The sequence below is a fragment of the Calonectris borealis genome, chromosome 4, assembly GCF_964195595.1.
Source record: "Calonectris borealis chromosome 4, bCalBor7.hap1.2, whole genome shotgun sequence".
NCBI classification, from domain to species: domain Eukaryota; kingdom Metazoa; phylum Chordata; class Aves; order Procellariiformes; family Procellariidae; genus Calonectris; species Calonectris borealis.
In genome coordinates, this window is record NC_134315.1 from 37713952 (window position 1) to 38002309 (window position 288358).

At 39.7% G+C, this 288358-nt stretch overlaps 2 protein-coding genes across 2 annotated transcripts; one reads left to right on the forward strand and one right to left on the reverse strand.

Moving 5' to 3' along the window:
- Positions 1-36255: 36255 nt before the first annotated feature.
- Positions 36256-57360, forward strand: DCTD (dCMP deaminase). The gene is made up of 6 exons (XM_075149289.1): positions 36256-36324; positions 41176-41287; positions 42673-42808; positions 52303-52419; positions 53982-54078; positions 56048-57360. The coding sequence occupies exons 1-6, from the start codon at positions 36290-36292 to the stop codon at positions 56124-56126; spliced, it is 576 nt and encodes a 191-aa protein (XP_075005390.1). The 5' UTR covers positions 36256-36289; the 3' UTR covers positions 56127-57360.
- A 40413-nt stretch (positions 57361-97773) lies between these two features.
- On the reverse strand, positions 97774-224167 carry TENM3 (teneurin transmembrane protein 3). Its single transcript, XM_075149291.1, has 24 exons — positions 223971-224167; positions 204921-205043; positions 195241-195455; positions 188264-188474; positions 187662-187763; positions 187320-187514; positions 185777-185977; positions 182615-182800; positions 166394-166540; positions 158942-159158; positions 157763-157882; positions 157103-157364; positions 143968-144235; positions 143272-143415; positions 139873-140122; positions 133945-134201; positions 133238-133392; positions 131502-132376; positions 115269-115444; positions 114324-114559; positions 108426-108722; positions 105607-107218; positions 102726-102856; positions 97774-99356 (listed from the first exon to the last, which is right to left on the reverse strand). The coding sequence occupies exons 1-24, from the start codon at positions 224140-224142 to the stop codon at positions 98601-98603; spliced, it is 7308 nt and encodes a 2435-aa protein (XP_075005392.1). The 5' UTR covers positions 224143-224167; the 3' UTR covers positions 97774-98600.
- Between the last annotated feature and the right edge of the window lie 64191 nt (positions 224168-288358).

Consider the following 288358-nt stretch of genomic DNA (forward strand, 5'->3'; position numbering starts at 1 on the left):
GGGGGTGGGAGCAGGAGAGGTGGTGTCACCTTCTTCCGTGGCAGGTGCTGGCTCCTGCTCTTTTCCTTGCCTTCCCCTTCCCACCTCCTTTCTTCTTACACCCGCTCCCTCTGACGCTCCCGTTGCTCTGCAGCCATCAGCTCTGATCTGCCAGGGCCAGGGCCGCAGTGGAGCTAACGCTAATGGACCTGGCTTACTCCATGCAGCTGGTGTGTCTCCATGCTGTGGTTCCCAGTGTGTGCTGTCATACCTACATCAACCATGCTGCTCCCTTTTCTGGAGCATCCCACATCCCCACTCCCTGGAACAGTCTTGTCAGTGGCTGTAGTCACCTCCATACCTGTTGCTGTGAATGCACCACCAACAGTGACATCTGCTGTTAGAGTCAGTGACTGGGACGGCCACTCAAACCATCCCACTCTTGTGAGACAGAAAGATAGGGTCAAAGCCAGATCAGGAGTGCTCGCCCCTGGATTCTGCTCAGGAAGGGCTGTGAGCGGAGGTGAATATGCTACATGTCCTTGGGTGGCCCCGAAACAGTACCAATAGCCACACCAGCAGCTCCATCCAGTGAGAGCTGGAAAAAGAAGCAGCAACTGGAGGTTGAGAGCCATCATCACCCTGGAATGAGTTGAAGGGAAAGAGCTGTTCTCAAGTTACACATAACATCACTAATCACAGGTGCCGAGATGCTGTTAAGAGAAAGCAAATGCCTGACCAATTAAATACATGTTTTTAAAGTTTTAGGTGGTTTTCATAGATCATGAGCAAGCTAACACAAGCTTTTGTTTTGTTTTGGTAAGAGGAGGCAAAGAAATACACTGGGGTAGGGGAGAAGAAAGTAAGGAGTTGTTTATGAAAAGAGGTTTTCTTGAATCAAGTAAATCCTTGAAGGAAATCGTGTTTCAGAAAAAAAATCAAAATTCTCAAAAGGACATATATGCACATTTTGTGTCCATAACACCACGTGAAAGATTAATGCTTTTCTGTATATATCTTTAAGAGATCTTTTTTGATGTATCAACATAAATGAAGAAAAGCTAAAAATAGAGAAAACTTGTCTGCTGTAGTGAACCTGTTGTGCTACTCCTGCCCTTTATCCTATAAGGCAAAAAAGAAAAAGTAGTGCCTTTTAATGCAGCGGAGGCCTTTTGCCAGTCATTTTGTTTAATCTCCCTTCTCAGTATTCCACATCTATGGAATACACTTCTCCAGCAATCTCATTTTAATAACATATTCTAATCCATCAAACTTATTCTGGTGAGCTTGCAGTGAACCATGACATTTCCAAATCAAAGTAAAATCAAAGGCCTTAAACCAGACTGATGAGCTAAAATTCTCTTTCATATCCCTTCACTTTATTTACTGAGGATTCATATGTTCAAATATACCAAATCATCATAACAGAATAATTATGATGTCTTGTCATGTCATAATTTTTTTTGAAACAATGTCAAATACTGAAGGACCTGCAGAAAACGAAGAAATAGCAAAAAACCCCAAAGCAAACAATGATGGATGAAAGACAACCCGTAATGAGCATGTCAAAACTTTGTTTTCTCTGCTGCTTTACCTGACAGTTGATAGTTTTGCAGCACCAAGTGAAGTCCTGTTAGTCCAATGATTTAATGCCTGTCGTGGTTTAACCCCAGCCAGCAAAAGTAAACGCCACGCAGCCGCTCGATCACCACCCCCCCGGTGGGATGGGGGAGAGAATTGGGAGGGCACAAGTAGGAAAGCTCCCGGGTTGAGATAAAAACAGTTTAATAATTGAAATAAAACTAAGTAGAACAGTAATAATAACAGTGAGAACAACAACAATAACAGAATACACAAAGCAGGCAATGCACAACAGAACCGCTCACCGACCGCCGACCGCGTGTCACGAACGGGGGGCGAGCCCCCCCACACACCTGGTTTTTATACTGAGCATGATGTCACATGGTATAGAATACCCCATTGGCCAGCTGGGTCCACCACCCCGGCTGTGCTCCCCCCTCCCGGTGCAAGCATCACCCAGCAACAGCCAAAGCATCAATGGGCCATCAACGCTCCTTTCACACCGAACCCAAAACACAGCACACCCCCCAGGCTACTGGGAAGAAAGTTAACCCTGTCCCAGCTGGAACCAGGACAATATCCACCCCTTATTCTATACCATCTACATCATGCCCAGGTCTCACATTTTCCCATACATTCCAATTAGTCACCGCTCCTTTTCCCTGCCTTTTGATATATACGCACACAGAGATATCATTCCCTTAGTCCATGGGCCATCCCTCTAAAACGTCCGTTGAGTTCATTTAGTCCATGACTTCGGGTTCCACCTGTCGTAACAGTCTTGCAGGGCAGGAGAGATGGTGTGTGGTGTCGGGCTCTTGCATGCGGAGGCCAGTTCTGGGCGCTCGTCTGGTTCTATCATTGTTGCACCTTGCTCAGTTTCATCGGCGTTCATCCTAAATTAATCTGGGTGATTCTTACTGTAATACTGTTAATATGGCATATGGTAACCATAAAAGTGATGACATACAGTACTATGTAATAACTAACATCGTACAATTCAGTTCATTGGCTATTTTCACCCAAAATTAAATCCCCCTGAGGTACACACCGGACTTCCCCATCCTTTCTCATCACCCACCAAGTGCACCCAGGTCCCTGAGCAAAAGCAATCCCACGGATGGGTTTTCCCTTGCCAGAGGCAGGAGCAACCCAGACTGTCTTCCCCAGCATATTTCTCATATGCACGACAGGGACTTTATCCCCCTCTACAGCACGTAAGGGTTTGGATTGGGCAGGGCCAGCTCGAGTGACAGATCCCCTAGTGTTCACTAACCAGGTGGCCTTTGCTAAATGTGTATCCCAATGCTTGAATGTCCCACCACCCATTGCCCTCAGTGTTGTCTTTAGCAGCCCGTTGTATCGTTCGATTTTCCCGGAGGCTGGTGCATGGTAGGGGATGTGATATACCCACTCAATGCCGTGCTCTTTGGCCCAGGTGTCTATGAGGGCGTTTCGGAAGTGAGTCCCGTTGTCTGACTCAATTCTTTCTGGGGTGCCATGTCGCCACAGGACTTGCTTTTCAAGGCCCAGGATGGTGTTCCGGGCGGTGGCATGGGGCACAGGATATGTTTCCAGCCATCCTGTGGTTACTTCCACCATGGTGAGCACATAGCGCTTGCCCTGTCGGGTTTGTGGGAGCGTGATATAATCAATCTGCCAAGCCTCCCCATATTTATACTTCAACCATCGTCCTCCATACCAAAGAGGCTTTACTCGTTTGGCTTGCTTGATTGCAGCGCATGTTTCACATTCGTGGATAACCTGTGCAATAGTGTCCATGGTTAAGTCCACCCCTCGATCACGAGCCCATCTATATGTTGCATCTCTCCCTTGGTGGCCTGAAGTGTCATGGGCCCACCGAGCTATAAATAATTCACCTTTATGTTGCCAGTCCAGATCTACCTGAGCTACTTCGATCTTGGCAGCCTGATCCACCTGCTGGTTGTTTTGGTGCTCTTCACTGGCCCGACTCTTGGGTACGTGAGCATCTACGTGTCGTACTTTTACAGTCAGGTTCTCTACCTGGGCAGCAATATCTTGCCACAATGCGGCAGCCCAGATGGGTTTACCTCTGCGCTGCCAGTTGTTCTGCTTCCACTGCTGCAACCACCCCCACAGGGCATTTGCCACCATCCATGAGTCAGTATAGAGATAAAGTACTGGCCATTTTTCTCGTTCGGCAATGCCCAAGGCCAGCTGGATGGCTTTCACCTCTGCAAACTGGCTCGATTCACCTTCTCCTTCAGCAGTTTCTGCAACTTGGCGTATAGGACTCCATACAGCAGCCTTCCATCTCCGATGTTTTCCCACAAGGCGACAGGACCCATCCGTGAACAGGGCATATTGCTTCTCGTTTTCTGGTAGTTTGTTATATGGTGGGGCCTCTTCAGCACGCATCACCTCCTCCTCTGGGGATATTCCAAAATCTTTGCCTTCTGGCCAGTTCGTGATCACCTCCAAGATTCCTGGGCGACTGGGGTTTCCTATTCGGGCCCGTTGTGTGATCAGCGCGACCCACTTACTCCACGTAGCATCAGTTGCATGATGTGTAGAGGGGACGCTCCCTTTGAACATCCAGCCCAGCACCGGCAGTCGGGGTGCCAGGAGGAGCTGTGCTTCAGTGCCAACCACTTCCGAAGCAGCTTGAACCCCTTCATATGCTGCCAATATCTCCTTCTCAGTTGGAGTGTAGCGGGCCTCGGATCCTCTGTATCCCCGACTCCAGAACCCTAAGGGTCGACCTCGAGTCTCCCCTGGTGCTTTCTGCCAGAGGCTCCAGGTAGGGCCATTCTCCCCGGCTGCGGTGTAGAGCACATTCTTCACATCTTGTCCTGCCCGGACTGGCCCAAGGGCTACTGCCTGAACTATCTCCTGTTTAATTTGCTCAAATGCTTGTCGTTGCTCAGGGCCCCATCTGAAGTCGTTCTTCTTCCTGGTCACGTGATAGAGAGGGCTTACGATCTGACTGTAATTTGGAATATGCATTCTCCAAAAGCCTACAACGCCTAAGAAAGCTTGCGTTTCCTTTTTGTTAGTTGGTGGAGACATGGCTGTTATTTTATTGATCACATCTGTTGGGATCTGACGACGTCCATCTTGCCATTTTATTCCTAAAAACTGGATCTCCTGTGCAGGTCCCTTGACCTTACTTCGTTTTATTGCAAAGCCGGCCTTCAGAAGGATTTGGACTATTCTCTCCCCTTTCTTGAAAACTTCCTCTGCTGTGTTGCCCCACACGATGATGTCATCAATGTATTGCAGGTGTTCTGGAGCCTCACCCTGTTCCAGTGTGGTGTGGATCAGTCCATGGCAAATGGTAGGGCTGTGTTTCCACCCCTGGGGCAGTCGGTTCCAGGTGTACTGGACGCCCCTCCAAGTGAAAGCAAACTGTGGCCTGCACTCTGCCGCCAAAGGGATGGAGAAGAATGCATTAGCGATATCAATGGTGGCGTACCACTTGGCTGCCTTTGACTCCAGTTCGTATTGAAGTTCCAGCATGTCCGGCACGGCAGCACTCAGTGGTGGCGTCACTTCGTTCAGGCCACGATAGTCTACTGTTAGCCTCCACTCTCCATTGGACTTTCGCACTGGCCATATGGGACTGTTGAAGGGTGAGCGAGTCTTGCTGATCACTCCTTGGCTCTCCAGTCGACGAATCAGCTCATGGATGGGGATCAAGGAGTCTCGGTTGGTGCGGTATTGCCGCCGGTGCACTGTTGTGGTAGCGATCGGCACCTGTTGTTCTTGGACCTTTAACAACCCCACAACAGAAGGATCCTCTGAAAGACCGGGCAAGGTGGACAGCTGTTTAATTTCCTCCGTCTCCAGGGCAGCTATACCAAAAGCCCACCGGTACCCTTTTGGGTCCTTGAAATACCCTCTCCTGAGGTAGTCTATGCCAAGGATGCACGGAGCTTCTGGGCCAGTCACGATGGGGTGCTTCTGCCACTCCTTCCCGGTTAGGCTCACTTCCGCCTCCAACACAGTTAACTCTTGGGATCCCCCTGTCACTCCAGAAATACAAATGGGTTCTGCCCCTTTATAGCCTGATGGCATCAGGGTACACTGCGCACCGGTGTCTACGAGAGCCTTATATTCTTGTGGATCTGATGTGCCAGGCCATCGAATCCACACAGTCCAGTAAACCCGGTTGTCCCTTTCCTCCACCTGGCTGGAGGCAGGGCCCCTCTAGTCCTGGTCATCATAAATCACTTCCAGCACGGCTAATTCTCTCAGGTACTGGATACCTCTCTCCATGGTGGTCCACTTGCCTGGGTGGCATATAACATCTTCCTTGAAGGGATACCTTTCCTTCACACCTGACAGGAGTCGCCTCCAGAGGCTGAGGACTTGTGCCCCTTGTCCAATTGCTTTGTCAATGCCCCCTTCCCTAGAAAGGGATCCCAGCTGCTTGGCTTCCCTACCCTCTAATTCCAGGCTACTGGCCCCGTTATCCCAGCATCGGAGCAGCCAGGTGACAATGTGCTCCCCTGGACGACGGCTGAAGTCTTTTCGCATATCTCGCAGCTCACCCAGGGATAGGGATCGGGTGGTCACCATCTCATTTACGGGTTCTGCCTCCTCCTCCTCCTGTTCTCGTGATGGCCCTGGTTCATCTTCATCCCTTACTAGACGAGCTGATTTTCTTGTGCATTTTCTTTTTTGTATAGGGGCGACTGATACCGGTGTGGGTTGGTTCTCTGTCGCAGGGGGCGGAGTAGCTGCTGTGCTTGCCCTGGGGGGTGGGGTAGCCGCAGAGCCTGTTGCTTTGTCATCAGCTGCAGAGACGTTTCCTTCCCCTTGGGGGTTCTGAGTGGTGTTAAACAGGGCTCGGTAGGCGTGGGCCAGGCCCCAGCACATTGTGGTGATTTGCGTCTCCCTGGAATGGCCAGGGTGACAGCATACTTCTTCCAAATATTCTACTAATTTTTCAGGGTTCTTCACTTGTTCAGGGGTAAAGTTCCAGAACACTGGGGGTGCCCATCGCCCTAGGCATTTGCCCATGCTATCCCACTCGCCCTGCCACTCATAGCTATCCAACCTTGGGGCAGATCTCTGGATGACATTCTTAAATTGCTTACTAACCTTGGATAAAACCGCAACAATATTCCCAAGGAGTACCAAGAGATATATCTTAACTACCCAGGGATGTTCAAGGTACTGGCAAGTTATTTTAACAAAGGAGATGAAGGTAGTGAGGGTGCCATTCTCTATTTCCTCCATAAAAAATCTCTCGGAGGAAAAGGTATAATTGCTAATGGTCTCCATGAGGTGGTACCCGAAATGCAGAAACGGCTTCATTACGAATCCCAAATACCAAATAACCCCCAATGCCAGCGTTTTAGTAACAAATCTCCCAGGCAAAACATCATTAATCACGGCAGAGCACAACAGACTACAAAACCCAACTCCAATTTTTAACAGGTACAGTAAAAACAAGAGCATGGTGCAGAACAAACGAATATGTCACCAGATATAAATTCCTTAATATGTTCTAAATAATCTGTTGTTATCTCAACCCTTCGTGCCCCACGTTGGGCGCCAAAAAGGACTGTCGTGGTTTAACCCCAGCCAGCAAAAGTAAACGCCACGCAGCCGCTCGATCACCACCCCCCCGGTGGGATGGGGGAGAGAATTGGGAGGGCACAAGTAGGAAAGCTCCCGGGTTGAGATAAAAACAGTTTAATAATTGAAATAAAACTAAGTAGAACAGTAATAATAACAGTGAGAACAACAACAATAACAGAATACACAAAGCAGGCAATGCACAACAGAACCGCTCACCGACCGCCGACCGCGTGTCACGAACGGGGGGCGAGCCCCCCCACACACCTGGTTTTTATACTGAGCATGATGTCACATGGTATAGAATACCCCATTGGCCAGCTGGGTCCACCACCCCGGCTGTGCTCCCCCCTCCCGGTGCAAGCATCACCCAGCAACAGCCAAAGCATCAATGGGCCATCAACGCTCCTTTCACACCGAACCCAAAACACAGCACACCCCCCAGGCTACTGGGAAGAAAGTTAACCCTGTCCCAGCTGGAACCAGGACAATGCCTTAACATGATCCCCTATTCCAAATGCCATCTAGCCGGGTACAGGGCAAACAGTGTCAATTCCAGGGAACGACAGGGCTTCTTAACCTCTGCAAAGCCTCGCTTTTCCTGACCAACACTGCGATATAATCTACATGGATTGTTACACATGATTTCTGAGATATGAGATTGTCTCCATGTGTAGCTAAGCTTATTCATATCTTTAATCTGTGTACCTGTATAAGCAAATTGTTCTGGGACAAGTCACAGGAGCAGACTTTCGTGAAAACAAACACATAGCAGGTAGGAAGAAAACTACATTGCTAAAGTAAGCAAGGGTAATGGAATACCAAATAGAAAAAATCACTTTTAGGGTTGCCTTCAAATGATTGCAGGAAACCCAAAGAGCTGAATGTTAGTAACTGTTGAATTTTTATTTGAAGCAAGTCAAGAGGTGATTTTTGCATCCTCTTCAAATATTGGATTTTAATTTTAGTGATCTATACATAGCAGAATTAAGCATAGCTATAGAAAAGAGATAAACATTTCCATGTCAGAATTCTGCACTCTTGTATTTTATCAGATGTGTTTAAATCTCATCTTACACGAATGGAAATGACTATTTCTATTTTGCAAATGTACATAATACGATCCAGTCACTTCTTAATCTCCTCTTTGGTAAATTTTCACTATAAAGCTCACTTTCCAGTCCCTTAATCATTTTCATTTCTCTTCTCTGACTCCACTCCAATTAAAGGAGATCTTTCTTTAGTTTGAAATATCAGAAATAGAACTAACTCCTTGGCAATAGTCACACTAATGCCAAATATAGGGATATGTGGCATCTATCCACTTCTACTATAGTTTCCACAGTTTTTTGGCCATAGATTGGATTAGCTGCTTCTGCCACGGCACCTCACCGGGACTTGTGTCCAAGGATTGCCACTGTCACCTAAGCTCTTCTTCTGTGACAGGGATTCCCAGGACTAAGGCCACCATCCTCTAAAGATAACCTGCATACTTGTTTCCCAGATACATGATTTTATATTTTTCCTTTTGAAACCCATATTGTTTACTTTTGGCCATCATATTCCAAAGCTCTAATGCCTGTCCCGTGCCATCATACCTGTTTTTTCAGAATTTACTGTCAGAGCAAGAAGTAGTTTATCAGCATCATTTATTAATACTTAATGTGCCTTTTCCCCAGCTACAAGGCAGAAGTATTTCTTGAGCATGTCTGCTTTTTTCTACATTATTTCTAATTCACTTGTTACCATCTGTGAATGGACCAATACCACTGGTGATATCAAAATGTGAAAAGCTAAACTACACAAAGTCAAAATACAGGACTGAAGGTAGACCTGTCTTTTTGAGCTCTGATGCCATCAAAATTATTCTGTGGAAGTTGACGTACATTTTAAGGTTTTCCAAACAAGGATTTGTGTATACCTTTATTTCACCAGAGTCCATTTTGATTTAATTAATGTAGCATTAAAAATAAAAAAGGGATTATTTTTCTTTTGTTACAATTTTTAGTATACTCTTAATACCATCCATTAATCTTAAAATCCATAAACTTTCTCCAGAAAGGCCACACAATTTTCTATATTTTTTTTTAAAAAAAGGGCTAATAGTTATAATAATAAAAACATCATTCAAGACTTCACTTCAGCACTACTGCTCTTGCTTGTCATTTGTACTTTATTTCACAATGTGCAATTTTAGACTAACTACAAAATAATTTGGACTATGTTTATTAGTTAGTTTGGAATTGTTTTGTAAAGATGTAATAATTATGTTTTTATAAGGTAAATTTGCAACTCGAGAAAACATACTCAAAAAACCCTGGGCTTAGAGAAATTCAGTAATCTTGAGTTTCTTCTGCTAAAGACCCCTGTGACATTTTAACGAGTCTCCTGAACACTTTTCATTCCCCATCTATTCCTAGACGGTCCTTCCTGTCCCCAGCCCTGAACCCTGCCCCCTGTCCAAAAAATCTCAGTCATCTTTCCTTCAGGGACAGCTTGACAAATCAATGCAGTGATAAAGGTTTATCACTCCTGCTGCTGCTCTGACTCTCCCCATCTGCCTGGAAGAGCTGTAGTACGAGCACAGAAATGGACATAACCCCTTGCTGTAGCATATAATCTTCTGTACATTTTCCTGCCATATGAAACTGCGATTTGTGGCTCAACTTGATGAACACATGCTACCGCCTCCCCCGGGGGTGCTTGAGAGGGACCTTTTGGAGCCACTGGTCTGTGACATCTGAAAGCAGTAGACCGCTTTGGTTTCTGTAGGAGCAACACCTGGACCTCTCCTTCCTGCTGGGAGCACTAGGAACAGCATGAGGTATTTTTTCTCCTGGACCGTGGAAACGGGCAGCTTCTGCCTTGGCAGCCAGACTGCATTGCTTCACTGATTGCATCCTCATCCTCCTGCCATCAGCACAGGTTTAAGCACGGAGGATGCTGGCATGTCTCTCCCCTCTCAGCAAAGCAGATGAATAGGACTTTTCTTATTGCTCAAGGTTTCATGTTTTCTACAGCCACAGGCAAACATTACAACAGGTATTAAGCATATCAAGATCTACTTTCAAACTGCTTTTCAAGCCACTAACCTAGGCGCTTGAGAAATACTGATTACCATCTGACAATTTTGAGATAGTAATAATATGACTCTGGAAGGCTCCAAAAGCAAGTTTACGTCTAAAATGTATGTAGGAAGGGGATGAATCAGAACCAATTATGTTAATACATTAATTATTATATTAATAAATCAACAGATTCCCAGGTTTATATTATTAAATCCAGAGGGGAAATCAGTGTCACAAACAGGTGAACAAAAGGTTTCTCCCGGCAGGATGAAACTATGCGAACCTAAAGATCCACGGTGTTTCGGTAGGCTTGAGGCACTTTCAGAATTCAGTCTTTCTAACTGCCTATGCGTAAAAGATTAAAATCTGTTTGCATGCTTAGATTTTAAGATAATGTGTAGATAACAGGTCACATATGTGCAGGTACGGTAGAGTGTTTGGAAGAGCTGAATCTTGTAAATTAGTGGAAGCTTGGAAGCTTAGCAAAATAAAATGTTAACTTAAATAGCAAAAATAATGGTATGTGTATATATGTATAATTTGACAATACATTAGGTTTTGCTATTCTTTGCTAAGAATGATACCTTTAATCTCTTGCTGCATCTGAACATTTATTTGACAAACATAACCACGATTTTTTTCATCAATATTACAAAAATTGTGCCTCAAATAAAAATATTGTTGTCACGGGACAAAACTTTAGATAATATATGCAGAAGTTACAGCAGCATCCAGGAGTTCATATTTTGTAGCCGTTTTCATTAGGGAAAACCTTTATTAACAGTTAGCATTTTTTTCCTCAGCAAAGTGCTTTCAAAACATTTGCTAATTAAAACCTTTATATCTTTTAGACAGTAAAAGTGCCTTTTCCAACCTGCAACAGCTATGTAACTTATTTTATTAACAGTTTAGTAATAAAGTCAGATAAACCTTTGATTTAAAAATTAGCATTTATAGAGTACTTTCTACCTTCAAAGCACTTTGCAAACGTTAACTAATTAATTCTTGCAACTCCCCTGTAATTTGGGGAAACAGGTATATTCATACATGTTTGCCTATGTTTTAGGGAAGGAAGTATTATCTCAGACATTTCATGAAACAGAGAATTAAGACATATAAATTAAGTTATTCACTTAATTCCACAAAGATGGAAACGTTGTCAGAGTAGGAACTGAAACTAAATTATTCTCCTCATCCTCTTCTGTACTCCAGTCACTCGGCTCTTTCACTGGAGGTCTGCCAAAGCAAAGCAAAGCTTTGGATGCTACACAGGTCCCTCCATCTTCTCCTTACCCAGTGTCTCAGGCCACCCGCTCGTGGTGCGTGCATACCTCAGGAACACGTGCGGCGCTTCACGCGACAAGTTTGCCTGTGCATGCTGGCCGCGGGCGTGCAGCCATCCCCCAAGGAGGGGGCCGCAGCAAAGGGTGGCAGTGGGGCCCTCCCTGGGGCTCCCGGTCCCTGCACCACACACAGGTGGTCACATCCAACGAAGCAGGCGCGTGGAGCTGGGAGCAGGGAACGGGTGATGCGCAGGAGCCTCAGCAGCACGAGGACCAAGCATTAGACCTAATAGGTCTCGCTCAGGGATGCTCCTCTGTGCTCTCTGACCTCACTGATGAATTCTGCCCACTCTGGTCTGCCTGTGCTATCTTGCCCTGGCCGTCACGACAATACGAAGACAAAAAAGGAAGCGGTGTTCTCCTGCTGAGAGCTTGCTTTATTTCTGCCTTGAGTACAACCTGCTACAAGTATTTATTGTTGTAGAAGAGGAATATTGTTCGTTCCCTTCCTTTCCTATGGGTTTACTGATTTGGTACCAACAATAATACAGCTTTCCTGTCTACTTCAACCCAGCTAGCTATGATGTTATACTGCATTTTAGTCCTGTGATAGATATGTACATCTGCTTATGCTGCAGGTGGAATGAGGAGAGTACGAGCTGCAAGAAGGCTGCGCGCCAGTGGACCTGATGGTATCAGAAGACAATGAGGAGTCACGTGCAGTGTTTCGACTCAGCAAAGCAAGTAAGCTCTCTTGACTGACAGACTTTAGGAAATTTCCTGAAATTAAGATACTTTTTTTACAGCAAATAAAGGCCATTAACGAGATTTCAAAATGAGTGGCTTGTTTTCAGTGAATTTAAGAATTCCATCAGGTACAAAGGCCCAATTATTTATCATTCTTTGTTTTTGCTAAATGTTGGGAATTAATATTACTGTGTAAGTTTTTGTGTATTTTTGTAAGCTTATTTTTGTTTGAGTGATGAAATAGTGAGCCAGAAATCGATTGTATCACTGCTGTGTATCAGTTTCTCTTCAACCAACATTTAAAAAATGCAAGAAACTTCAGGATATTTTTAATAGGTCAGCTGAGCCAAGTTTTCATATGTCATGGTGTCTTCTTCAAGCAAGAGAAATAGAGTGAAACAGAACAGAGAGATATCTGCTAATGCACAGTTCATTACATTCAGATTACATACAATTAAATAATGTAGGAGGTCTGTAAAGATTAGAGAATTAGGGACTAAGCATTCCTTGGTGATCAGCTATTCGTTAAGTATTGAGTAACTTTTTGTGATTCTGTTTCTGTAAGCTGAGTCTGTCAAGTGGAGACTACTAGAAAACAGAACAGTGCTGCATTTTGTATTTGGTGTGCCAAGCACTATTTCTCTATGGAGATGAACAGATTTTTTTTTAATTTGCTATTTTATTGTATTTATAATTAGCCGTCTGGAAAAAAAAAGTTCTCTTTTAGCATCTGCAGTGATGCATTGATTCTTTCATTACAGCAAATACACATGACCCCCGGTGTTCAACTGTAAACAATAATAGTTACTGGCTTCATTAGGAAGCTAGCAGATGGCTTATAAGTTCTCACAGTAGCTTTTATCCATTTGAGGCTTGCAGTGTGCAAATGTTTGTCTTTTAAACAGGATAAAACAATGTAAAAGGGACTCTGTGCTTTGTTTTTATTAGTAGCAATTCATTTGTATTGCAGATTTGAGTCTGAGTATCTGAGTGGACTGTCAATTTTTCCTGGCTGCAGGTAAAACACTTGCTGGGCCTTGCCTCTGCCTCTGTGGCATTTTCTGTACCAGAAGAAATGAGGTCAAATACCACTTCTGGAGCTTTGAAAGAGCTGTATTTTTCTTAGTAGAACTCATGTTACAAACCCAACCTCCTTCCCTTCCCTTCCCTTCCCTTCCCTTCCCTTCCCTTCCCTTCCCTTCCCTTCCCTTCCCTTCCCTTCCCTTCCCTTCCCTTCCCTTCCCTTCCCTTCCCTTCCCTTCCCTTCCCTTCCCTTCCCTTCCCTTCCCTTTCCTTCCCTTCCCTATCAAGTGGTGCCCCCTTTCAGCAGAGAGGCAGCACTGCCTCTAGTTTACCCTACATGATCTGGGGATCTGACCGTGGAAATCATTAGTGCCATTTTGTCATTCCAAAACGTTATTTACACAGCCACATTTTTGTGTACAGCTTTGGAAAACCTGATGAATAACAGCTCATTTACAGTCATCACCAGTCAGGTGCCTGGAGTGTGATGAACTTCAGGATGCTTCCCAGATAGGCTGCAGGCAGTTGCAATGACTGTCAAACATAACCGCCGCATTTATTACCTAATTGGGCAGAGCTATTTGAAGACCAGTTAATCTTCAATAACATTTGGTAGAGCACAATAGCTCTTTTAAAGCAGAACAGTTTTATTTTAGTGTGTGAGTCTTTGATGGCTTTTCTCGTACTTCTAATACAGCCCAGGCTCTCATTACTATTTTCATGTACTCAATTTTGTTGGTAGCTGGAATCAAGCTACATTATCGAGAAATAGAAGCAGGGGTCATATATTAAATATGGTGTTAAATACTTTCAGTTCTTTTTGAAAGCACAGACACATGGCGGTGCGAACTCCCTCAAAGTGTTGCACTGCTGTGTTTCAACTGGATCTGCACGTGGAGGAGCCAATAGGTATTTCATCGTTTGTGTTCATTCTGTATTGACTGCTCATGGTTTCTTCACACTAAGGCATAAGCATTTGCCTGGTTGATTTTACAATACGAATGCCTCTCTTCAGATAGCAATCACCCATTTGTTTTAGAAAGGACCATCAAAAATTAGAAACTTTTGTATAGGAAAAGTCTTATTTTGAGGGCTTAAATGAACCTGACTGCCTGGGCCTTGTGTTTCCTTATTGTACAATAAGGGTATAAGTATCAAATTAGGGGGCTTTTTTGAGTAAACAGTGATCTAGTGAATCTTTAGGGTTTCATATTGTATTTTCATGTTCTGTATTCAATTTTAAATTTCAAAATTACTTTTGTTTGGAGGGACATCTGTATCTCCCACAAGACATACTAGAATTTTGCTTTCAGAGCATGTATTTTCACTTTTAATCCTCTTCTGTTTTATTAAAAATAATATTTGCATAAAAAACTTTCTTTCTTCTAAGCACATCTGCTCTTGCTTCTGTCTCACCTGAAGATCTAACCCTTTGCATGTGACACCTTCAATGAAGAATAAGCAGCAGGAGCAGATGAGCTTTCAAGAAATAAAGATCCTATTTTCATGCAAATGAACTAGTAATTAAAAATGATGGGAGAAAAAAAAAGGCAACTCAATATGCAACAGTTTCAAATTTAATTTGAAGTATAATAGTTTTCAACTTTTCCATAAGAATTCCCAGACTCTTTAAGTGGTTTACTTTTGACAACAGTATAATTGTCATTCAGATTAATGTGTTAGTTTTTCTTATCAAAAGACACCTTTAAAGTAAGTTTGGGGGTAACAGTAAGGAGTTTTAAAGGTTTTTTCCCTGTGGTTTGAAACAAAGTTAATTAAATTCCTGAGTAAACTGAACTTCCATTCAAGTCTGAGGGTGAAGTATAGCTGTACTCAAAAAGCCAGCCTAAGGCCTACTACAAGCCCCACATGACTTCCACTACAGAAAGTATGCCAAACTGTATCTTCAGCATTTACTGTTGCTTCATTAACCATCTCACCTTTCCTGAAGGCAGCATTTTACTGAAAAACAAAGACTGTTTTTATTAAGTGTTACCATTCCTTATTAATCATTTCAAAGCTTAGAAAATCAGGAAGGGGAAGATACTTTGTGGTAGTAATGCATCCCACAATTCTATTCTTTTAAAACTACCGCAGGAACTGAGAGAGATTTAACTTATACCTGCTCTGCTCTGCTCTGCTCTGCTCTGCTCTACTCTGCTCTGCTCTGCTCTATTCTATTCTATCCTATCCTCTGTCTACAGTAAAATAGATTTTGAGATCTTGAGTATTCTCAATTCTCATGACACAAAAGAGTGACAAGCGCACAATTCACAGTAAAATAAAATCATTGCCTAAGCATTGGACCTAGTTTTCTGTTCATCTTCAAAGTTGTAAGGTTGCAGAGTTGGAATGCATAAACAACTTCTGCCATTTTATCCTATGCTATTTAAATTCATTACTCAGTATATAGAAGTAGTCAGAGCTCCCAAATGATAGCTGCACCTTTATTGATTAGGAATAAGTTTATTTCTGATGGGTTTGGAAAGGCTGGGCATTACATATATACACATACACACACATACACATTTATATATATAAAAACAATGGAAAGCTGCATAATTTAGATCTCTCAGAATAAAGAAGTGAGGTATTGATGATTTATTGATAACAGCTTACATTTAGATGAGGAGATGCAGGAGCTGATAAATAATGTAAATATTTTAAAATTCTGTCAGTGATAATCTAAAGGGAATATTGTGATTTGCAATAATACTTGGAAAAATTCCTTCACTAATGCTTGCAACTAGAATTTCTTGTACAGCAGGCTGAGATACAGCCCATGGACTTCACAGGGACTTGGTAATGCCTTATCCGCATCAGCTAATTCTTTCTTCCTTTGCATTTCTGGCTTGTTTTTTTGTTTGTTTTTTTTTTTTTTACTCTAGGGGAGGGAGGCGGACCACAAGAATAAAGTGAGGCAGCTCTATGGAAAACCATTACTGTAAATGCTATGAATAGGACCTACCACTACATTTCAGTGCTTCAAATTTCAGTGGAATTAAGAAATGGAGGAGGTTGATAGAGGTTGGGTGTAGCTATGATGGGTATGGCAACCCATGCTCCATTAATTTGTTCCTGGATAAGATTTACTCAAATATTTTAGCTTCACTTTCATGCAAACTACTGGAACTTCATCATAGGTTTGCTTATCTGGTGCCTTAGGCAGCTACACCAAGTGTTTGAGTTTCTTGTGATAATGAACAATTAAAGCTAACTGAAAGCACCTATATTTTTATAATTGATTTAGCAGTTGATTGTCTCTCAAGATTAATGATTCCCCTGTGCTCAGAAAATAATGTTGTCAGTTGATGCCTGAAGCCATATTATTTTTATTGCAAACATCATGGATGAAACATCATTTTTGTCAATTATGATTTGAGGGGATGAAACAGGTTGTTCATAAAAGTAGAGAATATAAAATACAATTTTCAAGACCACCATATAGAACATAGCTGATGACCATTTAGTTATAAATGAGCTACCAGTAAGTACATTCGATATATTAATTCTTCTCCATATAACAACATAAAGCAAGGAACTCGCAGTAAGACCTTTTTTTAGAGTACAGTAGTAAGACTGCTTCCATTTCTGTTTCTACCCTCATTTCATTTTCATAGCTTCATTCACTACGTGCCTATTAAAAACATTATTGTATTTCTTCCAACCTATTAGAAAGACTTATAAAAAATTTCTGGATGTCTTGAAAGCTTTGTAAAAGAAACAATTAAATGGAAAATTGTCCGGAACAGGGTCCCAAGAAACTATTCTCGAATGCATTGGGCATATTTGTATTCATCATTGTACTCACAAAGAGAAGGAATAATACCACTGATGCCAGTCGTGCTAACAGCAGATTGCTCTATTTTGCATAATCTACCAAAAATGGTCATTAGTTTTGCAAAACTGAGCATTCAAAAGTTAGAAGCTGACAATACTATGAAAAGAAGCATTAGGAGATTGCTTTAAGGGGGGAGAGTAGGGATAATTTGCATCTTAATGTGTGGATACAAAATCTGGAAATCTACCAAAGGTAGATATCTGAATGTCTTTGAGGAAAAATTCTTTATGAAAATATTAGATATGAACTATAGATCTAAGATTCATCAGAGAGTTTGACAGTGCCTTTATATTACTGTCACCTAGTAAGATGATGAAAATATCTGAGATATGTTAAGAATTAAGCAAGAACAGCCATAGGCTAATTCGAGAGAATCATAAAAGAAAACGATGAACACTCTCCATACTGACTTAGAAAGATTCAATAACATAGAGAATCGACAAAGACCAACACAGAACAGGCCAGCATGGTAGGGATTAGTTCATCCCCTTGCTGTGAGGATTCAGATGGGGCAAGGAGAAGGTTTATTTTCTTCTCAGTACCTTGATCCCCAGCACAAAAACCTCTCAGAAAGGATCTCCCACAATCACTGCTTTCAGTCCCATCTTCTCCATAGGAATCTGACATCAGTAGGAAGGCAGCTGTATTGCTCTAGGTAGTGAAGGTTAGAACTCACTGTGAAAAAAGACCTATCTATTCTATTCTATTCTATTCTATTCTATTCTATTCTATTCTATTCTATTCTATTCTATTCTATTAATTTTCTTACGCTGCGCTTACTATCTTACTATTTTAATTCCTTCCAATAATGAGGTGTGATGACTATCCTAGTTTAACCTCTGCCCTAAGAATACTAAACATATAGGCATTTTTTGGATTTGCTTTGTTGAGGAGGGGTATGTTTTATGGTTTAGCTGGTCTTGCACATGAAACAGAAGGTATTGACCCTGTGTGACAGTCTCTTCTTTCTGCAAGAATTGATTCTATATTTTCTTCTTCCCCCTACCCTCAGTTCCTCCAGAATTCTGTCTGTCACACAGGTAGATGTTATCCTGATAGAGGCTGACAAACAAGCCACTCTGTCAAGCCATAACCTCACATTCTTCATCCTCTAACTTTCGGTTAGCTTGGCTGGAGGCTGCAGAATACTGAGATCTCAGATCTTCAGACTTCAAATCTATGAAAAAGCAATATGGAGAGTGGAGAATGAGTTTTATGTGTCCAGAATTGACTCTGATTCTCAGAAGATGAGTAACAGGTTAGAGCTTCTGGAGAGCTGCAGGTTTCATACTGGTTTGCTGTAATCTAGGTAACTGAAGTATGAATAACAAAGCAAGATCATCATCTAGCGCAGTTCAACAAAGACAACTGCCTGAGAGCAAGCATTAGTCCCAGATGCAAAGATGCAAGAATCCACAAACAGTCCCTAATTATGCACTGAGTTGGCCACTTACCTTTTTGTATTTTCAGTCAGAAGAGACTTAGTGCCTCTAAGTGAGCTCTTCAGGTAGCATCACTTATTTCTTTGCTTCAGCTTCAGCCAGATGTTTATTTGAGAGCTGCTTTTGTCAAAAGAATAAGCCATCTTGATGCTAATGAGTATGGTCAGATGCGGTGAAATGTAGCTTGCTCTTGTCTTAATCTTGTCTAACTGGTTCTCCTGAAGGCTGCATTTGGAAACTGAAAAGGCAGGTGGGAGACTAAACCTCCATGTGACTTATGTAAACCGAGGATTTGGTAACAATAGCACTGCTTCCACTCACTGTTCTTGAGCATGCACCTTCAGGGGGAGGGGGGGACTCACACTGCAACACTCAAAGTGCAAGGATATATACAGCAGTGATGAGTTCAGTATATACTGCACTAGTTAGAGAGTATAGCAATGAAGAACATCACTTAGTGCTTAATGTATGCACTTTTGAAATATGATGCGCTAAATCCCTCTTTATTCCCAGCAGTATCACAGCAGTCTTCCAACAAGTACTGTCCTCTACCTGTATACCTTCTGATTTTCTGAGAATAACTGGAAGATTCTCAGAGAAAGAGGAAAATTCATTTTGCAATTCTGTCAGTCACTAATGTGTCTGCTGGCATAATTACCAGTTCACTGCACAAAGAGCCAAACAAGCCAACTGATGGAAAGAACTGTTAATCTTTGTCTTCCTGGGACAGATTCAAACTAATATTCTAGTTTTCAATTCTTTTCACACTCCTTCGTACTCTGAGTCTTGATTTAGCATTCTCCATCTTCTGCATATAATTTTTGTCCTTTCTAGCTGCTGCCAGATATTGAATGGCTAATTATATTCATGTGGTATTTTACATTCTTACCAAATGGTTTGAACATAATTTAATTTAATAATTTATCTAATTACCTGATGTTTTAAACTTTGTATTGAACACTGCCAGGTCTTTGACATGCTCAGTACAGCCCATAATTTAGGGCATAATTTTTGTTATTTTTTTAACTTTCTTAGGCTTACTTTTATACATTTTAAATTTTCACTGCTATGGCGTATACATATCCATTTTTTTCCGTTCAGTTTGAACTATATTTTCCTCCTTTCTGTTCATGACCAGCTATTACCTGTATTCCTGACACATCAAATTGCACACCTTAAAGCTCTGTCAGTTTTCCAGTTCATTAGTATGATGAAGATGAGGATCTAATGCTAAGCTCTGTGGTGTGGCATTTGTCATCTTCCTTTTACATTTATGGTCATTCTTTGACTTTGTAAGCAAGCCAGTTTGTTATCCAGTTGAGTATTACTTCCTTACCTTCTTACCCTATTCATTAATAATGTATTTGGTACTGGATTAAAAGCTTCCTTGGAATCCAAGTGAATAATGTATACTTCTTTACTCTTCTCTGCTTTTATTTCCTCAAAGAAATTAAGTTAGTTTGTTATGCATGATTTCCATTTTGGTAATCTTCACACCGAAATATTAAAAATTCTATTTGCATGGAAGGTCCGGGCAGTTTACTAAAATAGAAATGTTACTCTTGTATTTTTAGATACCTGTCGTAATGCCATAAGCAATATTTAACATTTTACTGACAGTACATAAAGCAATGTATTTGGTACTGTACCCAATGCAAAAATACATTTTCACATAACAGAAAGGAGTTACAGCCTAATAGAGAACAAAGTAGATTCCATCAAGAAATATTTTAAAATGTCATGAAACACATATTTTACACACAAAAATCTGCCAATCAAGTTTTTACATCAGTTACAGTTTCATAAAGTACCCTGGGGTGCGACTTTGTAGCAATGTGAAGACAACAAAGGAAATATGAGTCTGCAGAAATGTCACAAACACATTAAATCTAAAAAGTACCCATTAAATTTGATTGAAGAAGAATTACTGTTCCAACCTATTAGGCTGTTATATATTTAGAACTGGAATTCCTTTAAAATTTCTTGCCACTGAAACCCCTATGAATTCCACAGGGATTCATGGTGAAAAGAAGTCTGATTTGAGCCTTTTGCCATATGCTGTTCTTTTGACTTCACTGAAAATTTTGTGGGCACGTTAAGGGCAATATAGATTTTTGTTAGCAACACTTTTTTTTTCCTTACATACTTCATTGTTTTGTGCTTTATTAATTGATACGGATTTTAAATAATGACAACACAGAAACAGAAAAATGTGAGCATCTTCTCTTTTGGCTGCATGAAATCAGAAAAACAAAGCCTGAGTCTGTGACTCTCCATGCAGAGAGAACATAGTTGTGTTCCATATGCAAAGCATGGTCCCATAAACCTGACCACTACAGCCAACATCACACATTGGTAGTCAGCCACAAACTCTAGCTTAGAGGACTGGTTCTCCGGCCATTCATGTGACTTAATGCTTTTACTACACTGGCTGACGTGTCCTACCATTGCTTCGTGAGGTTTTCTGGCCTCTGTGATTGTCCATCATGACAATTGATCTCTTGGACCATGCAAGCCCAAAGCCTCCTGAACCACACTAAATATAGTTGGATCTGTGGGACCATATAGTGAAGTGACAGAGTTGACATTTCCCTCTACATAATCTTGGACCAGTGGGTATCCTTCTTGGCATATTCTCTTTCACTACCTTCAAAGATGAGACGTAGTTTGTATTGTATGTTTAAGGACTTCGTCAGTCTCTGGGACTGCAGCAGTTCTTCACAACAAACCTTTGTCCCACTAACTGTTAATTTTATGCTATCAGCAGCACACGCTGTCATCTCATTATTGGCTCCCATTTCAAAGTAATTTGTGAATATGCTGAAGAACATATTACAGGCAGACCACTGTGAATCTCCACTTGCGACCTCCTCCACTGTGAAAACTGACCATTTACTCTGATACTTTCTTTTTTAGCTTTTAACCAACTATTTATCCATGCAGAAAGCTTCCCTTTTAAGCCCTTGTTGTTTAGATAGGTTCAGGATCCCCCAGCCTAATGTTGTCCCTAAGAAACCTCTTAAGGCCTGCCCTCTACTCCTATGGAGTTCCAGCTCTTACTCTCAGTCCCACCATCCCTGTCAGGATTGTATTGAAACAAACCTTAATCATAGCCTAGCCAGAGCTCAGGTTCAAATGCACCAAAAAGAGTAATATAGCAGATACTGTCTTGGAATTTACCTGTGATAGGTCTTTTCTGCTTTTCTAGACATTTTCTTCCATGTTGAATCAAGAAGCACACTCTTTTCAACCACCTTTTCTGAACTTTGTCAAAGGCTAACACTAGGCTTAGGCTGAAGCCTGGTAGCACGCTCAAGGTCCCTTGTATAATGTTCTCCCTGAGAATCCCCTGGACACCTGTCCTGCATTTCCTTGGAGTCTCTTTTCTACCATCAGTCTCATCATCCCCTGTAAACTTTGTGGTTTTTTAAACCTTAACCCGAGCCCCTAGGACTACCCCTAGCCTGAGGCTGTATTTATATTACATTCAAATCCTGTTATGGGCTAAAGGGATCATGCCTTAAAAGAGGAGGTAAGAATGTAGTGTTAGTTCCGTTAATGTTTTAATAAACTAATGGTACAAATTACCCCATTAATACAGAAAGAATACATTAACAATACAGTTTAAATTGTTGCATATAAACTTTTTTGTTTCTACTCAGTTTCTCTGGTGCTGTGCTCACTGTCTGCATGTCCCACTGGGTCCTAAGGTTGACAACTTCCCTCTTCCTTAAAAAGATTGCATCAGAAATTGCGGTGTTATGAGTCATTGGCCTCCTGTGTCCTTTGCTGGAAAGAGTTTGATGTTCACAGTAGGAATTTCTTTCCCCTCTGTTTTGGGGTCCGCTTGGATTTTCTTACTACAGTATGCATGCTTCTCATTGCTAAAGTCTGAAATTTGCCTCCCGCAGCCCCTTTCAATGTAAAGAGCCACTGTTACAATGGGGCAGTTAGGCTTTTACTTTTGGATATTAAGTATCCACAGACCAAGCTCAACCCAGTTAGGCAATACGCACTTGACCACTAGGCGATTGTCATACACTGAAAAAACCAAATGAAAATCAGCTCAAGTCAAGACAAGCCCAGACAGCTCCTGAGACCCTGCACTGTCAGGTCACTACAGAGTCTCTGGCCTTTTACTAGTATTGGCAAAATCATGTTTACTGAGCTACATCTGAATGCACTGAAAAGAGTAACATAGTGAATAGTGTCTCATTTTACCAGTCAGAGGTCTTTGCTTTTCTGAGCCTTTTCCCACATCTGGGAACATGAGCCATACTCTTTCCAACTACTTTTCCTCAGTCTTGCCCTAAGGCAAATGTCAGGCCAGACTGAACACGCTTAGGATGCCCTCCCGAAATGTTGTCCATCTAACGCCCTCCGAGTCCTGCCTTGCACTTCCTCAGTGGTCTTTTTTCTACCTTCAGTCTCACCATCCCTGTAGACATTCCAGTTTAGCAAACCCTAATTCTAACCTGAAGTCAAGTCTTTTGGTAATCAAAGTAGACTGTATCGACATCATCACCCCCATATTATCCATATCCTTTTTGGCTCCTTTGAAAAACTTTTATCAGAATTGTAAAGCGGTATTTTCGTCAACAGAATGTTAACTCTTCCCAAATAAATCAGATCTATCGAGGTGTCCCCTAATTCTGTTCCTTATCATGGTTTCTAGTAATTTGCCCAGTACACATCAGACTTACATTCCTGCCATTCCCTGGATTTTCTCTGGAACCTTTTGAAAGAATTCGTGTCACATCTGCTGCCTTCCAGAAGCAAGGCAATTTTAAGCAATAGGTTACACCCTGCTGTGAGTAATTCAGCTCTTTTGTCCTTGAGTTCCTTTAGAAATTTGGAGTGAATACTGTACAATCCTGGTGATTTTCACTTTATCTATTTATTCCATAATCTCTTCTACAGTAATTTCAATTTCAGACTGATCTTCAGATGGGTCCCCTGCCAAGAAGGGTTCTGGTTTTGGAATCTTCCCAGTTCCTTCCACGGCTAACAGCAATGCAAAGAGTTCACTTAGATTCTCTGCAAGGACCTTGTCTTCTCTGAGTACGCTTTTATGCCCTGAAAACCAACTGGTCTTACAGATTCTGGGAAAATTCCTGCTCCTGATGTGTTTTGTAGAGAAAAGGATTATTAGTTTTTATTCCTTTGTTGGTTTTTCTTCAGATGCTTTTTGGTCTGCCGTATTACATTTTCACATTTAACCTGCCAGAGTTTGTAACTCTTTCTTCTTGTGTCATTTGAACATGACTTCAGCATTTTCAAAGATGTATTTTGCTTCTAACAACCTCACTTACCCTGCTGGTTAGTTACACCAGCTTCCTTCTGCCCTTTCTGAAGTCTTTCTTAAGAGAAAGTATGTATTTCTACTACAATAACCTTAAATAGGTTCCTTGGTGCCTGTACAGAGTTGAGACTTTGAGCTGCCCTTTGCTTCCTTTTAACAAACTTCCTCTTTCTTAACTTCGTTACTCTTTTTTGAATTAAAACAAAACTGTAGGGAAGAAGTGCCTGGGTGTAAGCCCCTTGCTGTTCCTTGACCATGATCTAGTCTAGATGTTATTGAAGGAGATTCCTGGAAGGGTTCCATTCCTCAGAGCTGGGTCTGTAGAGAACACAGAAATAAAAATGTGGGGAGAGATGGGGGGGACATGTGCATGTGCTGTTCTAGGACTTTCTGTGTTCTTACCTGCCCTTGCTTTTTCCCCTGTTCCTATGGATAATTAATTCATGCAGCTGCCCTGTGCTTCTCTCCCTCATACCACTATCGGTTTCGGTAAACAGTTGTCCCTATTTGTATTTTTGCGGCACTCCTACTGACATTTTGGGACCATGGCAGTGGGCAATGACTGGACTTCTCTGACATCATATCTGGAATGACAATGGTAATCAGAATGATGCTCTGCACAGTAAGGCTATAGATAGCAGCATGTGCCTCAAGCTTCCCTGCTAAAGCAACAGGGACAACTCTTCACAGTATCTGTTCAGAGACCCAGCTGTTTCATGAGTCTTGCACACATAGGGTCAGCAGAACCAAAGGGAATGGCTCAGTACCAAGGCCACTATGCAGAAGTCAGTCGTGACGACTGCAGTGAATGATTACAAGACTGTGCAGAAGGAAGGTGTAGGGCTCTCCTCTCACCAACCTCAAGTGAGGGACCTTGGACGGTAAGGGGGTAACTCAGCCACCAGTCAGGCTCGTAGGAAGGTCCATTGCTCAGGGCGATAGTCTGCTTGTCTGAAGTGTACTACACCTTTGGGTACAGAGGAACTGACCGCCTGGTCTGGGAAATCTGTATCATGGCTAAGACAGTTCCATTATGGCATTCAAAATCAATGACTTTTCAAAATAATGAGGTGTAAAAATAACAACAAACTGGGATTCTTCTCACTTCCTTTCTATGGTACTTTTTGAGACTTCTATTCTAAGGTTCTTTACTACTTGTGTTTCTCTGCAACCCAGTTCAGAAACCTTTTGAAGAAGAGCTGAGGAAAGGCTGGAAAGATTTCAGCTGAAAGTTGAAATCCAAAAGTTAGAACTTTTCTCCATGCCATGGCACTTTCCACATGATGGAAGCCAGTGAGAAAATTGAAAGCTTGGGTCCTGCCTATCACTTTAATTAAAAAAGTATTGTCAAATGAGAAAATAAACATGTAGGATTAATCCATTCTGACATATTCTAAATTTGGGATCAAAGAGATAAGCTTGTCACAGTGGGCTCCCACAGAAGTCCGGGAGATAAGATTTCTGAGGCTTTGATCAGCTTTGGCTGATCCTGAGCTGTCATTCAGCGGTTTATATCCCTGGAATATATAGTCATGGTTACAATATGTTCCTCCTTTAGTATGCATAGATCTTTGCTCTGCAGAAAGTAAAGGATTTTAAGCTCTTTTGTAAGATCACAAATAAAGATTAAGATCTTGCATAGCATAAATACTGTTTTATTTATTTGTCCTCTAGCAGTGAGGCACCACTATTATGGATGGGATTTCTCCTTTACCAGTACACTTGCTATATCCCATTTCCAGCACTATCCATTTTCAGCTATAGCTATCTTTCTTACTTATTTTTGTCCTGTGCATTAGTATTTGCCAGCAGGTGCTCATGAGTACAACAGAAAATCTGTGCTGCAAGCACTCAATACTTCTGACAGGGTTTTCTTGGTCCTACTGTTGTTGAATTATCAGGCGAATAGAGCAGAAAAACATTTTTAGAAAGCTGTGTTTGATGCCAAGTGGAAACAGAAGACTACCTCCATCAAGAAACCTTTCTTTATTGGGTACCTGATGCACTACAACTAGCTAAATATAAATAGCTTTATTAATATTTCCTACAGCTTCAGGCTTTGAGAATAAAAGCATGAGCTCTTACGGACCATAGTAGTTCTCATATAATCTGCAGCTCATTTCAGCAGCCATCATCTTTCATTTGTCAGCTCAGAAAAATTGACAAACTCAATCCAATGCCTGTTATTGACTGCAAAAGCTGCTGTTTTCCTGGTAATTATCTTAGTTCATGCCACAAGTCTGAATTTAAATGCATAATTCAAATTCTTTTGAAGTTATATGAGTCTTAGCTGTTTCATTTCTCTGCATTATGCTTGACAAATTTAGGTCCTATTTAACATTTCTAATTATTTTTTATCTTCAAGGAAATTATACTTGTCAAGCTATTCCATAAATACATAATTTCGGAGTAAGAATTTATTCATGGAAGCATATTGTCATCTTCACATAAGCAGAAATTATGAGTCAGCTCCCTTCCCCAATAAATTAAGATTTGACTTTATTTGCCTTGTGATTTTAGAGGCTTTCAGATTCACTTAGTTCACTTTTAAAAAGTAGTTAAAATTCACTTTTTATTTACAAAGTCTAGAAAAAATGTTTTTCTGTAAATGATAGTTCACATTTTCACACTAGCATTTACTGGCTCAACCTTTAAGTAAACCATCAACTACCAGAAGATTGGAAATAAAATAATCAGAAGTGGTAATTATGAAAGCAGTATAGAAAAAAGAGCTTTGATAAACTAATAGTATAATTAGCAACTGAGAGAGCAATGGAAATTAATGTTTAATAAATTGCACTTTAAAGTATATCTGGAGTTGCATTTCTTTGCAAAATTGAGGGTAAAACTATCGTCTTATAAAAAATGATGATTCTCTAAATTTGGAATCAGAATAATGTCAGAGAGGCTGCTCTGACATTAAGAGACTGAAAAAGAGACTGTTTTTTTTTTTTTTAAATTATGTAAAATCTAGAAATGTAGCATTCTAAACACAGTAAACACTAGCCACTCCATAAGGTGAACTTTTTTGGATAAGAATTGAATTTTAAATGTATCTTGGACTTGAAATGTGGGCTTGTAAAATGTAGAAGTATTCAAACATTCCTGCAAATAAATGAGGTAGATGACATGATGAAAAATAATGGAATGGTCAGTTTAGACTAGGACAAAGCACAAGACTGTAAAAAACTGTGGGTGTTAATATAATGTATATATATGTTAATATGTAATATATATATATATAATATGTAATGGTCAATTATAAGTTAGTGATAACTAACATTATTTTTTTATATTAAAAAAAAGTTTTGAAAAGAGACTTTAAGTCAATACAATTTTTACTTTGCCTCTCTAGTTGGCATGTGATTGTAATTGTAAATGCTTGGATATCAATGAGTATTATTCTCCTGACTAATAAAAGGTTAAGCAATGTAAAGGGGAATAACCTGAAATGGTGTCAGAGTTCCACACAATTTTTTGTAGCTGATTTCTGCAAATGAGTCACTAAGGAATTTATCTTGGAAGCATAGGAAATACCACAGGCTATACAAATCTAAGACTCCAGCATTCTACTGCCTGCCTGCTGAAGTGAATGTAACCATTGTATGGGATACACTAATGAAATAAAACATCTGTGGGTGTAGTTTCTTCCCATGCTCTAGGCAATTTATGTTTGTTTTATATCCCGAATCATGAGAGTTTATATCCCTCATACATTTTAATACTGATATATTTCTTATTATTCATATAAAAGCATAATCTTTAAGTCCTGTTTAGCTCTTGTCTCTAAGATGTCTTTCAGCCATGAGTTTACAGGTTAATTTTGTATCAAGAAAATATTTCATTTTACAGTTATTATATGTGCCAATTTTTTTTGTTTCTCAGTGTCTTGTATTATGAAAAAGGGTAAATAAAGGAAAATATTTTACCTAATCATAAACATTATATATGCCTGTTATGGCAGTATGTCATCTTATCTTCATTTTCCCCTAACATGGAAGCATCTAATTGCCTTTGCTGCCTTCCATTGTACTGCTTCCCCTTCTGTTGTATCCTTTCAAATCCTGGTTACAAGAATACTGAATACAGTATTTAAGAGATGCTGATGGAAATGTCTCATCTTCCAGTGTTTCAGAATAGCACAGAAAGCACAGACATCCAGTTTAGTTTTATTTTTAATAATGTTGTTCAGAGAATATGACTTTCACCATATGTCTTGGCCAACAAATCTAATTCTTGGGATTCTTCTCAGGACTGGGTTTATGTGCAATTGTCCACTAGAGAGCAGGCTGAGACCAACAAACCCATTTTGTTCTTGTCATAAACTGACTTTGAACCCAGGTGTCTTAATGTAAATCGTTAGCACATTAAAGCACTGCACCTTCTAGCTTCAGCTGTGAGTATATATACTGCTATCAAACTTGATGGATATAGCTTGTGAAGCTTAGTGACCTAAGGTGGTGATAATCAAGTATTCTGGAACCTGAATAACATTTTATACTGTCACTATGGTTTTCTTGCTCTGGTGACATCAACTAATTTGTACTGCTTTACGGGGAATTTCTGTATCCAGCTTTTTAGCCAGAGTCTCAGTTTTGTTACACTGCTCTTACTCTTCTCTGTCAGGCTGAATTTCTTTCAGAGACAAAATATTGCTCGATATTGATTCTATTGTCCTAGCTAATTTCAGGTTCTCGTACTGCAGATCAGCTGAAGTGCTGTTCAAAATCTTGAAGAATTTTCTAACACAAAATGCACAAACAAAATGACCCATATAATGTCTCCCAACAAGAATCCTCTGTTCTGTAATCCTTTAAAAAAACGTTAAAGTCAATTTAACAGACTCTTTGCATGGAAATATTTTTATCCTAAAAAGTTGTACTAACAAGAGTAGCCACTTTTCACAAAGCCCATAAAATTCTTACGATTTTTGGCCTGTTTCTTATTTTGCTTGTATAAGACATTCATCTTCTGTGGAAAAATGCTCACCCTAGAGGATATATATACCAGTGGGGAGATTTGGAGTTCTCCTTGTTACTGTCTCTATAGAACCCACTGAATTTTTGTAGAAGTAATAGGGAGTTTTTTAGTTTACTTTCCTGTAAATGAAGACTACCACATTTCAGTTCCCTTTTGCTTCCTCAGTTATGAAAAAAATAAAGTACATCTGTTATTTAATTTCTTTATCTCCCTAGGCTGCTGTGAAGGCTGGTCTCAAAAGACAATTTTTCTTTAGTACTTTGAACCCTAACAATATTCTGTTCTATTCTGAGAAATACAAATTGGAAATATCTCACTAATGTCTGTCTTCCGTTTCCACAATCTATTGGCCATGCACCTTTGAATTCCTTAATGATTCCTGCTTCAAAGATCACATCCCGCTCTTTGCCTTCTTTTCGTAATCATCTGTTTTCTATAGCACAAAGCTGCTGTGGCTCCATGCTAGAATTTCTCATTTACCACATCCTGTCTTTGCCATCTGAGTCAATGCCTTCCTAATGTGAATATGCTTCTATTTATAATGGTTTTAAAGTTACAATAGCATAAAAAAATATGGATACAACCTGAAAGATAAAAAATAATCTTACTAGAAGCAAATGCTCAGCTTGGATTATTTCAGCCTGAACAAATCATGTTTGTCTGATGTAGACAACTAAAAGCAGAATCACGTAATGGGAAAGTGCCAGGAAATCTTGAAAAGGAATCACACTGCCAACTCTGCTTATGAAATTAGGTTTACTAATGATTATATTTCCCCTCATATCTACAGAGGGAGCAGAGAGTTCCTGTTCTTCGAAGCTGGGATGTCAAATGTATTTCCTGACAGCTCCAGCTCACTTTTCATTATTGATAAGTTAAAGCAGCATGGCTGTTAGCTGCTTTTCTGTAATTAGTTCAATTAGTTTAGGAAACAGCCAGAGCTTAGTCGGAAGAGATGAAAAAAAGTCACATATAATATGATAGTGGCACTTGAGCTCCTTCTGCCCTGCTGCCTAACACTCAGGATGTTACAAAATGAAGGCTCCGTGCCTCCTGTTTCACGGTTCTCTTGGTGCTATGTCCTAGAAATAGAGTAGTTATTACTGAGGAAGGAAAATGCCTTTGGTGCTAATGGGTATTTGGGGAAACGGGAATATTGGCAAACTTGAAAGGCAAGTACGTCAAAGGGATCTCATCATGCTGAGGTGAGATACAGGACAGAAACAGGGTGATTGCAGCCGTTTTTGTTTCTCTTAACTAAGTTTAATTTTGCTAGCTAAAGTGGTATATCTAAGAATCCTGAAATAGGTTTGTTTTTTTTTTTACCCCAATCCACAGGTTAGCTGAAAGGGTAGTTCATCTCTTATCACAGAATGGATTTAGCATGTTTACTTAAAACCTTCCGTGCTAAATCCCATATAAAGATGTAAGAAAACGATTCTGTATAGCAGTTCTTACATGAAGATTTAAGTGTTATCACACCATAATAATGAAACCTAAAGATACAGCTAAGATAAATGACAGGAAATTATACATAAAAATAGGAAAATTCTCTGTAGAAGAAATCTAAAGCTTATCATAAACAAAGGAAACTTTGAAAGGAACAGAAAGAAACTTGGAGAGAAACTCCACTGAGGTTAAAGGAGACAAGCATAAAAACAAATTTGTATCAGGAGAAGAAAAAAAAAGACTACAAAGAGCAAACTAGTTCCCCAGATATGAAGAGATACATATATTCAAGATAATTTGTATGTGATGGAAGAGTAAAGGTTTCTTTCTTCAGAATATGTCTGAGGTAGAGATTACAGGTAATATTATTGTCCAGTTGGACAATACTGATTGTATTGTCCAATACTGATACACTGCAACAGATTTTGGGACTTAGGGAAAGTTCATGGAAGTAATGTGAAAAGCTACTGCATCATGATAGGAAAATCATGCCAAATCGGAAGGGATGGAAATAGAAAATAATCTTCTTAGATATTAAAAATAATCTTGAAAAATGAGGGGAAGGTAACAGAAGAAATAGACAGCTGTGAAGTATGTAGGCAGGTCCTGAGTACAGAAGCAGCATGCCAAGAAAGTGAAATTTTATACTGAAAGCAGAAAATTAATTTCTCACTCCTCATTAGGAAATAGTTGTGATCATTACTATTATGGGTGGGCAAAGAAGGTAATTCATATTTTGGAAGAAAACACTAGGGTTGCCAAAAGACTTGCAGTCTGAGATTTTATGTCTTGGTTTACTTTCCAAAGGGCAACTCAGCAAGATTATCTGGGATTTCCAGTTCTTGATGGAGGTAGGAGAAAAGATCATGTGCAATATCTTCTGTTTTTCTAGCAGTTGTCTTTGTCCTGTCAATTGTAGCTTGCATAAAACAGGGAATTTGGAAGCAAGGGCACGTATGAATGGAACAAGGAGTTTCAAAAGTAGATGACTGGTCAAAGACATTGATAGAAACATTAAAAAAAATGAAAGAGAAAGCATCAGCAAATAACATACAGAAAGAACAAATCTAGCTGAAGAATATACTGATATCAAAGAAATGTCGAGGTGATCAGGGCACTGAGAAGATATTTGCCTGTAACTAGAACCGTCAGTATGAATAAAACAAGAAAACAGTCAAAATTAGGAAAACCACCATATGTTCATAAAAATTTTAGGTGAGATGCAAAATAACTGTAATGTTAAAAATGGAACAGAAGACTGGTTAGAGAGTATTATTTATATACTCATTTGTGACCCCAGTCAGAATGAAGTGCAAATAAAAGACAGTTCTCAGAGAAAACTGCTATTCACCAAGGTGAGAAGCTGGATTTAGGGAGTTCGTAAACTGCAGAAATTTTGAGTCTGGAAGACTGAGAATGTGTCAGACTTCGACAGGAAGGAAGAAAACTTAAATCCAGCACTCGATTCTAGTTTTCAAGAAACAGATGCTATAGAAAGGTAATATACAAGCCATCTAAATCTAAGAATAGAGAAGAGAAAAGGGTTCCATTAGGACATGAAAATCATAGAAATACCTTAGTATTGGCTGGATTCTGTCAGAGATGTTCATCATGCACAAGAGTTTCTGGCATTCAGTGTTTACAAATCTGTAAAAATGTAGACATCTAAACACAGATTTCGATGTCCTGAATTTTGGCACCCGAGTTTGAAAATATTGGATTTGCAACAGGCTTCCATCTGCACCAAAATTACCATGATACCATCCTATTTGTTTTGATCAAAGCCTGGTAATAAGTTGCATTTCTTACCATCTTTATTAATAAGTAGTTCCAAAATTATACAGTATAAAGAGTTACATGCTGAAGTTAAAACTTCTGTAGCAATTCTGAAATGCTTATGCTCCCTATACAAAACACTACAATATAAAAATCTAACAGTTTATTGCAGTCTATTAATGGGCTGCTTTACTAACAAGCGGCTGCAGCTAACCCTGTTTATGTCTTCCAGCAAGGGGGTTCCATCAATAGGATTTTGTTCACAGAACAAAGCCTGACATTGCAACAAACGTCATTTGGTCAGTGAGGAAGGCATAAATTCATATTCTTGATTAAATTAACCATAGAAATTGAGAACTGCAGTATGTACCAGCAGCTGCATTTGTATTAAATATGTTCTTGGTGTGTAAACAAGTATAGGAGGAAAAGTTTAACTCAAGTGAAAATTCCTATTTGGAAACATATTTGGAAGATGAGACTTGCCTAAAAATGAATCCCCTTCTCTAACTACGAAAATTATCCTGTCAGTGAGCTGTACTTCTCTGGAAGACAGAGAAGAACCAGATGTTAAGATACAAAGACATTGTCTTACTTATTTATTTGTCTTTCTCTCCAAATCTAGTAATTAGTTCCTGAAAAATTAATTCTATTAGAGAAAAAGACAACAGCTCATTAGCAATTTCTTTTTACTTTTCCCTTAAGTTTTGAGAGTGATTTCAGGGTAGTCTACCAAATTGCATACTCCATATCCTGGCAAATAGCAAACATTACTCTCTGAGTGACAACTTATACATATGCTACATTTGTGGAGAGATCTTGCTTGACAACAAAGTTAAGAGTCTGTTGGCAAGCAGCAAGAAAGTGGGGAGGGGGTCTGAAACCTGGGGTTTCCCCAAACTCAACTTAGTTTGTGTTTATCAAAATTGACAAAAGGTAGAAGATGTGAAAATTTAATAAGCAGTAAGCTAAAAATGTAAGCATCTTGACAGATGGTTATATATTTAGCATGTCTTTCAAACTTGTATCACTCCTCATTAATAAGAGCATCTAAAATATTTGTAATCAGCTCAGATTGTGTATTGACATCTATACAGCAAGGTCCCAATAATCCGTGCTTGGGACTTTCACCTAGGAAATCAGAGACAAACAAAAAAAAACCTCTAAAAGAGTACCTGAGGTACTCCATGCTTCTTCACATACATCCTCCTCCTGTGGAATAAGAGGAATGTGTAAGGACAGGGTAACAAAATTAAAAGAAATTCAGCCTATTTAAGTGCATGCCTGTCTTAATAGGGGCTTTGAGTCAGCCCAGTTCTGTCACAGCGATCTGAATGGTCCTGAGACAGATGAAGGGCGCAAATAAGCTTCTAGATCGCAGCATAAGACAGAGTTAATGGAGAGGAGGATTCAGACAGCAGATCCAGAGGAGCTGCTGCTTTTGCAAAGCAGGCAGCTGCCAGAGAAGTAGGTTCTACCAGGCAGCAGGACTTTGTCCCACACTTGCAGCAAGTCAAGCTACCTGCCCTCAGTGCAACCCTATGTTTAGACCACAGGATCCTGGCCTAAATCTCACCTAATCCAGGTGTAACTTTCTCTCGATATCTGTAATCGCATAACCTACTTCCGATGTGTGCATGAAGAAAGAGGCTGTCGTGTCAGGTACCACCTCCATAGCACATTGTCAGAAGAGCAGTCACAACCTGGCCACAAGAAGTTTTCAGTATAATTCTAAAGAAAAACAGGAGAAAACCAAAATGTAGCTAGGTTTCCAGAAAACGTGTCATTTAGCAACACTATGGGAGTCTACTAACTAAAATTCCACCAAGTTTTCCTTCTCAGGCCATATATCACTGCTGTATTATTAGAAATGCTGAATATTGTTGGTCTGTTTTTTGAGGAAGAACAAGACAGAAGAGTCAATAACCTTTGAAAAATTTAAAAAATGATACATTTGTGCACTTAACAGATGGAGATATAAGAGTAGTTTCAAATTATTATGGAAACTCATTCGCTAAGCATGAAGAAAACATTTAAGTTTTGCATTTCAAAAAGAATATAATTCTTATGTAATTTTATAGAAAGTTGAAAACTACACTCCAAAATTAAAAACCTCGTTGCTTAATAATATAAGCAGTTATTTTGCAGTGTATATTTTTTTCTTCTATGACGGAAAGAAAGAGAAGGAGCAAGAATCTTAGTTTGATTTCTTTTTGAGAAATGGGGATTGTATTATTTTGAATTTGGTTCTGGCTGATTTATAGATATTAGCTGGAAAACGTGATAAATTCAGAGGATGGGAATAGTTTGTAAGAACTCCTAATCAGCGTTCACAGAGTAGAAAATCCATCATTCACTGTGTATGATCAGCATACAAGCACTGCCTTTTAAAGGTTAGTAATTGTTACGGTTTGTCCTCAGAATCTTAATTATGAAAAATAACAAATTTGGCATGGGTAATTGTAGCACTATTAATTTTAATTCATATTTCAAGAGTGCTGAAACGCATATACAGATAGTAGAAAACTTTTTGAACTGAATTACGCTAATTTTTTCTCCAGAATAATTAAATGAGTGCTCTTTAAATCTCTTCGTGATCAACCATAATCAGGCCTTTCATTTCACCTTCAGGCTTATCCTTCCCTGAGTGATGCTACTTTCATTAAATTTCTTTTCTTTTTCTTGCATTTAAATTGTTCCTTTTCATTCATTAACAAACTGTACACGAACATTTGTTGTCCATATGAAATTGTGATAATAGAAGTCTTGCGAACTGAAATAGCTATATGTTTTCCCACTCTGAGGGCTGGAGAACTTGTCAGTTGAAATATAACAGGCTGCTTTTGCCAAGTTTTCTGGTTACAAATGAATAGGAATATCTGTGAAATTAAGTAACATTTTCATACTTGATGGTTTGTCAGTTGCTTCAAAAAAAAGATAGCTAGCTGATATAGCAATCAAAATATGAAAACATTAGCAGTGCGTTCCTCTGTTTTGATCACTGCAGGCTCTCTCTCTTTTGGCATAGCTTCAAGAATAACTATGAGCATGGCAGGTCCCTTGACTTAGCCGTCTTCTTGCACACATGTTGGTGTACTAACTTACCTGGTGTACTCACTTGTGCGGTTTACTATGCCTATGGTCAGTAAGCGGGAACTATAAAGACAGCTTCTGGGATAGGACTACTATGTGCCCAGTTTCCCAAAAATGTCCTTTTTCCCAACTGAAATGTCTTCCTAGATGAAGATTTTTGACCAGGCTGCAGGAAACCATTATCTGGTCTGTTGACCACGTTCAGATCAATGGTGCAGCACACGTGCAGGGTGAGCTGCACGGCTGGCGCACACAAATCCCTCCTGGGGATGCTCTCAAAGGCGAGTGTTTTCCATTTGTCCATCACTGCTCTCACTGAGTTTGTTGCACCTGTCACTACCTCCAGTGGGAACCAAATCAGACACGTATGGCTGGGTTTGGGCAGTCTTCACCTGATGTCTCACAGCCCTATGGAGCGAACATCTGTACCTTGCTCCTATTCGAGTGCTTCTGTAAGGCAGGCCCCTGTAGCAACCAGCCAGCCAGGGCAGGCAGCTCCTCAGAGAAGGAAGACAGACACACCATACCAACATTTAGTATTTATTATTATACCACTTATTTTGCACTGTAATGGGCTATGTATATATGTTCAGCTACCTGAGCATCTTGGGAGACTTCTAAAACCTGGCAGCAGCTGGAGGTATTAATAAACCGTAACTCACTTTCCACATCCATTTCACATCCAGAGAACAAAAAAACGATTTTTAGACGTTTTAATATGTTAATGCCAAGATTTAATATGTAGCATTTACCTCAAGACCACGAGCTGGGTGAAAACTGCATGCTTGTGTCAAAGCATAACGTTACAAGCAGCATCAGTCAGAAAACTGGAAACTACAAGAACAGATATTAAAGTAACTCATTTAAGGTACCGCGGAGGCTCACAGAAGCGCAGGGGTGGCAGTGGCCTCCCCCGGGTCAGCGAGATCAGCTCTCGGCCGCTGCAGGTGCATTAAAACAAGAGCCCACCGGCCCGCCCCCCTCCTGTCAGGGCCCCGCGGCCGCCGGGCTCCCCGCGCCCGTCCTCTCCCCAGGGCCGCGGCGCGACATGGCGGCGGGGCACCCCCACCCCCCCGCTCCGCTCCTCCCCGCCGCCCGCCCCTTTCCCCGCCCGCTCCCGCTTGGCGCCAAGCGGCGAAAGAGATCGGGGCCGCGGCGGGATGAGCGGCCACCAGCCCAGCCGCCACGTTAACGGGTACGCTGCCCGGGCCCGGACCGCGCATGGGCTCGCTGCCCTGCCGCCGAGGGCTGCGCTGAGGGGGCAGTGGCGTGGAGGGGCCGCGGGGGCCTGGGGGGGCCCGCGTGATGCCGTTTCCAAGCTCTTCCCGCCCGTCAGCCGGAGGTTCCCTCTTCCACTGGCGCTGTGCCCCGCCTCGCACCCCCGACTGACTAAACCTTCTCCCTCCTCAGCCGGGCCGCTCCCGCCTGGGGGTTTAACCCCGGGGGCCCGGGGGCGGGCAGCCACGCCGGCGAGCCCGCGGTGCTGCCGGCCGCGGCCTGCGCCACGCGGTCGGCCCCGGCGTCTGAGAGAGGGGGGAGAGCGGCGGCACCCGCCGCGGCCACCGTCCGGCTGCTTTCGGGGAAGCCGTTATCCTCCGGCAGCCGCGCAGCGGGTCCGGTCCTGGCTGGGGGGCTGTAAGCGGGACAGGGTAGAACGGGGGAGGCAGCTGGGCGCTTACCCCGCGCCTGGCTGCGGTGGGAAGGCTCCCCGTGAAGGTCGCGCTCCGCGGTGCAGAGGGGTCGGCCCGGGCAGCGCCGGCTGTGGCCGTGCGGAGGGAAACGCCGCGGCCCTGGGGGGAGGCGTTTGTTGAAGCCCCTGAAGGCCCTGGCGTGAGGGTATGGCCTGGTTTATTTATTCTTTGTAATCACTGGGATAGGAAAAAGAGTAGGTGGGGAGTCTTGTATTCATTATTTCCTGAAATGGTGACCAGCATGAGCAATATGCATTTAATTGAAGTCAAAGAAGTGATGCTGTAAAATTCAGTGAAGGGAAATATTCTTGTACTGCTCAATTGGGGCTCAATATTTCCGCAAAGTGTTTACATTTACAGGTTTGGTGGGTTATCTCTCAGGAAAAATTTGAATATAGGTAATTTTCAATGCATAAGTACTGTTTTTCTGTAAGAAAGGTTGATTTTTCTCTCTGCCTCACTCTCAAAATCTTACCTCCCAGTAAGGAATAGGTAATGACTGTATCTCAGTACCTACATGAGTGGAAAGATGACAAGCCTCAAGTAAAGGAAGTGCTACATTCATTTGATATAATAGCGATCATAAACAAAATTATGAGACTTAAAGAAGCAGCTAGTATTGAAAGTCATCAAGAACACATATCCTGTTTGGCTTTTGGGGAACAAGAACATTGAAGAAGATGTTTAATTTTTATTTTTAATACTTTCCCTCTTTTTTTACGTTAAATTCTGTGAGTTGAGTGACAAAATACTGATGGTTGTTGGGACGATGTCCTTATCTTCAGTAACATACTTGATACTGGGGAAAAAAACTGCTACAATACAGTTGGAACATAATGCACATGACATCAGAGCTGAGAAAGCAGAGGAAAAGCTTAAAGGGGGGGAAGGGTAAAAAGTATGATACCCACAAGTTCTCCAGTTGTACTATATTGTTGTGTAATTGACTATCATAATTGTCTTATGAAAAGATTTGAGGTGATGTATTCTGTTTTAGGATTCTCAACTAAATTTTTCATTAAGATACTTTTTTCTTTTAGTAGCTGCATGAAATTTGTTCCTTTTTCAGATGGTGTTACAGCTTACTTGAAGCCTAGATGGGTGAAAAAGAACTGCGAAGAGAGGCACTGTCCTCTAATTGCAGAATCTTTTTCTCTATTTTGCTTTGAAATACTGTTTACACAGACTTTTCTACAGACTACTAATCACTCTAGAATTTAAGGATATTTTTTCCCCTTCCTTCTTGAGCAGTGTTATCTTAATGGCTTTCAGTTCCCATTATTTTTATTCCTAAGTTCATATGACTTATTACAAGATAAGCCTTAATTGCTTATTTTACAACTAGCTATAATATTTTCTAGAGTAGCTTTCATTCATGCAATTCTAGAACTTACAAATGAGCATGAGGAAGATGATCAGCTGCCCCAAATCCATAAACTTAATTTTCCTATGTGTGCTTTACTGCTAGCCAAGTCCTTGGCTTCTGCTCAATCAGAAAGTAAGTGTTTTATACCCATTTCACACTCTTGCGTTTCTGTGCATTGAGTTGAGGGAATTATCTTGCCAAACATGGTGATGTTAAGTAGAAGTAATTGAGTAAGGGGTTTTTTTTATGTTCTCTTTGACGTATTTTTCAGATATGCTCCTCTCCCTAGGAAGTTGGTACTCTGAGGGACCTCCACTTACAGTTCTGTATTTATGAGAAAAGTAAATAGTAGCTTTTTTTGTTTTTTGAATAAATAGGGTTGCTAGGGAATGATTTAACAAAAGGACATCTCACGATCTCTTAGTTCAGAGTACCATTGGCTTTCTGGAGCCCTTTCCCCAGAATGTTTTATTTGGTGTAGTTCTGCACTGTGTCTTGTGTGCCTCTCCAAAGACATCTCACTGTGAATGTCATGTAGTCGGAAATGTATCAAACTGATCTGATGGTGGTTTGGATTTTGTAAATCTGCTTTTGCGAGATATTTTAAATAATCACTCAAATTAGCTGAAGCACTTTCTTGGCATTTCAGTTAACCTGTCAAATTTCAGTTTGGCATGGAGATGTGTGAGGGCATGTCTTTAATTTCTTCTTTCTGCTGTGACCTTCTTTGAACACTTCTCTGAATGCTTTTCTTTGTTAGTAGGTGTCCTGGTTTTGGCTGGGATGGAGTTGATTTTCTTCCTATTAACTGGTATAGTGCTGTGTTTTGGATTTAGTATGAGAATAATGTTGATAACACACTGATGTTTTAGTTGTTGCTAAGTAGTGCTTACATAGTCAAGGACTTTTCAGCTTCCCATGTTCTGCCGGCTGTGCGGGGGGCTGGGAGGGAGCGTGGCTGGGATGGCTGGCCGAGCTGGCCGATGGGGTATTCCATACCATATGATGTCAGCATATTCTGGGCGAAGAAGAAGGAAGGGGGGGATGTTCGGAGTGATGGTGTTTGTCTTCCCAAGTAACTGTTACACGTGATGGAGCCCTGCTTTCCTGGAGATGGCTGAACACCTGCCTGCCGATGGGAAGTAGTGAATGAATTCCTTGTTTTGCTTTGCTTGCGTGCGCAGCTTTTACTTTACCTATTAAACTGTCTTTATCTCAACCCACGAGTTTTTTCACTTTTACCCTTCCAATTCTCTCTCCCATCCCACCAGGGGCGAGTGAGCGAGCGGCTGCGTGGTGCTTAGTTGCCAGCTGGGGTTAAACCACGACAGTAGGATACCGCCCCAACCCTTTAGTTATGATGATTCAAGCCAGTTTGGGCACTCTCAGAATCACATACTTGATTTTTGTGTTTGCTTTGACAATTGACAGTTCTGGGCACTATTCACAATGTTGTCAAAGTGTGAGAGAGGTATGCTGGTTACACCAAGAGTGTGTTTTTCTCCCTCCTTACGTTGGGACAATGGCATTAAAGATGATCCTCATTCATTCCAAGAACAAGCCAAATTGCTAACTTGTAATGTGCCGTATATGAACTATTCAAAACCAGCAATTTCTCTTTAGTGAATAGCACCCTGCAGGTTTCTAAAGTACAGTTTTATCATGTGCTGGCATTGTCTTCACTCAAATAGCCTAACCTCTTTACGACAAACTAACTGTAAGCCTCTAATATATGCTATTTCATGTTTTAGGTTATAAAAATAATAATTAACAAAACACTTGTCTTGTAATTTTGTTTATCTTCAGAAAGTGCTGGGACTGGAGTTGCTAGGAGATGTCTTGCTGCTTGCAGTTACCTATGATACATTTTTCTGCATGGCTGTACATTGCTAGAAGGGTATCTCAGTCTTAAGCTGTAGTCCTTAGCAAGAGGAGCCCAAGAAGAAAAGTACTGTCCCCCTTGTATTTCGATAGGATAATTATTGTATTTGAGATGTTCCATTCTTTTGGTTTTCAAGTATAGCGATGATAGGTGGGAGTTTGGGGAAATTTCTTTGAATTTGATCTTTTCCTTGAAATTTGCAAAGCTTAAATATGTGGGGAGGGAGGGGGGGGGAGAGAGAGATGTCTGTCTTTCCTCTCTTTGAGCTGAAAAGCACAGAAATTCCCCTGTTGTGTCTTACGCTGTCCAAGCAGTCTTTCAACCATAAGCGGGCAAGAGAAAATGATGTATCACTTTTTTTTTTCCTCCCTCCTTCCACTAAATAAACCCCCCAATGCAGGGAAAGAAGCAACCTTTTGTGCCACTTCTATACATTATATCTGAGGGAAAAGTTCTTGAACCTATCTCCTTTCAGTTTTTAGAAGGCTTTCATAGGACATAATCTCAAGAGAAACTTAGCAGGGGACTATCAGAATGGCTTATAGCCTCAGATTTTTGCTGATAAGTGTTGTAACGAGAGGCAAACTCAACGGCAATAACTGTGCGGGCAGAAACGAATGACTGCACAGAAAGCTACCAAATAGAAATCTAGCGAGCACTTGTCGTACCAGAAGTACAAAATAGCTTAGATTAGAGGTTTGCAGTTAGCGCAGTCATCATAAAAAAGATTATGTTGTTTGGGTGAAAAGAATGCCAGTACATGATATACCTGAATCTTAGAAATATACAAGGTGTTATCTATAAAGGATAAATTGCTCTGTCTTTGAATAGCTCAGCGCTCTGAATAGCTCAGCCTTCTTATCTAAAACTGAAATTTGCAACCTCGCTTGGGTGCCCTTCCCCTGAAAGGAAATGTTGCATATATAAGTTCCTGGAAAGCACATAACGCTGATGGTTTTACTGTTGAAATACCAGTGAATATGCGGTCGTCTTAGCCAGATTCTGAGCCTGGTTACTTTAAAGTTGTGCACATTAAAAGAATACAAACTGTAATAACTCTAGCTATGTGTTGTTTGCTAATGGCTGGGTTTTTTCTATGCACTATAGTTTTGGCAATGAAGCATCCTGCAAAAAACGAGAGGATTATTTGGAATGGCCTGAATATTTTATGGCAGTAGCTTTTTTGTCAGCACAAAGAAGCAAGGATCCAAGTTCTCAGGTAAGAAGGCAACGTATAAGAATAACATAACCTAATCTATATTGCACATCGCATCAGATGCACATGTGTAACACTTTCAGGGATTTCTTATTAAAAGTTATTTCAGTATCTAGCTGTTCATTTTTTAACATGGTCAGCACCTTTTGTTACAGAAATTCTCTCTTATTGGGCCTGACCTCGTGTATAATTCTGTGTGTACATTTGCAGCTTGGAGTTTTGTAAATCTTCTTTTCATCTAGAGGTTAAAATAACACATGCATTTTCTCTCCTTTTTCCAGTAAATATAGTTACTGTTAGAGGAGGATGTAACTACTGAAATTTTTAGATTGTAATTTTTAAAGACACAGCATTTTTACAAGTCCCTTTTCCTCACCTGTAAGAGTATAAAAATTCCCTTTTGTTTGTTCTTGGGTTGACTGGAATTTTCTTCTAGTTTGGTTCCTTCCTCAGGTTCCCCGTCTGCCTCTGTTTCACCTTCTGTCCCCATTCTTTGCTTCTTTCATGTGCCTCTGTTGAATACTGGTTTGAGATGATTGATACATCTCCTGAAACATGCTGTTCTGCAGGAGCCAGTTGTCCTGTTAGTCTTCCTTTGTGTGAAATCCCCCAAAGCCATAGAGTAAAATGCATGTTAACAGTCTGCTCAATTGCTCGCTGGCTTCTGTACATTATGGCTTTTAGTTCTCTGAAGGTTATTCACTTAGGGCTAAATTTTTGTTACCCAAAAGCTGGTTGATAAACACGTTCTGTGAATTAAAATCAGTACTATTGCCATTTCAATAAATCTAAAATGTGGACAGAAAACATAAAAACGAGACACTTCATCATTCTATGAGAAGGGTCCCTGTGCAGACTTCGATTAAAGTAATAAAGGGTGGGAGTTAAAAGGTCTGGTATTTTGGTGCATGTTTGCATAAACAAGCCACAAAGATTTGTGAGCCTCTCTCTGCCTAGGTCAACACTACTGCATTTCTGTTCCATCTTCCATACCTTTTCTTTTGCTGCTACTGCTCGTACTGCTGCTGGAAAAGCCAGTTTGGGGAGTTGAACTGATGGAAAACTTATGTTTGGTAAGGTTAGTTCAGTGCCGGTTCTGCTCCTTGAACTAGGTTCACTTCATAGTCGGATAAGGAACAATGCTGGCAGGCTGGGATGGGGTCTGCATGACCGGAGGGGTGGCAGGGTTGCATCTGGCCTCGTTTATTTCAAAGCACTACTAGTTAGGTACAGTTGTAGCCTTGCTCACTAGATGGTGTGACTTAATATAAAGTGAAGCTTGTATCTCTTAAATGAAAATTGTAGGACTGACTTCTGGTGTCATCTTTCTTCTTGTTGATACATCATTTTGCCTGCTGTTGGTACTATATAAATCTGGTTTTGTTTAGGTTGGTGCCTGCATTGTAAATTCAGAAAACAAGATTGTTGGAATTGGATACAATGGGATGCCTAATGGCTGCAGCGATGATGTACTACCCTGGACAAGAACAGCAGCACGTAGACTAGACACGAAATATCCTTACGGTAAGGCTTCTTGTGGTTGACAGGTCAGACTTGTGATGTCTGTATATGTGGAAGTTCAGCTGGTAAAATATTGATCAGTTTTTCTTCCACTCACGTGATTTTGTTAATGGCCCATATGTGATACATCAGGATAAAAATCACAGCTCTGAAAATAAATGAAAACAGTCTTTATGAAGGACTGACTTCCTGGTGAAGTGTGTTCATAAATGATTAGCCATTTTGGATTGCATAGTGAAAACTTGTAAATATAATGCAACTCATTAGCACACTGTTGCTGTGTATGCAGATGATTGCTGCTTCTGTGTGTTCGTCTCCACAGAAGTTACAGAGAGCATGTATATGCAAAACAAGTAATTGGGTCTAAAATACACGTATTAAAATTGTAAACTCCAGTGGTTGTGGAAAATTCCAGTGTTCAGGTGTTGATGGCATAGGCAATACATATTATGAAGGAGCTGAAATTATGAAAATTATGAAATTTTGTTTGTCTTGAAGTATGTGATTGCATTCTGTCATTCTATGCCATTTTTGCCTCATCTGGTGTGCAGTGGATCTACCCTGCTATGGGTGAGGTGACTTGCATTGTTTATTTCAACCTCTGATTTGATTCACATTTACTAAATAGGCAAAAGGAATGAAGAGCAAGGACAGTTTCATGGTAAATGTAGCTGAGTGCTGCTTTGGATCCTGTCTTTGTCTCTGCAAGCAGGCGTAGTTTGGCCTTCTGCAAGCCTGCTTCGAAGGGTCCTCTGTGAATCTTGGTGCATCTGTCTGCAGGGCTGTACAGTTACTCCTCTGGGCCAAGTGTGGTTTGCAGGAACCAAGGAGACAACTTGCTGGGCTGCCTCAGGCTTCATGCCATGAGTCCTGGGCATGGAAATGGAATTGAGAGCTCCCTTGTGGCCTGCAATAGCTGATGTTGGGGAGGAACCGTGGTTAGGACTGATAAGGAAGGGAGGAGCGTATGCTCTCTTAAATCCCGCTTCTTCGCCTTTCTGCTTCCCCACCAGCTCCTGCTGCACCTCTGTAGAGTGACAGCAATGCAGCAGAAGCCATGGGCACGGGAAAAAAATGGGTATTAGGAGCTCCTTCATCCTGTGCTGCATCTCAGCCTGTCCTGGGCTCAGGAGTGGCAGGGGGAAGAATCGCAAAACTGCACAACAGCTCTGAGAAATTCTCCCTTCCCCCTGCATGGGTGGGGGGAAATGAGCACCAGAGTTCAGCTTTTGCAAAGAGATACTGACTCTTTCCCAGTGTACAGTATTTATTTCTGCCTACTATTTCTGTTTTTTACTTGTAACTTCTAACAATTGGTCTGATGCAGAAATTAGACTTGCATGAGTTTTGCCATTCTCTGTGTTCACTCCGAGCTCCCTCTAAAAACTGGCATTACATTTTCTGGTTTCCCATAGCATAGAAGTGAAAGATGATATGCAGTGGTTCAGCACATAATTCATCAGTTTCATATTTGAGTTCTTAAAACCCTGGTACTTAATCCTTATTCACTTTACCAATTTATTATAAAACCTCTAACGTTAACTCTTAAGCTTGAGACAGTTCCATATGATTTTCCGTAAGAGATGTATTCCCAATACTAGGGCCAGCTCCTGCCAAACTTTAAGTCTGCTCTAAAGCACAGAAGCACTGGTTTTACATATAATGACGGTACCATAATGGTACAACTTGGTATGACTGCTCTTTATTAATAGGGCGAGGAAACAAGTGTTAGTCCATTGATTAAATACAAAGTACTGAACACAGAATATTGATTTTTGGTTGACTCTTTATGCTGCTGTAAGGTCTCCGTTCTGAACTAAGATCAGTGTGGGTGGTCTTTTGGGCCTGAGCATGTTCCAGGCACTCAAATCTAAGCTGACCAATTAAAACTAAAAATGCTGTATGAATTTGTGAGGAATCTTTGTACAAGATGACCAGAGAATTTTTTTGTTTGTTTTTTTTTTTTTAGTTAACTCTGACTCCGAAAGATGTGAAGTAAAGTAAAAATCTGTAATATGAGATGTTTAAAAAATGCACTAACCAATCTAACAGCCTGGAGAGATGAGTTCATTTCTAGGAGTTGGTCTAACTACTGCCCTTCCCCCCAAGAATATTAGTCTTCACCTCATTAAAAAAATCACAACTTTGTAACATAAAGTGTCTGCTGTGATGAATAAACAACTTATTTTGTAATTCACAGATCATTTAAACTCTAGCAGTTCCTTATTAATCTTGGTAGCACAGTTGACAGACCAGACAAGTACATATGAAAAAAAAATCTTCTGCTTTAAAAAATTCTGGTAGATGCAAAGAGATACATAGAATTGCTGCTAAAATCTCATTAAACTGTCATGTTTTCCTTCCCACTTTTGCTAATCATTACAGCATTTGTCTAAATTGAACTTTTTATCCTTCCTTTTTCCTGATTAGCTTGTTCAGAGATGGTACAAGCTTATTGTGTGCTCCATAAGCTTATCACTGGATATGCTGGCACCTTCATCACTAGAGCTGCAATGTAGCTTATTAGGTAAAGCTGATGGTAATTGTTTATGTACCACCACACTAACTTGGAAGATGTCTTCTAGAGCTACCTCATGCATCTGTGGTGCTACAGAAGAGGGCTGGGGGTGGATCTGAATGCTGATCTCCTGGTTTTATGTACTGTTGTAGGTTAGGCATAAACATTAGCTCACTTCCATCTGTTTTGGACCACTCTGACTAGCTTTCTCCAGAACAAAGCCTGAGTATTGCTCTGTGAATGGCTCACTCAAAGGCTGCTCGGAGGGCAGGGTGGAAAAAAGGCTGCAAGAAAACTGTCATCCTATATAGGCCTATAATGCAAGGCCTCCTGAGATGGTATGCTTAACCCTCCTCCCTCCCTCAGGCCATACTGGCGGATATGAAAGGCATGCTTGTTTCATGCTGTGAAAATACCACTCTGGTGGGCTGCAAAAAAGTCATCTCACTTCTTTATGCACTTTGAACTGAGACATACAAAATAAGTACGTGGTGCCGTGGAACTCTTGAGATGTGAAGCCTTGAGGAAACCCAGGGCCAAGCGCTATGTAATGCTGATGGAGCCCTGAGTAAGATGAACACGAGCTAGTCTATGCCAATTGGCCTCAGGACCAAGGGCCAGTCGCTGGCCCTGTCTGTGTTTAGCAGGGGATTGGACCCAGAGGCTATCTTTGCAGAAGTGTGTTAGGTGATCCTATAATAAATTTATTGAGCTCCAGCAGAACAGATGGATGTCTTGACCCCACAGCTCTGATCAGATTCATTGTTTCATGGCTAGAAAACTTCCAATTTCCACCCTAAATTTATTTGTGGTTAGTTTATATATTCTTGTGTGTGCCAGCATTGTTCTTTTAGCTTTTCTTAATCACTGGGATTAACCCTTCCTCCTTTCCCCCCTTCCTCTGTGCACTTACTGATAACAATAACCTTTTGAACTTTTGTTGTAAGGCTAAACAAGTCCTGGCACTCTTAAATTTTTCTGTATCTTGAAACTTGTTGGCTTGAAATTCTCCAGTGTCTCAGTTACCTATGTCTGCTGCAACATACTGTACGTATCTAACCTGCACCCTCAAGTGTGGGTTCTGCTCAGCTCAGTGTTAGGGAAAGGGTCGTGCTTGGTTAAAAAAATTTGCATTTACCCATATCTAAGTGTAACCTGAGCTGCTACTGGAAGAAAGCATCAGAATGTGATAGGTAATGCTCACTTTACCTTAGACAATGCAAATGTTTGCAAGGCATTTGAATATGACAGGAATGGTGATGTGGATCACCTGTATTGATACTATGCATTCCTTATGAGAGTCTTGAAGCAGATTAAAACTTTCTTCCTTCTAGTTGCAGTGTATATTTGAACAGTTTAGTAGTATAGCCTTGTTATATCAGAAAGCAAGCACTGGGTGTTTTGCAGAATGCCATTTTTCACAGCAGAAAATTGGGCTTTCGTTGCTATGTTGGAACTGACTCTTTCCAGGCTGCCAGTCCAACTGCTATGACAGGAGCAAGGATGTTTCTGCGCACATGAGAGAAATGGAAGGCCAGTTTTTAATACCTACTGTACGAAGATGTTATCAAAAGCTCTTCCTGAAGCATTGTGTTCAGTACCATGTGCAGAAACTTCTTAATAATTAGACAAAATTCTGGCTTTCAGAGTCAAAAGTGAGTGCCCTCTGTTTCTATTAGATGAATCCAAGGATTTGATGATGCTCAGTTTCTTCTCACTGATCATTTAAAATACTACATTTTTCTTCTATTAACGCAAGTCTTCCCACTAATGCTAGTTGCTGTGCTCCTGTTATGCCCTCTGTCTCCACTGTAATCTAAGAACATCCATTTGACAACCAGTCTCTAATTAAGAGAGTTTTAAATTAAGATGACTGGCAAATTTAGAAACCTCTGAGCAATAGAGAAAATATTGAGTAAATATGCTTACAAATATTTATACAGGTTCAGATATGATAAAATATGTGCTGTGGCAAAAAGTATGCTCTAATTGAACAGTACCTGCTGTGTAAAATGAAACAAACTGTTATCAACATTTCCTCGTGTTAGGATTATGAGCTTTTTGTCAATTTTTTAGAGAGATGAACACTCAAAGATATTCAGACAAATGTTACTTCTGTAGAAGCTGTTATTTTGACAGCACCAAACTTGATAAGGCACTATGAAGAAGTGTGATGCTCTCTCTCCAATTGGCAGTGCAAAGCTGAGGCTTCAGCTGGAAAGGGGATCTATAGGAGACGGTCTCCACCTACAGCCATTCAGTCTCTTGTCCTGCATGGATTTCTGTCGAATTCTGGTGTCATACATCAAATCTCTAGAAAGTTTGGAGGTTTGGAAACACCAAGAATAATTTCTCTCGTTTTGCTTGCCCACTAAGAAATGCCTCTGTGTTCTACTGAGAGTAGAACAAACTTGGGACAGGCTGGGAGGAATTGGGAAATGGGGTGGATTAGCTAATGCTTCTTAGGTTTTGAGGGGGGCTTCCCTCAAAAGGGGTTTGCCCCCAGCAGATTTTGTGATGTTCATAAATGGGCCGAGCAGTTCCCATCTTCACTTCCTAGTTCTCTTTTTTTCACAGAAGAAAGCAGTGAGGCTGGGGCTGTTCCCTTTTTCTGACTGCAGTCTGAAGAGGCCAGGACTCCAGTGAAATCTGGTGGTGTTATCCTTGCCTCCCTGTCCTGACCACAGCAACTGCTCTTCCCCCAGCACGCAGAGCGAGAAAGAGAGCAGCAGGAATGGCTGAGGGCAGTGCAGCCCAACGTCAGTGTCCCGCCTTCCCCCAAATGCAGTGACCAGCAACCATCCATACGCTTTCACAAAGGTTGAAAAAAGATTTATGTCATTCTACAAATTCCAGATCCATCAACCACTGTCCCCAGTGGTTGTCACTCCAAACTCCGTTCCTTTCAATAGTACTTCGGTCCCTTCCGTGATCCTTGCTGTGTCCAGCGTCAGGGGTCCAGCGAGTAAAGGTGGACTGGTAGGTGGAGCTTGGACAAAGATGGGATGGACAAGGGATGAACTCATGTTCATGGTGAAGATTTTACCAAAAGACTGAGAAGTGGGCCAAATTACAGCACTCCCTGTATTCATTTCTGTGCCAGGTTTATGTTGAAGAACGCCATGCTATTACCATATATCTGTATTGGGAACCCGTAATATTTGTCAGGTTGGTTAACGTGGCAGTATAAAAACTTACGTTAATAAATAAGTCAAAACTTGCTGCATGACAATCTATATGCATTGAAACGTATTCTTTTCAAATGTAACACCGTATTTGGTGCATAATTTCTCAAAATTCGTAGTCTGGCTCAGTTAGTTAGTAGTTAATCACACAGAAAGGTCACTCCCCCCAGCCTCTCCTTTGATTGCTTCTTAAAAGGTGACATGTTGTGGTGGTCCCTACTCCAAGCTCTTCATCAGGCATGTAAGCCTTTAAACAGTATTAAGAAATACTTTGACTAGTCCTGTGGTTCTTATAAAATCACTAGTCAGAACACTTTTAGTAGGTGGGAAGAGTACTTCTGACTCTGCAACCCACTCTGCATGTTCATGTTAAGTGGTTAATCCTGAAAGATGATCCTTAATAGGGTAAGTAGGGGTTTTCTATTTACTTAAGGATGAGTGCTACCTCATATATGCAACACAAAGCAGTATGCAATGAGAAAAGATAGAACCACTAGCAATTAATACTACCAGTAATGAAGCAGTCATTCCTCTGCTTCCCCCCCCCTCCCCCCCCTCGTGAATATAGTAGCAGGTGGTGGGAATGTGAGAGCACACACTAACTTCTCATTGCATGGTTATTTCTTCAGCTAATGAAGCCTTTCGAGAATACTTTTCAAGCCACTTTTCCAGAATGGAAACCAGTGTTGCAAACTTAATATTATGTTGGCTATACGTGAATTTTTTTTAAAAAAAAAAAACAAAACACGGGGGGCCCCCCTAGGGTATTGTAAAAATTCTTAGTTTTACTAGTCAGTTTAAATATACAGTTTTCAGTGTTCTGAATACTGTGCACCTGTGAAAGGTTATTTTAAGTTAGCTTCTTATTGTCTGAGAGAGAACAATACGCAACTATTAGTAGGAGCTCTTAACACGTTAGAAAACTTCGTAACACCCCAAATATGAACTACTTAGTTGTTAGCAAGAGGGATTTTGGACTCCTGGATTTGTTTCTGTCTCCCACTAATGCTCTGTATAGAGCTGGGCAGGTCTATAAAGAAAAATCTGGGGATAATAGACTATCTTACCTCTAAATCGGTTAACAGTCAATGCCTATCTGCCAGAGAGAGGGGAATATGAGGAAGAGGGAATGAAGAGGGATGGGACAAAGCCTAAAAATATTTGTCTGATGCCTATACCTTCTTAAGGACCATCTAGCATAATATCCTTTAGAGGGGCCAGTAGCAGATGTCTAGGGAAATGTATAAAACAAAGACACATGTAATGGTAGTTTCCCAGAATATTCTTCCAAGTTCCAACAACTGAGCCAAAATGGTTTTGTTTTTATTGGCCCAATAGACTAAAAAAAAGAAATATTCAAGGAAAAAGATGACTTCTGGAATCAGTGCAAACTTCTAGTCCTGTACTACTTTCTGCAGTAAGTGCAGTAAAATACTTGGTTAGGCTACAGTGTGCATGAAAAAACTACTTCCTTTTGTTTTTGAAACGAAAGCCTGCTGGGTATTTTGGGAGACCCCATTACTTTTTGTCTTGGAATAATTAGTCTCTGTTTCTTCCTTATTACTGTTTCTGTGTCTTCTTTCCACACTGGAGAGTCATAATTGTTCTTAACTTCAGATTACATTAAGATGATCAGGAGGCAAAATTTCTCTCTTTCCTCGCTCCAGCTGATTGTCTTCTATAAGTTATTTTTGGCCTGAACTTGTTTTTGCTTGGGAAGAGGTTTGTTGTTGAAAGTTTGTAGAAGTCTGCAGAAAGAGGCAGACTTCTCACCAGCGCAGGAAGGAAACTTGTTGCAGTACTAATAATGAAACTTGTCTGGTTTTATGGCTGAAGATTTCTGAGTTTTAGTGAAGAAAAAATATTTACTGAAGGAATTAGCTTTTTTTTTTTTTTTTTTTTTAGTTCTGTGAGCGTTTGAAAACATTCCCTCATCGTTCTTTCTGGAGGCCTTCCATATTTTAGACTGCTGCCTAGAACATAAGTATATTGTTCAAAGAAACTTAAAAGTGGTGTTTCTGACCTGCTGACATAACCTAGTTCCAGTTGCAGAAATAATGATACTCTTCTTCACTCAATCCTCTGTAACCCCCCAAAATAATTCTCTGACTATTTATTGCAAAACCTATATAAGATTAGTGCAATTCAGTAATATACTTGGAGTTAAACGTATTTTCTGTATTTTCTAAATGTATAGGTTCATATAATTGCATATCTTGTACACTTAATGGCATATGTTTAAAATACAATGTGACCCAATTACCGTTGCAATAGAAACAGTAATAATAGTAATAGAAACCTTAATGTGATGGTGCTTGGGCGTGTTTTTTGTTAATTTCCTATTTTTTATGTTAGTTTCTGGCTTTACTGTTTATGAGAAGGTATGTAGACAGCATGGTCATAGTGATGCTGGGGACTACTTGTAGAAGTTGGTACTGAGCTTTCTTTAGCAAGTGTTTGGTCCTTTGTGACTTGTCTTCATGGGAAAGCTTGTGTGCTGTAACTTAGGCTGTAAATTTATAGTGCATTAGAAAATTCCATGTAGACATTTAGCGCATACGGAAAACATTTCCATTCAGCAAGGATTTCTGCATGTTGAAGGTGCTGCACTCAGTTACTCTTTGTGTGGTGAGATCATTCACACAGAGGTCAGTACATAGTAGCAAGTATACTATGAGCTTGTGCTCCTAACTTTGCCTGTTTTAATTTTCCCATGTATTCAAGGGGGAGGAAAACTTTTTTTTTTTTTAAAATCCATTCTTCAAAACAAGCAGTGGAAAAACTGTTAATGTTGTCTGCACATGCAGGTCTCCAGATGAGCTCAAACCCACACCACACTGTTTATGTAGTAAGTCAGGGCAGCAGGCAGTTTCTTAGTAGGTAGGTAATATAAATTATGCAACTTGCTGTCATTCCTAGGAGTAAACAGGAGGTTCTTGCAGAGATCCTAATGTTTTTTTCAGAGGTTCATGGTGGATGACACAGAAACTGTGCTCTTCTCACCTGTGTTGGTAACACATTGGATAATCTGCTGATGTGTACAGCATAAAAACTTAAACCCTAAGGTGCGGTCTGTCCAGAAAGAGCTATTGTGTTACGGTGGAATAAGGCAGGGTAGTCTGTTGCTACCTGGCCTATCTCAAATCCATGGAGAAAGAGAGGACTTTGTTTTCCTGCTTGGGAAGTCTGACACCTTTTAATGAGCAGTAAACTCACTTTAATATTAAAGCTGGGACATTTTTATGGTTGAGTGTGTCTTGTGTATTCTTGGGGTGAGAGAATCATGCAGCAGCGCTGAGCCGTCTGAGACCCAGAGGACAGAGCTGCTCGGTTTTACTTCGCGATTCTCCTGCCTTTAAGAGTGCACAGTGCGCTCTTATAACCGTAAGACTGTTCCTATCTGTGCATGTAAACACATAAATGAGCTGTTTTATACTGGCAATTAGATACTCCAGAGAGTTGTGAAGCTGTGAGATATTGCTTCACTTAGGGTGGTTGCAACTACTTGGCCCACAGCCTACGGCTTTGTTGCCTGCAATAGGTGTTAGCAAATGGCAATGCTAATGCGCTTAATGATATCATTACTAATCGGCAGCCTGGTCAGAACAATTGACCTTCATTGATCTTGGTATTTCTGCTTTTATTTCTTCCTCTGCCCTTTATGACAAGCTGTGCAAGCTATTTGCCTTTGAAAGGATGTAAGCAGTTATTTTGTAACACTTTAATTTTAGTTTGACTGATATATTTTAATGAACAGTATTATGAATTGTTTCTTTTTGTTTTTTTTAAATCAGTGTGCCATGCCGAATTGAATGCCATCATGAACAAAAACTCAGCTGATGTGAAAGGCTGCAGCATGTATGTTGCCTTATTTCCATGTAATGAATGTGCAAAGCTCATCATCCAGGCAGGTAAGGAGTAGTGCCAGCTTGATTTGTCAGGGTTGCAGCGCTGCCTGCTCGTTGGTATCTTATCACGGATGTATTTGATGTTAAATTGCTGCTGTTAGATCTAAATTAATTGCATTGTCAAATTCATAAGATGCTACTTGTGGGGTTTTTTTTGCATCTGAATGGTGCCAAATTTTTCCAGTGCTAATTGCATCTTCTGTGATTCTAAGCGTGCTTCTAATTTAGGTTTGTAACTTCTTAGACCAGGAGCTGCCAAAGAACAACACAGGCTTTGCATATAATTACTGTCAATTTTACTGTGCTCTGACACATTGAATAGAGTAGGGCAGAAAGAAATAAACTTCTGCATGACAAAAGGTCTGTTGGGAGTATATACATGAAATTTTAATTTGAATGTGATGCATGGTAGATATTTGAAGATTTTAAAATATCTTTGCTCATAAATGTCGTAAGACTTCTATGATCCTACTTTAATTATGTCTTTCATTATAATTGTTATAAATCTGTGCCACTGCAGCAAGTGTGCTGGCCTAAATGTGTCGCCTTCTTTCAGATTAGGCCTATCTGCAGTAGGCTTTAGTTCCATAAAAATCTCTGCTTTAAGGTAGCGTATATTTTGCTCATTGAGTGAAGTCTTGCAATCTTAGCATGGATTGCTATTCTGGGGAGTTTCTCTCACCGATGGACACGGGAATCTAGGAAGAAAGTAGCAAGCAGAATCCTGTCTTATTTTGGCCAGTACAGTTTGAAATGAAGAGAGGTGAAGGGAGAAAGATGATGGTATTATGTATTTGTGCTAAATTTCTCATATTTACAGAATCAAAATCAAGTGGTCTTCAAGATAGGTTGGCTGCTTGTTCGCAATGTAGTCATTCATCCTTTTCCTTATGCACTTAGGTCAGCACTAAATTGCAATGTATTGATATTTATGTTGTCTGGTAAACACAGTAAGGTGTTGACAGGCTCTGAAGCGCTTGTAACTTCTCTTGGGTCAACTTTTACACTTCTCCCCTGCCTAAGTAATTTAGGCATAGATCATTCAAAAATTTGAGACAGCATGCGTTTATGAGGATTTGAACCTGGGAGTGGGAGTTATTTACAAAATAGAGAACAACAGGAAAAAACATCCTTTTATAGCTATGCATTTGGAAGGAAAATGGGTTTTGGGGTTTAAGTTCTTTGTGAGGAATTTTATCTGTATTAGAGAGGTAGACAGATAAGTGTTCAATTACTTTTGCAAAAATGCTTAATTTCTAGTCTGTCTATCTTGTGTTTTTGCTGGTGAGTTTTTGGTTCTGGCTTTCTGAGTTAAACTTAGGTAAAAGTGGAGAAAAACATTTTCCAACATTTTTGAAAGAACCGTCTTCCAAAACAGCTCTACCTTACATAGCCTTATTCTCAAGTATAGTCTATAGTATTTTGGGAAGTTGGGGTGTACCAAGGAGTTCTAGAGTATGTGGATGAATGCTGCCTTTTCTGATTTTGTGCACCAGTTTTTATATGACAATACTTTTTTTTTTCCCAAGGGTAATTCTAACGTTTTTTCTAAATGCCTTTTTTAGGCATAAAGGAAGTTATTTTTATGTCTGACAAGTATCATGACACTACAGAAATGACAGCTGCACGGCGGATGTTTGATTTAGCAGGTATTATATACAGGTAAGAGAACTTCGGATTAACTTTATTTTTATTTTTGAAAGGAAAAAATGGTGTGTGAAAGAGACCAACTTTAGGGCAAAACTTTTTCTGCTTTGCATCGTGCAGTGTTTTATTTTTTGGTAGTGTTTGTAGATGGCTTGCTCTGTATACCTGCAAAAGATACTGGATTGACAGACTGTTGCACCATTCTTTTGGCCTTGTGTATGGTTAAATTTCAATTTCTTAACGTTTGTATGAGAAAATGGTCCATTTGGAATATTCATTTCATTCCTGGACTGCAAGTGAAATTGCGAATGTGATGGTTATTTGTTAAATTGTACTTGGGAGAGTCATCGCTGACCCTGCTTTGAGAAGGAGGTTAGAGTAAATGACCTCGTGAAGTGCCTTACAACCTGAATTATCCTATGATCATATGAGTTGGACTGAAATGACCTATTGATTTTTTTTTTTGTGGATTACCTGATCCTTATTGAAACTTTAATATCTTTTTGTTGCAGTCAATTTGGGAAGGTGTCAAACCAGTCACCCATAATTAATTCTTGGTGCCTATAGCTGTACAGTCTTCTTTGGTCAGCTTTTCTTGAGAGAAAAGGATAAAACTTGGAATATTTGCCTTAAAGTAATGAGAATCTGAAAAATGTTTGAAGAGTGGGGTTTTTAAAGACACTGACAGAGATACCTAAAGACAATCTGTTCAACAGCTAGTTTGATAGCAATTACATGCTGTGGGTGAGGCTAATTATGCAGTCAGGGAGGCTTTGCAACTCTAAAAAGTTTTACAATATTAATATAAAGGCTTCAAAAAATTTGCAAACATACCAGTTCTGACAGATAAAATTTTAGGATGAAAGGTACCTACTGGGCTAAGAAACGTCCATGAAAAAACACAGCAGTACTTGAAATTCAGTTTTAGTCCTTCAGTGTATTTCCTGTCTACTAAGGCTATTTGACTAAGAAGCATAAATCATTCTCTTGCAAGTCAAATCTTGCAACTTCTCCAGGGTGAGAAATGTTTCTTGCATTTCAGCTTGCTATTCTGGACAAAGTATTCAGAGTTTCTGTGGTCAGTAGCATGTGCTTTTCTGTGTTGACTGTTATTCATTCTTGTATCGATTATTAAGGATGTAGGTGGTACTTAATGAATCTCTTGAACTGAACTGCAGAGCTTAATTAGGCACTAAATCCACACTATTTGCATAATCCTTTGTTTACTGGTAGACTGGAAAATATATGCTCAGTCCCCAAATATCTTCCTTGCTAATTGCTGTAGCAGATGCTCTAATGATAATAAAAGGAAACACTTCGTGGCAGTATTAATTTTACAGTTCTAAAGTTACAATTTTAAAATGATTCCCTCTTAACTAGTTTGGTTTTTTCCCAGTATGGTACATAATATGATCTATTCCCCTAGCACAAAAAATATTTTAATATACTGAGGCAAAGTTTGAAAGTGTTCTTTGAAAACTTGGCAGGAAAAAAGTGATCAAAATATTTATCAAAATATATTCCAAATAACTTTTATATATACATACATATACATATATGTGTATATACAACACATATACAGTATATTAAAATATTTTTATGGATACATATATGCGTACCTGTATCTGTAACTATATTAAATATATTTGAAATATAAATATATATGAACAAAAATCCCAGCCCTGGTAATGTGATGCCACCACCTGCAGCTAAGTTGTTAAAAGTCCTTTGACTCCTGGGTAATTTATGAACTCCAATAGCCGAAGAATGTACAGGCCAACCCACCCCATGTGTCTTTTTTGTCTTAGTCTTTCTTGTCCAGGTTTCTCTCAGTATGGTGCACTATAATTGGCTCCCATAGAGATGAAAACTATGTGAATCCAAGGAGGGGTTGGTTTTTTTATTCCTTCAAAAATCTGGCTGGAGCTAAAGCAAGCAAAATGTTTTAACTACTCACTAACATCTGTATTTTTCTTTATTTTAGGGAATTCAAGCCAAAGCGTAACAAGATCATCATCGACTTTGATTCAATTAACAGCAGACCAAATCAAAAGCTTCTGTGAATTAAGTCTCATTAAGTCTCTAGAAGACTGTGATTATCCTTTTCTAAAAAGCTCCTAATGCCTTTCATCTTGAAGTTATTTGCAACTTTTTAATGGCTTCTGTAGCTAAAGTAGACTTCTAAGGAATCCAAGACATAAAATGTCCCCCTCACTTCATCTTGTCATGTGGAATCTAAATCTACTTAAAATTTTTTAATGCCTCTATCAAAACTGCTTAAAAAGTCGAGGCATGTAGATGAGACAATATAATGTATGTAAAGAAAACTGTTCTGATTCTTGCTGTATTCATCACCACATGCTCTGATAGGCTGTCAGCGTTGATTTAGACTCAGTTTAACAGTAGTTCTTACTGTAACCAGTAGTACAGTGGCATATGCTAATATATGTTGATCTCTCTATTGGATATGTGGATCTAAATAGTTGATCCTAATAAAGGACAAAAAAAGTTATCCATGCAAATACTAATCTTCCAACTAGCATAACACTACTATTTTAAAAGATTATACCGCTTAAAGTATGTGTGATATTCTGCATGCGTTATCCAACAAATGAAATACTAATTTTTCTTTTAATTACTATCTAACACTGTCATACATGGGGAGGGGTGAGAGAGGAAGTTGTTCTGAGAATGGTCCATGCCGGACTGAGCTTTACAGGTGCTTTCAAGTCCTTGTTTTCCCCAAGACTCCAGAATTGGAGGGGGTTGAGGGAGTAAATCATTCGGCTCTTTGCCTTTGGGACTCTTATTTGGAGTTGGTTTTCATGTGTAGAAGGAAATTATTTTATTGGTCTAAGCTGTTTCTAGACAATCCAACATAGTTCAGTCTTAAAATCAACCTGTAAGGTAACTGAATCATTTTTTGTCCTCTGAGAGAAATTGGAGGTAGTCCACCCATATCCATATCTGTGCCAAAAGAGGTAATTATGGTGTTAGCTTGTTTCCCAGTGCTGGCGTAGTACCTTCATTTTCATAAATGTTGCCTAAAATAATATCCTTTTTAATTTTATCTTGAGATCTGGGAATAGATTTGAGTTCCTTTTCTCTAATTTGATTTTTTAAAATTAAATATGCCTAATGGCTTTGTTTAGATAACATTGGTGGTTTTTTTCTTTTTTTAAAATGTGGTTATACTTCAGTGAGCTTTTATTTTCTCTATAAAAGCTTTGTTTCATATTTTGGGACATTATGTAATTTGGCTTCATACCAGTATTATTAAAGTCTTATTAAAATCCACTACATTGAAGTAGACTCATTATTATAATATTAAACCATGTGCTTGGCTCCAGAGTGCTGCTGTTTTTGCAATCATATGCAAAGCATATTTTGTGCATTTGTGATATTACATAAAGTGTAATGTTTATGAACCATTTGGCTACTAAAGGGAGCATTGTAATGTATTACAAGATGTGTCCATTTCTAAAGTAATTTCTGACTTTCTCTTTTTTTCCTACAACTGTTCTCCACCTCAAAATCGGTGTGTGGCTTACTGCCAGAAGAAGAAATCTGCACATATGTGGAGGGGGAGGGTGAAACCTGAAAAATTACATTAATAAAGTGTCACTAAAACAGCTTATGCACATCTTTTTCTTTGGCCTGAATTAATACGTAGAAGCATTTTGAGTTATGCTGGTCTGACAATGGGACAGAGGGGAGAGAAGAAGCGGAATTTTTCGTTTTGGCAGCAAAATTGCTGTTTTCTTCATAGATAATTGCTGATTTAAGTTCAGACTTGAAAGATGTGTGCATTGTGATTATGGTTACCTTAAGTATTTTTATGTCAGACCTTGGATAATGGGAATGTATAATGTGCATAAAAACTCAGGAGTTTTTTGAACCAATGTCCAGGTGTTTTTAGGAATGTACTATTTTTTATTACTTTTTTTTCCCCCAGGACTTTCTTATTTGTGTAACAGAAGAGCGGTACTGGAGAATATGATAGGATTTTAGATTTCTCCCGATCAGTTTTTGATCTGATAGAGCCTCATATACAAGCTTTCAGAGTAATTGTCAGTTGACTCAGGCTAAGTGGGCTCTCTGATTTCCAGGGCAACTTCATGGAAAAGGAAAAAAGCACATGCACCCTCTTGAGACAGTGCATTCTTAGTTTGAGGTTAATGTTTTAGAGCAAATCTTAAAGAAGGTTTGATCCTTCCTTTGTGTGCATATCTAGAAATCTGTGTGATTCTGGCTTTTTTTGTTTTAATAGTTCAGGAGGTAGTGCTTTGACTTCCAAATAAAGAATAATTACTAGCGGAAACAATGAAAACAGGTAAATATAATAAACAGTGTGTGGAGGGATTTTTATTAAATAACGGTCATCCTATGAACATTCCAAGCACTGAGGATTTGTTAGTAATAGTATAAGGCTGCTAAAGAGCAATTGTAGTTTTAGAGTCTCTGAAGTGATAGTAGAGTAGGAAAAACAGGCTGAGGAATGTAAATATCAGTAGATTAGGTAACGGAATGCAGGCGCAGGAAGCGTTCGCGTGGACACCTGCTTTTGACCAATCTGTGTATGTTAAGATTCGTGTGCTTGCTGACTGTAAACCAATAGAGGATTCGTAGGTGCGTGTGTTAGTGTGGCTGGCTTATAAAATATCTTGAAATAAAGGAGAATGACCATACCCAGATTGGGACTCCTCATTACTCCGGGAACACGCTCCCACTCCGACCCATGGTCACTCCAACAACGGTGTTTCTGCTCCTGAAGCTCAAGTTCAAGATGAGTAGAACCATTTGGGCTGGAAGGACCTCTGGAGGGCATTTACCCCTCGCTGAAAGCACTGTTGACTTCCAAGCTAGATCCAGTTGCTTGGGCCGTGTCCAGGTGAGTATCTCCCAGAACAGAGATTCTGCAGCCTTTCTGGTTACCCATTCCAATACTTGACCCACCCTCACTGCGTCTTTTTTCTTCAGTCAGATTTTCCATTGCTGCAGCTTATGTCTGTTGCCTCTCATCCTTCTGTTGTACATGTCTGAACAGAGTCTGTCTGTCTTCTCTATAACCACCCATTAGGTAGGTGAAGTCAGCAGTTAGGTTCCCCCCGCCTTTAACCTCTTCTCCAGGCTGAACAAATGCTGTGCTCTCAACCTTTCTCATGCATCACGTGCTCCATCCTCTCACCACCTTAGTGTCCCCTCGCTGTCTGTCTCAGACAGGGAGCCCAAAGATGACGCTACTCCAGATGTGGTCTTGCATAAGCTGAATAGAGGAGCACGAATAATCACTCCTGTTCACCTGCTGGCTACGCACCTCCTAGTAGAGCCTGGTATGTCGATAGCCTTCTCTGTTGCAAGGGCACTTCATCTTCTCGTCCACCTGGATTCCGGGGCCCTTTTCTTCCAAACTGCCTTCCATCCAGCGGGCACCCAGCCAGCGTGGATTTGTTCTGTTTCTGGTGCAGGACTTCACCGTGTTTCCATCAAGCCGTTCCTCCAGCCGTTAATAATCAGCTGTTGGTACAGCTGGACTTTGAACCTCTGACCACTACTCCTTGAGCCTGACTTCTGACCAACGTGAAACTTCACAGGGCCCGTCGTGGCCACCAGCACCACTCCCATGGTAAACCAGCTCCCCAGCCTGCCGGGGGAAGGGGAGGTGACTGCAGGCTGAGGCTTCATTAGGGATTGCTTGAAAAACCCAGTACAGGAAGCTGAAAGGAGACTCTGGGGAGCACTTGTTAGTTACTTGAGCAGCAATTACTGGAGGAAGAAATCACATTCAAATAAAATGCTGAATCCTATCCAGTTCAATATAACTCTGTCTTAAAGGTTAAATCTAAATCTTGCCATCATCTAGATTTTCCTTCTAAATATTATTCCTTTCCCCTGTCAGAACCCAAGGAACTGGCAATCTTATTTACATAAATTTCATTTAAGAAGGGATGGGTTTCACAGGCTGGCATACTGAATGAGAGCATAATCTCCATCTTTGAAGCTTTGATCACTGACTGAGCATTTTATTGCTTTGTATATTAGGAATATTTTCACAAAGATAACAAAAAGTATGCTGTGACCAGTGCAATTGTTCTGATTTCCAAAATAGCCTATAACATTGGCAATAAATAAAAACTCTTCTGGTGCATCACTCAGACTGAAAGCTCTGTGTGTGTAACTGCAGAAGCTGCAGTAGTTCGTCAGCTACCGAAATGAATTTTGCAGAATTTTAAGCTATTGCGAGCAAGCCAAATAAACAAAAATTCTGACTTGCCAATCTTAGCTTTTCTCTCTGATGCTGGGTGATGGGAGTCTTTTATGCAAGTGAGGTGGGACCAGGCGCAGAGGTCTCACCCGATGGCCCTGAAGCAGCAATTACACCGGGTCTCACCCGGGGGCCTGGGATAAGTTTACGAGGTGCGGCTGGGGCTGTGGGGAGCCTGCAGGGAGCCTGGAAGCGGCTGTCGAGCAGCGTGAGACTCGTGGAGCAGCAAGCAGTACTCTGTAGTAATCCAACAGGGTTGGCCTGGGTTTCTGCTACACTGGGAGCACTTAAGGATGAAGTACAGAAGTGACCACAGCTGCAAGGCCATTTATTTGCAGCTGTTTCTTCTCAGCTGTAGGTAAGAAAAGGATATATATAATGCAGGGCTGAAAGTGTGAGGTGCCAACTCTTTCTCTCTTCAGTGGTGATGGCTCAAAGGGTTTGCTCCACTAAAGTCTCTTTTAGCAGATTTCTCTCTTCCTTCCCTTTAAAATCTAGGTTTACCTAGCGTAAAACTCTCTCTGATTTGAGAACAGAGGGATAAAACTTGTTTCAAGTGCATAGTCTGCATCTGCTCCATGTTCTCAGCCTTGGGAACTACTGAAAGGCACACAGTGGAAAAGCATTAAACAGAGCCGACTGCCTAAGAAACCTTGTATGAAGGTTTCTGCGTTCCCTTGCTTTTACACATAAGTCACCTGTTTACTTTCTCTGGCTTGAAGGAAATGAAGACAAAAAGGAGAAAGAAAAAAAAAGGATTTGTGAACTGTCTCTGCCTCATTCAAAAAAATCTTCCCAGCATTTACAGCTCAATCACACAGCAGCAAAAGCTTTAATGAAGCGTGTGGTTAATCAAGCTATGGAAGAGTGCAGCATTTGATTTTATTTTGCTGGTGTAGGAGCTTAGTCGCAGCAGCTTGCTTCCTAACGCTGCTCATCTTCAGGAGCAGCGGATTTACGTCGTCCGAATCCTTCAAATGTGTCGACGCGGCTGGGCTTTGAACCCCTTCCCTGCTGAGGAGGCATCCCGGGAGGAAGGTGCCTTGGGCAGCTCCATGCCTGTGAGGCACAGCAGACAATTGTGGCGGGAGGGCTGCTGCCTGTCGCTCTGAGTAACGAACGAGAAGGGCACCATCTTTCTCTGAACTGTGCAGCAGAAGGGCAATGCTTAAAACAGAGATATATGTGACAGGGTACATGACTTACAGTGATTCGTCTTGTGTCTCTACCTGTTTTTTTTCCTTTTTTAGGAGGAATTAAGGTGCAGGGGAATAGGAAACTGCTACTCCTCTCTTGTATGCTTTAAGGTTTGTGCTGGAAAATCTGGCCTCTGTCAGGGCACTCTCATCCAAATATGAGGCAAAAAAAAAAAATCAAGCTCAACGTGCTGGATTTTTAGTTGTTGACATTATTTACTGTGCTCTTAACAAACAGTGCCCTAAGGAGAATGAGAATAATGTGCTCCAGCAGCAAAATATGAATAATAAAGAAGCAATTGCCTACGGTTTCCTGGGATTTCTTACTCTATTCTCTCTACCTCCCTATTCCTTCATTGTTTCAAGCTAATGTGTATTTCAATTCTGCCATGCAAATATTCAGAAGGGCTCCCTGCACCAAAGGAGAGGAAACGAAATATATTCAAATCACCGCTTCAGTGCATAAGTTGTGTCTTGGTTTGCCAGAGACTTGGGTACATTCTTCAGTTGGCTGTATAACTCTGCTGTTGCTGCTTGTTGACTCGTGCTAAGTCTTTTATGTGGCATATCTTGTTGTGAGCGGTGTTTTTTTCCTCCACTGTTCAATCAATTCTGACTGCTAATCAGAATGTTGCTGGGTAAACAGGACTGATTAAAATTAAAATTTTAATTTTGTGTTGTAAACAATATGGCGCTTTAATATTTGTACTGTTATTAAAGATACTAATAATAGTGCATCTAGTGTTTTGTGGTACGGTTTTCATATTTATTGCTTGACGCACTGACAAGTTTTGCTAGAGAGCTTCACATTCAGATGCCAGGATTTTGCATTCCATGTATTCCCTTTTTCAAGGGTGACTGTACTCAATTATATTGGATTTGGGTATCCTGTTTATTCTTTCTGGTTTTAAATCTCATGGGGAAGAAATGTTTCTGTGACAACTGGGGACATTACACTGTAAGAAACAGCCATGTCATGAATGCCTTAGTCTATATGAATCTACTCGTTGCTGTTAATATTGCTTATCTATCTCCCAGAGGAGAAAAACCAGAAGCTCAGTTAGGTGTGGAAACACTTTAAGAGAGTGTTGGCTTGCGCTTTTGGAGACTTGCCCTGAGGAAAGGGACAGGGGAGACTAGAAAGTCCTCGACAGCAAAACAAATTTGTGATGGGATGTTGAAGTCTGAGGACGAGAGGAAGAGAGAAAAGGAAGCACATGTTTGCACAAGAGGTCTGTTACCTATCAGGCCCTTCAAGGCCAAAGGAAGCTGTCTGGAAACAGGGAGGGAAAGAACCTCTCGGTGATTTGGAGAAAAAACTGGAGTAAGAAGGAGGGTGGAGAGCCTGAGCATGTCAGACAACCCTATTCTAAACTGGAGGAGCTTTTCAAAGCAGCTAGGGAACATGTATGCCGAAAATCTATGTTTCTCTTGCGCTAACTGGAGTCATTGCCTTTTGAAACCGCTAGGCTTCGTAAGTGCTTCTAGTGTGCCTGGCCTCTAGGAGGTCACTGCAGAGCACCTACGTGATTAGTTTATGGGAGTACACTGAAATTACTGTGTAGGCTTGATGCAGCTGGACTACAGCCTCTGCTCCAGGGATTCCTATGGACAGCCGGACACCTGGGGGACTGCGAGGGAGGGTGACTGTATCCCACTGAGAGGCAGCATCCCTACTCCAAAAACAAAACTTACCAAGAGCTTTCACAGCTCAGTGGCTCCTGGTGATTTCCAGGTGTATGTTTTGACTGCTGCCTTCTCCTCCCTCCCCTGCTCTCTTGCATCCTCTCACTGTCTCTTCCTGCAGCCCTCGTCATCTCGTCCACAGTCTCTTTCCCTCCAGGGATTTGCAGAGATGTGAGCAAGAGGGCTGCATGGCAGAAGTGGCATGAACGTGGCAGAAGCAGCATGGGTCATCGTTCACCTGGCAGGGCTGTGGGTCTCTGCTCCTTCCACTCCCCCTCCCTGAAATGTGGGATCTTGCAGCGCTATAGCTGCTTCCCCAGGGTCATGTTGTGTGGAGCAGAGTGGGAGCCGTGGTGAGCATCTCCAACTGAGGGACACTTGTCCTCTCCTGGGGTGACACAATGGCGTGGTTCAGGTAGGATGGCTCTAGAAATAGGATGTCCCTGCTGCTCTTCCCCTCCTTGCTCATGCTGGCTCATCTCCCTGGCTGGAAATGCTGCTGCACAGGTGAGCCAGGTGAGTGCCCAGCAGGATACATGTCCCTGGGGTTGGGCCTTTGGGATCCCAGACCCCCTAGGACTGACTTAAGCCTGCAGGAAAGGTCACTGATGTCTGGGATGCTTCTTGCTGTGAGGCATAACAAAACAGTACCTTCATAAATTTGGTTTGAATAAAAACCTTAATAGACTGATCCCATTGTTCACTTCTGGCCAGCTCCTTTTCTTTTCTGTTGATCATAGCTCAGCGTGCAAGAAAAGACGTAACCATCCTCTGCAGCGAGCTACTAAGCCTGTATAAGTAAGTGTGTGTATTCCCCTTGCAGCTAGGGTAACTACAGTACTATGTATTTCCTGTTCATGACAGACCGTAAAATATGTGCTTAACTATCCTTTAAGGCAGTGGGGCTAAAGCTGACGATGTGCTCACATCCTTTCCTGACCTGAGGTCTATAAAGAGATGGACCCTGACGTCCCTATTGGCATTCAAATAACGCCTTCCTGACAAAGTCTGTGAAAACACAGCTTTACAGCTCAGTAATAAATATTCTGATTTGAGATTCTGCCCTCAAGTGGGAGCTACGCATTACCTGGATTGATTTTAAATGCACTTTTAGCTCAGACTGATGTAACTAAGGTATTCTTTTACATATCCCATGGGGGGGAGCGAGGAAAGGACTGGGGGAGAGCAAAGGAGAGCTGTTTCAAGTCACAGTCTTCTCTAATGAGTAACTCCCTATAAAAGTCAAAATAACTGTGTGGTCCTGGAGCTTCACCATATTTGTTTTATTTTGTAAGGTTAAGGCATAACTACCAGCATCGGGCACGCAGAATTGACTGACTTCACCTCAGGCGGAGAAGGAATATCTAGTAAGATGAATGATGTTTCTGAGAATCTGGCATTCAGGAGAGAGCAGGCCATGCACTCACACACCCAAATGTGTTTTCTTTCTCAGGAAAAATCTCCAAAAGAGAGGGCAGATTCTGATAACATCTGGGGGATTTTTTACCTTTTGTTGGTTTCCTTTTATTTTTTTTCCCGTAGAAATCTTCTGGTCTTGGTGCTTAAAACTATCTGGCAGTAATGTTTATGAGTTTCCTCACCCATGTCATTTTTACTGACTACAGAAAAAGAGTCCTTTCCAAAGTGCATGCCTATACACATGTAGCAGACACCTCTCGTCCCCACTCTCCTTGCTGTGCTGCCCAGGAATGCAGGCGGATTGGGTAGTAACATTCAGGTGTGAGCAGCGAGCACTGCAAAAAGCATGTCAGCCTATATGGGTTGTCTGTTCTGATTTGAAAAAATCTGTTGAAAGATGCAGCAGGGGAGACAGGCTGTGGAGAGGAGCTTAGGAGACCAACATCTAAAAAGCGAAGCCCCTCGGAAGAGCCAGGAGTTGTGTTTAAGGAAGGCAGATTGATCTCCTTCATGTCAGGCAATGAGACGTGACAGATGAGCAAAGTTTTTAAAAAAAAAAGAAGTTTATATCTACCCCAGAGAAAATGTTAAGGCTACTGAGAAGTAGAGAACGAACAGAAGATACATACTTCGAGCCTTGCCGCTGTGTGTTGCAGGGTGTGCATACCTTGGGTTTCAGTTTCCGGGAGGAGACTACAAAACTGAAGGATGCTCTGCCTGCCCTGGGGGCTGAGGAGCAGCCAGCGTGTATCACCCCAGACCGATATTTGCATTGAACATTCTGTACCAGAAGGGATGATGTGAAAACTTTAAATCGCTCTCCCTCTGGCTGTGCTGAGGGTTAACATCCATTTCTTCTCAGCTGGTGAATAGGCTCGCAAGGCAGGAGCCTGCAAGCTACAGAGAGGCTTTTTGTGGTTGCCCCTCGGTGTGCTGCCTGAGCCTGGCATAAATAAAAGCAAAACTAGCGGGGACTCCGAGGGGCTCAGTGACTTTTAGCTGCTGGCAGGGAAGTTTGATTTCGCTTGCAAAGTGTAACTAAGGAGTGATTTGAGAGGTGCTGGGGGAGATGCTATTAGGGCTCGGAGAAACATAGTGAGTGAGGTGTTCCCGGTGCTCCTAGCTGCCACGCTCCGACCACCCTTGGACCAGAACTGTGCCTCGGTGGCTAGTGCTCTCCTGTGAGACCTTTCTCTGTAGCTTTGCTCCCAACCCTGCGGCCAAGTTTCTTGAGCTCATTGTCTGCATGCAAAATATCTCCCTGTGAAATATCTCCTTGCCTTTGAGATATTGGAAAGAGGGATCATAGATAATGGCGAGGACTTTATAGTTATGATTGTCTTCCCGCATCTCTATAGGTCACGCATGTTACCATTACATCAAAATATTGCAAGGACTTGCCTGTAGTCACATCAGGGTTCCCTGGATGAACGGAGTCTACGGTTCTCTCTGCCTACTCTACTGCTTGCTTTGGCACATTTCTCTTAGGAGCTAAATTGAAATCCCTGGGCCATAGTCTGATCCAGCTTATCTGAAAAATATTTTTTGTATAGTTACAAAATGAGAAAACTTGTTCATCCAAAACCTGTTATTAGAAATGGCTTTAAACCAAAGATAACATATTCTTCAAATGATTTTTAACAAGACCCAGGTAACAAAATCCACATCAGATTGTGAAATAACTCAGCCTTGTACAGTTGTGCAGGCGCATTGCATTAAATTGCTGTACCTACTGATGAAACAAATACATTTTGAAACTTGGTATTTTCTTTGTTATTTCTTCCCTCCTTACTAGATAGATTTTTATTATCTCTATAATTCTTTGATGTTAGACATTTTACTGAAAGTAATACCTTACCAAGGTTTTCTAATGGAGAAATCTACCACTTAAAATTCTCAATGAGCAAGTTTTAAAGTGTAGCTTAAAAAATTGCAAATTAAAATGGCTTTTGTTTCTGTCACTCTCTGAAGTCCTGAGTCTTGCTCTCATTGAGTAGCAGATAATATTTGAAAGACTGAACACGTTTAAGTAAGTGGGGACATTTTTGCCAAGAGGGCTTTGAAGGGAGAGGGACTGAGTGGGTTATTTGTGTGTGGGTGATGAATCGATTAGGTAAAGCTCTAGGTTTTGTTTATGGAGTTGCCTAAACGCATAGCCAAAGAATAAAGCAGTTGATTTCTCTCTTTCTTATTCCTCATCCTTTAGTCATATGCTTGCGAGTTCACATACAATTGGTATCCATGGAAATTATATCATAGCAGGAGCAGCTGATGAACTCTTGGGAAATAAAGATCTCATTTTCATGCAAATATTCTAAATAGCAGTGGTGAGGAAGAAAAATGATTGATAAATAGAATATATTTCAGTATTTTTCTTGGGGCAGCAGTAGCTTTTTGAAATTGTGTTCTTACTGAACACAAACTTTCCTAGATCACTGTGTGTGTACGCAAGTTATGATGAAGACAGCAAAGTTTAAAATAATGCACATTGATTTTGTGATGAAATATTCTAGATACGCCTTGTGTAATTTAACTTTATTGTCGGAATACAATCCAATAACCTCAGAAAGAGCAGGCACCTTTCTTTTAAAAGCTAGATTGAAAGAGAGATGAATTGCTTGCTAGGAGCTGGACACTGGTGATGGGTGTAATCTTCCACATCACATGCAAGCTGTCTCTCTGTGCCCCCTCAATAATGCGCTAAAGTCCTATCTTTCTCTCTGCTCTTAAATGAGAGCAGCATAGTATTCAAAAGACTGCTCTTTCTGTAGGATTTGTATTCCCAATTTTAGAATTTACCTGCACCGATATGAACACTTGCTTTCTGCCCTGCTGCCAGCACATTTTAATGCAAGCTCCTGAAGTGGGATGGTGCTCCAGACTGTGTTTCTGCACAGGCAAAGGTGTAGATTAATTTCCTAAATTGGGCTTCCTGACTCCTATTTCTCTTGAAAACTATGGATGGAAGCTTCAGTGAAGTAGAGGTTATTATAACACCTCAGATAGATAGCAATAGTGGGAAACTTGCCATAAAGTAATGCAGTTTCTGGGCGAAAAATCCCTCCAATATTCTTTTGACACACACATAGAGCACCCTTCCTTCTTTTTTTTTTGTTGTTTTGGTAATCAAGATCCTCAAATCCCTTCCCGAGCTACTTTCTAAGAATGCTTATAGGACAGAAACATGTGCACCAGTTGTGTGAGCTGGCTGTCCTCCTAGGTCTCCTAAGCAAGACCTTAATAAAAGTGTGGCAATAGTCACATACATTAACCATCTCTAAATTTAAAAAAATAAAAATAATTTATAGAACAAAATTGTTGCCTCGTACATAAATCTGCAATTATCTCTGTACTGTGGTTATTAGAACTTCAGTTACTAATACAGAAAGCACCGTGACACTGTTGCTGAAAACAAAGAACACGGAGGGATTGATGCCAGTCACTAGAGCTGATGGGATTTGATCCATTTAGTAGGCAAGACCTTCATTAGGGGAGTTGTCTGGAACATTGGAACTGCCTACAATCTAATCAAATACACATATGGTCCATTTAGCTGGATAATCTAACAGGGATCAGCATTGTATTCTTCAAATCAATGCTAAAAAATCCTGATTTGATGAACAAATATGTAACACATATTATGAGGATTGTCTTTCTGTAAACTCATGCAGTTACTGTTTGGTTTATATTCTGCATCACAGTTGGTTGTCTCTAGATTATGGTTTGGTGTAGTCTATTTAGGATGTACCCTAGTCACCTGAAGATAAAGATATTCACAGCTGATCCTTAGGAGGAAAAGGAGACAGGGAAGGAAAGAGGGTTAAGTCCCATTGACTTTTTTCCTTCATCTCTTAGATTGTGGACAAATCAAGGTCAAACATTTACTAACCAAGGTGGTACATGAAACTGATGTGGCTGAAGTGTGATGGTTTCTCTCATCAGTTGTGTCTGAGGAAGGTATAACATTCAGCTGTGTTAGACTTCCCAGCATGAATGAGGAATTAGTTGGGCTGATTGGGTCTTGCTCCAGGCTCACACAGGTAATTGCTCTCAAGACCGGGTGCATTGCAAGACTCCTTAACTGCTCTTCTGCCATTCTCCATCTGCATGCAAGAGAGAAAAGAAAATTACTGCATCTGGAGAAAAATCACCTGAAACACAGAAACTCCCGGAGAGGGAGAAATTTTTGAAAAACTTATTAAGTAGTGTAAGAGTTAGTCAGTAGCACACAACCGATGAGTTTGCAATGGGATACAGTAGCTCAAAAAACAAGCATGACTTTTGGACTGTGTCTGTCATGCAGAAGAGAGAAGTTATCCTTCCTCACAGGGCTGTTCGGCTAGGTGTTCTGCACACTGTTAGGTGCTAGGGTCCTGTCTAGGTGTCGTAGTTTAACCTGGCAGGCAGCCAAACCCCACGCAGCCGCTCACTCACTCCCCCCCACCCGCAGTGGGACGAGGAGAGAATCGGAAGGGTAAGAGTGAGAAAAACTCGTGGGCTGAGATAAAGACAGTTTAATAGAACAGAAAAGGGAAAATAATAATGATAATGATATACAAATGAGTGTACAAATATACAAAATGAGTGATGCACAATGCAATTGCTCACCACCCGCGCTGACCGATAACCGAGTAGCGATCGCTACTTCCTGGATTACGCCTACCATTCATATACTGACCATGACATCACATGGTATGGAATACCCTGTCAGCCAGCTGGGCTGGCTGTCCTGATGATGCTCCCTCCCATCCTCTGCGTGGTGGTATGAGAGCTGTCCTTGGCAGGATACTTAGCAACAACTAAAAACATCAGTGTGTTATCAACATTCTTCTCATACTAAATCCAAAACACAGCACTAGGAAGAAATTTAACTCTATCCCAGCCAAAACCAGGACAGTATCCACCCCTTATTCTATACCATTTATGTCATGCCTAGGTCTCACATTTTTCAATACATTCCAATTAATCACTACCGTCTTTCTTGTCTTTTTATATATTTTTTTATATATATACATACACAGAGATATAACTCCCTTAGTCTATGGGCCATCCCTCTAAAATGTCCATTGATTTCATTTAGGCCACGACTTTGGGCTCCATCTGTCATAACAGTTTTTCAAGGCAGGAGAGATGGTGTGTGGTGTTTGGCTGTTGCATCCTGAAGCCAGTTCTCATTTCGGTACTGCTGCTCTCGTCCGGTTCTATCATCGTTGCACTTTGCTCGGTTTCATCGGAGTTAGTTCATTCTTCATTAATCTGGGTGATTTTTACTGCTATAGCATTGATAGCAACCATAGAAATAATGATATACAATATCATATAACATTTAACATCATACAATTCAGTTCATTGGCTATTTTCACCCAAAATCAAATCCCCTTGAGGTACACATCGGACTTCCCCATCCTTCCGCATTACCCACCAAGTGCACCCAAGTCCCTGAGCAAAAGCAATCCCACGGATGGGTTTTCCCTTGCCAGAGGCAGGAGTAACCCAGACTGTCTTCCCCAGCATATTTCTTATGTGCACGACAAGGACTTTATCCCCCTCTACAGGACGTAAGAGTTTTGATTGGGCAGGGCCAGCTCAATTGAAAGATCCCCTGGTGTTGACTAACAAACAAGGTGGCTTTTGCTAAATGTGTATCCCAATGCTTGAATGTCCCACCACCCATTGCTCTCAGCATTGTCTTTAGCAGTCCATTGTATCGTTCGATTTTCCCAGGGGCTGGTGCATGGTAGGGGATGTGATAGACCCACTCAATGCCGTGCTCTTTGGCCCAGGTGACTATGAGGGTGTTTCGGAAATGAGTCCCGTTGTCTGACTCAATTCTTTCTGGGGCGCCATGTCGCCATAGGACTTGCTTTTCAAGGCCCAGGATGGTGTTCCGGGCAGTGGCATGGGGCACAGGGTATGTTTCCAGCCATCTGGTGGTCGCTTCCACCATGGTGAGCACATGGCGCTTGCCATGGCGGGTTTGTGGGAGTGTGATATAATCAATCTGCCAGGCCTCCCATATTTGTATTTCAACCATTGTCCTCCATACCAAAGAGGCTTTACTCGCTTGGCTTGTTTGATTGCAGCGCATGTTTCACATTCATGGATAACCTGGACAATAGCGTCCATGGTCAAGTCCACCCCTCGATCACGAGCCCATCTATACATTGCATCTCTTCCTTGAAGGCCTGAGGTGTCAAGGGCCCACCGGGCTATAAATAATTCACCCTTATGTTGCCAGTCCAGATCCACCTGAGCCACTTCAATCTCAGCAGCCTGGTCCACCTGCTGGTTGTTTTGATGTTCCTCAGTGGCCCGACTCTTGGGTACGTGAGCATCTACCTGACGTACTTTTACAGCCAGGTTCTCTACCCGGGCAGCAATATCTTGCCACAACGCGGCAGCCCAGATGGGTTTACCTCTGCGCTGCCAGTTGTTCTGCTTCCACTGCTGCAACCACCCCCACAGGGCATTTGCCACCCTCCATGAGTCAGTATAGAGACAAAGTATTGGCCATTTTTCTCGTTCAGCAATGTCCAAGGCCAGCTGGATGGCTTTCACCTCTGCAAGCTGGCTCGATTCACCTTCTCCTTCAGCAGTTTCTGCTACTTTGTATAGGACTCCATACAGCAGCTTTCCACCTCCAATGCTTTCCCACAAGGTGACAGGACCCATCCGTGAACAGGGCGTATTGCTTCTCGTTTTCTGGTTGTTTATTATACGGTGGGGCCTCTTCAGCACGTGTCACCTCCTCCTCTGGGGATATTCCAAAATCTTTGCCTTCTGGCCAGTTCGTGATCACCTCCAAGATTCCTGGGCGACCGGGGTTTCCTATTTGGGCCCATTGTGTGATCAGTGCGACCCGCTTACTCCACGTAGCATCGGTTGCGTGATGTGTAGAGGGGACCCTCCCTTTGAACATCCAGCCCAGCACCGGCAGTCGGGGTGCCAGGAGGAGCTGTGCTTCAGCACCAACCACTTCCGAAGCAGCTCGAACCCCTTCATATGCTGCCAATATCTCCAGGTAAAAAGTGTAATTATTAATAGTTTCTAAAAAATAGCTCGTGAAGAACAGTTTCTGCTTTGAGTAATACAGAGAGGGTGTAACGATGATTAGGAACCTGGGGATGAGGGGAAAACTTTAAATGGGTAACCTCTTTAAATGATGGAACCAAGGTGTTTCCAAATATTTGAAGTTATAGGGAGGGACTACTTGGTTCAAAAGACTGTAACTAGAGACAGCATGTTAAAATAAAGGAAGGGATAAAATTAAGTATTTGGAGGAATTGTGTTCTGATAGCATCACTGCAACCTGTAATGGCAACAACACAGCTTTGAGGACCAAACCCTTGTTGAACAAAAATCTCTGCAGTTTGATTTGTGTTCCAAACTAACAGATACTTGAGGGTTTTTTCTTTTTTTTCTCTCTCCTTTTTCCTTTTCCTTTTTCTGCTGCTGTTCAGTGAAGAGCAGTGATGTACATAGAATAGAATAGAATAGAATAGAATAGAATAGAATAGAATAGAATAGAACATTTCAGTTGGAAGGGACCTACAACGATCATCTAGTCCAACTGCCTGACCAGTTCAGGGCTGACCAAAAGTTAAAGCATGTTATTAAGGGCATTGTCCAAATGCCTCTTAAACACTGACAGGCTTGGGGCATCAACCACCTCTCTAGGAAGCCTGTTCCAGTGTTTGGCCACCCTCTCGGTAAAGAAATGCTTCCCAATGTCCAGTCTAAACATCCCCTGGTGCAGCTTTGAACCATTCCCACGCATCCTATCACTGGATCCCAGGGAGAAGAGATCAGCACCTCCACTTCCCCTCCTCAGGAAGCTGTAGAGAGCACCTATACGCTAGTATATATGAGGCGTAGGCTGGTATAACAGAAAATGTTGGCATGAGTATTTGCTTAGGAGGGATTTTGTTTCACACCATATTGACTTGTCCCTGCTACAGTGAACATGTTATCAGCGTTTCCACTGCAATCCACATCTTCAAGGGTCTGTAATTTGTCACAATAAAAACTTCCAGTCTGAAATTTCCCTCCTGTTGTGTGAGCCCTGCGCAGAGCAGTTGTACATTTAAAATACTTATTTTAAATGCTTTCTAAACTAGACTACTAGGACAACTGCTGATGTTTGCACCTGCAAGTATTTTTCCTGGAGAAGAGTTTGACAGCATGGTGCTTGTGACTCATGGTGGGAAGAAGCAGCATCATGACACAGGGATGCCAAATGTCACCTGTGTGATACAGGTCAGAACTATTGAGTATTTAATAAAACAGCTAAATTGCCCCAATTGCTTTGATAATAAAGTGACTGCTGAGCCTGCCAAGTAAATAATTAATTTCCAGTACACATTCAGCTCTTGCGGCTGGCAGCCACCTTTGTTTCATGGACCATAACTGGTTGGCTCTATTAGGCTAAGGCAGAAGCCTTTAAATAGAGATTAACAGGCACATTAACTTTTAGCACGTAAATCATCTGCATTTTTTAAAAGGTTGTGTGTGTATTTACAGAACAAAATGCCATAGTATGTCCTTCTAGCCCTGCTCACTAGTCTTTTGTGCACAGAGATCACCAAGACCTCTCTGCGACCAGTGTTTGTAGTTGTGGCAAATCTCCCTATTGTGTTTAAGAGTGGTATGATGGCTTTGTATTGCTTCCAGTGAACAACCACACTCAGCTGTTGGGCAATACTCAGTGCACCCCAACAGGGATATTTTTCTTCTTTTAAAGAAGAGAGGTAGGAGTGAAGGGTGGCATTGAGGTGCTTTGGGGCCGCCTCCTCTACAGCTTCAGCCATGAAGAGGGAATCATAGAATCATGGAATAGTTTGGGTTGGAAGGGACCTTTAAAGGTCAATCTAGTCCAACCTCCCTGCAGTGAGCAGGGACATCTTCAATTAGAGCAGGTTGCTCAGAGCCTTGTCCAGCCTGACCTTGAATGTTTCCAGAGATGGGGCATCTACCACCTCTCTGGGCAACCTGTTCCAGTGTTTCACCACCCTCATCGTAAAAAATTTCTTCCTTATATCTAGTCTAAATCTACCCTCTTTTAGTTTAAAACCATTACCCCTTGTCCTGTCGCAACAAGCCCTGCTAAAAAGTCTGTCCCCATCTTTCTTATGAGCCCCCTTTAAGTACTGAAAGGCCTCAGTAAGGTCTCCCTGAAGCCTTCTCTTCTCCAGGCTGAATAACCCCAACTCTCTCAGCCTTTCTTCACAGGAGAGGCGTTCCACCCCCCCGATCATTTTCGTGGCCCTTCTCTGGACCCGCTCCAACAGGTCCATGTCTTTCTTGTGCTGAGGGCTCCAGAGCGGGACGCAGTACTCCAGGTGGGGTCTCACCAGAGCAGAGTAGAGAGGCAGAATCACCTCCCTCGACCTGCTGGCCACGCTTCTTTTGATGCAGCCCAGGACACAGTTGACCTTCTGGGCTGCGAGCGCACATTGTCGGCTCATGTCCAGCTTTTCGTCCACCAGTACCCCCAAGTCCTTCTTGGCAGGGCTGCTCTCAATCCCTTCATCCCCCAGCCTGTATTCGTACCACGGATTGCCCTGACCCAGGTGCAGGACCCTGCACTTGGCCTTGTTGAACCTCATGATGTTCACACTGGCCCACTTCTCGAGCTTGTCTAGGTCCCTCTGGACAAGGAAGGGCCAGCACAGCCGACATAGGCAAGGAAGGAAATGTGTGCATGTGCCATGTTTAGGTTTTAGTCCCTTACCTGTAAATTGAAATAGTACCAATTCTACTCACCTGTGTAAACAGCTATTTTGGTCAGTCCTATCCACCTTTTAATTTCAAAACTCTTACAAACAGGTGTTTATGTGTCTAGGGTCCCTGCCACCATTGTCAAATATGGCACTGATTAAAAAAAAAAACAAAAGCAAAACCACCTCTGCTTCCTAAACTCTGGGATCTAATGCTCTGTCGTTTCTTTACTCCACCCATCATGTACCTGCAGATTCACAGACAAAGGGGAAGAAACAAAATGATACTGAAGACTCAGTAATATCCACCTTTGCCTTTGACTCTCTTCATGCTCTATCACAACCCTAACGTAATTTAAGACACCTAAGAGGTATTCATGGATATGCTGGCTGGTGCTCAGAATCTTAGGGAGCCTTTTAAAAAATTTATGAATTTGTAATATAGAACAGGTAGTTATGTGAGCCAGCTAAAGCCATGCTTACTTTGTAATGGAGAAGTGGCAGTGAATGCAGTATAGCTTGCAATATCCAAGAGGGATATGTACTCACCTGTGATTAACCTTCCTTGGCCATTAAATGTCACAGTTGGTGTGTGCACATGGAGCAGAAAGAATATATATTTGTCAGTAAAAAGGTGACTGAATGAAAGAAGTCATGAAATGACATTTTTCAGTAGGTTTGTCATAGCTGGAGCGTGGAGGAAAATTGCTTTCTGTAAATCTTGGCCCAACAGAACAAAACACACATTTCTTTCCAGTTGGGAAGCCATACTCATAGACATAATGAAAGCATTGTGCGCTCTGACTTTTGCAAACTCTGATAGAAGCCAATCTGCAATCTTGACAGATATGATCTTTTGCAGGATGCACTGTTCATTTACAGCAGCTAGAGACCTCAATTAATTTACGAACGAGGACAGCAGGCTGTGAACTCCCCAGCTCAGCCTAGGTGGAGATATCCCTGTCTGAATTTATGTTCTGGTAATTTAAAAAGATTTATACAAAGCTTTTCTTTCATTTTGAGAGTAGATTAAAATTCTAATGGAAACCATTTGTAGGCATTTGTTGAATTGAATAATATTTATTGCTGTATGAAAAGAGGAGAGAAAAAAAGAAAGAAACACTGAAAAACTTTGCCAGCAATAAAGTTAGTGAGGCAGAAATAAAATGGTACAGAGGCAGAAAGAGCCTAAACCAGAAAGTAATATTTAGTAAAGCCTGTAGAAAACCCACTGTTTTATAAAAGCATAATGAAAGCAATTTACACCTGTTTCCGAACAAATAGAAAATAGGCTGCTACCCACGGTGCGTGGTCTCTCAGTTCTTTAATTCATCGGGTGAGATACTTCTTAATGCTTGAAAAAAACAGTTTCGTTGTGGATATGTTGTTTGCAGCTCAGAACATGCACTCTCACTCTGGTAGGGCCGTGATGTTTTTTCGGGGTGTGATGGTCACACAACCTATTCATTTACTCCTGGAAAGATTTTTTGAAAGCTCGCAGATGGCTTTAGAGCAGAAATCCTATTGAAGGGGAAAACGTTATTAGGAGTTATGCTTCTGGACCTAGTTAACTCATAACCTTTGTTCCAATATGGCTATTTTGGTTGGGGTCAAGTTACAAGCACCACACATCACACAGGGGCATGTGCCAATACAACATGACTATATACAGGAGGAGGAATAAACTAGAATACTCATCCAAGAATTACTATAATTTTACTTGGCAGTTGTCTTGCCTGAGCTGTGATCAATAGAGTTAACCTGTGAGAGTTTTTATGAAAAGGAGTATGTAAATATTTGAGCTGCTCCTGAAGAGACTTCTTTGTGAGAGAAATTTACTTTTATTAGCTGACTTGGTAAAGAGAATGCATGTACTCCTAAAGCTATCGACAGTGCATACAGATGCAGAAGTATTCTCTCTGAACACCTCAGAGCTGGGATGAATGTAGAAGTCCAGGCAAACTGTTGGCATTACACAGATACAACAATGCAGATAAGCTAAAGTAAATGTTGGTAAGGACTGCAACAAGTTCAGCTAACATGCTGTAGAGCCATGTGCACCAGAATAAAGGAAGGGGTGTCAGAAGGGAGGGTAATACTGAGGAAAGGGCCAGTTCCCTGTGGGATGGGCTGTGGTGGGCAAGAACACACTGATAAACTAGTAAGACTTGAAAACATCAATTCTGTGTGGTCTTAAGTTAGTCTTTATAATGCATATTCTCCTGAAATGCTCAAACATATCTGGGGAAACCAACATCAGCTAAGAAATTATTGTGTTTCTTTGCGCATTCCTCGTGCCAAATCTGTGAATTTAATTCCGTCAGTCTCAAGATAAAGTGACCCTTGATGATAAATATCTGGAATATAAATGAAGAACTAATGCAGGATATAAACATCCTAAACCGATCAGGGTTAGTTGTGATAATATTAGTGTGTTTTAAAGGCCGGCCAAATTAAACTTAGGACCAATTTCTGACATTTTTATTCACATTAAATAGTACCTTTTTTTTATCCATAATTCCACTGATGATCTGTTAATTTCTAGTAAGAATTTAATCTATGAAAAACAGGGGTCACAGAGCATAAAAGAATAGGAATCTCATTAAAATCAATAATCTTTTCATTCATTTCTAAAATACATCAGCCAAGAAGATGAAGCACTATCCTTTAAAGTATATCCATATTTTGATAAACTTTAAAAAAGGTAAAAACTGGGCTCATTTTTGCAAGTAGTTGAGCATCTAGGCTAGGTTTTTCAGAGGGGCAAAGTGGCTCAGGCACAGACTCAGTTTGATTCCTGTGCCCTAAGTCAGTACATCTTAATGGCATTACTTGAACATCTGCTAATTTTGAACAGGATAGAAGAATTGAGTCCTTGATAAATTACCAGCCATCCAAGCTATCTAAAAGCATTTCTTTTCTGGGCTATCCTGTGGCAAAAGCATGCATAAATCACTATCCCTTTAGTGTATGGCCCCCTGGAATGTAAATCTTTTCATTCTGCCTTTTATCTTAACTTACGTTTCATTGAACTATACAGTGAATTTTTTTTGGGGGGTGATGGTAAATTAATTCCATGCATTTTCCTTCCACACACATTCTTCATTGCCTTTAGGGAATTCATTTGACAAAGGCCTCGCTAATGGAAATGCAAATTTTCTACCTGTCATAGAGTACTTTTGACTCTGCTCTTTGTCAGAGCAACACATTCCTCAAAAGCGTTGTTGCTTTGACTTCTCAGAAGCCAGGGGAATTGTGTCTGCACCTACCAGGGCTCTGTTTGACCTAGCAGACAGTAAAGAGCATATTTATGTAAATTTGAATGAGAAATATTAGCCTATTCAGTTCTCTGCTATAAATAAAAACCCACATAGATTGAAAGCCTTATTAAGCTTTGATTTATTGTAGCCAGTCATCCATTTCCTGTTTAGTAGTTTTGATGCACTTTAATAGACAGCAACTTCTTTCATTTTCTAGTGATACATTAGTGATTCTAGTTCTGATAATATTCCACCTAATCTAATCTTATCTTTTGAAGGTTGTAGAAAACCACCTGCATAACACTGGAGAGATCCTTGGGCTACATGATTTAGCAGATTAGAAAATGTCCTTTGTCTTTACTGTTCCAGTCTAAATAGAGCAGACAGCCTCACTAAACTTTTAGTAGTGGAATTGTCCAAACCAAATATACAAACTTTTAAGGCAGGGAATAGAGAAATGAGCCTCTGTGTTGTCATATTCATACAAGGACTGAAAAAAAAAAAATGCTTCGTACCCTCAGCAAGAGAAGACCTTTTCATTCACTTTTCGAGAATTTGCACTTTTGTTGTTATCTAAATCTCAATGGCCACAGAAGGTTGTGTTTAGAGCAAAACAGTAAGTGAAATCCTCATGTCTTTTAAGCAGTCTGTAAAATTCCCAGTGACTAGGGAGATCCAACATATGTGCCACATGTTAGTCCAGCTGAACAATACTAACAGTATATTTTTACACAGCTGACATCCACCCCTAGTGCACTTTCCTAGTGCACATTCTAGCCAAAGCAATACGTTTTCTAACTCTTCTCCCTCTGAAACCAACGCCCGTGAGTAATCACACTTCCTTTTTTTAATCCTGCCCTCTATTTTCTCTTTTAATTTTGTCTAGTTCTTTTCTTTCCTGGAGGGCTCTACTCGTTTCTGTGAAATTGTAGCATTTCTTCACCTCACTCTCCTTGAATCTTTCTTCTCTTCCTGATCCACTCATCCTTCACTAGTGCCCTTTACAAAGCTGCTCTCACTTACCATCTCTGCTTCGTCTCAAAGGGAAGGACAGTCCTTTCCTTCTCTTCTGCAGTTCGGCTCTTGGATGAAAAGAAGAACTAGGGAAACTCATGGCTGGTGCTAATACCTCACACCACTAACTTCTGCAGTTCACATTCTCTGTTCAAACCAGGTTCCCGTAGGGCCATTAAAAAATGAAATGCCGTGCAGTCACTCCTGCCTGAACAGGCAGGTGTTTCTTGTTGGCATTGACTAGATTCCAGTTCCAAATTTTAATGACTGGAGAATAAAGGAAAGAACCTGAATGCCTGACACATATGGATGCATCTTCTTGCTTGCACAAATCTTACAGTACAACAGACAGGAAAAGATCACTTAACTACAGTTCTCGCATGATGGTGATCTTCACAAACATAGATTCTTCCCTCTGCACACGCTGGAGGAGTCCAGCAGCAGCCAGGGCTGCTCTTTGTGAAGGCAGGCAGTGGTTTCAAAATGCTCCTTTCTGCAAAGACATAATTCTACTGAAATGGAGGATGCTTTCCAAGGCTGGAGATGCAACAAAGTATTTACTTAGCCGTAGAGATCATAATGTTCCATGGTTTATTTGAATTATTAAAATGCAATCCTGCACAATAATCATTATTGCAGAGCTTCAAAACACTTACTGACAATGAGGTCTTGGCAAAGTAAATACTAGTCTTTTTAATGGATAGTTGTTGCAACAGAGAGGGAGACACCTGTGTTTCAGACTAAGCTGTGCTTTCCAAAGGGGCAGAAGGTATCGATTGTAATATCGATTCCATACAGATTTTTGTTGTTGCTTTATATTTTAAAAATACCCCCCCTCCCCATCCTCTCTCAACAGATCAGATGTCACTTCACTTTTCTTTCCTTGAAATAACACTGGAAGCAGATTGTTGACAGCTTCAGGCTTCTGCACAGTCAGCATTATAAGAGAACAGTATAGACATGAACAAAAGTCAAATGGTCTCCTAGGAGCTCCAACCCATTAAAACAATTGCTAAGGGCGCAAGAGCACAATAAACATCTGCGGTTTGTCTCCCCAGCATACCACATGCCTTTCAGTTTGCCTCTGCTTGGAAATGGGCTCGAGCTGTCTGATTGGACCCAGATGTGAACTTGCAGACTTCAAGGCTTTTCAGAGCTTGGATTTTGGTTCCAGGCTGAGGCTGGGAGTCAATGTAAAGTTAGGTTCCAGATCAGCACTTCCTCAGATTTGACAATGCTTTAACAGTACTCTTTATTTTCAGCTCTGCTCTGCTAGGAATTGCCTCTTTGCAAGCATCCTGATCTACTGGACAATCTTTATTGGAACAAAATACCGCAATGAAGGAAGTAAGCACCTTCATAAGGTATCCCGTGCAGGCTGTCTTCCTCATGAGTCAGTCACTGTTTTTAGCAAAATTGGTATTAAAAACATATGCCTTGCCACATAATCATCAAGTTGCTGCTACAGAACATTTTATTACCTTGATTTTGTGACAAAATACATATTCATATTTTATTTTAAAGACAGACTTTAGCAATCTAAATGATACCAACCTTGACATACTAATTAGAAAACAACAATTTTATATGGAAATGTTTATCACAGCCCTACACTTAAATGAGAAACATCTTTCACTTACAGAATTATGATGTCTCATTTATGATAGCTGGCTGGCCATAATGAGGTTCAACAAAAAGAAAACTGAACCAAAACTCTGGAAAACTCTGTTTTGCTAACAAATGCCACTCATCAGTAATTCAGCTTCAAGGATGAACTATACTTTAGAGGGTTAAGCAGAAAGGAAACAATTGACTTGTTACTTTAAATTAACTAAAACTATTTGATCAGAAGAGATGAGAACTAAGATGTTGCGATAACTTAATAGTATGGTAAAGGTAAATTGTGCAGTGCTCAATTTATCTGTAACTGTGTGCTTGTGCATTGCAATGGAGAATAAACACAATCATCTTGTTAGCAATAACGATATTACTCTTAAGGCTTTGCTTAAATACCTCATGGAGGAGGAAATGAGAGACAAACAACATCCTAAATAGGTTGGAATAGGAAGCAACAATTGCAACTCCGAGTGCCTCGCTCTGCATCCACTTCCATTCAGAAAGCACAAAGCAAAGATCACAGAGGTGAACACAAACCCTTCCAAGTTGGAATTGCACTTGCTTATCACTTATAAGATTGTTTCAATGCATCAAAATCACACCTTCCTTCCATTGCAGGCATAATTTGCCGGACAGTCGCTCTGGTGTGCAATGTAACAGTGACTGAGAACACAAAGTGCTGAGAAATGCAACAGGAATAATGCAATGCAGATAGCAGATTATTTGCATTTTATAAAAGAAGGCACAGTTCCTGTAGTTGAGGAAAGCTTATCTAAATGCCCTTACGCATATCTGTATGCTTGGGGGAACGGCAGAGGGTAGGAATGGTACCGCGTAGGATTTCTTACAGGCAGAATAGATAAGGCAAAGATAAAGACAAGCTCTTCCTGGAGATGCTGCAAGAGAGTGTGGGTGGAAGCTGGATGGCTGTCCAGGATGAACAACGTCACAACAGGTGTCATGCACTGGTGGCTTAAATAACTTGAATAGGGAAGATCGGCATCTGCCTGTTTTGAAGTTGCATAGCCAGTGCTGCAGTTCTGCCAGGCAGAGCCAGTATATCTTTCTGGCTGGGGACTGGAGACGATGCTGGCTGGTTTTGGAAATTAAACAGTGAATAATCCCAGACGCAGGCAGAGTATGGGTAGAGGGAGCGAAGCAAATGAACATTACCTTTTATTCTGCAAAGTTCTCGGTATAGGTATTGTTTAGTTGCTGAGCTGATTCCTGATAAACTGTCATCAGAAGAGGACTAGAAATAAAAGAGATAGGATTGGTTCTGCCCGGCGCAGAAAGCCAATGTTCCTAACTCTGCAATGAGGGGTGAGGGGGGGTCTTGTCAGCACTGCTGGGACAAGTTTAAGAGGATGTGAGCAGGGAGGATAATCACAGCACTCTGGCAGGTGGGAAGGCATTGCAATAGAAAGGATGACCTGCACAAGTGAGTTACTGCCAGATGGCTCCCAGCTGGGGGACTAAAGGAGACTGTGATCTGGCCTAATCAAATGCCTGGCACCTTCTCTCCCTGCAGTGTCCAGAAAGACAACCCTCGCTGCCAGCAATACAAAGGATCAGGAGTGATGAGACTGCCTTTTACAAATACAGTCTGGGCAGTGCATGTAATTCTTTTTGCTGGCTTTCTCTCAGTGGCATTACCTTGAATATGAGGAAATTAGGGAGAAAAATTGCTATGAGCTTTGTAGGCCCTTTCTCGCTTTAATCTCCTCTCCTCTCTGCTTTCTATTTTCCTGTCTCTTGTCATCCGTCTTTGCAGAGACAGTGACCAAGTTAAGCTAAACAACAATTTAGATTTGTTTGTGACTGATTTGATTTCTGCTTTCAGAAACTGTTTGAAATTGTCTAAATGTATTATTTCAACTAGGACTAAATTTTCAATGTGAATTCTGGGATCACCAGAGCAAGAATTTAACACGGATCTACTGGTTTTAGGGAAGGGAAAAAAATACCTGGCATGTCTATGGGGTGGAAAAGTAGACTATATGATTTCTGGGATTTCCTTTAGAAGGATGCGAGGGAAGGGCAAGAAAGACTGCATTCTGGAGCATGTGCCCTTACAGAAACTTTGCATGGTGTTTGTTAATGTTTGGTGTTGCAAGAGGCTCTAAAGTTACTGGTTGAGCCTTCTGGATGGTTAGTGCAGAGCCTGCAAGGGCTTTTTGTGTTAAGTGTATTGATTGCCTTGTGTATAATTCAATAAAGTTGAAGCCTGCTTTCTTCCCTTGCAGCTATACACTGCATCTGTCCTTGTTGGAGTGTTCCCATGGCAATCGTGGGCTGGATTTTTATTAGTTTGATTTACTTGATAAATAAATAGAAAAATAAAACAAGATAATTACCCAACAATGAATAGCTACCATATGAACACAGTGAAAACTACACCAAAGGCCACTGGCAACATGCGACAGTTCTAGTTTAAAGGTAGTGCAGAGATTCCCAATGTAATTTTTTTGACCTTCATTGGCCCTTCCTCCGTTAGGTGTCAGGCTCTGTTGCTTATTTGAGTTTCACTGCATACAAAATGTCTCTCCTGGCTTCTCATGTTCATACCATTGTTATTCTTGTTTAAGCAGTGGTAGAAGCTTTTATGCTCTCTTACTACTTAGCCTGAATAGTTACATTTGCAGGGAAGAAACTTTTCTCCCCGGAGAAGTGGTAGAAAAACCTATGCTAATAAAACAAACATCTATGCTTCAGCTGAGGTTTGCTCTCCTAACAGACTATTACATGAACATACAGGCAGGCTGCTAATAGGCCCCCAGGAAGGGGGCCAGCACTGCCGGGAGATGTGGGGATCTGGCTCGACTCCTGATAACCCTGGGGCAGACAGACGCATGACACAGGTGCCCTTTGCAAGGGGTATTGCAGTGTAGCTTCTTTTATGTAAGAGCAAGAGAGGACTAGTGTCCTGGTTTCAGCTGGGATAGGGTTAAATTTCTTCCTAGTGCTGTGTTTTGGATTTAGTATGAGGAGAATGTTGATAACACACTGATGTTTTCAGTTGTTGCTAAGTGCCCTCCTAGTCCAAGGACAGCTCCTGTGCCTACTGACTGAGCTAGGTACACAAGATGGGAGGGAACATAATCAGGACAGCCAGCCCAGCTGGCCAATGGGGTATTCCATACCATGTGACGTCATGCTCAGTATATGAACGGTAGACGTGATCCAGGAAGTACCGATCGCTACTTGGTTATCGGTCAGCGCGGGTGGTGAGCAATTGCATTGTACATCACTCATTTTGTATATTCTATCATTATTTATTATCATTATTCTCCCTTTTCTGTTCTATTAAACTGTCTTTATCTCAACCCACGAGTTTTTCTCACTCTTATCCTTCCGATTCTCTCCCCGTCCCACTGGGGGGGCGAGGGGAGTGAGTGAGCGGCTGCGTGGTATTTGGCTGCCTGCCAGGTTAAACCACGACAACTAGTCTGCAGGTTACTTAGAGGACAGGAAGACTTTGGTAGTAAGCTCATACGGAAATCACATCTGATGCTTAAAATATAGCAGTGTAGGTCACTTCTTTTACAATATGTGGTTTGAGTCGATTTTCAACTCACCGTTCATAAACGTTAGGAGCCCAGACTCCTGCTATAGCAGCACAGCATTTGGTGCAGCACAAAATGGGAGAGTTGTAAACGTGGCAGTGCATTCAACACTGACAATAAAATTTGACTTCGGCTTCCCCAAGTACTTGCTCTAAGCTCTGGGAGCTGCTGATAGCTAACCATTGCCTGGCCACTTCAACAACCAGCGCCAGTGGAAAACTAGAGGATCTTTGCCGTGACTCCTTGTACCCTTGGGACCGGAGGTGTAGAGTAGGAGCAACTGTTTCTGAACAGAGTCAGTCCTGGGCTGTCTCTGCTGACTGCAGTGTACTTGTGTTTCAGTCAAGAACCATTTAAAACCCTAAACTTCATATAAACTAACAGGACAAGAAAAATACTTCTTCTGAATGTTCATCGCACTGCTGATCAGAATGTGCTATGCAGCATGCACCCAGTGGTGTTCAAGCAGCATACTAAGCTAGGGTTTTAATCAGAAGTAGATACTGTTATCCCTTTGAAGATCTCCTTTTTCTCTACAGGATCTCACACCAGTGCAAAACTTCCTAAGAGCATCTGCCGAATGGCTTAAGACATGCTTGAGTATGAAAAGCTTCTAAACTGACATTTCGAAACTGGCTTGAATGCTCATTGAAAGGCAGCTGTAATACAAGCTAACATTTGAGGGTCTTAACAGGGAACTGTGGATCCTGTTTCAAATCTCATTTCCATGAGAATTACATCAGCACTTAAGTCTTCTACTGCTGTTAGTGGAGATGTTTTTAAAATTAGTACTAAAATGTCAGTGCCTTTGTGGAGAAACTGTCATTACGAGAAGATTCCCATGATGGCAGCCTGTTCCCACCATTAAACCCGTAGAAAATGGGAGACCTGGGGTCTGTTTCTTGACTCTGCTCCTGGCCTGCTGTTGCCTGCAACTCTTATCATCTCTCTGTAAAATGGGGATAAAGCTTTGCTTCTTTTGTACAATGTTATGAGCACTTCAAAGAGCGATGTTTCAAAAGAACTAAGTTTTACTAAGAACCTCTGTTGTTCTCACCTCCTCCTCTCCCCTGCAGTGTGAAATATTGCAAGACCTGTGGCCTTGGAAGGTGCGTAGGCTCTCTCATGAGCCTCTCGCTGCTGTTACTGAGGCCAGCTTGCCTAGCGGGAGCGCTGAGCAGTGGGCCAGTAATTGTATAATTTCACCCTAGGAAACTTTCCACTTCTGCCTAGGGTAATACCCTAGACAAATACTGCTTCAGAGTTATTACAGTCTGAATCGGAAGTTTGGGAGGAGGGAGAGTGAAAAGTTTCACCTTGGCTTTCCCCAGCAGAGTAGTGAGAAAATAAGTCCTAAAATAAATGGGAAGAAAGCTCTTAGATGATGCTTCTCAGTCCGAGGAAGTAATATGTGCTCTCTCTGGGCATGTAGATTATCATGATACCATTAACAAGGTTTATTTGCTGGTCTTGTGAGCATGTGGTGCGTGGGTCTTCTCAGGCATTTGCAAAGCACTTGAGGGAAAAGCTTGGTGGCTTGGAGATGGGAATAAGGACTTTGCCCCTCTGCCACTCTGACTGAGGCTTGGGGTGGCTTGGGAATGAGGAGCAGAAGTTTGTAACCCTGGTTAGATGATAGGACAGCCCCTTCCATTTCAGAGATCCCTGGTCTTCAGCCCGTGCCTATTCTTCTGACTCGTGGAGACATACTAGGGAGAGAAGATAGTGTCTGAGGGGTAGATGGAGAGAAGGTCCTGTATGGTACATGTCTGCGTGCAAAATCAGGGCCTCGAGCCTTCTCCCCTGCTCCAACCCTTCTGACATTGCCTCCTCTGTGCTACACTGAGGTACAGAGGCTTTCTTCCTGCTGTTTTACTTGCTACTGGTGTTTTATTTAATCAATGTTCTCTTCTTTAGCTAGTATTTCCTTTTCTTTTTATTGTTTTCCCCTTTGCTTCCCCTCTCCTGTTCAGGACCTGATCCTGCTCCACCCTGTAGAGCCTGTGAGTGTCACTGGCGCTGGGACACCGGTTGCTTTTGCACCATACCTGCGCCCTGACATAGGCTTGGTACATATGCCACAGCATGAGCTTGAGTAATGATTTTTGCTCTTGCCAGACAAGTCCCTGAGGCAAATTTGCAGGGCAAGGTTTTTTGAGGTCCCAAGCCTGCAATGCGGTGCAGAGAAACAACCCCCCCAGCAGCGATGTTAAGAGTCACTCTGGGCAGGGAGCAAAGCTGGGTGGCTTTCTGCCTCCTCCAGTTCTCCTTATATGCAAGAGGCTTCTGGTCTGCAAGACAGTACAAAGCCAAGGTTATGCTGTTTGGGCCATCCTCTCTACAGCCTCTGCCTTTCTTCACACTACACATCGTTCCAGCACTTTTGTGGTGGGGGTATTGAGTTGGGATATACCTGACCATTAACCACTGTACTGTTCATGTTAACTGGTAAGTAATGGAAGGTTTTTACTATAATACGCAGTTGTTTTGGTTTTTTTTTCAACTCCTAACCCTGCAACACGATCCAGGAATTTCAGTGGAAGGCTTGTCATATCCTAATTGGTCTTACACAATTTTGTACAGTACAAATGTTTTGGCAATGGAACTGTTTTGATCAAAGTTTGTATAAATCTCATTAGTCACAGCAGCTGAATCTGTGTGAACCCTCTGATGGGGCTTGTACCATCTGAATTCCTACGGTACCGTTACAACTTGCACCTTCTATGTATAGATATGCTTTTGTTTGAGCTCCTCTGGCTGCTTGTTCTGGTGTGCTAAGGCATGGTGTGATCTGATCCAATGGGTGGGCTGCAAGATCCGGGCTCACCAGCCTTTCTTAACTATGGGTTGTCAGCTCCACATCTCCCTTTGTTTGTCAGCTAACGTCATATCCATAATGTTTTACTTGAAAGTTTCTTGTCTGCTTTGACTGAGAAAAGAAAAAGGACTCTGGAAAACAAATGGTGCTCCTTTACTGAGTCACAATGATTTATGCGCACGCCAACAGGAATGAGGAAATGCAAACCCCTTCTGCTTCCAGAGATTTCAGGTTTCTGTTTAACAACACCCCAGGCCAGCCACTTTGAGGGCACTATTCTATTTCTTGGGTTGTTGAACTCATTTGGCCTTGTGCCTCACAGCACCACATGGGGTATGTCTTAATAGACCTGAAAGGTATGGCATGCTGTGACTTGATTTTATTTACATTTATGTAAATATCACCATGTTTATTTTAAAATGACTGAACTTCTGCAGTTGCAGCTCTGGGGTGGTAAAGGTCACTGAAAGGATAGTTAGGTTCCTATCATCTAAATCTGGAAGACCTCACTTAAAATCATGCTTACTGTTTCCCAGTTCTTACTTTGCTGAGCTCATCCAGTGAAACTGTACTGGTCTGTTGTCTGGTCTGTAGTGGTCTCCTGCTTTTTTTTTTGACTAGCCCAGTGACTCTAGTTGGATTTCCAATGACAGAAGTGATAGCTATCATTTCTTGATAATATGAAAAAATATAATTCCAACAAAAATTAAACTTTGAAGTATATTTTCTTTCATTTAACTGAAACTCTTCAAGCTCATAACTGACTGTCCCAGATCCCTGTGTCTCTAACGTCAGAGCTCCATCTCAAAAGGACAACTTGACTAGCCAGAAAAGGGAGCTCTAAGGCACTACAGGTGTAATGAGATAAGTCAGTTTCTGGCTTATTGTGTAGTGCTGGTCAGGAATTTTCTGTGAAAATGTTTTTATTTTCTCTAGTCAGGAGCCACTGATTTGACAGCCGTTAGTGGAAATGTACCTGTCAGTTTTGGCAGGCAAGTCAAATGCAGGAGAAGGAATCTCTGGAGCAGGGCAGACGCCTGTCTCCAGAGCATCCCGCTCGTCCTGGTGCGGCTGGCAGCCCTCCCCGGGTCCTTGAAGACTTCAGTGCTCTGCTGGCCTGGAGACTTAAACTTCCATCTCTAATAGCCCAAATGGGGAGAGCTCCAGGCTGCTACTGCTGGTGTGAGGTATGGCTTTCTCAATCTCGAGTTAGTTCTATTTTGTGTTTTACTAAATAATTAAATATTTATTGGGCCAGAGAGGGAGCAGGTGAGTGAAACTGCTATGGGACAGCTGCTTAAACTGACTCTGGTCAGTGAGGTCCTGCTCCTGTCTCCCTTCACACCGAGCCTGGCTGCATGTTCCTATCCTTTCACTTAACCACAGTCATGCTTCTCTCACGCTGCCTGAAGGCATACCATAGAGCTAAGATCCGTGGAGAATGAATCTCAGGGGAGGAGGGCATTTAGGTCCTCAGAGTGGCTCACAACAGGATCAGATGTATGTAAGTGCTGGCACAAATGATGGGAAGCTTTGGCTGGGAAGAGGTGGGAGAAAAGCATACAACTATCCCTTCAGACAGCAGCAGGCCATTACAATGGTTTTGCTATAGCCTCGCTTGGTACCCTGATTTCTGAGCCTTACCTGGGATGTATACAGCTGTACACCGATGTTTTCATTCAGTCTCAGGGGCGTGAATACATATACCACTGCTGCCAGTAACGAGGTGGTTAGCATGTGAACTGAAAACATACAACAATGAGGCTCAGATTGCTGGCTGTAAACTCATACGTACCAGGAACATGCCATAATCAATAAACAAATGGCTACTTTGAGATGTCTCGCGTTCTCCCTGGTGATTTCCCCCAGTGGAAGAACATAGAGATCTCTAGGTTTCATCCAGGTGTGGAATTAGGAGGTCCATCTTCAACATGGCCCATGGCTACCTCTTTGCTCCCTTGCCTCCTGCAGCCCTCTTCCTCTCTCGTTGCTGTTCTGCTGCTCTCTCAAACTAAGCTAAAAAAGCCTTGCAAGACCAGGAGACTTGCAGATGGCTTTGCATGCATGCTTCCCCAGAGGTTTCCGTCCCAGGAGTGAGGTGCAGCTGGCCTTGCCTGGAGCCAGCAGAGCCCATTCAGCAGGACTGCGCCTAACACCTTATTTGCAGCAACGCCCTGTCCCCCACCAGCCGAAAACCACTGTGTTGGGGACATCTGGTACGAGCTGAAGTCTCTGCCTCCCAACTTACAATGAGTTCAGTGGGATTACTTGTATTCATAAGGCTGGCGGACGCTGCCATTTTAAATATTTCCTTTTTTAAACTTAGTTAAGTGAGATTTTTATTAAGTATAGTCTACGTGTGAAGCTGAGAGCCTCTCTGCTTCCAGGCACAGGGTGCAAGTGACCGCTGAGCTGCTGCAGAAGGTAGCAGGTATTTTGACTGGTTCATTGCTAATTATTGCTTCAGTAAACAACAGCTGTTCAGATGCAGCTCAGCTTCTTGCTTTGAAAAGATTACAGTGCCCAAACTGTAGTCTGGTATTATTGAAAAAAGAAAAAAAAAATGTTATAATCATTTCACTCCCCTACTGCTACAGATTTTATGGGCCTTGTAGTGTGCTGTTATGTCAGGCATATTAATTGCTAGTGAGTCGATGTTAAGCAAATGAAACAGCTTTGTGCAGTGTTTGGACACTCGGTTATAGACAGTTTAACAGCAGTCTTCTGGAGAGACTGTGCATTAGTCTTAGATTATTTTTCAGCACTAGAGGAATGGCTCTTTCAAAGTAACTATAAAATGAACCATTGCTGCCATGCAATAGCAGTAATAAGCTGTTAAGGTACATTGCAAAGCATGAGGTCAGAGGCAGTGTGTTCTTCCAGCCACCCAAGAAGTGTAATAGCAACTAATTAGTGCAGCTCCTTCAGAGGCTATTGCTATTGCATCAGGAGGAAAGAAAGGCAGAAAAGTGCAAGGAGGGCCCAACTGTTACTTTCTGCCCTTTAGACAAAGGAGTTGTTGGTATTAACTTGGCAGAGGGTGAAGGCCTGACCCAGCACAGCACGGAGTGTCACTGATATGCTCTTGGCACTGAAAAGAAAAATAGCCCTGTCCTCTACTCCATGCAGTTCCTGGCCTTCTGCTTTCCTCCCAAGGAACAGGATTTATAGGGGCATCTGCCTTGATTTATCGAGGAGCAAAAATTACAAATTAACTTTCAACGCACACACACGCACATGGTTTGCTGCACAATACCAGACCAAGCCCTTCCCCTCCGTCCTCCCGGCCGAGGTGGCTGTTGCTCTGCAGTAGCTGGCCGGGCTATCAGCCCAGCGTTAGTATTAGGCTGCGGCAGTGCCCATGGCCACGGCCAGCCACCAGCTACCATGGGGCTGCCTCCAGCCAGAGCACACCCCCGCCAGCTAAGCTGGGAAACAGGCTGCTCTTTGTTTGAAGCAGTTGATCTCTACGCTGTTGCATTTCACTGGCTGCAGATGAAAGCCATCTGTAAATATCTTTTGTGCAGTTAAAAATAAAAACCCCCATGTATTTTACTAAATGCATATACCAGCAGCCAAGCTGGCACCCTTTGATTGCATTTAAAAAGGAACAAGGTGGTATTAGCGCAGCTACCCATCACTGGGTGCAATGAGTTGGGCTGAACCGCCAGTGAAAGGGCCTCGCTTTAGGATGGCAGACCGGGACTCGCCATTGCGGGTGGGTGATGCAGCAGGGGCCGGGGCGAGCACGGGGCAGCGCCACTGCCTGCAGGCAGCCGGGCTGAGGACAGCGGGCAGGGTCCCACACTCGGCGCTTCCCTTCCGGAGCACCTGCCACCTCCTCTGAAGGGCTGCAGGTATGGCGCCTTACAGGGAGACAGAGAGGGAGCAGGAGGCAGCGTTGGGCCCAGCAAGACGTGCCAGGCTGCCCACCCAGCTGGGTGCCATGCTGTGGGTCAACATGAGGTGCTGCTCTAGGGGACATGGCACCTTAAGGCTGTGATTTTTATTAATTTTGTTTATTTATTCATTTATTTTTCCTAGAACCCAGCCTCAGCGAGCTGCACCGTGGAGCAGCAGTAACAGCCCGCACCCCCCCAGCCGAGCGGGCCGCACCGAGCCGTTAAAATGGCGGCCAAGACCCCCACGCGCCGGGGCCGTTGCCCGGGGCCGGCCGCTGCCGCTCCTCCCCTGCCCGCCAGGGGGCGCGCGAGCCACGGCCGAGCGGCGCTGAAGGGGCCGGACGGGCGGGGGCTGTCGTGCCCCGGCGACGGGGCCGCCCTCTGCCGCCGCCTGTCCCGGGGCGGAGGAAGGGACAGCAGGTGCCGAAGGGGCAAGGTGAGCGGCCCGAAGCCGGGCCGCCGCATTTGGGGGCTCGGGAGGGAGGGTGCCGCCTCGCTGAAGCTCTCTGCTCGCTGATGGCGCGGGGTCAAGCGGTTATGGGAGCCGGTGTTTGTCCCGGCCCGGCCATCGTATCGGGCTGCCGTGCCTGGGCAGGTAGCGGCACGCTTGCGGCTGGGAGCGCCCTTTAATTTCTTCCCTTAAGTCCGAGCTTTGTGGTGAGGTGGGGCAGGACCCGGGAGGGAGCAATTTCGGTAGCTTGGCGATCCCCGCGTTCTGGGTGCCAGCACAGCAAGCCCGCCCTGGTGACACTGCGGGCAGCAGCTCCCCATTTTGCACCGAGTAGTGACAGATACTGTCCCACCTGCGCCGGAGTTGACAGAGCATGAAACACCTGGGAAGGAGCAGGGAGAGTCGGTAATTGAGGGCAATGTATGCTCAGGGCAAAGTGCAGTCCCTGTTGGCGCAGACAAGGTTTGTTTTTAGTTTTTGTTTTTTTTTTTTTTTTTTTTAACCTAAATACTTGCCTGTGGATTCCTTGGAGACATAAACATAGAGGCATATTGGCTCCTACTACGCTCGTGAAAATAATTTAATAGCGAGGGAGGAGGTTTATTTTAGTTAGTTTTAATAATCAGCTGCTATAAAAAGTAATAGAACAGTGCATCTCTGCTGTGGAAGCCAAGGGATGTTTTTAAAATGCCTCAGCCTTGCACTGTCCATTTAAAAACTCGGGGCTTTTAGAGTAATCTTGGTTGGCTTCAGTCTGTATCAAATTAATTTGGATATTTCAGGGCTGGAAAAGGGGAGGGGATAAGCGGAAGATAAACCCAAACCTTCTGGCCTGGTGTTTACCCGGGTTACAAAGTTTTCACTTTGATGCCTCCTGTGAGGCTAAATGGATGGTACCATCATCTGGTCTAAACTCTCATCACCAGCATCCATTACATGTAATTCCAACAGCCACCTATTTTGCCAAAAGCTTCTGGAAATGACTTCTGTAGTTTGTTCTAGTGTACATGAAGCAGACCTCCCCCCCCCTTTTTTTCTTTTAGTACCCAGTTCCTAATGTGAATTTTATCAGAATTGCATTCCCACCCACTGCCTCTTCCCTCCTCCCCCATTTAGAAGCACTTTACTACAATGTGGTTTTTTTCAGAAAAGGCACTTAGAGTCTATTGTCAAGGTACCCTTTGGTGCTTTTTTTTTTTTTTTTTTTTGGGTGAGCTGTTTTTTTTTTTTGGGGTGAGCTGTTTAAATCTCCCCCTGCAAGATGTTTTTTTTGCCAAGCTTCAGATTTATGCGTGATGTCTCCTTGTGCACTCTCTCTCCAGGGTTTTAACAGGGTCTTCACGATGCATTCACCAGGACTGCATGCAAGAGTAGTGTTGCTGGTGCCATATGCAGAGATAACATTGCCTTCCTATTTCCTTGTTTAAGGAAGGCCAGTAATCTCATTAAGCTTCTCCACCCCTATGAGCTCTTCATTGCCACCACTATTGTACTGGAATCTCACAATGAGTTACTTATCTATTATGTGCTCCTCATTCTTTCCAGTCATTGCTTTCTTGTAGGTGGCTACATACCTTTCATAGCAAGATTTGTATTTCTTATTCTGAGATTTTTACTTCTGGAATCGCCTGTATTAAAATGCCTTTTGTTTGAATGGGCTCACTTCAGCGAGTGATCCATATTGTTCTGTATGACTGCTCTGTCCTAGCCATTATTTGCCACTCCATCAATTTTTGTCATCTGCAGATGTTGGCATCACTGATTTTTTTTTTTATATGCACTTTCCCCATCATTGTGGAAAATGGTGACTAGCACCTGGTCCTAGTATTATGGTCTTGTACACCCCCCATCCCCCTCCATCCCATTTTTTCCCTAGTGGTTCTTGTCAACAAACACTGAATGGACTTTTCTACAGCATTGCATGCCTTAGTTACTCTCATATTTGAATTCTTAACTGATTTCTCCATTAGCTTTCCCTATACTGTGGTTTTATTTTTGATTGATGTAAGGTTAATTGGTTCATTAGATAGCCATTCCTGTAATTTCAGTTTTGAAATGATTCCTGGGCTTGGAATGTGGAAATACTTCATTGCACTGGGACAACAATTTCCTGCGTGCCTCTATAATGCATGGCGCTCTCCCTGCTGTCTCAGACAGCTTAAGTGTGATGGAGTAACTAGATCCAGTTGAAACATGTTGTCGCCTTCAGCCCTGTTCTTAGTTTCTGAATTTCCTCCTTTTCCTCCTGAATCCCGAAAGGCTTTATTAACACAGCTTTGTGGAACCATTAACTCTAAGCTGCATAATTACGTTACTATGAGATTTGACTTAGTTTATAGTAGGAAAAAAAATGCATGCGTCTCTAGAAATTTATATTCCTCAATGACAGAATTTTAACTTAGTAAATTAAAAGGATTACTCAATTTACCTAGGAGGTTATAGTAATTAACAGCAAGAGAGTTTACCTGCAGAACTACTAAATGCAATAAAATAGGTTCTGTGAAAACATGACACTCTAATGAGCTGCCATCTTATTATGCTTGTTCTTCACCCTCTAAATTGCACATAAGAATCATGTACTTAAAGAAAGGGATGGTGTTGCTGTTTAGCTTGCTTTGTTTAGAAGTGGGGAACAATATTTAGCATACTTATCTTTATTTAGGGATGCATTTTATGCCATCCTTGCACAGCTTAGAATTGCATGCATTTGTGATGCTAGAATAACTGGGATTTTTTTTTTTCTGATTTTTTTTTTAAGGCATGTGTAACAAAGAATAGTGTAGTTAAGGTAATCCTCATGCCAGTATTTGCGCGATACTGTGTGACTTCATTCTCATTGTTGCATTTTAGACCACTTAATGAGAGGCCACCTCCCTTTCTCTCTCCCTCCCCCTGCCATCCCCAGCACATCCCTGTACTAAAGCAGGGCAGACTGTGCCCGAGCATCAGACAGCATGTTCTTGTTCCTCTGTCACCCTCACAGTACCAACTGCAATAGCCAGTATTATATCTGGTGCTTAGGAGGTGGCACGAGAAATAAACCTTTCCACCATCTTTTCACCCTGAAAGGCCTAAGACATTTTTTAGTGATCTCCAACAAATACTCAGGTTTCTGGGATGGATGAACAGACAAGCTGCATTTTTTCAGATTTTGGTGGTGCACTTAATTAAGCGCTGGCATCCTTACTTACGTTACTCCTCTTGAAAAATGGGCCAGGGGGGAGGAGCGGGGCTTTCTCTATTATTAGTGTTTTGACTTTTTTTATAGGTCTAGCCTAGGCACTCACACAGTTAAATTTGCCTCATATGGTCACTGCCACAAAGCTAAAAACTTCAGAGGAAAAATTAAAAGTCTTAAGCTCTGTCCGTCAGCATGACAGCTACAGACCATGTGTTCCTTTTTTCCCAGGAGGAAAAGATTGGCACCTACCCATCAATTAACTGGTTTTCATTTTGGCTTTTTTTTTGGCTCACTGAGCCCCAACCACTTGTGTGTGCAGGCAAAGATCAATTTAATTTTATAAGCATTGCATATTTAGTCCTTAGCACTAAGTGGCTGTAGATGAGAACCTGATCAGTCTGGTCAGTTTGGATGTGGCTTTGCAGTTAGGGGTACGATTTCCTGTGCCTGTGCTGTTCAGTTTATGCTTTCATACTCTTTGCTTTGGCTTATTTTTAACCCTGGCAGCTTCTAATAAGTGTCAAATAAGCAGCTTCTAATAAGCTGCTTAGAAGCTGTTTCTAGTAAGTGTCTTTGCTTTGCAAAGAAACCCCCAAAGAATTACACACTAGTCTCTTCCTCTTGTTCTTAAAGGTTCTGAAGCTGGCTATCTGCATAACTGTAGCTTGCCATTCTGGAGTTAGCAGTAAACCAAGGTATTAACACTTGTAGAAGATTTTTCTTTTTTTTCTGAAAATAGAATTCAAACATTTTGTCATCTCAGATTCTCTGCGAATGCAGCCTTTTCTCTCATAGACAATCATTTAAAACTGTTATTTTATGCAGTGTTTTTTCTTTTACGGTCTTTCAGCCATCACTTTAGAAGTGCCTCTGAAGAGTGGCAGTGGTAATGGGCATTTTTTTTTCCCCTTGTCAAATGCAAATCTCTCACCTCCCAAGTGTGAACATACAATGCTCTCTTATTGGCTTTTTTTTTTTAAAATAACAAAATTAGGCCACAGTTAGCTAAGCAGAGTGACCCGATTCATGCTGGATCAACATGTTATCAACTCGAGGTTGTCACTACAAAGTAAGTGTGGTGAAGTCTGCCTGTTCCAACTAAAATCAAAGCAGTCTCTTGACATATGTAGCAGTGCTGAAGTCAGCAGTTTCTGCAAAGTGGGTCTAAATGCAGATTGAAGGATCTCTTCTGTGTATATATGTAACTACCAGTGCCAACCTAATTATTTATAATCAAATACTTTTTGTCGTATTTTTACTCAGGAGGACATGAAAGAAAACAGTTCTAAGTGATTTTTTTTTATTCTTTGGCTTTTCCTTATCTATACAAGATTTGGCTTTGTGAGGTATATTTAATGTTTTCTCTAAAGTAGGCCACCTGAGAGATCCCATGGAGTAAATCACTTTGCTGAGTTAGCAGACGAGGCCACTGGACAGGGTCAAAAAAGATACTGCCAACTGTGAAGCAAATGAATCAATACCAGTGCAACCGGATCAGTTTGCTTCTTCCGATATGACAAGAAAAGCAATAGCAGAGATGCGATATCTGACATACAGATTTAAAAAACAAATATAAACACACACACACACATTGGGTTGGCTTTTATTGGAAAGCCTAGATGCAATCTATAGTTATCAATTTGTGGAAAATTCAGGACACATATAAAGTTAAGAAGGCAAATTAAAAGAACAATACAAATCAGACGAAATATACATCTCAAAATATCAGGATAGCATTTTGACTGGCATTGCCTAAAATACTTAGAATCTCCTTTCCTTTTTTTGTAATATGCTTCTTTTAATTATACATATTTTTTCTTTAAAAAGATCTTTTGTTTATGTATTCCCCAAGGTCACTATTTCCTGCAGGAGCATGTCCAGATCACAAGTCTTTTTTAGCAAGAAATAGGCTCATTATACCTACTAACAAGGCCACTAATTGGCTTGATTTGACTTTATCTAAAATGATCACCAACAGATACTATAATTTGTTGTTTATTGGTGCCAGAACAAAGGAGAAGGAAGTGGTACGCGTCAAGTAGAAGATATATTTCATTGTTGACATGTTATACAAGCTTTTCATATTCAAACAGAACAGAAACATTTGACATAATTTAGAATATGAGCCTATTTCAACAGAGAGCACTTACAGCATGCTAAATACAGTGCTGTGGAAGAGCCACCCAACAGAACTGCAAACACCTAGCATTTTACATCTTTAAAAAGAATACGTAGATCAATGACACGCCTCTGGGGTCTGACATATCATCTTCTCTAAATTTAGGGTCCTCAAGACTTCAAGGGTAGAAATACTAACAACTAATCTGTGCTTTCATTCTAATAGATGATTAGCATTCATTATATGTGTAATTAGTTCTGTATGCTCTACCAAATACACACATACAGTAATAGCACTGATACTGCAGATTCGGTAGCAACTTGGCTGGGAGAAATTCAAATCTGTTTATCAAACAATCCTAATGTGCAATTTAGAGTATGTAATACCATAGACTCTCAGAATACAAAGCAGTTAGAAAACTATTTTTATTACATCCACTTGAACCATTCATAGTTAAGACACGTTCACTTACTATGTTTCGTCATTATAATACATGGATAGAAATACTATGTATATTTCAATGAACATCAAAAACCCCCAATTTTGTCTCATCTTAAAAATATTTATTTTTGTGGCTGAATTTAGTGCTTATGAGAGTAAAGCTCTAAGAATGGTTTCAGCCAAGATGTAGAACAGATGCCATAGATGCCACCACAGGCTTCCTGTAAGGAACCAGCTGCACACTTCAGTCCTGTCCTGCAGCAAATATACTGGGCCTTGGAGCAGAGCATGCCAAATCTATGCAGTGGTGTGGAGATGCAGACTAAGCAGTAGAACTGGACCTTTGTCTCCATCTCCAGGTTCAGTGTTCACAGTAATGGGATTTGATCTGCCAGCTGAAGGCCAGGAGATGAAGCTACTGAAGAGCCTGCCTGCTTAAAGAGCAATTCTGTAGCATCAGGTCAGAGGTACGCTTCTTCTATCTGGAGTTATAACATCTAAAAGAGCTGTATTATACAGAAGACAAAGTTGACATAACTGGATGAAACTACATCATTTCTTCTTCTTCTACATACAATTTGCCAAGCACCTGAGACACTACTCTCTCCATTGTGAAACAAAGCTGCTAAAAAAACAACAGAAACCCCACCTGGTATGAATAAATGTCCATTTATTACATTAGGGCTGGAAAAAGACAAGGAAAACCCAACCTATTAAAGTCTTCCATCATAATAAACGAGACTTATTTGGTTACTGTGCCTTCTAACAATGACTGATGAAGTGGCACTGGCCCAGGTGACAGGAGAGGTATGGGAGGGGAGGGAGCTGCAGTTTGATTCAGCCAGCCACTTTGGAGTGTCCCATCCTATCAGCAGAGTGATAGATGCACAGCTTTAAACCTAATACAAAAATATTAACACTTTTGGACATTAGTCATCACTGTTATATCTCTACAATATAATCCTTTATACTGTACAGCTATAACATAAAAGGTGCAATTCCTTTTTCTTTAAAAAAATCACACACAGCACATGTTTTTATAATTTTATTTTTAAGTATAAACTTTTTTAAACACTTTACATAAATTAACTCCTCTGAGACTAATATTTGATGTACAGTAAATTGTAATTCATATAAAAATCCATAAACAACTTGTCTCACATAATTTACAAAAAAATCAGGGTTTCCTTTGCTTATCTGCAACAAGGATTCTACTTGCCATTTTCCCCCCAAGGCAAACCATGTTAGCATTGTAAAATCCATTATTAAATTCCCATGGTAGCATAAGTCACTTGTGCCAATGTCCTTTTAGAAAGCAGCACAGTTTAAAGCAGTTGGGTTGTCTATAAACAGTAATTTTTGCCCCACGTTTTAAAATTAACAGATATATACCACATCCTATGCAGTGAGAGAGAGAGAGAGAGAGAGAGAGAGAGAAAGAGAGAGACTACTTCTCGTAAGCAAAGGTCAACAATTCAGTAATATTTGGAAACACTGTATGGGTCCGTATCTTAATTAAATACAGTGCCTCAAAGGAACAGACAGCCTGTTGCAAAATCTGTAGGCCTTTTTCTTTTCTCTTCTTCTTTTTTTTTTTCTTAATACTTTTCAGTCCAACTTGAGTGCAGCGATATGCATATGTAAACATATTCTTTAAAGCAGATCACCTTTAAGGTCATTGAGAAAAAAAAAAATTTGTCATTAGCAGTATCATTCTTCTGGAAGGCGCTCTTTTCGTTACAGAGTCTGTTCGGATTGTGCTACAGAAAAAATCTGAGCAAAGATGTAAGCTTAGGCTCAAGTAGTAATGCAGCAAAACAGTTTGGTCTCCTTTTTAGAAGACACTGGTACACAGTCTCTTTGGCAGCCTGAGCTAAGCCAGTGTGTTACCTCTTTCCTATCTCACTTTGTCTGAGGAACTGTATATTGTTAGCGCTGTCTGCTAATTCTGGATATTGCTCCACAGAGAGTACATAGTACCCATCGTATCCTTGTACCTTTCCAGCACTTAGCAACTGCCTCTTTTCTCCTTCTGTCCACAACCTGGCGCCTTCCTCTCCATCTCTTACTCTCTGTTGTTCTCTGGCCCAGGCACTGGAAAGAGCTCTTTGCCTGGCTTGCTCCAGTATTCGGGCCTTTTCCTCATCAAGTGTCATGCCATAGCGGACGTGAAGCGCTAAAGCACCGTATTGCATTTCAACATCAGCAAACCTACGAGTCCTGCCATTTACCACAGTGGTGGACTGCGAAACAGTGACGTTGATGCCGTTCTCCAGGGCCTTCCGCCCACTCGTCAGCCTCAGTGTCCCAAGGTCACTCTCGGGGGAGGTGGTCTTGATAAAATAGTGCGTGTCCTTTCCCTCAACGGTGAAATGCAAGTTTTCTAGGTAGTAGGCATTGTTCAGAACAGCTGCCACTTTTATGCAGTCCTCATTTGCAATGTTAAGCACGTTTGTTTGCACTTTGCCTTGATTGACAGCAAGCATCACCCCTTTCCCAATCAGAGACTTCACTGTAGCAAACCACAGCCATGACTTCTCTCCACTGGATTTCCGTCTGCTGACCTGCACTTCTGCCATCCTTCCCAGGGAAAGGAAAGCCTTTGCTTGTCTCGCCACTTGTTGTTGCACTCCAGAAATTGGCTGTAAACAAGAACAGACAGAAGTTTTACCAGCCATCTGTAGCCCTCTAGATGCCAAACAGCCAGGCTTTCTTGGTGTGCTGCCCATGGACGACAACAGGATATGCCACAACCGACAGTGCCAAGGAGTTAATTAAATCTACATACTGCGTGTTCTGCTGAGTTACAAGACTATTTTGTTTGATAATGTTCAGTGCTTTTTCCCTTTGTCTCCCTGAGAACCTGCACAAAAATAAGATTTAACTTCAGAGGCTACTTACTGGGCTGCACAGGATAGACCTTTGCACTACTAATACTTAATATGGGTAAGAGCTATCTTACTACAGTGTCATCTCATCCTCTGAGCTTATTCGACTATGATTCCTGTCTACCATGGGTCCCTCCAAATTGAGGAGATTTTTGCAGGTCACGATGTTGCTCTTTAGAACAGGAACAAGCCCTTCTGTACACTGAGTCAGGAGATAAGAGTCTCTCAGGTAGCTGCAGTCTGAGACCAAACTCAAGCTGCTAAAGGAAGCAGGGGCAGAATCAAACTGTAATGATAGTCTTTATAGTAAAAGAGAAAGAAGCAAAAGGTACAGAGCAGAGGGGTGGAATATTGGGGACTGATGCCCTTTCTTGCAAATAATTGCAGAAACTGATAAAGGGGGATATGTGAAAAAGCTGCAGCCAATTCAGTTGTGTGAGCTTCCATTTCACTCAAGTATCAGCATGCTGCCTAAAAGAGACAAGCAGCTACTTTCCCCAGAACTTCAGAGGGGTGCAGTCCTGAATACAGCAGCATGCTTTGCTGACAGCTAGCAAAGAGGAGGGGCAATGAATGAAAAGAACCAATGGGCAAGTCTAAAATACGCTTGCTTGGTATTTCATGTTTTACCGTATTTGGGGTGTTCTTGTTGAAAGGGTAGGTGTGCTACAAAGGGGAGGACGTAAGAGTTGCAGTTGTGAGGTGCAAAAGCACAAGATGGTAAAGCTAGGAGAGGAGAATCTGTTTAAAAAGTTTGCTTGACTATTAAGAGCTATGTGTGGCCCAGTATGCCAGATGGACTCTTGGTAAAGAGAGAGAGAGCTGGGGGATGGGACCTGACAGCACAACTGCTGTAATGAGCCAGAACAGCTAGAAGAGCAGGAGGAGCTAGCAGGAATGGTCAGCTAGCGCACCTAGGTAGTGGGGCAGCTCCCATTATGGGGTCAACTGTGGTTGGGGTGAGACCTTACAACTGCGCAGAATAGGCACATCTTATCTGTCTAACCCTGGGTCTTAACAGTTACAAGCTGTGAATGAGCTAGTATTGACAGAGGTGGGGAGCAGACAGCTGCCCTAGCAGTTGTCTCAGCAGGAAACAGAGAGAAAGATTTAAATAGCTTTGGCTGCACTTTTGAAAAGCAGTACTTAGCTTCTGTAGATGATCTAGTTTATCTTCCAACTGACCCCTCCTCCCTTTAGTAAAATACGGTTTAACCCACTTGATTCATTGCTGACAAATGAGGCAAAAGCCTGTTTAGTTTTCCCAAATTTCTGGGTGAGAGACCAAGCAGGAGTCATTAACAGACTCCTACAACCTTAATTCAGCCTTGCTGCTAATCAAAGCCTGGCAAAAGGTTTGCAAAGGCTTCTCTGCTCTGCCATGAGGGCTGCTCTCTGGAGGGGACAGTTCCTGAGGGAATTACGAATTGACCTGGATTCTCAACTCTTCTTGAATGTGGCAGATTCCCGTCTGCACTTGCTAACAAGTATGGATTTCAACGGTTGTAAATCCTACATGAAAGCTATTGAGCACAAAATATATTCTAGACGGCACGCTCGTCAGTGAGAGCAGCAAGATGCTATAGCAACTTCATAATAACAAAGTTTGTTTATTTTTAACAGTATCCTCAGAGCTCTGAAGCAAAACCTCAGAGCTCAGTAAAGCTCACTCACTCCAGAATGTTTCAACATACTAAGTGGCTTGTGTGTTTACTTCTGGCTCGTGGTTGCATTTGCTTGTTCAACAGCGAATATCATAGTCGCAGCTTCTTCCTACCTGAGAGTTTTGAATCTTTGTGTTCCTCCCACTTCTCTCTTTCTCTCTGTCATGTCACATGCCCCTGGCACTCCTCACGTTGTTGAGCTCTTTCATGACAACTAGCTGTCTGCTCTCATCTCTTTGACCAGACTGGTTCTTCTCCTGATGGACCTTTGCTGGTGTTAGTGGATAATTGCATTCTTTAGCCTTTGAGATCTAAATAAACAACCTCTCATAGTTCCTCACAGCCATGCCTGATGACAGGTCTCTCATCTCCTGATACAACCACTTTGCCTGGAGTACTTGCAATGCTCCTCCTTCACTGCTTCTGCTGTTCATGGGAGACACTATTCGCACGCTGTGCTCTAAGGTCTTTCCCTGTTACTCAATCCCTGACTATTAAAAAATATATAGAGTGGGTCACTTCATGCATGCAAAATTAGCTTCCATATGCTCCCTTCCGCTGGGCCACCCATCTAATGATTTTTTGTCTAAATTAAGTTGTAAGGTTCTTCAAGATCACATCCTCTTTTAATCTCGTAATGTTCTCTATCATGATTCTTGTAAAAAGAGAGCTGGTTTTGACTGCTCACAATGGGATCTCTCTTAACACTTCCTTCTTAACTGAGAATTGTAGAATTTTCAAGGGCATAGGTCTTTGATCTTTGAGTAAGTTTGATTTGTAAATATAATTTTCTTAAATAGCAGATTTAGATTTTAACTTCCACATTTATTTCTTCCATCGTTTAAAACTGTAGCAGGTTTTCAGGACTGAAATTCATTTTTTTCCTCCCAAAGAACTTCATAAGCACCTGGAGTTTTGATTTTATGTAATGTAATGGGTTTTACCTTAGGTAATTTCATTTTCAATATTTTATCTTTACATATAAAACATGGTTAATATTAAAGAGAAGTAAAATTGTAGTGGTGCCTGGTATGCATAATTTATATCACCTGTTCTTCTGTTTATTTCACAGTCTATTTTTTACTACAGTGTTCAGTTTCTGCCTTCAGGCAGAGTGTTAGTACAAGTCTAATCTCTGTAGTTTCTGCTATGAAACTTAGACATCTTTAAAGGGTCTTGAACTTCTTTTCATTGATTATTGTCTTTCTGCATTTTTATTATTGCTAAAAGCAAACAAAAGCTTATTTAAAATGGTACCTAACTTAGCAAATCCGTAAGAAAATCACCATTTGTAATTTCTTAAATTCTTTTGAAAGTAGATAAAAATTAGAGGTTTGAAAAGCACTGTTCAGATTTAACTTAGCAAGTAACCCTGTCAGGATTATCCATGCCTAATAAGATCTGAATAGAAGGGAACATTCTGTCTTGTTCCATTTGTATGTTTAGTTTTGTTTCTTACTGGTATGTCCTCCCATTGCTGGCTCTTCACAAGTTCATAGGAAGGTTCTGTTAAATCAAATTTTGGAACAGGGAAACCAGGAATGGCATTGTGCAGATGGAAGCCGAATGTCACCAGCCAGCTGTTAACATCTGAAAGAGAATTATTAAAAGAAAAGAGAAAAATATTATAATTGTTCTATATTTTGCAATCATACCATTTTTACATGGAATAGTTTTTGGCATAGTTGATTTCCTTCTGTAACATGAAAATTATTCAACAGTTTTCGTTTTGATATAGATGGATTTAGGTTTGTATTACAGCTAGAACAGCAAGCCTATGCAGTAAACTTGAAGTTCTAAACTTACAAAAAACCTGTTCTATATAAGAATTGCACTATGCTCGTTTGAAAGGCATTGCAGGTTTCAGCAATTCTGAAGGCCTCAGTGACTTCCAGAAGCAAAATTAAAGTGAGATTTCCTCCTAATATAACCTAAGCCAATTGGGTTTTATGGTCAGGCTGAACATGCTCTATGTCACACCTTCATCATTAATATTTTAAAACAAAGCAAAAAAGAAAAAGTACTGCAAAGCACATCCTGTCCTTTTGTTACGTGTGTGTTATTGTAACACATACGTAAATTCAAACTACCCCTGAAATAACACCTATACAGTCAATTACCTTTTAAATGATTTGGCAAATATTTCATGTTGATTCAAGAGAAATCTCCTCCTCTTCAAGATGAAGTTAGACCGATGAAATTAAAAGCTAATGAAATGTATTACAGTTGCATCAGTAAGCAGACTAAGGATACTAAATTAGCATTAGATAACATTATTTATGATACATTTAATCTTCTGTTAAAAATAAATAAATTCGGAATGCCAACAATTAATTAGTTAACAATTGTTGGGCAAGAATGGGTGCTCTGCCTTGTTTCTGTCTTTCTACCGTACCTTTCACAAATACTAAGCTTGCAGAAGTTGGCAGAGTGCACCTTACAAAGTCTAGTAGTTTTCATTTAAGAAACCCCAAGTAAGTGGAACAAGGAACCAAATTTTTCCAAATGTTAAAAGAATAAAAAATATTTACCTTAAAATAACTTCTAACCGTTCCAGATAAATGATACGCCTCATGAGGCTCTGCATCTAAAACTGCCAGTCAGCCAAATTACTCATTGTAATGATAACCTTATATGAACAGTGTGTGTCTATGTATTCCATACATCAAAGATGTTAAGAAAAGAACTAAAATTATGTTTTGAGGGCAATTTTTGAACTAAGTGCATCATTTTCAATGCCACAAAGAATCTGATTGCAACTGCATCCCCTACAGCACATGCTGCTAAAAGAGGACAGATTCAAAGGGCTGTTATTATCCTTGCTCCTAGGCAGCCTGTTAGCAACCCTGTTAATAGCTGCTATGTGTTAAATTCACAAACCCACTTGATTCCCAGGATGCTTTTCTGAGTGAGTAAGTAAGTGAGGCTGAGCCCCTCCTGTAGTCCTGGCACTGTCTGTGTAAAATATTTTAGATTATTTACATCTATTCAAGTATGAAAATTCAAATGTATCTGAGCAATGCATTTTTCAGAAACTTCTGGTGACGTGCAATCAGATTTTTCTGTATGTAGAATAATGGGAAACGCTACACATCACTAACTCTAGACCCACAAAAAGAATATAGGTTCCCTAAGAACTCAGTTATACAAGAACTGGCATGTTAGCAGCTTTTTGTTGCCAAAAGAGAAATTTACACTCCTTTTTCTATATCCTACTCTTTCCCTGCTCCTGGCTGTGTACTCATTACTTTGCGGTGGCCCTGGCGCTTATTGGACTTCTCTTTCTTAGCCAAATTACATTAGTAATTAGTACATTACATCTTGCAAAAACCTACCCTGGAACATATCAACCAACTTCCAGTGAATATTTGCTGCCATGTTAATGAGTTAAATTGGTCACAGAAAGACCCCTCCTGCCCTTGCTACCTTACAGTCTCACTCCCTCTTGTCTTTGGTCTTTTTGGTCTGTGAATATGCACTTTTTACTGCTCAGTAGCCCAGAGCCATAAAGGAGCCTGACTCTAATCCACATGTAAGGAGATTCTCATGAACGGTCTTGAGGGGTTCTTACTCTTGTACTTGCTCAAGGAGTCTGGTTTTTTATTATAAGAGCACTGGGTAATGCGTAACAGTATTGGAAGGAGAATCTAGGGCTCCTCTTTCCTCTCCCAATGCACTGAGATCGCTAGCTGAGGCACCTTGTGTTACAGTTCAGTCAGTGCGAGAGGAAGAGATGTATTCCACTGGCACTCCAAAATGTACTTTAGAAAACCCAACCCCCCTGTATACTGAGATGCTCTGAATTATCTTTTTGGGTCAACAGTCCAATATTAAAGCACCATACTGTGTAGGGCACAAGGTTTAGGTTTAGTTACCTAAACCTGAAAGCTAATAAAGGCCTGTGGATCTTAATCTCTTATGCAGGTACCTAAATCAATGTCTAAAGCTAGATGAGATATTTTCAAGATCTCCCATTTGCTATTTCACTGTTCCTATAACCGTGTTTGCTGTAATTATTCTCATTGTTAAGTGCTTAATGCTTCCTCATAAAGAACTTTTCCAAATAGGACATATTTAGTACTTCACCAAAATTGTGAATTGCAGTCTAAACTGGATGTCTATAGGTCCAGCACCCCCAAGCTAAAATCACTTTTTTGATCTGGTTCTAAATGCCAAGTACTTTTCTGAACAATTATCTTCCCTGAGAGTTTCTTTACTAACCTTCCCCAGACGCTACCATCAACCTATAACCCAGATAATCAGATTCCAGATTATGAGAACACAGAAAGGCAAATTTTTGAGCAAGTGGGAGACAGTCTTGCAATTAAGTAACCTTTTACCTGTGATATAATCCTTCACATCATGTATTTTACTGGCTGGGTTGTTATTTCTAAACATGTACAAATTAAAAGGAGCTGGATCCTTCCCAATTCTCTTCCAGATTTCAATATCAGGTGTTGTCCACCGGCCTGCCAGTATGTCATAATCTCTTTCTCCGAAGTGGACTAGCTTGGTCAGTGGGTCGTATAAGCCTCCGTGGAATCCTATTACCAGCTGGAAGTCAAGGTTAGAGTCGAAATAGATCTCTCCATAAGCAGTGTATTGAATTTGTTTAAGCATGAGACCATTGCTACTGAAAACAGCCAGTGGTGTTCCCGTATTGTCTGATGCAATGTAAAACTCGTCTCCGCTGCTAATTTCCATGGCAAAAAGGTGTCCTTGCAGATCATAGTAAAGAGATGTGATTTCAGAACTTGAGTGGTTATATACATGAGTTATCCTGGTTGGGTAAGTAAGGTCTGCATAAAAAAACTGGAGATGCTGTCCAAGGCTAGTTTTACTGGAAACTCGTCGTCCAAGTCCATCATAACGGTAAATCACCGTCCACCCACTGCCTTTGCTATAAACTCGAGTAAGAAGGCCCTTGGAACTGTATTCAAAGATTTCAGTACCCCTCTGACGCAGAAATCCATCTTCATCTAATCGGTACTGAACATCACCTAGTCGAGTTATTCTGTCTCTCAGGTCATAGCGAAGTGGTGTCAAACGGGCGCTGCTACTGGGGTTGAGCAAGTGGAGATTGCCATTCAGGTCATAGTTGTATCGCCACATTATTTTTTCATTCAGATAAACTGTCTGGAGCTGACCATCTACATCATATTCATAAGCATATTTTGTGGTGTTGGCAAATGGCCCGATCTTAATTTCTCTTTTTGTCACTCGTCCCATGTTATCGTACTGAATTGTAATCCAATACATTAATGAGCGAAATATTTCATATTGAATTTCCTTGATGCGGCCATGTGCATCAAAGTGTTTTGTGTAGGTCATTACAGCTGTCGAAATGATCTGGTTAATATCATAATATATAACTCCAAATTTTCCAAATTGTTCAACTTTGCCAGAGATATCATCAAACTGGTAGAGATCAATAGGCAATGGGGTTTCATTGATGACACCTTGCATGCTAGTCACTCTGAAGCTATTGTCATAGCTGTAGTCAAATCGGGCATTTACCATTCCGTCTTCGCTAAAGCGGAAAATCTGTCTGTCAATCAATGGGCCAATCTGCCTGTATCTAATGGTGCAGATAAAACCATCACTTTGGAGGTTTACTGTTTTTAGGACTCCTGCTGTCTCATCATAAGTAAAACTAACTCTTGTACTATCATATAAAATTTCTGAGAGCTTGGTCTGCCGTCTGTACTTGAATAATACTCTTCGGCTTGTCCCCAGGAAAGCAGTTTGAAGGAGCTGCCCTTCTTCATTGTAGTCCATTATAACAGAAGCATTACTTTCCGGGGGGTTGTATATATTCCGGTAATAGCCAATGGAGCGGATAGTCTGCATGGTATGACGAGCAACACTAGGCATTGTGACAGCAGAAAGCCGATCCAACAAATCATATTCGAAGATATACTGCCGTTGGCTATGAAGCAGAAGAACCATTGACTGAAAATTAAGAACAGATTTTTACCATGTGACAAATGGTGGAGTACTCCCCCCACACACACATCCTGATACTATTTCTTCACAAAAATGTGACATTCCCACTTGAGAAAATTATCTCCTCTTTAATTGAGTTATCCTTGACCTTACATGTTGTTAACATCTCCCTGCCTAATTTACTTGGATGCTTAATTGTAAGGGGTTCTGTAATTAGTAGTTCCACATTCATAATTTGCTACTTGTTATGACTGTATCACTCTTTTATCAAGCACTCACAGCTAAACAGCAGATTGTCAATGGATTCAGATAAGTCATGTTTAATATGGGAAGAAGTAAAACTGTCTTAGAGCCATTAACTCACGAGGAGAACAACATATGGGAGATACAATTTCTTCCCTACAATTAGAGATGATTTTGAAGAATTTGAATAGCCTGAGATCCCTGAATACTGTGTTTTTCTTCTGTAAGCTTTTAAGACATAGGCAAAACAATTGTTTGATTATTTATATCAAAAGGAGCTACTCGGAATTATTCTGACACTTTTCTGTTGTGTGGCTATTATGTATCATAGGTCTTGATTAAATTATGTCTGCAACGACTAGTAAACAGTATTTGCTGAGCAACAGCTTCAATAGAAATATATTTAAACACCAGAAAGAAATGGATTCTCTTTTTGCATAGCAGGCATGAGATCTCACAAGGGGGATTTTCACAGATATTTCTAGAGAGAGCGCTATCATTGAGCAATCGTTGTATATAATGAAGATTCCTGATCTTTTGCTTATCTTTTATTTTGATGCTACAACACATAGCAAGTACAAATTGACAGCTATAACTATTTAGAAACAAGAGCTTTTCGTGGTAGTAAAAAAAAAAACAGTGAAGAATTTACAAACAAATTATTTTCAACTGAATTACACTGCAGAGGTCTAGTCCCTGTACCTTATTTTGAGTGTTAAGATAAAAGGTAAATACAGGTGCTTCTTGTTAGTCAGTGGCCTAAATAATTTAAAAAGACATCAATTCCTAGCAATTAGCTACAGCGTGATTACATATCTATTGTATAAAACATTCCCCTAGGAATCACATGTTGATACTTAGAATAATTGAAATGTGCTTCTACCTCCTGTTTTTGCTTTGTATGCAGCAGTCAGATGCTTCAGAATTTCAGCACATTCAAAGCATTTTTTAAAACCTGAGTGTTCTTTACCTTTTCCAAATACGTGTAACTCCAAGTTTTCCCATCAGCAAACACTCTAGACACTATCCTTCCCTGTCCATCATACTCTATTTTTTCACTAGTTGTCCCTCGCTGTATGCTGCCTATTTGACCTGTGGATGAATAGGTAACATTGACAGCCATCAGCTTGCTGCTCGGTAGCCACAGGGTGGGGTGCCCTGACGTGTCGTAGGCAATCCTCAGCAGAAATTTACGGTGGTCATCGTAGATCTTTTCTGTCTTTGTGGTTCGATCAAAGTCAACTGAAAGGAGGTTTCTGCCATTAACCTTTTTAAAGCAAACAAAATGACACAATAAATCATGCTGTTCAAACCTAGCCACTTATTATTTTCACAAAGCTAGCTATTCTTTAAATACCATTTACAGTGATTGATTTGCTTTGTGCGTAAATTATTTTAGCAACTTCTTGATATAAATGTAAGGCACTACATTAGCATCTACTTTAGAAGGTCTCATTATATGAAGAGATGGCCCAGAATTTGTTGCAATGTGTTCTTTCTTGATGCTTAGTCAACTGTTAAGAAAATACTGAAAGATGTGCACTGAAAACTTCTATAATAAATGGGGTCATTTCAGTGAACAAACTACTTCTTTTGTAGGCAGTCCAAAGTATATCTGCAAATTATTGTCAAACCATATTCCTAGCAACTGCTTGTCCAGTTCATAACAATCACACTAAGAAAGAACTGAATCCTAATCCTCCACAGCAAGTATTTTTCAAAATGGTAAATACAAAATTAAGATCTTCAAAAGCACGTTAAATCTTCAAATTAAGATTAAACAGTTTTTAGAACATAAGCTTTCCGCTTCTAGATCAAATGGAAGTTTAACTCAGTATACCATCCACAGCTGCAATATGTTTATGAGGCTGAAATCCTTAGTAGGAGATTATGTCTTGTGCCAAGTTAACTGACCACTTAAAGCCATAAATGACTGGAAGACTACTGAACCACTGAAAACCAGTTATAAATGCTTTGAAGTTTACAGCTGTTTTAATTTGAAATTAAAGCCTTAGCCTAGATATATTTATGTGGAAAACTGTATTATTTATATATGTAAACTGCAGTGGTGGATAGTGATTTCTATGTAATACTTTTACATTGAAGTCCCCCCCCTTTAGTGTTCTATTTATCCTAACTTTCAGTTTCATTGAATCAGCTCTCATTTTTGTATTTATGAAAGGAAAATGTCTGGTTTTCTTTTCCCACACTGGTATCTTCGCAATTCTTCATTCCCCCTCTGTGTTGAACTGTTTTGTCAGTGTTCTCAAACAGGCCTCTAGGATTTCTTTGTTCATCTGTAAACCATTTCTGTATCTGCTGTGTCCTTTTAAAGTTATTCGAGGTGAGGGTGAAACACTAAGATTTTTCAACACTGTATTTTGCTAACATATGGGAAGTAGGGGACAAATGGACATATAGCTATGTGTATTAAGATTTTTTTTAAAGTTCCTTTTCAAGTACTTGATGCATATGTTACAAAGAGGTGAAGAAAGATGGCTAAATAACATTCAGAAAAGAACAAGAAAATAGATATCCTGACCAAAGAAATGACTGGAGGATCTTTGCATTTCTGGGCTGCATGTTCAAAAATCCATATATCATGGACGTTGGTACTTATACCCTGAGGCTGATAAGCTTCTAAAAGATCAATATAAATTAGATCCTTTATTATTGGCATAAAAAGTAACTATGAAGCATTCCCATTCACTTCCTTTTTGTTGTTTTTTTTTGACTTTTTTCATTTTCAGGTAGCTTTTGTTTAGATTTTCCAACATTTAATATTCAATCATTTACCTAAATTAACTCTTAAATCTTGTTTATCTCTGGCTTTTATTTTCCAGCCTCTCCCACACATGCCTGCACTCATCTCTGCATCTCCCTGCCTGTTTTGCTTCTCTGATTTTTTTTCCCCTCCCTTTCTCTCCACCTTCCCTTCCTTATTTTACATTTAATTATGATTTTTATTAATTTTCTTGTCTACCTCTCCGGCTTAGACACTGAAGTGAGAATGGGCACTTCTGACTTGGCAAAGAGGGAAGGGTGGTTTTATGGTTAAGGCAGATGTCCAAGCAATTGTGGTGAATTTCTTGGCTGAGCACATCCTTCCGGTGTAAATTGCAGCAAAGTACTTAATCTGGCTGTCTCACTGCCTTATCTGCTAAATGGGATAATAACATCCCTTACCTTCTCACTTTCCATCTGTCTGGTCTGTGTATGGGCAGGATACGAGGGCAAAGAAAGGAAGTGCCTCTTTCTCCAGCCAGATTCATGCTTCCAGATTCTGCTGACAGAGCTCTTGCTTTCAGACGTATGAGCTTTTGGTGAAATTTTGCCTGAGCTTGCATAATCTCGTAATACAGATGGCAATTATAACAACAAGTTTTGGTGATATAGCTTCTTTCATTGGACAGTATGGGGCCGGAATAACGTATGTCAGCTAAAGTACTGCCTTCAACTGAAGCGTTTCGTAACAACAGCTCTGCTACCAAAACGCTTTTACAGCAAAACTTGAATGTTTTTATTGTGCCTAAGACAGTCACACTCGAAATATATTTGAAACGTCTGGGTTTCATTATGATAAAAATATGTGGTGGGCCAGGTGCCCAGCAAGCCACTCTATCACTCCCCTCCTCAGCTGGACAGAGGAGAGAAAATACAACGAAAGGCTCGTGGGTCGAGATAAGGACAGAGAGATCACTCAGCAATTACTGTCACGGGCAAAACAGACTCGACTTGGGGAAAATTAATTTATTAACAAACAAATCAGAATAGGGTAATGAGAAAATAAAAACAAATCTTCAAACACCTTCCCCCCACCCCTCCCTTCCTCCTGGGCTCAACTTCACTCCCGATTTTCTCTACCTCCTCCCCCTGAGCGGCGCAGGGGGACGGGGGGAATGGGTGTTGTGGTCAGTTCATCACACATTGTCTCTGCCGCTCCTTCCTCCTCAGGGGGAGGACTCCTCACACTCTTCCCCTGCTCCAACATGGGGTCCCTTCCACGGGGTGCAGTCCTTTAGGAACACACTGCTCCAGCGTGGGTCCCCCATGGGGTAACGAGTCCTGCCAGCAAACCTGCTCCAGCGCAGACTTCCCACAGGGTCACAGCCTCCTTCGGGCATCCACCTGCTGTGGTGTGGGATCCTCTGCAGGCTGCAGGTGGATATCTGCTCCACCATGGACCTCCATGAGCTGCAGGGGGACAGCCTGCCTCACCATGGTCTTCACCATGGGCTGCCTGGGAATCTCTGCTCCAGCACCTGGAGCACCTCCACCCCTCCTTCATTGACCTCGGTGTCTGCAGGGTTGTTTCTCTCAAATATTCTCACTCCTCTCTTCTGACTGCTGCTGGTGTTGTGCAGTTTTTTTTCCCCTTCTGAAATATGTTATCCCAGAGGTGCTACCACTGTCTCTAATGAGCTCAGCCTTGGCCAGTGGCGGATCCGTCTTGGAGCCGGCTGGCATTGGCTCTATGGGACACAGGGGAAGCTTCTAGCAGCTTCTAACAGAAGCCACTCCTGTAGCCCTCCCCACTACCAATACCTTGACATGCAAACCCAATACAAAATAGTAATTCAGGAAATTTTCAATGAAGAAACACTTAGCGACACAAAACTGAGTCTCTTGTGTCTCTCTCTACCTACTGTCCTGCTACGTTTCAGTAATTTAGGTGTCCATCTATCCTGCTCTGCTTTAACTCCTGTTTTTCTTTCCAATGAGAAGCACGAAATCCGACTGTGATTCCCCCGTTAGGAGTAGGAGTATATTGCTGTGCCTTACAGAGAGATTCAGGAAGTAACGTGAAAATTGGGGACCTCTGCAGAGCTTGGGGCATGTCAGGTCTTGGGAGGAGGCAGAGCAAACTCTTCCTGTGAGCTCTCTCGTCTAAGTTACCTGTCTACTCTGGGTGCACCCCTTGAGACAGAGCTCATACCAGTTCCTTTATTTGAGACCCTCGTGAGTGAGGGTCTGTCTGGCCTCAATACAAATGTCCTAAAAAGGCTCTTTCATGTAGAGGACTGTCAGGACCTCTGCCAAAGGCCAGCCTACAGACCAAACGTACAGGTCCAGGGACAAAATTAGCTTATTGAACAAACATGAAACAAGGCTGAACAAAAGTAAGACTGACAGAAGATTGTTTAGTTAAGGGATGGTGACATAATTCCTAATTAATTTCTTTATAAAGACTACTAGTAGTGGGTAGAACTAATACAAGATAGAAAACCAAGAGAGTACCTGAGAGTGTACTTTGTAATGTTAGATACTGCATATATATAACGCAGTGAAAGTGTCATATATATGAGTACATTTACTGGCAATACATTTTGTCACTGTTTTTTATGTACATTTGTCTTCTTTGCAGCAAAATGTTACTGACATATTTGTAGATGGCAATGATGAGCTCCCTAAGTTATTCCTGTTCTTCTTTCTGTTGTTTTCTTTCTCTACTTTCCTACATCCCTGCACCCACCCCCGAGCGACATTTCTGTAATATCTTCCCATGTAAATGAATTTCAAAAAAACCTTCCTTTTTTTTCCTTTGCTGACAAGTTTCTTTACCTTTTTTTTTGAGGCATTTATATACACTTTTAATTACTACTATTTTATCCTAATCTATAATCTCTCACTTTCCCCTCCACCTTGTTAAATCTTTCCCTCTTTTTTACTGTTAAGCCTTCCAAGTTAAAGTTGCACATGACATTTCTTTTACCTCTTCTGCACTCAAATGCCAAAATTTTGCTTCACTTTTGAGAACTGGACTCAAAAGTTCAGTTTCACTGCCAAAACCAAATGCCATTGGTATGGTTATTTTATTTTCTCTTGGGCTTCTTTCACAAATGAATTGGCAGGTGTATTATCTCACAGTGCTATGTCATGACATGCCTATGAACCAGAACTACAAGAATGAGCTCCAGAAGCATGCCTGCCTTTTCTGTTTCCTTATCCATGTAAGACAGCTTCCATAGCTAGGTACAAGTATGTTGTTCTTAAGCAGCAGCTACTGTGCATAATCATTCTTCCTTCTTGGAAAATCCATTCTTCTTGCAGAGCAAGTGGTAGAGAGGCATATAAGGTGCATGACAGCATTCTTTCCTTTCTTGTCCCGAAGGAAGATATAAAATATTTTAAGTTTTAAAATGGCATGTTACCTCTTAGAAGTTGAGTGGTCTGAAATTACTTACCTTCATTCGACATAGTGCCTAGGTCTTATTTTAAAGGACTGAGTTGAGTTCTAATAGTAACTCAGACCTCTGATGTGGTCTTGAAATAGTCTCCTGGCAACCCAATTTTAAATGCTTAATCTATGTTGTCTTTACCAAATGGCTGTCATAAATCATAGTTTGCTTCCTACTTATATTTCACACACTATATAGGAAGAAGAAATGCCAACAAAATGGTAAAGACATATGTTAGAGGAATATGCTGTACACAGGCACACACAGTTAATCCCTTTCTACCAGAAAAAAGTGTTAGTACAATTTTTATTTAAAATAAAAAAGAAAGAAAATCCTAGGCCTGTGCTAACTTATGGCAGAATAATTTAAAACAAGATTCAAAATCAGGTGTGTGAATTCAGTACCAGAAACAAAAACAGTGAAGGAAAGCAGAAAATTATTCTTTTATCCAGATTCATTCCAATGCATTCCAGGCTAAAAACAACAGTTTAAAGTCCACAGAAAAGAGCAATTAATAAGGAAAACAGCCAATAAATGAAGTAATAAAAGCAAGTACTTCCAGCTCTACAGTAAGCTTGTCTACGGTAAATATTCTGTGGTTGTTGGATGGCAACACCTACAGGAATGTATTTACATTTCCTCTCCCTTAATGAGAATGCAGTAGGTACCATGCATGCTTGCGTGCTTACCCGAAGCTTTCGGCCAAACACGTTGACTTTTCCCTGGGCTTGCTCTTTCCGGAATCGCCACTCCACCAGGTTCTGCCCATTCTCCCCCGGGAGGGTCATGTTTCTCTTTGCCACTGTTGGGTTGGCAGTGCCAGCCAACACGTGCGGCTCTGTCTGATAGTGTGAGTCCAGGCCGCTGGCGTACAGGATTCTCAGTGAGCCATCATAACCAATCTGGTAGCTATTTCTTAACTGATCTGAAAAGGCAAAAAAAGAGAAGCACAGGTTACCTACATGTGTTAAGAATCTGCCTTTGTCCTGCACACTTTATGCAATATGTGAATGTAACATCTTGACTTCACATAACTGACCCAATGGTAATAAACACCCAGGGTGAGATTGGTAAGAACATCTGTATCACATGAGAGCACAAATGCCTCTGGGACCTATCTTCAAAGTCGCTTAAACACTTAAGATAATCCCACCCTCAGAGTATATTCTTTGGAATGGCACAAAACACGTTTTCTGCTGGTTCATTAGGCATTTTTGGCTTAATCCTAGGCGTACTGTGACTACTGACTTTTGCAAGGATGTGGCTGCTGGGATGTCACAAGCTATTTTAAAGCTAAAATCTCACTTCACGCTATTTCTGCACCTATTTCCCTTTCAATCCATTTCTCTCTCCTTTCCAAGATTCCCTTTTAATGCAAAGTAGGTATTCTGACTACTTCCCACAGATGTTTACAAAAGCTATTTGGTTAGAAAACATATTTAATTCTACTTTCATTGCAACTCCTTCTTTCCCTGAATAGTTCTTTATGTGTATAAACCCATGCATGTATCACCCCTTCCTCAAAACACTATGCCTCTAAAGTTTCCCTCTAACACATCCAATTGGAGCTATTTGTACCATAAGAAAACAGTTTTCAGGTCAGTATCTGCTGAGAAATCTTTTGTTTACAGTACCTTGAACCATGGTATAGAAAGAATCAATTGATGATAAGTTGGAAGTGATGCTGACATCTTCCTCTCTGCTGGATGACTCAATGTCCACTGTAATGGCCCTTTCCATTTCCCCATGAAGGTTAGTGACAACTCCAGTTGGGAATGTAACGTTTGTTAGACGGCCCTCGCTATCGTAGCTAAGAAAAAAAGAAAAAAAGGAGTCCAAAAATGATACATAGCAGGAACAAATTGTTTTCATTTACAAGTAAAATGAACAAAAATACCAGCTACTCATGTTGTTAAGGCACGTTTGCTTTTTGTGCATGGGATAGGCACAGCAAAGACTTCAAACGTGCTTTGAAGTACTCAAAAGACTACTTAACATACAGGAGCCTCAATGGTGATAGCAAGAGCAAACAGATGGATCTTCAGCTCTGCATATTATTCTTTGAAGTGTGACCAGCTCCTGCTGCACATCTAATTCACCATTTCAAAGGGAGCATATTTATTGGTGCTAAATTCCGTAGCATTCTCTACTCACTCCCTATTATTGGACTAGATTTTGCTGTTGTTACAGGAATCCTCAAAATTTTTCATAAAAAGTGTATCTTAATAAGAGTGTCTCTTGGGCCCTTCCTATTCAGTGATTATGCAGACCACCTGCCCTCCTGTTCCTGAGAGCTCAACATCCCTTTTATTATTAAGAGAAAGAATCTGGGGTAATATTTAATCTACTTAAGCTGTTTGTAGCTGGAAATCAGAACAGCTAGCATATATAACTCGTTAACTGCCTGTGGATCATAGTTTGAGAACTGTGGCATAAGCCATGCAGGAGATGCTTTTTTTTCCTGGTTCCACTGACATTTCTTTAAACCAAGGGCTATATATCCATTTAATATGAATAGGTAGATAAAATTTCTGTAATTGAAGTAGACCTATGACTTCTAAACCATGTCTTTTCCTATGCTGTGTTAGGTATACTCCAGCTATTAATGCCATTGGTACGAGACCTGAGACCCATGCTCATATCCAAACATGCATTTGGGTCACTGTATAGAGAGGTAAAGCATTATGTGAGCTTCAGGTCATAAAACTGCCTTTAAGATCCAGTAGTACAGCCTGGATTCGTCAGCCTAGGTGTTCAGCTGAGGCTCCTCACTTAGAAGTACAGCCTGCCTGTACCTGCAATGGAGAGAAACAAGTACCCAAAGGGTGATTCAGCCCATCTATGACCTGTTTGGTCTCAGGAGTTTTCCATCCCTCTCCCATGATCTTGACCATGGGAAGCTGAAGGAAGCTTTAGTCTCTTAAAGTAACTAGAACATGACCCTGCAGGTCCACACAGTGCCCTAGACACTTCATGCTTACAATTATCATAAAAATTGCTCCTTCTGGAAAAGAAATGCAAAAATCCCCAAAGCCCCCTCAAAAGCCCCAAGCATATCACTGAGGCTACAGAAACTGTTTCTTAAATTGAGAGAATTAATTCCAAACAGTTTTAACCCACAACACACTAACTTTCTGTGAACAGCATGAGTACTGCACAGCATTGCTGTAACTGAAAGGATTAGGTTAAGAAATGCTTTTTTCCAGTTTGCTTACTCTGTAGATTTGACAGCTTTTTGCATACAGTCATTTCCATCCTTTTAACACAGTTGATTTCCTTTGTTTATATGAGACTTTCGCTTAGCAACAAGAAAAAGAAAAGAATGTTTAAAAATCAGAAACCATCCTGCAAGCCAGGGAAATCAAGTGGGGAAACTTATTTCTTGAAGTTAAGTACATTTCAAGATAATGGGGTTTCTTCCAGTGTGTTTCCAGCCCTAATTTTGGCTCTTTTTCACATACTGGACTTGGCAAGCTGAGATACTGCATTTATGCGGGAAACCGAAACAAACATACCGACGTTCCTTGTGCATGAATGTGACTGCTAACCTATGTATGACCTTCAGTCTCATCCCTTGGTTCCATAAACTTATTTTCTTTTCATGAACAACTTCCCTTTTCAACTCCCAGGGGAACGTGTATTGTCCAATTAGTGTCCTTTTCTATTTTCCGCTTTATGTTTGAAAATGGTATCAAATTATTTTGTTGGGAATTACTTGCGTCCTTTGATTCCAATGGCCAAGTAGTGGTCTTTATTTCAAACAACGCTTACTAAAGCCAGAGAAGGTAAGATTTCCTGGTAAGAAGAACTTTTCACCCTTTCAATCACAGTATTTGTGAGAAATCAACTATCATATTTCTGAGTATACTACTTGAGCTGGAAAACGCTACACATCAGTAGTATTCAGTACAGTGTGTGGCTTCACTGCAGTATGCAGCGCTGAACATCGCTATTGTTGTTTTATGCATTCCTGCCTCCACCTTACTATTTTTTGACTCCGTGCCTATAGTTTCTGAACTGGTCTCGTCTTTCACAAGTATGTGAAAGCACATCATGAGCCTAAGATAAGCAGCTAATATTATTACAGTGGGAGAGAGCAAAGATCAGCAAAAAATCATGCTACACATTCATGTTCTTAAAAACATGACTTTAAAGCTGAAAGAATCTTAAAAGCTATGATTGCTTGGTTCAGGCATCCTACTGCAAGAAGAAAAGGTAACTGAGATGTGAAAGGTAAGAATAGGATTTCTCATACTTTTATAGCCATGAACAAAAAAAAGAAGGGAAATAGGTCTTTCTACAATTTACTACATATTCCATTTTATGATGGATTGTAATGTGTGTCCTTCATTTTGTTCACAGCACACTGAATACTAAACTTACTTTATACTTGGTATCTTTTTGTCCACAATGAAAGCCTTATCAATGCTCAGCATAGCAACATCACTCATACCTTTGGGCATTCCTCTGCCATTTTTCTTATTACATCCAAATATCCTTGCATTCTGCTGCCAAGGTGAATTTATTCTTCCAAGACTGTCAGTTTTAGACTGAGAGATTTCTTTTATCCACCTAGTGTTCTAATATTGAAATTGCCCTAAAAGGAGTGAGATCTAAAGTCTAGAGAACGAGTGCCTATATTTGGCGTTTCACAGCCTCTTTGATCTTTTCATCCAAACACAAGCTCAGGCATATGTGTTGCCGTGGAGCTCTCTGATCTTTCTGCTATGCCAGGCTCCACAGCAAAGCCATTCAACCAACCTCTTCAATTCCTCAAGAGCAAGTCGCACATAAACTTTTCGAGAATCTAAATCAGAAACTTGCTTACTGGGCACGACCTCATGTGCATTAATCCCATCAACTCATTTCCATTCGCATTAACGTAACAATCTTCGTATTTGGTCAATAACTACAGAAGACAGCAGCAGGGGCAGCTGCCACCACCGGTAGCTGAAGTTTTCCTTAGATCAAATTCTTTTTCTTCTTTAGGACGATCTGTCACTGCCAGATAGTTTTCCCCTTCTGCAGTGAGAATTTCTCAGAGATAATGATTATCATCTTCCCAGATTCTTGACCTTTTGCTCTTCACCTGCTGGAAGTCTCTCTTCCATTGTTCATCTCCTTTAGTTTTAATTACATTCCTTCCCAGACCATCTTCTGTTCTAGTCTATGTAGGACACTTCATTTTGCAGTGATAACTTCCTGGTAAGCTTTGTCACAGATGGAAATGCCCTACTTTCTTTATTTCTGACTTGTTTCTCATGTGCATTGTATCTTAGTTTGGAGCACACTTAGCTCAACCCCAACTTGCAGAGCGTTATTAATGTTTTATATTGGAAGTTACTTCAGTATAAAATAGGGAGCTGTAGAAATGAAATGTATAGTAAAGGTTGCTGCAAAGGCCAATTGCTAAGTTATGACTGATACTGTTTTTCCACATACCGCTGCAGCATACTCCCTTAAGAAAATAAATTGTGTAATTTTTTTTTTTGCTATTGTAAACATGTCAGGTTGAAGAGCAAGGCATGCCAGTTCCTGCACATTTCAGATAACAAGACATACAGTACAAATATGTATTATGTATTTCTTTAAAGACTGGTTAAAGACTATACTATTAGTTGGCGTACTGTAAAAGAGAAATGCGGCATAAATGCACTTCACAATACAGGCATGTATAATTTTGACAGTAAAATGAAAAGTACTGCTACATTCTCACTCAACACACATCAGGCATTTCCTCTATGCATCTCGAATTATCAAGAGTGGCTAAAAAATTTATGGAACATTATCCTACTTGTTTCAAACTATTTGTCAGAAGTTTTATACACCAAGGTGCTGCTTCTTGGCACGTGAGAACAGAAGGTTCAAAGTTGACTTTCAAAGTGCAGCGTGCTGTTGTTTTAGGTGTGTACTCACCATGTTGACACACATGAAAAATCTGTCCTAACCTGGCAATGAAATGTCTCCTTCAGCTTGTTGAGGCCATTAAGTTCACATTTACATAAAGGAGATCATTGTCTTTAACATAAAGAATGTCAGTTTGCAAACACATTCTTTCACTTGTATTTAGCCTCCCGTAGCATACTGCAAGTTTAGTCCCTCCCAAATAGTGAATTCACAATTGGAAAACTACAGTAAAGAGAAGCCACCTTGATAGGGTATCACTGCATTGCTAACCCAGTTAAAAAATAGTTATCTTGCTGATCAAAAGGAAACAAACTCATAGTTTCTATATTATCACTTTTATTTTCATTTCATCCCCCGTATGGAGCCCTCCTGTCCTCCACTGGTTTAAAATAGGGCATGGCAACTTACTGGGAGTTCTAGTTCTGACCATCTTTAACCATTTTGTGGGTTGTTGAAAGAGAGGAAAAGACTCTCAACTTCAACATCATGAAATTTGTTAATTTTTTCCCTTTATTCCATTTCTGAGTTGCTTTCCTCAATTTGATATGCATTTTTGCTTTTTACTTGTCTGAAGAGTGACTGAATGAGCCTGCTAAGAATGAAAAGAGTGAAAATAATCTACAGATGCATGGATGAACAAATGATTTATCTTTTTTTTGGCATTTCTTCTTTAGTCTCATCGAAATACACACTTCAGTGGATCCATAACTACTCATTTACAACCTGCCTTTTTAAAAATAATATTAATTGAAATACCGTATGCACATATTCCTTTATTGCCACACAGTGTATTTGACATCTTAAAAGGTTTAGCATCTTGCTTGTGAACTCACAGTACACATATATCAGGAAACCCAAAATATTAAACTATAACTTCCTTTTGAGATATAACAGATAGATTTTTTTTTTAAAAGTGGAACCATAAACAAGAAGATAGCTGTATGTCTTGCTAATATTGTTTTGTTTTGCTTAACAAGAGGGAAGCAAATGTGTCATAAATGACAATTTGATGTATGTTAGTAGGCTTGTAAATTATGACAAGTGGATTGACTTTTTTTTTAAACTTGACTATTGTCTAAGAAGGGTAGCATTTTTCCTTTGTTCTTATCTGGAATATTGTTCAGCATAAGAAAAAAATTCAATATTATTTCCAGTCTTACAGAATTTTAAATATATGAAAAAAAAAGCTTCCTTCCCTTCTTTTCCCTCTCCTTCCTGCTCTACTCTTTTTCCTTTTCCTTTTCCTTTTCCTTTTCCCTTTCCCTTTTTCTTTTCCTTTCTGCTGTGCCTAGCTCAGAGAAAATAGTGGATGAATAGGAATTACAGAAAATAGGTCCAGGAATGACTCTAGGAAGGACCTAAAGTAAACTGCAGCCCAAAGTCCAACTCTGGACAGGAATTTTTCTATCCATGTACTTGGTTTTTTAATGGAATTTCGGCAGAAAATGCAAACTCACAAAACCACAGAGGCTGGAAGGGCATTAAAAGTATTAGTATCAGATAAATTTCTCTGTCCTGCTCAACCAAGTGTCAGACAACTCAAGCTTAAATTCAAGCAGCTGGTCCCTTTTTTCCTGTCCCTTTATCTGATGGCTGCCTTCCGTGGGGAAAGGGTCTTTATCCCGTTTTCATCTGGGAAAGTCTTATGCAACTGTTTGCCCAGCTGGTTAAGTAATTCAGGTAATGGTCTTTTATCTTAGCAACGTGGTCAGGACAAATTTTTCAGCCCAGGTTTAATGAAGGTATTTCCTCAGCTGGAAAGTGATTGACAATTTCTCTCTTCACCTTCTCTTGTTGTAACTGCAGCTTTTGAGGCTTTTTTTGTGTGTCTATTCTGTCATAACGTTAAAAGGATAGTTTTTTGTCTTTTTTTGTAAACTGCCATTCAGCACACCAGACGTGAACAATTCACCTAAATAGGCCATAACTCATCTGCAAAACAACAGGCACACTCTAAACGAAAATCACTGCAGGAAAGGCGTCTGTTGGAAAGGGAGCTCAAAGAAATGAATCAACACCTTCCCTCGTGGTAGCTCGCTCACCTCCATACGGAGAAGTTTTTGATGCTCATTTTCCACTTCATTGCACAACCAGGCAAACAAGTGCGAGTTCAGTGCTTGTGCTGCAGTAAGACTGACCACCTTCACGGCCTAATCCAAAATGACTTCCAGAGACAGGTATTTGGGGGGAGCAGTGCTTTGCAGTGAAAGAAGCAATACATGAATTTATCATGCTGGAGCCGCTTCTTTTCTTTTTGCCAGAAGACTGCCAAACTTTTCATTCATTGCTGTATGGTGTTGCAATCCTCCCACACTGTGCTGTTTGCTGCGATAAGCACCTGCCACGTATATTCTCATAAGGATTCACAAAACCAAGAATTTTTTCATAACTTGCATTTCTGACACATACCTTACATGCACAAGAACCTGCACAAATAAATAGTGTTAACAATGATGGTGCTTTCTGAAAAGCTGGAAGAACAACTCCACTGTATGCACAAGGGGGAAGGGGTGCACTGGGAGCAGTGGGATGGAGGCGGTGTGGCTTAAATAAGAGGTGTTATTTGGGGATGGAGCAGCTTCCCAGGGCTAGGGGTGCTCCTCAGCACCGCATACCCTTTTGAACTGAGTGCAGCCAATTCAAGACTGATTGAAGGGGCTTGTCCTTACGAAGATGAGACTAAATTACAGTAGCCAGGCTTTTATCTACAAGACCTCAACACTCATCCCCTACTTTTCAACTTCCCTCTAATGGGAATTCACTGCCCCCGAGCCCCGCGGGGTCCGCAGGGGCCGGACTCTGCTTTTTGCCAGGGTGTGCAGAGCCAGCTCCTGCCCTGCAGCAGCTTCCCGCGCGGTGTCTTTAATCTCAGGGCTCCCTGAGGCAGCTGGCTTGTTTCTGTGTCCCTCCCCGCCCCCTGCTTCTTAGCTCATCTATTACTGTACAAATAAACTGTGTGCCTTGTCGATATAAATACCAGAGTATGGCCTTTCAAATAAAAGAAATGTTGGTGTATATATACTTTGTATGACAGATTGTCCCTTGCTGGAAGGTCTGCTTACACTATCAGAGCTGAGTGCATAGGCCTTTAGTGAAAAAAGGACGTAAGGCTGGTCTGTTTGGCCAGACATTTTGTTCACAGAATAAGCTGTAATGTTGCCTTTTTCCCCTTAATTCTTCTTTGTTGTTTTTTTTTTTTTTCATTTTGAAAGGTTAAAAATACAGCATGACTGAAAACAGAGCGCCGCCTTTCACGTGCAGTCTGGAGCTGCCCTTCTACCCTCACCACACCAGATCCCCCGTGAGGTAAGTATAAAGAAGAGCGAGCTAGCTTGGCTACAGCCTCCCTGATTTCTGTTTGACAAAGAAGATTAACATGGGACAAGAATATTAACATGACAATAACTGAACAAATGGTATTATTAAGTCCCTGATAAAGCCAGAAGTGAAACCGATACTTTCAGGGACCCAATCAGAGCTGACTGGATTGACAAAGCAGGACATTCATATCATTAATAGGAACAATACTATTTTTTTGCTGAACTAGCCTTACTTCAAAGTGCTTTCCAAAACCACAGAGACATCACAAGCTGATTTTCTTGACAGAAATCAAAGCACTTCTCCCTTTCTCATACATGTAAGATGTAATAATGTTGATATGTGTCTTCAGCATTGCTATTTTGATATTATTACCTATTCAATGGCTTCTCAGTTCTGCTTTTATTACTTAGCCTAGTTCTAAGGAACAGTAAACATTCAGGAATGAAGAAACGGGTAAATGTCTATTAGATGAGAGATACTCGTCTAATCAGACGGTATATATACTCGTAGTATCAGAGCAATTAGGGGACACACTACAGTTCTCTAGAAAATTTCACATTGATATCTAATGGTATCTATTAATGGATTATTTTTACCATGGCTGCTTTATTAAGCAGAATGGGTTTGAAACAGCAAGTTTGTGTGCTCCGCTGTCAGCACAAGTCTTACAAGACTAAAGTATATAACAGCATGTTGTATTATAATTATGAAATTTACTGTAAAGTTGAGTTACAGTTCCAGTTTATAAAATTGTGAGATCATAACCTCTATTCTTAGCAAAAGGAAGTTGAAGTTAGAAATTTAAGAAATGTATTTAACAATTTATCTAAAGAAGAAACATGGTAAGTATGGTCAGCAAGCACAACTGTCACTAACCTCTACTCAGAAATTGCATGTTGCATGAAACATGTTTACATATTTGTGTAGTATTGATATATCTAAGAGAAGGTTTAAAAAACCACGTCATTCTTCAGCTTGTGGCCATGCACAAATTGAACATGTCAGCTTGATATTTTTCTTTTCTCTTTGGGTAGGGGGAATACTTAGCTTGTTTGCCTCCACAGGTCTACATGAAATGGTGAGAGAGGGTTATGCCTATTCGAGTTTCAATTTGTGCCATGTTGAGAGGAGGAGAAGCACCAAATCTTGACTACACCTAGTCTCTGAAATGTGCTTTCAGAGAGAAATACATGTATTGCATGCTGGATTAAGACAGGCAATGTGGATAAAGAGGCACTTACGCAAAGACTGGATATCTCAAAAATATTCCCAAAAAGACAATTCAGAGGTGGTTAAGAATGAAGAGAGTATGTCTTTTATTGCTTGAATAAATATAATATGGGAAGATTAAAGACACTGCACTTGTAAGTCATGGTTTGCAATCCAGGGCTCATGTGATGCCACAAAAGTCAATGCAAGAATATGAAAATCAGCTGAACAAAACTGTTTTAATGAGTATGGTTAATTACTTTATAGCCACTACATTTTAGACTGATGAAGCAAGAAGCAGCAGCAGTAAAAGCAGAAGGTATAGAAGGTTGTTGATGGTAAAAGGATAAAAATATCTAAAAAGCGCTATGACACCAAGGACATTCAGAGAATGCTGTTTAGAGGTAATAAAAAAGCCAGATCACGATTTTGTAGAAAGTTCTGGTATTTGTAACAAAACAGAATCAAATTAGAATGAAAGCCCCAAAATTGCAAGAAAAAAGAAGACTAGGCATTTTTAGATATTCATATTACTGAAACATAAATGTGATAGAAAAAGAAATACAAATAGAAACACAAATGTTATAGGAAAATAAAACCCCAAAAATGTTACAGGAAATGGTATAGAAATATTAATTATGAAAACTGAATTGTGAGCGTCTTAATATACAATAAAAGAGCAAGTGAATTGACACTACTATTGGGAGATAATTTTTATCTGTTCAAAATTTAATACTTGCTTTTATCTAAACGAAACCTTTCAGTAGAAGTTCCATAGACTTTTTACAAGCCAAATCTCAGTATTTCCAAGTGAGATTCCACAAGCAATGCATTAAGATGAAGCAAGAGGAAAACTGCAAAGTATCATCTGTTCCCTGTTGCCAAATGCTGACAGTTACAGACGATGCGCCTGGTACGTGGGGAAACTAAACAAGTCCAAGCCAGAGGCAGTATCTTACTCTGCATCACAGAGTTTTAGGGAAACCACAGCACTGAATGCATTGTTAATAAAGGCATAATACGCAAAGGGTGATACTCTGCAGCATGCAGTGAAAATAGATTTTTACCTGCGATTCTCTCTAGTCTCACATTATTGTAAGGATTTCACATCCTGCGTGATTTCCAGAATGGCTGGAAAGCTCGTTAATTTAACTGCGGGAGCAAAGTAAACTTGTAAGGACTCTGCTTGCTCATGTCACTCTCTTTGATTTCTGTTGCACTCCCTTGGAGACAAGACAAGTGGGAGGGGGAGAAGGGGAAGGGGAAGACAAATGAGCTCAGGGCATGAAGTGCCCGCGGAAACATTGGATGGACTGTCAAGAGATACAAGAGGGGATTGAGAAGAAATGCACCACTGGGAAAGGAAAAGGCAGGGAAGCCAAACACGCCTTAGAGAAATTATGGGAGACATGGGAAGGAGCAAGATACAAGGTAAGAAAGTAAGGAAACACAGTAGGAGAGCAAGGACTAGAGAGCAAAAGAGAGACACGGAAGAAAGGCAGTGAATTTGCAGGGAGAAGGAGGAGGCATCTTACTCTGGATCAGATCTCTGCCTGCTGATATTGCTCCTAAAAGGAGAGGAAGGCAAGCGGAGAGAAGGCAGGAAAGAGATAAGAAACAGCGGCTATTGGAATTAATTCACGGCTGAGGGAGGAATGTTACCCGAGTTTAACCAAAAGGGTTAGAGGAGGCCAAAGGAGAGCACATGCAGCCTGCACCTTCCAGGGGAGCTGTGAGATGGAGGAACAGTTGCCTTTTTACAGAGGACCTGCAGAAACACCTGGTCTGGGACCACAGAGGGATGGATCCCAGACACCTGACACTGGGCTGACCACGATTTGTCCGAAACCACCTCTAAGGACTCTGTGGCTGTCAGAGATCACCTGAATGCCAAGCACACCAGTGTGCACATACACTGCAACCTTAGCAGTGCAGCCCAACCTCTGGGCTGGCAGGTGCTGTCCACACAACTAAGGCTGTCTTCTTGTCCTGGAGGGATCCTCCCTTGCAGAGCAGCCTCTACCAGTTCCTTGAGCAACCTGAGGAGCACAAAGCAGCCGGAGGCTGGCAGGGCAGCAGGCCAACGATTCAACTAAAGAACTTCCCCGTAACGTCCCAGCTGAAGTGACACAAAGTAGTTGTGGAGCAAGCTGAATGAGAGCGGCGAGGTTGTGACAGCCCCTCAAGTATGTGCTCAGCTTCCAGCGGCTCCCAGGGAGTGACTCGGGATAGTGAGTTGATTCAGAAGAAGTGGGGCTGAACAAGATGCTTGGGACCTTGGGACCTCAGAGGGCTGCCTTATGCTTCTGGTCAGATTAAGTATCATGAGTAATAGCAGCTTTTTCTCTGGAATAATTTGCTCTCTTGAGCATCGTCAAACTTTCAATTAATCGTGAGCTTTTTACCCATTTTCAGCTGAATTTAAAGCTTGTCTGGCAACTGCTGGCATGCCAGGGCTTTGATGGGAGACCTGGGGTTGCAGGCTGGAGGTGGGTCTGATCTCCTACACGACTGAGCAATTGCACAGGCGCACTTCAAGGCTCTTTAGTAGTTCACTTCTGATACTTCAAAAACTTAGGTCCAGAGAAAATGCTCCTTCTGTGCACCTGGCTTAGCTCTCTGTATGTGAAAGCAGAATGGAAACTGCTGCACAAAAATAATGTCATATAGGCTAGCTAGGAAGTGTCACTTCCCAAATGCTAATATACATACAGTTAGTTCAACTTTTAAGATTTATTTGTTTAAATGTTCATATTATGCATACATAACATGCAGTTAGAGTTAACAGTTTCCAGCTCAGATATCTCACAATTTTATAACAACAGAATTTGATTAGGCTGATTACTCTTATACCTTGTTTAATATTAGAATTTAATTATAAAACCTAACCTGGAAGACTTTTAGCTTCATATGGCTCCACTGGATTTTAGAATGCGTGTATTTTCAATCCTTTTTGTGCATGCTCTGTTAATATCTTTTTTATTCAGCAAGCTTTTAGACCTTTGAAATATGTAACAGTTACTATGAAATTTAGTAACAGTACTTTACAAAAGTACACATTCTTGAAATATAAAGTGTCAATTTTGATCAGCAGACTATAACCCTTAACAAAATAGGAATTTAGAAATCCATTTTGCCATAAAGATATTAAAAAAATCAAAGTCTGTAAACAAATACAGAAAAGAGATTATATGATAGCCTAAAAAATTCAAGTTAGTACTTAAAATTTTCACTGTAAAAAACACGAAGAGTGTAAAAAAGATTTCCTGTATGTCAGTCCTTCCCTTCTTCAGGCAAAATGGAGACTAAATAAAATAAACTCTAGATTAATTAGCGTCCAGACTAAATGAAATAAAAAAGTAAACTTCTTTTGGATCTGATATTAGTGTGATTTAGACTGTACAAAAAAGCCATGAAAAGAAACAAGTCCAAATGCTTTAACATGTGCCAGAGCAGTGATTGCCAATTTTTGGCAATCACAATGCAATGTTTTTTTCAAAGATTTCCTCTTTTCACTGAAAAGTCATTCTAAAAAAGGAAAAAAAGATTAAATCATTTTCATAAATCTGCTCTCAAATCACTGAAAAGTCAACTGAAATGATCTAAGTTCTTTGGATCCACGCTCCAGTTGTACAAACAGATTTGCACAAGAGAATAGTTAACAAAGCTATTACTGAATTGGCTCCAAAGACTGATCTTTTTATTACTAAAAACGCAGTATTTTTACTCCAATGTAACTTCTGCCACTTAAACAGATGTGTGACAACCAAAGGGTGAAACAACCCAGCCATACTCAGAGCTAGATGAAAGACAACATTTCTAGTCCACTGGAAATTCTAACAGTTGAAAAGTTTTAACTGTGAGTGGGAAGAAAGTCTAAATTCACCATGGAATATAAATTCTATCCCCTTCTCAAAATATTTTGAGAATCTGAATAATACAATAGAGTAAATAAAATACATAAATAAACTCAGATATTAAAAGAAAATGCATCCAGCAATGAAACTGAAATATTTTGCTATTACTAAAATAGAACAAGGAAGTCAGAATGATTTCTTCTCCTAATTTCTTATTCCTCTCCTGATGTTCGAGGGAAACCTTTCTGTTTTAACAAGACTTCATTTTTTTCAACAGAAGACTGTTCAGCTGAAAATTTTTTAGCCCACGCTACCTACAAACATGAATATGTAAAAGCTGGGACAGAGATACACACGCCCACATAAGCCCTTATACGATACGCATGGTTTCCATCCATTTTGGCAATAGTAGCAGAAGCCTCTGAAACACAGCCTACTCAGATTTAATGTTACAAATCATCAGCACTGAAAAGCAAAGTCATGATAATGTTTGCTGATTCTAGAATAAAAAATGGCAAAATAGTCATGTTTAGATCTACTTTTTCTTCAAAAGGGAAATACACAGACACAAATTTGGTGCATGGGGATTTTATGTTAAAAACAAGTAAGCAGCTATGATGCCCGATGGATGTTTTTAAGAATGCTGTTTTGGCAAAAAAAAATAACACAGTGCTTTTTTTTCACTTGTTCCCTGTAGCTTTACATAATCAGTGCGATTTTTTTTTGGTTATCAGAGCATCATAGAAAACATAACTGGAAGGGACCTTGAGAGGTCATGTGGTCCAACCCTTACCCCAAGGCAGGATTCTGCATTTCCTGCGTTAGTCCTGAAAGATGTCTACTCTGTTCTTAAAGACAGTCTGTGAAGGGCAAGGGGTCACTATCATTGTCTGTCTGCTCCAGGGCTCCAAAATCTTCACCGTGAAGTTTTTCCAAATGTCTGATCTGAATCTTTCTTGTTGCAATTAAACAGATTACTTCTTCACCATGGCTACGGGGAGTAGATGAGTATCTTTGCTTCCGCAAAAGCCTCATACACTTGCAAATTCGGGGTGAGTGAAATTGCCTAGCTTTCTCCGTAATTATTTCAGCTTGGGAATTCTAACGAGACATTCGTTGGAGGTAATTGCTTAGGAAATGCATAAACAGTAGCTGGGAAATAATACTAATACTTACTGAGGGGAATAGCCTGCCCTTTGGGTTCTCTGTAAGCCAGCTGGACATAACCTAACTCAGACCAGAAAGTCTGCATGAAAGCAGATCAGGTATGAAAGATGGCTATTTACAGACTCAGCTTCATGACACAAAGTACCCTAAATTCTCCCTATGATGAAAAATACAGACCTATCAACCACTTAATAGTGAATATAATATCCACTTTTTTGCAATCATGTAGGCGCCATTAAGATACATTCAGGAGCCATCAGCTACTTCTGCCGTACACCACAGTAGACTATACAAAAACTACAGGCAACATGGCGAGAAATTACTGCCCTGATTAAAACTCTAGGTCCTCAATTAGCCAGTGTGAATGCCAGCATGATTTCAAGTGCCTGCTGTACCCAGCAGATGCCTTAATTTCAGTAAGGGTCTTCACTATCCCCCAAATTGACTGCCTCGCCCAACTCGCCTCCTGGAAGCAAGTGGTTGTGGGTGTCACAGTTAAACACCAAATTTACTCTCTGTGGAAATGGATGACTATTCCCAGCCCATCCACAGCTGTGCTTTGGTCTCTCAGCATACAGGACAAGGCCAACTCACGAGAAGGAGAACCCATGCCCTCCCGACCGAACAGTTTCTCATTCCTCTGCGTATCCTTGCTGTGCTTCTGTGTCCTCTTGGCAGGACCTAAAAAGATACGCAGCGGATGCACCAATGCACAATTAAATATTACAGACGTGTGCTAATGCTTTGGGAACGTGCCTGCTACCAAAGCCCTGCCAATTTGCAGATTATTGTAAGAATACCTTAAAACTGGCAGCAGCGCCATTCCACCTGCTGTCTTTGTTAGGGATCAACATTTCTAGCCCTGTCTCCACTTCAGGACACAATACGCAGTGAAGCAGCACCTGCTGCTCTCGTGTCTCTGACGGGCATATGTAAAGGCTGGAGAGTAGATACAGGTGCTCGAGTCCTCCTGCACACTGCCTCATCCAAATGTACGCTGACAGAAATGCGAAGTTATCTCAGAACACAGATGTTTGGCTTTGCTGCCACTGCCTGACATCGGCACTTTATTTTCTTTATCATGTGTGTTGAATGGAAAGCTTTTTTTTAGGCCCTGACCTTGGCAGCAGTTGCTACTGCATTTCATCATAAAGATAGGAGAAAAGAAGAGGGAAAAAAAAAGAAAAAGAAGAGGAACTTACTGGATTTTCGTGATGCCCTTTCCAATCCTGAATACTTCAGCTGAGAGCCCTCTAACACTTTTACTTATCATACTAACTCTACGTCTTCCTCTCCTTCATAGACACATTTTTACCCAACCTTAGCATGTCTTTCATGTGATTTAAAAATACACATATTTTTTCCAATTGACAGAGATGACTGGAAAAAATCTGTGTTAATTCTACATCGATCTTTTTTGAAATAAATTGTTTGTGTTTTAAGCTGCATTTTTGTTACATTTTGTTTATATTCAGCTCATTTGGGGACGAAGTTGCCTATAAAACCCGTATGTGATCTCTCAGGTTCTACTAGTTTATCTGTAAATTGTCATGACCTTCCTTAGCCAATATAATTGAGGATTCTGTAAAACGTTTTGCTAATCTGGCTGTTATGAACAGGCATTGATGACTTAATGACTGTAACAGAGGGTAAAGCAATTCACTGAAAAGATTTTTTCTAAGGCTGGAAAAATTACAAGTCCTACTGTTCCACTAATACCTCTTGCTGTTTTGCTCACACCTGTACACCACACGTTGCTGGTGGTCTCTGTGTTTTCAGTTTATTCCTACAGGAATGACATTTCCCCCCCACAGCCCACATTTCTTTTCTCAGCTTCCTCTGCCCAGGCCCACCTGTGTGAAAGCCTACCAAGTCATCCAGGAGATCCTTCCTGCATATTCGCCACTCAGTGAAACACAACCTTTTACAACCTCAAAAAAATACCCACCCAGCCTTTTTTTTGGGTAAAGGACTATGCAGACATGCTTTTACTTAGGAAAAAAGAAAGAAAAAAATATTAAACAGTGAAGACAAATTTCTTGTCAGTATTTGCTGCAGAACAATGTCAATCTAATGAGCAAATGGGATGAAAACCTAGTTTGTGATGCAAATCTACAAAATCGTGGTTGTTTGAGCTACAGCTTTCTTGACAAGAGTGAGATGTCTCACTATTATTTCAATACATAAAACTGAAATTCAAAATAATGAATTTAAAATTATTCAGACCCAATGTTTAGAAGCAGTCAGACAGAGGAAGACAGCATGGGAAACAAAAAGTACCTTTTTGTGCTTTTTGTTATCAAGGGCCATCTTTACACTTATTTCATCAGTCTCCAGAAATATTTCAAATAGTACTATATAGCTCAATAAAACTATAAGGCATCTGACTTTATTTTATGTACTTACTCAAAAAAAGTGGTCCATCCAGTCTCATCGCTTTTAGTTGCCAGAAGTCCACTGTTGCCATGGTAGGTAAATAAGACAAGCTCCTGCCCTTGTGCAGTCATGCTTTTCAAACATCCATTAGTGCCTATCGTCAACCAGATGACTTGGTTATCAGGAGAGACCACTCTTACTGGCATCCGGTTGGGATCCCGCCTGATACGAAGAGTGTTCCCATTGCTATCCGTTACCGCAGTAATATCATTATCATTACTGTAGCTAAAATTGTACAGATAGTCTCCGGTGACTAAACTCACAGTGTACTGGTGAGTACCATTGACATCAAAGATATAAAGCTCTTGGTCAGTTGGAGAAGCAACTTCGTAAAAGTTCATTGAATTCAGTAAGGGTTTGTTCTTTGACACAGCCCGTATCCTAATATTTCCCAGATCAGCAATATACAGCGTGCCATCTGGAGACACAGCTAAGGAGGAAGGGGCATTAAGTTTGGCATCTTTAGCATAGCCATCTCCATTTTGGTAACAGTCACAGTTGACATCATTTTTGCAATCGCACTCTGAGGGTATTCCAGCAACTAATGAGATCTCTCCATCAGTTGTGACCTGTCTTATCCTATTAATCTTTTTTTCATCAGTTTCTGTAATGTAAAGTACCCCACTGTAGGACACGGCAATGGCAGTGGCTGACTCTAGCGTGGTCTGTACAGCGTGCTTTCCCACCGTGTACTCCACTCCAGGAACCTGGCAATGCATTGGCCTCCCCGCAGCAATGCGAACCTGACGGTTTTCAGTGATCTGCAAAACTACGTTGTTATCCAAAACATAAATGGAGTTATCCATTGGGTTGATAGCTAAATCTGTAGGCCATTCCAGACGAACCTTAACAAAGAGAAGTGTTTTGTTAAACAGTTAAGCAGTGCAGATTAAATGAATTAATTCACCTTCAGTTTTAGACACTGCTCTAAGGATATTTTTCATGTGCTGTAACCAATCACAACAAAAAGACTTGTATGAAAATACATGCAGCAAATGAAAGCTTTTCAGGGAGGCAAGGGGAACAACGTTCAGACATCTGTTTTACTGAAAAAAAGCCAGTTGCACTGGAACTATAATACAGGTTGTATTTCCCCTCCAATAAATGCTATACCTTTCTGTATCACAAATGCATAAATAAAAATAGAGACAGATATCAAAGTCTAAATACATACTTTAAGGACAGTACTCATCTTCCTTTTTGTAATAGCAAAAACAACTTACTACCTTCCAGATTACGAAACAGCGGCCTGTACTCCATTTTTAAACATACCACTAGTGATGTCCCTTCTTACCTACACAAGCTTCTTGAGACAAATAGAAACATATGTTCTTTTCCATATATCCTCTCATTCACTCTAGCAGGGTAAGGATGTTACTTATTCAGAAAACATCAACACGCCAAGATAGTTCTAGCAGATCTGCCATTCTCCCAGTATTTACTACCAGACTTAATGTTTTCTGCTGATAGTTTTGCTGTTCTAAACTAAACTGAACTTTATGGGCAGAAAAATTGAATACAGCAGCATTTATAGCTAAGAGAATACACTGCGATTCATGCCCTTGGAATAGGCTTCTTTCTCCCCAAATTCCACTGTTAAATATCCATTACGCGCTCCACCCAGTTTTATTTTAAGGGGCAAGAAAGCTGCATTTGCATTTCTGGCCCCAGCTCAGCTTTCCAAATTAGCAGCAGCTAAAATGTACCTGGCTGATGTGCATGCTGGTATCACAGGTTAGAGGTCGTGCTGAGGTCAGGTCGTTGGAGCCAAGCAAAGTGGATATTATTCCGTTCTGGTCCACTTTTCTGATCATGGTCCCATCAACAAAGTAGATTAACCCATTCTTGTCGATTGCTATTCCTTTAGTGAAGAGAATAAAAATCAGTTTCTTGTACTAGCAGTGAATGTATTAGCCATAACTAAGGGCATAAGTGGTATATATCTAGTGGAAATTAAGGGCAGAAAATACGGTCGTAGGCAGGAGGTAGTAAACCAGCTTGTAAACATATTCTGCATAACAAACCAATATTCAGTATGAAATCTACTATTGATCACATTTGCTGCTCATTTGCTGTTGTGTGCTGAGAAGGGCCTAGCTTTTAAGTTAACCTGAAAAATGGGATAAGTGGGACCAAAAGCAACACTGATTTTAAATTTTTCACCGTGCCCTGCCAAACACGTAATCTAAATGAGCGTTTAAAAATGCTCAATAACCATGAAAGCCAAATATTTCCTAAAAAACCAACCCAGGTCTCCTGTAGCTCTCTTCCTCAGTGGTATTTCCAGTTGGAAAAAATTACTCAAAACCACATTTTTAAGCCAACTACTGGGTTCAGTAATTAAACACAATCACACCCCTGGCTCTGAACTTCCGTATTATTTTGAAAGTTACGGAGGGATAACTCTTTTTACCTTTAGGGCTCATGAGAGTTGCCTCCACCGCCTTGCCTCCATCACCACACCTTGCCTCATCAAATGGTAGGCACTGCTCCCCTGTTCCTCCTATTACCTCAGCATTTTTGGTCAGGTCTTTTGCACCCGTGAGCAACTTGGGCCGATAAATCCTGCGTGTGTTTGTGTCGGAAACGTACAAATCTCCTGTCACGGGGTCAGTTGCGAGGTAGTATCTGTGAGCTGGGTTGTTGCTGTAAAATGGAATTATACATTGTCTACGCTGTAATTAATTGCACCTAACATTGGATCAAGAAGAAAAGGCTTCAGTTCATACGCAGTGAGTAGTAAAGCATAAATAGTTAAAAACCAGGGTGATGCTCTAGGCATATGCAGCACAAGTCACAGGGCCCCAAAACCTTTCTTGGTTCTCATTTCTTGCCTGTGTGACAGGCAGTCCAATCTAGACTTCTTGACCTTTTGGGACAGAAGATCCATTTTGTCCGTGATGCTCACAGGCCTGTTCTATGCTTTGCAATACGAGACGGCTCCTGCCTCTGTAATAGGCCAAATCAAAATAGTGGAGTCTAAAAACCCCCAGGCTTCCTGGGAACCTTGATCCAGTTCCAAACTTTGCAGCAGGACCCCAGCCCTCGCTTACACTTTGTTGCTGTTACCATCCTATCTGTTTTATTACGATTTCTATAAGGCTGCTGGGGTGCACGGTTTATATAATTCATAAACAGATAAGGCAGAGTTCGTATTATTAGTTCACAGGCAAGAGATAAGACATCCTTCATAAGTATTTGTTTAATCCACTGCTTTCAAAGACGTGATACGCATGATTTAACGCATTAGGAAATGTCATCTTTTCCACCAGAGCACTGAGCGGAGCTTTTCTGTTTTTCTTAACTCAGAGTCATATTTCAAATAACGGTACACATTGGCACAAAACCGCTAACTATGCCAACACAGTCTTTATTACAGTGAAAATATATATTGCTAAGCATTTTCCCAGAAACGTACATTTTGCCTCTCCACTGGTGCCACATAATTGAGAATTACTGTCTTTTCTCCCCTGCTGGTGAAAAAAACAGCCCTGGAGAGTACCTTTGGGGTTGATATATTATGATGTAGAAACTTAACCCACTGCAGCTGGGATTCCTGACCTAATTTATGGCACGAAGAGCTGAAATAAGGTCATGTAAATACAGGAGGTAATTTCAGATGCTCTCCTAATGGATTGAAGCAGAGTGTCAGAACAGTCAGTCCCACTTCTGATGTTTGCAAAAGCGCTGCTTAAACAGATCTACCAGTCTTGGTGATAGCCAAACATCTGTTCGCAGAATGCTGTACTTCACATTTTGTAAATACATAACTGTGCTAATGTAACACATTTTTATGTACTGCCACTTGGAAAAAGCAACAAGAGACCAACAGGAACAACTCGTGAACAAATTATGTCTTTTAGCAGGGACAGATTTTTATAGCTATCCAATTACAAAAACACAGAAAAATGTGTTGCATAAATAGGATTTTCTTTGGTTTTAAGACTTTTAACATGTTGGTTCAGAATGAAGAAACCAAGTGAAGCAGACTAATGAAATCAAATACACAGTGATTAGCACCTCTTAAAAAGCTCTGCTATAGAGCTGAGTGTTGTACAGCATGTCTGAAAACAATTAAATGCAGGCTTACTTTAAATTTCTGTCTATTAGAAATCTATTATTGCCAACGTTGTAAGGTATTTTCAAAACTTTAATTTACACAGAGATCATTTAATATGATCACTATGTAGTGTACAAATGATTTATACCTCTACAGACTGCAAATTAAATTATACCCATTTACACGATTACTTTGGTTTTTAAGAAACTTTGCAGACACTTCAAATATAAACACATTGCAAAATGTGAAATGTGCAATTAAATTTTATTTCATCGTAATTTAAAATAAAGTCCTTTCTTACACTACTGAAATCTAAATTAAAGTACTTCTCTTCAACTCATTTAACATTGCCTCAACCATATTTTTCAATTGTTGGAATAAAGAGTCATCAAATCAATAACGAAATAATTGATGCCTACCAAATTATTTCTTTCTAAAAAGAATTTTTAAAGCTGTTTTCTTCAAGAATATGGAAACATTTCTATGTTTTAATGAACTCCAACAAAAATGAAAAAACTCTTCTTATTTGGGATGAGTTCTCATAGTGAGTAGTGTACCCTCATTAAAAAAAAAATCAACTAATAATTTAAGGATATTTTCTCATTTTATAAAAAAACCCCGAGGTTTGGGAGTGCATAGGATATTGCTATTGAATCAATATAAACTCTCCAATTTGCCATACGTAGATGTCTAATGGCTCCTTTCTAAGATAATACAACAGGCTTCACTTCAGCGTTTCTTTTCAAGCGAAGGTTAAAAAGCTGAGGTAGCTTTAGCTGATAGAAAAACCTCATTAATTCACAGGAGCAAGGCACAATTTGAGCAACGGAGTAACTGTCCAGTGAAAACCACCTTTGTTTCCTAGCCAGAAAATATCTATGTGCACTATGCAGAGCTCAAAAATAGTATAGGGATAAGCAGCCAGCAGCTGGAAAGCTGCACAGAGTTTATTCTATTTCATTGTAGCTTGAAATAATATTAAGCTTCTGCCTTCCACCAATAACAATAAACACAAAGAAGTAAAATCCACAGTCAGTAACTTCTTGACTCATTCAGTATCGCCTAGTCGCTGTCAGTAGCTCTGAAAAACATGCAGTTACATACCAACACGGGCTCCCATAAAGACAAATAACTACAAACTAACTTGTTCTGTCTATACCAAATAATAGTAACAGTGCTTCAAATTTGAAGTGCACACACACATGTGCAAATACACACATACATGCACAGAGCTGTAATGATCTATTTCCCACTGCATAATTTTATCTTGCTTAGACCGATCTTTTAATTCTTCAGCTGTCAGATCACCCACATTACTCTCCATGCAGGAATTTAAAAAAAATACTCTTCCTGCTTCAGTCCCCCCCTCTCTCCCATTCACTCTGTGCCTTCTAAACCATATACCCTCGAAGCTGTTTTTAGGTTTTGCTAATCTTTTTTCTGGCTCTCTACAGACTTGGGATACCGCCATAGCCTACAAATGACCTCCGTGTCTTCAAAGTCCTTCTAAAGATTACTTCTTCCATGAATGCCTATCAGCATTAATCACCCACAGGCAGCAGTGTGTATAAAGACATCAGTTCAGCTTTGAGATTGAAAAAATGTTAGGTCACTGGTACATGAGAGGATAAATTTGATCTGCATTGTCTGTCTAATTTAGAGTACAGGCTCTTTGAGGTGGGAGGCACATCACTCCCTGTGCTGAAGCACTGTGTTTATAGGCGAGGAAAGGTCAGTGCTTGAATAGATAATAGATCTGAACTAGTATTTAGCCTTGTTCATTGGTTTTACTTGGGGAATGCATATTTTAGTGCATTTTCTTAGTTTCAATACCTAGTAATTATATATTGCAAAGTGGTCTGTTGAGGGCAGTTTTCCAAACTGTACTTCAAATAGAAATCTCCTCAGCATTTCACAGGGCTCTGCAAGACTTCACACAGGCAAAAGAAGCTATTTGGTCTCACAGTGTGTCCTTAAGCTGGGGAACCCACGGTCACAGGATTTGGTGGATCCTAAAAGTTTACAGGTGTTAAATAAAAATCAGCTAAATTAATCGAATAAAAAGCTGTCAGGGGATATTAAGCATAAAGAAGCCACTTTTGGCTTAGGAAGCCCCTGAGCAGCAAAGCCCTAAGGCTAAGGGTGGACACTGGGAAAATGCTGTACGATGGGAGAGAAAACTCAGACTCGTAGCAGACCATGTCAGGCTGCACAGTGGGCTCCACACCTCCTGCCCACTGGCTCTACAATTGCTCCTGCAGAGCCAGCTCTCCACAGTCTACGCCTCCTTCTGCCTCAGCCCACTTCACAGCCGATATATAAGCACATGAAAATGCTGTTATACTAATTTGTGCAATATGATTGCAATTTCGCTACCTGGAGCTTCAGCATGTGTAGGCATGAATAAAGGGGAAAAGCTTTAATGTTCTCCCTCACCAACTTTTCTTACATGCGCGGATCTAGTTTCTGAAATGCCGCAGTTGAGCCTGTGACCACAGTTCTGCCAGAGGTAGAAGAGGGCGTCGCTACTAAATCACAGCAAAACAAATGTCACCACGCGTCCGCTCCTTAATCCCGTTTGTCCATTCCAGACTCCCATTTTGAGTATTATTCTGTATTCCATACATATGCCTAGACAATGTCTTAGCCAGCTGCAATCACAACTTTATGATACCACAAGGGATATAATTCTTTTAAAAGTAGTGGAACAAATGCAAATTAAACGTAATAGTGAAAACCTAAAACCATCAAATACAAGAGATTGCCTCTGAGTCACACCTGGAAAATAACATAAAACCAGCTAGACTGTGCATCAACTCCCAATTCTGATCATTAGCGTTGATGCAAACACGTTATTTAGTCATGGAATTTTTTGCCTAACGTGTTTGAAACATACTTTTTTAAACATAAACCCCTTCTTCATAAAGAAGTATGTCCAAAGCAAAGTGAATTTAAAAAAAAAAGGAGAACTGAGATATGACTCTCTGGGATTTGTTTAAAAACAAGGAAGAAAAACGATTGGCAGCAAAAAACAGAAAGGGACCAGCGGGACTGCTAAGCCCTGTACCTAGTAGTTCCACCACGAAGTCTTCCAGGGTTTCATGTATCCAACAAGATTTTAGCATAACTCTGTTTTTGTCTCCTTATCAGCACTGGCTGCTGTGGCACAGCAATTCTAAGCATCCCCTTCTTCTCTTCTGTTCTTGCCCATATTGTAGAGATGCCGGGAAGGATGAATGCTGTACTACAATCCGTCTGATTACTATTGTTTTTATGACCAATCTTATGAATCCTCGTGTACTTTAAAATCTTAACTCTCAGAGTTGTGTTATTATGGGACAATTTCAACTTCCATTATTAAGAGAAGTTCACCTTTAAAGAAATAAATCTCTAAAACATGAGCCTGAAAAGACTCAACATCAAAAGGCTAATGAAATGAACTCACTTGATACTTTTATAATTTTGTTACTTATATGCCATTCTCATCGTATTTGGGGTATCTAATTAACGAGTGAGTTTTGATAGGATCAGCAAAAGTGCTGCCACTTTTGGAATAGGAGTGAGCAGAGATGAGGGGACAGCAAAGGAGGGCATACACAAGCATAAAAAGAAGCCTGACTGTGGACAGAGAGTGATGAGAAAAGAGGATCTCGTATCCGAAAGGACGATACAGCCTGACAGCTGACATAACTAAAACATATGAACTCATTATTTTTGAAAAATACTCCTCTTTTCTAATAATACATCTCAGAAATGACTTCTCCATTATAAGCATTCATTTGTTAAAAAAGAAAAAAGAACAGTTAGAAAAATATAAATCTTCTTTAAGGAATGCTTACCTATGTCTAAAATCTTTATTTCTTGGTGGGAGCAAGTAAAAAAGAACAGAAAAACATTATTAGAAAAACACTCAGAAAGGATGTTAAAAGATGAAAAGAAGGCAACATTTACATCTGTCATTAGTGAGGTGGTGAATGATCGTCTTTTGTCCACTCATGTCGACTACATAGGTTAACTCTTAAAATCCACAGAATAATTACTTTGGGTAGATTAAATTCTCACAGTTTAGATAAGCATAGTTAAAGTATTTTACGAGGGTAAAATTTTTTTACTTTAGTTTTAAATACTTTTTCAAATGCATTAAAATCTTTTGACTCAACTTTTTTTGTTCCCAAAAGCATTTGGAAACTCTAACTTACACAATGTCAGAAATCTATTCCATACTTTAGTTTGCAACAGTAATTCACAACTCCAAAAGTCCGAGATGAGAAAAAAACATACCTTAGCTCCAGAACGCTAGTTACATTTCCAGATGGGAATATCCGCCGAACATAGTTGAAATCCCCCACGTAAAGACTGCCGTCTATCCCACAAGCTAAGGCAACCGGAGCCAATAATTTATTACCATCAGCTTGACCATTACAACTTGGACAGGAGATGCTGCGTCGTCTTCCATTGCCCATGATACTACTAACAACTGGGGGTTGCTGAGATATAAAATGATTTTCACCATTTCCTTTGTATAGGATTCCTGGCAGATAATATAAAAAACACAAAACAAAAAATAGTTTATAAAAACTTGGAATGTATGTAGATAAAATGATGCATAAGTTTTCTAAATATTCTTTTAGTTGATTAATATAATATAATGGACTTTTAATTGTTTCACCACCATATTTTTCTCTCTACAAGCAACAGAACTTTATTAAAACATTTATAGCTATATTTAAGTCACAGACACAGACTAAAATACACACAAAGCATTAAATATCTTGTCCACAAAATGTAGTAGAAACACTAAATATACTAGCATTTACAACCCAAACAAGTTTTCAGTTGTTCTTATTTTTAAATGTTAGTAATCTTAGTAGTTATAATTCAGAATAAAAACTGTCATGTTGAAGGAAATGCAAGGTGTACTGAATGAAATCAAGGTCTGTGTTCCTAAATCCTTACAGTTTGAAATTCACCAGAAATGACTGAAATTCTAACTGTGCATATATTGTAAAAAAGAAAAAAATTATATTTGCAAATAGTATTCCTAAGGTCCTACTATAACTAATTATGAATATGATGTCAAATGTAATCTAAAGTGGATCACTGCTGCAATTTGTAAATATTAATTAACGAGCTACTTCAAAAAGTTGGAGATTGCCTCAATTTTACATTATAAAAGACTCTTTACTCAGCTCACAATAAAAATGTACCTCTGGCAACAAAGTCTGCCTCAATACCATGTCTGCAGTTATAGGCAGTTATTAAAAATGTCAAACCAACAAAAAAAATGTGGTGCCAGGACAACCTGCCTCTTAAACTTAATTCTGCTTTGAGGCATGAAAGGAACAATAATTTTGCAAAGACAAAGCAATGTGCCAGCCGTATTTTTCTTCCTTATAGCCTCCATAGGAAATATGAGAAGAAAAATGCATGCTTTATGTTAAATCTTCAGTCTTAGGGAAAAAAGTGTGAATTTACAGTGTGTTAAAATGTTGCCAGGACCCTCAGTATTACATCTCTCAATGAATCCATCCAGGTGTACTCTACAGATGGTCAACTATTATGGTTTTACTCATAAGTCACAATATGTCTTTCTGTGGTATAATCCATGTAAACCACGTCACTGTACTTTAGCGTGATATGTGTTTTATTTATTGTGTGCCCAGAGTTTCAGAGGCAGTTTGGGGCTGAGGGATACACTTCTCTTTTTAGATGCTTAGAAGAAATTTCAGATGTATTCCTCTTTCTCTCCCCACCCCCAAAATGCACTCTTTATACCTGAAAGATACGAGAAAAAATTCTTTGTTTTCCTCTTTAAATGTTTTAGGTGTCTTCACTACTTTTTAATGTTATAAAATTTAGGAGATTATAAACGTAAAGTCATTATACATGATAGAATTGGGAAGAATGAAAATGGTTTATGGAAACCTAACGGTAAGTAACCTAAATCAAAAGATTTTTCATGAATTTTTCATGAATAGTTAAAGCCAGAATGCATTAACAGTGTACGAAATCCCCCCTCCTATGATTACATCATTTATGACAATCATGGCACCGTAATTTTGCCTGAAAGAGCTGAGTTCTATAATTTTCATCAGAGGAATTCTACAAGTCAGCACAGTGCACTATTGCACCTGATTTATTCTGTCATTACCTTGAAAAATTGGTCCTTCACATTTCTCCTCTATTATCACAGACTAAAAGATGTACATTAGACTATTTACTGCAGTAGTTCAGGATGTCCGTACAAACACTGTCTGCACTCTCCTCTGAATAAATTTGTCCAGCTCATCCACCTTGTCATTACAACTCTCCACTTCGTTTATTCAATTAGACACACGTCACTTTGAAAAGTCATTACTTGTCAAATGTACTCTTGAACATAATTTAAAGCCACCATCAATTTACCTTGTGAACAGAATCGATCTTATATATATTTATAATTATAGCTCTTTACATGTTTAGATGGATTACCTTACAATAATTTGCACAGGGTTTTTTTGACATTTTAAATTAGGTAAAATGACACCTTTTCCCTTGATTTGGGTACCTTTTCCACCAGTCAGAAGCAGTGCTTTAGGTGGCGATAGGAATATCACACCAAAGAAGCTCATGTACTAGTGGGAGACCTCCAAGGGACACCTGGTACTGCAGAAGTGACGTTCTTCCTGCTGAATTACTCCTGGGCTCCTCCTTTGCATAAAAATCCAGTGCAACCAACTCCCACCTTGAGTCATGCGACTCTGCTTATTTCGCCTTTTCTTACATGCTTCCAGCCGAATTTTACCAAATTTCCTCCTGTTCAGTTGAGCTGGGGTTTCCTTAGCATGGCACCCTCCAGACAGTTGCTGAGTATCACACCGGACAAATTTACCTTGGTGCCAAGGCACAGTTCTTATAAACATGTATTGCTCCTCATCTTTCCACTGAAATTAAGGAAGACTCGTTCGCTAGCAAGTGGACTCTGTCCTGAAACAAGGGGCGCAAGTGCCCTCGCCGACTGAAAGCAGCATCATTCGTCACTTGCTACGTGCTGAGCCGACCACAGCATCGCGGGGAGGATTCATCTCAGGGAAGGATTTAAATGGGAGGAGAGTGTAAATGAGTGCTCATCCTCCAGAAGAGATGGTACCCATGTGCTAACTGCTCCCACGAGCATCTGTGCTGGGGCAGGGGATATCATGACACGAAGAGGCGCACCTCCTGTGTAAATGAGGGATTTAATATTGGGAGAGAAGAGCTCTCAGTTTGGCAGGAATGTCTCTTACTGCTGTTTAATTTTCACTCATTGTGAAAACTGGAAGTGAAAACATTGTTCAAGATACTGTTAACATACAGTTAATCCCAATAACGATGCTGACATGTACAACTGCTTTAGAAATAGTGTCTCCTTAGCATCACTCAATTTTTAAAAACAATTTCAACCTTTTTGGGTTGGGTTTTTTTTGGTAAACATATCTAACATAGGCTGACACTGTTAGATGAAATTATTAATGCATATGTGTTTATAGGATGAAGAAATATGACATACACTGTAAAGCTCAAAGCATTTACCATATGCAAAACATTCCATAATTTCCTTTTTTAAAATAACAAAGCACACATTTGAAAAGTTAGAATGAGATACCTAAAGTGCAGCGCAGTTGAGTATTAAAATTAGTAAGAAAAAAATTAACTCCATACCATTCTGAACATCCAACACATGATGTTTATCCAATGTCCAGCCACCCATGTTGGAGGCATCCAGTTCATAACCCTGCAAAATGGCAGTCCGCTTTTCCCAGAGAGTTAGATCCAAGCAAGACTCATACTCATAACCTACAGACACTGAAATAACAGTAAATTTCCGTATTAAGAATAGGATCTTGTTCAGAAGGAGAGTTTAAAGAATGTGATTTCCTTAAATACATTCTCCTGCTCTCCCAGGCTACCTGAAAATCCCTATGGCTTCCCTAGATGTATTGAAAACGCTAAACAGAATTCCAAAATCCTTTAAAAAGCAATCTTGGGTTATTAAAATAATTTTAGTTATTAAAAGTAAGTGGATTAGGACAGGTACAGGGGAAAGCCATTTTGTGAAGTACATCAGAATGCTATTGTGCAGACTAAATACCATAGTGTATTATTAGGCCGAGGGCTACTTCCTGGCGAAGAACTAGAAGTGAAAAATGACTGTGGTCTCTTTTTTCCTTTTGAAGAAATTTTTTTCTTATAATTCACAGTTTAGATTGGTATTTTCTAATATATTTTAATATCCATTGTTATTTCTCATCTTATTCTGCTAAACATTTTCTACTTAATGGATACAAGTATTGGACATGTGCTTCCTTATTTTCAAGACAACAGTAAAAATGCAAAAAAAGTCCATAACACACATACCAACAGCTTCAGATAATCCATAGACTCTCTGGTTGTATGCATCAGTTTTATCCCATATGAAAGTGTAAGCCAGATTTGGGGATGCAGGGAACCATTTTTGGAAAAGTCTTCCCACCACTGCCACCATAAGATGAACCTTCATTAAATTAAATGGTATAACAGATTGGGTCATAGTAATCTTCAGAACAGATTTATATCCTGCAGCCCTGGAGCTTAAGTATGATAACTTCAAATCGGTCCCTGGTATTGTCGTTTCTTCATGAAGTACCTATGCATTCGTAAGAAAAAAATATGGTATTTGAGTGATTTTGAAATGAAACAGAACAATGCAGCTATCATAAAAGGAGGCCTGACATGATGCTACATGACAATCCATTACCAAGCCTTCACTTAATAATGTAAAAAATACATAAATAGATAACAAGATTTCATTTTTTTTTTCTGAAAAGTGAAGTCTAAATTCTTCGTTATACCACTTAGTTGATACTTTCTGCTGAAGGATTTCTATTTTCATTGGGGGAAAGGAAACATGCAGGAGAGAGAAAACATTCCCAACTGCTTTTTCCAAAAGAGGCAAAAAACCATCTTTCATCTAAGTGAAAATAGCCCCTTCTTATGCTGCCACCCATGTCCCAACTATGGATACATAATAAGGGCAGCAGAGCCTCTAAGCCCCACAAAGCTTCAGATTTGGGTTGGGATGTCTAATTGCTCCTGTAGGAGCAGGAAGGACTTTCAGGTGGTTTATTATTTGCATTACCTGTGGATTGTAAATACTTTGAACTTGAGCATTCTTCCATTTATTTCGAAGACAGATAAGTAGGATGCCTCAGGGAAAGCTTTTCCGTATTTCCTGATCAATATTCACTACTCAGACATCAGCTCACCACTTTCTCATTTCAGAGAGGTGCAATGATTCAATTTTATTTTCTAAAGGTTCCTCCCCGCCTCTACCTTGTCTTTTCCTCTGAGCTAAGGAGCTTTTCTGGGTGATGGATGCATGTGAAAGGTTTCTGCGTAACGTGGATGAAGACAGCCTATCCTGTCCTATACCTCAGACAGGACATAAACACTGAGAACCAGCACTTCAGGTGAACAGCTACCAAATATCCCACCTTATCAGAAAAAAAAAGAAAAAAGAAAAAAGTATCTACACACATTTATAAAGATAATGTTTTTCTGGTGGGAAGAGAGGGTAAAGGACACTGAAGCACAAGCCCAGAGCCTTGGTGGTGTCAAAGGAGCACTCTTGGGGAAGTAAATTTGGAAAGCTTCATTTTACTTTCCTGTCTCCTAGTCCTAAAGTCTGAAGACCAAACACTAATTAATATTAGTGGAAAACAGAGAGAGCAGGGAGAGCACTACCACAAATATTAGGCTTGAGACTTCAGTGGGATCAAAAGCTGGCTGCTAAAGAAGTGCTATGTTAGCTCTCTATGCTAGAGAAATCCTTGGACACTGCTTTTAAACAACTGACTGTCTATGTTGAATAGGGTCAAATAATGTGGTTTATGCTCTTGAGGAAGGCAACAGGTGCTACACCATCCTCTATGTTAGCACTTTTGCTGGGATATAAAGAAAGATTTATATGGTATTAATTATATCTATCTCCTTCCCAGTAACAGTAATGAAAAACCAGAAATAGTATTTTGACTTATCGTCTGGCACGAATGGTTATTTACATCTGATATATGTAGGCATGCAACTCTTCTCCAGTAAGATTATAATAGAGCTGTAGGAAGTAAAGGAGGAATTGGAAGATGCTAGACAAATTAAATTCAGATTTAAAAATTCTTAATTCTTAATCTTCGAATGTTTCTTTTTTCCCCACCAAGAACCTGCCAGCATTAAGAAGAAATGGTAAGCAGTACCATCACTTGGAAGGAGGTGAGAGTGGCATCACTTCTGTTTGTAAGTGTCGTGGTTTAACCCTGCAGTCAGCTGAATAGCCATTCACTCACTCCCCCCACATAGTGGGATGGGGGAGAGAATCGGACGTGGCGGAGAGGAAGTAAGATTCATGGGTTGAGATAAAGACAGTTTAACAGGACAAAAAAGGAAGGGAAAATAATAATAATAATAATAATGATAGAAGAATATACAAAAGTGATGCACAATGCAATTGCTCACCACCCGCCGACTGATGCCCAGCCAGTTCCTGGGCAGCGGCCCCCCGCACAGCTTTCCCCTAGTTTATATACTGAGCATGTCATATGGTATGGAATATCCCTTTGGCCAGTTTGGGTCAGCTGTCCTGGCTGTGCTCCCTCCCCGCTTCTTATGCATCTCCAGCCTTCTCAGTCGGTAGAGCACGAGAAGCTGAAAAGTCCTTGACTAGTGTAGGCACTACTTAGCAACAACTAAAACATCAGTGTGTTATCAACATTGTTCTCATACTAAATCCAAAACACAGCACTATACCAGCTACTAGGAAACCAAAACCAGGCCAGTATCCACCCCTTATTCTGTACCATCGACATCATGCCCAGGTCCCACACTTTCCAATACATCCCAATTAATCACCACACTTTTCCTGTCTTTTGATATATACACACAGCTATTGTTCCCTATAAAATGTTTGTTGTGTTCATTTAGTCTGTGACTTTGGGCTCTGTCTGTCACAATAGTCCTTCAGGGCAGGAGAGATGGTGTGTGGTGTTGGATTGTTGCATGCTGAAGCCAGTTCTGGTTCCATCACCGCTGCACTTTGCTCAGTTTCATCAAAGTTAATTCTTCATTAATCTGGGTGATTCTTACTGTAATACCATTGATATGGCATATAGCCACAATAGAAGTGATGATAGACAATGTTGTATAGCAATTAACATCGTACAATTTAATTTATTGGCTTTTTTGACCCAAAATCAAAACCCCTTGAGGTAGACATCGGGCTTCCCCATCCTTTCGCATTACCCACCAAGTGCACCCAGGTCCTTGAGCAAAAGCAATCCCATGAGTGGCTTTGCCTTTGCCCAAGGCAGGAATAACTCAGACTGTCTTCCCCAGCATATTTTTTATGTGCTCCTACGGTACGTAAGAGTTTTGATTGGGCAGAGCCAGATCGACTGGCAGATCCCCTGGTGTTGGCTAACCTGGTGGCTTTTGCTAAATGTGTATCCCAACATTTGAATGTCCCATTGCTCTCAGCGTAGTCTTTAGCAGTCCATTGTATCGTTCAATTTTCCCAGAGGCTGGTGCATGGTAGGGGATGTGATAGACCCACTCAATGCCATGCTCTTTGGCCCAGGTGACTATGAGGGTGTTTCGGAAATGAGTCCCGTTGTCTGACTCAATTCTTTCTGGGGTGCTGTGTCGCCATAGGACTTGCTTTTCAAGGCCCAGGATAGTGTTCTGGGCGGTGGCATGGGGCACGGGATATGTTTCCAGCTTCCACCACAATGAGCACACGGCGCTTGCCCTGTCGGGTTTGTGGGAGTGTGATATAATCAATCTGCCAGGCCTCCCCATATTTATATTTCAACCATCGTCCCCCATACCAAAGAGGCTTTAGCCACTTGGCTTGCTTGGTTGCAGCGCATGTTTCACGTTCATGGATAACCTGGGCAATAGCGTCCATGGTCAAGTCCACCCCTCGATCACGAGCCCATCTATATGTTGCATCTCTTCCTTGATGGCCTGAGGTGTCAAGGGCCCACCAAGCTATAAATAATTCACCCTTATGTTGCCAGTCCAGATCCACCTGAGCCACTTCAATCTCAGCAGCCTGGTCCACCTGCTGGTTGTTTTGATGTTCCTCAGTGGCCGGACTCTTGGGTACGTGAGCATCTACCTGACGTACTTTTACAGCCAGGTTCTCTACCCGGGCAGCAATATCTTGCCACAACGCGGCAGCCCAGATGGGTTTACCTCTGCGCTGCCAGTTGTTCTGCTTCCACTGCTGCAACCACCCCCACAGGGCATTTGCCACCATCCATGAGTCAGTATAGAGACAAAGTATTGGCCATTTTTCTCGTTCAGCAATGTCCAAGGCCAGCTGGATGGCTTTCACCTTTGCAAACTGGTTCGATTCACCTTCTCCTTCAGCAGTTTCTGCAACTTGGCGTATAGGACTCCATACCGCAGCTTTCCACCTCCGATGTTTTCCCACAAGGTGACAGGACCCATCAGTGAACAGGGCGTATTGCTTCTTGTTTTCTGGTTGTTCATTATACGGTGGGGCCTCTTCAGCACACGTCACCACCTCCTCTGGGCATATTCCAAAATCTTTGCCTTCTGGCCAGTTCGTGATCACTTCCAAGATTCCTGGGTGACCGGGGTTTCCTATTTGGGCCCATTGTGTGATCAGTGCCACCCACTTACTCCACGTAGCATCGGTTGCATGATGTGTAGAGGGGACGCTCCCTTTGAACATCCAGCCCAGCACCGGCAGTTGGGGTGCCAGGAGGAGCTGTGCTTCAGTGCCAACCACCTCCGAAGCAGCTTGAACCCCTTCATATGCTGCCAATATCTCCTTCTCAGTTGGAGTGTAGCGGGCCTCCGATCCTCTGTATCCCCGACTCCAGAACCCTAAGGGTCGACCTCGAGTCTCCCCTGGTGCCTTCTGCCAGAGGCTCCAGGTAGGGCCATTCTCCCCGGTTGCGGTGTAGAACACATTCTTCACATCTTGTCCTGCCCGGACTGGCCCAAGGGCTACTGCATGAACTATCTCCTGTTTAATTTGTTCAAAGGCTTGTTGTTGCTCAGGGCACCATTTGAAATAGTTCTTCTTCCTGGTCACGTGATAGAGGGGGCTTACGATCTGACTGTAATTTGGAATATGCATTCTCCAAAAGCCCACAACGCCTAAGAAAGCTTGTGTTTCCTTTTTGCTAGTTGGTGGGGACATGGCTGTTATTTTGTTGATCACATCGATCAGGATCTGACAACGTCCGTCCTGCCATTTTATTCCTAGAAAGTGGATCTCCTGTGCAGGTCCCCTGACCTTACTTTGTTTTTTGGCAAAGCCAGCCTTCAGAAGCATTTGGACTATTCTCTCCCCTTTCTCGAAAACTTCTTCTGCTGTGTTGCCCCACACAATGATGTCATCAATGTACTGCAGGTGTTCCGGAGCCTCACCCTGTTCCAGTGCGGTGTGGATCAGTCCATGGCAAATGGCAGGGCTGTGTTTCCACCCCTGGGGCAGTCGGTTCCAGGGGTACTGGACGCCCCTCCAAGTGAAAGCAAACTGTGGCCTGCACTCTGCCGCCAAAGGGATGGAGAAGAAGGCATTAGCGATGTCAGTTGTGGCGTACCACTTGGCCGCCTTTGACTCCAGTTCATATTGAAGTTCTAGCATGTCCGGCATGGCAGCACTCAGTGGCGGCGTGACTTCGTTCAGGCCACGGTAGTCTACTGTTAGTCTCCACTCTCCATTAGACTTTCGCACTGGCCATGTGGGACTGTTAAAGGGTGAGCGAGTCTTGCTGATCACTCCTTGGCTCTCCAGTCGACGAATCAGCTCATGGAAGGGAATCAGGGAATCTCGGTTGGTGCAATATCGCCACCGGTGCACCACTGTGGTAGTGATTGGCACTTGTTGTTCTTCAACCCTCAGCAACCCCACAACAGAAGGGTCCTCTGAGAGACCAGGCAAGGTGGACAGCTGTTCAATATCCTCTGTCTCCAGGGCAGCTATACCAAAAGCCCACCGGTACCCTTTTGGGTCCTTGAAATACCCTCTCCTGAGGTAGTCTATGCCAAGGATGCACAGAGCCTCTGGGCCAGTCACAATGGGGTGCTTCTGCCACTCATTCCCCGTCAGGCTCACTTCGGCCTCCAATACAGTTAACTCTTGGGATCCCCCTGTCACTCCAGAAATACAAATGGGTTCTGCCCCTTTATAGCTTGATGGCATCAGGGCACACTGTGCACCAGTGTCTACGAGAGCCTTATACTCCTGTAGATCTGACGTGCCAGGCCATCGAATCCAGTAAACCCGGTTGTCCCTTTCCTCCACCTGGCTGGAGGCAGGGCGCCTCTAGATCTTGTCATAGTATTCGTTACTCACCTCTTGTAAATACGAGCCCAAAGTCCCTTCATTAAGATCAGAAGTGAGATCAGCCCTTCTACTCTGTCTGGGGAACTGCCCACTGGAAACTGGAGAGCAATTTTCCTGGAAGAACCCCCTTTTGTGACTGTTTTTCCTTGCAACTCACATACCCACGCCTCTAGGGTTGCGGTAGATTTTACATCCCGCTTCCTCGTTTCTTCTCCGTGGTCACGCAGGTAAAACCACAGGGTGCCCTGTGGCGTATACTCTCTATATCCTCTCTCTCGAGCAAAGGAACACCGACTCCTAATAGCTGAGATACTGGTCTGTACAAGTGGGGAGTAGGACCTATCCTCTTTGCTTCACTAGAACTCCCAGTTTCTCCAACAGCTGAAACGAGGGAGGAAGAAATATTTCCTTCGTGTTCCCAGAGTTGGCCAGCCAATTCATCCACCATTGGTTGCTCTCCATCTTTCCAGGTCAGTATTGCCAATGAGTTGGCATACAATGATGCTATGCTCTGTACAAACTTCTGCCACATGGGTCATGTGCACTGGACTTCATCTGGATCTTTGGATAACTGCTTGTTGTCCAGGTCACTATAAATCACCTCCAACATGGCTAATTCCCGCAGGTACTGGATATCTCTCTCCATGGTGGTCCACTTGCCTGGGTGACATGTAATATCTTCCTTGAAGGGATACCTTTCCTTCACGCCTGACAGGAGTCGCCCCCAGAGGCTGAGGACTTGTGCCCTTTTTCCAAACGCTTTGTCAATGCCCCCTTCCTTAGAAAGGGATCCCAGCTGCTTGGCTTCCCTACCCTCTAATTCCAGGCTACTGGCCTTGTTATCCCAGCATTGGAGCAGCCAGGTGACAACGTGCTCGCCTGGACGACGGCCGAAATATTTTCACATACCTTGCAGCTCACTCAGGGATAGGGATCGGGTGGTTACCATCTCATTTATGAGTTCTTTCTCTTCCTCTTCTTGTGATGGCCCTGCTGCTTCATCATCCCTTACTAAACAAGCTGACTTTTGCTTCCAAGAGTTCTTCCTGTGTATAGGGGCAACAGATACCATCACAGGTTTGTTCTCTGGTTCAGCTGCAGTGCCTGTCGCTGGGGTTTGAGTAGCCGCAGGACCTCTTGCTGGGGTTGGAGTAGCCGCAGTGCCTGTCGCTGGGGCTGGAGTAGCTGCAGTGCCTGTTGCAAGGCTTGGAATAGCTGCAGTGCCTGTCACTGGGGCTGGAGTAGCCGCAGTGCCTGTCACTGGAGCTGGAGTAGCTGCGGTGCCTGTTGTGGGGGTTGGAGTAGCCGCAGTGCCTGTCACCAGGGTTGGAGTAGCAGCAACAGGAACATGCTGGTTTGAACATCCCAAGGATATTAAAAATTCTCAAGAGCTATTGTAACTAGCCTGGAGGAGAAGTGGAAGGTGAAGGAGGGTGTCTCCCCGCTAAATTGACTCTCCGAGGAGAAAAGGTAAAGAGTGTAATTATTAATAGTTTCCGAGAGATGCCGCCCGAAGTACGGCGATGACAGCAATGCTGAGTACAAATACCAGATTAGTCTCACAACCAGCCATTTTATCATATCATAAGCCACTGCTACAAAGTACAGCAAAATTATAACCTTGACCCAGCTCCCAGAGGTGATAAACAGCACAACAGGGAACATACACTGCCAGTAAGGTGTTACATAACACAATGCTGAGAACAAGCACAACAACTTTGAGAGCAAATTAATCAACATTGTGACCAGCGACTATCAAATTAATATCATGCATGTTTATAACAAATCTGTTCTAACGCGCTCTCGTCAGATTTGTCATTATCTCAACCCGTGGAGCCCTACGTTGGGCGTCAAAAGGACTGTTGTGATTTAACCCGGCAGGCAACTAAACACCACACAGCCGTTTGCTCACTCCCCCGACACAGTGGGATTGGGGAGAGAATAAGGGGAAAAAAAGAAAGAAAAAAAAAAAGTAAGATTCATGGGTTGAGATAAAGATAGTTTAATAGGTCAGAAAAGGAAGGGATAATAACAATAACAATAATAATAATAATAATAATAGTAATAATAGTAATGAGTCAGTAGAGCATGAGAAGCTGAGAAATCCTTGACTAGTGTAGGCACTACTTGGCAACAACTAAAACATCAGTGTGTTATCAACATTATTCTCATACTAAATCCAAAACACAGCACTATACCAGCTACTAGGAAGAAATTTAACTCTATCCCACCCCAAACCAGGACAGTAAATCTAGTCTGCTCTCCCTCATTCCAATATATGCACAGTATCTAAGCCAGAGAACAAGCAAATCTTTTCTACACCATCAAAATCCCCTCTCTCTTGAGAGAGAAGTGATTGTGGACATATTCCTTTTCTAAGACTTTGAAGGAAAAACACAAACCACCTAGGAACAAAAGACAAATTCCTCCTCAAGACATCAGCAGGACTCTCATATATGGCACATTTAAAGTAGTCTAACAGATGGAGGTCTCTGTAAGCAAGAGGAGAAAAAGAAATAATACGCTTGTAATAGGACACAATTTAATGGACTTGACTGGTCTTCTGTTACTAGCATTGCTTCTTTTACAACTGTAACTGTGGAAGAGCAGCCTTAAACACTTAGGTGGTCTTCCAGTACTCTTGGCTGAGATAACAGGCAATAAAGAGGACACCCTGAAGTTTCAATTTCCAAGAAATTCCACTGTGTATTTGGATTACTACCAAATTAGAAACGAGGACACTCACACAGTTCTCAGCGAGGTTTAAAACAAAACCTGAACACCGATTATTAGTTTCTGCAGAAGCCTCAAATATCTGCTGGAAATCTGACTTACAATTTCCTTCTTTCCATAAAATATGCACTGTAGTAATTTCTTTTCTTGAGAACTTTAGAAATGTAGAGGTAAGGATATGCATCTCAATCTCTCTCCCATAATCAAGCATTACAAAGAGAATTAAACAGTTTAATGTTCATTCAAAAAGTTAAATCGTCAGACACAGCAGAGAGCATCCTATGGAAACCATGACAACACATCAGTTGTAAAGCAATTGGGAAAGTCACTGGGTATAAAAGTCATATCAGGAATTGCCAACACAACCAAGCTGTCTGTACTTTACCTTTTCCAGATAGAGTATCAAACTACCTTCAGAAAGGCTGATGCCCTAAGGGGACTGAGTTATAGCCCAACCACCAAATTCTAATGGTTGACATTTTATTTATGGATGATCAAGCTTCTTGGAAGGACAGCTATGAAATATTTAGTCTACAGGACTGAGATAAGGGTCACCTCAATTTTCACAAAGACAGAGTTTGTTGTCCTGAGAGTTCAAGTTGGCGACTGAGTCACATAAATTGTGCAGGGCTGCTCATCTCTCCTGGCCAGCAGGACTAAAGCTGTCCAGACTCTGGAATGCTTTCCTGCTCCAAAATATTAATATGATTCAGGTGACATGCTCTGATGGTATTAAGAATCCTGACTAAGGAATTTAATTCAATTAGGGGGAAAAATGCCTGCTGTATTGCTGTGATTTTTTTGGCAAAATGAGCAACTTCAATAGAGGATTTGAGAACAAATTTCACAAATGAGTGCAAACTTTAGTCCTAATGTCAGAAGAAGTAACAGCTGAACTGCTGCATTAAAATGTAACATCATCTTGGTTTGAGGGGGGAAAGAGATGGCATTTTTAGATACAGGTAGATACTGCTATTATGCAAAGGTTGAGACCAAGGAGTACTAAAATTGTACTTCTTTAAGTAGAAGCTGAAACTGCTCGTTTCAAGATGGAAAAATCTTTTAAAAAAAGACTTCCCCTAGAATTGAGGCTCTTAAATGAACTTGTAAAAACACTAATCTTGAGTTAACAATATACAGCAAGGAGAAATGAAAAGGGCAAAAAATACTTGTTTTTTCTAGACTTAAAACATTGCTGAGATACCACAGAGAAGAGAGATAGAAAAAAGCCAGACACGTGTAGAAATCTAAAAATGTGTCCATAAAAGAATAAATCAAGAGGTGTATATACAGTTTCAAACAGAAAGCAAAAGAGAAGAAAACCAGAAAACGTGCTTGAAGTTCTGGAGATTTTAGCTATGTGAAACTAGGATGCAGCATCCATGTAATACTGGAATATCTAGACATCCTATTATACTGCCCTTTTAAGTGATAAAATAGGTTAATTTCTTTGCTGAACATCTGGCCACCCTGAAGTTACAATCATTTTTATTAAGTCACTGAGGCCTGTATTTTACCCTGAATTCTTCTGGGTAAATAAATTTTGCCAACTTCTGCTGTATAGTATTGCCAGTAGTGAGAGAGAGTCAGGGGAGAGGAAAAAAAAAAGAACATACAATTTGAAGGAAAACTTTTCAGTCTTCATTCTCCCACACACTTGAGGTGACGGAAACAAGCTGCTCGGGACCTGCAGAAGGCATCTTGCAAGCATACGTAACAATGGATATCAGAAGTTTAGGAGAAGGAAAGCCTCAAAAACTCAATTTCAGAATTGCTCATTGTGACTCACATGTGCGTTTCTACCAGACCACACTGCAATATGTGGCAAACAGACATTTATTATATTAGGAAAAAGACAACAACAATATTACCTAACATGTACAAGCAGCTCCAGCTTAACCTGATCTCCCTCGTCTGCATGCAGTTTACTGTCTTGTTCCACACTGATTAATCTCAGCTAGTTAAGTCTAGGCAGAGCATGCTAACTTGCAATTAAAAGTAGCTAAATTCATGCCTAAGTAGTCCAAATTTAGTTAACATGTTATTTATTATCATCCCTCTTGAGTAGTGATCTGCTGGTTCTGTGACCACTCCTTTACCCACTGCATTTGTTCTGTCCCCTTGCTTGCCTTCTTTTTTCCGTTTTCTTTTGTGCTGCTTTTTTGGTACAGACTTTAATTCCCCCTCTGATCAATTTGGGATTCATAAACCACTAAGTACACTCTTTTGGAAACATTATCTCCAAGGGATGATGAAGCACTTCAAGGTATGATGATTACAGCAGCACATCATTTTCTCCTGTAGTACGTGACAGTGAGTGCTGTCACACCACACGAACAGGGTGACTAATACTGACTGAAGGAACAGAGGGAACGGTTTCTTTCTTTGTGCCTTCATCCAGTCTCCCACACTTTAAACTGGCATTGCCCCTTTTTTATGAAAAGATCGACAGCAGTTTCTCTGGAGCTGGACAGACAGTTTTGAATGGAATCTGGTTCTGCCCATCTTTTATCAGAGTAGTGAATTTTTTGGGAGACAGACTGTTGAGCATTATGCATTTCTGAGGGGAACCTGACCCTAAAGGGGTACATCCCAGGCATGGCTGTGCAGATCCCACTTGCCAAAGCAGGGGATTACATGTGTGATGAGCAAAGAATGTAGAAGAAAATACTGCTTGATGTTTTTTTTACACAGTACCAAAACCAGATTTTTGCATACATAATGACTATACTATTTTTACCTCATCATAAAGGACTCCTCAACACCAACTGCCTAGGATCCTCTGAGAATACAATCTCTCCTTCCTGCTGGTTTTCTAGGGAAATCAACTTGACCCAACAGTCCTGCCTGTCAGACCTCCCACTTCACCACTTTTGAACTACTGATAGCCAATTTCAACCACATTTGAAATAACAGTAGAAATCTCTAAAGATAATTCAGTTCCTTTAGGGTGTATGAAAAAAAGGGGTCAGATATGGAAGAAGTAGCCAAGTTGGTACTCCCATGAGAAAAAGGCTGAATGCAGTCCGTGGGGGAAGGACGGGATGTGGCAGATAGCTGGAATTATAGCAATGGGTGGGAATTAGTAGGAATCCAGACTTCATTAGTCCCACTGCTCATGAAATGACTTGTTTACCTAGACAAGTGTTTTTGGAAAATACGTATTTTCTGACATTCTTCTATTATTACTCTTTTCTTGATTTATACCCCATCTATCTAAGCCATTTTCCATCACTTCAGGAACTGAATCTATCATCTGTTGCCAAAACAAGTAAATCAGAGCTGTTTTTCAGTGGACTGTGTTTTGCAAATACTTTCTTTTAATTGACTTGCAACTATCAAAGGCACAGAAATGATAGTGAGGATAAAAGCAACAATTTTCTAGCACAGTCTAGATTTGTATGAGCATTTAGTTGTAATTTCCTTACATCTTTACTTCAAACCAGCTCCTACCATGAATTGCTTAATGATTTTGCTCTTAAGGGCTCTGCATGAAAACATCTGAATACATTTTCTATGTTTCCCTTGAAAAGATGAGGACATTTCTTAGTGAATGGGAGAAAGAGTACCCTATGTAATTAAGACATTGTGAAGGTGGGGGAGAGAAAAAGAGAGAGAAAGGAGAGGGAGAGAAGGGAAAGGGAGGGAAAGAGGAAGGCAGAGGGAGTGCTGTTTCACTGGGAGAAGTTTTATCAGAAATCAATAATGAGATAAATATTACTTCTTGAAATGCAGCTGTGCTTTAAAAGCTGAGGAAGACTATATTATGCTAAGTTATTTGAGATGGCAGAAGTTAATACATCTATGTTAGAGAAAAAAAATTCCAGCCACAGCTTTTTCTGTTTAAAGCAAGGTTTTGATGTTAAGACTTACTTTCAGTATTGCAAGTTCTGAAGTAGATTAGCATACACGCTTATTGGCTTGTAAGCCTGTCCTCAGTGTTACAGAGAGTTCTTTTAGTTTATAAAAATCCGAGTGTCATGCTATTTATTACGACTAAACAGACAAATTGAACTGTACAGGTCTTTCAGACATAGTGGAAAAACACCTTTCACTTTCAGTTTCTGAGGTGCACTTCTAACAAGAAGGCAGTCAAAAAAGTCAGATGTACTTTGATGGGCCAGTGCCTGATTGCTGAAGACATTCTGTAAATTAATGATGCAAACAAATATAAAACCAGACACTGGTGTACACCAAGCTTTCGTACTTCTTTTTTTTTTTTCAGATGAAATTTTAAAAATCATCCCGTAGAATAAATAAATTGGTCTGAACATAATCACATGTTGCAAATTCTTTGCACTTGGTCAGAATTATTTATTTTTCAACAGAAGTTTGCACTCTTTTCATTATGGTTGCTTAATACCAGCCTGTGATAAAATGCTATTTATTTGAAGCACACTTTACCTGTGTCTCTGGGATGATAGGACTATCTTCAGGAGAAATTCTAAAGAAAGTGGATAAAGGTGATGACACGATAACGGGGTTTGGCCTTACAAATCCACTCAGGTCACAACTAGGAATGTCATTCTCTTCCTTCTTCATGACCAGGGTATCCATGACATAAAAGACATTCCAGGGAATCCATACTGTGTGATACTGTGTCAGGAACGGTGATCGCTCAAATACCAGTGTCAGAGAGGCACCACCATTTGCTACCAAGTCAAACCTAGAAAAAAAACCCAACAGGGCTAGCTAGTCAGCAAATTCCCAAAGCCATCCACAGCCTCCATTTTACGGATTAATTCTTCATCCGTTGTACTGCTCTGAAGGCAGAATGGCTCTACTGGGAACAATGGAGAAATCAATTAAATTATATTACATAATATTTCACTAAGAGAATGGAGAGTGTGGGATGCTGCATTTAAATTAAGCAAGCCCTTCTACCTCTAAAGTATATAATCAGCATGTTTTACATTTGAAGAATGTACAAAGTACAACTTTGGTCAATCACTTTTTTCATGTCTTTGGTTTCCATTATCTTATTATTGTTTTATTTTTACAAGCAGCTCTTCAGTAATGCCTTTGCTGTCTTTATGACTTAGAAGTGCTTCAAAGGGAACTTACATTCCATCTTGGCGAGTGATTGTATATCCATAGTCTGGATAGTGTAGAAAGGAGACGTTGACTCCAATGAGTGGCGTTCCATCAGCAGTTAATACTTGGCCCCTTATGACGGATGCAAGACTGTGAAAAAGATGCAGGATCAAATTGCAAATTTGCTTTTTTTGTTCTCTTTTGAATGAATAAAAGCTAGTAGAGCGAACTCACACCCCCCCCACCCCCCTTCTCTCTACATGGTATCAACTACCATTAAAAAAACATTCCTGAGACTGTAACCCTTTTACAAGTTCACATAATTTACACTGTATAAACAAATGCCTTGAAAGCTACAGATAATAATTTTGTTTCAATATTGTCGATGTTACTTTGGTTCATTTTGTCTGTACTAAGTTACTAAGACCAGAAATTCACTGAAGAATTTTAAGAACTTATAAACTCTAGATGTTCCCATTGTAAGTCATACCTCTGGCAGACTCTTAAAGAACAACGTACTTTTCAATTAGTATCAAAGCAATCTGTAAAACTGCAGGGACTATGAAGTACAAAATTTAAAAGAGCAATAAGGAACATTTGTGCAACAACTTTTAATCAACTGCTGTGCCCAAACACATTAATGCTGTTAAATTACTGCAAACGCAGTAGTTCTAGAGTAAATCATCTTCCTTCACTCAGTGAGATCCCAGACACCTGCTTCCTGTTACTGGTTTATTTTCAGGTCATTACTGCTTCGTAGAGCACCAGTCAAATAGTTTATGCAATTATACTGTCATGCACTTAACAGTTCTATTACATTAATTCATAATTTATATTATTTAGTGAGCTCAGTTTAAAAAGTGCAGCTTTGCTTTTCCTTCTGAAGTGTTTTCATTGCTTTGATGTATTTCCAACTGTGCTAGCCCAAATCAACTGGTTAAATAAAGATTTATTTAATCATTAATGAAGTGCCCTGTTAGAATACAGGTACTAAGCATGGCAAGTATCTTCTGTAACCTACTGGCACTGGCAGTTTGAATTTTGCAGGAAATGAGACAAAATAAGCAATTTGATATATTAAGAGAAAAGGTCTCTCCTGAAAGTCCGTGCCATGAAATTTCCAGTCACAGTGGATCTTCTCCTAAATGTGAATCTCACCCACTCTTCAATTTTTTTCGTATTCATGACTAAATGATGAGTCATGCTCACCTCTTATTAAAAGGACTTTCCCCAGGTATGACATGAGTGCTGTCTGCTCCAATGAGAAAACTGATCCGGTCATAAAATGCTTTGGCAGCTTGCTGAGATGGCGACTGTTGGCTTTGGCTGATAATATCTTGGGGATCAGGTAGTCCACGACAATAAGGCTGGTTTTGGCAAGAACTCTGCAAACAGCAGTCAGGATCCATACAGTCAACTAGCCCATCTGTTGGCAGAAAGTCACACAAGTGAACAAACTCTTCCTCCTGCCCCTCTGCGTGTGAATGAGCCAGCCAGCAGAAAGACTAGAAAAATTATGTAGTATGAAAGAATACTAATAATTAAGATTTTAATGAATTCCCTTTCAATTAAGGAAAGCGAATTTGTTTCCACTGAGTTCTTAAACTGCCATGGAAATCCATGCAAGCTGAATACACTCAGTATTGTGTATAAATTAAACCTATTTATTTGATACTTTTCTAAAAACATGTTGAGCAAACCAGAAAATGAAGGCACTCAGGCTCTGCATACACTGTTAACTTATAAATATTAAACATTCTAGGTGGGTCTAAGTAGCTTTTATCTGAGGTTATTTGGCTTGCTAGAAAAAAGAAACAAGTAACTCCCACTCTGCTGTTTTCCTGAAGTTTTTTAGCATATCTATGCTGCAAGTAGCTTTAAATATTTCACAACATTTATCAAGGTGGATTCCTTTATACCTTGGCAGAAAGATTTTGTTGCTAGTGGCAAAGGCAATTTCCACAACTATTTTCCATGAAAATGTATGAGAGAACAAAATCTGTATTTAACATTTAGATTTTATTCTGAATAAACTGATGAGGAATGCTGGCCAGTATAAACAAGATTTAAACACATGGGTGCTTTTATGCTTATGTGCTGAAATATTCACATATAATGAGCATAAGATCTGTCACATCACTGGAAATCTAATTTAGTGAAAGATTAAAATCAAGATCGAATTGATAACTACTAATTTGCTGTAAGTAAAGTCGTAAGGAAAATGAGCCTGGAAATGTCAGCTACAGAAAATTTCTAGATGGATGTAATATGGTATCACATAGCTGATAATTGTTTCCCCAAAAGAACAGCAAGACTGAAATAGCTCAAACATTTTATTATTCCTTTTAGATTAGAGAGGGAGCTTGCTTGCTGCACTAAACTGAACAATATACCAGGTGCAGCACTTGGAGGAAGCCCATGACTGCTTCTCTCACAAAATAATCTAGCTTTAGAGTAAAACTTCCTTCTGAAGGGGAAAATTTTGTTCAATCATATGTTGAAAGAGTGTAAGTAAACAGAGATCTTCTAAAGGTATTCCTCTAAGGATTGCTGTTCTATGTGGATCAATTAGAGGATTGGCAAAATAGTAAAGGACAGGGATTTCTGTTCTTTTGCACATCTAAAATTCTTATTTAACTCGGCTGACGTTGACATTCAGGGAAAATAAAAGGGATGAAAAAGTCATTGTTAAGTATATCAAAGTTTAAACTTTTTTAAAAGAAAAGAAAGAACACTGATTTTTCCTGGGATGAGGATACGCCAGAGGGTCGTGTTGCCATTCAGATAGGCCTCGACAGACTGGAGAAATGAGCTGACAGGAACCTCATGCAGTGCAACAGGGAGAAGTGCAAAGTCCTGTGCCTGGGGAGGAACAGCCCCCTGCATCAATACATGCCGGGGGACAACTGGCTGCAAGGCAGCTTTGTGGATTAGACCTTGGGAGTCCTGGTGGACACCAAATTGAACATGAGCCAGCAACATGCCTTTGTGGCAAAGAAGGTGCCAATGACGTCCTGGGCTGCATTAGGAGGAGTTTTGCCAGCAGGTCAAGGGAGGCGACCCTTCCCCTCTGCTCAGCACTGGTGAGGCCACACCTGGAGAGCTGTGTGCAGGCTGGGCTTTCCAGTACAAGAGAGACATGGACATACTAGAGAAAGCTCAGTGAAGGGCCAGGAAGATGGTTAAGGGCTTGACACATCTCTCCTACGAGGAAAGGCTGAGAGATCTGAGGCTGTTTAGCCTGGAGAAGAGAAGGCTTAGGGAGGGGAATCTCATCAATGTGTACAGATACCTAACGGGAGGGTGTAAAAAAGACCACCTTTCAGTGGTGCCCAGCGAAAGGACAAGAGACAATGGGCACAGACTGAAACACAGGAAATTCTGTCTAAACATGAGAAAAACTTTTTTTACTATGAAAGTGGTCGGATACCGCAACAGGTTGCCCAGGGAAGTTGTGGAGTCTCCATCCTTGGAAATATTCAAAATCCAACTGGACACAGCCCTGAGCAACCTGCTGTAGTCGACCCTGCTTTGAACAGGGGGTGGGACTAGATGATTTCCAGAGGCCCTTCCAACCTCAAATAGTCTCTGACTCTTGTGATTTTCTAGTCTCATTCTTGTACAATATGACACCCTTTCTTAGCTGAAGTACTGACCTCCCTTGCTGGTTTTAATTCTAGAAGCCTGGATTAGTGTCAAAGCTGGGAGTACTGATGGTTAACAGCATAGTTTTGGGGTTTTATATCTCTGTATGGTCTCCTAGGCAATATCTGGTGCAGTTGCCAAAGAAATGCTCAAATTCCATCATTCATCTTTGTTAGTTTATAAAAAGCAAATGTACATCTGAAGTATAGTCTGCAGGTCATAAAACTGCATGAGATTGACACCTTCTGAACTAATCAGCTGGAAATGCATTTTTACAAGCCTCTCCACTAACATCAATCAGAGAAAGAATCTCATTTTCACCAGCCAAGATACAGGGATACACTGTTTGTTATTTTTCTGTGGAGTTTATCAGCAACTTGCCCAGGCAAGTGACGGATGGTTATGAATCTGGCTCCTTATAACTTGAGAAAAGATTTTTCATTCTTTCTCTGTACTTATGTGGCTAGAGCTATCTAGTACCACTAAGCTGAGTACTCTATTGCACTGTGTGAAGCAGAGTAAAATTTCCTTTCTGAAATGGCTCTGCATAATTATTGATGAATTTTGTTTAGCCTGAAAAATGTCAGACTTAGCTCAACACTGGTTTATCAGTTATATCACTCAAATATGACAGTGAAATTAAAAAGAAAATAGAAATTCCTACAGCCAGCTGGACAATCATTATCAGTCTCAGAAGGCTATTTTGTATTTTTTTTGTTCTAGATGTAAGCGGTTCTTCTATATACAGAAGACGTAATGACTACATTATTGTTTTCTTCCTCAAAAGTTAAAGTCTAACTGTAGAAATCTTGACTAATGTTACTTTTCCCTTTGTTGCAGAATGCACAGAATTGCAATGGAGCATGTTGATAAGATTGTTTATTTGGAGAGACTAATAAAACCACCAAAACATTAAATGAGAGGAGTCAAGACAGAGGATTCCCACACTTACGTATGTCTAAAAACTAAGATGTATCAGTGGGCATGTTTGCTTTTGAATGGAATTTAAAGGGTATGTATAAAACTGCTGGAAGGAAGAAAAATAGGGGGACAAAGTAAGTCCTGGGCCCAAGTTCTGTCAGTGTCAAGGGGAGATCATGCCCAAGGACCTACATAAATCACATTCTTGGTAAATAAGTTGATTATATATTTAGGCAACAAAAAATCTCCATGAAGTGAAATTCAGTGCCTACATAGGAAGAATACGGTTTTGGAGCTATGATGCTGGCCATCCTACCAGGACGGTTTTGGTGACTGTGGCACACTAAGGCAAGAGGCTGGAAAGGACAGAAAACTGTATTAACAAACCTCAGTTATCCTCACATAGCTCAATTTTACAACAGGCTACAATGAATGGACTCAATTATAGACACCAAAAATCACTGCCTGTCGGAAAAGCCACAAAAGCAGAAATAGCCCTTGATTTATTCCTGAGCAGTGCACAAGGACCTTGTTCAATGTTACTATTGCAGTATCTCTATAAGCATACCTATAGCGTACTCAAATTCTACATTCCTGTTGGAGTGAAGAAGCCTAAAATATAAAGTGTTGGGCTCTAAATGAGCTGTCACTCCAGAAAGAAATCTTGGAGTCACCACGGATAAGTGCTATGGATATATCGACCCAGGACTCCCCAGCAACCATAGATGCAAACAAAAAGGTGAAGAATAATGGGAAGTGTGGAGCACAAACCAGAGAATATAAGCATGCCCCTGTATCAGTCCTAATTCAAGTACAACCTTCCTGAAATTTCCTGAGCTTGCGTTATTTTTGTACTTAGTAACCCTTCTGACATTCAAAACATTCTGTGGCAGTAATTTCCTACTTTAATTAGCAGCCTGCTAGTACACCGAAGAAAAGATAAGTTCACATTTGTCCTATTATATTCTTTTGCTAAGCATTTGCTATTAGCCAGTATCAGAGAAGAGGTCCTGGTTTAGGTAATCTTTAGGCTGAATTTGTGCTATCCTGTGACAATGCTTATCAGGAGCAGGCTATCTTAGCCTATGCAAGTAATTACAAAAAATACAGTAGTTCTAAGTATGCTGTGCTTTATTATAGTATTTATTTTCATTTTAGTAATAAAAGAATATTAATAATCCCTTAGGTCCTTCTGGTGGAAACCTGTAACTACTCTTAATAATTGGATAGGAGCTAATAAAAAGCAAACTTAACAAAGGAATCTGTTCAATAAAGACCTACCTAAATTAAAGAGTAAACAGCTTATTCTTCCTACAGTGATGACAAAACATGGCACACTTTGTTAAAGTATAATAGTGACACATTTTTTCCCAAGTAAAGAAGTTAGGTTTACTCCACCCACGGACGACTCTGACTTCCCCTCTCCCCACAAAGTCATTAGGAGTTTAATTCAGCCTAAGGTCTGCTTGTTGCACACGCATTCCTTGTGGGTTGCTAAAATGTAAATAAAATCCTGTATTTTATTATCCAAATCAAACACATGGAAAAATAAAGAGTGATCCTTAAAGAGAAAGAAAATGATCTGCAAGACTCTCAGAAATCTGTATTAAAAGGAAGATGAGTAATAATCATCTCATCATATGTCAATAGTATCTAGAAGGGAAAATGATTAAGTATGCCTTGATGTCATTAGCATTTCCTATGGATAATATTCCCATTGAGGTCCTTGGGATGCTCATGTTCACAGAACTTGAACAATCAGTTCCAGAAAGAGCTAAGAATCAAAGGAAGAGCAGACACTGTTATTAAAGAATTATACTCATTAATATATGAAATATATTTTATCCAGTGTAAGATGAAACATAAACATTAACCACAGCGTACCAATTAGCTAACAACCAAGATAACTTTACTTACATAACCACTGAGCCTAGTGCGATGTAAACCACACTACCTGCAGTCATCAGTATAAATTCAGCGTCAGTGCTCAGATAACCTAATCTCCCACAATAAACAAATACAGCAGAGGCATCCTTGTGCCGTTCCCTGTAGCTGTCTGGAATTTGAATGGCTCGCTCAAGAGATTAGTGGGCTGATTGCAGGTACTCTTGAAAAGGCAAGAAACACTCCTTCTCCTTCCAGGTGGGTTTCTGGCAAAGACGACTTTCTTTTCCCAGTTTTGTTTGGTATGCTTCCAGTTTTTAATTTAATTTAATTGTCATATTTTAACCCTTTTCCTCAGCCACTAGTCAAAGACTGAAGTGAATATGCTCTGCACTGAAGCATATAAATTAAAATAAGGTCCACTGAAAGAGAAATGACAATGACAAATAGCAGTATATAGGTCAATCATGGCAAAACAACGGTTTGGCCAATCCCTTCCTCATACACAGCTGCATAATGTCTGTAAAGGAAATAAAAAAAAATTGAGAGGAAAAAAGCAACAAAATACCAGCGTTACTTTTTTTTTTTTGCAATATTGTTCTTTCTTCTTGAACTTTAAGTCATCCTGTTAGACCCTTCTGCTCCAATTCCTTTTCCCCCTTTCCTCACAAACAGCTATTATTGTTTTCAGTCTGAAAACTTGTTCTGTTTACTGCATCCCTGTTCACCTTGCTCCTCTTCCTTCCACTGCTTCGTTTTCTGCTCTTGACTCTCCCTTTGATATGTCATGTCCTTCTATTATCTTCAACGTTTACTGAATCTGTTTTAGTCTATCACTGGGCTTTCAACTTTTTTTCCCTTTTTTCCCCTACATGATCTATTTTTTTCCTCCAAGTTGTTTATGCTCTAACCTAGTTTCTCCTCCTCCTTGCTTTGTCTCCTTTCATGCTTGCAGGTTTCTCTTTCTTCTTTATGTTCATAATCCCCCAGGCCACCTGAACTTAATTCCCCAAACAGCACATCTCTGCACGGATATGGTATGGCTAATCGTTCCTCTTGCTCCCTTCCTACACACAGAAATTCAGCTTCACACTAGCTCAGATTGCATATACCAGATTGCGTCAGATTCTTTAGGCCCCTAAACGTGCAAAACTGATTCAAAATATACAATATGTAAAGGAGAAGGATAACAAATCAAATGACGTGTAAAGCAATAAACAGCAGCACTGTTTCAACTGTGTTATTTATTTTCCTCAGGAAGTAAATGCTGCTGTTATTTATAGTTGGTGATGTTTAAGATCCCAACCGCAGTCAGGATATGAGAGCAAACAGCCAACCAGCAATGGCAAAGGCATACGCAGTCTAAAGATGAAAAACAAAGTCACAGATGACTTTATCATCATCCAGAGGCCCTAATGGAGTTTCTTATCTCTGTTCTGAATCTGAAGGTGTTAAACAAAAAAAGAGTTGATGAAAGAAGAGGAAGAAAGACAGACAATAAAAGCATTATGCTGATCTAATATTTGACTGCATTCACATTGAATCTTGTTTTTGTGTGGTTTTTTCTGTGATTCTGGAGTCATGCCAAAGTCACAGCCCCTCCTACAACCATGATTGCAGATTGATTCCTGAAGTCAACAGTCCTGCCTGCATCTTGCTGCAGATTCTTACCTGTCACCTGGATGACAGACTGCAGAAAAGCAAGCCAAAAAAAAAGACTTCTGGGAGCATCCTGTCAGTCATCTGAGCGTTCACAGGCTATGGAGGGATAAGATCTCTGTAGACTGGGCAACCAGTTGTTTCCAGCAATAGTATCATAGGTCAAAATGTAAACTCCCCATTTGGCCTTTTCTCTTGGGATAAATTCCTTGTGAGGTCACTGAAACTTTGAACTCCTTTCTTTTTTTTTTTCCCTCTACTACAGTTCACTGAGTTCAGACTATGTTTTATTCCTGTATAAAAGAACACTGCAGGGAAACTAAGGTGACACCCATCATTTTCTAAGTACATTTCTCACCTGTCATAAGCATCTTGTAAGGCTTTGCTGATACGCCATATAAAAGCACTGAATATCACAGCCTGTTCTTACCGGTGTAAAAGCTAGTAAAATGCCTGTATGGTTCTCATGGTAGTATTTCATCACCTGACTGTAAAGTCTCTGCTCCTCAACAGGTTCTCCCCAGTGTTAAAGATCCAGTTGGTATATCTTACCTCCTTCGTTGTCCTTACTGTCAGTGCAGAGAGTTTCCATGGCTACGTCACAGCCCGCTCCCCTCCATCCTGGCTGGCAAACGCAGTGCCAGCCATTTTGGTCCAGTGTGCACCTCCCATTGCTGTTGCACAAGCCAGGGCAGCCCTCTGTTTAAACATACAAAGAAGAAAAATCACAAGTGATTTAAATACTGCAATTATACGAAAAGAAAAAAACAATACAAACAAGGGACACTTACTGGGAACAGGCCTTAAGAACAGCACAAATACTGTAATTGCACATGGAGTGGAACAGCAACATTACCTGGGGAACGTAATTCTTAACAAAGTGGCATCTTTGATTGGCCTGACACTTGAGACACCACTTACCTGTACAGGCAGGAAATAAATGCACCAATCCTCTAAATACCTGCAGGCCAGACAAAATCAAGTTTGTTTTTTAAATTTTTTTTTTGGCAAAGTAACAAGAGATGAGTGCATAGTGCAAACACAGCTGTGTAAAATGATACATCTTCTGTGCTCATAGAATAGATCATTATTTGCTCTATGCAGTATTGGTTACTTACTGGCACAAATGTTTAAGCTCCCTGTTACTATGAACAAATCCCTCCAAATTCTTAAGTAGGAAAATGGCTATGATTTTAGGCATGTAATAAAAGAGAACGTTAACTTTATCTGGTCTCAGAGTTGCCGTATATTCATGTGAAATTACAGTGTGTTAAATAATTGCACAAAGTATAGGCCAGTTTTAATGACTATACTTTATGCCAAAAATACATTCCTTTTCACAGAGTAAGCAAAGCCCAGGAAATAGTGAAGCAGCTTAGCATCTATTCTAACAAACATTAGGATTCAGGCTGCATACGGATGGGACAGGACCAACAGGATTTCCAACTAAATGTAATAGCTGTGCGTATTTGATTACTTAGGACGGACAAAATGAAATACCATAAGGACCACAATAAAACATTGATAGACTGAACAAAAACACGGTAGTGACGTGCTTCAAGACAGATAGCAGAGTGATTTTTTGTGACAATCTCCCTAAGGCTTTTGTGCTGTTACCTTTATATCCTATCTTGTCTGCTTTTATGGCCAAGGAGGGAAAATTTGGGAAACAATTAAAATAATTTAATATATCCAAAATCGATAATTGTTTTCAGTCTAACATTGCATTAAAAGAAACAGTATCTGTCACTTCCTAGTGATGAAATCTGGCATGCAGCCAACATGATCTGTATGAGGATGACAACACTATAAATATGTAGATTTTGGTGTTCCTTATCTATGACTATGATAAGACACTGACAGAAGCAAGTACAGATATGGCACTAAGTATCTTATGAAAAGGTGGCTACAAATCAGATATTTTTGGACACAACCATTTTCTGTAAACTTCTATCCAAAAAACCTAAGTAACTGGCTAAACACTTCTTCACTTTGTAGAACTACTATCTTCGTGAACTAATCTACTGACCCGTTTTCGTTAAGCTTAGTTGAGCTTAGAACGGTCTTTCAGAAGTAATAGTTTATTTTTCTCTTCTAAAGACTTTTGAATTTACTGACTCCTTTCAACCATGTAGCTCCAAATTACAAACATTCCCAGAAAAAAGTTATATAGGGTGCTTAACTCTTGTCAAATTACTCTTAGAAGGCAGAGAATCAGGAAAACCTCCTGTGAGGAAGTATGGTGATGCTAGAGTTACGGATATTGTGCCATCATGCCAGGCTGAGATTAGTCTTGCTACTCTTATTCTTTCAGACTGTAGCTGCTAATAGTGTTTGTTGACGTACTGAGAGCTATTTTTTTCTTAATCTTTCTTCTGTTTAATTTATGGAAGACTTACATATTTAATTGCAATACTGACAGAGCGTTTTAGGAGTCAACTGGGTACACTCAAGACTTAGTGTGTGAAAGCCTGGATATTGCCATGAATATTGCCATATTCTAATGAAAAAAACACAAATAAGGAATAGAGAAAGATACTCGGGGAAGGAGGGGTAGGAATATTTTGAACATTTTTCTAAATAAATTTTTCACCATAACTGAAGATACAAGAATCTTTGCTGTTTCATGTTAGGCTTTTGCAGCCTTGAACCTTTTAATTGAAAATGTTGCATAGAGTATCCAAGCTTCTCCTAGCTTCATACAAAATACAAGTCATGATTTGCTATAGATTTTCTACATTCAGATAAACAGAAGCTTAAAAGCCTGGGGTATTCTATTGATCTGTCTATACATAAATACACACATATCTATAATTAATCTGTTCTTTAGAACTAATGACACTTGTTCTGTGACAAGAGTATCGCTTTGCTTTGTTTCCTAAATATTTACAGTTTTGTAGGTAGAGGTCCAATGACAAAACTAACAACGAAAATGCACCAAACAGCAAATGAATACTATCTTCAGTTTTTGGTTCAAACAAAATCTAATACATGTATACAGTTTGTATATAAATGTATAATTACTGACAAAATGTTATTATATAACATAAGCAAGATTTCATTTTTAATTTCAGATGAGTTGAAAGTCATATGAGTTAAATCTATAATCCATGGAATGTAAGTAAGAGAAGATTCTTTTGCCCAGACTAGTATGTTTGTAACTATATATTCATACAAAAAAAGTACATGTAGGTATAGGCATGTTAACAAAGAGCAAATATACAGTACCTTTCACTATCTTATCCAAATAGTGAGCTTGAGAATTAAAAAGAAAAAAAAAAAACAGACAGACATTTCAGAAGTGTCACATAAAACAAGAATTGTTCAGAATTCACATGCAAATCAAGCAGGTGCACCTGACATGAGAGGTCTTACATTAAAAAATGAAAATGTATTTCAAAGCTTTTAAAAATGCAAGAAATTCTCTTTTCAGCAAACATCGTCATGATTCAATGAAACTACTTTAGAAAGGAGGCCTGTGGAAGAAAAAGATGCTGCCTTTCTGAGACTATGTTTTTCTTCTGACTTCTCTTCACATGCTTTGATTTTTACGCATAACAAAAATATAATCAAAGCTAGTTAAAAAAATTCAATTTTTAACACAATGTAAGAGTAATTACTTAGCTTCTGAGCTTTAAAACACTGACCATACTGGAAGATCTTTGATTTGCAGGTCACGTATGACTCTGACAGCATAACCAGCACACGATCTTAATTCCAATTGGATTAACAGGTTTTTTAGGAGGAATAGTTTTCTTTTGCTTCAATTCAGCCACAGTTATTCTTCTGAGCACACACACCAATTATGTAAAATAAGTTAGATTGTATATACGGGGTGGAAGAGGGCGTAGTGGGGTTAGTAGCGTGGTGATCCATTTCATTTGGAAAAACGGGTGAAAATTAAACTTAGGCTTTAGATGTATAAAAATAAGTAACATGGTATATCCAAGAATAGCAAGACTCTTTTTCGTAAATTATGACACTTAAAATTTCACAAAAAATTTGAGGAGGCAGATGGATGAATGACAGACAGAGCACAAGATGGATTTAAAGCAGCAGGCTCTACGTTTAATACATGAAACACAGCAGAGATGGGTTATACGTTCCCTCCTTACTTTCAGGAAACAGACATCAACTGCAGTTGTGTTAAAGGGATTAATGTCATATAGCAAAACCATGTAGGACAGGTCCATCGCAGGCTACTAAACCCAGCCACCTGCACATAAGATGATGGGACATTACAGACTACTGCAGTGGGGACACGCCAAGCTGAGTCAACAATGTTGGATTCAATGCCCTGGTTTTGCTGTGGACAAGGCCTCTCAACAGAGCCCTCATGGGCTCTTTTACTTTCAAAATTTGACCTTTTCTAAAACCCTGCTGGATGATGGCCCCTGTCTGTCCTGGTACTCTGTCACTTGCTATTAAACCTCAACTTTGTGTATTGGATGGTTAAGAAAAAAGCATTTCCAACCGTGGCATCTCCTCCAGTTTGGATGAAGGGGAAAAAGCTCTCACTGAGCCCGAGGAGGGAGGTGATGAGATAGTCTCACAGAAGCCACAGTCACTGCCTCGACTAAGAGATGGAAACTTTCTAGTCCCTCTCTCTCGAAGAAAGTGTCAGGTGTCCACTGCACAGTTTTGTTTTTTTTTTTTCTATAACGGTAAGGTTAAAGGGAGACAAAGTAAGAAGATGAAAACATCAATTACAGAACATTTAGAACAGCAGCAACAAACTAAGTAGCTTTTCACATTAACCACAAACAAAAAGAAAAGTGATACAGCTGCATTTCAGGGTAGATCAAATTCTTCTCTTACTCATCCAATATAATTCCCCTTGCTCCTACACAGCTGCTCTTAGGACACGGTGTAGTATGCGTGGAGGAAAAATCAAGTTTTATTCCATAAAATGGAAGCAATTAGGTCTGTCTGGGGAATGCATCTGTCCACCAGTGAAACATTAAATGCCTCTACAAATGTAGGGATAGGTAACAAAACACAACATAAAAAAAACCTCCTAGGCAACTGAAAATAGTCCCTGCAATCCCAGGCCCCCACATTTTAAAGAAAAAGGATTAAGAAAATGCTCTTTAAGATTTTTTGTATCCAGTAGTCTTATAAGAAGTCAGTTCCAGACCACAAACCTATAACGCTCAGAAAAGAAGTTCTACCTCCCAGCATCCTTTTACTGATGGTCAATTGACATTAAGGACAACGTTAGAAACTATTTTGGTTAACATGCAGCATCCTAGAAGAATCAAAAAGCAGAACACAAAAATACAGCAACCAAAAATAGTATAACTTTGCAGTGAAGTTTAACTAGCCATGCTGTCTTCCTTATCTTCACGGCACTGCAACTGAAAACAGGAATGAACCCAGCTCTGTGTAGAAGTACAAAATACAAGCCTTTTTCCCTCTGCATCGAGAATTTTAGGTGGGATTTGGAGCACTTCAGTAGAATGGAGCATCTCAGCAGCTGATCCTTGGCAAGATATTTACACATCTGGCACAGGTGGGTTATGTTAAGCCCTTAAGAAGTCTAATTACAGACCAGCCAATATACATTCAAGGGTTTTCTTGCAGGGTTTAAGACTCTGAAATTTAAAATCTTGCTATTATTTCCAGGAGTAGAGGGACTTCATATAGCTCCAAATGGAATGAAGAAAAACAAAAATGAAGATATAAAATTTGTACATTTTCTAGGATAGTCAAAATCCAAGAAGATGTAAGTGGCATTCAAAATTCATACAACACAAAATATAAATGGTGTTATCAATAGCAATGTGTGTGGGTATTTATATAAATACGTGGCAGATAAATGTATTTTACAAAGAACTGATAACAGTCAGGCAAATTCACATTTAACACGGCATATTTCATAACCAGTCAGAACCCAGACATTTTTTTTTAATTTAATGTCCCCCATTAGTCTCCTATAAGAGATGTAGGTCAGTGTCTTCCTTAGATTATTCATATGCTACTTCCTCCAGGTATGACAGAATAGCCACAGAATAAAAGTACATATTAAATCCATTTATCCCAATCAGCTCCTGTTTAAATCAGCATAAGTCACATACCCATTGATTTGATGTTCCTTAATTGGTACTTATAACACCGCTTTATTCTGATTATTCTGTCATAAGGGATTATAATGGTGACATGCTTCTAAATAATGTATAGCAAATTTACATTTCTATTAGTTTACATTATTATCCTCCACCAGACATCTTCACCCATCATAATCTTTGTAACCTGTACACTAATCTAGAACATGCCATGTATTTTTTGTAGTGTATATATAGTCCCATTACAGTGTCATCTCACAACAGCTCCACAGCAGGTATGAGTTACTTTGCTGTAAGAGCAGAATTTGATCTCATAGCACCACCAGACATGAAGCAAAAATACAAAAGAATGTGACCAAAGCCATGTCGATCAAGGTCTGCCTAAGTTAAAAACTACTTTTAAGGTTTTTTCTTCCTCTACCTTGAAAGCGTGAGCTGAACCCCTGCCTCCTCTCCACTAATACTATCAGCTTTCTCCCTTCCTTACTGTGTTACAGCCTCTCCCTCTAAAAGAAAACAGAAAGGAGAAAATAGAAAGAGAGAAGAGAGCCAAAGGGGGGAAGGGGGAAAAAAAAAAGATGATGAAGAAATAATTTCAGTATGCAGCAACAATGAAGAATGCTGTCCTGTTCCTCTCCTAGCAAGCTCAGCTTTGCTTACTCTCATCTCCCACAGCGCAGTACAGCAATCCGCATTCACTGGGGAACGCCTGCATACATATCTCTGCCGCTAACACAAACTTCATGCTCCCAGACACAGATCTGCAGGAAGATGTGAACAACACATCTTGCATCCGTCACGTTCACACTTCTGCATAACTTTGCACTAAGTGTCATATAAGGAGATAACACGTCAAAATGCCATCTTAATTTCTTGGTAGAAAAACTAACTGCAAGCAAACTATGGTATGTTGATATTATACTGTTTACCTTAAGCTTTCTATACATTTGTCTATTTCTTTGTAGTTAGAAAGTTTTAATATCTTCACTTAATGTTTTCATTAATTTTTAACATTTGTATAAAACTTTGTTTACAATCCATAGGACAAACAAACCTCCCCCACATTACAAGAATATCATGAGAGTGGCCAAGTCAAACACCCAAAATTTAGGCAATGCTGGGTTTATGGCTACCTGTGCGATTTTTATACCCTTCTTCCTTCGGCAATGTACAGAGCTGACAGTCCTCATTCAGCCCGCATTCTCTCATGAACAACAAATGGCTGATGCCCTAGTAGCGGGCACACCATGCTAACCTAAATGAGGAATTAACTTTTCTTATAGACTTTTCTATCATCTTCCTCCTGAAATCAAAATTATTTAGTATAGTATCTTCACAGTACTGGTGTGAGCAGAGAATGTATTCTTATCTCATTTTACAGGTGGGTAACTAAGGCATAGAAAGATTAAAGTAAAAAGTCTCCATGCATTTGGCTGCAAACACCCATGATGTGATTTTCCAGAATACTTGTAATTATACAGGATTTCATACACAAACCAGCATTTTAGCAATTCACACAAAAGCAAGTCAGGTCCCTAGAAAATGAAGAATGGTCAGAGGACATTAAAGTTTGCCTTTGTGAACGACTAACAGAAAATACGTGTAGAAGCAAGGATGGAATCCAGTTCTTCAAAATCATTCTAAACCAGGAGACCATCCCAGGGATGCACCAGTCTCTGGCAAAAATTAAGTGGAGTTTCTGCATGAAACAGCCCTCACAGGCTTGCAACATTCTTATATCAGGTCCGTCAGGTGCAGAGGGAAAAGTAGTTAAAGATAGCATTTTATTTCTTATTACAATTGTATGCATGTGCTATAATAGATATCTTCTGTTATATGATATAATGATAATGACACACAACAGTGTTGTCTTGTGGCTTCCTAACTTTATGGTCTTGATTTTGCAACTTTACTAACGTTCTTTTAACATGTTTTTTGTGCATTTGAAAGTTCTCAAGTCCTATGCGCATAAAGTAAACTGAAAAAAAGGAAGGAAAAAAAAGATACTCCATTCTGTGACATTACATTTTTTTCATGGTGAGCAACAGGGAAGCTTAGATGAATCACCTACGCTTCTGCCATTTGTGCTAACCAAGTGTTATGAACATTATTTCTTACTCCCTGCATAGCAAAGCAGTAGCAGGGGATGAGGCACACACTTTTCAGTGGTTTCACAGACACTTGCCAACAGAAGAGAAACTTTGAGAGTTTCACTGCAAGCTCTAGGGAGAATGCAGTTTGTATAAACAGGTTTTTGTCCTTCTTTTGGGGGAACTGGTACAAAAACCAGAGTTGATGGCTCTGGCCGGACCCCTCAAACCTATTCAAGACTCAATCTGTGGTGGTTTACTTCTCCTAACCTGGCTACCAGATCACCCTTAAGTTCCTCCCATTTCCACCCAGCCGAGTTTAACTATCCTGACAATTAAAACACCTTTTGAATGTAAAAAACCAAATATTCCTTGTGATATTTAAACCTGGTATTTTTTATCCTACCCACAGCAGACTTAGAGAATAGTATATTGACTCCTTTATGCAACTGCTTTTACTCTCAAAGAGCGACAAAAAAAAAGCCATGCATCCATATGCAATTTCTCAGGAGCTCCATGCCTCTGCCAGAAAACTTACAGGAGTCCAGAATTCATAAAATTTTAAAGCCACTGTTCTAGCCTGTCTTCAGAGCAGTTCACTTATGTCAAATTCATCACCCACTACAGCCTTTTCTGAGTCTCTTCTGTCTGGCAAGCTGCTTCCTAACTTGAATTTGTGCAGTTGATTATTCTTACTTAAGCACAGAACCCAGCATTTGTTGAATTGCACCTTATTTTTCTGCATAGTCTGTGCTATTTGTTAAAGTAATTTTAAATTCTTGTTCTGTTTTTCAAAGTGCTTGGGGGCAGCGGGCTTTGGTATCATTTGCAAATGTAATTCTCTCTGATCATCACTGAACAGTACTGAAAGCACATGTTCTTCCACTGTAAGCAGCTCATAGTCGTCATCCTTTCCCTGAGTTTATAAGAACCTTGTCTTAGACATACCATATGTTCAGAGCATTGCTGCCAATAGAGGAGGATTACAAACACTCTTTCCTTTTGATACTTCTTTACTCCTAAATTCCCATCTTGCCCTCCTTGTAAAGGAGAACACATGAATGGAATAATTGTTTCAGTCAATTTCCTACATAGGCCAAAACATAATCCTCACCCTGAAATCATACCTTCTTCATCATTTCTGCACTCTTCTCCAATGTCTACGTAGACCTGCAGCAGAGATATCTGCTGCATACATTTCTGCAGAGAGACCTGAATTCACTGCAATTTATCCCTTGCCAAAACCACAACCGTTCTTTGCAACAACCATTTATGGGTTTTTATGTACAAGGACAAATAAGCCCAGTACCCTTTATATTTTTTGTTCTGGAGTCCATCCTGTTTTTACTATAAAGTAAGATTTCTCATCATTATTACTGGAAAGCCACATGTATGTAAGAATAAGAAGTGCAGTTGCTTTTAAGGATATAATAGACATAGGAAGTTTGGGACTGCTGATAGGTTCATGAGCAGAGTTGTTTCCTATTTAACATCTACTTAGCTGGGAAAGGATTTAGAAGAAAGGGTATATGCCATTAAGGATTTAAAACTGTCTCATGTTTAGAGGCTGAAAAAGTTCAAATACCTGTTTGAAACCTCTGACAAACTCGCAAAGACCTGCCTCAGAGAGATGCAGGTAAAACCTGACACTTACATTAAGAACTGCATGAAAGATAAATTTGGCTTGAAAATGTATTACGGGATGGAATGGGATGGGAAGCATTATTGTTTCCATCTTTCTTCCTGACTGGAAGTACTTTCAGAATGTGTCTGAACAGCATGCAACTATACAATGTACAAAAGCACTTATTTTCTGGCCACTTCAGCTCAAGTAAGCTTTGCAACATGCTTTAAAATTCTTCACATCTCAGAGGATTCTGCTGTTTTCTGAAAATGTGCCTAACTTGAACTTCACATGTGGTCCTCATTTAAATGCAAATCAACCAATTAGCAATTTAAAGTATGCTGACAGATAATTCGTATTTGAGATACTTGGTCTTGAAATGTGTTAAGGCCTTGACCAATAATTCACTTTTTTTCACCGCTTCAGATAGGCATGCACTATCTTAAATTTACCTGGTAATTGAATATTTTTATAGTTACCAAACGTACAAGTATTTTGCATATTCAAGGCTTGGCCTGGCAAATTAATAACATGCTCTTCAGGCACAGGAAAGATCAAAAACATAATTGTACTAAATTTCATGAAATCTTGTTAAACTGTAGTTATCAGTCCTCTGAGTGCCAAGAAAGTAATCTTCTCTTTTCCTTGAAGATTTTGCATTGAGGGTACAGGTATAAATATTGTGGTGAAATCCTGACTCCAATGTAGCCAGGTGTTTTGAAAGTAGGATTTCACTCACAATATTGTGGTGAGCTAATTGATATTTGATGTAATTAGTTTTCAATCTTTGGTTAATTTTATCTAGCAATAAACTGTTTGAATATCAAAGGTCATACCTTCATTTAGATACAATCTTACTTTTAGGATGAAATTTGTACTGAGGTGTAATTCCATGAACTCAAAACTAAGGAAAAACATAAATTTAGGAATTTTGACAATTACAGAATATATTAATGCAGCAGTAATTATTCTAATTTGAAGGACAAAAATTTCCTTCTGATCAAAATTCTAAAATCTCAAAAGAATCTTGACATTTATGAAGAATTCTTGGGATGTATGCATTAAGGTACATTAAATACCTGAGACATTAAAACACTATGAAATGTGAATATTCTCAGTAATTTAAAGTTTGAAGAAAAGTAAACCATGCTTGGCAACCTAGCATCAGTACTAAAATGATTGTGCTCATCATAATACCAGTTATCCATGCTGCTCTCCCTCTAACCTGCAAATGTGGAGAAGATCAATCAAGCCCTCAAACTGGTCCATGACTTACTTTGTCAAGTCCATACTTCAAAAACATATAGTGTAATGATATATAGCCATATCAAGTTTTCTATAAGCACTTCCTTTAATTAACAGGAGGAACACATTTGTCTTGACTTGCTCTCTGATCTTATAAAAGATAAAGTGTCATTTCCCTGTAGTCATATTTGAAATCTGTAATATAGGGAGCCCTAAGCTAAACACGTGTTGAAAAGAGCAGGTGCAGACCATATAAGTTCGTGGAGGAGATTACTTCTTAGCATTCCTCAACACCAGCAGTACTTCTGAGCTTACACTGCTCACGGTCACATAGAAAACCAGCCCACAAATGCCTCCGTGTTTGTCCCTAGTCAGAAAACCATTTTAATCAGCAACCAGGTCAGAGTCTGTACTAATGGAAATGCACTTAGGGGAGAGTGTGCTGTAGATGTTATTTATTTTTTTCACAACTCTGAAAACCTAAACCAGATGACTTTCCTGTTTTTCTAGCTAAAATAGCTGAAACTAGAAATCTCTTGCTGAAGAAAATTTATTTTTGGTTTGATTGGTTTTAATGTCATGTTAATGCCATTTCATGCAAAGAAAAAGATTAAAATAAATACTTTGTTGTCCCTTGTTATTTTTTTCTCGACTAAATTTTAGGGGAAATTCTTAGAAGATAAACCAATTCTCACTGGAATAAAAGCATATTACAAGCTGTACACTTCTACAGTGAACCACCACTGGATTTGAATTTCAGTTCTGTGTACCAGGTAAAGTAGTCTCATGCAGCACTCAAAAGTAGCACGAATACCATGATGCTAACTTCAGCCCTCCTGAGGGATTAATATAAATGCTTAATGACATTAATCCACATTTAGATTACTTATGTTTAACGACATGCTTTCCATGCATACATATATAAATATTGATTTTGGACCGAAAGATAATCGTTCAACACGATAACAATTAAACAGCTGTAACCTGTCTCATGTGTTAAGTAATGGAGCTGCAGGCAAACTCCATAAACAGATGGTCTTACCCACCCATGCTTAATGTTAGAGACTTTTTAAAAAAGAGGTGTTGACAAATCTGAACAAGAAGGCATAGTTTTAATGCAAATTGGCCAATTTGCAATTTAAATTACTCTAAAACTAATTTGGTCTATAGAAAAAATTAAGCTGCATTGTAAAACTGAGATGTTACACAGCACATGGATATAGCAGATTCCCCACCAACATAATTATTTACTAATTTCATTCAGCTAACACAGTTTAGTGGAAAGGCAGCTGGAAAACTATTCATATTTATGGGCTTCCTATGACAGTTACTTAATTTACTCATAGTACATGCCAGTTATATCACAAAAAATAATAGACTTTCTGAAATAATATCTGTTCCAATCTCACAAAACAACTACTCAGACAGGAGAGGGTCACTGAACTCATTGCAAGCCAGGACAGAAAGGAAACAAAAACATATTTTAGCACAACTGTGTTATGAAAACTTAATTACAGAGCAAATTTTCATCCAGGCTATCACCTGGGCACCAGCTGTGCATGTGCAGTCTTGTATCACACTGAGATGCAGGTTGAGCTTCCCAAAGTAATATATGGATGTTCACCTCAGACACACGAGTGTCACTCCCAGACCAAATAAACAATTGACAGGTGATTTTCTATGGCTTTGCAGTAAACTGTTGATTTAACCTGTTCTCTCATGGATACAAGAAATGGTAAAATATTTCAGTTCCAGGAGGGAAAAGGCAGTAAGCAATTTAGATGCCTTAAATTGCTTAGTATTTGGAACATATATTGCCAGAGTTTAGTTCAATCCTGTAAGATGTTAAACAATAGCAATAAATCTTGAATTTTGTTAATTGTCATTAGATTCATTTCACCACAACACTGAGCATGTAGTTATCTGCTGAACATCTTTGATATAAATCATTGGAAGTATGTGTTCAGAGCAAAGGCAATGATTCACAAATGTGGCCCATATCATGTGTGGTATTGAAATCAGAGCTACCCTTTGCCAGAGATGCACAATGAAACTGCGTACCAGCAACACACATCAGGTTTACTGCATTAGTCAAAACAATCTTGCCCACCTAACTACACACATTGCTTCAAAAAAGAAAAAAAGTCCTGGTTTATTTAGTCTATTCTGTTCTCTCTCACAAATCAAATGTATATAAAATATATATGTATATTATTTCCCAATTTGTCTCGTGATCCGCAGCCTTAGGGCTTTGTTAGGCTGATGATTAACAAAGGTATGTTAAGCAGCAGATGTCTAAATTTTGTCTGAACAAAAAAGCAAACATTTGCTATGATCTATGACCTGGCTTCCCAATGTCCTTAAGAATAAACAAATGGTCTCTGCAAGTTCAGAGCAATTAGAATTTCCTTTGGCCAAATTTCCATTTGAATATCTTAAAGCATACATAAAAATCAGCATAACTCAAGAAGTAATCTAGGGTTTAAAAGATATTAGAGAGGAATAAAACTAAGGACTACCTTGTTTTAATTAAGGAAATAGGTTTGGTTTTTCCTTTTTTCTACCCTTTAACACGTCAACTAACAGTACAAACAGTGGGCTAACTGAAAATGAGACTGGACAGATAGTCAGCATTTAGAAATAGATAAAAATCATTAGTTGAGGTGCAAAACATTTTTACCATTTTAAACAGCATTAACGCTTCACAAAAAAAAAACCATAATCTCTTTGATCAAATGAGTTACGGATTTAAATGATTCAGTACACATTCCAGTTAGTGCCTCTTAATTAATTAATGCAGTGATTAATGTACACATATCTACTCCATTTTGTGCATCCAGGTAGAGATGGTGGGCTATTCCTTTCACAAAAAGTGATTAAATGCATTGCCCTTAAAATTTACAACTCCTCCAAAATGTTCCTTTCCCAAAGAAGTTGTAAATTTAGGCCATTGCACTTCATGCGACTTCCAGCTAATAGCTGCATCAAACAAATACATCTGCATTTCTACAGTGCTTCACACTACTGCGGTTAAATGGTTAATGACTTTTAGAAACAAGAACGATGCAATTGTTTATTTTTAGACATATAGAGGGAGAGTGGGAGTCTTTCATACGCACAACACAAGTTACGTCAATATTCTGCTACCCAGTTGAGAGTTGTAAGTAGCATAAAAATGCCTGAGTTACAAATAGAGGGTGACAATAAAATGGTTTTCATGGAGAAACATTCTGATGTCCCTTGTGTTTTGAAATGTATTGCTCAGAAAGAGCTACTACCTACTCCGGGGCAGGTGAGAGAAAGGCAAATTGACTCTTCATTTACCAAGCTGAAGAAGCAGCAATTTTTACTTCACTAAGTGGAAATACTCTTGGAAATGAGCAATAAAATGACCTGGTTTCTCCATAACACTGGGCTCCTGAAGAAAACAGCTCTAAGAAAAATAAATATTACAGCAGGCTAGAGCCTGTACCTCATTACTTGTCTTGGAGGCTGTAAGGGCAATATAAACAAATCAAACTATCTTTACAGCAGCAGCCACAAAGTAAACACCCATTTAAAGAATAAACAGGTGGGAAGACAGACCTGCTCGCCCAGTGCTGAGGAAAAACTTGTTTGTGCTTAATATGTTGGAAAAATTGTTCAAGAGCAGTTCATCCGTGTATAACTACAACCCTTGAAATGCTGCCAAGGTCAGTGAGACCAACAGCAGAGCAATCTGCTGAGTAATTGCTCGTTGGCAAGTTAAAGCGGTCAAGGGAAAGGCTTTATCCTACTTCCAAAGATTTACTTTATTTTATTGTTCAGAAAGCAGTTCTCTCCCCATCTCTCTACTCTCTTTGTCAGCACGTTTTCTGGAAGCTCCTCAAAAATGTTAACCCTACCAATTCTCCCTGGGATTCTGCAGATGCACCTTGGTTCCCCCTCCCTCATATGTCTGAGCAATCTCATTAGTAAACAAAAAAAAAATCAATTGTGATTTCTGTAAAAAATAGTTCACAAATCAATCTTACTACTTCACACCTGACTCGCTTCTGCAAAATAAAACCTTGCCTCATCTTCCTGGTGCAATGGTATCAGTTAATACAGCTGTAACAGGCCCTCATTTTCCACGCCCTCAGAGCTCCACCACTGTTTCCCTTGACCACCGAGTGCAGCACCACCACCCCACCTCTCAGTCAGGGCTGTAAGCTACCTGGGAACGCAGCTTGGGATTTACGATTTTCTAGATACTCATGCCCCAGTGATGGCTTAGCTGTGCACACATTCGGAGTTACAGCCATTCCAAAACAGCCACGTAAGTTAAAATTCTCCAGCCTCTTTTTAGCTTGTGGCAAAAGCAAATCATGCTGCATTCACATCCATCAGCTCTACCGCTGTTAGACTTACTGTCCTATCCTGTTGCTTTGGCTACATCATCTCTTTTAACTGACTCTCCTTCATCTCTCCAAACATAAAACTATGGCTTTTTTTACTTACTGGAATTTTTTTTACTATTTGGATTATCCATGATTTCCCCATCACTCAATGTTGCTCTTTCCTTTGTCTGACCTGTGGCTACCTCTTTTGCTGTCTGCTCAATCCACCTCTAAGTGCTTAGCCAAGATGCTTCTCACACTTGGGAGATGTGCCCCATAAATACCTGCAGAGCCATGTTGTTACTCCTGTCACAGCCTTTGACGAGCTTTATGCAAAGCTCCCCACACATCTAAGTACAAGCTAGTCGTCTCTTGCAGTTAGACCATTGCCAGTTCCTTTGTCTGTGCTTCCTACCTGTTGTCACGCCATAGTTTCTCTGTGTGGTTATGCTAAGACAAAAATTGTTTGGATAGGACCCTCCTCCTCTGCTACAGGCCTGCAGTGTCTTGCATAAAGGGGGATTAGTGTGGAAGGGAATTTCTTAGCACTATGACTATACAAAACCAATATAAAAATGATAAACCTTTTGGCAACTCCTCCTCCGCTTTTTCTTAGTCCCCTTATTTACATGTGCAATTTCTCATGCTAGCTCACCATCAAGCTCTGTGCAGTGCAGAGGGATATCCCGCTCTATATGGGATATACGGACTGTAACTAACTAAGAAAAGCTCCATTGATAAAGGCACAGTAATTTCCAAAGGTTTCCAGGCGCTAGAACTAACTTCATTACAGAAACATAGAAGCTGTAATAAGGATGGCTTCTTCTCAATCACCTGTATTAAACTTGTTACATTATTTACATGTAAGAAATGTGATATAATTCTAAAATAGAGCATTATGTTGACAAGAAGATAATTTTGGGCAGCTAGATCACATTTATTACAAGGTAGAAGTGACACTTTTGTGTAGGCAAGTCACTTTTTAGAGCTTCTTCTCCATAAAAGAAAAAAAAAAAGAAAAACAATAGGAAGCTTCATTTCCGAAAGACATAAAGCTATCACATAAAAATAGAAAAGCACGAATCAAATAATATATTTACAGTTTAAAATAAAAGTAACCCCCCCCTCAGCAAAAGGCATTTAAAGGGAAAAGATTGAAAAGGAAATTCTTCCACCTCCTTTTCATGGCAAACTAGGTATGAAGAACCGATGAGCCATTATATAACCATTTCCTTTCTTAAAATATCAACTCCTTTACACAGACTGACACGTGCAAATATTCTGTTTGAAGAAACAAGCTTCAAAGTAATACACTTCTTATTCAGATGTGGCCAGCAGCGCCGGCACTTTGAATTTTGCAGCGAAGACAGGGTAAAGCATAGCCAGCCTACCAATGGTACAGTGCTCTCCGTTCCATCCCTGGCTACATTCACACTTCCCGTCTTTACAGGTGCCATGCTCCGCGCAGCGGGGATGGCAGGCTCTCTGGTTGCAGGCTGCACCCGTCCAGCCTTCCTCGCAGCGACACGTGCCACCCATGCACACACCATGTGTGCCGCAGTCCACCGAACAGACTTCTGCATTCGAGAGGAGAGAGGGGGAGAAAAGGAGGCAGAGAGTGCACACGGGAGAGAGAGGGTATGCATTAATTAGCAGCACTACATTTTAATTCAGCATGTGAAGAATAAGAAAGGCAAAATCTTTGAAAATTAAATCAAAGGAATTTACTGTGAAAGGCATTTTCAGGTAGGACCCAACAGAATACGGAATACAGAGTTTTATCTCTATGCTAATGCTCACTTAGTCATCCAGCAGACTTAGCGGTGCTTAAGAGTCCACAGCTCTTCTGTTAGCTCTGAGTAATTTTCAGTCATATTTTTTGTGATCACATATGTCTTAAGAGTAACTTTTTGTAACTTAGATTACATGGCACTTAGACCTACTAGAACTTACGCTGTACTCCTAGTGATTATATTTGCCACATACCTAGGTCACTGCGTGTTGTGAGTGAAAATCTAGTATTAATGAAAGTTCATTTTAACAAGGTTTCCCCTTCCTACCCTGCTCCCTGTTTTCTTTCAAAGTAAAAATGTGCCATTTCTGACACATTTTTTCATTATAAAGAATCAGCCTTAGTGAGACAAATTAGTACTCTGCTGACATACTGACACATCTGTTAAATATAAAAGATGATTCTCTCTTACTTTCAGTAAATTTGTATCAGTGACAGCTACGAACAGTCTGGTTTAAATAATAGATTGTTAAAAAAAATAAATCAACATACAGCAATTCAACCTGTCATTTACATATAGTAACAGGATCTTGTAACTGATAGAATAATTGAAAAATATGTTAACAGCCAAAGGTAGTCAGAGGCCAAACAACGCATGTTAAGTCTCAGCTAATACAAGATGATAACTTAGACTGCCAGATTTTGCATTTACAGTTTTGGTTCATTTAATCAGGCTCCAGCAAACTTTACTTCTGCTAAGCAGACAACAGAAAAACAAGAGGAGATACAATACAGCCTGAGGGACTTCTTTCATTCCTTGGCATACAGCTGGCTGTAACCATGTACTGGTTCATAGAAGTACTGTATTTAGTTTTTGTTTTCTTGTGAAAGACAACAAACAGTTTAGTAATAAAAGACTGAAATTATTTTCAACAGCAAAAGAAAGAAGCAATCAGCGCAAGAAGGGTTTCCAGTTTCCCACTCAATAGTGTTTTTCTTCCCCCATAGGGTATAACCCCCTATCTCAAAGTGCTGTGGAACATTAAACACGGTGTCAAGGAGCTGTGATATTTCCCAGAAGAAACAGCCCAAAACCTTTATGGAGAAAGACAGCTGTAATTTCCCCCTCCCCGTTTTTTCCCTATACAGCATTTTATAACTACTTTGAATTAAATTTTTGATTAAGAGATGCAAGATGGTTTGATTAACTTTAGAGTCACAAAACGTCAGCGCAGCTCCAAGAAACAAAGGTTTATTTCTCTTCAATCTAATCAATTTTTCATTAGGGTGAAGGTGTTTATCAGCTTTTAGCACACTAGCTTTGAGCAAGGTGCGTCAATCTTTGTAATGAACTTATTAATTAGAGTTAATTTAATTGAAGTGGAATTGAAGGGCTAATTAACGGACAAACTGCTGATGAAGATAGAGGAAAGCTCTGCTGATTTCAAACCTATAAACCCCTCTGATGGAAATAACTCATTCTTTTTTTCTTCTAGCAGCTTAACAAAATGTTTATGGGTAAGATTTACTTTTTTAGTGTACCACTCTGAAGGTCATTTTGCACGACTTCAGCAAATAGTCCATGCGTATTTTTACAAAGTTCTTTTGTGAGTTTGATACTTTTGAAATATTTGAGAAGATCAGAAATATTTTATGTTATTTTAATGACCAATCGTTCCTTGAAACATAAGTAAAAGATGGAGCATAACTGAAAAATCAAAAATGGTGTAGAGGACAGTGTCAAGAAATACAAGATCCATATTTTGCCAGAGAACTAGAAAGGATCTCTCACAAATAGCCATTTTTAGTGCTGAAAGTGTTCAGAGAAGAATTTTTTCTTCTAAACAAATTTAACAGAAGACAACATTTTCTTCTCTCTGTCAGTTTTTCTTGAATGTTTGGAACTCTGGCCTATCACTCTCGTATGCATAAACCATTATGGAGTATCACAGATCCTGGTCAGGAAGTACATTTGTTTTAAAAAGATGGTTCCTCACAAAAAAGTTATATTTATTCATAAGCTGGCATAAACCCAGCTAGCCCATGTGTTCAGTTTTCATTAACAAAATCATCTGAGTTGTTAGATGAACTGTTTTAGACAAATATGTGTCTCACAGTTAGACATGATTTCTCTTTCGGTGTGTGGCTACCAAACAATATTCTAAAAACTCGTATTTGTCAAAAGGCTGCTGTCATACTTTATAAATATTTAGATTCTGCTCTCTGTGATAGTACCTCCATTCATTTTCTCCTTCTGTTTCTAAGCTGAGACTATGGTTTTAATAAGCTCCGTTTCAGACTTCAAGAAATCCCTCTGCTTCTTCACTCTTAGCAACTCCTTCCACCCTGGCAGCCTGTGCTCTTCCTCAAAAGCTGTTTAGGATTCATTCTTGCATTCCCTTTGCCTTCAAACTGTAATACTGACTGTTTTTCAAGAAAAATACCTCCAATTAGCTGGAGAGATTTTTAAAATGTGACTGCTTCTAGTTTCAATAGTGTAGTTTTAAGTTTCTAAGTAGATGTATTGGGTAAGACGATACTTAGATCCATGTATCCTACAAAGAACATTCTGTACTTGCATGTGAAGTACCTGAAGTTACCAGGTGAAGGCAGCTAAAAGATACCAACAAATACATTGATTTTCAAATACTTCAAATTCATAAATTATTTTGAACCTTTGAATCAATTCACAGTTCACGCTGAAATCAACTCAAAGACTTCCATCAGCTCAGCAGGTCAGGTCCTAACACAATAATGTCATTAAAATGCTGCTGTTCAAGATGTCACCATTTTACAAAATGCAAGTGCTTTTAACCCTCACCATTGGAGCAATCTGGACCTGTCCAGTTGGGGTCGCAGGTGCAGGTACCACTCTCTTGAAGATAGGTGCCGTGGCCCGAGCACTGGTCAGGGCACATTGTCTTCAGGATTTCACAGTTGTTGCCGCCCCAGCCCGGGTTGCAGTGGCACTCGCCATGGATGCACACGCCGTGGCTGGAGCAGGCTGGGTCCAAGCAATCCGCTGCAGGGAGATGAGAAAGATCAGCTTAAACTTGTCATTCCTAACAACAGTAATCAACCCCTAGATGCTTATGGCACTTTGGGCTTAATCCACATTTTAAGACCTTGTGAAATAGGCAGTGTTGCACTTATCTTAAAAGTAAACATCAGTAGGTTGCAGCTGAGAAGTTCACCTTTGTTTCATTGCAATGGGTAAGGAAAAGACAGAGTGGACCAAGGTACCTTGATGCCAGCCTCCCTTCTCTGGCTACAACGTAAATCACTCTTTATCGTCACTAATTGCACCGCGACAATTTTCTTTGTAAAAACACCTTGCCTCCACATCACTTTCTGGTATTGTGAAATTTGTGTGTGCACATAACTGACATCAAGACATTTACAGGCTACCACTGAGTTAATGGAGAACCTTTCAAGGTTTGCTAATTTTTCTGAATTGCAACAAGATTGGCGTTGGATCTGGGGCAACTGATCTCTGTTCTGCCTAATCACAGTGTAACAAGTGTTGGATTCCCTGCAGCACTCAGTATCAACTGACCCCATCCACCGCTACAGAATTTTGACAGCTGTATAGGACCCTCAACTTGTTTCAGAAATAAATGAGTTGCATACTTTCTATCTGTCTTAATTCACTTTAATGTGCTTTAGATGACGAGATTTAATTTAGCAATTTGACTCAATAAAATGTTACACTTGTAGGGTCAATGGTCTGAAAATTTAATTCCAGAGACTTAATTGCATTACTTTGTATGGGGAGATCAATAAAATCAATTTGATTGAGGAAGAAAACGGCGCTTTTTACTCTCTAAAAAAATAGAACGGAAAATGAACTGCATTTTGCAGCACACCAGAACGAATATTATTATGCACATCTCTGGAATACAAAAATGATGCATCATTTTTCACTCTGATGCATTTGAATCAGCACTTTCCACAATGTGGTTGGTGGAAAAGATCACTAACAAATGCAATACATTAATGATTTATTCTATACTGTGAAAATTCACTAAGTCTTCCTGTATTCCAACATGTATTTTTTGTATGCTTTCTTCTTAGCTGACCTCAGCCAGAAAAAATAAATAAAAATATACTGGCAACCAAAAAGATATCACACATTATTAAGAATTTTCCCACCGATTACTTGAGGATAAAGAAAGTATAATAATTCTGTAGAATTCAGTGATACTAGTGATTCCCAAACTTGATTTTTGGTATTCTGAAATGGTTTTTGAAGAAACACCATTAGTGAGTATGATCCAGATCTAGCAAAATCGATAGAGCTGGATGTGCCAGCTGGAAACCTGACCAACAACAGCAGTTGCTGGGGTAAATATTTACTCATTTACCTTCTTCACAGTTTTCTCCTTTGTATCCAGAGTTGCAGGCACAAGAGCCCATGATGCAAATGCCCCGGCCCCCACACTGGGGATCGATGCACTGAGTTGTAGGCACGTCACACTCGGTGCCCTTCCAGCCGCTGTAACACAGGCAGCGCCCTTTGGAGTACTGCCCATTGCCACTGCACAGCACTGGGCAGGCTGCTGTGAAATGAAACACGGCAGAAAAATTAAAACCAAGTTCTTCACCAAAGCTTTATAAAGAAGCAAGTCACGTGCCAGTTGCTTTCCCAATGTATTTGTCTTCGTGCTCGCTTAAACTGACTTGAGAAAAGTATTGGGTTGATTTACCTCTCGAACAATCGGGGCCCAGAAACCCTGGAAAACAATGGCAGGATCCAGAAACACATTCGCCATTACCATGGCAATTTCGGGGGCATTCCACCACAGACTCTAAAGGGAAAAAAAGGAGGACAATTCACAGATGCCCACCGCATGAAGTACCTATCATTTGAACCACTACTAACTGACAGCCCGCTCTCCCTCCGAAAGAAGTGTTTACGTTTTGCTTGTTTGAAGAGCACAAATAGCTGTGATTTTCTATTGCTGATGCCTCTAGTATCTTAGGACATTATATTCCAACAAAAAGGCTCAAATTATAATGGTAAAACCATATGAGCTCCATACTTAAAATCCAGCCCTGTGCCATTTAACGAATACTTCAAAACAGCGTCCTCCTTTCAAGCACTGTTTTACGAGAAGGTACACCTCTTATGCCTTATGCCAAGTAATTAAAATATATATTCTGCATTTTATTCTGAGCAGCAAAAGAAACACTATGAATGGAAAACCTGTGAAAAAAAGTCAGATCATTTAACTAAAATGTAAACTGTATTCCTAAAAAACCTGACCAGAGCCTAGCATTTGGTAAAAGCTTTGAAGATTACGCTTACCTATAATTATGGTATTAAAAGACACCTGCTCTGCATTTTTCCCATCGTTATAAAAGGCCAGGTGCCAGATGCCAGAATCCAAATACTGGATAAAACCTGCCTCGTGGAGACTGATAGACCTCGCCTGCCGCCCTGCTCTCTCTGACTCCAGCAGGTTGCGTTGCTCCTTTGCAATCAGCCGGCTGCCATCCAGGAGCTCCACGAAGTCGTACTGCGGGGAGGAACAGACAGGAGCTTGACAAGTCACGGGATGACCCACGGCGCCGTTAGCTTCCCCATAACATCCTGACAATCTGCTTGTATTTTGACCAAGAGTTTCCCCTTTGGAGCAGGGAAGCAGGAGCTGAAACCAACCCTTGCTTATTTCTTTGTCCCTTGCTAAGACTTCAACCAAAAATACCAGCTAGTCCTCATGCTTATTAGAGTGGCTTTTTCGGTCTGCAGTCTGAATTGCAGGTGAGAGCTAACTTTCAAAGTGTGTTATATGCATGTGGGTTAATAATAATATCCAACACCAATAATCTTTGCTTTTCATTTAGTTTCAGATGAAAGATTAAATTGTTTGATCCCCCTTTTGGACAGTCTGGAGTTCTGGAGGAAGGAGACCAAGAGCTCAGCATATAAAGCTGGGGGAAGAAGAAGGAAGGGGGGGACGTTCGGAGTGATGGTGTTTGTCTTCCCGAGTAACCGTTACGTGTGATGGAGCCCTGCTTTCCTGGAGATGGCTGAACACCTGCCTGCTGATGGGAAGTAGTGAATGAATTCCTTGTTTTGCTTTGCTTGCACGCACAGCTTTTGCTTTACCTATTAAACTGTCTTTATCTCAACCCACGAGTTTTCTCACTTTTACCCTTCCAATTCTCTCTCCCATCCCACTGTGGGGGAGTGAGCGAGCAGCTCATTGTGTGGTGTTTAGATGCCGGCTGGGGTTAAACCACAACAGCTTCCTATCACAGAAGCCCAAAAGAGGAGATGGAAAGCATAAAACATTGCAACTGTTGAAAATGACAAACTGACAAAAAATATGGTACCTCAGGTCAATGGACAGCACATATTGTTTTGTTAACAACCATCAGTGGGGCTTAGAAAAATGTAGCAGCATCTCAGCTGACACAACAAGCAAACTCACAACCCAAGATGTTACGCATGTTAATCTTAACTAGTGCTAATAGCACCTGCTCTGGGCCCTGCACTGATTTACGCTGTCTGGGAGTCTCCTCTCATGGCTTGAAAGATGTCTTCTGCACATTTATCCTGTAAAGATCAATGTGTATATAGCAAAATTAAACAGGTAGGAAATTAAAGAGCATTCTTGCTTGTGGTAGAGAGTCTCTGCTTTTCCTGCTGAGTCTGTTCACAGTTTCACTTTTACTCTGACACGTTTATTGTATGAAGTGAACTGTAACACGTAAACCTTCAATCTTCCTACAGGTTTGAGATCTCTCTCAAATGAATTTACATCCAGGGCCTATTAAAGTAAAGGCCAGTATATGATTCACGGATTCACCTGAGCTGGATAACATTGGTTACCGGGACCAGAGAATCAGTGGTTTTACATCCTGACTTGTGACCTTCAGAAACTGCTCCTGCGACAAAGAAACACGATAGCCTTTGGTCTGGAACAAGGGCTTAAGTACTTATGTTTTCTTCTTGAAATTACAGGCCAAAATGCACTGCTATTGTAAGAATGTTCCTCTCCAGTAATCAGAATTATCTTCCTACCATTCAGGAGGTGAAGGAAATGCATAGTTAATATGCCTCTATCAACACCTGAGACACTTTTCCAGCTATGTCTAAACCAGCAGAATAGAACATAACGTGATTAGGATGTGCAGAAGCCGGTACCTCGGTATGCTGTCACTTTGAATGTACATGCTGCACCACATGAAAAGAAATGCAACCGTTTTGGGAGAGCACCAATTATTCAAAACCATTCAACATGCTCAATTGTCAGAGATTTAAAAATTCATCTTATTTTGTGAGAGAGAGAAAAACAATTTTAGTTGTGGTTTTTTTTTTCTCCCTCCCACCTGACTCAAGAAAGCTCAGGGAGTTTTGAGTTTTAACAAGTCATTTATGGACATTAGGAACAACCTTGTAATTTGTATAGTGCAGAGGATCGTCTTTTGTAGGAGGACAATTTCAGATTAAAACCGTATTTTTGATACAGAAGCAAGTGATTACACTACTTGATTGACCACAAAGAGTATACTAATGGCTGACAAGCATGGTCCAATTAATGATTCTGTATTTGTAATGTAATAAGGGCATATGCTGTTATCAGAACACCATTTTAGACTACATTTCAAAAGCCACACAGAGGGGAATTTACTGTTCATTCTGTCCCCCAGCAAAAACCAATAATTGATCTTAACCCTTTTAAAGGCTATTTTTTATATTTAGGACATGATAACAGAAAGAGACTGGAAAAACAATTACCTTCATAAGCAAAAACATACCAATTTTATTTTCTTCCTATGAGGATAAATTAATTGCCTTTATACTGAGACTAAATGCGTTGATTTGCCCCACCGTTCCATTCAGTTTTGCTTTAAACCAAAGTCCTTTTTTTATTCTTAAAGTCTCTTTAAATAAACATATTGATTCTCTGGCTGCAATGGAACTGACATTTTTAGAAAGTGTCACAAAGACTTTCAGGCTCGCATTGATTGGGTTTTGAATGGACAGCCTCTGTCAATTATTTCTGGTTGATTTATTTATGATTCCCCAGAAAGAGAGAACTATGCATCTCAGATAGGTCTGTGACACACACATAGTGGCTTGAGACTGATTTCAGTACCTAAAGAGAATACAGAAACACAACCAAAAATAATGTCCCCATTACAATATATTAAACCATTTCCTACATGCTGTATCCCTGTTATTTTGGATTATGGGACAGAAGGAGAGTTAAATTTGCTGCATTCTGTTATTATTTTATGATGAAATGCTAAGCAACTGATAGGAATTAGATACAGTCGATCCTGTTCCAAGACTTCTTGAGATCTCTCCCAAGCTCAATTCTACCATGCTTTCATTATGTCCCTCGCAGTGGTAGGATAATTGGCATCAGAGGTTGTACAGCTATGGAAAGATAGACTTCAGTTTCCTCTTACTCACTGCCTGGTTTTAACTGGATACAAAAAAGAGGTGGATAAACAGGCAAAGGGTCCGGGAGAGAAGTGGAGAACAAGGTGGCAAATGTAATATGCAAGTTTTGCATTATAGCCAAAGGTGACATGGGGAGAAGGCAGACATTCATAGAAACACTGAAGCTGTAAGGGGGGAGCTAAAGAAGATGGTGGCGTGTGGTGACACACAGGGTGTCATAGCCATATGAGCAAAGATATTGGAGGGGGACAGCTGGTAAGGAAACTTTACAAAAGCTGGCAGAGTGCAGGTAGTAATCAGTTCTCTATTATTTAACATAAGAGCTGAAAATTCAAATACTGACGTTTGAGAAACAGGCAGCAGTTGCTCATTTGCATAAATTTTGTTATTAGCACTTGTCACTCTGTGACTAGGAGATAAGGGCAGATAGCATTCAAGAGATGCAGACATGAAGTGATATATATGGGTGAGATCCTGCTTTTCAAAGTCCTCATGAAACAACCCTAGCTTTACACATCCAGACATGGGCTCTGAGCCAACTTTTATCATTCTGGGATGAGATCTTGGAGCTATGGTAGACAGATCTACGGAAATATCAGTTCTTCGATCAAAAAAAAAAAAAGCAGACATCATTAAGGCATTGTATGAAACTATCTTAGTTAAACATCTGCTATGTTCTGTGCTGTTCTGGTCTCCCCATCTTGAAAAGGCTGCAGTAAAACTAGAGAACATTCAGAAAAGGACAAGGATGATCAAAGGATTGAAGCAGCTTTCATACAAAGAATGACGAAACAGACTGGAAAAAACAGAACTCATTGAGGACACTAGAGATCTATAAATCAAGGGTGGCATGCAGAAGAAATCGGTGAGAAACTCTCCACTGCCTCTTCCAAAACACTACCAACAGGGTGTCAAACTAAAACTACCAGGAGGCTGCCTCAAAACACACTGAGGAGTGACATGTGTGAGATGTGTAGTTAAGCCCCGAAACTCCTTGCTGCAAATGTCACAGATGCTAAAAGCTTCCATAGGTTCAAACGTGACTACGCAGATTCACAGGGAAAAAGAATCTATCAAAGGGTGTAAAATACAAAGACAGCACCTTTGACTCAGGAAGTCCTTCAGACTTAGAACGCTGGAAGCCAAGAGTGTATTGTAGGAAGAATCGCTACAAATCTGTCATGCTGCTATATTAATCTCCACATATCTACTAATGGCCACCATCACAGACAGAATGCTGGGCTAGATGGGCCTTTGATGAGACCCAGCGTGGACTTCATGTGTTTTTCTAATATGTTCCTGTGATACTTGGAGCTATACGAGTAAGCTGCCTCATCTGATGGAAGGATATGCAGTGAAGCCCAGAATTAGCTGTTAGTCTGCCCCTGTCTGGCTTGCAGTTAACTTTTGCCAGTACAAGCCATAAGGGTTAGGGGAAATAAGAAAACAATAAATAGATTTATGCTTGCAAACCCCGCAATGTTCTATATCATTAGACATCCTTTTGCCTAAATACCTTATTTTGTTTATATAAGCTACTTTGGTAAAATACATATGCGATTAGGACTTTGCGGCAGAAAGGCCTAAACTGTTGAGAAATATTTTACTCCATTTTTTTCCCCCATGTGCAGGAGCACAGTCACAAAAAAAACCCCAACCACCCACTGGAACTGCATTTTTTGGAGATTACATACATGCTTTATCTCAGGCACCTAAACCAGACATCTCTGGGTTCAAGGCCATACAAACATTCTGATAACCCCGCACCCTTAGGAATCTTCAGCAGCCCTAGAATTTCACCAGGGCATTGATAAGTAAGCATGCCTAATTTTTCAAGGTATCAAGTGTCAGTCAAATGGTTTGTAAAAAATACTCTAATGATATACCAGGCAAACATGGGACAAGACAGCTTGGCCTATATCCTGGGAACAATACATCCAAAATGTCACAGAATCTACAGAAGACGTAGTAGCAGGATTTGCATATGATTCTTTCTGTTGTATCATACTTAAACATGAATAAGCACTTTGTTAGTAGGAATCCAAAGGGAAAAGAGTCTGTGTAACACAGATGATGGGAAACAGATTTAGTTATCTTCTCTTCCCGAGTTTTTGGATAAAGGGCACCCCTATTTCAATCTTTTGCCAGGATAAGGAATCAAGGAAGGATCATTTTTCATAGACATATCTACTTGCATAACTTCTCATATAAATGCATAGTCCAGATCAGCTTCTTCAGTTTTATTCATTCTTGCCACAATGTATTCCCCTAGTTCCTGTTATTATTGTTATCCTTGAGATGGCATTTGTATTCCAAATACCTATTTCCAATGGCTGATAACTTTCTGAATCAATTTTCTTTGAGCTAGAATTTCTTATGCTTGTTGTCAGCCTGAGGGTGGGTGTTCATATGTGAAGGTCTGAAGAAAATCCATTTAATCATTTTTATGAGGATCAAATTTTTAAATAAACATAAGTGCATTTTCTGCATTCAGTAAATTGTTTGTAGTTTAATGGAAACTAAACTAAAAAATAAAGCTAATGTAACATTCTGTGATTTTAGCAGCATGAAACTCCTTTGCTGACCCTAATTCTTCCTCTGTGGTTTGCAACTGCTAAATAGGTGATATAATTAGCAATATTTCCATGTTCTAGGTCTTATAAAAGTTATGCCTGAAGAAAAAACGAAATAAATTTAAATAGTGCAGTAGCATGCAAATCGAAATAAAAAAAAAGTAGGATTAAAAAAAAAATTGAATTTTGCAGTTACGGATTTGCTGTTGCAACTGTGTATCAGGCATAATCAGTCAAGCTTCATTGCAATTATACCATTAGGCTGACATACTTAGAGTTGTGTCCAGGGCAAATCCATACACTTGAAAAAAATATAAGTCAGTAAGATGTTGCATAATTCTCTAAATGGGGTAGAAGAGCATGAGCTCAACCCCCTTTTCAGGTGGAACAGTAGTTCAGAGCCAACACTTGGACAAATATTGAGCTGCAAGAAATCTAGACTAGGAGGGTCTTAAATCTTAAAAATACAATCTGAATACAATTGATTCTAAAATACCATCTCAGACAATGATTCTCCCTTTCTCCTGCCAATCCAAAAGACTATTCAATCTTTTATACTTTAACTTTTCTATAACTATGGATAAAAAGTGTTTCTTTGTTACTAGGCAAATGCATGACCATATCAATAAAAAGTCTTGTTAGAAACCTTTTGAGGGGTGCAGCAGAATAAATCCTCTGGGACACTTAAGAACAAATTTTCAAGACACTAAATGTCTAGTGAAGACTGGCACTTTTACAGCCCCAGTTCATTGTATCTTCGTAGACACATATTTCTGTATTTTTTCTTTTATGTATTTCTGTAGTGAGACACCAAGCTGTAAATACTGTAGCATTTGCTTGTAGAACAAACTGAAACTTCCTTAAAAAACTGTTGTCTTCTTGCTTGGAAATTTGGCAAATGCAGTCTTTGCCAGCCAGTCTTAACCATATGTATGGCTATAAGATGCTGTATTAGTTTGCTTAGGTTTTTAAAAATATGTCTATATACCACAGAAGAAAAAAAGTACCTATAAATTCTGCATGAAACAACTCCATATCTAAAGCATCATCATCGCTCACGGCATTCAGAACAGCTCATAAATAAGAACCCCTCCCCTTTTAGATTTTTAGATCCCATCACTTACAGTATTATGTATGTTTTGGAAACCACATGAGATCAATAAAGTATAAAAAGTAAAATGAAAAATCAGCAAAATGGAAAAGGATGTAATCCTGAGAAAGGAAAAAGATACAAAAGAGACAAGCTCACAGTTTTCAATAACATGTCCTACTTTTAATGCAAGCAGTTCTCACCTGAGTGTGTGAAGGTGGTAAGCCTTTTCGGCCATATACTCCAATCAATGCATCTTTCTGAAGGGATATATTGAATTTTAGGAATTGTGGCTGATCAATGAAGAGTTGTGATCTCCAAAAAATCCCAGGGGGAACTTCTTGTATCGCTCTTCGGCCTATATCAAGTTCTCCAGAATCTATAGTGTTGTTTTCTTGTGCAAATCCCCCTAATTTTCCTGACAGGTTAGAATAATAAGAGATCAAAAATTAGTATTCCCTTCTTGCTTTCACTCATCCTTCATATAAACCGTCAAATATTTAGAATCACCTCAGATAAAACGTTACCTGACAATCTTTCTGAATATAAGATCCCAGGGAATTCACTGATTTGGAAATAAAAAAGCAAAGATACCACAAATACCTACCAAGTAAAAATATTGTAACTTCTCTAAGCACTAGCAATACGGAAACTGTTTTAGGATCTACATTAAACTATTAATTTTTTTCCTCAAGTATTTTAACAGGGTTTTCCAGCATAAAGTCTCATGCTAAAAAAATTTAAGGTAAGGGGAAATGCAGCATACAGATTTTAAGAATAATAGATACATAAACATAAGCAGTCAAGAGAACCAATATACAGTCTTTTTTACATTAAATATCAGAGCATTTATACAATACTAACAATGTCTACAGCTCTGGTTTCCTGTTTTTTGTTTTTGCATTCCCCAGGCAATGTTTCTTGCTCCATCGTGCCTATGTCCTTATACCTTTGCTCCCCGTAATGCCTACATCCTCTGCACTCCCTAGCCTCAGCCCCAAGCTTGCTATCACCTCCTTGTCCACACTGTCTCCTGAATAAAATGTATAATAGTATGTCAAATTCTGGTACCTTCACTATTTTCTATATCATGAATATTTATTTATCCTGCAGGCCAATTACTAGGAATAAGAACATAGCACTGAAGGGCATTAATGATTTTTCTCTATAAAGCATTTGTGCAACTATCAGTTAGCCTTAGGAGGCCAATGATGATGGCTTGAAAATGCCCAGAAGTAGCAAAGAAGATGCTAACATGCAAAAGACACATGATGTCGTATGCTAACACCGAAAAACTGGACTACTGATTGTGGCATTAAAAAAGAAGTCAGTCAGTCATAAACTTTAGATACCCCCAACAAACTTTTCTCCAAGCGGGTTAAGTCCAGGCAACAGAGACTAAATCTACATTGCAGCTCGAGTACAGAACAGTATCATCCAATCTGCAAGGCTCTGTGTCATCCCAGTGAAGCACTGTCAAATAAATGAAAGGGGTGAAACTTCCAGCCCAGCTGATGACCCTGCAAGGCACTGGGCTGGATGCTGTGGACAGCACAGATCTGTGATAGCTCTGAGATCTCCACATTGCCCCTGGTTGTACCACACAGGCACATGCTAAATCTGGCAAAGATTACAAACCTTTCTCAAAGCTTATCAGCAAACAAATTGTGGTTTAGTTGTGGTAGTGCCTTCTACCTGCCAGATTCATAGGAAACAGAACTACTAAGACTGATGCACTAAAGAAGAGGTTTGCACAAACCGTCACCACACAGCTTTAAAATCTGGGATGGTTTAGATGGGTTTGCATCAAGTCTGTTTGAGGCCAAAGACTCAGATCTGATGTTCAGGCACTAACTCCATGCTGTGTGGCTGGACATAGGCAGTCTTGGAAGCTGGCACCAGAGTCAAAGCCTACTTCGATTCAATGGAATCAGCGCTGTCAAATCTAGGCTAAGATGCAAAGATGCATGTAAGAACTTGCTTACCAACACATCTCAACTCTGGAGTAAGCAAGTAATGCCGCATTTAAGCCGCTGGCACATTAAGGTGAGCCCTGAGTGAAGCAATATAAAGAAAAATGGAACTTTAGTTACAATCTTACAGTCTGCTGTATTTTTACCAATTTATATTCTTCTTTTCAGCAGCTACTCTATTATAAAGATTGAACTAAACTCATCTGAATGTGATAAGCATGCTCAAGTGATGCTGACTTGTTTGCGTACAAGTGTTCTGAAGAACCAACAACGCTCCGTTACTGCCCTGTCTTTTATGTTCAAACCCTACATTATTCATCATTTGATGGAACAAACTGACACAACCTTTTTGCAAACATTTAGACTTTAAAAAACTAGATTAAAATCTGAAATGCCAAGTGAGGTCACAGATTGATCCTCACCACTTTTTGTGCATCCAAGATGAACAGAGACTGCTGCTGAATTAAACAGGTACAGAAGCACTACTGAGAGGCCTTGAGTGGGGGCTTGTATCATCATCAGAGCTGTACCACGATGGTGTTGCAGTCACTGAAAATGTCTCTTTTACAGGATCACCATATTGATCAGTGTTCTGCTGAGATGAGACAGTGAAATATCTGAATATCTTGGATAAACCATTTTTTTACACTTTTCAGGATGAGTCTGATGCTTTTTTGACTTTGCACTTAACCTTTCACAATATTCATGTGTTATTCTAGAAGATGGATCTGTATTCACTATTTCGGTTCATTTAAACATTTGTTTCTTACCACTTCTTTCAAATTTAAGCACGTTGTGTCATATAAATTCACACACTGATGACTGGTAATCACTAAACAATAAACACTTGTTTGCAGTATTGATCTGCAGCTTCCCTTATTTCTACATTTGAAATGAAAAACAACTACCTCTTACTTCTGAAAAGATGAACTAGACAGCTTGAGCAGGTGCACTTTATCAAACGTTTTGACCAACTTGCCAGGAATGCCTGTTACTGAGCTTCAACACTTATCCTTAGCAGATAATGATCCTACGGACTCCCATTTTCTTCACCAAAACAGAGGTAATTTTACCCTGTAGCCACATGTCCCTTTAACGTTACACCACCTCTCTCAAAATCGTCAAATCATTGTTTGCCCTCCTAAAAATAGGGCGTTAATCATTCTTTGTTCCCTGTTGTATCTCAATGGGCATAAGAAAAATCTTAGTCGTGTCATCACGGAAACGTGGTGGGATGAGTCTCACGACTGGAGTGTTGCAATGGATGGCTATAAGCTCTTCAGAAGGGACAGGCGAGGAAGGAGAGGCGGTGGGGTAGCCCTGTATGTTAGGGAGTGCTTCGACTGTCTAGAGCTCAATGGTAGTGATGATGAGGTCGAGTGCTTGTGGGTAAGGATGAGGGGGAAGGCCAACAAGGCAGATATCCTGCTGGGGGTCTGTTATAGACCACCTAACCAGGATGAGGAGGCAGACGAAATATTCTACAAGAGGCTGGCAGAAGTCTCACAGTCGCTAGCCCTTGTTCTCGTGGGGGACTTCAACCTTCCGGACGTCTGCTGGAAATACCACACGGCAGAGAGGAAACAGTCGAGGAGGTTCCTGGAGTGTGTGGAGGATAACTTCCTGACGCAGCTGGTAAGCGAGCCCACTAGGGGAGGTGCCTCACTTGACCTGCTGTTCACGAACAGAGAAGGACTGGTGGGAGATGTGGTGGTCGGAGGCCGGCTTGGGCTTAGTGACCATGAAATGGTAGAATTCTTGATACTTGGTGAAGTAAAGAGGGGGGCCAGCAAAACCGCTACCATGGACTTCAGGAGGGCGGACTTTGGCCTGCTCAGGACACTGGTTGAGAGGGTCCCTTGGGAGACAATCCTGAAGGGCAAAGGGGTCCAGGAAGGCTGGACGTTCTTCAAGAAGGAAGTCTTAAAGGCGCAGGAGCGGGCTGTCCCCATGTGCCATAAGAAGATCGGGCAGGGAAGGCGACTGGCCTGGCTGAACGGGGAGCTCTGGCTGGGACTCAGGAAAAAAAGGAGAGTTTATCACTTGTGGAAGAAGGGGCAGGCAACTCAGGAAGAGTACAGGGATCGCGTTAGGTCGTGCAGAGAGGAAATTAGAAGGGCAAAAGCCCGGCTAGAACTCAACCTGGCCACTGTCTTGAGAGACAACAAAAAATGCTTTTATAAGTACGTTAATGACAAAAGGAGAGCCAAGGAGAATCTCCATCCTCTATTGGATGCGGGGGGGTACGTTGCCACCAAGGATGAGGAAAAGGCTGAGGTACTCAACGCCTTCTTTGCCTCAGTCTTTAGCAGTCAGAGCAGTTATCCTCAGGGTACTCAGCCCCCTGAGCTGGAACACAATGACGACGAGCAGGATAAACCCCCCATAATTCAAGAGGATGAAGTTAATGACCTGCTACGCCACCTGGACGCACACAAGTCTATGGGGCCGGATGGGATCCACCCGAGGGTACTGAGGGAGCTGGCGGAGGAGCTTGCCGAGCCACTCTCCATCATTTACCAGCAGTCCTGGTTAACTGGGGAGTTCCCGGACGACTGGAGGCTTGCCAGTGTGACACCGATCTATAAGAAGGGCCGGAAGGAGGATCCGGGGAACTACAGGCCGGTCAGCCTGACCTCGGTGCCGGGGAAGATCATGGAGCGGTTGGTTTTGAGGGTGCTCACGAGCCACGTCCGGGACAACCAGGGGATCAGGCCCAGCCAGCACGGGTTCACGGAAGGCAGGTCCTGCTTGACCAACCTGATCTCCTTCTATGACCAGGTGACCCGCCTCGTGGATGAGGGAAAGGCTGTGGATGTGGTCTACCTGGACTTCAGTAAGGCCTTTTGACACTGTCTCCCACAGCATTCTCCTAGAGAAGCTGGCAGCTCACGGCCTAGACAGGTGCACTCTTCGCTGGGTAAAAAACTGGCTGGACGGCCGAGCCCAGAGAGTTGTGGTGAATGGAGTTAAATCCAGTTGGCGGCCGGTCACGAGCGGTGTTCCCCAGGGCTCAGTACTGGGGCCAGTCCTGTTCAATATCTTTATCAACGATCTGGACGAGGGGATCGAGTGCTCCCTCAGTAAGTTTGCAGACGACACCAAGCTGGGCGGGAGTGTTGATCTGCTGGAGGGTAGGAAGGCTCTGCAGAGGGACCTGGACAGGCTGGATCGATGGGCCGAGGCCAACTGTATGAGGTTCAACAAGGCCAAGTGCCGGGTCCTGCCCTTCGGCCACAACAACCCCATGCAACGCTACAGGCTTGGGGAAGAGTGGCTGGAAAGCTGCCCAGAGGAAAAGGACCTGGGGGTGCTGGTTGACAGCCGGCTGAACATGAGCCGGCAGTGTGCCCAGGTGGCCAAGAAGGCCAACGGCATCCTGGCCTGTATCAGAAATAGTGTGGCCAGCAGGAGCAGGGAGGTGATCGTGCCCCTGTACTCGGCACTGGTGAGGCCGCACCTCGAATCCTGTGTTCAGTTTTGGGCCCCTCACTACAAGAAGGACATGGAGGTGCTGGAGCGTGTCCAGAGAAGGGCAACGAAGCTGGTGAAGGGCCTGGAGCACAAGTCTTATGCGGAGCGGCTGAGGGAACTGGGGCTGTTTAGCCTGGAGAAGAGGAGGCTGAGAGGAGACCTCATCGCGCTCTACAACTACCTGAAAGGAGGTTGTAGCGAGGTGGGTGTTGGTCTCTTCTCCCAAGTAACTAGCGATAGGATGAGAGGAAATGGCCTCAAGTTGCGCCAAGGGAGGTTTAGATTGGACATTAGGAGAAATTTCTTTACTGAAAGAGTGGTCAGGCCTTGGAACAGGCTGCCCAGGGAAGTGGTGGAGTCACCATCCCTGGAGGTATTTAAAAGACGTGTAGATGAGGCCCTTAGCGACATGGTTTAGTGGACATAGTGTGTTGGGTTGACAGTTGGACACGATGATCTTAGAGATCTTTTCCAACCTTAATGATTCTATGATTCTATGATTCTATGATCATTTCCTTTTCACTTTCTAAACACTAACAGTTCTTATACACAGCTTTAAATCAAAATACGAAATGTCACGTTCATTCACACGATTCCATAACGATGTAACAGTCCAAGTAAGAAACCACATTTTAAAATACCTAGCCTCCCGAATATATTCTCTTTCACTATACTTCTTCTCTACCCCCAAAATTTTTTCACAGACCCTCCCCAAAAGACAATAATACAAATACACATAAATATTTATAGGTAAATAATATTTATATCATGATTTGTACTTATATTGCTAGATATACTACTATTTAATTTACAAAATACATTAATTTGCTGTATTGCTATCTAATATATACGATCATTATATGATGCATTTATGATACTGATAATCCAATGCATTATGGCTAATTAAGAGGTACGATATTTGTTATATTTAGTATTTGTAAATTGTATTTCAACTGTCTGAGATTAGGGTGGGCAAAATCCTGAGCTAAACAAATATTTAAAGCAATAAACAATATTTAATTATTATACAAGAAAAATAATTCACAAATATCACTAAAATAACATAAAGCCAAACTCCCTCTCCTTATTTGCAAACATTCTATAGATTAAAACACAAGATACACTGTGAATAACTGAGTATCTATAACACAGAATAAAAATGAATGCACAACCAAAACACAAAAATGCTCAACAATAATTGCTGTATAGTGTCACACATAATATCATTTTCCATCCTTCAAAGGCAGTACTAATTAGAATATTAGGTTGCAAGGCTGGATTTACAGACAGTCAATAGCATGTTCTCCCATTCCATTGAATAACTTTGAATTCAGATCTTTTTCCGTGAGACATCTGCTGTATATCCTTCTGCAACAACCGTTTCAAGAAATGAAATCAAAATCCTCCTTAAAAACATACCTTTTTAGAATAAAAAACCCAACATAACATCTAATTAAGAAGTTACTATACCTTTAATTAACATGAGATACTGTAAACAAAACAAAAAAGCTCATACATATCAGTTAAAGCAAGTATAATGTACTTTAATGAGTTTAATCTCAAAAAGTGCATCTAAGTAAGCCAAAAGAAATGCCCCTTTTCTCATTCACTTTTTTCCCCTCTTGGATTTTTAAAAAATCTGCAATTAAACATATATTATTATAAGGTATTTCTGAATTGCACATAGATTTTATATGGCATAAAATAAAGCCAGCAACATGTGAGATGTGACCAACTGCTAAAACACAATGGTTAAACAAGCTTTGTTTTTTAACCTTTCTTTTCTATCGCCTAGTTATAAAAACAGATAAAGCACTGATGCACCTCAAGTAAATGTCTGTATTTGATTAAGCATGGCTTACAAATTACTTTGGAGAACCTAAACTGAAATGACCTATAAAATTCATCACATCCATAGAAAACACACACTCTTATGCCACCTTATGCAGCCCTGATTCATGCCTGTCTAGACAAGCAGGTGATATGCTGCCAGCAGTTTACTGTTCATGTAGAGAGAAGCACTGGGAGAGGGGAAAAAAAATCCACAAAAGAAACAAACAAAAAACCTTTGGAAAAGGCTTGTTCAGAGATTCAAGCTTCACTTAACAAATTATTTGCGTTTAAGGATGATTTAACATGCTTTTACTGTCGATTTATGACTAGTTATTTCTAGGTAAACCACAGCTGAATTTTCTTCAGAGGGCATAAGGATGCATGTTCAAGCTTAAGCTTTGCTAATTCATCACACAAAGTACCTGTACTTCTGAACGGCAAGTGAATACCTGGGATCTAGGACACAGTGGGCTATGATTTTCTGACCAAAGCAGGCCCAGGATTATCCAAAGTTTAGACAAGAGAGAGTCGAGGAAAATGCCTGGCCCATACAACACTGTGAATTTCTCCCATCTAAATCAGAGTATCAGGGTATTACCAGGGGGCTAAGAGAGGCAGTACTGAAAGTTGTACAGCTGTCCAAGTATCCAAACCGAGGCTTTATTGATTCTTCCTTACAGTTTTCAGTAACTAGTATGCTAGCACCGGAGCCCCCTCCTTAAATTTCACATCTAGTCATCACACTTTCCCTTCTGCTTAACTTTCCTTTTGTGGTTTAAAATGTGTATTCTCTGGTCTGTCTGTTGTTTAGTATTGATGTATGCTGATAAATGACCGCTTACCATATTCTGCAGAGGACAGCATTTTAACAGTGGATGGAATTAAGCCTGTTCTCTTGTACGGTATTTAGGGACATAAGGAAGGAAAAACGGGATCTGATATATTTGTTATTTCCTTTTATTTTTAAGGCAAAGTATAACAGGTTTTAATTTGTAAAAACATTAAAAATTATCAAGGGAAAAAGAACAATTTATATTTACAAATTATTTACAAAGATATGCCTATACTTTATACAAGAAAGTATATTGGCTACTCAGGGCAGAAGATAGTGGGATGATGAGCTGTCACTGCAGCATCAATATTCATTAACCATACTAAAAAATAGCTTTTTGCTATTCATTCAAAACAAGTAAGAACACAGAAAGAGATAATGAATATCTTAGTGCAAAAAAAGGCAGTAGGGTAAAGGAAATGAAAAAAGAAAAAGTCCTGCTGGAGAAGTTTCATATGCTTACGAAGATGACAAAAAGAATGAAGTGAGCTGTATCTTTTCTATAACTTGGAGCTGTGATAACTTGAAAAATTTTCAAGATGTCAACTGCTGGCACAGGCTTCCTCCTCCTCAGTGGTAAGGAGGTCAGCTCTACCTTGTGAAAGGAAAAATGGATTTTTGTGTAATGAAGCAAACACCGCATTCATCAACCATTTAAATCAAGTCTTCCATTCAAAACCTATTGATTTTAAAGCCTCTGTTAGCCAAAAGTGCACAGGCTCTTAAATATTTTGAGGCTCTTAAAGGGCAACATGGAAAAAGGTCGATAAAAAATAATCCCTTTATGTGGTTTATATTTTAAAAGTTCCTACAACAAAATTAATAAAGTAGGTTTTTTTTTTTTTACTTTATATATTGGTTGGATGATTCGGACTCAATATTATATGCTAGAGACTTTGAGAAAACAAATGAACATATTACACATGACCTATTAAATTTCAGAGAGAAATTAAAAAAAAAAAAGAAGAAATCATCATCATCTGTAGAGAAAAACATAAGCCATTCCATAGCGAGGTCATCATGCCATAGGAAGCTCCTTGACCATGAGCTGCCTTCTAAACACAGCTAAGAGAGAAGCTTCGAAAATATGGAAAACCTCCCTGCAGTGCCTTTTCTGGTGTCAACTCTTCAGAAAAAGAGATTATGTCACAGACAAGGCTTTTGTCTGAAAACTATCCAGAGCTCGTTGGGACTCCCAAAGATTGAATCTTGGTATCAGGTCCCCCTTATGAAATAGTGTGTCCTGTCACCTCAGGCTTCCTGGCTTTGTTGTGGCCATTTCTGCAGCACAAGAGAGACCCCAGCCACCCCAGCCCCTCAGGCAGGATGGTCTGAGCCAGCCTCAGCATCATCCTGCTACCTCTGAGGACCCCACAAGAATCATTACGTTATCAAAGATTTTAGAGCAAGCGAAGGTTCTGCTTCTCTGGATGTGACGAGCTTTTCTATCCTCATCAAATATTACATGTAAAATCCCATGAGGAATTTTTGTTGATAGGCAGCTTTCCTAGTAAGATCAACATTATCGCCCAGGATTCATCACTCCCTTCACATGCTAGGTAGGAGGAACGGTGCACTCTTTTCAATTGAAATACAGCTCCTGTTTAATATCTACACGTCTATTTAAAATTACCATTACTAACAAATGCTCTGTACTTCCATTAAATATAGACTTTTGGAGGAAAAGTGTTGAAGTCTGGGGATGGAAGTAAGACACAAAGAAAGGAAATGCTCCGAAGGAAGGAGAGAAATTGGTGCCTGTTTCACTTACCATTTTCTCCAGCAGGTACTGTTACAGGATGTGTTGGCACAGCATCAGAATTCACTTTTCCATTCTCAAATGTATCATTTTCAGTTTGCTGCAACTGCCAGTTGAGGCCAAACAGATGCATTGCTGGTGGTAAAGGATACAAGTTATTTGATGCTTTTAGCCACAATGACAAATCGCAGAAATAATGGCTTTCCATGCTTCGCAGCAGAATAGCAACTCATAGATTAAAAAATTAAATTACAGGAACAAGCATTCACAGACTAATAGTTCAACTTAGCAATGGCACTAAGCAATTACTACCACTGTCCTTTAATGATATAGTGCTTTCGGTGAACGCAGTTGACAGAAAGCTCACCAGTCTCATTTTGAGTCTTTTACCAGTCCCAAATCAATGTTCAAAAGGATAGGCAGTAATTAAGTCCTTTTCTCTTTCTTCATTTTTGATCCTTCTGAAGAGACAAATCATTTAAGTGAGCTCCTAAATGACCTACTAAAATAAATGATTTCACCAGCAGATGGATCTGTTCTGGTTAGCCAGAAAGGGAAAAGAAACAATGCAAGAGGAGAGGAAGGAGGGTGCTGTGGGTGTTGCAGGGCTAACCTAAGACATGAACACTCCTTTCATGCTGTCACCAACACCCTGCGCAACCTCCAGTTACGTGCCCATTCCCCACGCTAGTTTACAGAACGAGGCCAAGACCATTAGCAGAGCTGGAGACACTGGGGCACTTTGCTCTGATAATGATAATGCATAAGCTAGGTTTCTGAACTACTTAATTCCCCACAACCATATTTATTAGAAAGGTGATACCATGTTAAGAAGTTTAGCTAAGCTAATTATGAAATCAGAGTCAACCTTCCATGGTGTTAGGGTCAACTACTTAAGGAACCTTTATATCACCAGGGATTAATGAATGAACCCCGCATCTAAACTTTTAGAGCAAAAATATGGAAAAAAAAAATCACCTTAATGCTATACTGTGATACACATAACATATGCAATTTCTTGCTATCTGTGGTGTATTTCCTTCTCTTCCAATGACTCTACGGTACCACCAAAATTAATTTTATTGTAATTACTCTAATTTCCATTTGGTATAACATGGGTTTGCTCATTCTAAGACAGCAGTGATCTCCAAAGCTAAAGTAGTCTTTCAGTGCTACTGGGGAATAAAAATACACTGCAAAAAAATTCTGTAATAATGTATTTTAACTATGAGTGCAAAATATAAGGAAGATAATTCACGGTAGCTTGTTGCTTCTGCTCCTTCTGTCTCTGAAACAGATCACTGCTATAGTCGATGTTACTAATTTATTCATTCCTTCTAGCCAAATGACAAACAATTCTTCATCCCTTTTGGTTTCATCTCTGTATTGACCATGGCAACCCTTACTTAAGACAAACAGGCATCAGTGGAAGTTTAGTCAGGGAGACAGTGAACACTGCAGAATTAAGACCCTCTCTGCCAGGTCTTTGCCTTAAACCCTCCCCCTTACCCTCAACAAAACAAAAAACCAGAATGCAACCAAAGGCCTATTATTGAATGTTTTAAAGACTGAAATCCTCACTATAGATGACATATTCTCTTTGTTCCAAGTCTCTGACTCTACTATTACTCTTCTTTCTCAGACCTTAAATTGCCTGTCAAAGTCTGATAATGTAGAATGTTCCTTGACCCTAAAACCTTATTTCTTTTTTCCCCTCTCGTCTCTTGTTAAACCATAAATCCGACCACCACCATTTCTGGCACATCTCTAGAAGTAGCCATCATTATTTTGGCCCTACCTCAGCTGAAATTCTTATTTATGTATTAATCATCTGATGATTGTATCTGTTTTAATATATTTCATCAAAATCCCTAGGGTCAAACTCTACTATCTGTTTTACTAGTTCACTTCACTGGCAGCAATGAAAGACTGCAAATGGCTAAATATTTCATGATTCAAACCCAGTACCTTTCTTGTCTTCAGTCTGGAGGTCTAAAACACCTCTCCTAACTTTGCCGGCTTCTTATCGCTTTTAACACTCTTCAGGAAAAAAAAAAGCGACATTCATTTTGTAACTCTAGAAGTGCATCCCTTCTAAACACATGAGTTTAGAACATCATTAACAGCTCTGTCTGGCGGTGCTATCTCTTCATGCTCCACTAGGAGATCAGAAGGGGAAGCTCCGATATGACCTCCTAGCCATTACCTCATAATTCAAAACAGTTGGAATTTGAAGTCTTCAAAGACAAGGACTGGGGGATCTATATTGATTACATCTCAAAGAACCATAGTTACTACAAGATAAGTGACAATTACCTTTTCTTTGTGTTTGTACTGATGTGAGTCCCACTGTAGTTCACTGTCAAAGATGGTGAGTAATAGTTGTATACCTCAAAAATACTATTGCTCTATCAACTTTGACACTGCACTAGCACCAAGTTCAATAAACAATGTTTAACAAAAATGAACAGATGGATACATGCAGCTGTTTCACAGATTGTGAATATCGGAATATTTTTGAAGCAGACCAAAAATATTGCTTGACAACTCCAATGACAACCCAAAACTTACAGTGTGTACTAATACACTAAATAATTCAACTCTGTAATCTCTCTGAGACAGCACTATGGAATTTAGAGAATTCTCCTTTCACTACAAACAGATGAGAACAACATGAAAGAATTAGGCTTGTTGATACAGGATCAAAATACAGGGCACAATTTCTTTAGAGATGGGGAACTTTAAGAACATGGGTAAATTGACTGCTTAAGACAAATTCAGGAACTATTTTGTCGATTAAGATTGGTCTCTTCTCAGTCAGCCATCTATATAAAAGCAAACTTTAAGCCCTTATCAGTGTTACAAGGACAGTGAGGCACCTGTTAAAAATTCTTGATGCCCCCATCAGTCTGATAAGCAGCAATTGGTACTGGTAACTGCACACTGAGAGCACTGCACACTGGTAACTGCACACTGTGGTCACGGACCACAACAACTCAAAGCAAATAACCCACAGCTACAAGCATGGATGAACCCTCAGGGAATAGGAGAAAAGATGGGTTGTCACAATTCCAAATATGCCCACAAACCCTAACAAAAGCCTCCTTTTACTAGTATCAAGACTGGGATGATTGCTCCCATCATGGATCAGGATGACTTTTTAAGCAGAGAAACAGATGATGATATCCTTTGCCTATTCTGCTGTTTCAGTCCCCATCTCTATTCTGCAAAGTAATCTCTAACTACCAACAGATCTCCTTCACTTGCTGGAGCTATGATAGCATTTTATCTTGGGACTGACAGACTAGTTTAAGGTGGTATTTATACTGCTACTGGCCAAATTATCAGCATTACGGCCAGCCTTTAGAGCACAGTGATAGTTTAAATGGTGAGGACTCCATTCCCTCTAACAGAGTGGGAAGGAGAGGCATCAGAGAGGAAAAAGTCCTGTAGGATCTGTGCTGCTCTTGGCATGAACACAGCACCAGTGTCTGGGTGATGCTGGTGGATATGGCTGAATTCTTCAGAAAAATCTCAAACATAGAAGCAGTAACAAAACTAACAGTTGGGCTTTTGACCCTCCCTTCATATTGCTGCAAAGCAGAACATGTCAAATGGACTGGGATATTCAAAAGATTCAGAGCTCAGATTAAAGGAGTGCATTTATAAGCACAGTAGCATTGATGTTAACACAAAAATGCTATCATTTGTTACAGGCTATCAGGTAATCTTACCATCTGTCACCACACAGTTCACTGAAGGGTTTCTGAACCACCTTAAACTGCTTTTTCAAGCATGGTTGATCTTACCTTTCACTCTGTTATTGAGGTCTAGTTATTTTGGTTTGTAATCAGTCTACAAGGCCTTCATTTCCACTCAATAATTACAATAGCAACTAAGAATACATTTCACAGCAAACACTTGAAAAAAAATATTATGACTAGTTTACACTGTGTAAAACATTTTACAATAATCCGCTTCAGGAAGAAGTTGCTGCTATCAGGCCCTTTCATTCTTTTAACGTTGCCAGCCCATTTGTCTTACACGCTCCTTTCTCAAGCTAGTATTGCTGTGCTTTATGCATTCTCTTTACAAGGAACTCGTTACTGAGCAAACACGCTGTATTATCACTTCAAAACCCTCGAGACTTTCTTCAGCAAGCCAAAAAGAAATCAGTCCCTTTATAGTAGGTGGTAAGAGAGACGGATAATTTATGTAACTACGTGGCAGAACTAGAACTGTGAGAGCTGACAACTACCTGCTGCATTCATCTGGGGAGCGCTTTCCCTTCGCCGCCTTGCTCACTGGCTCAAAGCTCTCTTCTGCCAAAATTATGAGAGGCACAAAAAAGAACTGTAACAGAAAACCAATTTCCATAGCTGTTTCTCCATTTAGCAAAAACTTGGCTTGTCTGGATTTTTTTTTTTTCTCCTCATACACTTGAATGGTAAGAGGACAGGGACAGCTAGTTGATAAAGAAATTAGACAGGTGTTAGCATCCTCCAGTATCCAGGATGTAGCTCTGAACAGAAAACAAAGTTTGGGCATAGATGTGAGCATATGTACAATGCTGGGGTTTATGATTGCTCTCAGAAAGAAAGAATATTTGTAGGAAAGAGTAGCAATATGCAGTGAAAAACAGAGAAACTTAATTATTGTTCTGGTCAAAATTCAAGGGCATCTCTATCGTAACTCACCAGGATCAACCACATCTTTTTTTGATGTACTGTGAGTGACAAATATGAAAAACAAAGGGCATAGCAAACACCCTATGAGCTGTGCAAGTTAAAGCATTAAAGATGCACGTGGATAAGGATGAACAAGCAAAACCATATGCATATAAGCAGAGGCGTTATTCATAGAAGTAGCCCTACAGTAACTGGAGAGGTAACTGAAGTTTGAGTCTGAAGTCTCTGAAGTACTGGTCAGCAGCGCCAGTAACTCAACAGCTTCCATTTTGAATTTGGTCAACTTGATTTTTGCAGCGGAAGAATTCTGAAGGTGACACTGCATTTCAGGGGAACAAGAATTCACAGATAGGAGGATTCTTTTAAGTAGAACAAAGCAGAAATAGAGTTGCCTGAATTGGGAAATGGACTTCCAGTGTTCCTCCAGCTCTTCTTAGAATAACGACAGATGAAAAATTAACACTAGACAGTAGAAAGAAAAAACACCAGCTATCTCTAAGTAGCAAGCATCTCCCCAAGACCTCTGGAGATCAGGCTTATGGTATATGTTCTATAAACATAAAGAACTCAACACTGTGGGGAAAGTTGGCAAGAGGAATTGAATGATGTTGGCGACCCTCCTTTCTTTCTCCCTGCGTTTTACAAGGTATGGTAATCAAGCCTTATTATTCATGAAGCTGTGCTTGAAGATGAGCTTCTTGCTAAGATATTGAACTCATCTTCCAGGACTGCTACTGCTACGTATTTCTGGGTGCTGGTGCTTTATAACCATGATTTACAAAATTGCTTCCCTAGAATTAATAGAATAATATATATGCACACTTGCACATAAGGAAAAGTGAATATCATTTATATTTAAAGCAATGCAAAAAGATTATAATTTAAACTAAGCAAATTGCAATTATTGCTCAATCTTGTTGAAGGATTATCTTCTAGTTCATCTCCCTGTTGGCAATACATTTTCAAATGAAATATTTGAACATTGAAGTGGTTTTTAAAATTACCTCCCATATATTTTTCTTGCAGCTATAATTAGAATCTAAACCTATTTTATTCTGAAGGACCTGGAGTGGACCAGAAGATGTGCAAATCAACTGTCAGTGATTTGCATTCATTTGCTCTTTTCTAAGATAATAGGATGCCTTGGATGTTGCTGCAGATCAAATAGTGAATTAAAAATATTTAATTAAAATTTTAAATAAAGTGAATTAAAAGTGACAAAGACAAGTTCTTTATTTATTACTGTTTTTCTCAAATCCACAAAAAGCCTGTTATTTCTAAATTTAAAGTAAGTTAAAAGTACATGCTTTTGAACATCTTCAAAAGATTAGCCACCAGGAGCATCATATAAAAGTTTCTGAACCTATATTCTGAGTGTAAAACATTTCAGTATAGCATTATATGAAAATCTTAGTGATACCTATCAAGATCAATACAGTAACTGAAAAAGTGTGCTCTTTCCTTTTATCCTGAACTGTTGAATGGGTCCATTGATTTTACTGTTTCACCTGAAAAAAAGTCCAACCTTTATACTCTGTTCTTCATTTTCTCTTGGAACCTTTTAACAAAGAATTTGCAAAATACATCACAAAAAATTGCCTAGAAAAAATATAGCAACAAAGATATATCAGCTATCTACTATGGATAAACTTACTTACTTTAACCACTAATCAAAGATGATTATATGCCATTTTAAAGTATTGTTGCATTTGAACTGTTAAGAAAGATGTGTGGTAGTCTCGGTGTAACTATTTTTACTACATTCACCTGAAAATGGAACGTTTATTCCTCTGAAAACTTGTACGGCTAGATGTCTCATTTTAGTTGTCAAGCCAGGGACTTTTATATAACAATGGTCTAATTCTATCAACAGCATTATGTGAGGCACATTCAAAGCTTACCAGAGAATCCAGATTTCTTAAAACAGAAACAAAGATCATTATTCAGTAGCCTCTTATTTAAATAAGATGTATCTCTTATGTCTTGTTTCAGATTTGTCCATTTATTCTGATGATCATCCAACATTCCCCATTATGTAATAGTCTTCAGTATTACCTAAATGGAGTATTATCCTGGACTTTCTCCTGAACATAGCTTTTTTTTTTTAGATAATGTTGTTCACAGTTAACAAGATGGTGAAAAATCATTACAGGTACAGAAATGATGGGGAAGTGCATATTAGATTGCTGACTCCTTTGAGACGAGGGTTGTTTTGTCTCTTTTAGTTCATACAAAGGCATGAAAAACATTCCATAAATTTTGGGTTATCTAATAAAGTCATAATCAATGATTTTGTTGTCAAGTATTGTGGGGGAGAAAAAAAATTCCCCTGATTTACGCTTTTCAAGACTGGGTTAAGACTGCAGGATAATTACTTCTCTGTATTCCTTCAGGCATTTCTTTACTCCCTTCCTTCTCAATCTTTAACTCCTTCCCTTTCCTCCCTTAAACTCGCTTTCTGGAAAACAGCTGAGGCTCAGAGTTGTGCTTATCTATTTTAGTTTTTTTCCACAACTCCAACAGAAGCCTTGCTGAGGGCGACATCCTTTAGATCGCAGCCCTCATAAAACAGAAGTGTTAAGAAAAGCAATGCCAATGTAATGTCTCAAAATTAACTGGAAACATCTTTCTTAGGCAAGAGTATCAATGAACAGGTCCAACCATTTTTCTAGTTCAAAAGCCTTATTTATTAAAAAAAAAAACCCCAAACCTCAAACCCAACAAAAAACCACAAATCTCTTGAGGGATAGAATAATAATGAAATGGCACTATATGATCATGCATAACCTATTTTCATGTTGATGGCATAGAGAAGTGCAGTCTGATGAAAAGATTTAAGAACCAAAGGAAAAAGAAACAGGGACCAATTAATGTGATGTTCAAAGGACACACCGAGCTGGGATTTTATAGTGTAGAGTGAAATACTTGTGTTGCATATTTCCATCTCATGACCGGCTAAAAAAGATCAAAGCTTTTTTATTCCATATTAAGAATGACAGAATATTACAGCAAACATGCAATAAGGAGAAATGTAATAAGCTTTAATAAAAGATGATAATAAGGTTTGATAAGAACTTTTGGAATGTCACCAAATCTGGAATGCAAGATGAAAGCATCTGCATGTAGAGATTGTAGTGTGTTATTTGGAACCCCATGGAGCTAAACTGTGATTAGAACTACATATTTTTCCATAAATTAGCTTTTGTTTTGAATTTCCTGCTGAGATCATATGCAAGTTGATTGAACGTGCAAGTCAATATATAGGTTTCCTAATCCTTTGCTGTTTGTTAGGCTTCATGATATCATGATTACAGCGGTGCACTTGTAGATCAAAGGTACGTGATTGAGGCCAAACCAAAATAACCTATAACCTCTTTACAAAACTTCTTCATGGTGATTTAGATCTATCCATGATAATTACCACTCACCTACTTGAACTGTGCATTACGTAGATGCATAAACCAACCACTATACGCAGATCAACTTGCAAAACCACAGAATTTCCACTTTAATCCGTATTTAAAAACAGAATGGACACACTGAGTTCACCATCAGAGAGGCCTTTTTACACAACTCTACCTTACCTCAACACCTCCAATATAAACTTGTAAGCCATTACCTATCTGCATAAGCAATCTTGTGCAAATCCTTGGTTCAAAAAACCATGGTTTAAGTTAGCTCAGTGATTGCAGTCATGCCGCTACTGAAACCCCTCCATCACCCTCTGTTTTAGCTCAGTTCCTCACAGGGACATAGATCCTCACTACATCACCATGAATCACGATTGCCTAAGCAGCTGTGTGTCTGGGCCAGAGACACACAGGAGGGACTGGCTACTAGATGGACCATCCTTTATTATATAGTCATTAATGTGTTTTACGTGCATTGGAATAACATACCATGTTCCTCCAGAGGCCTCACTAAAGTGGGACGTGGCTTTTATGAAACTATTCCTGTGAGCAAAGATATACTGTAGGTACATGAAAAATAATGCTAATAAAAAGGAAACAAAAAAAAATCATATATGATTTATGAAAGGAACCTATGACATAAAGACAACCTTACTGTTAATTGTTTGTAAGGCCAGTCATTTGTTGCCTGCAAGGCAGTTTGTAAGCCACTTTGTATTTTTAAAGTGTTATGAAAGCCTTGGGAAAAACAAGTTAGGATTGCAGTTTCACATTGATTTTTTCCCCCCTTGAAATAAAATCAGCCATGACACTGAACTAAAAAATCTTACAGGTGATATTAAGAATAGGCAGTCTTAGCTCTAAAGTAGCAGTCACTTATAAAATTGATGGAGAAAACCAACTACTCCTTTTACAGTGTGAAAATATATTGGATGAGTAATAAGGACGTGTTGGCTCCAGCTGAATTGAAATAACAAGAAGGATTGTATCTCTCCTTTTCAAACATGGATACCTGCATATCATTACCTCTACTTGAGATTACTAACAGCAGAGACAGAAAAGAAGCTTCTGGGACCAAAAACCTGACAAATAAGTTGAAAACATAAAGAACTATTCCTTGGCAGTATGAAAAGATTTGGAGCAAGTCAAAGGAGGACGCACTGTCCAGCAAAAATGCCTCAATAAAAACTGGTGTGAAACTTGGCATTGCAAAGATGAAAGAGAAGATCAAACAACACATGATTTTGGAGCTTTCGCAAGTGAAGATAAATTTATTGTACCCAGTTATTGTGTTACACCTTGTGAAACTCATGTAAATCAGCGGTTAGCAAAGGGTGTTAACTCTACGCAGCTGGCTGTTTTAGAGTTTTTAATGAGTATTATTGAAATAAAAATACTACTCTTCCTGTACCATAGCAATGGTAACTTAGAAGTATTTTTCAATAAAAAACATAGGAAACATTATCTGTTTCTTTATTTAAAGGTTTGTGGAGCTAGCTAATTTTCCAAATGGCTGATATTAATTTAAAATACCTACACCACCACCCCACCCCCCCCGCATATTACACCTTCTATAGATTTATTAAAAGACATGCTTTTGTGTGATCCTATTTCATCAAATATTGGCAAAACCACTCTGGTTTAGTTTGGTTGGTTCTATTATTGAGGAAAATTAAGCACTTCAATGCAAATGTCCACATCGTCTTAACAGTTGTAGCACATTTGTTTTTCCTGGATTATAAAACTACAAATGCTGGTAGTGGTGATGATTCCTAAGAGACAGCATTTTTTTTTTTTGTTTTTGTGAATGAAGTTGTCTGAAATGGCATCTGTGAAAATGAAGGATCTCATATTTAAAGATTCCTGTCTACTTCAGAGGACACCTAACTTTCATCCATAATTAATCACTGCAGTGGGGTAATTACACCTATATAAAACCCATATGTTCTTGTAATCTCAGTCATAAATGTAACATCAAATGATATTGCTCACAGCAAGTTTGGACACATGTACTTGACCTTTTTATTCTAAAGTGCTTGTATATGGAGAGGTTTACAAAAATCTCATCTAAATCAGACATTTTTAACAGCATGAATTTTTTAAAGCATTCAAAAAGAGACCAAGCAGTTCTCTTTATAGAAAAGGTTCAAGAAAAGATTGTAATTTACAGAAAAGATGCAATTTACAGAAGAGATGCAATTTATAAAAGATGCAATTTATACACAAAACTACCATTTTTAATACATGTATTGTAATTCACATGCCGCAGCAGATAGCACATCTCTAAGGGCTGGCTTCTTTCTTCACAGACACGAGTTAGAAATTAATGGAAACTACCAGCAAAGAAGAGAAGACTATAATTCTATGTCCACAACAACTTGAGTAATCACCTGAGTGATTTCATCTCTGCTTTGCAAAATCTCATAAACATAAGCATACTGAAGTATTATATATGCTTACATACTACTAAAATATACTACACGTTTACCTCCATTGATAAAATAGGAACTACATCCCTAAATTACTCTAAGTTTCCTATTTATCCAGAAAAAGTAGCTGGTGTAATTTAACTTCATTTCTCATTAGACTGAAAAATTGCTACTATTTGGGGGTCTGCCGGAAGATTATCGGAGGAGCGCAACAGGGCCCACATCTCTACATAACGTGCTTGCAAGAGATTTCAGTATTCCTGAAACACTATCCAGATTTTGAAAAACCATCGTATTGCATCACAGTATGATGGCAGAATGACATAGTGTGGGACCTGTGGACAATGACATCATGTCATCTTGCAATTTATTACTACACCTGTTATATTGCCAGGATTACTGAGTTTCAATTTGCTCCACTGGGCAAAAGTGGAAGGGTGACAGGACTATTGCCGAAAACCTTGTGATAAATCTTAATTAGAATACAAGCCTTTTTTGGAGCAGAGGTGGGTATGCTCCTTGACGGATTAACTTTTTTAATCCCTTGAAATCTTGTCAAGTCTCTTTTAACCTCCTGACTGCCAATTACATGTTCCTACATCCTTCTGTGTGAGGATTATCTTTCTCAATGAATGTTTTACTCTCAGTGCCACTAATAATAATAGCATGTGACATCCACAACACCAATCAAATATTAATACCATGCACTCCTGAAATAGTAAATATTATATTATGCTTTGCACTTAGTCTGAAACACAGCAACAAGATCTTTGCTTAAAAAACGTCAGCTAAAGGCATTATCCACAATGGTATTCTTGCAAGAGACAAGAAAGTATATTTAATGTTCGTGCTTGAAGACATAGATGTTTAGATTTTGTACCATTTCAATGAAAGACATTAAAAACATTTTCAGCCCAATTCAGCCCAATAAGGTGGTGAAGCACAACAACTTCATTTTCTGACTAGTCATTCTCTCTCTGTCTCCCAGTTTTGAAAGAAAGAATGTGGTAAACATAAGAAATTACATTATTGTTTACAAAATATTTCCACACTAAGGAGGCACAATGAGCTCATCAGCAATGCTGTAAGCATTATATGAAACTCATACAGATATCTAAAAGCCATGGCTATGGGATAAGAAAAATAAATTTATCTCATGTTAGATATAGCTGAAAATCTCTGCAATGCAGAAAGTCATGGAAGTACTAGCTGTAATACTAAGCTTCATGTTAAAGCATAAAAAGAGCGTGGCCAGTCACATGTGTCTCTGAATACTGCCATTTACAAAGAACATGTCAGAAATGACTGAAAGGAGTTGCCTGAACCGATGTTAGTAAGACATGACCTACAAATATCAATTATCCGGCTTTTATAGTTCTGGTTTTAAAGACTATGAAGTATTGAGATGGAACTAGGAGATTGGTACTTCAGACTTCGAGAACTTTCCTAAAGTCCAGTCAGGATGCTAAAATCCCTTAGAAATTTCAGGAGGTGTTTTCTACCTGCTAAATAATTGTGCTGTACTGCATTCACCAGGTATATGACCACACACTGAAGGCCCAACTGAAGAGACAATGCACCCTTTGGTCCTGCCTTGTAGTCAGACCACATATCTGCTCTTCTGTCAGAGAAGAGCAACATGTGGCACTGATGCCTAAAACAACAGGCAAGCAGATTTTGACAGGTGCGGAGCAGAGCCACACACACTGGGGAAGCAGAGCCCTTCACACCGCGTTGCCATCAGAGGCAGCCAGCTTCTGGCTGCCCATGACATTTGGAGCGGAGCGAGACCTGGAAACGACCGTTCTGGACAGAAGCAAGACATCACTATGTACCTAATCCACAGCTTCTTTCTTTGAGAGGCAGCCACTTCAAACTCCTACCAAGCCTGGACTGATACCAGAAACCTTTAATTTGGGAAAAGAAAGGATGACGGGGAACACTGCTGCTGCCTCCAAATGCACTAGAGACACCCGGAGTCTTCACTAAAAGCCCCATGGATTGTTAAAATGAGAAGCTGCCTATGACTTTGCAAGGAGTGATGTGCTTTCTGTAGTGCTGGAGACACTGGCTGCCTTCACAGCTCCAGATATAAGCACACATTGAGCAAGAACATGAGACATTGATGTGGTTCTCCTAAGTGCTTGGTGCAATCAGACAACACTAAGAAGCCATGCTTAGATAGCTGATATGCTTTCTCAGAAAGGTTCATAGAAAAGAAGTTTCCCTGCTGTAGATTTTTGGATGGTAGTTTGAATACATTGTGATATGTGGATGTGGTAAACTGTAAAATCTCAGAGCACTTTCTTCAAATGATGACAACGGACCAAGAGGAAAGGCAAAATATTTCTGATTTTTGTTTTTTTTAGAACCATATATATAAATGTCTGATTTATATATAGTCTACCTCAATGCCTCTAATTTGATGGAAAGAGAAATAGGGTGAGGGCATAAACCTGGCAAACTGTAAAAATCTGCCACGTATCTGCAGACAGGGAACATATTTCCAACCCACAAACCTCAGTGAAGCTCCAGTCATAGCTAAGGTCCCAGAACAAGCTAGGGAAGCAGACAGAAATGGGGAGAGAATGCGGAAAAACAAAAGTTCTTGATGAAGCTCTCAGTGACAATAGCATTACAATACTCAAAATTAAATGCAGGTCAAAGAGAAAAACAGTTTCTATAAACACATAATGAAAGTAAAGGTGATTAATGGCAAGTAAACTATATTCTCCCTCCTGCCTGTTAATTACAATACCTATGCTGGGTATTGTAATAAAAATTTCATTTAAGTGGCATTATTAATTAAGTTGTTTTCCTCATTCCTGGCAGTAATTAAGCTTTACAAACAGCAGAATAATATTAACTTGGCATTGCAATCAAAAAGAAATATTATATTGTTCTTTATTGATAAAGTAAAACAGATTCCTTTTGATTACAGGTATATTTAGTCATTGCTTTAGTCACAAAAATTCAGTTGTGTAATTGTCACAGTTATAAGTCCATTAGTTTTGCGGAGGGTGGTTCTGCCCTACTATGACTTCTGCCACTGAGCCCAACAGGAAGGGCATCTGGTCCTCCACAATCTGGGAATAGATGTGAATGCCAGCAGCTGTCACACTAAATCCTGAGTAGTATCGGAGAACCACAGACAACAAACTCGGAAACAGCACTGTAGACATGGAAAGTTAACCTCAGTCTGCAGAAACAAACAATTTTCTAATTTTTAAGGATTACTTAAAACTCAGCTGCAGGATAGCTAATTGACCCTCAGCTGTGATTCTCACACCCTGCACCCTTCTGTGTCAGTCTCCTCTAATGATGAAACTTGCTATTTTTCCTGGCCACCTCCTTCTTCTCTTTCTACCTTAAAACCTCTTAAGTTGCTCTGTTACTATTCTCAATAAGTTTTTGAAACAACTCTGAAGACGGTTGTCCGTTATTAGAAATCTATTAGCATATAAATTTTCAGCTTACTTCAAATATCTTGAGATGATGATAAAACAGTAACATTTTCAGATGGACAAAAAGCATGAATGCACAATATAATAACCACAGAATAAGCACAACGTATCTATTTTTATACAAATTGGAAAATATGAATTATCTGTAATTTTCAAACACGGCTTTCAAGTCTGGTATCTCTTTTCCATTCACATTTCATTTGCAATTTGCGCTATGACTGTATGGTCATCTCTGTGTCATAGCAGAACAGCAGTTTTTCTACTGTTTCTCATAGAATGAAACATAAACTACAATATATGTTTTCCCAGAAGATGTTTCAGTTGTTAAGTCTAAATGTTAGCTTTCTTTTCTGTCCAAAATGGATTTGCTTAACTGTTCACAGCAACCAGTAGTGATGAAAATAGTCCTGAGGCCTTTTTAATTAAATAAAATTCCTTCTTTCCTTTTTTTTTTCCCTACAGAAGAGATGTCCTTCTGTTATCGCTGATATTTAAATATTTGCTTTATCACAAAGAATAGCTGGCTGGTATGTATTCTTGTCCTGACCACTGGCTGCAGAGCTAAGGCTAACAAAATGATCAATCCCACAGTACACAGAGGGTAAAATGCTCAACAGATTTGGAAGTATGACAGATTGTTGTGAAGAAGTCAGGACAGCAGAAGCCTGACTAAATAGGTCAGGTCTCACTGTCTATTCAAAGAATGTTTTATGTTAACAGAAACCTGTTTAGCAGACATAAGACAACATTCATGACAGATGCATGCAATCTTTCAGCGTACAACTCTTCAAGCTTAGTTGACTGAATCTGGTATTGTGTAATTCTAGCACTGACTGAGGAAAACTGCTCACCTCTTCAGTTCCATGCACAGTGAAAATGGCACTAACTTCTTGTATTGACTTAGACAATGTCAAGATTGTGCCTTTGGCAATGGAGCATCAATTGCCAAAGCAATTCCTGGGGAAGAAAGAGGGGCCCCGATGTCCCCAAATTCTCATTAATTTCATCCAGTTGTTGAATCCACACTAAAGAAGAAAGAATTAGTACAGTACCAATCAGTATTAATACAGCTGGTCGCAGTCTGTGCTATGCAACAACATGTTGGAAACAGCTCCTCCTGGTTGGTGTAGTTCTCTATAACTGAAGAGTGGATTTTTCTGTTAGAAAAAAACCACATCCAAGAACAACAAACTCCTCCCTTTAATAAAACCAAGAGTGGACAGAGAAGATCCCAAAAGGTAGAACTGAAGGATGGAAGTTACCTTGATTTGATGCCCATGTTTGATCTAGGAGTTGCTCTACAAAACTTTCCCTTCATTATTTCACTACAAATCGTGGATGCTGAATGAGGCAGTAAGCCATGAGGAGAAGAAGGACAAAGTTCTGTTTTGTCTTGCGCATTGTAAAGCTGGACTCTATTTCTGGCTCTCACACAGACTCTCTGTACAAAGTTTGGGTAAAGCTATTAATGTGTATATAGAAAGAGGTCAAACTAAGGCAACTTCATATTTCTTACTTTTTCATGGCTTAAATTTAATACTGCTCTTCCTAGCATTCCAAACAGGGAAAAAGATTCTAAAACATTCATGTTGGAAAAAGATTCCAAAATGTTCATGTTGGAAAAAGATTGGTCATTTTGTCTCTTGGTTGCAAATCTGATTATGGATAGCAGTTAAGCAAATGAGCAGCTTGTAGAAATTCCAGTGTAATCTTGATCGCAAAATGAGGCAGTTTATATTCTTTAGTCCCAATCTTGTTAACCCATTACTTCAGAGAGCTTTTCTTTGAATCCTTTACTCTAAACTAGAGCTATGTTTAAATTCCACTCTTCTATATGTTGCTGTACTATCTTTTGGTTCAGGACTTGTATGTTTGTGTTGCTTAATTCCTTGTTTCTCAACCATTTAACAGTAGATGAAGCCTCTAAACAAAGGACCAACATTTTCCACAACTCACTTCTATTTTCTCTAAAAATTAGCAGGTCTCATTGACAAGAATGGTAAACTTAAACGTTTTGTACATTGCAAAATGGTTGAGAGAGACCATGAGGGCTAGAAAATCAAGAATATGTGGGGAGGCTAGAAGTGAGACTTTCTTTCCTTTAGACTGAAATAACATTTTCAATTCCTTGTGGCCCCCAAGACTGTATTAAGTGGCCTTACATGCAGCATTTGCTCTGGTCTCTCCCCATGCTGACATCCTCTGCTCTCACCTCCTCTTTGTAGACTTTGTAAACGTAGGAGTCTTTCCTGTCAGAGTGATGGAAGAAGTGCAAGACAGACCAGACTCTCGATGCAGCTCCTTCCTGCGGCTGGGCTAATTGTCGGAGCAGTAGTTGACTGAGCAGTTCTGCAAAGGCAGACATGAAGTCTAGCAAACTGTCTCTTCTGCCTTATGTTGCCTGAGCAGAAGCAGTGGGATCTGAAGTCACTTTCTCTACCCCATATCCACTGCAACTAAAATAAGCCTGGGCATGACACATTCATCCCTCTGCCTTTCTGAGAAGGGCCTGATTACACCACCATTCACTGGGTGAGCAGTCCTATTAGTTCTTCAGTCTGCAGCTGCCACACTCACACAGTGAACATCAGCCACACTATGTTCCTTACCAATGTGTACTGGCATATTTTGCAGCAAAAGCTGTAGCATTTCCACACTTATGGCAATGTCTTTCTGTGAAGTTCAAAACATGTCTCAAACAGGCTTTACAAATGTGACACACCGCCTCAGATACTTGTAAACCTCAGCAGACAAGCCAGACCACTGTGTTAGAGGCATGGCACGGGATGCTAGAAGTCACACAATACTGCAGTCCTTCCCATCTTTTTATGTTATGACCAATTTCCTACTCAGTTATTTCCCTTTCACTCCTATGCTATGAAACAGTTAACCAAGATGAAGGACCGTTTCCATCTTACATTAATGATTTCCACCGATTTATACTTGGATGGCCTATTAAACGGAGAGTATTTCTGATATTACATCTGCAGAGATGCGAAAACCACATATATGAATGAGTGTAATCCATTCATGGTTTTATGGACCCAAAGTTCTCTAGAGAGTGTTCCTGAGTGCTGGATTTTACATTTAGATTGCTGAGTTAGCTGAAATATGTGTAATATCACCAGTAGGCAAAGAGCTCCCTATTGACTATGGGCAGAGGAAGGCCCTTGTGCATTGTTTATTTCAGCAAGGATGTGAGCTGGCGTGCGCCCATGAAATGTTGTACAGCTATATTTGGGTTTTTTTACAGGGTATGTGAATAAATGATGTGTGGCGCTGAAAGCTCTCACTCACTGGAAAGCTCCGCTCTTCTTCCCGAATACAGGAACAGAGGCGCATTAGACATGCTTATATTTCTTAATGTGCCTGTGGGAGAAATAATCCGGTACAGCTATCTTCTTGTGCCCCTCAGATTCATAAGTAATCTGGCTCTTTGGGGCTAGCAAAGTGTAGAACTCAGCTCAGAATCAGGTCTTCAATATTTTACTATCTGTATGGTTGTTTTTCCCAGTTTTTGACAGTGATACCTCATACTGAATTCCGTCTTTCATATTTACGTATTTATTTAGTAGCAGATGTTTGCTTCTGATGACTTACGAGGCAATATTACGGTGAATGAGCACAATTAATGTGTTTTATAAATGGGATTATTTCAATCCCACTTTAAAAAAGATGTCAAAGCTTAACTCTAAATCACACCTTTATACTCCTGTGCACATTCACACAAAATAACCACAAATCCAATGATTGAAAGGGGCTGGACAGAAGTGGCAAGCCCTACATTTGCATACATGTCTTTTGCTCTTCGGGGCTGGCAGCTGAGGTGGAAAGGGTGCTCAGGGAGCTCTGCTTTGCCGGGGCAGAGAGGAATTTCTCCAGCTACCCAGTTTCTTGCATTGTTCACAGGAGCTTCAGCCCAGTAAGAACTACTTCAAAGGCTTTATATGGCTTACGCTGTGCCTTGGATTGAAATGTAGCAAGCCTGTTTCAACAAAGGCAATGAAGATTTAAGGATCATAAGGCCTTCGAGGCTTTATTATTAATTTACACTGATTTTAAAAAGAGAGAGGGAAGGAGAGGTTGCCTCTCCTCTTTCTATTTTCTTTCCTTGACTTCTTAAAACTCTGAATCTGAGTGCAACCAATACCAAAAAACAGACCCTTACAGTTATATTTCCACAACTGTGGTGACTTAAACTTTTAATTAACAAATCAGTTAAAAGAAAGTCTTTGAAGACCATTTATGGACTCAGAGGTGAAAAAATCTGTAATCTGGACAAAGCTGCAGAAGAAATTACAAGCACAAAAAGAGCCTATTCTGTTCCCTTATTAAAGTCAATGACATTTTTCTCACAGACAAGCACTGCCCCCACTAACTGTTTAAAACTCAAATTATATAATATTTATAGCGAACATTTATGAAATTAAATTTTTAAAGAGATGAAGAAATAAAGGAAATCTTCTAAAATAAAAATTGGGAAATGGAATTTAACAAACAAATAGAGAAAAGAGAGAATAATTAAAAATAAACAACACACAAGAGAGGAAGAAGTCTCCATCTTCTCTGCACGTTGTCCTTTTGGACAACTATTTTCTGTATCTTGCAATCAAAAATCTGTATTAGACTTTTGCTCTAGCTCTATACACAAACATACGTGTATGTAATGATGAAATAAGTAATAGTTAGCATTCCTAAATGCTGTATCAGCTATATTTCATACAAAATGAGAGGAAAAGAGTTCCATGGATATGCTACAAGTGATATTCACATTATGGAATTTTTACAGCCTATGTTTTACACATACTTTTATAAGAACTAGACACCACAGAGCTTAATTGCAGTTCAAACACTTCTTTGAAGTTAATTCACCCACTATCATGCTGCAGAATGCTTGCAAAATATTCAAATTTTGTATTTCCTCTAAACAATTGGGAGTTTTCATTAAATCATTGTTGTGGTTTTTACTGTTACCAAAAACTTTGCTAGTTAGAGGTTAGTGTGTCACAGTCCATATACAATCCATCGGACATCCCTATTCATGGTGACAATTACAAAAAATGGGACTCACCTATAAAGTAGGACAGCAGTATTGCCAGCAGCACTGAGACCCCTACAGCACAGAGTGCAGTACATTTCCAGCTACAGTACTTCGAAGACTTCTTGAATTTAAAAGCACTTCTGGATAGAGTGTTCCTAGGTAGTGGCCGAGTAGGAGGGGAATAAACAGAGCCGGATGCCATTGTGTACCCTGGCGTTGCAGTACTGAACAGCGGTGTGGTCCCTGTTCCTGTTTTGAATAGGAAATGCCTGTGGAAGAAAGAGTGTATGGTAAAGCATAAAAATAAATAAAGCTGGAGCACAGGCAGTCATACCTCTTTTGTTTGATGTTGCCTATGTTTCAAATAGCTAACAACATCCAATCTACAAAGGGTCATAGAAGCAACACTTGTCGCGACACTTAACATAAAAAAGGCACTTTCCCTTTAAGAAAAGACTGAAACCCCCTGAAACATTAGTAATACACTGGTATCCAGACAGGAAACAGAACTACCCAAAATACGGTATGGAAGGGAGGAGGTCTCTTAGAGTTTATCCCACAAGTAGGGACAGGCTTTCTGCTGCTGTTTATTTTTGTTGGCTTCCGCTACAGACTACAGGGAACTCCATTAAAAAGTCAATAATGAGCAATCTGACTATAGCCCACACTACTTATCACAGCTTTCCTGGGTTAAGTACAAAGAAAACAGCAATCTCTCAGATACAAACTTTTGGCAACTTTGCCAAAATTAGTCAGTTAAAAGATTTTTTTGTGTCCTAAATCCTCAGTTCACTAATTCGTATCTCCTTGCACATAATCCTACCATAACAAGATCTGATTATGGATACAGCAACTAGTTACAGCCCAGGAAGTACTCTAGAGAAATATATTTAGTAAGTGCTCAAAAAGAACCACAGGCAGCAACAGAAATGAAAAGCAAAGCCAAAGTTAAGACACACTCTGTGAGTTACCAGCAAACTTAATTTTGTTCAATTAAAATTTCTAAAAGAAATACTACTCCCTGAGCCTATCTACAGTAAATTCTTTAATTTTAGTTCATGCAAGCATAATTATTTTGGAAGAGCCTCTAACCATGGCACATACTACCTGGAGTTTTTCTCCTAACACACGTATAAATGAGCAACAAACGAACAACAAAACCTCAGCCCAAGATCTTTGTACCAGGGGTTTTTCCACCAATTTGTTATGTTGGCAACTTGGGTAAGCCTTACCTAATAAGGCTTTGCAAAATGAATACATTATAGCTAAAAATGGTAAGAAAGCACACTGTGGAGAATTTTGAACTTACCAAGCACACGAACAGCTAAACAGAACTAGAGAGGTGTTTGCATTTTTTAATAGGTAAGAAACACTCATGAATTGCTGATACCTAGGTCCCCCTGAAGCCAAGTGCATGCCTACACTGTGTTTGCCTACTGCGTGCCACCTATACAATATGGGTCAGAGGATCCAGCACCAAATGAGCTAGCTGTGGAGGGGAAAGCCCTCTAGTTACACCACGTGGCACTGTGGACTGCTTCTCAGCTGATGGGACTTTCATCCTCCAGGACCCATGCTTGGATCCTTGCATAGTAATGGACCAACCTATACAGGTATAGCGGCTTCATCAGAAATGCGCTGTAGAGACACCAGAAATTAATTTGCCCCACTGCAGCCTGAGAAAAATACCAGCAGTTGATAAACAAGGTTTGTTATTTGCAGGTGATTTTGCTACGGGAGGTTAACAGATGAACTAGAACATCTTGGCATAAGCCCTCTCCTTGAAAATATTTGCATTACAAACATGATCCCATGAAATATGCTACATAGGTTACTTCATTTTGAACAATATTAAACTTGATGGCAGTAACAACAGAAGGATACGCACTAGATCTACCGACGCACAACAGCAAATCCCAATTTTTCTTGGCTTCTGAGCTCAGAGGATTACCAACGATTTCAAGACAAAACCCTTGTGGTTTAAACCCTCTCTAAGAAGGTACTTCATTAAAAGTTGTGACATTTTCTATGTAGCAAATACCAAAATAATATTAACTAGCCCTGTGTAAAAAATGTTTTACACTTTACAACACCATTACTTTGATTTTACAGACTCACAGAAGCATGCAGATTCATTAAGTCCTGATAAAGTTTCTTACCACTTGACCTTTACTGCTCTTTCACTTCTGGCTGCATATGGTAAATGCTATGTCCAGGTATATTTCACAAACAATATCTACATAGATCTCAAGAAAATGCCAAACACAAAGGTGGCTGTTTCCCTCTCTATGCGCAATGTGTACTGTTTCGGGGGCTGAAGGAAAGCCAGTAGATATACTTCTTCTCCTCCTAAACATCAGCTTCCATATTAAAAATAAGAAGCTGCCTGACCAACCTGCGATTTTCACATCCTCCTGCTCTCGTTGTTAGGCTCAACAGACTAAAAATGGAAACTGGCATCTTACGAGCCCTTGAATGGAACTCCATATACTCTAAGCTTTAACAAAATAATCATAGAATGGTTTGGGTTGGAAGGGACCTTTAAAGGCCATCTAGTCCAACCCCCAATGCAACAAAACAGTCTGCCCCTGGTCTTTTCCTTTTTTTTTCTCTGAGAAAGTGAGAGCTGAGACATTGGCTTTGGTACAGCACAGCCTACTAGAGACTGTAATCCATATTCTCAAAGCCTTTGAGGAGTTAATCCCATAGATAAACTCGGGAGATGGCCGCATATCTGTGGTGGTGTGAGCTGTCATAGCTCTGACAGTCCACCTCAGGCATCAAGGCACTGAAAGAAAACTGTAACTTTCATACGTGAATTCAGCAGTGTGTAGTCCTAGGCAGCACACAGCACGACTCCTCACTTTAAGCTATTCCTCCTTTGCTTCAAATCCCATGAATACAATGCCAGAGTGGTCGTGCCGGCTGGCTAGAGAATGCCAAGGGAAAAATAATGACAGAAAACCCTGCCTGGCATCTTCCTCCAGGTTAAGAAAATTTGTTTGGATCTCTCTATTCCTAATGAGTGGAGTTACTAACAAAGTTGCCAGAGACTCTCCTGCTACATTAACTCCGAGTGATAAGTATTTGAAGTGTAACACTATCAGACTTGCACATCTTGTCTGCCTCACTGAGCCATGCCAAACAGTGTTCCTATGAGACACTCAGAAGGATATGGTATGACAACAAATCCAGGCTGCTTCCAGATAATGCCGAAATTCTTATGCTCTTGAAATATAATCTATCCACAAATGATTTTAATTATCTATATATCCATCTACCTCGTCTTTTCAAACCATGGAAGCTGAACAGCTAATTTCTAAAGCCTAAACTGTTTGCACTACTTGACCAGGCACTGACTTACCGGCAATCACACTCTGTTTCATCTCATAGGGAGCTTATAGCATCTGCAATAGTGTATCTTCCATTCAAAATTGATCATCTAACAAGTACTGGCTAGATCTTCGTGTAAGCAGTACTTTAAATATTTTATTAAGCTTTAGAGTACAAAAATCCAGCGAACCATGCTAATATTTTATAAGACAAGCTAACTCTGTTTTTATTAAATAATTCAATTCACTTTTTAAAGCAAATAATCTTCTATTTATACGTTTATTTAACATATATTTCTGTCTGCTTATTCAATATATGTTTCTATTAAAAAATGCAGCTAATCTTAACATTTTGCGGGGGGGAGAATTCAGTACCTAACAAACCTAAACTACAGACTGGTAGCAAAATACAAAGTTATGTCATAAACTAATCCTTGGATGTAAAGACAGCTGGGAAGTCCCCTTATTTCACAAATGGTAGGCATTTTACTTAAGCTTCCGCCCTTAAAAGATAAGACAGAAATACAGCATCAAAAACCTCAAAGATGTCAGCTCAGAAAACAGAAGCATATGAATAAAAGTAAAATAATCGTGCTTTTAATTTAACTCTGTACTCTCTGAGCACCAAGTGCTGATGTGCACCTGCTGACATGCAGACGATTTTCTTCCTCCTCAAGTTGGGGGAAGGATTCACACCAAGTAAGATTTTCTCTGTGCTGCCACTTCCTCTGTGAAAAATAAAATTGAAGCACCCTCTACTAAATTCAGTAAATGGGAAAGCAGGAGGGGGAAAAAAGTGATTAAAAAACCCCATGAGTTTGGCAGAAAGATTAAGTTAACTGAAAACTGTGTCTTTAGAGAAATGGAGATAGATTATCAAAATATTCAAGGACAGTAAGGCTCAGACCATAAGCCCAAATACTTCTGATATAAGATAGCCAGGTGTCCAGCAACAGAAATGTGATTTAGAGTAACTTTCTTTATGAAAGGATCTGTGACAAAAACTTTTGACCCCAGTTTAGAAGAAAATGGAGACTATGCATCAATGAATACAATATTACATAAACACGTCTGGAAGGCCCAGAAACATACATATTATACAAATAAACTATCACCAAGCAAAAAGGAGTATTCCACATTACTTTTAAATAGATTGGTCTCAATTTGTATAGAATTAATGCATAATTTTAACATTCCTAATATAATTTTTAGACTAGATACATGACTTCTTTTTTTTTAGCTTATGCTGAAATTGTTTTACCTTGCAAAAGATTCTTGCGATCTGTTGCCATGATTTCTCTGGTTTTGGGCATCATATATAGAATGCTTTGCATATACTTGGAAGACATGTGAAAGAGCCTACCTTATAATTTCCAACAACTTTCTTGGCAGCATTTTAGTTCTGTTTCAAAGTATTTCATACAGCACAACCACACCAATAGAGTGCTGAATCCCATGGCAAATACGTCACAGTGTATTAAAAGTCACACAGGACTTTTACAAAATTCCTACTAAATAAGGAATTGTGAATAAGGCCCAGCAAAATTCTATTGAACTTCTCTAAGTACGTCAGAATATACATCATATTTTATCACCTCACCAGTGAGATTTAAAGGCAGCTATTGTTATTTTGTGCAACGTTATTATTTAGATGATGACTGCTGTCACAGAATAAAGGTCAATATCGCTAGGCCTTATGCATATACAACAACAAAACACTTCTCACCTTAAGAGCTACAATACCATTTATCCAGAATAAAATTGTATTTAGAATATATGTGCTTAAAAAACCTAAATCCCTCCCTTCTTCCCAATTCTTTGAATCTTGTGTATTGTTGTATACTACCAGCACCTGAAGAATCTGGAGCAGAATAAATCTATTAGTTTGGTCACGTTTGTGAACAGAGAGATTCCCCCCTGATCAGTAACAGATGTCATAGTGCCATTGCAGTATAGGTTTTCTTGCAGTACTGCCTCCTATACTGTCCTACATGCAGTCTGTTTGGTCAGTTCCATGATGGTGTTAATGATACGTGGCTCTTCAGATCATTACAGACCACTACTGGAAGACCACTGAGGAAGAACAGCTGTAACACTCAGAATACTGGACTAGAAAAGTCATTCAATGTCAGAAATTATCTCTGACTTGGACTTTTGAAGGAGGTCTCTGTCTAAAAAACACTGTAAGGGGTAGAATTCCTGCAAGCATATGCAGTACAATGAGCAAGTTAGTTCATTCCAAAAACTCTGGAGAAGGAGGATAATCTTATTTGATAGAGAACAGTTACATGTGCAAAATCTGTGTGTAGCTGTAACCAAATGAGCAGAAACAGGAATTACCGCAGTAGGGCCGATCACCAGGAACAATACCCCTGTTGCCAGTACAAAGGGAGGCGATGAACGCCTTCCAGACTACTTATACACTAACAGCTCACTCTTTCTCTTAACAGTCCAAAACTCACGCTCTCACTGATGTCTTGCGGTGTTTTGTTCTGTAGGCTAAACAAGCATTGTGTTTCCTTCTATCAATGTATTTCTTTCTATCAATTTCAATTTAAATTCAACTGATTGTTCCCTTGTTCTTGTATAATGAGCATGTACTGTTTGTCCCGCAGTACATAAAGACAAAATGTTTATAATATTACTGTTTGATTCACTTTATTTTTAGTGTAAAACATACAAAAGCATTAAAAAGTAATTGCCTAAAGCAAAAAAGCAAAATTTAGGCTCTTTATGGGTCAGGCAAAGGCAACTGTGGAGTTGAGGAAAGCTATTTTCAGATACCTGTTGTTTCAGTGCAGAATATAACAAAACTGACATTTGGAAGACGACAGAATAGAAAGTGACTTGAGGAGAGGTGGAAGAGGAAAGAAAAACTATCCCTAACATTTTTTGCATTTGTTTCTTTTACTCTTAGGTACCAAAAGACCCCCATCGCCATTGCTGTTATCAAAATGTTCCCAGGCACAGTAGAATAAGACGATAAGCAGCACAGCAAGCAGCAAAAGCAAAAAGCAGCCACTAATGAGCACTAGACTTCAATATACAGTAAGGCAAGCAAGCCCCATGGCAAACACAGAGCCTGTTGATTAATAGCTAAAGAGCAGTAACAGCTATAAATTCGATCTAGCACATTCCAATCAAACCTGTTGTTATCTCGAACCCTTCGAGCCCCACGCGCCAAAAAGGACTGTCGTGGTTTAACCCCAGCTGGCAACTAAGCACCACACAGCCACTTGCTCTCTCCCCCCACAGTGGGATGGGGGAGAGAATCGGAAGGGTAAAAGTGAGAAAACTCATGGGTTGAGATAAAGACAGTTTAATAGGGAAAGCAAAAGCCGCACACGCAAGCAAAGCAAAACAAGGAATAATTTCACTACTTCCCATCAGCAGGCAGGTGTTCAGCCATCTCCAGGAAAGCAGGGCTCCATCATGCGTAACAGTTACTTGGGAAGACAAACGCCATCACTCCGAACGTCCCCTCCTTCCTCCTTTTTACCTGCAGCTTTTATTGCTGAGCATGACGTCATATGGTATGGAATATCCCTTTGGTCAGCTGGGGTCAGCTGTCCCAGCTGTGTCCCCTCCCAGCTTCTTGTGCACCCCCAGCCTACTCGCTGGTGGGGTGGGGTGAGGAGCAGAAAAGGCCTTGACTCTGTGTAAGCACTGCTCAGCAGTAACTAAAATATCCCTGTATTACCAACACTGTTTTCAGCATAAATCCAAAACTTAGCCTCATACTAGCTACTATGAAGAGAATTAACTCTCTCCCAGCCAAAACCAGCACACTGACTCATCTGTTCTCTTTGCAATTTGAGAAAAACCCTGGATTAGCAATTACCAGCACAAGGGACCATTGTTGGCTCAAAAGATCATTGTACTTCATTTGACTCTTCCACAGCTGAGGCAATACCATTCTGCCTTCTGAAATCACAGGTTAAGTACTTTATGAAATGAGCACACCAATTTTTACATTGTGGAACATATGTTAATCTTCCCCCCAAAACCAACTCAAATTTGCCAGTATATTATCTATTAAAAATTATCTATTTGCCTCTAAGGAGTGTTGAATCTGTGGACATTAGTATATGAATTAAGACATTTGTAAGCAAGCCCAGGTAAATGTTCTTATCCATTCTGCTAAGGTCCTCAATCCGCTACCCTGGATTCCCTCCAAGACACAAAGCGGTAATAGCTACACGTTAGACATCTAGAACTAGGAACACATCAATCATATTCTCCTAAGCCTCAAGAGGCAGAAAAAACTTCTATCGAATCCACTTTGAATGAATGCAGATTGAGAGAAATATAAATTTTAGTGAATTTGTTTTGGTGACATATTTACCTCTCAGGACCAATACTTCAGGAGACATGACTTTTCTGCTTGGAATTCGATAGTACTCCTAATGACTTGGTTTTGATGTTTAATATAATGGCATTATTGAATTTCTGGGAATAAAAACTGTAATTATTCTGCTTTGTAATGAATACAGCTGTGATGATTGCTCACCTGAACTAAAAATAAAATACCAGATTTTGTCCAAAAATGGTCCCAATTCAAAATGCACCTATCTGGAGACAGCAGCAATCAGTAATTCTGCTTTTCAAAAGTGTAATGGCACCTTCTACAACAGTTTGGCAGCACCATGAGGCCAATGTAAGCAAGCAAGACATAAGGGTAGCTGCAGCTTTATCTTCTTAGTTCTTTGATGGTCCAAAGGGGCATAGGAAAGTCAGACAGAAGAGAATTCTGAGGTTTGGGAGTTCTCATTCTCTACCTCAAATACGTCATTACTGACACATGCAGAGATAACGTGTGCTCTGTGTGAAGATCTAGCATTTTATTTTCCATTTCCATACAAAGGAATCAATTATCTTAAGAAAGTAACTTCAAGAGAGGATGGATATATCCAGCTGCAGCTATTTTAGTTTGCTCCAACTTCTCTCATTTATGTTTTTGTATTTATCTCTCCCTGACTTTCCTTAATGCAAACCAGCTGAGTTTTTCCCTCCTGGGAATGGGTTATCATGCTTTTTGTTTGTTTACACAAACCCTACCAGATACATTAACTGTCAGGATCAGAAGAAAACCATTAACTGTGGAAAAAATGGTGGTCCGAGGTCGCAATCAATCACTGCACTGCGTCTACCGACTAGTGCACTCTCTCTCTGCTGACAGACCCTATTCATGCTGGATTGAACTGGGTTCTCTGAGTGAGACCATGACCCTCACCTGCCACTTGACATTAGACAGCTCCGCCTAGTTCACTAATGGATAGATCACATCAATAAATCTGATTCCTTGCATTGAGTTGAGGAAGCAGATGGAAAGAGAAGATTAATCTCTGCTGACTGATGTTATAGGGAAGATGTAAAAGATAACAGAAATTACTGGCTAGGTCTCATATGAACTCTGGTTCACTGATGCATGAGATCAGCTTTCCCAGTAGGCTCCAGAAGGAATTGCATTTTTGTTTCTCCATGAGCACTTTATGCCTGTCTTCATCTTCTGTTAACATTCTTCTGAGATGAAACCTTGTAGCTGGTGGTGTTTGCCCTTAGCACAGGCTTATGACTGACTTCCACAGAACCATATGGCTGCATTTAACATAAATCCAAGCCAGTACAGAAACTACATTATACTGTGAATTTGTCTCAGTTTATTTTCTGTGCAGAATCGTAATCAAAAAATTGCTTAGGAAGAGATAAAAGTGAATTTCCGCTTCCTCAGAGCCAATATTAATACTACCATAATCCCGGAAAAAGCTCCAAGATTACATCAGATCAAATGATGATCAAAGTTTGGGAGAAAGAAAGAAAGAGAAGAGAGCTATTATCCATATGCAAAAACAGAGGAAACATCTGTGGGAACTGGAGATAAGCCTCTTCTAACAGCTTATTCAAGTGTTTCAGAAAAACACTTTACATATGGTAACACTTGCTTGAATTTGGGTGGGTTTAGACTGAGGACCCGCTTTCTTTACAAACTGAAGACTGAAAGCCAAGAAAGTAAAAAATTACTACGAGAGCTGCAAGTGCCTTCCTTACTGCTTGCGTGTTCTTTCACATCTGGCCCCCCGCAGGTTACTGCTCCACTGCTGGCTGCTGTTGGAGAAAGACTGGAGAAGTCAGGCACGGCAACCTGCAAGCTTCAAACAGCAATTCAGACGCGACAGTATCCCAATCTGCTGAGAAAGCCACCAGGACATGGTGACTTCAAGGACTGGATACTGACAAAAGCCCCAGACTTCCTCTCTTCAGGTGTGCAAGAGTAAATCTCTTCCTCTGCAATGCACCTACCTTCTTTGTGGTGCAAGAAAGAATATAGTGCTACAAAAGCGTACAGGGGGCACCTGTAAACACCCTATTATTTATTCCTCCAAATTCAGATTCGGGCTGCTAGCTCTCTCTCCTGGAGGAGTTCACTTCTGTGATATGTACACACATGTCTAGGATCAAAAGAACCAGTAAAATTAACCAGCTCTGCCAAGCCTGCTCTTTTGTGCCCTTCTCTGCTACGCTGCGCTCTGTGAAGATGAGCAAGGGAAACAAACGAACGCTAAGCCACACTTTGCAGAAGTGAGCAGGAGAGCTGGATGCAAAGAATGACTCACGGTGCTGGATGGGCAAGTGAAGAAACCTGCCACAATTTTACTCATACTCTTTGTTGCAGGATTGTCCCATTACCTACCTTCCAGAGGAGAGTGAAACTAGACTTATGTATTGCTGAAAAAGTATCGAGTGGCTCTGTTCTCCTTACAGGCTGCTTCTGGGTCTCTCAGAGGACTAGTACGTACACAGACTTCCATCTAGGTTACAGTAAGTGACTTACTTGGCTCTGGATATTGTTGGTGATACCCACTTCTGAAGGAGGCAGCAGTTGGAGTGAACCTGACAGCCCCTTAGTCAACTTTCTGATACTGACAGTGTTCATGCTATTTCAGTTCTCCTCTCTCCAAAGGAAGAGAGAGTGGAGGAAAGCATCCCAATTTTGCAGTGAGGACTGGAAATGCTCATATGAGCAGTAAGAATTTACATTACAATTACTTATCTTGTTCTCTGCTCTTCTGGAATCATATCCCTACCAAGATAGAGAGACAAAGAGAGAAATTTGTCTCTGAGATGAGGGATTTTAATCTTGGCCAGTTCCTGTCTTGAATAAGTTAAGCTTTCCAGGGAGAAAATCAAAGAAGAAAGGCAGGGCACAAGTACTCCTCCAATCTGTTTTACTACCCTTGCTGTCCTCATAAAGCTGAAAGAGAACAATTGCTCTAAATGTCTCAAAAGGCACATGGAGACAATTTCAAAAAGCAAATGTGGTTTAAGAGAGACTCAGAGCTGCATTATTTATCCAAAGATTAATTCAGAAGTTGGAACAAAGGTTGAAATTTTGTCTGCAGCTGAAAGACCTGACTGAGCTACTCAACATTTTAAAAGAAGATAAAACCAGAGGGAAGTTAAAGAAGTGAAGTATTATTCTGCCAGTGACTGATAGGATCTGATTCTGCCTCAAGCTGCAAGCAGGCTGAAGTTTCCATCATAATGGATCTGTGAACCTTAGCTCACTTATTGATGTCCATAGCTGTGGTTCTCTTGCAGTTCCGAGCCCGTGATAACCCCTGACGAACTCTGTGCTGCCATTATTACACTACCAGCAGTCACTCAGACAGCCAGATTCATGTCACTGCAGTGACAGCACTGTCATAACCTCTGAGTTACAGCCACTACCACCAACTTGGCAACTGTGCACGTACGTGTGATGCAACTGGCATTCCTGTTTTCCAGTCCTTACTGTTCCTTGGTGGAAACTTGTATACCACACTTGCATACTCTCTCATATGCAACATGCCAAGATTTGTAGAGTTGAGAGACCACCTCTCAGGGATTCAACAAGGCAGAGGGCTACACCTTGTGCCCAGAAGAAGGTGACGCTTTATCTTTAATGGTACTCAATTCCCCAGATGCATTTTTGGAGCTGGACTTCTCTTTGTGCAACCAACATTATCAGAGATGCTGGATGCTGGCACTATACAGTCATCCAGGTTTTTGCTTTGCCATGTTGTTTGGTATTGTTTTCTCACCTGTTTGAATGTGACAGAAAGAATCTCCAGAATCTGTTAAAATTCCTTTCTGGTTCAACTTGAGCTGCACTTATTGGGATGGCAGGCTCAACTGCAGCCATGCAACCGTAGAAAGAGGTCAGCTTTTAACTCTGTAAATTTTGTGTGCTTAACTTTATGGTGTGGATGACATTTTTTTACTCAGGTTTTAACTTGTGATTTTTTTAAGCGAGTTTGAAGAAACTTCAGGGATTGCATTGAAAGGCTTCTTGTTAGCATAGGCCGTTACAGATACAAAATCTTTGGTTTGATTATTTCTGGCTTCTGTCACTAGTAGAGCATATGCCAGCAGCCCCAAGGGTTCTCATCATCTTGAGTCAGTCCTATAGGTGATGAGGTGCATGCTATTCAAAGGGACTTCACAAGTAATCACAAGGAGTAAAGGACAAGGAATAATCTTGGTTTTCATCCTAGATATTCAGTCTCTCTAATCCTCTAGCACTTTATCTAACTCCTACCTTGCCGAACCAACCACTCTCAATTTCTCCTTCTGGACTACTCCATCTACCCATTTGCATACCCACTGCCACCCCGTTTGTGCCCAGTCATTTCCAGTTTTCTCCTCTCCACTCTGCACTCCTGACAACCTGGCCTCTTTTAAACTCAGCTCTCCTGAACTTTTTCCCCAACATGACAAAAATTTCCCCAGATGACAAAAATCCCCAGCCAACCTCCTTGCAAAGAATTCTTACTTAAATACAACAGGAAGTTTTCAAACCCCAAGCCTGCAAAAATATGAACTTTTCAGAAAATGAGTAGGTTCTATAGAAATAGAAAATGCTAGGAAGCTTCATCTATAAGAAATACAAATATGGTCATTTGCTAATAGTGAATCTTTCTTTTTTTTTTCAGATTTTCACATCTAGATAACTTGGCGAGAGGACTATCAGATTAGGCAAAAGAAAAACAGACTTTTTACTTCAAACTAAGCTGATTTGTCAACATGTAAACCAACATATGTTTATATATTAGAGAAAAGAATAGTGGTACCAAGTTAAGCCAACAATACATACCATTAAAATACTTTGAGATTTCCAGCTGTCTTATGATAATTAATGCACTGTGCACAAATCTCTCGAAGCTATAAACAACTATTCTTTAGGTCTAGGCCTATGAATCATTAGAATTTCTATGCAAAATGTCTATTTCTATTATCATTATTAACACTAAAATTGTCAAATTCATTAGATTAATATTCTCTCCATAAGCCATACAAACTACGGAATAGTATATCATAATGTAACACATGCATGACATGAAAACAAAGAAACAAATATACAACGATTCTAGCTGTGACACAGTATGTTAGTGAGGTTGATAAACTGAGTTTTCATGCTGATAGCATGTTGTAGTCTCAAATCTATTATGCTTTGGAACGGATGTGTTATTATCTCTGGACAACTTTCACACCAGGAGATGATCCCTGCCAGCACAATTTTAAAAATGAAGGGATTACAAACAAGATGAATTTCATTGTATTGTTACCTGAATTAGCATCAACTAACAGGAATTTCATATAACATAGTCCATTTGCCAAAATACTTGCATTTGGTGGTCCCATTACAAACATATAAAGCACAAACCAGGCATGGTTCTATTAACTCTACTTTAGCAATTATGCATATGAATCAGTGTTGTATGGTAATTGCTCTACAGGGAACAATAATATTTGGTTTTGTTCTTTTTTAATGCAGTATGCTTACATTTTTACTTTAAAGAAAATATATTAGCGTCTTCTGGTAAATATCTGCAGTACCTTTGAGTTTGCTGATAATGATTAACTAATTGAATTTAACATACCATTCTCTTCCTGCTGTTGATTTTAATTTGTGGCTAAGTGAAAGTTTAAGAGTTTTTGGAACACGAAGCGGATCAATGTACAGTGTCAATATATTTTACAGATGAATTAATTATTAATGGGCAGATGCAGATCTCATTTAATCAAATAGCACCTTATCCCTTTTATAATGTTAAGAGTTACAATTAGCAAAACAGAATTTGGACATAAAGCTCTGATTTTTACCATAGTAAAAACAAAAAAAGAAAAGGTAAATTTATGATTAATTCTTTACTAAAATTTAGCATACTATGCTGATTAACAGGCTGGAACTCATTAGAAATGGTATTGCTTTGTCAGGGTTTTTTTTTTGTGTGGATCAGAAACCAAGTATACTGATTTGGCATAAGAATGCCAAAACATAGTTCAAATATAAGACAGATGTTAATGACAAAGTTAAGTAGATATGGAACAGTTCTATAATAGAAATTTTATTTAAACTAATTGAAATATTCATTTATATGGAATTCTTTATTTCCAGTTATATATTTACCAGCAGTTCCGATTTCAGACTAGCTGGTAAAAAATATTACAGATTAGATATATAATTCTTCTTAACTTCTTTGATTGGTCATTCCTTATGCTACATTAATATGTCATAATATTTCTAAAACAAACATTTGCTAAGTAGTAAATATATTACAAACTAAGGATCAGATCTGGCAAATGTGTAAGCATGCAAATAGTTTGCAACAGCTTGCAGAATTAGGCCATAGAGAATAAATACAACCTCAGTTGCACTTTTATTTTCTTAAGTGAAGCAAACAAGATTTGGCAGTCAAAGTTCACCATTTTGCATTTACCATGAGTCAGTATGAAAGATTATTTAAAGTATAATTTTTAAAAAATATCGAGATGAGGAAATCTGTCCCAGATGTTTTTGACTATTGTAACCAAATTTTTTTTTAAAATCACATTTTGTCTTCTGTGTCAACAGTTAGCATCATGCAAACACTTAGAGTCACATACCCATAACTGCTATCGTGATATGTTGGAGAAAACACATCCATCTCTATAAGGTTGTCATGACCATTTGCAAGGACTGCTTGATTTCCTAATTCTCTATACACAAAGATACAAAAAGATGAAATTAGAGTGGCAATTTCAAATTAAAGAATGGGATGATCCCACAAAAAGAATATACTAATTCTGTTGCATAACTTTCTTTTTTCACAGACGTGCAAAACTGCAACTGCATTTTGAACGGGGGATTTATCTGCCTTCCATGACGTCCTCTGAACTACATGCTGGATTGTAACTTGAAGACATGGTGTTACAAGGCTACCATCAGGTGGTCACTACCCTTTGGTGATCCCTTATTTATGTGCAAGTCCTTGAATAAAATTCCTGGCTGCTGCCTGCGGCAAGGCAGGCATAAGGACTGAACAGCGCATGGTGGGGGATGTTGTTTAGTGGATAAGGATGGACCAGAGATGAAATAATAAAAGTGAACTGAGACTATTAAAAGACAGTCTCTTGCTGGCTATCTGGCACAGCCAGTCAGCCAGTAAATCTGCAGAGGGCTGGCTACCAGAGTGGAGATCTCATGTTCTGCAAATGACACTGCACAGCAGCAGGGGAAGGAAAGGAAGGACCATAGTCTCTGGCTCTCTTGGGGAATGGTGAGAAAATGAAGGGGGAGAAACAAAGCTAGGCACTATTATTTTGGTTAGAACTGCATATGCTTTTTGTCCTATCTAAAACAGGAAAAGACTACTTTTGGAAAAAAATTTGAGTCCATGCTTGCTTCAATGACTGCATATCTTTGAAGAGGGGAATGATAAACTCAAGGAATGTGCAAATACTACTGAATTCTGGACTATCAGTGCTTGCCTAAGAGACAGGGGACGAAATACACAATGTGGTCAAATTCCAAGTATTCATGGTGACAGCAAGGGATTTTTGAGCAGGAAGGATGCCAGAGAGATAAAGCAACAAATCTAAAGTAAGACACTATTCACACCAAAGGAAGCTTATAAGCATATGGGCCCACTGTGCTAGGATTTAAACACAGAGATGCTTGGTGAGCACCCAACTGCATGAGAATGTCAAAAGAAAACAGAACTTTTTTTATTCAACTTTAGTCTTTGAAAACAATACTGCTTGTTTGACTTAATGAACGTGTCTAACGTGTGTATATACCGACCCTATAATGATGGCATGTCAATCTTTAAAAAGCATTCATGCTCTCAGCAATTTAAGTAGAGTCCTGTTTCCGCCACTTGCAGACCAGCAACGTGGCATGCCCACAATGATACACAGGGTCTTCAGAAGAGCAGGACTTGAACTCCATCCCCAGTTTCTGCCTTCATTTTGTATCATGCCTTCTCAATATGAGTAACATGTCTAATCAAGTCCAAATGTGAAAACCTGGAAGACTTACAGAGTGGAACAATTTTGAATTTGATTAAACCAGGCACTGTTTTAGTGGGTGGAATGCGTAAAATAGCTGCTTTGAGCAGACTTTAACTTCCAGCAATGCTATGCTTTTGCAGACAATCAATCAGCCTCTACACAAATTGATTTAAGACTTCCCTGGAAACTATCAACACCCTTTCCACACCTTAATCAATACTGAAGGCGCTAGCTTCATTGGCAATCCACCCCAATAAAGACATATGGGTATGTTCATCACACTTTACGAGTTTCTAAAATCTTTGCATTCTAAAACGAAGTTTGGATCAAGCTTGCAGAATGCTCTGAAGTAACACATTCTAGGAATTGTTTTGTCTGTACCACTTCTGAAGTATTCTAGTACTTTAACTAAATCCTTCAAAATGCTGAAATGTTTTCCAGCCATCAAGTATTTCTTCAACTAGTTCCCTCTTTCTTCTCCGTAAAATTAGTAGATAAGTAACTGAATACAGTAATGTTCCTACAAACTCTACTGTTAAGTACAAGTTAGGGGCAAGAGAAGACTAAGCAGTATCAGTATAGACTATGAAAAACATGTTTCCTGGTTAGTTTCTATAAAACATTCACAGTCCATCATACAAAATACAGCCATCTTTCAAAAAATGAGGTATTTTATACGGTAAATCAAGTAAGAAAAAGCAAAGCTCTTCTTTGATTCACAGACACGTTAGCAGAGATTCTGAGTAAGTTTATATATAATAATAAAGTTATATAATATTCTCAGATTTATTCCTTGACTGGAATATGTAAATTTCCCTTGCCGACAAATTTATCTTAGACATTCAATGCCCAAAATTAATGATATATTGTCTGAGAAATGCACTGAGATATGCTACCAGCTTACTTTTATCAACAAATTTACAAATTCTAACATACTCTGCACACCTCTAACATACATAACTGATTGTGCATTAGAAAAATTCTGCACATTCAAATATTTAACAGAGAAAGCATTCAAAGAAGTGATTTACTAATTATTTTTAAATATCAGTAATTTAGATCCTACTGGAACGCAAAGCCATGAGAATGTAACTAATGATCCTGGTGCTCAAGAACTCATTACTAAAACTAGTAGGTGAATAAAAACTTAAAGATCAATGATAAAAAACCTACTAATATTTAATTACTTAATCATCATTTATAATATTCAGACACCTGACATGTAGGTGCATTTGCATGATTTTGGCTGCCCAACCAGTAATTCAAAGAACAAAATGGAAAGTTATTCAATATAGTCCTGCTTTTTTATTTCTTCAAAAGTTAATATTGTTCTATGGTGCTGGCTTCTCCAGCAGATCTATGGCTTCTACAGCTGAACCTAACTCACAGCAGGTTGGGGAAGAGTCAAATAGTAAAGATCATTAAATGTCTAGTGAAAAGGTCCTGCAGTCTGCAGGAAATATTTTCTTATTGTCTTTTTTTTTTTTTTAAATGTAGATTTTACTAAGCCCCAATAGAGTGAAGACAATTTCTGCCACTGCTCAGTAACCTCATTGTCATTTAAAGATGGCATCAAAGATGAAAGAAGCAGTCATGTAATCCAAATTACAGTTTTAGGCCCTCATAAAATTTTAAGCAGAGTCTTTTTATATTTAAAAAAACATAAATTGGAATTTCTGATGGACGTTACTGATCTGTCACCTCACAGTTCACCCATTTATCCAGTAACAGCAATGCTTTACACAAAAGTATTAACTCTACACAGAGCCAAATTGCAGAATATTCTATTAAATATACAACTGAATCCAGTATTATGAAATACATTTGAAGTCACTTCCATTACTACTGCGAAATGATAGGGACTAAAACCTCCCTCAGGCTTTGCAAACACATCCCTCTCACCTACATGCACACACAAAACCAGCCTATTCACTATCCAGCTATACATGACAGAAAGTTATATGTAATTTTTATGCCACCCATCACCAATATGAGTTTACAGAGATAGAAAGATAGCTATGTATACGTGCTGATATCCACATTCTGTACCTCTAAATGGCCGTCATCTAAGTCAGATAAAAAAAAAAGGGGGGGGGGGGGCAGAAAAAAAAGGCTGACTATGGGCATGAGCTAAAATATTGCCAAAGATGAAATAAACTTTCTTTTAGGCTGAGAAAAGGATGGAGGAAGAGACCTATCACAAAGTTGTTAATATAGTTGAAACTGAGCCTAAGAATCACACTCAGTAGGGAACCTTAACCAAAAAGGGAAAAATCAATGACAAATAAGATGGGTTCTTCACCTCCAGAGTTCCAACCAAGTGAGACTATTAGAGAAACTACAGTAGGGCTCTGTCAGTTTTTATGTGAAATTTTCACATTTCAGCTCATTCACAAGTGTTCAAAACTTGAACACTCAAATACCCTTAGCTTTTCATCAGGAACATTTAAAAGACGAAAAGACTCTACTCAGTAAAAAATATTTACTCCAGGTTGGAAGTGGTATTCTCATTCAAGTCCTATGTCTCTTTCTTTATAAACACAATAAAAACATATATGGCAATAGAAGCAAGCATCAAACACCCTACCCGTCTACTGAAGATTAACCAGTGTCTGGAAAGCATCAAACATCTTATTCCCACTACAAACTTATTTGTTCTGGAAGAAAACTCTTTCTTAATGTACTAAGTTGTCTAAGTATGATGATGAAATCCCTTCAGTGGAATCCTATTCCACGGTGTCTATGTCTCATAAGCAATACAGGAGGGTCCAAGAAAACTAAGAAAAGGAATAGTGATTCCCAACAGCCTGACAGAAGAGTTGCCTGAAACATCTGTGGGGACAAAACTACCTAATAGAGAATCTTAAGGTCATGTATGTTTTACATTAGTCAAAATCAGCTGGACTATCTTTACTTCACTACAAAACATAATTTAAAGGGATTGAAAGAATGAATCGAAGGGATTTCATAAACATTTTCAAGAATTACTGTCAGCTTCAATATAGTTATAAATGCTCAGTTTGATGACTAAATGGAATATTATGGCTTTCGTTAACAAAGAATTAGTGCTGACTGAGTATTAATTAATCACTGTAGGTAAATTCAGCTCTGTGCCAGTAAGTCCTATAAAATTTTTTTATAGAACATTCTGCATCATACATCATTCTGCATCTAAAGAAGCTAGTGTCACCGTTTATATTAGCCGCTTCTTTCCTAGAGCCAGTTATCAATTCTAAAAGACAAAAAAGAATGAGGACAAATTTATCATTATACCAGAACTGAGTGAGTTCTTTTGTCTCACCAAATCCTAGACAAGTTTAATAAACACCTAGCCTCATGGGGGTATTTCTTTAAAGGGACCAAGTACAAGAGTTAAAAAGTATTACTGGAAATTCCTTGATATTCAATCTGTATTGGCAGTATGTATTTGACATATAACATATCTGGCAAGCAAGGCAAGAAATTTCTTCAGTCGAAAGTCACAGATTATGAACAAGAAGGAAAATGCTTGTCTGGAAAAATTAATATACTCTCTGAGTCCAATTACTCTGCAATAGGCATTGTAAGGGAAAAGAGTGTCATTGTGGATTTTAGAGAGAGGATAGATTTTTTAATACTGAAAAGTTTTCAGTTTTGTTTGCTGAATGAGGGGAAGTATTAGCTGCTAGTTATCTTTCATCAAGTTAAATGTTTTCTTTAGAAGTGCCACAGTCTGTAGTAGTACCTAAGTAATTACCTGCTTTCCAGTGGCGCATTACTGCCAAGGACCCAGCTGTCCTGCAGCTGGACTGACTCAGGTGTGGTTTGCAGCTCGGCGGGCAAAGCAGCCGGCGGGGCCGGACTCTGATTCCTCCTATTTGTCAGTGAGTTTCTGTTAAGTGAGGTGATGGATGGGTGATGCTGTGCTGAATGTTGCTTGTGAGAAGGTGGCAAAGGCTGCAGGGTCGACTGGCCTTGGTTATTTGGAGGTTGTTCTAAGAAGAAAGAAAATTAAAGTTCGTTATACACCATCTTAGCATTTGCTACAACCAAAGCAGAATGAGAAATTCAACATAATCCTATCATCTAATATATTTGCATATTATTCTATTAGCAGACATTCAGTGACATTCTCTAAGAGCAAGTTTACCCTTGACACACCAAGTTCTAATTAATATACAACAGATGGTAAAATTGCTTTTGGTTTTAATTTGTTTCAGTTTTTTTTTTAATCTGGTTTTATTAACACCTACAGAAAATAGCATCTGACAGATCCCCTAATGTGACTTTAGATTTCAGCTTTTTTTAACAAACCAACCCTGAAATTAAATGGGTAATTTCAGTAGAACACAAAGGTTTTCGAAATGCATATAATCCCTATAATTATTTGATGGAGTTTTTTAAGCTTTATTTAACTGCAATAAATTATTACAAGCTAGTTAATAAACAGCAGTAGACTACTCCAGTTTAGTGCATTTCAAACAAGGCAGATCTGCACTATGATCTGCTAATAGATGCTAAGTATTCTTTAGCAGAAGGTCACTCTGTGAAGCAGATGTTGCTTCATGGATATTTAACAGACTGAATCACATCTGATTACAACGTCAGAAGACTCATATAGTTAATGACCGTCACATCCATTAGAACACACACAGAACAGATTTTCCAATTTCACACTATGCAATATAACTACAGTTTGGAGTAAGTCACAGGTGATCAGAGAGTCAGGCCATCAAAACAAAAGGAAATATTTTTTGACTTAACCAAAGCACATAACACCCATAAAGCCTAAAACCAAAACCTCAAAACAGCAAAACCCACAAACAAATACCTCAATCAATGTTAGGTTTTAACAATCTGTTCTGTAAAATCAGTAGTAAATAAGTCATAAAGAGAAGACAAACAATGAACACAAAATTAAAAACACCTGAAGACACTTCATTTATCATGATTTAGCAATGACTGATGACACTTAAAAATGTAATACTTAACAATATGTAACTCAAATTGCAATCTATTTCCTAAAGTAATGTAGTAGAACATACTTAATAATATAAATGCAAGTCTTAAGCAGAGCAGAAGATGCAGTGCCTGCACTTTGCTCACAGTGTAAATCCTTTCACATAGTTTTTAAATTAGTTGTTTGATCTTCATAAGCAATTCCCTGTTTGGAACTGGTTATAACTGCAAATTGTACAAACCCTGTAATAACACCTCAGTACAGAGAACACAGGAAAAGTGTTTCTCTTGAAGCAGATGTTTCCAATAACTTACAGGTGACTACTATAAAAATAACTTAACAGTGAGTAATTTCTCATGTCGTGAACATAAGAAAATTTGAGAATGTTAAGGAATAGATGTGTTAAGCTTAAACAGAAAATCCAGCCTTTGGAATGATTTCCTTTCCGAGAATCCCATTCTCTTTTCTAGTTATCTTGCGGGGTCAATACGACTTTTGTCACAAACACCAATACTGAAACTGTCATTAAAATAATGACAGCATTTACATTGCCAATAAGATTTTCAACAGCAAATCCCTAATACATTAATGAAAAATTACCTTCCAGGAGGGATACAACTGATCAGCTTTGTCTTTACGAACACTGACACAAAGGATGTCACTGCATGTGATTACAATCCCTATCAAGGGCTTCAAGCCACATTTCAACAAGCCAGCTAAGGTAAAGTTAATAGACTAATACTAGCAAAGACTTTTTTCCCATGTCTACTTAGAATTTTATCTGATTTAGATTACAAGCTATTTATTGGCTGGCGCAGAATTAACTGTGGCCCTATATTTTATAATATATAGGTGTATGTTTATATATAAAAATATATATATACACGCACATGTGTCTAAATATTTACACATGTGCATGTGTAAATATATATATGTATAAATGATTAATTACATGACAGAAAAAAATTACAAGTGAAATTAAATAACTTTCATTAATTTATTTTTAATCAGATAAATTACTTAAAATTGTCTTAAGGACCTGACTTTTTGTCTTTGTTATTCCCTTTTTTGACTCTCCTACCTGCCTAGCCTTGCTGAACAGTGTTGCCATGATCAGTGCAACACCGTCCTCCGCTGCAGCTCCTACTGGCTGAAACATTATTCTGACATCCCTCTTCTTCATTAATTTCTCTTCTCATTTAAAATCTCAGCTGAAAATCTTTGCTAAAGACAAAGCAGAGGATAAAATAATGTTGTTCTCTTGCACAAAGGAGGGTGTGAGTAAGGGGACTATGCCAGGCCTACAGGCTTGTCTCAGGTAGATGTCAGACCTTCCTACACACTGTACCAGCGAGGAAGAGGGATAGTAAAGGCTCTGTAAAGGGTATTATGCACTCCCCAAATAAATGCATAGATCTAGTAAGTACACCGATAACATGCTGGAGGAGTGAAACTGTATTCCTCAGCCCATAGGCCAGCTACTCAGGCCACTGTTTGGGATTTGGACTATTCCCCCCAAAATTTACTATGAACCTACAAAGCCTTTCTGCTATATAACATATAAACATTACTGACACTGAAACTACACAGTAACATATAAAATAAATTAAGAGTTGCTTGTAACCATAAGGCGCAGGCTAGAAGGGACCTAGAAGAGCATAGCAAGTGCAACTTCACAAAGATCACACATCCTTGAAGCCCACTGTCTCTCTCCATAGCATGCTGCCAGGTGACATTTTCTAGTGTCCGAGGGTGACTTCAATTCCCCAACTTCAAGGGAATCTACAGCCTCCACAGAATCAGAAATGCCTGAAAAATCTGGAATGATTTATTCCTCTTCTAATTGTGCAAGAGCTACAGGTAGAATTGAGCCTAACAAGATTAGATTTTCCATAAATCAATAGAGCTAAAATCTATATTCCTCTAAATTTCCTTAGTCTTATATTGTCATTCTGAATGAGAGATCACTGAGGACTGCTCTTTCGATCTTTTCTTCAACCTGCCAGATTTCTTGAATCCACAGTTCTTCTGATGGCCACGCAATTTTTAACAGAAACTTCAATTTTCCACAACTGATTTGTGGGGAAGATGTAATCATCACAACAGTCATGTTTTGAATGCTGTTCTTAAGCTGGAGCCAGATTCCCTTTTTTTACTCTTCTTCTAAGGAGTTAATAGCTAAAGAACAGCTTGCAGTATTACTGCGACTTTCACACAAAGCTAACAGTCTTACCTAGTAACTAAGCCCCTCTACATCCCTGAAAAATATTCTCACTGCACATGCAGGGAAACTGAGTTGTATATGTTAAGTGATTCACACCGGTCTCCTGAGAAATCAGCATCACAGCTAGAAAAGTACTGTTTTTTTTCTTTTCATAATTAAGGAATTGATAAAGACAGTGGGAGTTTCTTATAGACTATCAGGAAGAAGAACGAGCATTCAAATCTGATAAAGTGCAATTGTGCTGAAATACTTAAAAACTATTGCAGAAAGCTACAGTTGCTTTGCTTTAAATTGGATTTTAAATGCTGTCCTAATTGATTTAATCTAAAAGAGAATGTCTGGTTTACACTAAAAATAAGCAGGTATGAGTACAGGTGGGCTTATGTCTAAAAATAGTAAGTTTTAATTAAAACTTTCTTGTTCGGTCTAGACCTTAATGACTGTAGAACAATCCCATTCATCTTAAAGAGAAGATTTCTGCAGCAAGAAGCCAATGTAAATTGGCCCAGCAACCAGCCTGTGCATTCAAGTTCAGGTGCAACAAAACAAGCCCCATATTTTTGAGGCATTTGCTGCGTAAGTCAGCATCAGATAATTATGCATGCGAACATACGTACAGAACTCGGAAAAGTCACAAGAAATAGGGTAGAAAGCTGTCTTGCTAGTTATATGAATTTTTCAAAACATATTTAAATTGTTATTTACCCTAGGGAACCACAGTGAAGCAAAGCAGCCATTTCAATTGTAGAGGTAAATTATATGCACTCTGTAGCCTTTCACAAAACCTTTTTCTCTTTTCTTTTTCAAAAAGTAATTTACATTTAATTAATTTTATCATTTAATTGTTACAGAATCTGAACAGCATATGAAAGAATACAGAAAAATGCATATCTGAAAGTAAAAAGTAAGGAGAGAGAGACATTTAGGATAACTACTGCCATTTGGGGAAAAGGGGTTAATTCAGAAGGAGAAAAGCAGACCAAGTATCCATGAAAAAAAGTAATTTGTTGCACATTTTTTGTGATAGCCTTTCTATAACAGACAGATCACTGAGACCTGTCAGCTAGCTTCTCATCTAGGAAAAAGAGGTGATTTCCATTTGATAAGGATTAGGCTTTTTAATAGTGTATAATTAACGTTAACTTTGAGTTTCCATGACAAACACAAAAGCGAAGACTTCCATTATGATATAAACATTTCAAATGTGAACATAATGTAATTCAATATCTATGTCTGCGAAAGTCTTAACTCTTTCTAGTCAGGTTGCTCCTTTTCTCCTGTCTCTTTAGAAGAGTCTCTGCCATGGTAAAGCAAATATCCAAAATATATACCAGAAAAAAGCAGCTGGATTAGACAATGTTTTAGAAAACTGGTAACAAAAAAGATAACCTTTCATTTCCAGGCCACTGGTCCCTGGTCTGCTAGCCCCTGATTGCTAGCAGTCAAAAGTAATTTCTATAAGAACTGGTTCGATTTCCTCAATAAAACACTTTGATGGACTTGAAATTTTACCTAATTGACACATGGACATATCTCCAAAAGTACTGTAAGCAGAAGTGGGATTTACCTTGGAAATCCCTGAAAATTGAAGAGAGAGGGTATTATGGCTTAATTATTCCTAGAGCTCACAAAGGAGCTCTTTTTTTTAAGTCCCTGCTTACGGAGGGGTAAGATACCCGCACCGCTATGGCCAGGGCTTCAGTGATTCTGCAGGCAAGTAAAACCATTCACTCCAGAAGTCTCTGGTCTGGGAGCATCCTTCATAAGAAGCTGTATTTAATTAATGAAAACAAAAAGAAGGTTATGGGTTTAGAGAAAAATTACATATTTAAGTGTTGATTTGTAACTAGGCAGATCTGTCTTTTGAATGAACCACTGCTTCAGTGTACTTTTTCTGCCAAGGTGTGCAAGACTGAAAGTTTCCTTTCTCATCATTTACTACAAGCTATAGTGGCAATCCAAGATAATTTGCTGTATCTGCTCATTTTGTGGTTAATCCCAAGTATTTGTTTAATCTTATCCGTGTCCAAATCGGCTCTGTCCTGCCAACTTCTTTAAGGATCCAAACCACACACTCAACCCAAGGAATGAGGTGACGCAGTGCCTACCACCACAGGAGAGCCCTTTCACCTTTATTTGTTGTCAGCTTGCACTATCCCTTTCTGCTTGCTTTACAATTAATGGACACGCAGATGGAAACAGAATTAACCCGCAGCCGCTGCTGCTGACTTCCTCTTGAAGCACTCTGTGCTTCTGTGCTAGCTACGTGGTGACAAGAATGTGGAGAAGTGACAAGGACGCTTTGATCAAGATATGCATCTTGTGTGTGTGTGTGTGTGTATACTATTATAATATAAAATGGGAAAAAGTCATACAAGTAGCTTGATCAAAGTGGGCCAATGTTGGTCTCCTCATCAGTACACTGCCTGTAGGGTCTGACAACCTGTCAAACGACCCGGGAGTGAGAAACTACCAGCAAATTTAACTGCAGGATATGCTCTGAAAGAGTGCATTGCCTTGCTTATGCATCCTAAGCTTGGAAGAAATGATAAAGAAAACCTGAATTTTGTTATTCACATTAACATTTTTCTTCAAATCTCAACATTATTTTACTTTTTAAAGAGAAATAAAGACTTCTGCTGTGAAAGGGAAGAAAGACTTATCTGATTGTGGAGAAACTCCAAACGGTCTCATGGCGCACACATGGTAAACGTCTGTCTAAGTTCTACCAGATGGCAAGAGGAGAGGAGTAGCAGGAGCTCTCTGGAGAGCTGTAGAATAGTCCCTAACACGTAACATTGGTATTTTAACCCACAAAGTACATGTTGATAATTTCCTATATCCTATAATATAAGGAAGCTGTTCTTTACCAGTTAAATAAACACTGGAATACAAAGAAACGAGTCATGCACAGAAAAATGCAATCTTTAGGAACTGAAGAAAAAATATTTTTACCAATGTCTTTCAGTTGTGTCTTTCAGATGTGCCATTTCCAGGAGTGTTACTTCAGGTTAAAGGTAACTTTGCCTTTCCATTCGCATCTATTTAGCAAAGTATTTCCCACCAACAACTTCATACTGATAATATGATAATAATATGATAATAATGTAATATAACTCATGCATGTCCAGCTATGTTTTATAATTCAGTTCTCCATAATGTTTTAGAAATCATACTGCAGCAAACAGAAACCATCAGTTACTAACAATCTTTTCACAAAAACTGTCTAAAGTATATGAACTGAACTTTAAACTTACTTGAAAGGCAGAATTTTTTGTCCCTGGTATTTTTAGCATAAACAAGCTAAAAAGCTATATACCCTATATGATATGTGACCCTGTGAAGATAGATAAAATAACTTTCTATTTTATGGCATTTACTTTGAAAATCTGATTAAGATAGATGTCTCTAGTTCGTAATTCTTCAATGTCATGTTGTCATAGTTCCCATCAGCAAGATGCTTTAAAGGCTTTCGATTAATATTGCATGCCAGAACTGAAATTACATCCTTTGTCGTTTAGTTCTTAATGGTGCAAGTGATATCTATCAAGTAGTGTTTTATGAAGCATGTGTGATTTTTATTACAGGCTGTTTTCACAAATCTTCTTCAGGTTTCATAAAGACTGTTCATGGTTCACAACAAATATGCCCTGCATTTAAAATCATGCCAATTCTCAAATGCAAAATAAAACTTGGATTTTTCAGTGAGGTTTATCAACAGAACAAAACCTCTTCCTTAATTTAAATCTGCATATAATCATCTTAATTAGCAATGCAAAAATATTACTTTAAGCCCCTCAACTCTGCATGAGAACTATATAGTAAAAAAACCCCAAACAACAACAAATGTAATCATGTATTATTTTCACAAGTAACAGGTTATGTTTGCCAAATCTTCTAAGTGCCTTAATTTTTCAAATGGAGGTGACACACAGATAAATCAGAAGATGCAACATTCCCCCGTAATCCAAGTACACAGAGATTTTCATTTGCAGCACCTAGCTTTGTAAAACAAGATGCATATAGATAAAAATTCTACAATTTACTGGAAATCAGATAGTTAGGGGCAGTTGAGAAGGAATCTTAGGGTTGGTTATTTTTGGTCAACCTGCCCTTTAAACAAAAATGTGCAAAGTCAATAAAACTTAAGTCTTAGAGGACATATGAACCGAACATATTTTTCAAATATTTTTTTGTCCAAATACATAAAGAGATTTCTCTTGATACCTAACAGAGTAAGGCAAATACACTGCGGGAAGAAATATTGCCCATTGAGAAGAAAGCGGGCATTTCTTCCACAGATGCTGGTGAAAGGGAAAATCGGAGGATTTACTTCTGAGAGGTTTATTAAATGTTGATTCCACTCTCTGTTGTTCACTGTAGGAACTGAACCAGCTCACTTTTAAAACATTTTTTCCATTAGCTGGAATCGATTCTCAAAGCATTCCAACATATCCACCTCCAGCCTGCAACCGCTCCATTAACCCCTTCAACACATATGTAACACGTGGTCAATATTACGGCAGGCAAAATCTGTTTAATTTAAATACCATATAATGATACATGCCTTCTTGTCCATGGTACCACCTAAGAGACTGGCTAACAGAAGGTAGTTAGAAAAGCATATGGGGTGAAAGAGCTCAGGTTGGAAGAACAAATTCACCTGGATCAAGGAAAACCGATGATGATGCTGTCATCCACAAGGCAGACATTTTAAGTAACAAAGTAAACTGAAATTTTGCAGGTTTTCGACTGAGTTGAGGATGGCTTAATCACCTTATGAAAGCTGAAACAGAGACAAATATTTCAGCTTCAGTGAAAAAAGCTATAGCGGAACCAGTTCAGCAAACACCTTCCTAATAGTGGCCTCTTTATCCCCAGAGGGATTTAAGAAGAAAGATGAAAAAAGAAAAGTACAGAAACACTGTTAAAGTAAATTGAAATTTAACCTGCTAGGGTAACATACTTATGATCTTGCTTTACAAGAAAAAGAAATAAAAAAGATAACATAAAACGCAAGATGGCAACTATGCACGCAGAATAAACTAGAAGCAACAGTGTACTTACAATCCTGCTATCATGTTACGTGAACACCATCTCCTTCCACCCCAGGCTAACCCACACAAGTAGTTAGCAGGGATACTAACAGACATTATTTCTATTCTCTTTTTAGGACCTGAGGTCTGTGAAACCAAACAGAAACCTCCAATGGTAAAATGTCATTGACTTATTTCCAACAATTTACCTGTAGATCAAACTGGGAAAAGATGCTATCACACGGTAAGAAATGACAAAAGCTTGCTCACTTGAAACACAAAAATGACATTCAGCTCACATTACGCAGAGATTCAAAATATAATAATGCAACCTTTTGTGGTGTGCTCCTGGCCTGGCTTCCCTGCAGTGGGATTCAGATGTTTTGCAGGACTGTGGGCTCAGGTTTTTTTCCCCAGGGGATAGCAGTCTCCCAGAGCAATACCCTCTGGGGCTAGGGATCACTAAGCCCATAGGCTTCACTTAAAGTCACACTTGTTTCTATTCAGAAGAGACTCTTCTGCATCTTCATAAATCAGATCATCCTTCTTGTTTAGAGTCAGAAGTGAGAAAGTTATGCAATTATTGCTAGCTTTAGATAACCTTCTTTGCTGGCAACTCATGGAAATCAGTGGAGAAATACGTTCTGAGTTCACAAATTGAAGGCTAGCTTTTTAACCAGAGAATTCAGGTTTTCATTGAAAGAAAACAAAACATGAAACAAAAATGGAGAAGTCCGGCTGAAAGACTTTGTAGAGGGAGGAAAAATTCAGCTTTCCAAAACGCTGACAGGGGACTGGAATTAATCTGAAAAATCTTTGAGAGTATAGCCAAAACCTGCCGGTAAAACACAGGTTAAACGATGTGGAGTATCCCATTTCCTGCTTTGCTCATCCAGCACCTTATGTTTATACCAAATACAGCCAGCCACTTAATTTTGACTGCAAAAATTGTGATTTATAACTAAATGATATAAAAAAGAAGTACCATGCTTCAGCTGTAAGCTGAGTATAATCCCGATTTAGGCAAAATGACAGTGTGTTAATATATGTACTCATTTCATACCACATGTTTAACTGGATTGCAGTATGGATTTGATGTACGACTTCTTAATAGATTTCCTAACATTTTCAAGTGTTAGCTAATTTTGGTTCCTATCCAAAATCATTAATCCAAAGTGAGCTACAACTGTATGTTTTTCTTTGTCTTCTGATTTTATTTCTTAACACTTCCAAGAAAAACAATTTGTCAAAGCTATTTACTTTAGAAGCACAGTTACTACTGTACAGGTTAAAAACCCTCAAACTTTCAAAACCTTTAACCTGAAAAAATACACTCACAAGTCATGATTATGTAATGCTTACAGCTGACACAACCAGTGCTGCAAAAACCTGCCTTTCTTCCCAATAAATAAAATAGCAACTAAAGACTTTTTTACTACTTACCAAACCTGACTTTTACTGACATATGGCTGACATCCCTGAAGAAGGAGCAAACCGCTAGATTTCCTCAATTGCAAGAGTTAGGGGGAAAATTCTTCACTAATTAAGTCAACCGAATTTTTGCCATGGATTTGTTAAGGTTAATGATGCCTCTTGAACATTTTGTAAATTTACAAATCCAAAAGTAGTTTGAAAGGCCCCCAAATTAGTTCATGATAAGCAATGAAATTCTTGACCAATTTCTGCATGCTCAGCCTTGTCTGGGAACACAAGGCCACACTAATAAAATCTATGAAAGATAAGCTAGGAATGGGAAAACACAATATAAAACTTCTAAGCACAAATAGGTGAGTTTGTTTCATCAGATTTGAAAGAACTCAGATAAGAGAGATTCATGCTTTGCTTTGGAGGAAATGAAAAAGGAACAGGGGCAGTGAGATGAAAAGAAAACCATGGGGGAAAAAATGGTAGAATTGCACAGAAAAGAGGTTGAATGAATAATACACAGAGGAGATGCAAAAGCGAACAGCTAAGAGAAAAATTCTAAGAAAAATGAGAAAGCATATACAATTTTATTAGAAAAATCGTAATAACCAAACTTTTATGGAAAACACAGAAGTGACATGCTTACTCTACAGCCTTGACTTTTAAAAAAGGATTTTAATCCTGGCCTCTAGCATTAAAGGAAAAAATTCTTATAGACTGCAGCTTGGGCCTTAGAGCAAGAGTGAAATAAAGCAATAGGTCACCTGATGAATTTTTGTCTCCAGATCAATTAATTGATCTACCTGTTATCAAGTATAAGGAACATGCAGATCATGAGAGAGAGCAAAAGAATAGGGAACCAAGCTTCCAAAACAGCTTTTAAATACTTTTTTCTCCTAACTGTGCCAGGGAAGAGAAACACATACGAGGGGGAGGCCTCCACAAGAGCAAACTGAGGAACTATTGTTCTCTAATGACTTTAAATAAGCTTTTTAGGCTTACATGTGAATTAGAATTTTGCTCTTCCTCTTATGTTTAAAAAAAAAAAAAACACCCACCAAAAAACCCTCTTGATTTTAGTAGGATATTATTCTATTCTAATGACAATCAACTCTAGTTAGGTATCAATCAAAAGAACAAATCCATTGCAAAGATCTCTTAAAAGATGTTCTGGGTTTCCAGTACAGCTGCTTCCCTTTTCAGAAGGAAGATAGAGTCATTAACCCTCAAATCAAACATAAACTTTGAATTGTTAAGAATTGAAACAAAAAATACCTTTCAGTCTGTCTCAGTTCATGTAACTTCTCAACAACACTCTCCCATATCTAGCATAGCATTTGAAGTAAATCTATGATAATTTCAGAGGTATCACTGGACTTGGAGAGTGATTTAATTAGACATTTGTATGTGTTCACTACTTATTCTGCAAATGCTGTGAAGGACAGCAGTAGGCTGAGCAGCTTAAACAGACTGTACTATAATTAATGATAATAAACAATTATGTCCACTAATAAACAAAAAGTTAGAGGAGAAATTCCAGAAATATTTTTTTAAAATATATAAACCACAGCAAATTGTGAAAATCAGACTTTCTTACACTTAAATGCCATATATTTTTTCATAAATGACTGTAGGTTTTGCCTTTTCCTGTACATATTTTCATTATGTCCTAGTTGTGTTGCTGCTCCAAAGCTGTTTCCAGCAGGTGATCTTTCACATCAGTTTCTAGCTAAACTTTGCAGCTTCTGGCCTGAACCAAGTTCCTTAAAAAAACATGGCTGATTCATGTTGTAGTAACCTCTTCCTTTTAATAATACTGCTGCAGTTCTAAGACAGACACTGACAGAACAGATAAAAGGTAAAGAAATCACAGCTCACAACTACACCCTTTGATTTAAGTAGCCAACTAGATAGTATATACATAAAGACCCCAAAAGACCAGAGCTAAAATAAATGTTTTTGAAACAATGGCAAAAATACACAAATAAGCACCAAGTAAATCACCACCATGGTGCAGTGAGAAGTGATGAGATTTCCCATACACTGCTAGCAAATGCAAGTTGAATTCCACGATGCTCCTGCCTTCTAGGCCACTGTAGCACCAAAAGAGACATTGCTGCTTCTTCTGGGGTAAGCAAAAGCTAAATAAAATGATTCATTACAATTCTATGTCCTTCTGGCAGAATTACAAATTCTGCATATTATTTAGTTCTTAAAAAAAGACTGATCTGAAACCTCCTAATAGTAATCTAATTTCTACATAAACAGAATCTGAGTTTCAAGAGATTTAATGTGCAGAAAGTGTGTAAACTCCCTTTAAACCTAACAGCTGTCATTTCACCAGTAACAAATTTGGCAAAAGCTTTTCTTGGTATGCTGGGAGAGCACTTAAAAAGACAGCTTGCTCACCACATAACACTGCTGATTTGTAAAGCAAGCTATGCCACAGTCAAGGGAGACAAGATCTTACACAGACATAGAGCCAGAGGAGATCTGAATCACTGGAGTCCCTGGAAGCCTGCTGCCCTCTGCTCGTGGGGAAACACCCCTTTATTTCTGGCATAATCATGCCCCCTCCGCCTGAACACATTTCCCTGGTCCATCTTCTGGTTAAGCTATCATATGGGAAAATGCCTTTCTTTTTGTCTTCTGCTGAAACCCCAACGCTGGTGACAAGCAACCCGTGTGTGGGGGTGGTACGTGACTGCAAGGGAAACAGATGGTCTCAGGCTGAGAAGTCTGATATTTAACACGCTTTTATAACTACTACCGGGGGCTAAAAACAAACATTTCAGGAGGGAGAATTGTCTCGTGGTAAAACTGCAGCAGAGTAAGTCAGGAAGTATCTTTTTTTTTATTCCTGGCACAGCCAGTGGCTTACACTGTGATCACAAGCAAGTGAGAACCTCCGTACATCCAGCGGTCTCGCTGCCGAAGCTGGTTAACGATACCTGCCAAGGCGCAGGGGGCTGCAGGAATCAATTACGTGCCCAACAGCTCTGTGGTGCTCTTGGAACTAAAGATGTTCTATGGGTGAAGCTTGAACAGATATGGCAGAGGCGAGTAAAGGTCCTCTGCCCTCAGACTGAATTTACAATGAAGAGCACACAGACTGACGTGTTTGCGGAGACGAGGAGGAAGGGTATGCTTTGTGTTCTGCTAAGGGATGACTCCACACCGCTGCCAAAGTGGGGAATGGGAGGGGATATTCAGAATATCAGATTTTTTCTGATATGGATCAAGTTTCCATCACTTTTCCACAGAGAGAGCCTGTGGGTGGGGAAGTACATGCAACCCATCCCACCTGCTCCCTCCAGAACTCCCTGCAGCCCATTCCCTGGCTACGTGCAGGTGTAAGTGTGAAAATTTCACGCGCGCACCCTTCCCCGAGGTGTGAGGTTTCACAGGTTACATGCAGCGTTACAGGAGAACGTTCTGTCTTCCACAAAGATAAACCACCATTACAAACAAGGTAACATTTTCAGCAAAGCTCCTGGGTCGCTTTATGGTCTCAGGTGAATTAAATCTATTAGAAAGATTCACACTTTGGAAATACACATCTAAAGAAAATAAATACAAACAAACAGTGAAGACTTTGAGGTACATTAGCTGCAAAAATTACCTCAGAAGCGAATGCTTTTAGAAGCCACACGCATGGACAATTAGTAGCATTTCTGAAAGCTGAAAGTCTAAATAGCTGTCAGCAACTCCACCAGCAAGTGTAAGTTATTTACAACAGCAAGCAGACAGATTATCAAGATAACAGAAGCACTGATTAATTGTGTAGCTTAAACTGGCAATAAAAACAGTGTAAAGCCCTTTATGTGTGAACACTTATTTTTAAATAGGTATGTTCTGGTTCCAAGTTTTCCTCTTTTAGTTGTTACCATTTAATAATAATCATTGAATTAAATTGCTCTTTTAATTTTTTTATAACATTTAAAAGTAAAAACCTGACTTTGTAGATAGCCTCAAATTTCTAAATACCAATAAGATACTTAACAAAGGCTAAGAGCTATTTTAGAGTTTGCTGCAACAGTTACAAAATAAGATGCTTGTATCGCAATATTCTTCCATAACAGCACAAACTTCCAGCCTTGATTCCAAAATATTTTATAGACCTCAGTAAAGTTTGGGTGAAGACCTTCCAATGAATTTTGGTAAGTATGGACGACTTCATGGCATGTTACATGTATTATATGCTCTTCTTTAAAGACAATTGGAAAATCTGAAGAATTTTCACATTCAGCAATTTATATTCAGAACCTTTTCCAACTGTACAGGACTTCTCGAAAAGGCAAGGAATAGTTTATCTTCAAAATACCTACCCAGCTACCAGCCAGACCTCAATACGCTGGAAGTCTAGAAATAAGAAGAAACTTAAGCCCTCATCCCATGAAAGATGACAAATATACTTGTTCTGGAACCCAGCTGGCTATGGTTGCCAGCATGCAAAAAGTCTACCCTTGGCCAACAGACAACTACATGGATGAGCATGTCCGGGTTTTGACTAGCTCTGACAATAACCAGGGGGATCAGTCAGACTGGTAGGACAGTATATAAAAGGAAAGCACTTGCAACGCCCCTGGGCCCCATGCTTCATTCAAGCTCAGAGACCTGACATAAATCTTCTTCATTGTTTCGTTCCAGTAGGACCCTTGTAGCTTCTTTAAGTAAATGCCAGTTGATTATTGTTTATCATGTCTCTAAAACATGAAGTTGCAGAAAAACATCACATCTGCCAGAGGCATAATTCCTGCTTTACGATTGTTATGTTTAATCCTCACCCAAATGTAGGCCATGGGGACACTACTGAATATTCCTCACGCTATGAGAATTTAGACAAAAATCGTGTGCTTGGGCCATCAGAATACATGACTCATATACTGAAGTGAGAGATGATGGTAGCTCTTCTCTAGCAAATCCCAAGAAAGAAATTTGATGACTGATGTGCTGCTGCTGCCAGTGTGGTTTTCTGTAAGTTATATGTACAGCTAATCTCGTGTCAGTTTTCATAGTCCCAGCTGGTCAACTCATCAGGTTTGTGTACAACAGGATGTGTGAACCCCCCCACCCGATAAACTCTCCAGATACTCCAAGATGCATTTGTACTTGGTACAGATCTTTGCTGAACATAGGCAAAGATGCTAGATTTACTCCCCCTAGAGTTAGTGCTCAGGTGTTTCACGGCCAGGCCTTTCACTAATATCAGTAGTCTTAATGAGCTTTTTAATATTTTCCTCTTCCTGATAAAACCAGAGGAATTCTGGTTACTGATATACATGCCATAAAAGCCAGCCCAGTTGTTGTGTCTCTTCTAGATCAGAAACAACTTTCAATGAACAGAGAGATGCATTTTGAGTCTTCCTTTGATTTGTGCACACAGAACAAGAGGGAATGGCAGACTAGTTTCTGTGCAGATGGGTTTCTCCCTACTTACAGAAAGTATCCTCAGTGTCTATCAATTGGTTGCTTAAGGCCATTTCATTAAGGACTGAGCTTAACCATATCTGCCATTCTTCTACTGTATTTACTTACCTTTTTTGGCGGGGACAGGGAAACAGGCGCACCCAAAAATCATTACCAAGCAAATAAAAACGTATTTGAAAAGCAAACCTCAAGAAAGCATATTCAAGAAAGCTACCAGGTTCAGTCTCATTGCTATGACAGTAAGAAGGTCCCTCTTGATCCACGATTTCTTTTGCTCTTACGTAGGAACACACTGAGGAGCATGCAGCTCTAGGAAAAGCATCTACTCTTACAGAATAAAAGAATAATTCATATTGTCTTTGATATTTGCAGCACTGTTACAGCTCTTGGAATATGAATACTTTGCACTATACTTTAGGTATTTGTGCATATGCACACAAAATTACTGTTAATAAAAATATAAATATGTCAGGAGAAGTACATTTTAATATTACTTTATGAGTATCTATTATACTTGTGACATGTCCTTGGCTGTTTACTAGAACTCAAGTGAGAAGTTACTGCATCTGGTGTTGCCTGTGATAATTTACATCTCCCTAGGGATAAGGGTGCTAAGCTTTCTTCAAACCACTTATTCTTGGCACCAAAACTGAGCAATTACAGCTATGTCTCACACTTTGTCTTTTAAGGATGTGGCACGTTTATTACTTGCAAGAGGAAAATGACTCCTGCAATGATGTTTTAAAATCAATGGGATCAGACAAAAAACAAAGTGCTGGCTATAAATGACAAACTTAAATTTGTATACAGCTCCTATCTCCACGGCATGTAAGCACAAAAGCCCCAGGCAGAAAGGTATTATTTTCTTGCTCTTTCTCTTAGCAGGACAGAGGTACTACGGAAACTTCGATCAACAGTTTGGAAAAGGTTCCACAAACATTTTGCTTCTGTACTAACAACTACTGGGTATTGACCTAGAAGTTATTATTTAAAATTCAATTGCAGATATAAGGTGCAATGATAAGTTGCAATCTCCAGAACTACAAGAGTAGCTAAGGGGAGCTTATTTTAGACTTGTAACTTGTAAAATCATAGACTTAAGTCCTGCATTGCACATGCCTAACACGTAACTGCAAAATTCACAGCAGCTTGGAAAAAGACCTCAAAACACTAAGAACAAAACCAAAACTTCAATAACCAACTATGTGCACAAGCGTAAGTAGGAAATTGGTGTTCAGCTGCAAAACGAAAATGTAACACTGAATGCATAAAGCTGTCCAGTAAAATATATTCATTGCATCAAATGAAGGATATGATAATTACAAGTACTTTCCATAAATCTGAAAAGTAATGTAATAGAAAATAAACAGCCAATAAAATATGAACAATTTGGAAAAAAAAAATTCAAGCTATTACTTGTGAAATACAAAATTATATTGGTCTCATTAATCAGTTCAGAGCGTTGTATTAATGAATGGAAATTACTTCCTTGTAAGGTGTTTCTTTTACAAGGTAGTGTCTTCTACAGAGTCAATGCGTCTCCTTTCTACACACTGAGTAAGAAAACAACAAAAGAAAATATCTGTAATTAAAAAAATTAAAGGGGTATACAGGTTTGAAGGATTATAATACTAAATGTGAAACCCACTTTGGTTTTTTTCTTTTTTTTCACTTCTTCATGCAGTTGATTGTAAATCAACCTAATATACCCTGGGTAATTCGCATCGTTGTTACACAGCATCTTATTGCACCATACGTGTAATAATGACATACTGAACATATGGTTGAGAAATATGATTAAGAAATTCCTAGACTGATAAACTGATAAGATAATTGCAAGCAAAATTCTCATGAGTTTCTAAAATATGACTAGAGATGAAAAAAAATTGTAAGTTATTTTACTTGTGTTTTAAGAAAAGCAACTTAAATATTCCCCTCCTCCTCTTTTTTTTTTGAGAAATAATAGCCTCTAGGCAATGAAATCCCTTAAAAATGCAAACATCTGGGAAAGGAAAAAACAAAGCACAATGGCAAATGTGTAGAGACAGCCACTCAGACATGTCAAAGATGTTTCTACTAGCATACAAGAGAATTAAAAAACACTAAAAAAAGAATGGTGAAGGAGCTTTAAAAAAAAAAATGGAGAAAAAAGACTGACAAGGGAAGGACGAAGGCACCCAAGAGGAACTTCTGCCCTAGGACATAAAAGCAGCAGCTATCCTGTTTTTGCAATTAGCTTCAAAGAGCAATTGCGGTTTTCTTCCGATCACATTCCAGTATAGTTCCAGAACTATACTGCCCATAATTTCTTTTCTTTAAAGTAGACTGGTCCCAACCACACTACTAGAGCATTGGAAGCGATCCTGGGATCGGTTATCTATGCCACAGACATTCATCAGCTTTGCGTTACGATGCCAGCTAATTCCCTCTGACCACTCAAGCCCCTTGGAAATCACCAGCACAAGCAGAGGGCTGCTTTGCAGGGCTGCCATACCCGTGCTGGGAGGGTATGCGGCTGAGGGCACTGTGTGCCCTGGAGCAGATGGGAAGGCACGTCAGGCCCACTCAGATGCTGCTGGATGACTACTTAGTGTGCTGGGAGCACAACTATTGAATTAGTTGCTGGGCAAAATTAACTACTGAGCTTTCTCTAAGGAGATACATGGCTCCTCCACTCCAGCAGGACTCAGGTGTGATCTCACTTGCATGCAATGTGGGAGTCACCAAGGCAGTGGTGGGCATCTACAGACGGTAGTTTTTTGTAAAAGCTTCCATGCACTAGATAAAATGCTGACTCTTTTTCCCAGCACATCTAAACTCTTTTTATCCATTGTCCATCAATTAATCATTCATCTCACATGTAGGCACAAACCACCATTGCAATCATATCCTGATGCCACTCTAATATTATGATCCTTCCATTTATGCAAAAAGCAGTCTTTTACATACAGCAATGCTGTTGAAGTCCTGCTTGCTGACTGCCTGTCACCTCGTGAAAAAAAAAACCACTTTATCTAATGGGACTATCTGAGCATGAAACACTGCAGAGAACACAGTTCCTAAAACTGTTTTCAATAGTTCCTTTATATCATTAATCTCTTCAGCGAAATCTGCAATTCCAAACCTGACTTTCGTCTGTTAAAAATCTGACTTTTAAAATATCATCTAATAACATTAACAAAATTCTGGGTGGAAAAAAGTAAGATCCTTCTAAAACATATTCATTTCTATACCAATTGTCAGCTTCAGCTACTTAAAATCTAGCTTTTTGCACAATACTCTGCTTTACGAGCAGGAATACAAAACTGTATAAAGTGGAAATAAAAGAGATGGAGAAAATGGTTGAGGAAAAGCATAAATCCAGATGTTAACTTTTGCACAGTGAGCATAAAGAGCCACTTGATATCAAACTCACACATTAAAGACTGTGGCATTTCAGGTTAAGTGGGAGCATCTCACCGAGAAGTCTGAAATTGGCTACTTTCTATAGCAAAAGTGGTCACATTTCTGGAAATTAGCACCATTACCGGTACCAACATCTCCTTCATTTCTGCTATTAATCGTCTTATAAGGATATTAAGGTACCCAGGAATATCTCATTTCCCTGGGGCAGGACAACTAGCCCAGCACCCAAAAGGTTAAGATTATCCTCCACTGTTAAAACCACCTGAGATTGATATTTTTCTGTACCTTTATCTCCCATTGTCCTCTCTGCAACTGCAAATTCCCCCAATCACCACAGCAGCCATCAAGAGAAAAGTCTGCCGGGTTTTTTTGATCAATTTTCATCCCTTCTAACAGCTTTCCTGCCGCAAGAGGGTAAGAGGGATCAGAAGCAGGCAGGATGTTAGTTTTCATCCCCAATTATAAAGGAACTACATTTCTTATAAGCGTTCATGTTTGTGTTTTTGTTGACCCTTCTTCAGATGGCTGGAATATTCTCAGAACAGAAAAGAAGGGTTAAAAAAATTCTGGATAATGAGGGCTGTAATATGGATTAGAAGCATAATTTTTATTTTTTGTTTCAAAAAACATACACGCTGCATAGCATTCTATTCCTTTAATGTGAAGACACTAATATTAAAGAAGAAATATGACATGGTTATTTTAATTATGTAAAACTGTAATTGGCATTTATTGGGTAGGGCTTCAGAGGAATAGGAGCATGGGATGGAAAGCTGATTTTTTCATTAAATAGCTGCCCCAAGGCAGATACATTCTGAACAAAGCACCTTTTCATGAGATATACCTGTCCCATGGAGAGAACAACAAAGGGAATGAGGAAGGGGAGGTAGGAAGCCTGAACACGGAGAGAATGATATGAAAAGAGTCCATTAGAAAAGAAATAAAAGGATAAAAGAGAAAGTAGGAAGCGGGATAGTGTCGCATAGTATGGTCTAATAAAGGTTAAATGATTTAATCAATAAGAAAAAGAAGCCTTCAAAGGAGAAAGGGCAAAAAGAGGGAAAGGAGGAAATTAAAAGAGCACACTTAAAGGTTGAGAAGGATTAAGATGGAACAAGAGGAAAAAAAAACAAAATCTCTCCAAAGAATGGGAAGGAAAAGGCAAAAAAATCATATGCATGCATACAGATTACTTCAGGGAGCAAAAGGCTCATGCCCGTTTGTGTCTGTTTTATTGTACATTTGACTATATGGCATTCCTCAGCAGTTTTGACTGCTTAAGGAGCATTAAAAAGATGAGTCATCAGGGATGGAGATAAGGGCAGATGAGTCCAGGACAATCTCTACTTTCTCAACACTTACTTCTTCCCTGCTTTGCCTCAAGGTGGCTACCAGCAGTTAGGCTCAGAAAGAGCCCAGAAAGAACATCTCCCTGCCTATTTTTCCAAGATGAGGGGTGGTATCAGAAAAAACTGTCCCCTAATCAGTTGCATACGCTCCTAGTGGAATAGGGGATTCATGCCTGCCTCTTAATAAGAGATCTGAACATTTGACAACACCAGAAGTTGATACAGGGTGGCGGATGAGCAGTCTCCGTTATTCATTCATTTACTTTTCCACAAAGGGGAACCGGGCTTATGATGCCTGCTGACACTCCATAGCAGTAGTGTAGCAATGGAAACCATCATTCATACTATCGTAAACAATGAATACACCAAGAAAAAAGGATCTAATTTACTAGTGCCTTTTGTGGATTCAAAATTAGAGGCTTTGATGTATCATCACTTGGCTTCGCTCATATCTCATAGTCACTATTAACAGACAGATATGGCAAGGGGCAACTTCTTTGCCTCCAGAGATTCAGATAGTTTAGTGGAAACAGCACACCATTTTAGGATTATTAACCTACAAAGCAGCAGCAGAGCTTTGCTCTTGGAGGTAGAGATCATGGCAAAGAAGCTGCCTGATACTTATGTCAGCAGAAAGCATGTTTTTGAGCAGTGGAAATACTGGACCTGCTACTATTTTTTTCCCTTGCTACTCAACATCTCCCAAGGAACCAAACAGAACTAGAGCAGCACTGACGAGGCAGCGAAAGAACACTGAATCCTGAGGTTCCCATACTTCATAACTCTTAAGAGTTTTTCCCAAAGGCCTTCTGCAGATGTCATTGAATTGTTCAAGTCTTTGTAACCATGGGAGTATACTTTTCACATTTCCTTAAGTTTTAAGTTCTGTTGTAATCATGGGAGTACAGTAACAGGAACCAGAAACACAAGCAAACAGTAACTATAACTTACTTAATTCTACCAGGATTTAAGCCTTTATTTGCACTTGTGTAAACTGAGAGTCACTAACCATCATCACTAAGATGAAAGGTTAGTGCATTGATTATAGATTATTTAGTATTCACATTTCATTATTTCTGGATCAATGTCAGAGGAAAATTCTATACTACTAACCATACACAAAAAGAAGCTAAAAATCTTTTAATCATGCTCTTGATTTTCTTTCTGCCTTCAATTTTCTTGAACTTTTAGTGGAAGCAGCATCCTATCCATCATTCCAAAATACATACATAAATACCTCCTAGTACAAAACTCCAGGTGCAAAATTCATAGTCACAGTCTGCTCCTTTAAGATATGATAGAACAGATTAAATCTGGGGCAGAACACCATACAAGAACATCAACATTGCTAAAGCATGCATGAAGGATATGGAAGCTTCCCCAACTTCTCTAGCACGGAACTAATACTACAGAGTACTTACTTCTAGAGATGTGTGCTTAAGTTTAAGCATTTTATTCTTTACCAGGTTGCATTTTAACTCTCTTAAGGAATTTTCCACACACAAAGGGGAGAAAAAATCTGGTCTGTTGTGGCCATGATCATAAAAAATTATTATATGGCAATGAAGCAAAGCTGCATCCAAAGTTCAAGACTGAATCAAAAGAACTTCCAGATAAATATATTTAACAGAAATTTTGATCTATCTGAGTATTACTAATGAGATAAAACAACTGGATAAACCTGGGCAGGCTGTACTGTTTTACTCGGCTATTATTCTGCTGGTCTTTCTCTACAACACTAGCTATGTTAATGTCTAGCTAACAGTATAAAGAACAGTAACAGGGGAGGGAAGAATTTCCCTTTCAGGCTCAAAACAATGCAAGAACACTGGCTGTTTCCTCCACCCTGCCCAGGAATGTCCCTCAGGGCCTCCTGTCCCAGAAGGCTTGCAAAGCAGTTTATTCTAGAGGGCTTTTTGGAAGCTGGAAGAGAGTTTTAAAAATATCTAACCCATCCTCCCTCTCTGCCTTCGGGTTTACTGGCTTAGGCACACAATAGCCAGAATTCACTACAATTAGGGGAGACAACAAAGATTCTTAAACGGGAGACTAGATTAAAATAAGAAATAATCCAACTTGAGTGAGGAAGAGATCCATACATGATGCTGCGGAGCATTCTGATGCCAATTATTTTGAGTTATTCATACAAAACTGTAAACAAACAGAAAAATATTCCATATTACAAGCCACTGATTAAAGGCCTTGAGGAAATAGATCAGGAAGGGCATCTGAAGAAAAATACTGCAGTGAATTTTGAGAACTATAAATTACAGGGCATAAGTAACAACTTTATATTGTATCTCTTGAAAAATGCATCATAAAGCCTTGAGAAAGAAGTATTATCTTTGAATTAGCCAGGTAAATATGCCAAAAATGATGCATACTTGGAGACACATAAGATCTAAAGGACTTGGAAATTCAACCTCACGAGGGACCAATTATTGTTTCTATCGGTGGATACTTTTTATCTGAACATTATTTTAGATTCTGATGTCAAGAAGATTAAAATGGTGAAGCACTTCTTTCTAATTTTTCAGTACCAGTAAAAATGACTTTTAAGTTAATCAATGAAAAACACATCTTTGGACACTTATCACAAGTTCATAATCACAAGCAACTTCTTTACTAATACACTGCTGCTTTAAGAAACTGTATCTTTCAGCTTCTCCATTTTTATCCCCCCCATCTAGAGTGCCTGCTGGCAAATCAGCAGCATGTCGGAAACGGGTGAGGAACATGAAGATATACAAGTGTGAATTTCATGAAGTCTGCTGCTCCCACTATGCTATATACTTTTGGCCAGTAAAACAATGTAAGTACTTAGCTCCAAAACCCCATGTCGCGCATCTCATCCCAGTAGCAATTACAGCAAGAGTCCAGCTGTAAAAACCTGATGGAGTTGCTGTGCAGATTCAAAGAATCAAAAGCGCAATTCATTAGAAGTGCTTCACTTGCTTTCTGAAGCATTTTCGATGCTGGTGTACACGGAGAGAAGGGTGCAAGGTCACCCCTATCCTCGCCTTTTCACTGCTCAGCAGACGACAAGCTCCCAGAAAGTAACCCAGAGACTCCAGAAATACCACAGATAGTATTTTAAACCTTTCCTGAACACACTGTAGGAGAAAGAAGGGAGTATACCACAAAAAAACCTTGCGGTCTTTGGATTTAAGAACGAACAGAACAAGAAGTCCCCTTACACCAACTACTAGCAACAAAATCAAGGGAAAGCTTTACCCTTCTTTGAAGCTTTCTGAATGAACTAAAAGATTCAAACAGCAGCAGCTGATACTTTGTACTCAGTGATAGCCAAGTCAGCCTTCTGTATACTCAGCTATCATAACATATGTTTTTGTACAAATAAATTCCGTTATATGTTGTTTGAATAGGTACTGCAGTGTTAAATGAAAGCTTTAAGAAATGCACAGAAAATAATATTTAAGAGAATATTTCATGTGGAGTCTCTAGGTTACAACAACGATGGGGTAAGTTTACTGCTGATTGCTGGAAAACAGAGTATGTATCAATGCAAAGATGAGTGGGACCGATGGCAGAATTTACAGTAACTGACTTCCTTTCAATTTGCAAGTAGCCTGCACTTACAGTATTTCCAAACTGAGGGTTTTTTTGTGACAACAAAGTACCCTGTTACATACATAGAACTGTTCTTTTACACCGTAACTTGCTGCTAACTGTTACGGGATTTATCTTCAAGAGAAGAATAGCAACAAAGAGGCAAATTAATTCAGTTTTCTGTAACCGTAGCAGGGATGCTAGTGTAAACATATAGAATTCCCATGCAGAGAGTATTTTTAGTCCTTTGTAATAAATGATCAGCAACTTAGCAGACAGAAACATCCTCACTTTTTTTTTCCCCCCTCCTGGCTCAGAGCACGTGTCTCATACCTATGAATTCTAACGATTAAAATAATTCTACCAATTACTTTGCTACATTCCAGTACGCATAGTCAAGTATGTAATGCAATAAACTATGCCTGAATGGTCTGTTTACCCCACAGCAAGTTACAAGGAAAACTCTTTCCCCTTAAAGGACTTGTCTCTTTGGAGCGCGCAGGCTGGCAAAAAGCCAAGGGAAGCTGGTGCTTAAGCAACCAAGACTGAGCAGTGCCTGTGTGCATTGCAATCTCAGCCAACCGCAGTAAATGTTATTGGAGTTTTTGTGCTGTAAAATTGCTGCTTTCATGCCCACTGCATCTGACAATAGGAATCCTTGGCCTTGCATGAGAGAGGAAGGCTGATGTGCCTTCTAGTCAGATCTCTGCATCCTTAAAAAGTAGGGTTACTACTCCTGTGTACTCCTAACGGGTTAGTGACAAAAGAAATTCATGTCAATGCTACCTCCAGACACAGAAAGATACTAATGGAGAAGCCTTTTGTGTATGAGGTATAAGAGCAGAGAAATTATGCTTTCAGTGTAGTCCTTAAGTTTTTAAAATCATTGATAATATTTAAAAGATAAGGGATGTTAAATTAAAGGTGGCAAATGCTTAGCCTTTTATTTTTCAAAGCAACTTTGAGATAAACTCTGTTTTCACAATCTTCCAATGCACATCTATTTATTTTTTGCTTAGTGACTCAAGCGCAAAATCCTCAGTATTTCTCCTATGAAAGGCTGCGACAAGCAGAATTTGCGCGAGTCCTGTTTACTTCCAGCGAGCAGCATGTTTAAAGCACTAAAACATCATCCTCCAACTCACAGCTAGCCAGAACAGAGTTCAAGTGGAAGCCAAAAGCCAACAAGGAGACAAACCAGGTTTTTTATTTTTGTCAAATGCTCTATTTTTTTGCTACAATGACTTTTTCAACACTATAGAATAAAACGTGTTTGCAGTTGCATTACAATGACTTGACTCCTGTATTAACCCCCACTGGAAACTTCCATTTAATCCAATAGCTTTCCACAGAAGCGCAGAATCAGGCCCTAGCAATCATTAGCATTCAGCAGAACTAGGGAATAAACCATGTATTTTATGTATTTGCACAGCTCTCTTTCTTCAACGGTAACTAAAGACTCAGTCCCAGCTGAAGGAAGAAACTTTTCCACAATCAATAGGACAAGACAGTGCATGTTATCCTTATTAAATTTATACATTTTGTACCAAGCTGGTAGACATTTGGTGCTCTCCAAAGCACCAGCTCATTACAGTGAGCATAACTACATAACTAATCTTAATTCAGCTAAAACAAACAGAAAATGAAATGACTGACCAAGCTTTCACAGCTGGGAAAAAAAACATGACTTCTTTTTTTTCCCTTAGAAAAACAACCCCCAATGAGAGCAGCCTAAAGACTAAGAAACCAGAAGATAAAAAAAAAATTAAAAAAAAAAAAAATCCAAGATTTTATCAAAACCTCACTACCTTCAACTCACTCTATGTTTCTGGAAAAACTTTTGTATTCTCAACGCTATCAAGGCTCGGTGAGCATTAGAGCTGATAAGAAGAGCTTGTAAACTGTAAGTTCAGGCTGTTGCCACTGAGTGATGAACAAATGGGAGCATGGGATCCTCAGTGCTCTCTTCCTAAATAAGGCTTTTAAAAAAAGATTTTGTATTGTGGTACAGAGTTAAAAATACTAGACCTTTCCCTGAAGTTAAATAATGAAAAACCATAAATAATAGAGTTTATTGTGACGATGCGAGACACTTGCGTCTTATCCTGACCTCACACAAGTTATTTGCTGTGCGCTTGCACACCGTTTGTACCTCTGGAAGTCAGCCGAAGCAGTAGCTGGGTAAAGTCCTCAGCTTTGTAATTTATAATGAAAATAAACTCTCTATGTGACTGTTTTCTTCTCCTTTTACCTTCTGTATCATAAATTAACTTCTACCATAAATTTGTTAGAGCCTACTTTTCCCCACAAGAGCAGTACATCCTCATTCCTGATCGTGACTTCAGGGTTCTTCTGTTAACAAACTGCGACAGAATTTAAATTCAAGCTCCTTACCTTCCAATTAGGAATGTCTGTTCTGTAATCAAGCTAGTCAAAGGAAACGATGCGTGTGCAAGCACTGGCAAGCAGGGAAGGGATGCATTTTTGTTTCGCATGTTCATTTATACTGCCAGGTACATGTTTGTACAGTTTAAGTGATCTGACATTTGGATGCAGCTTTCTTCCTTCGATAAAACTATATTCTGCTTTTATATTTCACTGTATTTCAGAATAAATTTATCTTCACAGATTTTCTTAACTTGTGTGATTTTTTGTAATATGATTTTTGATGGGGAAGGGAGGAGGGGAGGAAATGTCTCTACATCACATCATATCCGCAGTATGATACACAGTTGGCAGGTTGTCCCATCTGGCATGCATTCGAGTATAAGACGGATAATTTGTCACTCTGAATCCTTTGATTTGTGAAGAGGCCGAAATCATCTTTGGAAAGATATTTTGCAGCTAATGATACAGGAGGTGTGGGGGAGACTGTACTTTGAAGGCTACAAAGGCCACAATCTGAGGAGAAATAATTGGTCTTGGCTCTTCTACTAAGTAACAGAGATCGAAAACTACAAAAATCTTTAAGAGAAAAACATGACTTGCAACAATCAGATATGAGAACTAATTGCCCACCACTTTGCAAAATTTGATTTTGGAGGGGTGAGGGTAAGATTGGGGAACCGTAATTTGCTCTTGGCAAACAGACTGAATGCTTAATTAAACTGAACAAATGTACATTTTTGTACATTAAGGGAACAATGTTGACAGAAGTTTGGCTTAAAAACCAAAGAAAGAGGATAAAAAGACGGATTCATGAAATTGAAATAAAATATCAAAAAGGGATCAAAAATAAATTGGCTAGCATTCAAGACACAATTTTTAAGTTTTTAAAGCAACTATATTTGCCTCAAGCACGTGGAACAGATAAATTTGTCGATCTGTACCTAAAGGATATTGGCCTTCGTATATTGGCTGATTTTTGACTGTAAGAGATTAAGTGCTTCTGCAGCTACCCAGGAAGCCTGCAAGCACTGCTACACAGTGGTTGAAATGTAACAGTCTCCGGCCTCAGAAAAACGTCAGCATGTATTTTTATAGCATGAACCTACTCTATATTTACAGAAAGCTTGTCAAATACCTCTATTCAGCATCACAGACATTTTGAATTTATGGGTATCAAACATTTTTGCTCACAAAATATTTCCATGGGTATGCACATGCCCAGAAGACATTGGCAGTTTTCACTGAGAACAGGCAACCTTATTTTGTAATTTTGCAGAATATAAAATGGCCCAGCAAGGGGGAAGGGAAAGTGTCTGTTTTGCAAATGATTTATTGTGGAAAGTGTGGAAAATTTCAGAGTGAAGTCTAGGCTACAGGACAAATTGTAGTTTTCTGTTACATTTAAACAGACAATGCATTGCAACGTGCAACGCTGCTAATGGAACACACTTACCATAGCTTACTATGATAATCTCTGTTATAAACTACAAACTCACGTATACCTGATCTGCAATGCACACAGGTATTACTAGAAAAGTTCCAGCAGGTTACCTCAGTCCACCTTCTCCTAAGCAAATGTAGGTTTGTTCTCAGCAGTACGACTGACAATTTTATTTATTTTAATTTAGTGTTACAAAGTGACAGAGCTTCTGTCACTTCTCTTGGGATAGACTTAGATATCTTAATACAGTTCACTGTTAGATAGTTTTTCCTGATAATGTGCCTAATCTTTCCTTTTGTTATTTTCATCCTATTGCTTTTAATTGTCTCTCTACATGGTATACAACATGCTCTATTCCATCTTGAGTTATTGGTTTCCCTTTGTCAGCACTTAATTAGTGCTTAGGCTATGTACTGAGTCAAAGTTTTATTCTCTTACCTATTCCCATATATTAATACCTCTAAGCTCCTAACTGTTTTCATCCAAATATATCTGAACAGTAGAATAAATAGCAATAATTCTAGAAGTAATAAGAGAATTTGACAGGAACCTTGAAAAAGCAAGAGGCCCAAATTCAAAACTTATATTCCATTGATGCTATGCCTATGATTCCCCCTTCGCTGATGTATTTGTATACCTAGCTTAAACTGTACTTGTTAGTCAGACCGTGTTGCAGACTTATGTCTGATTAAAATTCTCTATCACTGTTTCTCCTCAGATTTTTCCTGAATATTCTGCATCTCAGACCAGCTTACATTTTTCAGTTCTAACTTCACTTTATTAGTTTCTGGCCATACAATTAATGATCTTTCCTTGTCCTCTTCTATTAACATTTTGTCCCCAGTTGGCACTCAGAACTCTCACTATTTAGTATCATTAGGAAATTTTATTAGTGCCATTTTTACTCCTTCATCCATATAACTAATGACAATGTTAAATAAAACCAAGATTATAGCATATTCCCATGATGTTCTTTGACACAACTCCTCCTAGTTTGACCTATTATTCTTAATTTATTATCACAGACTATTTCAAACCAAATGGGTCTGAATTAATTTTTCAAGCAACACATCTTAAGACCAGTGTCAGATCTGAACACAAATTGTATATAGTGATACAACAATGACAAAATTTCATTTGTCATGAATTATGAGGTAAGAGATAAAAAAATCTCATCAGACAATGTGTAAGCCGACAATGAGAATAAGGTGTGTGGATACCCACAGAGTTTCTAGGGAATTTGGATGGATTGCCAGTTCTCAGAATGCTGGAGAGAAAAAAAGCAAATTTACACTTCACCAAAAAACAGCCCAAACAGCTTTTAAGCATTCAATCTCATGCCATCATGTTTGCATTTCGTTCTCCCCTAGCACTTTTTCCTCCGCCCTCCTTCTGTTCCCCAATAATCAGAACTGAACTGCTGTTGATTACATGGCAGGTGACAGCCTGGCTGATAAGTTCTAGTTCAGCAGCACATGCAGTTTCTCTTGTGGAGTAACTATGGCAAAGCAGAGATGGAGTAAGTGCTGGGAAGTGTCTTGTAGGCACTAAAGCAGGGCTGCCAGAAAGTTACATGAGGTACTTCCAAGATGTTGGCTAGGACTGACTTAATTTGCCATGGGTCTTTTCAATATTCACAGGTTATTTCCAACCTTCTCACAAGCCAGTGGGGTATGAAGGGGGAAATCACATTGTCCTCCGCCTACCCTCACAGGAGCAAGTGCAAGAGCTGCAAAGGAGGAAAAGATACCTTAAAGTCACTTGCCTCTTCCTCTAACTTTTAACACAAATCCCTGTGTGTACTTCCATTCACACTTCAATTTAATGCTTCTGGTGGGAAGGAAAAGGCAGAAGTGGGGAGAAAAGGAAATGGCAGATTGCTTAGTTATGGTGGTTATACATCAGTTGAGACATCTAGGCAGAAAAATAAAACGTGATAGTTGGAGGGAAAGTCTGAGTTGTAACAAAAAAAACCCTAATAAAATTCACACTTATGCTTTGCACATGTGTTGCATCTGGTCATTACTGCTGATACTCTTGAGCATTTGGCCTGTATTCTCTCAGTGCTTGTACAAAAGCAGAACGTTCTGACTTTGGCTTCTTGACATTGTGGTATGACAAAATAGTAATCATTTCTGTATGACAGATACTTTTGTATAACCTCTCCCATCAGATTCTAATGAGTCATCATGAACTAAAGCCTCAAATTATGTTTATAGGAACAGTCTACAGAACATTTGGTGTCTGTATACTGAGATGTCCTACAATGAGACTTCTGAATATGAAGAGTTCTTGTATGTTATCATTCAACCAGCCTTATTGGATTATTTTTTCTCTTTCAGAAATTAAAATGCAGAGTTGTGCTTTAGATTTCCAGGTTTTTTCTCTTTGAAGGAAAGCTTAGCCATTTTGAACTGAAAAGCCCATCAATCTGCAACTCGCATGTGGCTGGAACAAAACTTGTTTATTGTGGATCACCTGGCAGATCCTTGATCAAGGACAACTGAAAAACATTTTATATTATGTTGAAATTTTTTTCAGATCTTCCCATGAACTATCATCACAAACTGTTATTAAGAAACATGAGAACCTTGTACAACTTAAATGTTCAAATACACTGTACAAATACTGCTGTGAAATACATCTTTCTCTATTTTGCATTTGATGGTTCTGCCATAATGTTTCCAATTTAGGGGGTAAAAATCCTCAAATCTGAATTTCTAATTCAGACTCTTCATCTCCATTGTAGTAGCATTAACATTTAACTACAGTAGTAGTAAGCATTTTTAACTGTATCTTTTCTTTATAGTCTCTGCTTAACCTAAGAATTTAGCACTGTATTTCCCATTATAATACATGTATATGTTGAAAGATAAGCTACTATTAATTTCAATAAATTCCCCTCCAAATTCTGACTAATCTATAATTTTTGGTGGAAGAAGATCAAGCAGCTTATCAAGACGCTTAAATACAGACTTTACATGACTTCTATTGTTTATAAGCAGACTTTATTACATAAAGAAACCCTCTCCATCTCAGTCACGTTCAAGAATCCTCTCTCCTCCCAGCTCCTAGTTCTCTCTCTCTCTCTCTCTCTCTCACATAAACAACTGTTCCTCTTCCCTGCAGACATCTTCAGATGCCCCTGTTTCTTACAAACTAGTTTGCTCTTCTTTCTAGAAACAATAAAACTAGTAAATTGTTCTGAAATCAGTAGACAAATAGGCTGACTGCTGGAACAGAGTCAGGATACTGAGCTGCACCGTGGAAAAGAGGAACAACAAGTAGAAGAAATTGGAGGTGCTATGTAAAGGAACAGTTATGACTGATGTTCCGAAAATTTATCTCCTCCTGAATTTTACAAACTATTAACACACTGCTTTTAGAGAAATGAAATGATTCCTAGCAAACTGTCCACAACAGTCCTCACTTGATCTGAAAGTTACTAGCAATACCTCCATGAAGACCTTTTCTTCTCATGTGGTAAGCATTTGATAACTGATTTTAGTAATTCTCATTTCTCTTTTAGCTAATTCCTCAAATGAAAGCTAATTCCCATTGGTCAACAAAACAAACTAATCAAACCCAAAGGCTTAGATTAATATCATTCTAAATACACAATCAGATCCTTTAAATTTTGAGGGAGTTGATCAAATAAACGGCATTGATCAAATGAAGTCAGACTAAAGGAACACAAACAGATGTTTGTATAGACTAAGGAGAAGGTAATTTAACTTGATATTCACATAAAGTCAATATAACTGAAAACAGCTCAATATATAATTATTTTCAGTCAGTACCTTTTTTACCCTAAATGCTTCAAAAGTGATCCCCCGCCCCCTGCCAATATAAACATTGGACAAAGTAATCCAGAACATGGCACTGGAGTTACTTTGTACCCATTAACATTAGATAGCATGGAAAGCTCCTTTTGCATCCGAATGAATTAAAAGACAACTGGTGAAAAAAAAACTTCCTTCTGTGAAAGAGCTACACATGCTGTATTACTTACCATTTTAGCTAAAGAAAATACAACACTCAAATAAGACTGTATCAAAGGCCACAATTAAATAGTATTTACTTTCTAGGGTAGATTTGGAGAGATCCACATACGGGTAAAAAAGCTACACAACAATGCAAATCATCAAGTAAAAGAAAGTCGTAGCTAACTTAGAAATTACTAGCTTAATTATTAAATTCTGCTCTTGCCTGTTTTACAAAGATCGTACTTTTCCCCCACCAACAGGCCAACAGTATAAGATATGAGAAACCAACCATAAGCAAATCAAGTAGATATTCCGAGCAATATTCATGTATGTGCTAGATGAAAGCATCCTTCCTTCAAGTAATGCAAACCCTGATCCTGCAGCTGACTGCAGGGATGGAAGCCTGCTACCAGAACACCTATGGTCTTCTCCTTGTCCAGCAGAAAAGCAAACAAACCCCACTTAAATTATGACAATCACAAATATAGTATCCGTGATTAGCAAGTTGAAGCACTTCTAAAAACAAGTCTGATCTTGTGGAGAGAGAGAAAGATCATTAGCTGTATTATATGACTGCCAGCACTACTAGATTATGAGTGTATATATATCGATTTAATTCTTTGACAGCGGGATGCAGAAACTGCAAGCACTTCTATTGCACATATACACTGAAGGGGCGAATCTCGGACATCTGCAGATAAAAGAGACATGGGAGCACAGCAGGAAGAGAGAGGAGAGGGGAAAATGAACATGAGCTTAGAGAGTATGCTGGGTCTCCCTTCTACTTAGCAAAAGTCTTACCAAGAACAACTCTCTCAACATACACCACTATGTTAACTTCTGTCCTGCTTGTTATCAAAAACCCCCTTATTTTGTTCCGCTAAAAGGCCAAGACTTGACTTGCCATGGGACCAGCTGAAATTATTTTGGCTAGTCTGGGGTGAAAGGGGTTAAGGAACATTCCTCAAGGTTGGCAAACTCAGACTGGCAAGCAACTATTGAAAATTTCAGAAGCAGCAAAATGCTAAAACCTAGAGGAATGATGAACACTTATTAGCTTCCTAAGAGGCTAGGAGGTGTAAGGAGTTCATCCCAACTATAAATATTTTTAGCAGCTTTCTCTTGCTTTTGCATTTTTCATTTGTCGAGGAAGGGCTGGTGGATACAAGCAATCTAAATGTATTGACTTATTGAACTAAACCAGGCTATCTTTTGGATAATGCATACATTTTCTAACAGATTTCATATTCCTAGACATAAAGGAGACATCTTCATAACACACCCTGATTATGACAATGTATTACCGGTTTTTTTGGAGTTCTTCACAGATTAAATATTGAACAAGTTGAACATGCAAAAATAAAGTTATCATTGTTAATTTTAAAGATCTTAATCCAAGTCCCTAACATGGCAAAAAAAAAAAGGTTGTCAAATTCACATACACAACTGCTCTTAGAAGATTGGTCTTTTAGACACAACACCAAAGTTGCACTCAAAGCTAGGAAGAGAAGCTCAAAGCTAGTGTTTTTGCTCTGCAAAATAATTCTGTCCAACTGATGAGCAATCTGTAGGAAAATATTTCTCCAAACCCCCTCTAGTGGTTTATCTGTAGGAGAGTTCTTTACAATCAAAAGACAGAAATGGTTCTCTTCATAAAGAGGCTTCTTCCAAGCTTTGCTGATCTACTGGGGAAGGGCTGTGAATTAACAAATTATTCTTCCAGTTTGCCTACCCCAAGAAAATGTGTTCAATCATACAACAAAAATGGAAGCCTGCGGCTATTATTTTTTTATGTTAAAAAAAAAAGAGTAAAAATGTTGTTTCTTATGTCATGATGTATAAGTGGGCACTCGTGTTTCAAGTACATGTTACTCCTGTTGGTTACCCATACTGGTTGGGAGGACGAGAAACATGGAAACATACATCTCAGGAGCCACCGTTGCCTTCTCTCACCACACAGCTCTCTTCCTCTAGATCTCTTTCCTCAATCTGGAGTGCCCTATGCAGTGATGTACAAATCCCATTCTCTTGCCCCAAGGAAACTAAAAGAATGGCTGGAACCTGCTGAACTTGATGAGGTAGTAAAAGATAACATTTACATTATTCATATATTACAGTTTAACCAACTTCAGCCTACCCTTTAAAAAGTACAACTAAAGGCTAGTCACTTGCTACAAATTACATTACATAATAAATCATTAATGGCTATTGCTTCACATAAGTATTGCATTTTAAAATAACTTAAGTGAGCTTTTATATATTACAAGTTACTTTCTACTCTTGCTTATCCTATAGTAAAGCAGAAACATCATTTGCGACATTTAAAGGAAAATCAGTTTAAAATACAAAGTCATGTTGATATCTGTAATTTTTACTAGGCAATTTTGTAAGGGGATGGAAAATAAAAGGGTATTCAAACTATGGACAAAGTGTGCTCTTCTTACCATGACCTGGGACAGACACTGAAACAGTACCGGTCTCTACTAGATATGAGCTGGCAGTATAGTCCTCATCTGTATCAGAGTCCTGAACTGGCTGGCTGGCATTATTACTTAATAACCACCTCTGGTTGTCATGGAGATTGGGTGATGGAGGAGGGGAGTGTAAATGTTCAGTAACTGATGGACTAGATGAGGAGGATGGCATGGGAGGACCTATGAAAAAAAATAAAAAAAATTTAAAATATGGGTCAAGATATCACATGAACAACAAATCATTTATTCTTTGCATCACCGAAAGGCTAACAGTCTACTTCAAGCAATAAAAAGAGATGGACAAAGAAAATATGACAATAGCATGTAATAAACTGGTTTAAGTGCTTTAGAAAACATGACACAGTGCCATGATTTGCTATTTCAATGGACAGTGTCTATCACTCCCTGGAATTCCAATGTCTCTGCAACACAGAATGACAGAGGAACAGGTGCCAACTGAAGTGAAATATTTGTTGCACAACCATTTGGAAAAACACAGTATTTTCTATTTTTCAAGCCTTTAAGCAGAAAAAAAGTACTGAAATATATGGCTAAATACAGGGCTGCTTCTTTCAGTGGGACACTCCTGTCTAAAATCTAGTTATGGAAGAAAATAATACAGATAAGCAAAGAAACAGGAACAGTTTTCCAAGCTCACACATACAGGGAAACTCACAGCCCTAACTTTCTACCATATGAGTTATTCTGACAGGAATTTAAGTTTTTAGCAGTGTTTCTCAGATACATACAATATTTAAAACCTATTAAAATGTCAAACTTGAGTCCATCTGCACAAGTTGTTTTAAAACATGCATACGCAATGACTACATCCCATTTCTACATCTTGAAAGTATCATAAAGGCATCACGGAGGAAGACAGATTTAAATAAAGCTTTAGGATATCATAACAATGCATTTAGTCCTTCAATGAAACAATAATTAAACCCAGTAAGCAGCAGAGAAAGAGTTACCTAATTTACCCTGTGAATATATTGGTTCTTCATAGTATTTAGTCAGCACAGATCTCACTCTGTGAGAGTAAGGCTGCTGGACTGCTTTGGAATAAAGTATTATGTTGCCTGTAGGTGGGGAATTGTACCAGAAAATGAAGTAGCTTTATTACATACTTTATGTTAAAAAAATTAGATTAACCTGCATGGATACCATTCTTAACAATGAATCTAAATTTAAATTAAAGGAAAAGAGTTTTTTTTTTTCATCATGTAATGATTTGTTGATATGGTACTCAGTAGTACAGTTATGCTGGAGAGGTGCAGCACCTCTCAATGTTATATTTAAGTTTAATACAATAAAACATATTGACACCAATAGATTGAATTACCTTCCCTCCATCTCCCTTGCACACAGCCAATCATGCTTATTTTTTAAATTTTTTTTTTTTGCTTTCATATTCAGTTTATTCCATTACATAGTATCTTAAAGATCTCTAAAACATGTTGCTAAGTCCTAACCAATTGGTTTCTCTGGAAAGAAACTCGTGACAGCCTCACCACAAACTGTTTGCTTAATTCTTTCACATGTCATTTACCTCTTCTCAAACTTGTACTGAACAGCACAATATATATTATTACCAATTTTAAGACTTAGGTTTGGTTCTGGAAGGAAAGTGAGCACTTACTATTACTAAAGTAACTCCTGGGTGAAACCCAAGGTTTATAGCCAGGGAAATAACAAGGATGGGGGAATGACATTTTACAGGGCTCAGCTTAGGAATTTCAAAGTAAAGAAATATTTTCAAGTTCAAGATAAAGTGCCACCAGATTTCCTTGCTACACCTTGACTTTTTACATTGCTTGCTTCAGTAACCTGGATTTGTGGTTATTTCTTGATGGAGCATTTAACGCATTATTTATGATGTACCCAAACTGACTTAGATAGCCATTATATTTAATTTTTTGAATAATTCTAGTAATAGTTAATGGTGTTTTTTTTCAAATACAAATTAGCTCTATGATTTTTTTTTTTTTTTTTTTTTTTAGCTTGGAACAATCTCCTTTACTTGTTTTGGACTTCTCTGACTAGAGAGGAGAGCTATAGTAATATGTTCCAGATGTACACTGTCTGAAGCAAATCAGCATCTGAGTAATACCTATGGAACTTATGCACAACACTCTTCTCAATATGCTTCCTCTCTCCTTCTCAATTTACACTCATTAACTTTCATACACAACAGAGCCTTGATTACACAAACTGTAATCATACAAAATATCCTGTTGCCTGAAAATGTGTCATGTCCAAGATCCCTTAATTATTTTGTAAATTCCCTCATTTATTCAAATTTATTAATTGTCTCAGTGCTACGTGGCTAGTTGACACTGCACTGCACTGATGAGCAGCCACCTGGAAAGAGCATCACTTGGGTGCTCTACCTTACCGAGTTCCTTAGTTCAGAAAACACCGTGTGTCAGGTGTGGGCTGGAAGTGTGGGGCTATCAGCAAAGCTCTCACTACTAGACTCAGTGGGGACAGATCTCTGCAACTGCAAAAATCAGGTGATTAGGGCTGTAACACCACCAGGAAATTATGCAATTTTGGTGATTTGATTTTTATAAATAAACCTAATTCTGGCAGGCAGGTCTTTCTTGTCACAAAGCTACATGGTCTGCAGAGAAAAGGGAGCCAGTTATAGTATGAGCCAATTCTTCACAAGAACCCTAGGCCAACCAGCTGGGACGCGTATTTCTGTACAACTTCATCCAGCACTGGCAGATTTCTGCAGTGAGCTCCTCTTTGATTCCAAGTGAAAAGACAGATAGCTATCTATACTGCCATTTATAGAATAAGCTACATGTTAAGAAAAAAAATACTTAACACACTAGAAAGAGGGATCGTAAATGATGTGCATATTCCTCCCCATTTTTTTTTTACATGGAATGAAAGGCATTTAAAAATATTTGGTAATATCTCTTATTGAAGTCTTAACAAACACATTTATAAATCACAAAAAAGCATTAAGTATGACAAAAGCCAATTACATCGATTATAACACTTTTTCTATACAGTTTGGAGGCACACGATGATGCAAAGAATATTTTATTCTAAGGAAAACCACAAAAATACAAATATTGATTTCTCCCCCCCATTCTGCTCCTTTTGGTATACATCTAGCAAAAATTTCTGTTGTTCTGCTTTGACTTTCTTGCCCATACTTTAAAAAAGCAAATGTTCATGATTTTACTACATGACTTTGATATAACAGAGTAAGCTATTTTTCATGAGAAAATATACTGGTCTTAAGAGTACAAAAATCTCATCTTTTAGGTTAGTTATGAGGATAAACACACTTTAATTTGTTGTCATTTTCATAATCGAAAATACATGACTTTCAATTATCCTTACGTACTTCTGAAAAAATTATCTCACCAGAAAATGCAAAAAAGATTTGCGCAAATACAAGCAAACTCCAGCAGGAACAGACTCAATATAGCAATATGTGAAGATGTGAATAAATTTGCTAAGGAAATGATATGAGTCCCCAAAGAAAGTAAAACCCAAAGAAAATTGGTTGTAAGAAGAACATTAACAAAGAAATACACTTGAGCTAATAATGGATACATGAAATACATACGTACAAGGTAATTATGTTAAAAAAATTATACTGTTCTGTGCAAAGATCAGCGCTGATCTAAAACATGGTATAAAATAAAAGTTGCAAGCAGAACTGATGTCACATATGGAAAAGCTGAAAGGGACAAGTATGATAAGTGCAACCCATAAAAAGAGAGCAAATAAACAATGGGGAAGACTGCCATCAATGGACTGGTAGTAATGGAAGGCGTAGGGATGCATGGGACTTTCAATATTAAGTATATTAAGGCTTAAGTAACTCTAAGGCTGAGCCTCTGGCAATTGCTGCTGCCTAACACCATGGGTATGAGAGCAGGGAAGCGAGGGGGGCTACTGCAGGGGGCGGGAAGGGCCGGGGGGAGCAGGGGGCAGAGCTGTGCCTTCAACCCCGGAGCCTCAGGGACTCTTCCACCCGGCCACAACCCACAGCTTACAGTCTTGTACAGGTCACCTACACCCTTTCCTTTTAAAAAAAAAAAGCCATTAGCAGCACTTAAGCTTATTTAAATCGTATTATGAAGAATGAATCCAACAACAGCTCAGCTTTCATCTTCTAGCTGTCATTACATGATAAAGAAGCACTTTGCTTCAACACCAATGGGTGCGTAGACGAATTACACACTGCATCTTCACTAGATGTATTTTAGAGAAAATAGTATTGGACACTTTTGGAACATGGCATTTAGGAAAGAAGTAGGATGGAAGAGAAGCAGTCGTAATGATCTCCTGCTGTTGCAGGGTGGGCAGGCTGGAATAGATGACCCAGAAAGTCTCTGCAGAGCCCTAAAATATAAACACTTATGAAAACTTGCCAACAGATTCAAACTCTTAAAACAGAGACATTTTGCTGGCAATATGATACCAACGAGAAAGAAAAAACCTTGTTTATTTTCTTTTGTAATTATAAATCTACACATTCTTAAGATCACGTTTTAGTCCAGGGAAGTCTTTATTGCTTCATGAATTTCTTTAACGCTGAACTTCTGTTCATATACCTAGATTAGTTCTCAAAACCTGGCATTATCAATTCACTTTGCATAAGATGTATTGCGAGTTACATACTTTGCAAAAGTAGTTTCACTATAAAAATTTGAAGGGACGTTATTTTCGACTCAATCAGGATGCATAAATCCTACACATAACTCTTCCATACAACTTCTGATGGCTGCTTAAGGCAATACAAGAGCAGACAGCTCTGTTTAGGCTGTTTAGCTATGGCAGAACAGTGCATTTTTCCTTTCACAGTCTTGGCAGCCCTTGTCACTGAGACCGAAGAAAAAAATTCCTCTATCTGCATCTCAAAGAGGGGGAGAGTCTTATTCTGAAGTTAGCGGTAAAGAGTCGTACTGACTTCAATGTCAGTAAGAAAATGCTATTAAATTACAAATTGCAAGGTAGGTATCTCCTTTCTTTACTTAAATTAATGGGATTTTTGCTGGTGACTTCATGGAAGTGAAGATTTCATGTTATTTTAAATGGCACTATTGTGTCATATAAACCCAAAAAACATACCACATACTGTGGAAAAATATGTTATACATATAATGGCTCACTAACAGTAGCTATATATATCCATTTTGTACTTTGCTCATCACAATAGGAAAAGACAGGTTCCTTTTTTTTTTTTTTAATAAAACAGTTAATGGGATCTTTTAAAACTGGGATCAGACAGGCAGTGATTTGTGAAGGTCAGAAATAACGTGTCTTCTGGCTAAATTAATTAGAAACCAAAACACACTTAAACAGGCAGAAGGACACTTATAGCCCTTCTGAATCAAGCTGAGATGAATCTTTGCAATCTGTTCTAGGACTTCCCAGTGTGCTGAAAGCTGTAACACACTCTTGTTAAATAGGGAACCTCTAACCCTCCTAACAAGTTTACTGATCGCATCCCAAAGTTTCAATTTCCAATGTATCACATGTAGATTGACCCAAAAAAGCCCCCTAAAAACCCAAAACCCCACATCTGGTACGTACAATCCTAGGCAATCAGATTTTGGACCTCTTTATCTCTGTGTATAACACAGTAAGTTAGTAATAGGTAAGTTTTAATTGTAAACCCATTTTTTATTATGGACTCCCTGTATGCTCTCCAACTTGTATGACTTGGCATTGGCATTTATCTCTCTGCTGGATACTGCAGCCTTCTGCAGTCAACCTGCAGTGACAGTTATCTCTTAATTAAAACTCTACATGCAAATAGAACTACTGAAAAGTATTGTGGCATAGCACACAAAGAACGATTATTTATAACCAAAACAGTTCTTTTTATCTACTTATACCAGAGTCGACCATTGTAGTTACTGTGAAGATCTCCCCAAGGAAATATATGCCTAGACGGTCTTTCAAATATATACATATACACATATATAAATAAGACTGTATAAATCCATCTATAGTGAAAAACACTCCAGTGAGAAGAACTACGTGCCAAGAATTCTTTTAAAAATAAATGCTTTCAAATGCATAAAAACAATGCTTGCAATCTACTGTGGGTTTTCCATTTAATTGTTTTTGTTTTGCTTTGTTTGTACACATAATGGATAATGACCCTTTTACCCCTGAATTGAGAAGTGTATTTTCCAAGTTTCAAATCCCTCTGAGTGCTGATGAACTGTGACTACATCTCAGATGCAAATCTTAAATACAAATGACATCTACTTTTCCTAGACTTCCTTGAAACGTTATTACTTCTAAACAAAACAGGTGCATTATCTTGACATGTATTTCAACTCTCAAAGTTGCAACTGCTTCTGTAGACTGTGAAAGCTGGAACTTTACAAGACAACAATCAGAGGACATTGATTTGAAAACAAAAGTAATCCATTAGAAAGCAAGAGAAAAGCTGGCCTGAAATATTGCAATTTGTTTTTGTTTTTTTTTTTTTTTTCTTTTCTTCTTGGAAATGTAGTATAATAATCACAGTCTGCAATATAAAGCTTGTAATTGTCTTCTGAAAAAGAGAAAGATTTCTTAAGAAAAATGGTTATGCATTAGAACTGACACTCATTTCTGAAGCAAACACTTTGTGTTTTGAGGCATTTTGGTGGTTTAGGAAATTTAACAGCTGCTGCTCAGCAGATTGCTAAATGAAAAGGAGTGCCCTGTTCTTACAGGGGTCAGGCTGCATGATCACAACGGCTCCTTCTTCAGTCCTGAGTTCAGGCAGTGCCTTCACTTTAAATGAGAGTTTTGTCTGTAAAGAAATTACAGAATCTAAGCCTTAACTGACAGATTATCCTAACCAAAGTGCATTGCTGTCACTACCTTTTTTTATTTTTTATTATTATTATTTTCAAAAGGAATTACCTTATAACGTAAGAGCCAGGTGCAGAGCAAAGGTTCACTCAGTTAGGCAGAAAGTTCATGAGCTGAACTAAAAACTCAAGCATCTCTAGCATCCAGGTTTTATGTTTAGGAGCTATTCTGCTCAACTCAACTGAACTTTCCACTTTATTTCCCCTGATATTAATCAAAAGTGGGAACGCAAAATGTTGGAAGGGGAACAGAAAGCTATTTCCAGAAGAGTGGAAATCCTCATTCCACTCAGAAAATCATTTTAAGTGATAGGTCTCTGTATTTTTAGAAAAAGATGCCTAATTTTTTTTTTTTTTTTTGGCGGGTGGGGGTTTTTGGACAGAAGCAAGCTGATGAAATCAACACCAGATTGCAGAATGTTTTGATTAACTCGTATCTCCACTTAAGACGTAAAAGTTCTCACACGAAATTGTCACCTCTCCATTTAGAGCATCTGGTGGGATTCAGGCTCCTCTGCCTTGTGATGAGAGCCTCATCCAGCACAGCCAGGACAGGTTGACACCAGCTCAGCCACCGACTCAGCTGTACAAGTTGCATGCTCACAGTTTTTGGCCAAGCCACTACCACTCGCAACACACTTGCAAGCCCCGGCAGCAAGCACACGGCAGCTGAGCATCGCGGCCAGGAGGTCTCCAAGGGCACACAGCGCTCAGACTGTGCAGGCAGGGGAGCTCCTGGGCCCCAATCTGGACCCTGCGTGGCTTGGCCACAGACCTGGCCCCTTCCTACCACAGCCACCAAGCTGGCGCCTGCTCAAATCCAGCCAAATGACAGGGTGTGTGCAGAGGTGCACGGTCTCCCTACACGCAGGCACGTACACACAGCTGCGTACCGCTGCAATGCAAAAGGCACCCATTTGTGGCTAAGGACTTCTGCCTCAGTCACAGCCCTGCACTGCTGTGCTCATCTGCCTGGGCTTACTGCTTCACTGACCACTACACAGGGGTGGGAGAGGGCAGGAGAGGTCTCGAGTGGAGGGGATGTGCAGCCAGTTGTTCTCTCTACTTCCTTTTCACAAATTCACGTGCAAAACAAACAACTAAGACAGCATCACACAGTGCTGTAGATAGAACCCAGCCCTTCTCAAAAACCTGCCAGGATTTTCATGTTAAAAAACCCCAAACTACAAACCCACCACAGACACAAGCAAAAACCAGGAAAAAACCCCACCAATGGCTTTTTTTGCATTTCCAGAAATGGAACCAAGCATCAAAAACGGAGCTGCTGGCATATACTATAATTGGTGTACAAAGCATAGCCACTCTTAGTCTCTGTGTGTCTTATATTCACTCAGCCATGAGGGTGAAGAGTTTACCAAGTTTCCACTCTCAGTGGAAAAGACTGTAATTTTTCTGGATGCTGATACTCTTTCGGATGCCTACTCATAAAGAGTAATCGCCTAAAAAAGTAACCTTTGCAGAAATGCTTCTTTATTTTTCCTATCCATGACTTTTTATTATTAGAGGTTAAATGGATTGAGCCATGTCACATCTGGTTTATCATTCTTCCAGCACGACTCGGTGGTAGCCTACGTACTTTGTATTTTCAATGTTGCTTTGGGCTAAATTAGAAGCAGCGGAAAAAGTCTTTTTGGCATAGGACAGGAAATGCATCTTGAAGAGCACAAGAGGGCTTGGAGTTTTTTTTGGAAGGGAGTGGGGGAGAGTCTTGTTAAAGAAAAAATAAATCTTCTGAGAATGACTCACAAATCATCCAGTTTTCAGAATCAGGTAATTTCCCACCCTCATTCCTCCCACCCCAGAAAGAAGTAGTTGAAACAGGAATCAAAATAAATACTAATTAATTAAATCTGGTTTTCTTAATTCTACCGGGCCCTAGATGAGAAAAGCAGTCAAAGCAATGGTAGGGATGCCAGTTTTGCCTACTTTTGCTACCAGTGTGGCCGCTGCCTTGCAGTCCATTATAAAGGGAACTATATCTTTGAAGCAAAGCATCCGGAGAAGCTCTTAATGACATCGGAGTGACTATGCTTGCAGACCACAGAATATGACTTATTTTCTTAGAAAGGAACATGGCAATTTAAAGAGATTTTGGTAGAAGCTAACAAAGAACAACAAACTGCTGAAAAAGTGTTCCATAAAGCTCATCTATAAAAGTAATATCTTCGTTTTCAATATTCAAACTCGTTACTTCTTTTAGTGTGGTTATTTATATCCCTGTTAACTGCGTTTTTTGGCCCATTAGCTATTTCAAAAGATTGTGACTTTGGCATAGCAGAGGAGGAGGAGAAGGAGGGATGAGATGATTGTTGCCGTCTTCACCAGCTCCTGATGGAAAGCTGCCCCAGGGACTGGCACATGCCCATCGTGAGCTCCACATGCCTCCTGGCACGGCCCCGCGAGGATCAGCACGCTGTCGGGCAGACACGAGCAGTGCTACTGCCAGAGTCTTCCATATGAAAGAAAACGTCGTGCCGCTACACTCTGTGTTTTCCCAATAAATAAAGTAAACCAATAAAACTGCCCATAAAACTAAGGAACCACGCGATGCTTACAAAAGCGTAAGTTTAGTGATGAGAAAGGAGAAAGCAGTCCTGCTAACAAAACATCAAACTTGTCTAACCAGCGAAGTCTTGAACTTCATAGGGTTTGGATGCCTGAAGGTAACACAACTGAGTAGGTATTTTTGTTCGCTCTTCGTCGCTCCATTTTCAAAAGCCCTTCCCTTCCTGCTGCACTTTCAAGCTTCACTCCTTGTTGGGGCTTTTTTCTGCTATATTAAATGTAACTCCTTAACAAAGGAATTTTGGGGAGGGGAGGAATTAGAGAATTACCAGAAAATTATCGGCTGTTGTCTGACACAGTACCACTCTCACAAGCAACAGGACATTTCCTGGACATTGATGTCTCATTACATCTAGTATGTAATTTATTTCTCTGCTGGAACAGAATTTATCAGCTTTGCCCATGTGGAGAAAATGTTTCTACCTTAGAAACAAATAGACCACCACAGGCAGGCAGCTGGAAAGCTTAAATGAAAACCCGCCGCATGATCACCAAAGTTAGCTCACTACTGAAGCCGATAAGGCAGTGGTGTTGAAATGGGCCGGAGGTGGCATTTTAGGGCCAGATTTTTGACAAAGCCTAGTCTCATTGAGGGATGATTTAGAAAACTGAGAACAATAAAACCTGTTGGGTACTCGGAGAAAGCTGGACTCTTTATTTAGGTGCCTCTGGAAATTCAGCATTAAACAAAAACCCCACATCAACAAAGTCCCTTATTTTTGCCTGAATATATAAACAATAACGTTTTAACTGGTGAGAAAATTTATACAGTATTTGTAAAGCACTACAAAGTTGCACATTTTTAGTCACTCTCTTCCACCATAAGAAATTGTTGCAAACTAAAATAGAATATATTTTGACTAGTTATATAAACCCCCTATTTGATAGCTTTTAATTTTGTAACATTTTATCTGTTTATACTTGGCAGGACTGCACTGTGCTCTAGCTACAGGTAGAAGTTAAAACCATAAATTTCAAATATGGTTATTTTTCCATTCAAGTTCAGAAGAACACAGACTTAACATTTCTTAAAAAAATATACAAACCCCTCACATTAGCTTAGGTAGGTCAGAAAATGCTGAATGGAGGTAAAAAAAATCCCTTTGGCCTCAGACTAAACATGGAAAATTTCAGTCCAAAGTGCTTTTCATAAAGTTACAAGCTAATGAACAAAAGTGGGTTCTAACAAAGTTTCATGAAATGCTAGCTATGAAATCCAGCAGTAATAATGTAATCTTTATTTCTTTGCCAATTTGACCACTTCAGAATAGTAAAAAACAAAGTAAAGTAAACCACACCGGTTACTTCTAAGAGGTTTTATCTCAATGAAAATGGAAAAGGCCCAAAAGACTGGGCCAAAATACATATAAGGAAAATTCCAAAATAGAGAAAATATTTGTTTACACCTGACTGGAGCCAAGGGTAACAAACCCTCTTTACCAAGCTGCTTCCAGAACCCTTGGGCCTTTGTCCAAGGACAAGGGAAATGCCAACTGGGCCATCCAAATCTGCCAACAGACAGAGGTTATCCATCTCTTTGAAAAGAGATGAAAGGAAATTCTCGTCTGAGTGCTTTGCAAACTCTGAAACAACTGCTCTTCATCTAAACAGTAGGATCGCCAGCAGAAGCTGTATAAGCCTCTGAGTTCCTGAAAAATTATTAATGTTGAAGCATT

Coding starts and splice junctions, on each gene's coding strand:
- DCTD (XM_075149289.1), top strand. CDS start 36,290: ATGAGCGGCCACCAGCCCAGCCGCCACGTTAACGG. Junction 52,420..53,981: donor AAAGCTCATCATCCAGGCAG/GTAAGGAGTAGT, acceptor TGCCTTTTTTAG/GCATAAAGGAAGTTATTTTT. Junction 54,079..56,047: donor TTAGCAGGTATTATATACAG/GTAAGAGAACTT, acceptor TCTTTATTTTAG/GGAATTCAAGCCAAAGCGTA.
- TENM3 (XM_075149291.1), bottom strand. CDS start 224,142: ATGGCATCCGGCTCTGTTTATTCCCCTCCTACTCGGCCACTACCTAGG. Junction 157,883..158,941: donor GAAAGTCCTTTTAATAAGAG/GTGAGCATGACT, acceptor TCTTTTTCACAG/TCTTGCATCCGTCATAAGGG. Junction 143,416..143,967: donor TGGATTATCTGAAGCTGTTG/GTATGTGTGTTA, acceptor CTGTTATTTCAG/TGTCTGTAGGTTATGAGTAT.